General features: G+C 38.5%; 10 protein-coding genes and 2 long non-coding RNA genes across 16 annotated transcripts; 4 read left to right on the plus strand and 8 right to left on the minus strand.

Moving 5' to 3' along the window:
* Nucleotides 1-4,554: 4,554 nt before the first annotated feature.
* Nucleotides 4,555-24,435, minus strand: ano11 (anoctamin 11). Its single transcript, XM_038298489.1, has 24 exons — nt 24,295-24,435; nt 24,016-24,169; nt 22,057-22,171; nt 21,820-21,974; nt 21,615-21,722; nt 20,122-20,258; nt 19,978-20,035; nt 19,779-19,889; nt 19,533-19,698; nt 16,578-16,668; nt 15,611-15,707; nt 15,392-15,535; nt 15,057-15,194; nt 13,547-13,645; nt 13,373-13,475; nt 12,152-12,263; nt 12,009-12,063; nt 11,810-11,907; nt 11,476-11,612; nt 9,955-10,160; nt 9,725-9,861; nt 8,285-8,375; nt 8,008-8,139; nt 4,555-5,150 (listed from the first exon to the last, which is right to left on the minus strand). The coding sequence occupies exons 2-24, from the start codon at nt 24,145-24,147 to the stop codon at nt 5,124-5,126; spliced, it is 2,649 nt and encodes an 882-aa protein (XP_038154417.1). The 5' UTR covers nt 24,148-24,169; nt 24,295-24,435; the 3' UTR covers nt 4,555-5,123.
* A 5,076-nt stretch (nt 24,436-29,511) lies between these two features.
* plekhm2 (pleckstrin homology domain containing, family M (with RUN domain) member 2) lies at nt 29,512-57,889 on the minus strand. Of its 2 annotated transcripts, XM_038298505.1 has the most exons (20): nt 57,351-57,889; nt 55,164-55,270; nt 52,681-52,790; nt 52,476-52,575; nt 52,011-52,098; nt 51,756-51,930; nt 48,113-48,172; nt 41,520-41,790; nt 40,693-41,442; nt 40,548-40,617; nt 38,444-38,534; nt 37,217-37,281; nt 36,904-36,992; nt 35,682-35,814; nt 35,412-35,602; nt 34,057-34,122; nt 33,817-33,976; nt 33,514-33,693; nt 32,075-32,191; nt 29,512-31,942 (listed from the first exon to the last, which is right to left on the minus strand). In XM_038298505.1, exons 1-20 carry the CDS (start codon nt 57,408-57,410, stop codon nt 31,805-31,807), a joined length of 3,021 nt encoding a protein of 1,006 aa, XP_038154433.1. In that variant the 5' UTR covers nt 57,411-57,889; the 3' UTR covers nt 29,512-31,804. The 2 variants fall into 2 exon arrangements, with proteins under 2 accessions (XP_038154433.1, XP_038154434.1); XM_038298506.1 differs by lacking the exon at nt 48,113-48,172 and having other exon boundaries at nt 31,805-31,942.
* Nucleotides 57,890-59,868: 1,979 nt separating this feature from the next.
* ddost (dolichyl-diphosphooligosaccharide--protein glycosyltransferase subunit (non-catalytic)) lies at nt 59,869-70,189 on the minus strand. Its single transcript, XM_038298525.1, has 11 exons — nt 69,928-70,189; nt 66,570-66,680; nt 66,401-66,487; nt 66,214-66,317; nt 66,028-66,122; nt 65,668-65,761; nt 61,931-62,079; nt 61,708-61,855; nt 61,508-61,628; nt 61,297-61,403; nt 59,869-60,476 (listed from the first exon to the last, which is right to left on the minus strand). Exons 1-11 carry the CDS (start codon nt 70,157-70,159, stop codon nt 60,327-60,329), a joined length of 1,398 nt encoding a protein of 465 aa, XP_038154453.1. The 5' UTR covers nt 70,160-70,189; the 3' UTR covers nt 59,869-60,326.
* Nucleotides 70,190-76,152: 5,963 nt separating this feature from the next.
* On the plus strand, nt 76,153-79,292 carry LOC119792072 (acidic leucine-rich nuclear phosphoprotein 32-related protein-like). The gene is made up of 2 exons (XM_038298535.1): nt 76,153-76,192; nt 78,460-79,292. The coding sequence occupies exon 2, from the start codon at nt 78,543-78,545 to the stop codon at nt 79,290-79,292; it is 750 nt and encodes a 249-aa protein (XP_038154463.1). The 5' UTR covers nt 76,153-76,192; nt 78,460-78,542.
* Nucleotides 79,293-79,818: 526 nt separating this feature from the next.
* LOC119792066 lies at nt 79,819-81,510 on the plus strand. 2 transcript variants are annotated; one of them, XR_005281929.1, is made up of 5 exons: nt 79,819-80,281; nt 80,363-80,483; nt 80,655-80,733; nt 80,817-80,959; nt 81,476-81,510. It is a non-coding gene; the product is annotated as an uncharacterized LOC119792066 (long non-coding RNA). The 2 variants fall into 2 exon arrangements; XR_005281930.1 differs by having other exon boundaries at nt 79,819-80,266.
* Nucleotides 81,511-83,777: 2,267 nt separating this feature from the next.
* LOC119792048 lies at nt 83,778-85,761 on the plus strand. Of its 2 annotated transcripts, none has more exons than XR_005281926.1 (5): nt 83,778-84,482; nt 84,564-84,684; nt 84,858-84,936; nt 85,020-85,162; nt 85,679-85,761. It is a non-coding gene; the product is annotated as an uncharacterized LOC119792048 (long non-coding RNA). The 2 variants fall into 2 exon arrangements; XR_005281927.1 differs by having other exon boundaries at nt 83,778-84,467.
* Nucleotides 85,762-86,591: 830 nt separating this feature from the next.
* Nucleotides 86,592-104,942, minus strand: zbtb17 (zinc finger and BTB domain containing 17). Of its 2 annotated transcripts, none has more exons than XM_038298494.1 (15): nt 104,802-104,942; nt 100,261-100,504; nt 99,942-100,130; nt 97,310-97,642; nt 97,151-97,225; nt 96,801-97,051; nt 95,332-95,474; nt 94,944-95,244; nt 94,762-94,849; nt 93,338-93,454; nt 93,093-93,213; nt 91,539-91,669; nt 91,150-91,410; nt 90,943-91,032; nt 86,592-87,670 (listed from the first exon to the last, which is right to left on the minus strand). In XM_038298494.1, exons 2-15 carry the CDS (start codon nt 100,463-100,465, stop codon nt 87,270-87,272), a joined length of 2,706 nt encoding a protein of 901 aa, XP_038154422.1. In that variant the 5' UTR covers nt 100,466-100,504; nt 104,802-104,942; the 3' UTR covers nt 86,592-87,269. The 2 variants fall into 2 exon arrangements, with proteins under 2 accessions (XP_038154422.1, XP_038154421.1); XM_038298493.1 differs by having other exon boundaries at nt 97,310-97,645.
* Nucleotides 104,943-108,459: 3,517 nt separating this feature from the next.
* On the minus strand, nt 108,460-116,097 carry hspb7 (heat shock protein family, member 7 (cardiovascular)). The gene is made up of 3 exons (XM_038298496.1): nt 115,588-116,097; nt 109,577-109,701; nt 108,460-109,493 (listed from the first exon to the last, which is right to left on the minus strand). The coding sequence occupies exons 1-3, from the start codon at nt 115,751-115,753 to the stop codon at nt 109,314-109,316; spliced, it is 471 nt and encodes a 156-aa protein (XP_038154424.1). The 5' UTR covers nt 115,754-116,097; the 3' UTR covers nt 108,460-109,313.
* Nucleotides 116,098-122,191: 6,094 nt separating this feature from the next.
* clcnk (chloride channel K) lies at nt 122,192-167,598 on the plus strand. The gene is made up of 20 exons (XM_038298536.1): nt 122,192-122,197; nt 131,446-131,638; nt 132,113-132,244; nt 136,520-136,648; nt 137,251-137,390; nt 137,497-137,574; nt 137,722-137,794; nt 138,677-138,802; nt 142,292-142,376; nt 142,673-142,774; nt 142,955-143,039; nt 145,327-145,476; nt 146,027-146,096; nt 147,131-147,232; nt 149,515-149,731; nt 152,622-152,755; nt 153,129-153,199; nt 153,522-153,602; nt 166,886-166,972; nt 167,098-167,598. Exons 1-20 carry the CDS (start codon nt 122,192-122,194, stop codon nt 167,134-167,136), a joined length of 2,100 nt encoding a protein of 699 aa, XP_038154464.1. The 3' UTR covers nt 167,137-167,598.
* Nucleotides 167,599-174,676: 7,078 nt separating this feature from the next.
* On the minus strand, nt 174,677-197,421 carry fam131c (family with sequence similarity 131 member C). The gene is made up of 6 exons (XM_038298526.1): nt 197,156-197,421; nt 195,708-195,769; nt 189,870-189,954; nt 179,028-179,273; nt 178,726-178,815; nt 174,677-175,290 (listed from the first exon to the last, which is right to left on the minus strand). The coding sequence occupies exons 1-6, from the start codon at nt 197,184-197,186 to the stop codon at nt 175,019-175,021; spliced, it is 786 nt and encodes a 261-aa protein (XP_038154454.1). The 5' UTR covers nt 197,187-197,421; the 3' UTR covers nt 174,677-175,018.
* Nucleotides 197,422-213,134: 15,713 nt separating this feature from the next.
* Nucleotides 213,135-214,062, minus strand: LOC119792074 (insertion element IS630 uncharacterized 39 kDa protein-like). Its single transcript, XM_038298537.1, has 2 exons — nt 213,950-214,062; nt 213,135-213,794 (listed from the first exon to the last, which is right to left on the minus strand). The coding sequence occupies exons 1-2, from the start codon at nt 214,022-214,024 to the stop codon at nt 213,135-213,137; spliced, it is 735 nt and encodes a 244-aa protein (XP_038154465.1). The 5' UTR covers nt 214,025-214,062.
* Nucleotides 214,063-238,086: 24,024 nt separating this feature from the next.
* epha2b (eph receptor A2 b) lies at nt 238,087-265,011 on the minus strand. The gene is made up of 17 exons (XM_038298487.1): nt 264,854-265,011; nt 264,231-264,310; nt 262,104-262,752; nt 250,014-250,169; nt 249,354-249,722; nt 249,048-249,178; nt 248,656-248,827; nt 248,481-248,574; nt 246,605-246,660; nt 246,372-246,497; nt 245,463-245,648; nt 245,312-245,373; nt 245,012-245,221; nt 244,680-244,829; nt 244,365-244,558; nt 243,449-243,604; nt 238,087-240,982 (listed from the first exon to the last, which is right to left on the minus strand). Exons 1-17 carry the CDS (start codon nt 264,936-264,938, stop codon nt 240,874-240,876), a joined length of 2,985 nt encoding a protein of 994 aa, XP_038154415.1. The 5' UTR covers nt 264,939-265,011; the 3' UTR covers nt 238,087-240,873.
* Between the last annotated feature and the right edge of the window lie 23,347 nt (nt 265,012-288,358).

Genomic DNA, 288,358 nt, shown 5'->3' on the forward strand with positions numbered 1-288,358 from the left:
TAAAGATTTATATGCTGTGTTTGCTATTCTTCATTTTTACCTTCAGGCTGATTTTCAGCTCTCCCTCAGCAGCTCCTGCATGCAAGCGCTTCCTCAGCGATCCAGCCAGTGTCCACAGTGCATACCTGTGCTCACTAACATGTACTAACTCACTCTTCTTGCAGGCCATGGCAGAGGAACGCGCAGCAGTCACAACAATTCAAAGATTGAACGTGGCAAAGAGGGAGGACGGGCTGAGAAGAGGAGGCTATTAAAACAGAAAGGATGGTAGAAATTACAGAAGAGGGCAGGGAAATGGGTGAAAGAAAGGTGAGGTGGAGAAGATGAGATCAAAGAAAAGTCAGAAGTTGCCAAAGGGCTGCAGCCTCTTGTAGATAGTGTGAGAGGAAGAGAGAAATCATTAACAAACGCCTGTCAGTTTCTGGCTCCAAATAAATCAGAATCTTCTGCCTGTGTCCTTGAAGAGCAGAGAAAGTTACATCATGGAGAGAAGAAAAAAATGGAGATGGTCGATGGTTTAAAGATGATCAATGTGAACATTCATCCCTGCAGCATCATATTTTAACATGACCTTCACACTGAGCAGCATAATGCATTCAACAAAGATTTATTTCAGTCTAAAATACAAAAACAGAACTCACAAATGAAATACTTCCTCATTCAAAGTGCTTTTTGTTCTTGTTCTGTTTACAGTACTGTACATTAATATTCAAAAATACTCCATACAAACATTGTGCAGAGCATAAAGGTTGAAAAATCCGACATGCTAAAAGATGATGAGAGAAAACAAAACAAAACATACAATCAGTCTGTTAAAAATTGACAAGGAATCTAATGAAAACCTTGTGTTTTCTCTGCAGTCTTACAGTATTAGCCAGCAATAAACAGAGGGCAAACTTTGACCCCAAGGCAGCGATGATAGCAAACAGCTCTGATATAAAGATTAAAGTTGGTTTTCAAGCAATGGGAAACCCGACTGAGACCATGAAGTCAGTAGTTTACTGCCTTTCATGTCAGTGGGGGCGCTTTCAAGTGTGAGAAAAATTGGGGTTATCTCTGCTTGAGGTTAAAGACTACAAATGATTAACCGAGAGCTGATGGTTCACAGTGAGGTGGAGTCAGGTTTACACCTGAAGGATTCTTCAGACAAAACTCCTCCAACTATGTTTCGTCATGAAAAAATGTTTTTGTTTGACTCAAACTGCAGCTCATAATAATTGAAATATAGCAGACCTTGTATTCATAATGATGGAACATTTCATAATTTGTCATGATAGACCACAAATATATCTTGTGGCCATTTTATGTTATACACCTCCAAACTGGAAAGGAAGTTTTCCAAACAAAGTTATTCGGCCCCTTTACTCAGATACCTATAAATAAAATCTAGTTGTAGAGGGTATGGCTATACCAGCTTTCCCCATCTAAATACCTTCTTTTGCTTCTTCTTCTTTACAAATATGTGTTAGGTGCAGAACATATACATACGTTTGTTTTAGCACTGAATCCTGAATTAGATTTAAAGTTTCTGGGGTTTTTTTTTTTTTTGACTGGAACTTTTTAAGATGGGCATATAATGCATCCAAACTATGGAGGAACATGGTCACATTAGGATGAGAGCTTTTTTAGACGCTGCATTTCTTAACATGTGTTAAAAAGGTATTTTGATGCTAGATATGGAAATATGACTTTGCCCCCTGGATTGTCTATTTGGAATAAAGACTCAAGACTCTACATCAAAGAATGTGGACTATATCATATCACTGGGCTTTTTAGCAGCAAAACGTATAATCTTGCAGAACTAGAGGGAGAGGAACTATAAATGCTTTGATGTACAGCATTGGAACAAAGACTTTTTGGAATTGGTTGCTATGGAACAGGTCGCCATGATCCTATATAATCAACCAGATTCCAGATTGTCTGGACCTTGAAACTATATTATATTTAGAATTAAACCAAAAATAATAAAAATTATTTTGAGTCTGATAATTGGAATCTAATGAGACTATATTACTTCCATAATAGTGGTAAAATAAGTGCAATTTCAGTGGATAAAAGCCACTGCACTTGATCTAGACCAACTGCATTGGCTTGAGTCATTAGAAGGTTAACACAATTTTGTATCTGAATTTCTGCAAGAGATATTTAGCATTTCAAATTTCAATCCATCCATTTTCTCCTACTTAGTCCTTGTCAGGGTCGCGGTGGGGCCGGTGCCTTTCTCTGACAGTCTATGGGCGAGAGGCGGGGTACACCTTGGATAGGTCCTCGGTCTATCGCAGGGCCACACTGAGACACACAACCATGCAACCAAACACTCACACCTAAAGAGAATTTAAAGAAACCAATTTATCTAACAATCATGTTTTTGGACTGTGGGGGGAAGCTGGAGTACCCGGAGAGGACCCACACAAGCTCAGGGAGAACATGCAAACCTCATGTAGGAAGACCCCAGGCTGGGAATCGGAGCCAGAACCTTCTCGCTGCAGGGCAATAGCACAACCCACTGCGCCAATCTGCAGCCCCATTTCAATTTTATGAGGAATTTCTATGGCTGAATTTTTACAGCTGATTTGCAAATTTCTCCAGGGGAAATATAGGCAGATTTTTTGTTGGTGAATTTCAAGTAAAAAATAAAACTGAAACATAAATAGGTTAAAACTTCAGTGTTACAAATTATATGTCTTAAAAAGGTGTGGCTCTAATGAGACTGTATTTGTTCCATCCTTAACCAGTTCTTTTTGCAGCCAAGGATGATAGTATAAGGTTTTACAGGTTTTCCTCATATTAACTTTTATGTTCCTGTTGAGGAAAACAGCAGGAACACGGTGCTACCACTAATAAATAAACATTTATTTAGTAAAAAATGTTTCTGTCAAAACATTGTTTTTGTTCAAGCTAAATCTGAACCAGGCTAGCTAACCTTAAAGCTGAAGTCTGTAAGCTTTTAAAAATCACTTTTTTGTCATATTGGCTAAAACTGTCCCTATGCCCAGACAGCAGTACATGTGATATGTAACCTGTGAAAAAAACTGCTTCAATTGGTACCGCCTACTGCCTGTATTTCAATCTGGAAAGAATAATTCGGGACGAGTCAAAACAACCAATTACAGCCAGAAGTGCGTCTGATGGAGTGTCAATCACAGCTCATACACGCTGAATCTCCCCCCCCCCTTCTGGTCGCATGCGGTAGCCGCGCAGATGCTATGAGAGGGGTGGAGCTTGGAGGTGAAGCAGAGAGGGTGGGGGAGTGGCGTGAAACCTGTTTTTCTTCAAATTTTCAGTCGAAGTCTGCTCTCTCCTCAATGTTACAGACTGCAGCTTTAATAGCCATAAATTTGATGTTAAAGGATGTGCAGCATGGGGTTGGAGAGATCATAGTGGATCTTTTGTGTTTATAATGTGCAGTAGAAATGCAGTGATGAGTTACATGGATTCTCTGATACTGACTATTAAGCTGCATCAGATAAAAGATGCTGATCCAGCATTTCGATTTAGCCATTTGTAATTTCATTTATATCGTACACAGCAATACAGGTAAAGCAATCCTGGGACTTAAATTTTATAATATCCCTTTTTTTTTGCACTGAGCACAAGCATGTTGATGTTTTACTCCTGGGTTTCAGTTTTTTTATGACATTAAAAGCTTGCTTTTCCAGAGTGCTTTATTGCAGGACTTTATTGTAACTTTGGTGTTAAAAATTACTTCTACTATCATGCATGGATTTGCATGATAGCCACAACTCACTCTTCCCCTTTGTTTGGCAGCTATCCCACTCTAAGCTTATTACTGCCACCTAAAGAGCTGGAGTGAGAAATTTATATTTAATTTTACCAATATTGAGTCCTCACGCGATTTGAAAATGTTTTTTTTTTTATTGCAGTTATATTGCAAATAATATTTATTGTGCAGCCTTAGAGCACACATCAGCTAGTGATGAGTTATATCAGTGTTCATTTGTTACATTTTCTTTAACAACAGTAATATCAGTTTAGTATGGGATATTGGGCAGTACGCTCAGCCCATGTATTGGATTGGATTGCATTGGGAAAAAATCGGTTTGTGCATCTCTAATGCTCTGTATTAGCTTAACGTTGTACATACTATTATGCACGCAGGCCAATTAGATAACCTTATTTTCTGAACTATAAGCTGCTACTTTTTTCCTTCCCTTTGAATCATGCAACTTATGCAAAGATGTGGCTTTTCTGTGGATTTTCCTAACCACCATGGGGCGGAACTGAAAACAGGAAATCAAAAAAGAAGGGGTTAATGTTCATTTAGAAGAGAACAACTGTCCCAAATTCCCACACTTTTACATTTATTTGCTGCATTAAACTGAAGGAGACTATGCATAACTCCTACAGAGCTGAAATTTTCCATTAGAAGTTAGCAATGCCAACAAGATAACAGGAACAATCATCCTTCTCTCCCTTTTCTAGGGGTGATATAGCCCTAGGTTTGTTTGGGTACAGTTCAGTAGATATTAGCTGCTTGGTGTGTAGGTTTCCAGCTTAAATACAAAAAACTTTGTGGATAAGTCTTATAGTCAGGTGTGCTCTATAGTTCGGGAAATACCGTAAATGTTGGAGTAAAGGGAGCTGAATAAAAATGCAGGCCACACTTTTCAGTTTGTTTTTTTTTTACTTTTAAAACCATTCAATTTCCCTTTCACAGCTACACACTACTGTGTGTTCTCTAATAAAATCTCACTTAAAAACATGGAGGTGTTTGGGTGCAACTACTTTTCCAGGCACTACACACCTCTCATTGATATACATGCTGCAGCTGCTGGTTGTCATTAACAAGCTAATCCTCAAACAGAGATTCAGATTGTTGTTTTTTTCCTCATGCTTGAATAAATGCCTTGAAGGTACTTATTATTTATATAGATCAAACATCTGCTAACTAAAGATAAAAATCCTGGTGAAAAAGCTGGGAAGCTAAAATGACTTTAGTTTTCTTTTTCTCAGTATGTGTGGAGCAATATCTATAAAATAGAGGATCATCTCATTTGCTTGGCATTTGACTTTTAAACAATAATAATAAAAAAAAGACAGTTTCAGATGTAAAGAAGTTTCTTCTCGAAAATTCCTTCGTAGCATTCCTTTTCAGTCCTGACTCAGGAATCCAAGGAACGAGTCGCTTGCTTCAAAAGAGGAACAGTGTATTTAGGTATAGATGGGAAGAATGGAGAGACAAGAGACAGTTAGCTCAGTTTACATCGGCATCCTGTAGCAAGTAAATATTCAGGCAAAGATTAATTATCTCTACTGCCATGTATTTACAGCTGTTGATACTTCTAATAAACACTATAATTCAACAATACCAAAGTCAGTGAGTGAAAAACATTAGAAAACATTTTTTTTAAATGGAAATGTATCAGAACCAAAGCTGCAGTGTTGAGAGGTTGATATGAAGGCTGGAAGTAAGGAGGCAGCTAAGAAAGTTAATGTCACCCGAAGACAATGTGATAGACAGCTATGTGTGCTACTCAAAGCTATCATATCTTAGGTTGTTTGATAAAATCTAAGCTAGAGGAGCAAATCAATATTAAATGGGTCAAAATGGACCCTTAGAGGACACTATCTGATTTTTGTGGTTTCTGATGAAAAGTTACCTACTGAGACAAGAAAGGCCCCCACCTTCAAGTAGGACTTAAATCAGTCCAGCAATGACCAGACCCAGTTTTCCAAACACTCTGATAAAATGAAGTTATTAAAGGTATAGTGAAGGATGTTCTTTTTTCGATCATCAAAATAAGTGGTCCTCCTAACTGTCAATCATTCTGGTGATATGTTTACATAAAGGCGTCCTATGTGCTCTTGCTCGTTTCCACTTACAGGTGGTGAGTCTGATATTATGGAAAATTTGCAAATCTTCTTTTGGAAAGTAAGCCTGTATGAGCGATGCAAATAGCAACTTTTAAACAGAGGGTGCACGAGGAGAAATGGGCTCCTACACCTTGGCTTATGCATCACTTAACTACACTGACTACCCTAGGTAAAGGTATGGAGGCACTGCTTTCACACTGAAACATACATATAATGCTTTCACAAACGTTTAATAGGCGTTCTCTCTCAGGAGCAGGTTCATGGTTGTGCATGTGCATTTTTCTTTTTAAACATTTGCAAAAATCCTCCACTATACCTTTATCAGAGTTGAATGTTGCACTTAGGTCCAATAACTCCAACGTCTGCCTCTATATGAATGTCTCAGTCTCCGTACTGTGGTGAGCATGGAAACCTGACTGGAAGACGTTGAAGCAGCTGGTCATTGTTAGAAGGTGCTTAAACAGCTTTTTTTAATAACCTAATGGGAGGTTTGAGATGGGCCCATAGTTCTGCAGTAGCAGCCTGTACAAGTTTGTTTTTAACTACAATTTGTTAATTATTCTTATGGCCCAGAGGAAAACATCTGACAAATGGGACATGTTTATTATGTGAGTCAAACTTAGACGTTACGACAGACAAAACTTCCCTTAATAAAGCAATGATTACAACATCTAGACAAGCAAGAGAGAGTTTAAATTATGTACAAATTGTTCTTCTTTTTTTAGAGTATTTAGTAGAACTGGACATTTTGTTAAAAAAAAAATATAATATTGAATGAGATGTTACTAAGATTCTCAAAGGATCCCAGTTATAGATGCTGGTTAACGCATGTAGATACAAACACACATACAAAGATATTCCAATAAGTGGTGCTAAAAAGTTTAGGACTGGCACTTATATTGCTGATTGGTGATAATGATGGATTGCAGTTAGTGGTTTCTCTTCACTAGCTAAGAAAGGATTTGTTTAGATAACTCATCAGATCAATCAAAACATCACCAGTCCAAGTCTAACTTAATCAATTTCAAATTTAAATCGATAATAGGTAAAATAATGTCTTTTTGATGTGTCACCACATTGCCAATATCTGAAAATCTACCACAACTGGAAAGGAAATACATAAGAGGAAAGAAAATATGATTTTCATGAACTGGTGCCTCTGTCCAAATTGGAAGCGCCGATCAAGGGAACAAACCTCTCTTCCTAAACCAACATCATCAAGGTTAACAGCTTCAAACATAGATGAGACAAATACATTTGATTGAGTTTCCTTGTCTGTATTGGAGCAGTCATGGTGATGCTCTCAAACCCAAGCAAACTTTACAGACTGTCAAAGCATGGTGATGGTATCAATATGCTGTGGCACTGCTGACTGTCAAAGCATGGTGATGGTTTCATTATGCTGTGGCACTGCTGACTGTCAAAGCTAGAAAAACAGATTCTGATTTAATTTCCAATTTAAATAGAGGCACAGCCTAATATATGCAGACAAAATCGAGTGGTTTTTCCTACCAGTTGCCACATGTTCGCTTGGAAAGAGGGATTACTGCATAGCTAATGAGTCAGATGGGCTTTCTTTGACAGGAAACATCATACTGAGCACATACTCAACTCAGTAAAACTGTTGAATTCGAAAGAATTAGAATAAAAACGGAGGATATATAACAGGATAAAAAATTTAGAGGAAGCATTAAGAACCTTAAATTAGTTTCTATCAGCTGATCAGACAATTGATGCATTGTTTTTGTACCGAGAAGTCAGTATCCAGTTTGGTTTCTTTGCAAATACCGGTAGTTTAAAAGTTAGTGAAGTTTATGGTTATTAGCAATGGCACAATATCTGTTTTACATTTTTTTTTGTGTTTTAATCCATAGAATGGAGTGAAATACTTGTTTTTTGACTTGTAATGCTTATATTAACTAGAAAAACAAGAACTGGTGCTTTTACAGCAAGAAACTCCAAACCAGGTTGTAAAAAGATCTCCCTCTAACAAAGAAAAACATTCATTTGTATGTTTTAACAAAACTGACATTTAAAGTTTGCCCTTAAAACTCTTATAATTTTGGTTTCAGTTTTTATAAAGTATTTTGTGAGTATTCTATAGGATTGTGTCTCACTGAGAAGACACTCCTCAATGTTTAGCATTTTCAGATCAGATCAACTTTAACCTACCAACAGTGCTTCTTGGTTCTCAGCCAGGGCTTGCTTGGCGAGGTAACGCTCCCTCTTAATCTTCAGCTCCAAAGATTCAGGGACATCAGGAACAATCCAGTCAATGGCTCGCAGGACAAAAAACACAACATGCTGTGGTAACAAAATGACAAAAAGAGGTTCTGTTAACAAAGAAAAATAAGTGAACACTGTTTGTTTCACAGAATATGTTTAAAAGAACTATTATGATGCAAAAGTAGTTCAGTTTTGAACTAAACTTTAGTGGAACCCTTCATACCTCGAATGCAATGATGAAGCCAAGTCGGACGGCAAGAAGCTCCCAGTAGAAGAGTGTATAAGCTCCATTGTCATCTCTAAATGCTTTGTATCTAAAATAATAAAGCACAGGTAATGCAGTGCAGAACTTACAGTGTACATGTATTTTATATCAGGTGTTCAATACGAGACACACCACCCTCTACTGGTCAAATTTAGAATTTCAAGAAATGCAAATAATCTTTTAAATGAACAGAAATCTCCAATCCAATTTGAATTGTTAAGCCCTAATAAAACGAGCAGAGCCACCCAAAGTGCTGTACAGAAAAAAGTAAATAAGCAAAGCATAAAACAGCTAAAATATGGGTAAAAATAACATTTAAACCTATCAATAAAATAGGGTAAAACATAAAAGGCCACTGTCTTGCTAGGTGTCAAAAGCAAAAGGTGGGTTTTGACTAGAGATTTAAACACAGTCAAATAAGAGTCCTGCCTGATGTGCTTTGGAGCTGCAACAGTGAAAGTGTTGTTTCCTCTGAGCTTTTGCTTAGTTTTGGGCTCTCAGGAGCAGCTGACCTGAGAGAGTGAGTAGGTCTATGAGGTATGGTGGGGAAAGCCCATTCAGGCATTTAAAAGAAAATAAAATAATTTTAAAATTTCTAAAATACAGGGGCAGCCAGTTGAGTGAAGGGTTATACTTGCATGTGCCAGTTAAAAGGCCTCCTGCAGCATTTTGAACCATCTGGAGACCGGGGATGGAGGAGGCACTAACTCCCACATAGAGGGCATCGCAATAATCTAACCGAGTGGTAACAAAGGCGAGGATTACCGTTTCAAGCTGTTGCCTTGAAAGAATTTGCTTTAAATCTGATTAAACAATTAATCTAATGCATAATGAACTCAATAACTGTTGGTCAAAGAAAATATTTTTGATGAGGTACTTGCTAATCTATTTAAATTGAATCATCTTCTGTAAAACTGCAGCAACTAAGCTTTCTGCATGATTCATTCTAACCCCTGATTTTAGATCAAAGAATGAATGATTCTTGAATGATCATGAATTACCAAGGTTGTTTTTTGTTTTGTTTTTTAATAATCTCCAAGATCCAAATCAAGTTTAACGGTAACTGCTGAAAGCAAATATCTGACATACAAGCTATTAGAAATCCAAACTGTCCTAAAATAAAAGCATAGCATTCTTTAGTCTCACGTTTCTTTGCACATGAGTAAGAAAAACATGATGATAAATCAGAAAAAAATAAACATGAAAAATATCTTATATGAGCCTGTTTTGGTAAAGAATACCTGCTACTTACACTGATACTAAAAGACACCTAGTAAAATGAATAAATTATATAGTTTTCATTGATGATTTCTAAAATATAGTATAAAAAAATATGAATTAATTCCTTTGCTTATCTTTTAGTTTTAATATGAAAACAGAAAAGCAGTTCCTCCATACCTGCACCTCGGGTAGTCAGTGTAGTTGAGTGGTGCATAAGCCAAGGTGAAGTTAACATATCCATTCAGATCGTCACTGAACTTATACTGGTAGAGCAAGCGAGGCAGAAAGTCTGAAGTGAAGGCGATAAGAAAAGCCTGAGAAAATACAAAAATTGCTTCATTAAAGATGTGATCCGTTTGCTGATAACCATGTGATGTCTATTGAAAGGTAATCACAGATCTATTTACGTTGGCAATGACAGAAAGATGGGACAAGGCTTCCAAAATGTTGAACCAAACTCCAATGTTCTGGGCTCTCTCTGCCACCGGTCGGCGGTATTCACACACAAACTTATGGGCATCCAGGCGGATCTCCACCCAGTTGTTGAGGAGGGCGAAGAGCGGTGCAAGGGGGAAGGCTGCCACAAAGATTGTGATGAACCCAAACTGGAGGACTGGAAGACAGGGAGACAGTTTTACTGGATACAAACACCACCTCGTTCAAGACTCAGCTCAAATACTGTTTATCCATGGAAAAAATGTCTTTAAAAGCCTTGAAATAAGGTGTTATAGAGGAAGAAGCTCTGGGTTTTTCCTTTCCTTCCCTGCCATCCCTCTCAGTGTTTGGAGGCATGATAATCATGGGTCCTTTTGAAATTTATTTGTTATTTTAAACTTGGTTAACAGCCTGACTTTAGATGAATTCAAAAGATTTGTTATCTTCTTAGTTATTTGGGAACTTATGAGAATTAAAGGATTACTGCTATACATTAATAGCATGTTCTCTGTCTTTCCAATTTCAAAAGGTGAGTATTGGACTTTTATGTCAAATCAAAGTTATTTCCTGGGGAAACAGGAAGTCTTGCATTTTTTATTTTTTTTTATTATGGTTTTGTTTACTCTCCTGAATTAGTGATGATTTTCATCCTGTAATACTTTTAAACTATACTATTTTATTTTTGCATTAAGCTCTAATATGTAATTTTAGTTTTTTTTTTTATGTTAATGGTCATCATACATCCCAGTACTTATAAAGTCACATGAACTTCAGAAACCATGAGATTAACTGCTCAGTGTCTTAAAGTCACTAAAGTTAAAGGCTTTTGTATTTGTAGCTCTTATGTTCTGTAATGAATTACCTCCATCTGCATTTTGTGGACTCAAAGGATCTAAAAAAAAAAATTAAACAACAAAAATAAACCAAAAAAAAGTAAAAACCAATAACCGTAGACTGTAGTTTAATTTAATTACTCCACATGACTGGTTCTTGCATATTTTTTTTTATTTTTTTTACATGATTTTGTTTATTTTTGTTAAACCGTTTCTTTGTTTTCAATATGACAGAGATAAGATTTTCACTATATATATATATATATTTAAAAAAAAGGCTGTTGTCATGGGACATATTTTTTATGTTAATTTACAGCATTACAGACACTTTTTACATTTTCAATTTTCTAACAGAGTTTTCTATGATGTGGGTGTTTATTTTACTATTATTTTTTATGAAGACCTAGAGGAAGACCCATGACCCAGGGTTGGTATGTTTCTAGGCTGGCCTGGGAAAGCCTTGGGATTTGCCCGGAGGAGCTGGCTGGATAGGCTGGGGAAAGGGAAGCCTTAGCTCTACTAAGGCTGCTACCCCCACAACCCGGCCCGCGATAAGCAGGAGAAGATGGATGGATGAATGCTTTTTATGTACTATCTACCAGGTGTTTCAATAAATGAAGAAGGTACTGCATTAATATCATCATTGTTGATCTTAGTTACCCATTTCCAGGTATTCCTCAAACAGGCCTCCACAAGGTACCAGCTTGTAGTCTTCCTCCCAGCGCCTCGCCTCGCCTGTCTCATTATCTCCCAACACGCTGGCCAAGGTTCTCTTCTGCCGCCAGGCTTTTACTTTTCTGCAGTAAAGTAGTAATTGATAGGGTAGTATGTCATGAAAACCACTTTAAAATCCATTTATGAGTAGGACTGGATATAAGGAAATATGTAAGGAAAAGCAAAGGGTGCAATTAAAAACCATTATGGTGATTGTAAATAATCAGGGTAATGTCTAAAGGCTCAAGCTTCTGTATTACTTGCATGTGTGGAGACATACGGTATAATGAACTCCTGAATGTTGTTGATGAGCTGCTTTCCCACCATTATGATAAAGAGCTGTTCAGCCAGCTCAATGAGGCACCCACCAGGACCACACTGAAATCAGAAAACATGCAGAAATATCAGGAGATACAGGAATCCATTCCTTTATGAAGAATTTATAAGGATAGGGAAACCTGGAAGTAATAAGCACTCACGTCTTCGTTTCTCATCCCAAATAAGGTTCCATAGTTTGTGGGGTAGCCTACAAACCTAAAGAAGAAAAGAAAGGAGAACAGCTGTGTTTCCTGACAGAATCAGTGGTTTATTCATGGATCTCCATGATTGGATCATGTCTGACCTTCCCTTAAAGAAAGCAACGTAGAAGGGAGACGAGTAGAAGTTGACGAACTGGAAGATGAAGACTTTGAGCGTGAAAGCGTTGTCATGCTGGGTTTGTGTTCTGTGCATTTCTGTAAATAAATACAGAAATATCTTTAACATCAACGTTCACACCACTTTTAGGAGAAATTAACCTCAGAGCCCTGTTACAATAATTTTTTTGTGAATTTTTTTTGTAATGGAATTTAACAAGAATAAAAGGGAATCTGATTTTCAGCAGTGACAAGAGTAAAGCTTCTGGTGAAATAGAATGAAAATGATCACTTAAGGTTAGTGATACAGAATAGAATGGAACTTTTATTGTCTTTGTCACAAGTACAGAGCAGCGAAATAAACTCTGCATTTAACCAATCCCTTGGGGATGCATTGGGCTGTCGTTGTGGTGCGCCGGGGGAGAAATGTGGGGGTGTAAGGGTCTTGCTTACATTCTATGAACTCAGAACCTCTGGGACCCAAACGCAATGCCCCAACCACTAAGCCGACACCCCTGCATACAGTTTTTCTATCCTGAATACACGGTGGTGGCCCTATCATGTTATGATATGCTTTTCTTTCTGCAGGAAAACGGAAGCTGCTTAGATTTTATGTGGATGGAGTTTAATAAAGAACAACTTAAAAGCAGAAAAAGATTTATAACTGGGTTGAAAGTTTCCGTTTCAGAATAACATCCCTGAATATGAAACCAGAGGTCGATTTGCATCATAACATTATAAAAGTCCAAACCTAAACTGCATGGAGCAGCTGTGGTTCAGTACACTGTTATTTATAAAAGCTCCCCATTCAATCTAAACCATTTCACCAAAGACAAATAGGTGAAATTCAAGTCAAAAGCAGAAGTTTCAGGATTTTTGTTTTATCTTCTTCCTCCACACCAAATATACGCTACTTTGTGTTTGTGTGTCACAGAGAATTCCAGTAAATTATAGAAAAGATTGCAGCTGTAAGGTGAAATTATAAAAAAAAAAAAAAAAAAGAGGTTTCATGGTTATTGGAAATTACTGTTTCTAATAAAACCAGACATTTAAAGAAAGACAATATAGTGTTTTCATTATCTAGTTCAAAGAAATTAGATTTTCCTTTTCTTTTTTAAACCCTGATGTTTTAATAATTTACCATCAATTTACCATTAAATGCAATATACAATATACAGCTTAGCTGTTTTATTTTCCTGGGAACTTACCCCATTTAGTGAGCTGCTCGGCTAAGGCTGTATAAATCTGCCCCATGAACAGAATGAAGCCCAGGTTGACAATGCTGCTGCAGATGTTCGCTATAGTCCCAGCCTGAGGAGGACGTGACATCAGCATTATAACAACATGTTATCTTTAACATTGTCTCTTTAACTCCAACATACCTCAGTACGCAGCACAGGGCTCCCGCTTTGGTACATCATCACGCTGATGACCCCTCGACACATGACCACCGTCACCAGGAAGATTATAACAACACATAGCTGAGGAGACATTATGTTAAAGGGGAAATAGAGAATGTATCTGACTAAGTGAAAAAAGAAAAAAAAAAGGCAATTTAATTAATTTCAGAAGGAAAATGTAATCTACTGTGACAGCCAGAAAGCTGACTGATCATTTACCACATGTCACACTCTAGGGAAGAAAATCTACTTTTTTTCCTATCACCATATTTTCTCCTCCTGGTTAAAGGTGACAGTTCTGCCACATTCTCTTCTATTTTTACATTACAGACTGATCAGATTTCTAGAAGATGTTGAAAATATTGTTTTTAGGCTAATCCTATTTTAAGCATCTGCACAGTTTTTTCCCTGACCCAGCTTCTGCGTTTCTCATGATGCTGTGTGGGCATCAATGTTCCCTGACAAACGTATGATGCGCTCACTAAAAAGCTGGATTTATGCAGACGTTAAATTACACAGGAATCACAGTTCACTTGATAACTGGCTGACATACAAGACAGCCGACGGTTGGTGTGGGTTTGGTTTGAGGATAGTAGAATAAGGGTGCTGATTCCAAACATGTACTTATCTTTATTTTAATGTCTAAACTAAATGTAAAGAAAAACCTTCATTTACTGTTAATTGGTCACATAAAATCCCAGTAAAAAAAAAAAAAAAAACAACCAGTGGAGCTTTGTTTTTGACAAATAAAAAGTTCATATTGTATCAATGCTTTTGGAAGGAAATGCTTTGTTTTGTTTTTTGTTTTTTATTTCTGCAGCTCTTGAAAAGGGCAACTGATTCTATGAGAAGAAATGCATATATGATTATTAATATTTTCTAAATTTGTTTTCCTTATACATATATACTTCGAGTTTTCAGAACTGCACAATTAAGATAGAGAAGATTGATATTAAACATATAATAGAGTTAAAAGAATAAGTATAAAAGGTTCTCATTCTACAGAAGCTTCTCTCCTTTAACCTCTTTTATCATCATCATTACCAAAGGGGATTTAGGTTTTTCCTGCTTACATTGAATGCAACATTAACATTGTCACAGCTCTTTTCAGAAAAGTGTCAGAAATTTGATTCTCAGATTATAACTAAGATCATCAGATCGACCATAGCTCTATAAACTTTGTAGAACATTAATGCTGCTTGATTAAACTTCAGTGTCTCCACATATGAAGTTTTTTTATTGCTACTGAACTGTTTCATCTACAGAATATATCCCAGATGTTATCAGGTTTACTAAAGTAAACATTTGTAAAACATTGCTGAACCCAAATATAATAGGATGAAGAGTTCACTCAGGTTTAGATAATGTCAACAGATTTAAAGTTCTAGGAAAAAAAATACTTCCTCATATTCAGGGAAAATATGACTTTGTTTCCCAGAACATCGTCTTCACTCTAATATCAGTTGTTAAGGAAGCATCAGTTGTGACTCACCATCAGTATGATGATCATGGAGCCGGTGAACATGCGAGACAGCCTCGTCTTCTCTGGAAAGTATGGCTCTTTGACTCCAGTCACTGGATTTTCTTCCACCGTCGGCGCCGTGGCAGCAAACTCAGGTCGAGGACGCTCCTGGCAGAAGACAGCAGGTCTGATTACTTTTAGGTGTTTCTTTTCTAAATGGAAATTTGCTATGTTTGCTGTTTCATGATCATTTTTCATATATATTTCTATATGTATATCTATATAGATATATTTTCATTTATAACGTCCCATAGTCATTACATTGAAAGGAACCATAGGAATGAAATAGTATAGGGCTGAAAAACCTCTTCCTCATGGAAGTCCATGCAGTCCCAGTGATGAGCCAGAGTGGCCATCTTTCTCTTCCAGAACTCCAGGAAGGTCACAGCCCAGAAGGACATGAATACACTGAAGAAGACGGTACCAGGGTGGTCAAACAGGTACCCCAACTGTAACACAGAGGAGGGAAGGAGCATCTATCACCTCTGGGAAAATTAATGAAAGCAGTAACAAACTTATTTTACCTTGGCCATGGTGCAGATATCAGACATGTTCCAGGCCTCACATGTTTTGCAGAGCGGACACATTGGATACTTTGCACCACTGGTACAGATGTCCTCCCTTTAGAAATAGGGACAGAAATAAAGAGAACCAAGTTGCAACTCAGAAGAAACATAATCTGGATAATTAATATTAATATGGATATGGCAGGTGGTAAAATAAATCAGCTCTCTCTCTCTGGCAGAAAATAAGGCTGTTTTTTCTGGTAAACACTTCAAAGATATTCCAGACAGGTTTTTATTCTGAAACAAGTCTATTTACTGACTTTTGGAGTTTGATTTTATCCAGGGCTATATGAGTAAAAGGGGTGAAAACATTTAAGTTCATAGCATGATTTTCTATATAACTGACAAAAACAAAGAAAAAAAATACTAATTGTTTTCCTTCTTCTACACTACAAATGTTTACCATCACTCTGTGCTGGTTTATAAAATAAAATCCAATAAAATATGCTGTAGTTTAATAAAATGTCAAAGGCCATGACTGTTTGTGGTGCTCTACGCTTCAATAAATGCCAAGTTAAAAAAAAAGCAGTTTGGTAAAATTGCCTTTTCCATGTCTTGTTTATTTTCCAGATAAGTGCTGAAGATTTGATTTATTTTATTTTCCCAGAAATCACATTATTCCTTAGAGGAAAGTTATAACATGGTCATATTTTTTCCCCTCAAAAGATCAATACTAATCTCATATCTGCACATTAGGTGCTGAACTGGAGCTCGTGCTAAATATCTGGATTCTCGGTGGTTAATCTACCGACAAAGATTTCCTAAAAGAAACTGCGGCCGATTTCTTACTGTAGCTAAATTAACCATAATTATTAGTCATCTTTAATGGCTGCTTTATACAAAGACGTTGTTCTTTGTTGCAGTCTGGCATCAATTGTATTTTCTATAGATCAGCTTGTGTGTTGTTTTAATTATTCAGACTCACGCTGGGGTGTTGGTGTCCATGTGCATGATTCCTGACACAAAAACCAGTGTTCCCACTATGGCTGCTGGCAGCAGCCAGGCTGTGTAGAAACCTGCAGGGACACAAAGCTCCATTAGACTGCAGCTCTATGAGGGGAGGAGAGGAAGCGCACTGTCATAGCTGCACCCAGGTTCTAATAGTTTCACCATCCAAAACCCCTCTGTGTGTTATCTGCTTATGCCTTCCTGGCTCTGCTGCTGTTGGGTATCTATTCCTGCAAAACGTTTGCTCTAAACATAATTGTCTGTAAACAATATCTATCTGCAGGGGAAAGCTGGAGGCTTGTTTTTATTGCAGACCGGCATTTGTTTAGGTTCATTTCTTTCATAGATTTTGCTTATTATTCACCAGCTCATACATTTAGTTAAGTTTTTGTTTATCAGTAGTGAGAGAGATGCGGATAATTGACAGATTTCATTCAGCTCTCCACCATGTTTACATTTTTAAAAGCATTGTTCATTTTCATGAGAAGAAGTGGAGATGCAGAGATGAAGATACACTATATTGCCAAAAGTATTTGCTCACCCATCCAAATTATTGGAATCAGGTGTTCCAATCACTTCCATGGCCACAGGTGTATAAATTCAAGCACCTAGGCATGCAGACTGTTTTTACAAACATTTGTGAAAGAATGGGTCGCTCTCAGGAGCTCAGTGAATTCCAGCGTGGAACTGTGATAGGATGCCACCTGTGCAACAAATCCAGTCGTGAAATTTCCTCGCTCCTAAATATTCCACAGTCAACTGTCAGCTGCATTATAAGAAAATGGAAGTGTTTGGGAACGACAGCAACTCAGCCACGAAGTGGTAGGCCACGTAAACTGACGGAGCGGGGTCAGCGGATGCTGACGCGCATAGTGCGAAGAGGTCGCCAACTTTCTGCAGAGTCAATCACTACAGACCTCCAAACTTCATGTGGCCTTCAGATTAGCTCAAGAACAGTGCGCAGAGAGCTTCATGGAATGGGTTTCCATGGTCGAGCAGCTGCATCCAAGCCATACATCACCAAGTGCAATGCAAAGCGTCGGATGCGGTGGTGTAAAGCACGCCGCCACTGGACTCTAGAGCAGTGGAGACGCGTTCTCTGGAGTGACGAATCGCGCTTCTCCATCTGGCAATCTGATGGACGGGTCTGGGTTTGGCGGTTGCCAGGAGAACGGTACTTGTCTGACTGCATTGTGCCAAGTGTAAAGTTTGGTGGAGGGGGGATTATGGTGTGGGGTTGTTTTTCAGGAGCTGGGCTTGGCCCCTTAGTTCCAGTGAAAGGAACTCTGAATGCTTCAGCATACCAAGACATTTTGGACAATTCCATGCTCCCAACTTTGTGGGAACAGTTTGGAGCTGGCCCCTTCCTCTTCCAACATGACTGTGCACCAGTGCACAAAGCAAGGTCCATAAAGACATGGATGACAGAGTCTGGTGTGGATGAACTTGACTGGCCTGCACAGAGTCCTGACCTCAACCCGATAGAACACCTTTGGGATGAATTAGAGCGGAGACTGAGAGCCAGGCCTTCTCGTCCAACATCAGTGTGCGACCTCACAAATGCGCTTCTGGAAGAATGGTCAAAAATTCCCATAAACACACTCCTAAACCTTGTGGACAGCCTTCCCAGAAGAGTTGAAGCTGTTCTAGCTGCAAAGGGTGGACCGACGTCATATTGAACCCTATGGATTAGGAACGGGATGTCACTTAAGCTCATATGTGAGTCAAGGCAGGTGAGCAAATACTTTTGGCAATATAGTGTAGCTCCATGGAAAAGTATTCAGATTAGTAAATATACCATAGCTAATTGTGCTATTTAGGTCACCTGCTAAGACAGTTAAAATGGTCAAAGTTCTCCTCTGAGCTCCGGGTGCTTCAGTGAATTCGATAAATTTAAGAAATACCACAATTAAACGCCAAAAGTAGGAAGTCGTTACAATCTAGTTTTTATGTGCTGATCTTACAGCACAAAGATAAAACAAATAATAAAAACCAAGCACTGAAAATGTGCTAAAACCTTATTGTTCAATTTTCCCCCTTAAAATCAGTGTTTACGTTTTTAGAAAAATTCAATCAGCAGTTATTTCTCCAGAATTAAATAATTTGAGGTTATGTTCTTTTTTTAAAAAGCAGTGCTATAAGTGACATGAGACAAACTAACTAGCAGGGGATCTACAGGGCAAGTATTTCATTTACAGAAAATACATAAAATATATGTTTGAATTTTATGAATTGCATAATATTGCTTATGTGACCTTTGTGAATGTGATAAACATTCTGGTTTCAAACTGTAATAGACTCTGGCTTATTCCTCTTAATCTGGATTATTGCACATTGCAAATCCCAATGGAAAGGACATTTAAAAGTGGAGCCATTTCTAGTTTCTTTAGCAAAAAAGTAAGAGAGTCAGAAATAAGTGGAGATGAGGAAAATGATGTTACTATAAGTTAAGATGAGAAGATTTCCAGGTAAACCACCTGGTATGTATCTATTCTCTGCATAGGTTGCAGAAATATTAGATTTTAATCTCTTTTGAGACGTTTTGTTTGTACAAGAGCCGTCTCCTTAAGCTCTCTTTAAACAGACAGCTTTAATCAGTCCTGTATGGTAATTAAATTTTTTTTTATGTGAATTTTTCTTCTGTATTTATCTGTTTGTGGACCTTTTTTTTGTTTAGTCCAAAAAAGAAAAAGTTTCCTTTGATCATTAAAGGAAAAAAATGACACAATAAAATTCTTTTTTAGTGTTTTTTATGTTTTGTTTCTTTTAAATCCATTTACATATGAGAGATTTAGGTTAAGTATTGCTACTCTATCAGTTTTGAGCCCCTCCCATGTAAAATTTATTAGGTGCACCACTGGAGCAGACAAATATCATCAAGGAACAAATTTGTTGAAAAGAAAAATCCGGATAAACAGGAAGAATTTCATACCAAGCCAAGCGAAGTAGAGGGCAATCTTCTCTCCAAAGTACTCCCTAATGTGATCCAGTGGTTGATACTTGTACCATTTGCACCAGCGAGCCCAGTAGTAGTGCAGGACCTGCCTCTGATTCAGCTCTTCAGGATGTGTCTCATAGCCCGGAAGCTTGAAAGGACCCTGTTGGAAGCCGATAAATAAAGCTGTTAGAGAAGGAAAAAGGCTCATTATTAATCAAACAGCAGGTGATGATCATTTACCTCATGCAGAGGATAAGCTGCTGAGTAGGCCCCTTCGTTTACTAGTCTGTCCACCCCCACCTCTGTCCTCTTCCTTTTGCCGTACACAGTCCGAGCTAGGATCTCATAAACCTGGATTAGGACACAGATACTAGATCTGTAGGAGATGGGAAACAACTGTCCCAGAAGACCACTGTGTAGCTGCAGGAGTGTTACTTACGATCTGGTGTCTCTGAGTATTAGTAAAGTAGCTCTCTTGGTCTTCAGAGCCGAGGAACCTGAGTAAAAGAAATCCTTTCTAAGCACAGAAACACTGGAAGTGAATTAGTTGTGTTTGAGTTGACTGACGCCCTGCAGAGCTCACCTGTTCATCTTTGACTTGCGGAAGGCGCAGGTGTAATAGTCCAGAGGCCTGTTTGGCACTGATTCCATCATTATGTTGGGTGTAGACAGTTTTTTTAGAACCACAGAAGATGTGTTGAGGTCCAGATGTTGCTGGGCCTGGAAGTTACCAGAGACTTAAAATGTCTTGCAAAATAATTCACAGCTTCAGAATAGAGAACGACCAATATAAATATATTAGCCGGCCAATATTTTAGGCTCATATTTACATTTTTTATGTTTCAGTATCATCCTATGTATACATGCATTTGCTGATTCGTTAGTGCATTCAGCAGCCATGCCTTGAGATAATATAAGGATCATACATTGCAGCTCATTCTGCTATCTATTGTTAGCGTTTTTTGATAATAAATGTCTCATTTTGTATAAATTTAGACCTTTTTAGCCGTTGTTATCATTGTACTACTTTTATCATATTAATGGAAAAGGAAAAAACAATACTGGCCTAAAGAATCTGCATCACATACCTGGAATCGATTAGACTGATGTCAAAATAATTGGTATCAGCATTGGCCTTAAAAAATCTGTATCGGTCCATCTACCCCTAAGCCTTCCAACACTTTGTTGCAATGCAACCAGAACTTTAATAATATTAGGTTTTTATCCAACACTTTAACACAAGTTAGAGTATCATTATGATGAAATGGAAAGAAAATTCTTGCTGTTTTCTAAGATTTTTACAAATATCTGAAAAGTCTGATATATAAATGCATTCAAACTGAAAATGTATTAAGTTGTAGAATATTTTTTTAGGGTATGTCCTGTCCATAAAGGAAAAACGTCAAATTCATAAAAGAAAAATGCTGATAAGGAGACCTAAAACTGAACTTCTAGGTCTTTATGAACACCCCTATATGAGATACTGCTTGTTTTTGCCTTTGTCTTACTGATCTGGTTTGTAAATTAGCTATTAACTAGAAGATCAACAAACATGGGATTGGTTGTGCTTCGAATAGAAGGATATTTTTTGTCGTTTGTTTGTTTTTTCCTAATCAAATAAACTTTATGAAATGAAAACCTTCAACTCATGATCCGAAAAGTTGAACACAGCGGTGGCCTCATTGTGCTGAGGGGATGCTCTTCTTCAGGATGGTAGGAGGATGGATGGGGCTACATAAAGGCTGGGGGATAACCAAGCTTTTTCCACACAAAAAAAGCAAAAGTGGTTCTATGAAATACTTGCTTGGGGGGTGATTACAAATGCACTTCAAACTTCTCAGAATTTCAGTTTTCCACAAAAATGTAAAAAAAAAAAAAAAAAGGTTAGGTTTATTTAGTGGTTGTAATGTACATATGTTTAAACTAGACGTTTAATCTTTCTAATTTTATCGCTGGTTTTACTCAAAAACTTCTCTAGAGATGAAGATGGGCTCATAATTAGGATCTAATAAGGTAAATGTTTAATTGTTTAGACCTAAATGACTATGTTTGCTGAGAAAGAACAGCTTTGCTGACCTGCAGTGGAGCTCGGAGGCAGAGTTCCTCTGCATAATACACCAACACATCCCAGGGGGCGCTGACCTTAAGAAAATGGATGGTTTTCTTTTCATTGGCTGTTTCCTCCTGATTAAAGAAAAAGTGGAAATAGAAAATTATAACACAGTATTCAATCACATTAACTGCTACAGTTACACTGCATTCATGAAATAAATAACAGCACCTTTTCCAACAGCAGCCCGACACTCTGCAGATTATGGACAAACCTGTCCCTCCACTCTGCCAGTTGTGCAGACTCCCTCTCCTCACCAGTCCTGTTGCTTTTCCCCTTCCCTCGCTGCTTGCGGCGTGATCGGATCTCCCACACCAGCACAAAATCTGAAACCCAAAATCAAATGGTAGAAATAAACTAAAAGCTTGTCATTTAAATCTACAGGAGATTGGTGCTGTTGCTGCATACCAATTTTGGTTCTTCCATCTTTGAAGTAGTTTCCCTTCTTTAAAGCTGTTTGGTTATCTGTTGCCATACAGCACATGTGAATTGGATCTTCGCAGCGGAGATCATCCTCTGAAAACTGAAAGGAGCAAAATCCTTCAGCTAATATGAACAATAAATAGATGGTTATGTGAAATTACCTTTTCATGTTTTGTCAACTTAAAACCTCAAGCTTAAATACATTTTAGAGCAATTTTACATGACAGATCAAATCAAAGTGTAGCATTTCCATTTATCAAAACACCTCAAACTTCATTAGATTGGACAGAGTGTACATCAAGCTTTGCCATAGAGTTTCTCTACTGGATTTAGGTCTATTCTAATCCTTATAGTTATATTTATATTTAAATATTGCCTGTGCAAATTCTCATTCATCAGGCTCATAATGAACACAAAACACTAAATAGAAAACAACCAGATGTTTCTCAGTTTTTCGGAATGTTTTGACACCTACCCAGTAATCTTTGTCGGCTCACACAAGATCAACCTGTAGTTAGAGCGCTGGTGTTCCAAGCGCCATGGATGGTTCTGTTTGATTTGTTATGTATTAAATGACCAAAGACAAATATCATACAAATGGTAACTGGCCTGTACTTATATAACGCCTTTTTTAAAGTCAGGAGACTTCAACCAAACAATTTACACTACATTCAGTCATTTACTCACACACTGATGGTGACAACCTACGTTATAGCCGCAGCTGCCCAGGGGTTCACTAACAGAATCGGGGCTGCGATACACTAGCACCACCAGGTCCTCTGACCACCATCAGTAGAGGATGCGGTGATGTGTCTCACCCAAGGACACAACGACACTGAAAGCCGCAGCCAGGGCTGGAACCTTCAACCTTTCGATTTCAGGGCAACCTCCTACATCCTACACCACTGGGCCAAAAGAATCTCCTGCAAAGGTGTTGAATTTTTTTCGGAAAAGCTGAACAAAGGCCAGTTTTGTGGAGTGATATAAATTATCCCACCAGGCAACCATGTGTGTTTTTCCTCCACTTTCATCCAATGTCCTTTAGCTCCATCCATCCCACAGCATGGCTCTGGCACCACCCTGTCTCACCCATAACAATTAATGCTATATTTATTTTAATAATCTTCACTTTTTGATGAGGTCACTTTCATCCTCATGTTTTCCCTACATGCCTACACACAGGATTTCTTCTTACCACTTCCCCATAGCAACCAAATGTGTGGAGAGGATGATCAGCTGGAGAAACTCTGCAGTATTTTTATTGTTGCTATCTCAGCTGCCTCTCCATTTCCAGTTGTCCATAGTGATTTTATTATTTGTATGATGGTTCAAACAGTGCATCATAAGATCTACAAAGCTTTAGATATTTTATTTTTTTGCTTGCTCTGGATCATATTCAGAGGTATCAGCATAAAATAATTGTTTAAAAACTATGCATCATTGTCCTTCATCTTCATAATTATGTACCATATTTAACCCAGACTTAATTATGCAATCATGATGGAAAAATAAGGTGTCTGAATACTTTTGTGGAGCTATGCAAAAGAGTCTGTGGCTCTACTTGTGAACTGTTTGTTGCCTCTTTATGAGCTTCAACTAGAAACTCTTGTGCAAGACACTGCACCATAAAAGCCTGCACTCTGCAGTAATGAGCCTGGAAACGTGGAGACGGAAAGCAGTCTCACTGAGCTTTTTACTAGATAAAAAAAAACTATATGTTGTACAATCATGTGGCAAAGAGTAAACTCCTGAATTGTTCATTATGATCTCCGGCAGCAGTTAATGCAGGCAGATAAAAGAAAACAATGTCAGCTAAAACGTCTGAAGTTATTCAAGTGTGAAAAGATAAGGTAGGGAAATAGAGTAACTTATTGGCTGCATGTCGGATGGGCTGAAGGGAATACACTGGCCAATTATCTGAGAAAAGTGAAAAAAAGTGCTTACACATGCAGGTGGGAAAAAGCCCCCATTCTGCAGACTGCCGTAGACGTCTATGGTGTGTGTTTCTCCTCCAGTGTCCGTATCCAGGAGGTGTTCCCTGTCTCCCATCCGCAGCTCCCAGCTCTTTTTTATCATGATTCAAAAGATGCTTGTTTTGCTCCAAAAACAATATAATAATTACTCATATGAAACTGAGCAGCAGATAGAATGTTAAAGTAAGTAAAATTCTCTAATACCACCTTAAGGAAGTAACAGAAAAACCCAGAATAAATGAAAGGATACCTTGTCTCCAGTGAAAATTAGGCTGGGGGATTTTCAACAGTCTGTGCTTCCATTGTCCTCTTCCTCCTCTTCATCTCAGTATCCATCAAGCCCCCCCAACCCCAGCTCCACTGCATTAGCTGTGGAGTACCGTAATGGATCTAACAGGGAGGCAACACCATCTGCTCTGATTTGCTGCATCTCTACTGGGGGAAATGTACACTGCACATTTTATAGGCATAAATAATTTAATGTAGAGTCAGGAGGAGATGAGACCAGGCGATCTCTACCACGATTAAATGAAAAACAGGATTCATCTGTTGGCTGTGTACTACTGTATATTCATCTCTCCAAACAAACTGTTAAACAATGGTCTTATAGCCAGTTCTAAAACTTACACACATTTACATAAATTATTAAGCAAAAGCATCAGTGGAGAAGCTCCACCCTAATGGTTCTATGTAAAACAGTAAAGTAGAGGTTAATACACAAAACCTGAACAATTTCTAAACATAGTGACCGTTCAGTGAAACACCACAATCAATAATCCTAAATCAGGGACCATCTTCCATTGTCGCTGCCTTAGAGGACTATGGATGAAAAGTAGCTATGGGGCTAACTCCATCATATTTATGTACATGCATTTGCCAAAAACGCATTGATTAATATGCACAGCCCTTGTTCAATTTATAAAAAGCTGAAAAAGAAGCTAAATGCTCATGTCCCCCAAATGCAAAATGTAGAGAGGTCATTGAGTCAGTAAACAGAATACATCTGCAATTTAATCTTTCTATAAATAGTGCGGCTTTGTGAACACCTTTGGAAGTTACATAGAAAACGTTGGTAACCATAATTTTATCCACAGAAAATAGAGTTACCTGCATGTTTGCAGCATCATGCTGAGGTAATTCATTTCTTCAGTAGGGCACAGAAGTGCATCAAACTTAGTTAAATATAAAAATATCCAGATAAAGGTAATGAGGCTGCCTTGGACTCCAGACTGCTGAGGAGCTTTAACTTTCAGGAGGTCAATAACCATAACTTACAGCTGGGTATATTAATCTGGTGCAGGCATGCCCAAAGTCGGTCCTCAAGAACCGCTGTCCTGCAGGTTTTAGAGGTTTCCCTGATTTAGCAAAGCTGATTCTGATGATTGCAGTTTAGCAAAAGCTTGTTAAACCTCTGCCACACCTTAACGATTTAGACCAGCAATGGCCTGACGTATGAAAAATCTGGCAAACATGCTGGCATACACTGGATAAGTCATGGGTACAATTTGTATAAGTTATGAGTACGCTGAAGTAACGCTGAAACACGTTGAAATAAGCTGGCACAAGTCGATATTTGGCAAGTACGTCGGGAAATTTTGAGCATGCTAAACAAAATTCCCAGAGGTATGTCAGCATCTGCTCATATGTGGCCATAAGTTATATCAGCTATCAATGAAAATCAGCTGTGCTGGAGCAGGGAAACCTCTTAAACCTACAAGAGAGTGGCCCTTGGCCTGACTTTGGGCAAGCCTTTGTTAGATTTCATTTTTGTTTATATAAAAATATGTTCAAACTTGACAGACTGTGCCAAGCCGATCTACTAACCGGTTGTACTCAGAACAAATGCTGATCATCAGAACATGCAAAACACTGGGAGGATGATCTCTATTTATAATATAATGTATTTATTTAACCTCTGAAATGCAATTATCAAACTTAAAATCAATTATGAATGCAGTTTCTGGGTCTTCATTCAGCACATTTGAAAGTCATGCAAACTATCATGCAAAATGTCTGCAGTTACTGTAGCGAAAAAGAAGTGTAAACATACAATGACAGACAGGAGGAAGAGATTCCATCCAAATGCCAGTATATGTGGACTATAATCTAATAAAAGTAGCATATTTTTAGTTTGCATGAAAGAAAAAACAACAACCAAACCCTTGCATCATATTAGCTCACAATCTCAGTTAGTGGTGTTTTCCAAAGCTGTTTCTGTTTTTCAATGCCAGTAGCCCCGGATGCACTTCAAATGTGGGGCTGTGCAAAGACTCTACTATAAGTGCCTCTCACTTTTTTTCTTTTTTTTTTTCTTGTTCTCAAAAAATGCTCTTTTAATAAGGGCATAGTCTTGTAATGTTTTCCAAAAATCAGCAAATTCTTTCAAAAAATATGTAACCCTTTCGAAAGAATCAACCCCCCCTTGAACTTTTTGAGCTTTTGCAACATTTGAGGCTTCAAACATAAAAATATAGATTTTTTTTTTAAGTCAACAAGTTGAACACCATTATGGAATTGAAAGACGTTTAATGGGTATTTTAATCTTCAACAAGTAAAATTACGAAAAAAATTGGGTGTGCTAAACGATTTAGCCACCTTGAGTTAATACTTTGTAGCGCCACCTTTTGCTGCAATTACAGCTACAAGTTGTTTAGGTTATGTCTCTATCAGTTTTGCACATTGATAGACTGAAAATTTTGCCCATTCTTCCTGGAAAGCAGCTGGAGCTCAGTGAGGTTGGATGGTGAGCGTCTGGGAACAGCAGATTTCAGTTCTTTCTACCATTGGATTCAGCTCTGGACTTCGACTTGGTCATTCTAACACCTGGATATGTTTATTTGTGAACCATTCCACTGTAGATTTTGCTTCATGTTTTGGATCATTGTCTTGTTAGAAGATAAATCTCCGTCCTAGTCTCTGGTCTTTTGCAGACTCTATCAGGTTTTCTTCCAGAATTGTCCTGTATTTGGCTCCATCCCTATCCTGTCCCTGAGTCTCCCACTTCAGCTCTGCAGTTCATCCAGAGTAATCATGGGCCTCTTGGCTGCATCTCTGATCAGTCTTCTATTTTCTATATCTATCTATATAGATGCATCTCTTTATGGCACTTGTATACATTAGTAAGAAAGGAAGGTGGACAGACAGAAGAGGAAGGAATGCCTTTAAAGAGCTAAAGCCTTTAATATAGACCGGCAGCTCCACCACTGAAGTACGTGGCGACCCTGATGCATCTTAAATGAAATTTGAGCTACAGCTTAAGAGACTGTCCATATTTTCAATTAATAAGGTAAGATGAAATGCAGCAGCCTCTTGTGGTAGCTGCAGGACAAAGCTGGAGAGAACTGTTCATTGGTCAACTATAATGTCAACTATGGAGGAAAGGAACAAAGACAAAGTAATAAAGGGAAACAAAATCTTCACTTGTTTCTGTTTTTTCTGAAGTTCTGAGTTTTTTTGAAAAGAGAGTTGGTGCTTTAGTAAAGGCTGCTTACCCAGTACGTTAGAAAGTACCAGTGTGGAATTGATCTCCTTACAGAATTGCAAAGTTGTTAAAAATTTGTGTTTCCAGATTTTATACCATTTGGGTAAAATTTTAAGGTGTGTTTTACATTTTTTAAGAACTAGTTTTGATAAGGAGTTTTATTACAGGCAATGAGAACAGTTAAACTCTCCATAATACAGCACCAAATACTAACACTAGTAAAGTTATCAAAACAAAAATAGCTTTTATTTGCTCTTTAAGCATCTCTGATTTCATGGTGCATCAAGAAATTGGCCTTTAATGGAGATTTGCACTAAATATATATTTTTTTTCTGACAAAGCAGGCTGCTAATTATTTTTTACTAAGAGCAATATTTTTGCTACCACTTATTTGTGACAAAACAAAACAAGTTAAATATAACCAGAGGTGGAAAGAGTACTAAAAAATTACAATTGAGTATAAATTATCTTTAATTTGCCTAAATTCTACTCAGAGTAAAAGTAAAATTACCCATCTCAAAAGTTACTCAAGTAAAAGTAGAAAATTACTTCTTTTAAAATGTAATTTGAGTAAAAGTTACTTAGTTACTTTGAGTTATTTAATGCAAAAAAGGATGAGTCATGAATAGAATTGACCACAAGGTGTTTTAATCGATTTCAAGGCATATTTCAATGGACATCCACACTTGCACAAGATCAGCTGTGCTAAAGAACATACTTCCTCACAGCACAAGGACAGTCAGAACCTGTACCATAAAGTGCAAACAATTTTCAGTCCTACTGTCCAACAGACAACACCATGATAGGAATAAAGAAATTTAAACTACATTTTAAAGTTTTCAAAATGCACACAAAATTAAATGCCCAAAAGATACCAGAAATCAAACTAAAACGCAACAGGATGCCACTGTTATTAACAAGCTCCTCATTTAATGATTTTAACTGACACTTGTTTTACTTTATTAGTGATTTTTAACTGACACTTGTTTTTACATCAATTGTTTATATGTTTGAATTGTGTAAATAAAGTGCCTTTAAAAGTCAAAAGTCTTCTTCTATTTTTTAATGGTGATTGAGTGTCGGTTCTGTAACACAGAACTGACACTCAGTAACGTGAGGGGGTTTTAAATGTAGCAAAGTAAAACTACTTAGGTTAAAATTTACTCGAGTAAAAGTAAAAATTACATTTTCAAAAACTACTCAGAAAATTACAAATTACTCATAAAAAGGACTCAATTACAGTAATGTGAGTAAATGTAATTCGTTACTTTCCACCCCTGAATATAACACACCCAAGAAACAATCAAATAAATGAATAATGGTTGAAGCATGCAATAAGGACATCCAGTATAGGCCCACAGTTAAACAGACATCAATACTGGTGGGTTTTATAATTTTTATCTAAGAACTTTATCCAACCTTCATCAGCCATGTTCTGAATTCATAAGTAAACTGCAGTCTTACTGATGTAATCAAAACAAAACAAGCTAAATATTCCTCTTTTGTTCTTTTAACCTGCATGTTCACAATCCAATTAATAAATTGTTTTCTTTCAATGTTTATATGCATGAGAACTATATTGGATTTGGAAGTTCAGAGTTGGTGGGAAACCTTAAAATTTTACAGACTTTACTTTTCATTTTCTTGACTGCACAGAGGCTTCAGCTTTGGAGTAGAAACTAGAAAACCTGACCATGTATTGTTACATAAAGTCAATAAATAATTTATGTTCCTCTTTTAGCGACAAAAAGCTATTAGTAGCTGAACTGTTGGCTTGTTTGAAGGTCTCTGCATAATCTGCCACAGCTTCATGCAGACTACAGTGTTATATTTGATCAGAGTAAAACCTTCATGGAGCTGCTATAACCTGTGAAGCTGCTGGTCCTGCTCCAACATGAACACCGCAGCTTTGATCTTTCAATATAATTGCAGTTGTTAAGACAGAAAGCTGGAATACTTAAATCCCACAGAGTCACCACAAGAGTCAACAGCTTCTTTATAGTTTTATTTAGACACATTTTCCAAAGCTTCGTTTGTACATTCTTTGCAGTTTAGAGTATAAAACCTTAAGAACATGCATATGTTTAAGCAGGACTTTACACTCTTATTAGTTCTTTATTTACATTTTAATAAACCTAATGAAAGACACACATTCCATGCAATGTGCATGTAAAAAAAAACAACAAAAAAACTTTGTTACAGTTTAACACTACAAGATATTGTCCATCATTGACCAGCAATTTCCCACAATTGAAACAATCAGACACTGACTTGACTTTTTCTTTATATACATTCCACAGGCACATTTCTGAGCACAGAACAACAATCATTTCAAGTAACCAACTTTTCTGACATTACTCTCACAAATCAATGGGTTTAGGAATTTGCAGACAGGATTTTTAATAAAGAATTGACATTTGCAAAGAGCAAATTTCATAAAAATCCAATTTCCAAACTTTCTTCCCAGTGTGTGTGCAAAAATAACTTCATAACCCTGCACTGAGCATCGAAGCATTTATCCCAAAGCTTAAAAAAAAAGGGATATTTATAAAATATTGTGCAGAACAGAACGGCTGCTGTAGCCAAACAAAATCCCACGAGGTGATTCTGAAGGTTCTGGGACCTTTTTTTTTTTTTTCCCCACCTGAGATTTCTCTGTAAAACATTAAGAAAAAAAAGCAAGAGCAAGTTGCACTTAATAAGGTTTACCTCCCTGATTAATGCTAACACAGGAGTAACACAGTGTGATTGTACAAGATGTACGTATATGGCTAGGAGGCATTTTAATGCAGTGCATATTTATCAACAGAGTTAATCATTTAAAAACAGCACATCTGATAAAACCTATTTAGCCTAAAATGCTAAATTTAGAGAAAGTTCTTCCACATCCGTTTAGAGTAAAGGTTTTACACCAAAGCTCATTTTTCATTAAACATCTAACTAAAGAAAATGAAAATAAAAACAAACCCAAATTAAATAAAATATCAAAAGTTTATTAATCAAAACCTAACTTTATTCAATGCGGCTTTACATTAAAATCTAAAAAAGGCAAATCTGTCAATGCAAACAAAACATTCCATTTGTGTGAAAAGTTGCTGCTTGTAAAGCAGGAAACGGTACATCGATCAAGTTTTAGGAGAAACCGTTGAGATTCAATGCCAAAGCCTACAACTCATAGAATGTAGCTTTTATTCCCTCCTAAGTGTTAATGTGGGATTATCCTTCATAGAAATTTTTTTTTGCCATTAAAGACCCCCTGCAGGACAATAAGGATCGTTAACTTTATAAATAAAAGTTGAATGTTATTAAAAGCAAGCAGCTGTTAGAATAAAACAGCCTTCTGTGAAGCGCTATTCAAACAGGCTGAAACATGCACCCGTTTATATAGTGGAAAGCCTAAGTAAATCGCAACAGAACAAGGAAATTAAAAAACTGAAGCATTAAGTTAAAAAAAAACTCATATGCAAAAAAAAAACAAACAAAAACAATGCGCAGACCTCCATCTGATTCCAATGTGTAAAACAAAAAGGCAAAATGATTGAGGTGATCACATTTTTCATCTCATAAAAGAAGACATTTCTGGCTTGTGAGTTTTTCCCAGAGTGGAAATGTGTGTAAAATGTGATCATCTACATCAGGTGTTCACCCCTACAGGGTCCAGTATATTGTTTATGAGAGAATAACTGAGTACAGAGGTACACGCTCTCGCTTGTAGCAACTAATCTGAATATCAGACCACCGTCAGCGACCTTGTGTTGCCACTGTAACCTGTTCCACCTTTGAACGACATTTTCCCTGTAAACGTACCTTCAAATTAAAAAAAGGCTGTGTGCAACATGCAAGCAGTGAGTGTTATAAACATTTATCGGAGCACAGGATAAGATTGTGAACTTATCCAGATGTATATGATATGATGTTGCTAACGTAGAATAAAGCTCCTGGTTGTGAATTCTAGTCATGCTTCAGTTGTACATAGATCTTAGGAGGCAAAGGTCAGAGCTTTACGATACAAACCTTCATTAATTCTTCTAAACAGCTTTTTAGAGGAATGGATTAGTGTCCTCGGCTGCAGCACCACATCCCTTCAGTGTGCATGCACTGCATTGTTAGCATTATATGTTCTTAAATGAAAACACTTAAAAACTTTGCTTTGCTTTAAACTATCTTCTCATGTCTGAGTCTGCTGACTGATTAGTGCTGGCCCAGAACATTACTTCTGAAGGACTGTGTCCCATCAATGAAATGCTCCTGTTTGATTGTTTAGGTGGAAGTCTGTTCGTCAGCACCAGGGTTCCCGCTGGGCTCTGCCTCGAGCTAGGCTGTCTGCCCTCTGCCAAGCACTCTTCATCAGCTCCAGAGCCTCACCGCAGCGTTTCTGCACCAGTGGGTCCAACAGCTCTCTTTGGGGGAGGTCAACCTGTGTGCAACAATGACAGGCAGGACAGTTAAACTATACAACAAACATTAAATAAACCATCTTTAATTATCTTAGTCTTGTCTAATTAATACTAATATTGTAATACCGCCGCATGCAAAGAACATGGCTGACCTGGAAAATGGCTTTCCATGTCTTTTCTAAAGCCCTCAGAAGCCGATCTCTCTCTTCACATCCGCTGAAGTATAACACCCAGGGAGGAAGGAACTGATTCCGATCTGCTGCAAATTCCTGTGAAGAAAAACAGAGACTGAAGTGCTGGAAAAAAACAAAAGGTAAAGACACAGGAGATATAATTTGAGTGTTACAGTACCGTCCACAGTTTTTTTTCACAACCTGTAAAGATGTTCACATAGACACAGCCATAGATTTTACTTCACAGGCAAAATCTATGGCTGGTAGTTGGTCAGCACCAATGCTGCGGCTTAATTGTACTTCGGTGCAAAAACGATCTAAAAAATAAGTAAATATGACTTAAATTAAGTGTATATAGCCTTAATTTGTAAAGAAGAGTAATTACCTCCTCAATTCAAGAATAAATGCACCGCTAAAAGGAAAATTACTGAGATTTCAGTCTTTTGCAGTGTGTGGGTCAGAATTCTGATATCTGAATAGGAAAAATGCCCTCTAAAGCCGAAGCAACACACCTGACTTCTTTATTCAAGAAGGCTGCTACTCTTGTTAACAGTAGTTCAACTCTCCTACTTTGACTGTTTTTAAAAGTCCTTTATTCTGTAAGTATCATTAAGTCAGGCGTATAAATATTGCTTTCTATAGAGTTTATAAAATTAGATGTTTTAAGACTCTTTATACTCATAAAGCAGAACATTAAAAATTGTTATTTGTTATTGTAAAAGAGGTCTTAGTAGAAACTTGAAGAATATCACCTCAGAGATTACCGCAGTTCCAACTTAACCTGTATGCTCGGCCTGAGGGATAAATTGTCCCAAGAAAGATTGTGATAAATTCCTATATTGTCACTGGGTGTGCTCCCCCCCATTCTGCAGTTGTGGTTTTCAGCTTTGAAAAATCTTTTTTGATTTCTGAACCTCAACCAATATTCTCTGACTTTCTTCTCCTCAGTAAGAAGACGCTCTTACTGGACTTGGAGGGATGACTGGAGAAGGATGCACAAGAAATTGAGACACATTTATTGCAACTTGAATACGGAGTGCAGCATTAACCGGCGTTGGTTATGGACCAATTGCAGTGATTGTGACTGCAAAGCAATGATTTGTTCAGAAAATAACCTCAGCAGTAGCTCAGCATTTGATGAGACAGAGATAATTTCTGATTTAAAAATCAGGTGAATATGAATACAGTAGAGCTTTAACTCTAAAAAAAAAGGTTAATGTAAGGCAGAGAGAAGCCTGGCAGACACTGTGGGTTGTTAGTTTTCTTTTCTTGCTGCCATTTCAGAATATGGCCCATGATAAATAATCTGACTCATCTTAACCAACAAGATTAATTTTACTGCCATTAGATAAATTTTAGATGCACAGAAATTGAAAAAGCTGTTAACTAAAGAAGAAGGTGATCAGAAGATTGCTCACAACAACACAGTACTCCTTGTCGGGCTCCAAGCTCACGCTGGTCACATCGCAGATATCGGCGCTGCCCAGCGAACGAAAAAAGCTGGTCTGACAGTCCTGATGGCAAGTTAGCATCTTCGTGTCTGTTACCACCAGGCAGCAAGGGATACATGGGGTCGGAGCCACACCCTGAGGGATGACCTGGGGTAAAAGGAGTAGTTTACATCAGCCCATATTGATGTGAAAGGCAATTATTGAATGGAGATGATCAAGAGTAGAATCTGAGCAACCCAGCAGAGCATTCTGACAATGTTCTCTACTTACACCTTTGGAAACAGCCTGACAGAGCAGCTGCATCCATTCAGCCATGTCCTGCTCATCGTTGGCGCTGAGCACCAGCGGCTGGCGCTCCGTCAGGATGACCTGGAAGGCGTGGGGACGCTCTGTGTTGTTGGAGCGACGGCAGCCTCCACAGTGTTCCCCACTGTGGAGAAACAAGGAGGACATCATAAACTTTCTGATCGTCTGAGAAGACGAACCAGCTGATAGCTTTCTGACACTTACCCCATGGTGACAGACAGCAGAGGGGTGACATCTATCCTCTCTGCATACAGGTACAGAATCCCATTGCTGCACAGCATGAGGACAAACATTTATTGGAGATATAATACATTTCCTGATGTGTTAACATGAAGTGACACAGAGAAGCATTTCTTCATGTCCCTCTTAGAAACAGGAAACATGTGAAAACATTTTAGCCACAGATGCTAGGTCAGGAACTCGCAACAAAATAACTTCCCTCTTTAACCTCCTTACATCTACAAAGTAAAAAAAACTGTGACAGACGAGGCTGGAAGGTCATTTCAGGTTAAAAAAATCTGCGGTTAGACATTTGGTTCAAAGATGGCATCAGGGTTATGCCAAGAAAACTGCTTTTCAGTTGTAAATTAAAAAAGGTGACATTTGCTGCTTCATAAGGACAGAAGATCTGCTCAGAGGAAAGCCTGAGTCTTTCAGCTTAAAAAAACTACAGATTTTGCATGATGCTATAGACCTCAGCCATCAACATGTTGGAGAGTTAATGGCTGCAGCAGTGTTTCGCAGTGAGCTTGTTGTAGATATTTTTGATTTATGCCCAATATTGAAGCGTGGTCTGCTCTGTTATTCCACGCCACAACGCAAGAGGGTCAACACGAACTAGCTGTGGGTCTAGATACGTCTGAGGCGGTGAAGAAGTGGGGGCAAGTTTGTGCAACAACGGAGGGACATACACAGGAAAAATGATCTAGAAATAAGTAAAAAATTGTTTCAATTAAGTGTATTTACCCTTAATTTGAGTAGGTAAATGAGATAGTTTGCCAATGGAATGAGTATGTTTAGTACTAAAATAGATAATTAGATAATATGAACTTGAAATAAGTTAAATAAATAACAATGCAATTGTTTTTTCTTATTTTAAGTGTAAATTGTCGTGCATCTTTTACCTCCTCAATCCAAGAATAAATGCACTTATTTTAAGGCAAACTGACCTATCTGTGTTTTGATTTTTTCCAGTGTGAGGGCGAAAAAGAGCGGGGATCCAGGTGTAAAAAAGGGTCCCAGCGTTCTCGCGTACCTCTTCTAACTGGTCCATCTTCACGAGTCGTTTTCCATAATGGCGGTCATACAAAAAAAACAAGCCGGTAAGGAACCAACAGGAAATATTCATAGTGTAGAGCGGATGTAGATTTGACCAATAAGATGCCTCCTGTCTGCGGCACTGTCAGCTGTCACCTAATATTTTAGAGAGGTGCTCCAGAGTGTCTGCTGAAAGGGCAGGGGCAGATTTGCGTTCACTGTGACACACACGCAGACGACCTGGTTTCTGAGTATAAACCATTCTTTAGGATGGTAGGATGAGGTAAGTGAGAGGTCCGTACCTGAGAACGACATAGCAGCTCTTCCACTGTTCTTTACCCAGGTAGGTGGTTCCACACCTGTACTGCAGGGTACCTTCTTTGGTGCTGGGCAGGACCCCAGAGGTGGGGGTGCCTCCTTGGGGAGACATGCTCATATCCATCGGGTCCTCCCAGTGAACCAAAGAATACAGCTCAATACACACTTCAGACACCTGAGGACGGCATGCAACATTCGTCATGAAGCGGTTTGGTTTTCAAAAGCTACTACAGCATAAAATGACATCATCCTACCTCACAATGACACTCCTGGGAGACAAACTTATTCAAAGCCAGTTTTTCCATGGTGGCATCTGTTAGAACAGCAGGATAGGGAGGCTCTCGGCATCCCTGGACCATGGCTGACTTCAGAACAGACAGGAACCAGCTAATAATCAGGAGAAAAGGGAAAGGATGCCAAAGGATGAACATTCATCCACACTCACATTTTATTCAACAATTTATTCAATGGAGCTGCTGCTTTCCCAGTGTGGAATAGTGATTTAATTTAATACTGATTTAATAAAGATTTAATTTAACTTATGCAAACTGGCTCTAAACAACACAGAATCTATATTATGGACTAACATTCACAAATATTTGATTATATGTTAAGCAAACCCTTTTTTAATCCACACTCTCAATAATGGCAACCTAGAAACTGAGAAGCATTTTCAGGATGTTCTAACCAGTTGATCCACATCCTGATTGGATAAGTGGATTAGCAATCCCAGTGATAACAAACCTTAAACAAAACTGGCTAGAAAATGACATGGAGGAATATTAAGCATCATGATGAGCCTAAACTTAGAACCATGAAAAAACTGAACTACAACTAAAGACAGAAGAAACAGAGGAGTAGAACTGAGGGACGTCTCATCAGATACTTGAGACTGAACTCTTGCTTCAAAACCTATTTCTAGTATTTACATTTACACTTTTTACAAAAAAAAAAAGAAGTGATTCACAACAAATATATTGAAAGTAAAAACAGAATGATTACTTGTTTAATGATGAGTAGATTTAAACTACTGCCAAGAGGTATAATTTTGCAAAACAGCTAAAGAAACGTGTTCTCTAGGGATGTTCCGAAACCTTATTGATAAGGGAAATCGGTCTGATAGCCCAAAAAAACATACATCCGAATACATCTGTGGGCATTTAACAATCACAGATAAAATCAGGCTGATAGAAACACTCGGTTTATATAGCAAATCAGTTATAATCTTTGGTTTGGTTGCTCTCACATCGACTATTACTTTCAGTTTAAGTAATACTCTACTAACACTCCACATCACGAAATAACTAATAAAAGAGTGTATTGTTCTTCCTAATATTGTATCAGGTCATACTGGAAATGAAAATGTAGGATCAGGACATATCTAATTTTTTTTTTTTTTTTATCTCTCTAAATAATCAGAGGTTTAAAGATGAAGAAGAGTAAAGAAATAACAAGATGAGGACAATAAGAACTTACACAGTCAGGGAACCGTCAGCTGTGTCCAACAGGAACTTTCTTCTTCTGTTGGTGCAAACCAGCGTTACCGTCTGCTGGTCAAGGCCAACCTTCAGGGGGAAAAAAACACTATGACGTATATAACTGAAACATAATTAGACGCGTCCAACATCCCTTTTGACACTGGCCTAAAAAACACACTGTTAACCATACTAACTGAAAAATTCAGCCTTTAAACCCTAATTATCGTCAAACTCTGGAAGATTCGCCTCATTTATAAAAGTTAAATCAGTCAAGAACAAATCAATAAACAATAACCTAATAAGTAACTTACAGAGAAATAGTCAAGTTCGTTGTAGGAAACAGCATCTTCTACTGTGTAGGGCTTTTCCGCAGCTCCTGAGAATAATAGGGAAGTTAAAGGTCCCATATTATGCAAAATTCACTTTATAAACATAACATAAAATTTCTAAGAGTCACGTGTCCTGAAGTCTGTGTGTTAGGTTCAAAAATGAAAAAACCCTTTCCCCTCTCTCACTGCTTTTATCCACCTATTAGTTGATGTGTGCATAAAATGCGAGGTTTCAGCGGCATGCCCTTGATGATGTCATTCGGGGAAATAACCCCCCTCCCATTAAAGCGGCCTTCTAACAGGTGTATCTCTCTGCTTACCAACACAGAGCAAACAGACATGGCTAACGGAGCAGGTGTTGAGCTAAGGACACCTGCTCTGTTGATGGCTGCATCAAAACAAATTCTTTTTTTATTGCCTTCATCTGAGCCCCTGAAGACTCAGTGGATGGATTTGATTTTAGACAGAAATCTACCTCTTAAACCTCCAGACGCTTTGCATGTCATGAAGGAGTGCCTCACAACTTCACAAGCAGGCTTCTCCACACACCTTAAATTAACTGTCCGTTTCAAAGCTGTGAAGGGGAGAGCTGAGCGTGACTTTACTATGCTGGACTGCTTAACCTGTGAACATGTTAGCACTGCAGCTAGCGTTTGTGTCCTGGGCTGTTATGCTAACCAGGTTATTTTATAAGATGGATAATCTTCTATTCACAACATGATATTTTCAGTTATTCTGATTGTGTGCTAGTGTTAAATAACTTGTTAATAGGAGGTACTTCAGTTAGTTCATTACAGCGTTCATTACTAGCTCAGGCAAGTTTATTGGTTTTTATTATTGAAAGGTTCCAGGGTATCCAGCCGTCCAGGGATCGTTAAGTATTTAGAATAAACTCTGATTGGTTGTCATGGTTGTGGGGTGTGTGTGGGAAGAGGGCGTGGAAAGCCAAAACAGCTCTTTTACAAGAGGGTTGAATGAGGTAATTGAGACATGCTGTCTGTGAAATCTGAGTTTTGCTGTTTAAACAGAAAAAACATGCCCTGCAGGCCTCATTGTTAGTATTTTTAATTTTCAAATGTAGTATAATAACAGACATTTAATGTAAACTAAATGATATCATGATCCATACACATAATTCAGTCAAACACAAACTCTCAGGCTGACAATAACATTGAGATGATGTTAGCTGATGGTGTTTTAGCCACTCACCCTTTCTCAGTAAATAGATGTAACAGTCAGTCAGCAGCAGATAGAGAGGCTGCAGGTCCCCTTCCATATGACCTGTACTCATCCTCACCATCTGAAAAACACATTTAATTCAAGGTAAATCTTTTGTTTTCGTCCTCTTTTCACCATCTGTACTTTAATGTGTTGGTTTGAAAATGTAGCAGAATATATCAAGCTGATTGTATCTTAAAAGCACCTTGTGGTCGATGTTCCCTCTAATTTCTCATGTGTCTGAGCATAAACACAACCCCCCCTGAGTACACTGAGGACCAAGGTGAGTAACATCAGATGTGCCTGCTCAGGCCACACACCAATATTAAACTTGGATCATAGCGAGTTACCTCGTTTAATAAATGAATAAAAGATTATAGCAGCAATTTGCATCAGTTTTCTATTAATTTAAGTGATTTGGCCCACTTCAAATGGAAAAAAAATAGAAAACAAAATCATAGGATGAGTAGTATGCTATCTTTAAGAGTCCTGGATGAGGGTCCTGCTCTGGAAGAAATGAGATGTTACACCTTTCATACCTAACTTCTTCTTCACATTAAAACATTCACATTTTGTACAATAAATTGTGTGCTTATGATACAGTATAAACAATTTTTTTTGCCTCTAATTTTTTTAATTACACAGGTTATTAGTGCTTTATTAGCACTTCTACTACTAAACATTTAATGATTAATTATGAATAAAAAACTTAATAAATGTCACTAGAACATGAATAGATTTGAGTAGAATTCTTTGTGGATACAGGTTCATTAAACTAAATCTTCTAAGCTCCTTATATCTAAGTGCTGCAGCCACCATATCTGATTCACCCATGTTTACATTCTTCCTTCATTATGTACTTGAATTAAAATGGAAATGGAAAAAAGGCCATAGTGAGCATCATACTAAAAAGTTTACAGGTGTGTCTTAACCTTAGCCTAGACTGATAAATCATTCGGACTGCCACATGTTCTCCTTCATGCTGGATTATTTATTTATGCATCTTTGATGAGTAAGGACATTTGCTGAACTTTTTTTTACAGGACACCAACATTTAATTAAACATATTTATCCCAATACAACCCTTAAATGTATTCATATTGGTTATAAAACTGATTTGATAGTGATATTTTAAAGTGGGAACGAAGGCTACTTGCACATCTATCATCCATCAGGCGGAGGTAATTTCTCACAACGCTTAAAAACGAGATGGCATATGAGCTGAAAACTAAAATAAAAATAAGATGAATGAATTTCCAATTCAGTTTCTTATATAAATATTTAATTTCGAATGCAAGCAGAAAGAGGCTTTGCAACATCCGCTGCAGGTCCAGTAGGTTCTAGAACAGCTTTTTCCCTGCTGCCATCAGACTGTTGAATTGTTAAACTCCAAACTGACCTTTAAGGCTGCTTTTTTTGCACCATCATTTTTTGCACTACCAACGTTCATTGTTCTGCACATTTTTGTTTAATTCCTTTTTTTCCTCCTTGCACAGATGCATCTTAACACTACTGCACTTTATATTGTAACCTTATTTATTTCAGCTACAATCCCATTCTTGTCATAAGCTGTATACAACAAAATCTTCTTTTGTATGCAGAGTGTGTACAGAATGACAATAAAGTTAGTCTACGTCTAAATTGTTAACAAAATTCCAGGAAAAAAATGATTCTAAAATGTTCATTTTTGGTTTGGAATTGAAAAAGAAATGATACTCAGATTTAAAAAGATAGAGAAAAGTTGATTTAGAGCTTATGTTGGATTTTATTTTATGTGCTACTTAGTTTCTTGTGTGCTGTGTATGTGTTTGTGCAGGCGCTCTGTTTAGATGGAGCATTGCTTGTGCTGAAAGGAGGTCATCAACTTTTTTAGAATCATGTTGCTGCTCATGATCACTTCTCATGAGTTCCAACTCTAGGTAAAAGCACATCATGGAGGTTTTTGTTTTTTAGATTTTACTTTCTTGTAGAACTCTGCAAGAAAGTGAAATCTATAGTCTGCTCATTCATATATTGTGAAATGTGTAAAATGTAAAAAGGCACATAAAGACTTATTTTAAAAAAAAAAAGAAAAAAAAATATTTTACTTTCTTACCCTGAAAAGTTGCTCCTCATTCTCTCTGAATACGTGGATCATGAGAAGTAGCAGGTGATTGTTGTCCACCCTGAGACGGATGAAGAGGATTAGCTTTACGCTGAACAGCAGCACTAGAACAGACGATCCTGTGTTGATTTCTTACTTGAACTCTGCTGGGTGAGAGATTTCAGAGGGACTCAGTTTCTCCTCCTGTGGCTCAGTTTCCTCAGCTACAGGTATTCTGGCTCGTGGATCTTCCTGTGAGTTTTCCTCCTCCTTCATGAGGGGCTCTTGTCCTGCTGGCGCTTCTCCTTCTTCTTCATCTTCAAGGCAACCTGAAAGAGTCTGTGACTGGCTCTGCTCTGCAGAGTCATTGTGGCCACCACTTGTGTCAGCAGAGTCTGGACTGTGAGGGGCAAAGAAGCATAGGTCTGGGGACACAGGAGAGGTCTGCAGGAAGTCAGGTCTTTCGGCCAAAGAGGACTCAAACGTCTCTCCTTTAGCTGGGTCGGGAGGCTCTCCTTCTGAATCGTTGCGAAAGGGCTGCTGAGCAGGAGGCTCTGAGGTCTGGTCACAGCCATGCTCCTCTGAATTTGCCCAGGACCCGCTGAGCCGCTTCATGACGTCACGGAGGGGCTGCCCCACATTGTTCATAGAGTTGTCGGCCATCTCTGGAAGCCGTAGTAGGCCTTCCTCCCCTCCTTCCTCTGCAATTGCTGACCCAACCCTGCTTCTGCTCTGCTCTCCTTCGCTGTCTTCGAAAACTACAGTTGAGGTTACCGACTCCACCTCCTCTGAGGTGCTGTGGTTCATCTCCACATGTTCAGAGGAGAATGACGCATGGATGCTGCTGCTAGAATCCGTAGATCCCCTCGCCCGCCGCTTCTTGGCTGGTTTCTTTCGTCTAGCCATCCTGGGATGGATAATAAAGACGGTAATTATGGCTTTAAGCTAACATCGTTCAGGATCCACGTGTAAAATACTCTGAACCTGATGACTTCCAGCTCGCTGCCATTGATCTCTGCCTCATCTCCGGTGGTGTTGTGACGGCTGGCCACGTGAACCGGTGTGACATCTGCTGAGGTGTTGGTGTCAGAGTCCTCGTTGAAGGGGTTGTGTCGAGACGTGGGGCTGTGTGGAGAAAGGCGAGCGGCAACTTTCCCCATGGCTGTGCTGGCGACCACCACTGTGTCACTGATGACGGTCTGAGGATCAGAACCGGCAGACCGAGGGCAGCTGGCCTGATCGGTCAAATCACCCTCTATTGTGAAAAGCGGCAAAACATACCAGTTAAATCAAAAGCTGCTGTTGTCCACATTCACAGCTAAAAAGCAAAGGAAACACACAGACTGCTTTAACCCATTGGTGGCAGCACAATTCATATTAATTGGTTTGAACACTGAGGTTAAAGTGCCAGTGGTACGTTTAAGAAGCTGATAAAAATATTTAAGCTGCATTTGGTTTAGTATTGGAATTTGTGGATATGTTTTACTCCAAGTGGTAAGATTATACAACAAAGGTTATTATGATTATGTGTTGCTGACTGCAGCGATTTTCATTGGCAGAATTGAGAGTTGATTAAATCAGCCTAATTTTAAAGACCATGTAAAGAGAAATTCCCAATTTTCTTCTAACACATTATAAATGACAATGAAAGTATTGTTCTTTATGTGTAAAAAGTCTTCCAACCATTTATGATTGCACTGTGGCCAAAAAACAAAGTGGGTTCAATATTCCTGTGTTTTAGGATTTTTTTTTGGTGTGTTTACAAATGCACCTCTGCATTGTTGGTAACTCAGGGCCTATTTAGCACCTTTTTAGATCCTTCTAGCTACTTTTCTTGTTGAAAACTTTGGAGACAACACATGATAGCGTCACTCTGAGTTTACCAATCTTTAGTGAATAGTTTATTTCAGTGGGAGAGAGGCTTTAGTGAGCCCCTCCCTCCACCGAAACGCAGGGACTCAGACTCAGCAGCTGCAGCCTGTTTCTGCAGTCAGAGAGCAGAGTGACTATTGTTTTCTCATTCAACAAAAGTCACACATGTGTGTAGCTTTCAATGATCCTCCTGGACTTAAAAAAATAGAATGTAAATACAACATTTAGCGTGTTCTTTCTTTAAAACTGTTGCAGTGAAACAGAATAGCGTGTAGACCTGGTTTTCAGAAGACCTAGCGGACACAAGTGTCTCAGAGCAGAGAAACCTGATGCTTTTTTCATTACCCTTAAAACCTAATTTTATATGCTTAGTTGCTTTTTTAATCTTTCAAATTCAAATGGATGATTAATAAAACAAACTTTGCTGGTATGACAAACTGAAAACTAATTTATTTCCACTTTACAGGCTCTTTAGGCATCTTCCATGACATCAGGACTTTGGGGAAGTCACAGTTTATGATCTGGTTTATGATCTGGTTGGGATCATTTTCCAGTTATAAAATGATAATTTTATGTAAAAGTTTAAAAAAAAAATCAAACCAAAACTATCTGTCAAAATAAAAAAAAATGAGCAACAACTTCCCAGAAACCACCAGCGCTGGATCCTATCCTATCATTAAATTGAAAGTCATTGGAACACTAATGCTGCTGTATAAAAGCTCAGACAAGAGAAAGATGTTTAGTTACAGTTTTGTCTGGAGGAGTTATGCTTTTAAGCTTTTAAGCTTAAATAATAAACCACAGATTAACCATGGCAGAGGGAAAATCATGTTAAGGGGTCCTTCTGTTAGCTCATAGATGAGGATGTCCATCAACCTGACCTCAAATCAACAATTAGATCGGGGGAAAACAATTGACAACATTTGGCAAATGGTCCCAAACACATTTCAAAACTGATTTTAGAAATAAGAAACTGATTTAAGAAATAATAAAACCAGTTCAGCAATAATGTTCTGAACTAGTGCATCCCCTAACCCCAAAGCAAATTTGTGGAATATATTTAAAAGGTTGATCCCTGCTAAGAAACCAGTGGAATTTCTTTTAAAAAAGGTAAGAAAGAGAAGTTGTGAAATATCCTGTCAAAATTGTACCAGAGGCCAGTTGATGTTTTAAAAAACACTTGGTTTCTCTACACTGACATTAGTGAGGATGCATGTATATTTTTTTTATATTGATTATGTTTAGATTTGAAATAAATCTACAAAATATTCACAGTACCTCATGTTAACATTGTTTTTGCATTTTATATAACCATTCCAAACAAAGGAAACAATGGTTACAGTTAAAAAGCCAAAAATTACTTCAAGCTCAGTGTATATAACATATAACCAGCACTGTATTCAGCAGGAACTAATTGGATCCTTTTATCTTTTTGTAAATTTTCTGTGTTAAAATGCTGACCAACAAATGTAGCCTCTAGAAATACTGTGTGTTTCCTCATTAGCAAAGCATTGCCAGTTATAGGACCTGAAGCAACCCCCTTTTCTTTGGGGAGGTTAAAAAAGCAACCAAACAATATTAAAGACAGCAAGTAGGGTACTTCTACACAGACACAGGCCCAGGTAAATAAACTACAGGTGGTTTACTCACAACCACTGATCAGTTTAGTTTAACCTAAAATATTCCAGAATCATGGAGGCAATTTGCAAAATAGAAAGCAGATCACAAAAAAACTAAGGTCAAACTAAGGTTAACCTAACAGATAAAGCTTAGCTGAACCTGGGCCAGTGCAACACACCAACAGGAAGAACAGATATGCAACACAGACAGATGCACAGCCTAGAACGGACAAGGTGAGTACCAGCTGCTTCAGGCTTTCAGACTGCTGTGTAAACAGTGAGGCAGGAGGAGCTTGGATAAGATAAGTTCCCTGAATGAGTAACACATGCACAACAGGACAGACAGATAACCCACCCAACAATAAACCCCCAGATTAGTGCTCCACTCAGGTGTGCATAAACACATTTTTTTATTACACTTATAAAGCTAGAAAGTAGATAACTTGATTGCAGATGGATGGGGAATCTAAATAATGAATTCAATGGGTTTACTTTTAAGGTTATAATGAACATCAATTATGTTTGAGGGAAGCAGACCTCCTGCCTGCTTCACTGATTAGGAAATTATTTTTATTGATTGTTTTCCTTCTAACATCCCACAAGTCATTTATTTGCAGTATGCATTAACGGAGTTTTGAGAGAAACGAAAAATCCAAGTCAATTAATTAGCTGTATATATATATATATCGAGAGAGGGTTTTATAATAATGTATATGTAATATGATCAAAATTATAACAATAAATTAGTGGAATCATGACTTTCACTTGTCTAATTTCCCTCAAATTTAGAAGTTTACTATATTCTTGTTTACTATTTTGATGGAATTGTCTTGGCTTATATATTTAGGGTATCTCTCAATAAGTTTCTCAAAAAAATTTGTTGGATTTCAGCCCAATGCTGCTGAATAAACTACAACAGTCAGGTTTTTAGGCTACATTGGAAGCAAACACCTTCTCAGCTCTGCTAAGGGACTGAGTTCAGGGCCTTTTGCTGTCCAGGTATGCCATCAATTTAGTGGCTCGTACAGCATAAGGATTTGAATTGCAGACCCATTTGAGTCGAAGCTTTTGGGTTTATATTTTCAGTTGTTCCTCCTATAATTCAACATTGTTTTCTTCCTCTTCATACTGTGTATCTTTTGAAGCATCCCAGTCGTTTCACCTACAGAACATGGCTACGCTAGACTGTGGTTTACAGTTTGGATAGCGTAGTGAAGTTTCCATCTTCTCCCTCCAAATGTAACAATGGTCATTAATTAACATTTTAGAAGAAGTTTCCAAAATAAAACTCCTTGTGGCAGAATGCATTAAACTGTTTTAAAGATGACCTTGAAAGATAGATAGGTTTTCACTCTCTTGTCAACTTCTTCAACAGGAATTTATTTTTTGAGAGGTTGATTTCGCACAAAGCTAGACTTATTTCTCACAAATGGTGACTTTGTCCGGTAATTAATATTTCCATAAATCAGCTTACCTATTGATGTTACGCTAGGAGGCAGCATTTTTAAGGTCTGCCTAAAATCAAATGTTGTAAATTAATCAGTATCATCCTTAATGACACCATCACCTTTGTTTTTCACCTTTTTTAATGCACATTCATCTTGGTGTATGAAAGACTTCAGAATTTGAAGAACGTGAAAAGACATTCTCTGTATTTTTTCTATTTAGGTCTTTGTGATCAACCTAAATGGAGAATCAAAAATCAATAAAAGTTTATGTAACTGCATCTTTATTCCAATAATTAAAAAGAAAAAGAGAAAAAGATGCTATCCTAATTTTTGCCAATATTGCTCCTCTTAGAAGCAAATAAAACAGATGCTGTGTTTTCATTTGAACGATGGGTACAGCTTAATGTACTGCTAAAAAAGATAGGGAGAATTTACCGGCAGGAAATAGATACATATTCATAAAAACAGGGTGAGTTATTTATTATAGGTCTATGCTTACGATGAATAAAAAATTCATTTAAGGGGGTTACCAGAAATGGAACATTTCCCAGGATGTTCATGTTTCCCAATATGTTTCTCCATGCAGTAACATATTAAGCTACTTGGGCTCAGGCATCTTTGGACTGAATAAAGAAGATTTAAGAACTTCAGAAACTGATGGAGCGCCCCCTATCTCTCCTTTCAAGGTAATGCTGGTTTGGAGCACTGGTTGGGAAGCTGCTAGCAGTATGACCAAGCAACAAAGACTAGAACCGACCACCTGTGCATTTCACCTTCCTAATTTACAATCTAATGGTTAGTAGCTTATCTTCTTCACTAAATAGCAGAATGACTTAAAAGGAAAACATCATTTAATAAAAAGTGATTGAAACATAACTACTAACTTAATCCATTGTTTATTCAGTAGCATTGCCTTGGTTCCTCTTTCATGATCAATATAATATACACTCACCGGCCACTTTATTAGGTACACCTGTCCAACTGCTCGTTAACACTTAATTTCTAAGCAGCCAATCACATGGCGGCAACTCAGTGCATTTAGGCATGTAGACATGGTCAAGACAATCTCCTGCAGTTCAAACCGAGCATCAGTATGGGGAAGAAAGGTGATTTGAGTGACTTTGAACGTGGCATGATTGTTGGTGCCAGAAGGGCTGGTCTGAGTATTTCAGAAACTGCTGATCTACTGGGATTTTCACGCACAACCATCTCTAGGGTTTACAGAGAATGGTCCGAAAAAGAAAAAACCTCCAGTGAGCGGCAGTTCTGTGGGCGGAAATGCCTTGTTGATGCCAGAGGTCAGAGGAGAATGGATAGACTGGTTCGAGCTGATAGAAGGGCAACCGTGACTCAAATACCGTGACTCAAATAACCACCCGTTACAACCAAGGTGGGCAGAAGAGCATCTCTGAACGCACAGTATGTCGAACTTTGAGGCAGATGGGCTACAGCAGCAGAAGACCACACCGGGTGCCACTCCTTTCAGCTAAGAACAGAAAACTGAGGCTACAATTTGCACAAGCTCATCGAAATTGGACAATAGAAGATTGGAAAAATATTGCCTGGTCTGATGAGTCTCGATTTCTGCTGCAACATTCGGATGGTAGGGTCAGAATTTGGCGTCTACAACATGAAAGCATGGATCCATCCTGCCTTGTATCAACGGTTCAGGCTGGTGGTGGTGGTGTCATGGTGTGGGGAATATTTTCTTGGCACTCTTTGGGCCCCTTGGTACCAATTGAGCATCGTTGCAACGACACAGCCTACCTGAGTATTGTTGCTGACCATGTCCATCCCTTCATGACCACAATGTACCCAACTTCTGATGGCTACTTTCAGCAGGATAATGCGCCATGTCATAAAGCTGGAATCATCTCAGACTGGTTTCTTGAACATGACAATGAGTTCACTGTACTCAAATGGCCTCCACAGTCACCACATCTCAATCCAATAGAGCATCTTTGTGATGTGGTGGAACGGGAGATTCGCATCATGGATGTGCAGCCGACAAATCTGCGGCAACTGTGTGATGCCATCATGTCAATATGGACCAAACTCCCTGAGGAATGCTTCCAGCACCTTGTTGAATCTATGCCACGGAGAATTGAGGCAGTTCTGAAGGCAAAAGGGGGTCCAACCCGTTACTAGCATGGGGTACCTAATAAAGTGGCCGGTGAGTGTAGAAAAGCCATAAATATAAGGGGAAAAAAATAGCATTTTGTTTTTCTGTTTTATAGAAAAGTCTTAAGAGCATCATTGTTTTAAATGTTCAGGATTTTAAATGTTCAATCTGTATGCAATGAAATCATGATTTTCATTTACAAAATAAATGTACCATTTGCTAGTGGTCACTTTATAACTGATTGTAATAAAAAAAAAAAAAAAAAACAGCACACCAGATATATTACTGTTAATATCAAGCTACAAACTGCTATTTCTCCAAACCAACCTTTATTCTTTACATTTACTTAATTTTTTTTTTTTCATATTCAGACATCGTTTGCATTAGTAAGCTGTTTTACAGTCGAAGCACCCAGCATGCATTTCACCCCTGAATTGTGCACAAATTCATGCTATAAAGGAGGGAGAGAAAACATGGACTGAATAGGTAGATAGGAAGGGTTGACCATTGTCCCACCTTCCCAGTCTACACTTGGCAGTGACTGCAACACGGGGAACATGTCACCAAAATCATAATCTAAAAAAGAAAAAGAAAAGGATGGATAACATAGAAAATTAGAAGGTTTCAGGAAGGAAAAAAAAAAGAGACAGAATCAATGGCAGAAAAACAACATGATACATGGAATGTGAAACAACAGAATCAATGAAGGTAAAAACAGAGAAATGGGAACTAAAACAGAGAACTGGTTTGGTGTGGTGACTGATGGGGAAAACTGTGACTGATTGCTGCAATTACCCAAAGGAAGGTATTCTTCGAGACCAGAGGTCTCCAACCCTTGTCCTCAAGATCTACTGTACTGCAGATTTTAGCTGTATCTCTGCTCCCACAGCCTATTCAAATGACTGAATAACCCCTTCAACATGCAATCATGTTTGAAAGGGTCCGAGAATTAATCATTCATTTGATCCAGATGGGTTGGAGCAGGGAAGCATCTAAAACCTGCAGAACAGTAGATCTTGAGGACCGCAGTCGGAGACCCCTGTTCTAGGCTTTGTAGCGTGTAAATAAAATAAAAATACAGCAAAAAACATATTAGGACAACCCATGACAACCTGTATTTTGTTCCAACATGTCTTTATGAATGGATATTTAACACCAATTTTAATCGAGAATTTTTTAATATATAAGTTCCCAGGAAAACAAACGTTTCTTTTAAAATGCCTATAAAATCTATTTAAAATGCATTTCTGATGAGGAATATATAGAAACCACATTAATTTTAACTAGAAGTGACTAAAAAAAAAATCACACTGGAGTCACATTTGCTGCACATGATTAGAAGGTTCTTACTCAGCTGTTTGATGTTTGCCCTGTTTAAGCCTCAGATAGGTTAGTTTTATGTGATGCTGGCTTATGAGGCACTCTGCAGCTGTTTAAAGAGACTTCTAAAAACATTGGATAGGTTTGTTAACATATAATAGTTAACAAGCGGAGGATCCCTAATATCCAAGGTAGCAAAAACAAGAAAACAAAGCGGTATAAATCCTGAAATATCATTAATGCTTTATAGGGCACCCCCATCCCTCAGTGAGGTCTGGAAGCACAACATTTATATCGAGACATTCAGCAGATACTGCTATGTGGCATTTGACCAATTAGATGAGCCCTTGAATGATAAATTAAGTTAAATAAAAAATAAGTTAAGAAAATAGGGTAAAAGCCAAATTAAAAAGTTAAAAAACAAAGTTTAAAAAAAGTAAAAAATGTAAGTGCCTATATCAGCATTTATGCATCTAGGGCAGGTGTGGGGAATTCCAGTTCCTGGGGGCCGATATCTTGCAACTTTTAGATGTACCATTGGTTCAACACACCTGAATCCTGTAATTAGATGATTGAGAGGACTCTGGAGGAACTGACTGCATATTGAGGAGGTAATTCAGCCATTTGATTCAGGACTGCTGGACCAAGGATGAATCTAAATGATACCGGCCCTCAGGAACTGGAATTGCCCACCCCTGCTCTAACGCTATGATGTAACAAAATAAATGTGTTTCTTTCACTCAGTGTTTTTCATGAATCTCTTACAGAAGCACCTGTTATTTTCCTTAATATATTAGTGCAAGTGGTTGTTTCTTGTTATTATATTGACATAAATTTTTGCCAACATAATATACATATTCTATAAATATTCCAAAGGTAATAAGGTCTTTTCCTGGATTCCAATAACACTCTTGGCCTGAAATTTTGACTTTCAAAGTATGTCACTGAGAGCGCTAAAAAGTGTTAAGAGACCCCTTGCAAACTGCTGCTACTGTTGATATGGAAGTACATGTATAAACCTTGAGATGGAAAAGTCTCCCTTTCTTTCAAGATATGAAACATTTGCTCTCCATGAAAAACATGAAGGCTAGAGGAAAGTTTGTCACAGAGAACACGGACTAACAGCAGCCTGTACCAACTGCTAAGCACAGAGGTGGAAGAGTCATGGCTTGGGAATATGGCAAAGTACTGGTTTAAAAATGGAAACTATTGCGCACCCAGTAGTACCTAGTTCATTTATGCAGGACGATATATCCATTACAATGCCAGCTAATGATCTGATTAATGATAAACTTGTTTTGGTAACTGAGCAACCGGCATTGAAAAATGAGAGGCCAGAGCTAATGACAGAGGGACTCACTCACCTGCATTAGCATTGAAGAGGCTGGTGACCAGCATACCTAAGCTGCTCACTCACTGAATTACCTACTTCCTCTGCTGTCCATTAGCACAGATGGGCTGGCATTAGTATTGGTTGCATGTTTTTGCTGGTCATCCAATAGAAAAGACCCACAAAACGTAACTAGTCAGCTAAGGATTTCTGCTTTCAAATTGGGAAATGCCTAAAGGGCTATGCCACGACTTTGCTGCTCTGCTCTAGTTCAAATATCACAGCACTTATAACCCGGGTTATATTACTAGACAAATAGGAGAATATCTTAAACCCAGTTTGGTATTTGTTAAACCTTTTTCCATTTGTGAAACCTTTAAGAAAACAAAGCTGCAACCATAAGCCAATTTAGCTTCCTGTTTTATTATAGTAAATGACTGGTCGATACATGCTATCCAATGCTATTGCATTGTACTTCTCTCCTTCTAAATAATTAGCTCCACCATCTTATTTGCCAGCACAGGCGGCTCAGTTAACAGTGCCACTCTATCAGTAATCAGAGCTAGCGTTGGTATGAATATAGCCTCCTGTGCCAAGGAGGTAAGAAGAACAAGGTGACCAATAATCTCCACTTTTGGCACCAATAACTCACCATGCGTTGCTGCAGCAGGAGCTTTCCAGTTGGCCACACTTAGATGATAAAAAGTTGTGCATGTGGGGGGAATGTGTTCTTGTTTTTAATACATCGTTGGGCCCATTTTTTGGAAACATAGCACGCTGTGGGGACAGATGCACGGACTCCACAAGGGGAATTGTAGTTTTTGGTCCAGACTAAGGTGTGAATTAAGTTTAGGTTGGGATTAGGTACATACTGTAACAGTTAGGGTCACTGTTACATTGTAGAAATGAGTGGAAATCAATGAAACGGCCCCAATCCCCCGAGGTGGGCTAACTTGTTTGTCTTTGAGGAAAAAAAAATATTATTTGAAAGCTTTCAGTTAAAGAATAATGCAAAACATGTTTGTTTTGTTTTTTAGGTGTAATCGCACCACCTTTCTACTTAGATATGAACAGCAAAGTGAGACGCAAACTTTTCCATTTAAGAGCTCAACAGTTCATGGGGTGTCCTAATTTTTTCTTGACTGCTTATGTGCAAATATATTTTATAATACAAGTGCTACAAAGACTTGAAATATAAGCATTTCCTTAATCTGTGACATAAGATGTTTGCATAAATTGGAGATGAAGCCTAGAAATTTGCATTAAACTAAAAAAAGGTAATGAATAAACCAGAAACCCAAAAGGCAAGGCAGAATATAATGACAATTAAGAATATTACAAGACAAATTCCCAGCAGATACTTAAAGGTGAACATTTAACAGGAAAAGGGAAGAAAGAAACTGAAAACCAGTTTGTATTTATCAGTAAATGTTAATCGACTCAATTATGGGTGATGTGTATGGACCAAATCAGGGATAGGATGGTCAGAGAAAAACCAGCATGCTCTACCTTCACTGGAGGGAGCTATGGCACTGTCATCCCACTCAAGGTTAGTGGAGGTCAGGGAGGTGAAGGAGTGCAGAGACAAGCTGTCCGAGCTGGGGAGCCTTTCCTCAAAGTCCAGCAGGTTGTGTGGTTTGTAGTATTCAGGCATATATGGAGCCACATCCAGATAGGGAACATCCTAAACCAGCGACAGACATTAGTCATGTTAGGGACACTCAAGGTCACAGATGTCTGAGATAATACTGTGATGCTACTGACCAGCTCCAGGTCGAAGCGAATGAACTCCAGGCCGGACACCAGCGTGAGAAAGAGTGTGAGGTGGTCATGACTGCACACTAGTGCATTCCTACAAGTCAAAGACAATAACCGTGGTTAATAAGGGCATTTCATTTCATTCTTCTTATACATAAACTAATGTTTTAAAATCCAAATAGGGTTGGACTTAGAAAAAATACATTTTTTTTTAAATCGCTGAGGCACTCAATTTCATTACATTACATTAAACTAGAATAAGACACTAAAGTTCTCTCTCCAGCCCTTTAGGTGACAGTAATACACTTAAAGTGGGCTTGTAGCCACACAGAACGGAAGAGAGACTTGCAGCTAGCACAATAATAACACATAATATGATTTTTGGCAAAATCGTTCAGCCCCAATTCCAAGTAGTATATGCTAACAGAAGAACACAGATTCTTAAATGAATACAAAAAAATCTGATCTTACTTGAAATAATACTTCTGTAGCAGTCCTTGATTCTCCTGGAAGAGACGCAGATAGCTTTCCAAAGAGCTCTCACTCAATGCCAGGTACAACCAGGCCCGACCTACACAGGACAGATAAAGGCTCTTTGTTTGCTGTATCACACAGTTTAATAAATGAAACTTCCTTTTAGTTCAACACAATTTCCTCTGCAGTAAGTGCGGCTTACTTCGGCCCAGGTTGGTGGCGATGTGCTGAAGCTCATCGATCTGTCGGACGGCCTCTCTCCTGGTGAAGTGAACCACTAAGACCCAGTAGCCTGATGAGATGTCCTGCAGCCTAAAAATAACAACACAATCCGGTTCAAAAGGGTTATACATGTCAAGAAGGTGCTATACATGACTGGAAGTTTAAAATGGAAATCAAACTATGCCATAAACATTCAGCAAATTATACCTGTACTGAAATTAACCTGAGAAGATCAGAACTTTGTTTAGCTATCATCTCTCTGTGCTACTGCTAAATTTCAGACAAATTAGTTATTTTTGTCACATCTACAAAAAACATAGTACATTGCTTTAGCTGGAATGAAATAGTTTAAAAGTTTGTCATATCCTGGGTGCCAATGAGTGCTGTTTGTCTTTAAGTTGGTTGATCTAATTGGACAAAGATCAGGAACAAACATTTTTTTGAACTAAACAGTGTCTGAATAAAAAGCTAAAATACAGGATCAGGATGATGCAGCGTTCTTATCTCTTGTGTGTTTGGCTAACAGCCCATCTTCTAGACAAACTGTCCAACAGGCAGAAACCTAACATATCAAAGTAACAAGGAACCTTCATTATGTTTGAACGGTTCATCTGTAAGCCTTATGCTATGTTCAGACCCAATTCTGCATAAGCAGATGCAAAGTCAATGGTTGACGTGCATCAAGGCGCAGCAAAAGGTCCTGCAGCACGTCTGAGCAGCTGAAGCAACAGCTGGAGTTGGGAAAAATAGAATTTTTCAAAGCACTGATGATGCAGATCACTATGATCACTCATCTGAAGCAGTTTATTAACACCTACATTAACTTCAATATTAATATCGAAAACTACTTTTTACCCACTGATCACAGTAAATATAACAAAGCTGCTCTATGCCACTGAACACAGGAGCAGCAGAAGCATCAGACACATCTGGACACACTTTACTGGATGTATTACCTTAATGTGAACAAGCATTAAAAATGAAGCAGCATGCGTGTTTTTGCTGCTTCTGCTGCGTGCAGTCTGAACGTAGCATTACTCAGTTTGGATTTTTTTTTTTTTTTTTTTTTTAACAGAGATCAAGTTACTATTATTAAGAAAGGATCTTAACTAAAATAACATCTCTGTTGGATAATGTCTCCCAACCCATGCATGAAGCTGTTGCTTTACTAAAGAGCTCCTTCAATGACAGACTGCTGCACCCTATATACCCCATGGAGAGTTATCACAGATCCTTCCTCCCAGCAGCTGTAACACTTTATAACCACCACTGCTTGTTACATTCATGCTGATTTTTGCAGTTTCTGTCTTAGTCAGTTAAAGAACATACTGCTGTCCTTTTTTGCATATCTCTGGTGTTACTGCCATTTTTTCCTATATCCACTACTGTAAATTGTTTATAAATTCTCCAAATATTAAGTACTTATATTGTAAATTTACTGTACAGTACAGTATTTTGTTTATTTTTCTTTAATCTGTCATTTATTCTGCTATTTTTATACACATTTCTAAGGTCCACAAATGTGTGACCACTTTTGCTGCTGCTGTAACGCCACAATTTCCCCATTGTGGAACAACAAAGGGATTTTTCTATTCCGTTCTATTCTATTGTAAAATGTATCACAGTAAGTTTCTTGAACAGCAAATTATTCCTCAGAGTGATGGAAGCTAACAAGCTACTCTAAATCTAAACTGTCTGTTTTAGTTGATAACTATTTGAAAGTTTGGCAACACTATAACATAACACTAGTAGTGCTCTCCCTTAACATGGAGCAGGCAACTTGCATTGTGAATACGGGCTGGGATCAAATGCACCAAAGGCACGAAGAGAGAGAGAACACATTTTATTAGAAGAAGAGGACAAATGAATTGGAAACTCAAACTGAAGAACAAATAGCCTGAAATGTCTTTTGGGGCTTTGTGGAGTACTGTAGAAATAAAGACAGACTTTCTTCTTTGCACTTGGTTTTCCCTCTGGATCAGCTCAATACTGTATCAATGCTGCTCCTAAAACAATCCTATTTAACTGTGTTGAAAACCCTCTGTTTGAAAACAAACCTGATCAACTGAAGTTGTCAGTTCTCTTAGTTTTATCGTTTGGACTGTTATCCTACAAACCGTTGATGAGGTGGATTGACAAAGAGTATGACTAACTAGCTTGTCAGCTTTCTAACATTCAGAGGATGTGTTGACTTGCAAGTCAACAAGCTCATGGTGCTACAGCTATTTCTAGCATAGTTGAAAAGCAGAGTTTGGAAAATGTGTTTTCTATCAACAACATGATCTTTCTAATTGCTCGGAGACCAAAATTAAATTGAAAGAGAAGAGAGACTGTGCTAAAGGAATGTGACCCTCCTACAGATGTAAAACCATCTATCCCAAACAAACAAATTGGAAGAACTTTAAGTTATAATACTTTAATTTTCAACAATCTGCAGTGGTCAATCTGCAGTAAAGCTCTTACCCATACAGCAGAGCATGGTCGAGATGTTCACAAAGACGCTGAAGGACCCGGTCGTGATTTCTGATAGCTGGAGTTTCATCCTCACAGGCTGCAAAGTAACTCTGTAACTGCAGTTAGAAATATGCTGTTCAGATAGCTCTTACAGAGACATGTTGAAAGCATTTAAGAAAACATTTGGAGCCGTAATGTAATGCAAATCTCAATCTTAATCTGTAGCAAATGTCATTGCAGTAGTTCAACAGCAGACTGTCTCTGTAGATGTCCTTTGTGAAATTACTGTTTAAAGATGTTTAAATCTGTATGGAGCATCTCTTTTGTGCAGCCAGACAGTTAACCAACAGTGACTAAACCAACACTAAGCCTAAGCAGAGGAATAGTCTCTGAACTGCTGATATCCAAAGACATTTCAAAACCACCAACAAAGCAGTAACTGAAGAAAAACAAACCTGATTAAGCTCTGCGAGGAAAATGGCAAAAAAAAGAGCGAAGATTAACCCACTTCAAATGTTAGATACAAACACAGGCATTGAAATGTCTGAGCAGATACAATTTTCAAGTTAACGATTGGTTCAGTGATGCTTATTGTGCTAAGGTCAGGTTTAAAACCTAACATTAAACTCCTTCAAAAACTCTTCATATACCGTAACAGGACAGCTATCAACTGTGCAACCAACAAATTTACTGTGGAGGAAATGGAGAAAGGAAGAATGCTTCTATTGAATAAAAAGCTAAAGGAGAAAACTTTTCTAGTGAAATGAGTCCAAAATTTAATTGATCAAAATAACAAATTCGACAGAAAGGTAGCATAGAATAACAGCATGAAACATGGTGGTGGCTGCATCATGCTGTAATTGTGTTTTTCTTGAACAAGCAGGGAGCAGTTGACTGGACTTTGTTGGACGATGGATGCAGCTAAACCAAAGAAAACCCTGAAACACACTTGAGAGGGGCGTTTATCTACCAGCAGGAGAATGACCTTAAACATACAGCCACTGGTGCACAGAAACACTTCAGATCAAAGCATATTACTGCATTTGATCGCCTCAGTCAAAGTCCAGAGCTAAATTTAACCAAGAATCTGTGAGAAGGCTTGCCTGTTGTTGAATAATCTCTTTTCAATCTGAGTGAATGTTAGCTATTTCTCAAAGAAGATTGGTCTTAAGATGTGCAAAGCTGGTAGGAACATGCCACTACACAAGAACGCACTGCTTGATAGTAAAATGCACAGACACCAACACAGACATCTGTGATTTCAATCTGTAAATCCTCTGGGAGTTGAAATACTTTAACAAGGGAAAGTACCATGGGATGTCTGCAAAACAAATGAACCTTTAAAGTTCTGAATGCAGAGGAGGTCACAGTCATATGACCAAGTAATATGCACAGAGAAAAAAAAGCTATACACTTACTTGAAAGCCTGAGCTGCAGCAGTTTGTACAAACCAATTTGACGAGAGGCATGGTGGGTAATTAAAGAGCAAATAAACTAAGATTTGACTGCATTATCTGCTCCTCCAGTGGGTTTAGGTGGTCGTCACATAAAGCTTATCTGGTTGCATTAACATACAAAGAGCTTCCACACCACCCTGAGATCATTAATCAACTACACTGCAGAAATACAATCAGATTATCCTTAGAAAATAAAAGCAGTATTGTGTGCAGTTTTTAAACAACTCCAAAACTCTGCAAAAAGAGGATGAGGAAAAGAATAAATGTCGGTACTGAAATGATGCTTTCATGGATCTATTCATAAATAGGTATTTATAGTAAATTTAGGTGCATAAACAGGAATGTGGAGGAGCAGCTCATCCCTGTGTTGCTGAGTCCTCTGTAGTGTGACTGCAGCTTTGTTTACACTGTTCACTGCCGCAGTGTGCAATGCACACGGAGGGTTAGTGCCACAGCTGTACACAGTGATCAAAACATAACTAACCACGTTTTACCGAGAGTTTTAGCTGTATGCACCATGCACACAGAGGGTTCAAAAGGGCTGAGACTCATTTTGTAAAGTGATTCCCTTTAGGGCAAGGCCCCTGTGAGCTGCTAATGTCCTTCCAGCTTCAAAGTTAACCTCTTTAGCAAACAGAAGATGACCTAATATTAGCTACAATGACTCAAGCATGAGGGGGAAAACATGTCGCTACAATAAAGATGTTAAAACACTGTATTCCGGTTGGTTTGAGCTTACCTTCTTGACAGACAGCGAGATGTTTTCCAATATGCGGTCCTTCACTTTGAGTTGATCCATCACTGGGCTGTTGGCAGCAGAAGGCTGTCAGCTGACTCCCCCAAAGCAACGCTCTCTCTCTGCTAAAGCTAACGCCGCCCACATTAGCTGGTCAACAGAGCCTTCGGGGCATTTTTACTAGAAAGTAAACACTTAGAACGGGGCGTAGAAACCGAAATCTATTATATTGACTCAAAACGTTCGCCTTAATCCCTAGAAAACAGTTTGCCACTCCAACTTGTCGTTTGCAAAGTAATGTTTTCGAGTTAGCTTAAATTGACTTTCTCCTTGTTTGAGGCTAATAAGCAACTTCTCTGTGCCCAACAACAGATAACTTGTAGAAAACTCTTTAAATAAAACTGCTGTCACTCAGATGGTAAATTGTTAATTGTTACCTTTGCTAGCATTTGCCTGTTTGCTCGATGAATGGAACGTATGCTAATTGTCAAGGTGCTGCATCTGGACGGTGGAGTCTAACCGGAAACCCAACCGGCTGACGGTTACGTCACAGAAACGTGACATCAGTGAGAGAAGAAGAGGCAAAAAAAAGTCTAATCTAATGGTTTTCTTTTTAATTTACATAAATGTGATTATTTAGAATGGTTTATTTGTATTATAACCCCTTAAATTCTGGTTCTTGATACTGCAATGTTGACTTTATTTTTTTCCCCTCTCCAGAATATCTGTGAATCAGAGCCCTGTGATGTGATCCCCTTCATGTTGTTAAAATTATTACCAGCTTTAAGGTGAAAAAAGCTGTTATAAACTAAATTAAGCAGTGGTCCAGTTTTTTCATTTGTACGGAAGGCCACTGAAAAATAAAAAAGTTAACTGATTTATAAATATTATTTAAGTTTAATATGGGAAAAAAGTCAGAATTCTCACTTTAATCTCAGAATTCTGGATTTTTTTTCTCAAAATTCTGACCTTTTTCTCAGAATTCTCACTTTTTTCTCAAAACTCTCACTTTAATCTCAGAATTCTGGATTTTTTCTCAAAATTCTGACTTTTTTCTCAGCATTCTCACTTTTTTTTTTTACAAACATTTTAGCATCAAGTCGTAGCTAACTTTAAGTTCTAACTTTAATCTCAGAATTCTGATTTTTTTTCCTCAAAATTCTGACTTTTTTCTCAGAATTCTCACTTTTTTCTCAAAATTCTCACTTTAATCTCAGAATTCTGATTTTTTTTCTTAGCATTCTCACTTTTTTTTTTTTTTTTACAAACATGTTAGCATCAAGTCGTAGCCATGTCTGTTTTAGAGACTAAACTAGTTCTCTTGTTTTAATAATCTTCTGCTCTTCTGTTAAAGAAACAGCATCACCAGGGACCCCTCAGGCACATAAAGGTGTCACCTAATTCCATCATTTTCCACCAATGTGTTACTGGCCGTCCCAAACAACTCACATATTTGTCAGTGAAGCTGAGTGCTCCCACATCTCTTCCTTCATGGTGCTCATCTACATTAAAGTCAGAATTTTGAGAAAAATGTCAGAATGTTGACTTTTTTCCCGTATTAACGGAAATAAAATTTAAAACTCATGTTAACTTTAAATTTTTTCAGTAGCCCTAATCCTCTTCCATAAATTTCAGAAGCAAACAAAAGAATGAGAGTAAAAAACTGGGCAAAAGTTCATTTTTTTTGTTTGATATATTAAGTGAACCAAAGAACCTTTGCAATATTTATTGTATCTCAATACGACTAAAAATAAAGTGCAATAACTTAAATTTCAAATCATTTATAAAATGTTTCATTATTTAACCTTTAACAAGGAAAAAAAATTTTGTTGAGATTAAAAGCCATTTTTAAAAATGAAAGTTAAAATAAAAAGTCAGTTGATTCAAGTGATCTATTAATTGTGGTTTCTGTTCGAGTACATATAATTTATCCTTCATTTAGTGTTTTCTTTAGAACAGGGGCCAGCACCATTTCTATGGGGGCCCTGACCCCTGTCCAGGGTGTATGCAGTGCAGTGTTATTTTCCCATTAAATATTGTTTTAAATGTCATAATTTCTCTCATAACGAGCTGACTTTCTGGTTGCTTTCTGCACGCCTTGCTGAAAACATTATTTTTAATGTCTTTCTTATTTGCAGTGTTCATTCTGAATAGATTCTTCAATCCTAGTTCTGGATCTTTGTAGCACTTTCAGTTTCTACTGGCCTTTGCCTGCTTTTCTGAATAACGTTCCTGTTTTTCAGTTTATTTAAGGTTTTCGCAGTAGTGCCACTTTTTCCAACTTTTAGATGGACTAAAAAAGCTCAAAGATATTTATAAAAGTTTTGATTATAGCAAAGCTTGGCTTTAAACTTAATAATTTAATCACAAACTGCATGGTGCGTTTATTGTACAACTTACAACTATTACATCAACTGTTGTACTTTTTAAGGCAGCTCGTTTCCTCCAATTTCATTTTTTGGTCTCCAAAGGTTCCCTCTTAAGACACAGTATACCTTGTAATAAAAATGCAAACTCATGCTAAGAGGAATGTGATTGATTTATTTCCAAGAGGCCTGCAGCTTTTTCAAAGGTTTCTTTTAAAAACAAAGGAACTGTTGGCAGATTCAGTGCATGTTTCAACAAAAAGCCTTTTAAGAAGAATGTTGTAAAATTGTATAGCATTTTGTAACGGCTTTATCTTTGTTTTTAACCAAATGTGTAATAACTTTTTACAAGAACCGACTGACTTAACAACAAACAGGGCTTGAGAGATCTTAACATCTTAAAAAAGAAAAAAAAAAGAAAACAAAAAGAAAAAAAAAAAACCCAGACATACTGCATTAAATTGCAGCCAGCTCCCCTCGTGACCCAGTCACAGGCCCTCAGTGACAGAATATTAACAGTTCAGATCCCAAAAGGACATTCAGTTTCAATTCTTCACACCACATTTGAAAATTTCACACTTTTTCTTGTCTCATTCTTGTTGTTGTCTTTGCTTTAGTCAGACTTCTCCTTCTCTTTCATGTGCAGGAAAACTACACTGAAGACAAAGAGTCCTGTCATCATGGAGAAGGCGCTGGCGTAGTAGGGAAAGGCTGAGGGAATGAAACGCTCGTACTGAGTGTGCTGCAGAGGACGGACTGATACCTGCAGGAGAAAAAACAAACAAAAAAAAGCTGTAGAAGTTAAGAAAAACTAAGATACCTAAAAAATATATACAGTGAGCCTTCGCTTTTTGTGGGAGTCACATTCCATAAAGAACCCGTGATACGCAAAATCTTTTAAGTAGTAACCTTTGTTTCCTTTACAATTATAATTTAAAACTATATCAGGCTTATATTCCCCTACCTCAATTATAGCTTTAAATGTGTTGCTCAAAAACACTTCTGCTCCAGGGTTATTCTCAGAGTCTAATGCAGAGTCCATCCTTACCATGGTCTTGTTGCAGACAGCTACAACCCTTTTTGCATCCTTACTAAAACTAATTGCTGCAGTCGTCCTTATGTTATTTTCCTCCTTCCTTATGGAATGAACAGAAGTTTCAATAATTCTCTAATGGCGACCTAGCATGTCCAGAAGTTTAACTTTTTCTGCCATAGCATCTTTCTCTGCCTTTTGGGCTCGTCTGCAAATGCTTTAGTCAGTGCAGAACGTTTTGGAGAAAATTAGCAAATTTTAATGGCATGCTGTTCTACGTGCACGTACATTAAAATATGAAACTGAAATGTTATTGACACATTTTTGGTAGAGAAGAAGCGTGGAGACTGTTTAGCCAATCAGAATGCAGAAGACAATGTAAATCCATGAAGCAGCGAGGCTGTGAAAGGTGAACGGCGTTACAGCGAGGGTTCACTGTACTTTAATGACTAGGATTTATAAATGTGAACACACTGCAAACAAAATTTAACTATAAACAAATGCAAACATTTAAATTTTGGTAAGCCCAAGAAACGCAGGTTGAACTTGCCTGAGTGGAGGAGTAGAGATGTGTGTATCCCAGTCGGTTGTAGTCCACCTTAAACTGGAAGACTCCATAGACGTCAGGCAACTTAAACTGGACGCTGTATTTCCCTCCTAATAATAAACAATGAAGCATTTTTGATTTTTAGAGAAAGATAAACAGAGAGTAAAATAAATTAATGGTAAAAATAAAAAAAGCAGAACAAGATCAAACTTACCATTTTTCTTGAGGTAAGTTCTGACAAAGGGGTCGATCCTGACGAACTCTAGCTGAATATCATCTCCGTCAAAAGGGACCCAGCGGCCCTCAGACAACATCTCGATGACGATGCTGTACTCCTGAAACAGAACCTTTTATTCACATACGCTGCTCCTCATTAGACAAACAAGCCCTGGATCACAGAGTTACTGAACTCACCACAAGGTCAGTAACTGTGTATGCTGCCGGCGGAGCCGACTCTCCCACAGGATGATGGGTAACAGCTCCCACTCTGAGCACCCCTGCCTCCTTAAACACCCAGCGGGACAGAGCCACAGCCAGCTCCATGTTCCCCGTCTGTTCATGCCTGGTAAACCCCGACACGTTAGCTAAATCAAGGTAACTTCAAATACGTAACCAAAAACAAAGTTCTGATCCACACCTTTGAGAACCTGGTCTTGCTTTCTGCACAGCAGAGTTGAAGAAGGCGTCGCTGAAGAATTCCAGGGAGCCGCTGAAAACCACCCTGGCATTGTTTCTGGCCTGCAGCCCGGCGATAAGCAGGGTGTTTTTCCCCACAGCATGAGGGTACTGTAGGAGTAAAAAGCTCTTTTTAATGACCCAAGTTTACTTTAAACAGAAAAAAATGACATAACAATGAGCTACACTACATCATTATAAGATACACCCATAAAAGAGGGAAAATAACCAAAACAGTTACAATTCAAAGAGACATTTTTGACTTCAGTCAATAATAAAAATGGTTTAGAGCTGAAAACATTAATTAATAATTAATATCTAACAAAGGAGATTTATTCTTTCTTAAATAATCCCAGTCATTTTAAATTTTAGTCTTTAAAACAAGGGGAAAAAAGAGAGAAAGGAGAGAATATTCTAACAGGCATTTGTTAGTATATATTTTTTAAAAGATTAGCTGACTTTTCTTTTTTAGCCAAATGATGAAGCACTATTGTCGAGTGTCTAAAAAACCACAAGATAAAATAGCAAACAGTCTTAATCAGAGATCTTAACATCAAGAAGAAGGTTGGTTGATTATTTTTATTTAACGATACTACTTGGCAATAAATCTTACACCATCTAAAGGGCTGTAGTTCCCTTTAAGCTGCAGTATGATCCCTGGAGATGCTCACTGCCAATTAAAAGCTTGTCTCAGCCTCTCTGCTGATAAAGGGCCGGTTATTCTCCCGCAGCAGTGTGTCGCACTGAGCTTGTCACAGATATTTTTGATTTATTCCAAATGTTGAAGAGTTGTCTATGTTATTCCACTCTACAACCCAAGAGGGTCAATCCCGAACTAGCTGTGGGTCTAGATACAGCTGAGGCAGTGAGGAGGTGGGGGCAAGTTTGTGCGACAACGGAGGGACATGAGGGCGAAAAAGAGCAGGGACCCAGGTGGAAAAACGGTCCCAGCGTTCTCGCGCACTTCGCTTTTCTAGCTGGTCCATAATGGCGGTCATACAAACAGAACAAGCCGGTAAGGAACCAAACAGGTAATACGCATAGTGTAGAGCGAGGTCGATTTCACCCATCAGAGGCCTCCTGTCTGCGGTTACCCTTGGGTTATAGGTCGAACAAAAACGAAACATACTGGCAAACATTAAAACAACGCTTAATGTTATGTCTGTTTATATATTTGGTCTAATATCTATGATAACTTGTTGAATTAACTTGTAGAAAATGCTTTCTAGTTTTTATTTCAAGAGGAAATTGCCAAAAAAAAAAAATCATAAATTCTAAAAAAAATATTGATGCGCAATCACTGTATCCAGATAGAATTTTAAATTTGCATGGGATCGATAATAAGGACAAGTGCTGTTTTGCACGTTTTTGCTATTGTTGATTTTAGCTTTCTGGATCAGTCGCTTCAAATACATAAAAGCCTTAAAGTTTCGTCAGATTTGGTTGTTTTTAGGTTATTAGTTTTCTGTTTCTGGGCACGCTAATATAAGTAGTATGTGCGATTCTGTTGAGAAAGCATGATCCCTTATTAGATGGAAAAAGGTCAGTTTTAATGCTGACAAAAATATTTCCTAAGCCTCCATTTGTCATTTTTTATCCCCAAGGTATTGAAAATGGCATCTGATATTTTCCTTGTTATCGATATCAAGTATCAAATTTTGCTTTTGGGTTGATACTAATTTCTATTAACACATTAATGGTTTAATTTTTGGAAAAAAATATAAGATTGCGTAAGAATTACGCATGAAGGGGAGGACTGTTTTGAGAAGATCCATCTGGACCGTGAACGATATATTAACCCAACAGCGAATGACCCTGATGAACTCAAGCTGTTTGTTTCAATGTTCAAGTGTGAGAACATTCTTTAGGTAGGGCGTTCACCTGGGGGGTAGAGTGTGTGTTGGGAAATTGTAAGGTATAAATGTATGTGCTGAGGATGCTTCAGTCAGAGCTCCATCTCATTGTCTGAGGACATTAAATAAATTTGAACCTTATTATTTTTTATTTATTTCATGAAATGACTTTACCTCAGCTTCCTAACTTCACAGTTTATACTTTGAATAATGTATTTGTGTGATCAGATGAAGGAACCAAGCTCCTGGGCTGAATTTAAAGCCAGCCCAACCCTGCACCTCAGTGTGTGACCAATCTGTTAAAGGGACTGAGAGGGAGGCGCCAGGCTGCTGAGGTTGAGTATGGTTCTCTCACACACTCCATTTGTTTAAATAAATAATATCCTAACTGCCATCATAGCACATTTCCTGAAGATTTTATCATCCAACCCAGTCCAATAAATGACAGCAAAGAGGAGTTAAAATCAGAATAAAGAGCAGAGGCTTGAAGATCACTCTGACTGTCGCTCTGGGTCCTGCACTTGACCCTTAACCTCACAATGTTCCCAGTTCGCTGCTCAGTGTGGCAGCAGAATGCTCCTTTATGTATGGCTCTAAACCAGGGGACGAATTTTCTTACACCCCCTCCTGGCTGATGCAGATATTGTTTTGCTTCTTTTGGTTCTAACCTCACATTACCGGCTTATTTTTTCCAAGGACTAATAAATTAAAGAGTGAAACTGTTATGTAGAATGAGGTAGTTTGCCGTTCAAATGAAGGAAATACAACAGCATTCCTGTTTATTTACCACAGCATCCAGCCCACTCTTATCTAAATGTTGATGATTGAAAAGAAATCCTTTGCATAGTAAGCTTTTGTTTGAAGTTGTATTAGTTTTTATCTCAGGACCAGTCAAATCTAAATTCTTAAAATGCAAATAGTTCTCAAAGAAAACTAAAAGGATAAAAACCCGGAAGAGGAAATCTGCTTTCCATGTAGATACGCAATAAATAGGCCTGTGTATCGCTCCACAATTTAAAACATCCACTGGACAGCCTAGTTTTCTTTTTAAGGCATCAAAACTCTGAAGTGTGGAGAGCCCATACTGAACTAAAACTGAAGATGGACATTAATATTTTAAATGAGCACTTACAGCAGTTGACTTGTTTCCATAGAAACATGACATTGATGTCTTAATACAGAGCTAATTTCCTTTTACCTTTTTTTTTTTTTTTTTATAAAACTGACAGCTCTCTCATTGGTTTGACTGCCACACTTGGTTGAGAAAATAACCAATTACAGAGCTGGTTATGTATGAGGATCAACTGTGATTAACTTAACTGGTTTCCAGTTTGCTCAGAGACCAGAAGGGTGACAGAAGAGAAAAATGGAGAAGAGAAAGTAAAAAGAAAATATCATTTCAGAAAGCATTTTAAAATAGGTTGAAAAAGAAAATGGAATAAGGATTTATCTTTTTAAATGTGTGATGAGGAAATGTATGAATTTTCAGATTTATGAAGTTTGGTTTTTAAATCTTCAGTTAGAAAAATGATTTAAATTCCAGTGTTTAATAATGGAATAATGTATACAAAATTACAATTCCTCTTTAACATCCAATCAAAAATGTGCAATTAGAAAAAGATTTTAAATTGCCTGCTTTAAATTTTAAATTAGGCCCGTTTTGTTTTTCCAGTGATTCGCCAGGTCCTTCATAATTAAAACCTCACATTCCTAATATACATCAACTGCTTTTGATAGAAAAACTTAAGATTTAAGGAAATATGTCAGCTTTTCAGTACTCTAATACTTTGGGAAAATTAATGAATAAAAATAGAACATTTGACCAGACAATAGGAGCAGATGTTACCTGAGAAATTGGCCTGTCAGGGAAATAGGAGTAGGAGGTTGAAGAACCAGTAAGGATGTCCAGGACAAGTGGGTTGTCTGGATCAGCAACCATGCTGCAACAATATGTTTAATCATTTCCAAACAGATATTCACTTTAAAAATTCAAACAACAGGGTCTAGTTTGTATTTAAAAAGGCTGTTGTAACCCTGGAAAGTTAATCACTATTAGAGGAGAGTTTAACAAACTTTTCTTGTCATAAAAGACCAACATTATTTTAAAACAATATTTAAAAAAATACTCTTAAAGAAAAATATATCCAACCAAATTCAGGATACTGCTAAATTCAAACCTCATGTAAGGAGATTTTTTCTTACTTACCCAACACCCTTGAATAAAACAGGTTTGTTGGTGGGTTTGCCAACGATAGTGGGAGCTTTAAGCAGGTTCTCTGGATCTGCAACAATCAATGTGTGCTGCAAACATACCAGATAACCAGGAAATTGAACGTCAAAGTTCAAGATTCGATAAATATACTAATGTCATAATGAAGACCAAACTGTTTACCTCTCCAGGGTCAGAAACATCATAGTTGTGGTGGTCAATTACAGCTGTCTTTTCCTCATCAAACTCAATGCCACACTCACTACCCAACTCCCTCAGTGGGTCACCTGCATTACAGAAATGAGTATGAATATCAATTTGCTCCCATTAACTCTAACAGAAGATAAAAACCTTTAAAGAAACTCGTTACCGATATCTGAACTTGCAGCAACCAGGACATTTCCTCCACCATCAATGAACGATGTTATGGTCTCCAGGTTTATATTTCCACCAAAGTCTGCAAATAAACCAGGAAAAAAATATTTAGTATGTCTTCAAACAGAAAAAAAAAGGTTAACGAAACACCAACAGATATTTACCTTCAACCGATGGGGCAAAGATGATTAGATGGTCGTAGAGGAACTGTCCATATTTGATCAAGGATAGAGAGGGATCATCAGCGGTCTTGAATGACAGGTCAAATCCACGATCTGGAAAGCACATATCAGTTAAAGAAATAAAAAATAAAAAACATGTTTCTAGTATACCTTGAGACGAATATCCCTAGATCTCACTAAGCCTTTACTTTGCCCGTTAACATTCTCACAACAATGAATAAAAACCCCCTATTGTAAATATGATATACCGTATTTTCACGACTATAAGGCGCACTTAAACGTCTTTTTTTTCCCTCAAAATGTGCGGTGCGCCCTTTGGTGCGGTGCGCCTTATGTGTGTTGTAACTGCGACTTTTGAGACCACCTCATTGAGGAGATGATGAAAGAGTGGCTGAATGTAAGGAGACCAGGTGTTTTTTTTCCACTCATCACCATTGCTGTTAATATGTAACTCCATGCGTGCCCATCTCACAGCTGATGTGAAAAACATGGGGAAACAAATTAACGCTGTGCTCGCTGTTCAACCGCTCGATATCGGTGTGAACCGGACCAAGCAGGTGCAGCAGAAGCAGCGAGTTTACATGCAAAGTCAATGGTTGACGCGCGTATAGGTGCAGCAAAAGGTCCTGCAGCGCGTTTTGAGCAGCAGGAGCGTTTAAGCATCTGCCAACGCGCTGCTGCTGCTCGAGATGGAAAAATTGAAGTTTTGCTGCTGGACGCGCCGCATCAACCAATCAGAGAAGCTGATCTGGGAGATGACAGCGAGACAGACACAGCGCTCTGATGACATATATTAACGCAAATGAAACGGGCTGGATGGATGAGGAGATGATGCAGGCAGGTGTATGTGAGGAGACCAGGTGCTTTTTTCCACGCATCACCATCGCTGCGTGCCCATCTCACAGCCGATGTGAAAAAAAGGTGAATCAAATGGACGCTGTGCTCGCCGTTATCCCGGGGGGTCTGACAAAGGAACTTCAACCGCTCGACATCGGTGTGAAGCGGCCGTTCAAAGTAAGGCTGCGAGCGGCGTGGGAGCGGTGGATGACAGACGGAGACCACAGTTTCAGGAAAAGTGGAAGGCAGCGCCGGGCAATTAACGCCACAGTTTGCGGATGGATTGTAGATGGACTAACGTGTCTGCTGGCTCTGTTGTTCGAGCTTTCGCAAAAGCCGGCATTATTTCTGAGGAGCCGCGCTGCACGGAAAATGACTCTCACAGCGAAGAAGGGGAAATTGGCATGTCTGATTTAGCGCAGCTGTTTAATTCAGAAACAGAGGAGGATGACTTTGATGGGTTTGATTAATACTTTGTAATAAATACATGAATAAAGCACAATCATACTCAGTTTTGCTCCCGCTCTATTTTTCTACCTGAAAACTTAATTCAACAGCAGCCTCTGGGCGGGTCTCCTCCTCTTCAGCGCGGTGGCTGGCAGGTGTTTTTCCTCTAAATAATCTAAATCTTGCAGCTATATTTGCTGTGATCAGTGGGAATAAAGTAGTTTTAATATGTTTTTTAAGTGAGAAAGACCACCTGAAAACTTAATAATTGCAGTCAGTTCCTCCAGATTATTATCGTGCCTATACTATTTCTGTCGGAGGCGCTCAGACCCCCACATACCAGCGGTGCACCGACAGTAAATCCCTTCAACAGCAGCCTCACCGCGGCGGCTGGCAGGTGTTTTTCATCTAAACAATTTAAACTGCAGGCACCAGGATACCGGCAATAAAAGCGAACATATTCCGTCGACAGGTTTCAGGATTTTAAGTTAATTTAGGAGTGATCACAGCGCTTTGTCATCTGCGATGTTGGTCTGTCTCACGGCCAGCTGCCAGGTTTGATTAATACTTTGTAATAAATACATGAATAAAGCACAGTCATACTCAGTTTTGCCCCCGCTGTATTTTTAAATACGCAGTAGAGGTATTTAAAGGTAGTAGAGGACATGTACCTGTATATAAAAAACGCGCCCTATAGTCCGGTGCGCCTTATGTGTGTGTTAAATACAGAAATGGGACACATAACTGAGAGTGCGCCTTTTAGTACGGTGCGCCTTATGGTCGTGAAAATACGGTAACAGATGTATAACAAGTTCTCCTTTTTGTAAATTATACAGATGTTTTTCTAAACAGAGGTTGAAAATTTTGGAAAAACTGGATAATTAATTGAATATTTCAAATAGGACTATTAAGAGTTTTTTTTTATTTTATTTTTTTTATATATATATAAACCTCCATTAGTAATTATGCCAGATGAATTACTTAATTACTTAATATTTTGAAGGAGTTTGAGGTCCTTTGGAGAGACAACGGCAATAACTTGTGCAATATATAATGTGCAATATACTATTTGATACCCTGTGCAATAACCTGCTTTTTCTATATTTGACACCCAGTGCAATAACTATTAATGTAGATATCCATCTATATAAATACTCATGTAAACACACCGTGCAATCACCCTGTATAATAATCCTGCAATAAAAAACAAACAAACCCTGTCATATGTGGACGCACTGTATATATCCCATGCACCTCTTTCTTCCTTTGGCACAATCTGTTTCTTTGAATATTTGAGCTGATGTAACGAGTACATTTCTCCACTGTGAGATCAATAAAGTCAATCAATCAATATAGACCCTTAAATATTTGAATTACCAATCTTTGTAGACCCCTAAACCATGATGGATTCTGCTTTGGGTATAAAACTTGAAACAGGACCATAAACTGTTAAAAAAAAAAAAAAACCCTGTTTATTCCTGTTAGAATTATATATACAATTGTTTTTTCAAGGCATATTTGCCACTCATATGAGACATCGTATAATAAGTTATTAAAAAAATAAAATAAAAGAAGTTTAATTGAAATTGAAAGCTGACATTCACAAAACATTATCAGTTTCTTTATGTGACGTCACCAGAGGCCTTGATGCATGGCGGTGTGTATGGGTGGAAATTCAATGAAAAACTAATAGCAAAAAAACAGACCATTGTGTTTTTCTCTTTTGTTCGTTTACAAGTTGTTGAACAGGAAGTGCTTGTTTATAGTATTATAATAGCATGATGTAGGAATACAGTAGGAGTTTGAAAATATTGCGCTCTGAAACCTTGCACTGTACTATTTAGGACATTACATATTTAATCACACACTGTAGTGAAATTTAATGACAGACATTAACGGTTTAGCTAACGTTGGCAGCCATAATGTGCTAAGTGAGGGCAGCAGATCCGTTCAAGTACCCTCACAAAACCTACAAAACGCATAACAACCACGCGAACCTACTTCTTTATATAAATCTTGAGCTAAAACTGCAATGAAACATCGTCGTTAAACAGACCTGCAAGACTGCGGAAGAAGATTGAATGGGTATCTCTGATGTTGAGGTTGTCCAGCAGCACCAGCGTTTTACCGTCAGCCCCAGCGCAGTGCAACATGGAAGCTAACGATAGCAGGAGGACACTGCAGTCTACAAGCGTCCAGCAACGTCTCGTCTTCATTGCGGTTCGTTTTTGAGATAATAAAGAAGAACCGGCCCCGTCCGCCTGCTTCAGTGCTGTCAACGCCGCCATTTTGCTGAACAAGTCGACGTCAGCGTTAGCGGAGCTAACTTCAACTTTGACCCCTAAAATCCAGCCAATCACAGCAAGGAACGCGTCAGCCTGACATCCGCTCTACCAATGAGATTGAGTCAGTGTTACACACGGAATAAAACAATGAACTAATCGATTGCTTACTGGGTCTGGTTCTGTTGAAGTATGCTTCCTGTCGTTCTATCTTTACCTGTTATTTCTCACTATAATAAAGGTTTGATTGCAGTAATGTGAACAGGATCTGTTTGTATTTTCTGGTAAAGTGTCTTGAAATAAGTGCTTGTAAATTGATTCTTTATAAATAAACCAAACTGAAGTCAAATGGAGCAAGAGTCCTAATATTACTATAGTACAGCGCTTTGGCAGATTGGTGGTTATTATTGTTTCTCTGTTGGGGGGTCTGACCTGACAGCTCATGTTAACAGAACAATTGTTCTTGTCACCTTGCAGTGTCAAAACAAATTAGCTCAAAAAAGGACAGTGAGACGTTCCTCCTGCAGTTCTTCTCATTTTATTGACCTTATAGATAATCTGGGAGTTTAGCAGCAGAGCAGACAGGACACATCAACACTGAGCCATACAAAGAACAACAAACAAATATGGGAGGATAATTAAAGATTAATGTTAAAATAAAACAGTAAAAGATTTAATCAACTAGGACGATAGCAGGAACTAAATGTTTAATGAACCCAAAAGCAAACAGCTTTGGTTAATTAGAATAAAACTTAGTTTTAAGGTGATTTTCTCTTCTTTAAACTCTACATTTATATCTCTACCATACTTGGTCCCTCAGGGTTGCATTGCTCACTCCTTTTAGCAGACACCAACTAGTTAATGATTCAGGCTCCTATTCTATCAGAGGAAAATGGATTTAAATGGATTAATGATCCTAAACTCACATTTGAACTGGTTTTGGAATAGATAAAGCAGCTTTAAATTAACATCTGGAACCTCGGCCATTGTCATGTCTGGATGATCACGTTTAAGGCTACGTTCACACTGCAGGCATTAATGCACAGTATTGATTTTTTTTAGGAAATCTGATTCTTTTGCGTGGTTGATCTAATTTCCAAATATGCAATCTCCTGTGTGAACTGAATTCATTCAACTTAAGTGTCTTAAGGGAGCGTGTTCTGTGTTTAAGAAAGTAAACTTGGAAGGTAGAGCTGGAGCGCATTTAAAATCTTTCATTTCTTTCCCAGCCCCAGTCAGTGCATTAACAACACTATCTTTTCAAGATGGTTGAAAATAAAGAATGCTCTCCGCATTATCTTCCGCCATGGTTGTTTTTCCTGCTGCTGCTACATAGCAAGATGCAGAATAGTGACTTTAGTCCAGTATTAATGGCATACAGATCAGATGAATGGGTAAGATTTGACTGAGTATCAATACTTTTACTCAAGTACTACAGTTGAATACTTCATCCAACACAGTATGTATGTAATGACAACTATGCTTACCAACTTCAAACTCTTGAAGTTGTTTTGCTAGTAGGAAGAAGAGTACAGCCTCAAAAGGCGGGATTTCCTGAAAAGTAGTCATTCACAGCTGAGTTGCTTTGTCCGTTGGGTAACGCCTTCAAAGAGACAATAGTTCACACGAGCACAAAAAACAGATCCACACGTGAGAAAGGGAGGCTGTGCACGAGGATATCAGACCACCAAGTTTGATGTGGAGATGATTCTGCCACTAGAGGGTGCTAATGCTGCTGTTGGTGAGACGCATCACATTCACTTCCTGTTTTGACTACTGAGCAGTGTTTTTGCTCTTCAGGCTATCTCCGTTTTTCCTCTCCACTGTCGCTACAAGCATGCTTGGTCTGAGGGATTGCATTCGAGTCAGTGAGTCGATGCAATCAGCTGGTTTTCCTTAGACAGAAAACTTTCCAAACCGGTCAAATTATGTAAATATCAAATGACTGTTCTGAATCTCTGTCCTGATGATTGGTGTGACTCATTTAACTTCAGGTTAGGATTTCTCTGTGATTATGTTACCTAGTGTGTGTGTCCCAGTGTTACTTGTTACACATAGAGGTTTCTGGTAGCAATTAAATTTCATAACATGGTGATATCGTTTTGGTACATTTCAATTCAGAATTGATGTCTGGTTGATATAAAAACGCATGAAAATGTGGAAACGCTCCTCAGTCCTGCTGTTAGGTATGATGGAGGATCTGTAATGCTGTGGGTCTGTTTGTCAGAGATACAAACATGTGCAATCCCAGTTTGTGGAGAAGATATTTTAATATTTCTTTTTTGTAGCTAGTTTATGTAGCAACTCAAGTTAAAGGATGAAAAGAGATTAGCATCTCCACTCATGGGAAATCTCTGATTGCTTGGTAGCAAGTAGACAATTTAATCATGGAATAAGATGAATTACATTTAAAATAGAAATAGGAAAAAGAAACTCCATTTTATTATTTCAAGTGCATAATACCTAATTATCTAATTTTAAGGACAGAAATATTCGTTCCATTGACGGATAATGCTATTTACCAACTCCAAAAAAAGGGAAATACACTTAATTAAAAAAAAGATTTCTTTCTTGAAATGCAATTTTAACATGGCAGATAGCAGCCCTTAGGAATGAATTTGGACACCACTGTTTTAAAGATTAGCATGACATTATAACAATGTGAGAAACTCTGGGCAGATGATATTTGTAGTTTATTCATTTTATTAAGGCGTTAGTTGTTGCCAATGTGGCCAAGTTGTTCAGATGAGTTCTCATATGAGAGCTGTAGTTTGTTTCTGGTAATAGATTCAACATTTAACCTTTTTTCAATAGTGAAAGTTTGAGGAGAATCAAGAAAATCCTGTTTTCTTTTTGGTTTGTTTTTAAATAAGAAACCAAAAGAGCTTACTTTATTTTTTGTGTCATTTTTATGCTGAAGTTCTTTCCAGGTGGGGTTGAATCTGTAGCAGGTGGTTCTACGCATCAATACATCATTTGGATTCTGAAAGTTATAAGGTTCTTTAAAATTACACTGAAAATTATACAGAAAAGTACTGATATTAAGACATTTTATTTGAATTTTTGAAAACTAATACTTTTTGAATACCTACTTGAACATTCATTTCTTCCATATAAAACTAGGTTTTTATTAAAAAATCAAAAAGAAAAAATAAGATTAATACAAAGTGGAAGGTAAAATCACGGAATTAGACTAGACTAAGACTTAGAAAAACTTTATCAGCATTAGGTATACAGAGAATGTATACAAAACTATGTTTATACATTAATAATATATTTTCTTTCATAGTGCAACCCTCTACAGTAGTTGCACTGCTTATAAAACACTAAGAGTCAAGAGATAGGGTTATTTAAATCTAGATTCGCAAAGAGGTTGGTCAAAACCAAATCCCATGGCAAATATAGCTTCCACCCCAATAAAACACCAAACAAGTTAAGTTTAAATTTGTATTAGAATATTGATTATGAACAATATAAATCACAAAAAGGACAGGGGAATAAAAAAAAAATACAATGTACCTATGAGATCTCGGGGGAAAATTAAATAAACTTGGTCCAATGTCCAAAATGAAAACTACCCTTGAGTGCACTCAAAATTAAAGTTGTCCTACCACCCCTTAATACTCAGAGTCCAAACTAAGGATTCTCAAAGGAGCCTCTGTGGTGCTGCTGAGTAGAGGAGGTGGACCAAGGAGCCAGGCACCCGGGCGACCAATTGCGCTGATGAGATGAAGAAACGACCTCCAGGGATCCGAATTAAAAAGGAACCTTAATAAAAAAAACAGTCTACACAAGATGCACAGAAATTAAAGATTAATATTATTCACTAATGTCCATGTTTAATTTTTACTAATGCTTTTTAGTCCATTCTTTTTAACTTAAATATATAGTATACAGAAAATGCAGCAGAACACATTAACTTAGATTGGGAATATAGATTTGAAACAAACTTTCTCCAAAATCCAGTTTAAATGAAAAAAATAGTGCAACTGGCTTCTGGTACCATCACATTTGGAATAAACAGCATAAAACAAAGCCAACAACCCAGTTATACATAGAAAAGCAAACAGCCAGTAATTTGTGCCTAATGGACGTCTTTTAGAGCAGCGGTCCCCAACCACCGGGCCGTGGACCGGTACCGGTCCGTCGGTCATTTGGTACCGGGCCGCACAGAATAATTTATCAACGATCAGAGTCTGAGTGATGTTTTATTTTGAAAAATCTAAAAAATTGCGGTATTCTTTCCCAATAACATCAGTCGGTGCATCTATGCCTCTTGACACAGGTTAAGACTCATCCTATCTATAACATCCTATCTTTGTGAAGCGGGATTATCTGCGGTTACAGCGACCAAAACAAAGCTATGGAGCAGACTGGACATCAGGAGCACACTTCTTGTGTCATTGTCTCAGATTACGCCTCGATGGGACCTGCTTGTTTTATTTTTATGCTGTTTGTATTTGATGTTACAGTATGCCAGTCGTATCATTTTACTTGATCGTTTTTACAAAGAGTATAAATCCCGGGTCTGCGAAAATATTGTCTGACATATAGCAGTCCGTGGTGCAAAAAAGGTTGGGGACCGCTGTTTTAGAGAACACAATTCAGTGAGTAAAACATTTTACACACCGTGAACAGCTATCACAGCTAATTTTAAAAGTCATCCTGACTGGTTTGTAAAAAATTAAGGCTTAGATATCATTTAACACCCTTTTATATCGTGTTTCAATAACTACATCATGTGCTAAATACACAAAATGGTACACCTACCGAGACAACTCGATTCAGATTCATATCAATTTCCAACGGAGTTCAACAACATTCACCAGCCTGGTGTATCTGCAAATAAGCTATGAAATATATTCTGAATCCTTTTTATGCTTAAATTGCTTTTTATGGAAAATTTACCTCGTTTCTATATGCTGCCACCCAGTGGTGAAAATCGGAGTTGCACTTGATTCCTAATGTCAGCAGGAAATGCATTACATTGAGGTAATTAAGGGGTTAAATTAACAGGGTTACAATAAATACATTCGGAAAACAGGAAAACAGCATTTTCATATTTAATTGGATTTAATTTGGGGATACATTCTTTTATACCTTTCAAAAAATGATAATGGACCATCCTCCTGGTGCCATATAGGCTATAACAGTCAAGTGGAGAACCCTGCGTGTCAAATATTGAAAGGGATACCCGGTGTGTCATTATGTGACGCAGAGGGAGCCTGACCAAGCGTCCAAATGTGACGAGTTGGGATGGAGAATGTGTTTAATATTTTCTAAATTGAATACTTCAATACTTCAACTTGAGTAGATGTTTAAACGAGTAACTTTTAATTGTAGTTGATTAAGTTTTTAATAGTATCAAGTACTACTATTGAGTACTTCGTCCACTACAGTGGAGATGAAGAAAAAAGAAGCTTTGGATTGAAATTTCTTTCCAAATTCAGATTCAGATTTATTGCAGAATGTGTTTAATATTTTCTAAATTGAATACTTCAATACTTCAACTTGAGTAGATGTTTAAACGAGTAACTTTTAATTGTAGTTGATTAAGTTTTTAATAGTATCAAATACTACTATTGAGTACTTCGTCCACCACAGTGGAGATGAAGAAAAAAGCAGCTTTGGATTGAAATTTCTTTCCAAATTCAGATTCAGATTTATTGCACAATATTTCAAACTATGGTAGAAAACCTTAGAAAGCGGCCAGTGAGCTTTAGAACTCGCTCCTTTGCCTCATTAAATGCAAACTTTGACTGAACTCACCTTTGGGTGAGGATAAAAATATATTACTGCAGAAAAACGTGCTTTGTTTGATGCTAATTAGCTGGTGCAGTAACATGCTTTTCTAATTGATCTCACGCAGGCGTGCGTGCGCACGCTCACCCGCTGCCATGGAAACGGAGCACCAGCCATCTTTAACGCTCATTTCTAACCTGAACCTTGGAGATTGTAGTTGCTGCTTTCTGTGGCTTGCTAATCTGCTAAAGGTGGGCTTCGCATCGCTGGACAACTGGTTCCTGGATCATCTGAAAGGTTTGTGTCACTCTTTTACTATGTTAATTAAAAACAAAAATGTTATGTGAAAAATTATTAGTTTTAAGTTTTTTCATGGAAGTTGTGACAGCTAGCTTAGCTTAGCTTCTAGCATCTTTGACATCTCAGAGATTAAAAGTGTTTTGTGTTTTTGTCAGGAATGTTAACAGTGATTTAGTGATTTAAAAAATATATTTGTGTTTAAGAAAAACACCTTTGTTGAATTTGAGGTGAAATGTTTGTAAACTAGATGTGCTAGGTCTATGATTTTTAAAAAATGCCCTTAAAATAAGTTTGCTCTATATGAAAATGTTGGTGAAATTACAATAAATAAATATAAAAGACAGTTGAAGGAAATTTAGCATAATATATTATCAAACTAAACTGTTTATTTTTTTGCATTTGATAAAAATATATATCATTTTGAGTGTTTTGGAAGTTGACTGAATTTCTCTCAAGTTGTTTAATTTAGTTAATGTGTTTAGGAAATTTTTTTTTATTTATTTAAATAGATTTTTATTGGTTGGAAATGGGAGGAATGATAACAGAAATGTAATGATATAAAACAAAAACACCTTTTGGTTTGTGAAAATAATCTTTGATGAATTTATTGTGGAAATGGTTGAAAATATATAAAACAGTTTTAGAATAAAACGTTTTTTTTAAAATATATTTGAACTTGAAAAGGAAGTTCTTTTTTAAAACATGCAGTGGTAAACATATTGGTCTCCATGGATACCTTAGTAGAATGCATTAAATCGGTCTCCACCAGTCACGTGACTTTTGTTGCTAAGACGCCATTTTAGGTGGAAAAGGCGTGGTGTAAACAACCGCAGCATAGCTAAACGAAGGCATAAAGGCCTGTTTACATAGCAGCCTGTCCAAGATAAGTCATTACAGTTAACATAAGCCTGAAAACAGGGTCGGATTTAGGAAAATCTGTCTCCGCCAGTCACGTGACATTTGTTGCTAAGACGCCATTTTAGGTGGAAAAGGCGTAGTGTACCGCGCCCGAGGTAAACAATTGACGTCACTTGGCGGAAAAATATATGCCAAGGTGGCATATATTTTTGACTTTAATGGAAGGTCAAAGGTGTTAAAAATTTGTGATTTTAAAAGTTTCTGGATTCAGAGGATCGTTTTTGGTGAGTTTGGTATCAAATTCTTGCAAAACAAGTTGGCGCCTGGCCCCTTCTGTCAGAGAAGGACTCGAAGAACAAGTATGGTCTCCTTAATACAACAATAAACAACTTTAGCTTTTAAAATTATTTTGAAAGGTCACGTATTTCTTGTTATATTAATAAAACCCTAAACATTATCATTTTTTTTTTTTTTTTTAGTTTTGTTTCCTAAAACACTTTAATGTTTGCACTTGACTAAAAATCAGATCCTTTACATTTTTGGGCAGTAAAATGTTTAGAACCTGGCTGAGTTTATTATAAGTGCTGTCTTTGTGAGGAAAGCGTAAAGAATAAATGTTTGATTCAATATATTATTTAAAAGTGTTTCTGCAGCCCTTGTTTTGATCTTCAGGTTAATGTAAATAATTGAATCTTATCTGTCACCAGAAATAATACAGCTTGTTTACAGATGACTTCATCATTTTCTAGATCTTCAAAACATTTAACGCTGGATGGTTTCTTCTAAACAATTAAAAGTTCTGTATAGGATCCCCTTTCTTAGATTTGTAGAAAAAAAATTGAATCTGAATTGTCCCTCTAATTGTCTGCACCTGCGCATTGGGTGCAGAAGCCTGTTAAAGGGCAGTATTTTCAGAGACCCAAGATTCTGAGACGCTGATTGGCCATTAAATTATTCAATTCACCTAGCAATAGTACATGATGGCAGATTCTATGCACTTGTGGGGCAGTCTAATCAGAGCCCCAAGACAGAGACGGTAGGAGTCTGTCTGTGGAAATCCACAAATGAATAACAGTAGATAGGGAAATGTACTGAGACAGGAGCACACAATCGTATACGCCCATATATACATATTTTTAAATATTTCTGTGTGTATTAACTTTTGTATTATTGTGTCTTTTACAACCATGTCCATTTTTATTTTAAAACTAACCAAACCACCAACATTCTTAATATGTTTTTTATTGGGTTATTTTAGCTCACAGATCAATGTTCTTATTGATTAAATCTACTTTAACCTGACAAACTCACACAGGCACATCCAGCAACCTAAAATAAAGCATTTCATTTTTTATTTAATGTTCCTTTATTAATGTTCCTGGTCTAATGATGTCTTTCCCTCACAGTTCCAGTCGCCGCCCTTCCTGACCCGGAGCTCCTGTTCTGGATTCAGGAACTGGGTAATTTTAATTTCAATTTTAATAACGTCATGGGAGAACTGAGGAGAAGGATGAGGATGAGGAGGTTGAGAGAACAGTTACACATTGAGGAGGTGGAGGAAGGTTTTTTTGATGATGAGGAGGAGGAGGTAGAGGCTGAAGCAGTAGTGGTGGAGGAGAATGAGGAGGTGGAGATACAGGGTTTTGTGGAGGTAGAGGTTGAGGACGAGGTTGAGGATGAGGCTGAGGACGAGGATGAGTATTATAGGTATTTTTCTAGCGAGTCTCTTGGTGGGGCTGAGGACGAGGATGAGTATGATGGGTATTTTTCTAGCGATTCTCTTTATGGGGCTGAGGACGAGGATGAGGATGAGGATGATATGTCTTTTTGTAGTGAGTCTCTTGATGAGGCTGAGGACGAGGATGACGAGGAGGCTGAGGATGAGTTTGAGGCTGAGGATGAGTTTGAGGCTGAGGATGAGGCTGAGGATGAGGATTATAGGTCTTTTTCTAGCGAGTTTCTTGAGGTATCTAGTGCGTTCTCCGGATATGACACCACAAGCTCTGAGGAAGAAGACGATGAAGATTCCCCGGACTGCCAAGAAGACCGTGCCTCTAGGAAAAGGAGAAGAGACGAAGATGAGGAAGATGATGAAGACAATGACCACCTTCCACCTCTTCTTCGGTTCCCCCTGAGGATCCCCCCCCTTCAGACTCCCTTGGAACCAGGAGGAGCCGGAGGATACCCCGGACTGCCAAGAAGACCGTGCCTCCAGGAGAAGGAGAAGAGAGGAAGATGATGAAGAGGAGCCCCCTGGGAAGAGACCTTGTGGCGAGAGGCATGTTTGAGAAGAGGGATTTCAAGAACCTTCCTTTAACGCCTTCAACTATCTATTTTATTGCTGATTTGGTGACTTTTGGAGGTGGGAAGGCTGAAGGACTGGAAACAGTCACACCTAGATATCATTTATAGATCGTTTTTATATCTGGCAGGTCTAGGGATGCCTTAGGTAGCGTCTTGCACCGTGGCTTTTCTTTACCCCGCTGCTAGATTTTGATGTCAGTTTTAGATGTTAAGAATTTCCGTTAGCACAGACATCTGAGGAGATGATAACAACTAATAAAAGGTGTGGAACATGACAGCTGGTTAAGGCAGAAATAGTCTAACATGCTCTACATCTAATGTGGACATTCTGCTAGATAACAGAAAGCAACCCAAACAGTTTTGACAAGAAGAATCACAGAATAGAGGCAAATGAACAAAAACACATAGATAAAAACACAAAAAGACAGAAATTAAATTAAAGTTCAACCACAAGGAGGCAAACAAATCCAAGGAAACTGCTGGACATCGCTGCTGAGGACGACTGAGGAGGTCAAACCTAAACCCTAAAGGAGAAAAAGAAGGTAGAGAGATGACGCTTGGTGGGGCTAATTGATTTAGACCAGTTAGAGGCAGAGGACAGGACTAATGTAGGGATTTGAGTTGTGAAGCACCGACTGTTAGAAACAGCTTTCCGATGTGACTTGGTCTAGTTCTAGATGTTCCTCTGGTTAGTTAGTTTTCAGGCCTAGTTTGAGGGAAAAGAACCCTCTGCAGAAATATTCTCCATATCATCTAGGCCTGTCCTGACCGCAGTGGATCTCTTCTGTGTTTTTTGAATCCCATGTTGGACCGAGCCGCTACAAGCTTTGGGCCAATCAGAAGATGCTGATGAGATCTGCAGCGACCAAACCAGAGGAGGATCATCTGAGCTGCTGACCTTCACAAAGAGTGAGAGCATGTTCAGTAAGGAGCAACAATAATCCTTCATTTAAATATAACGTTAACATTTCAGGTGGCCTCACTTAATTTTTCATGTATGTTCAGACACTGTGGACGTCCAAAAGCAGAACTCCTGTGAGGAACCGGGACATCCAGGATGATGAGGAGCTTCCCAGTCTCTACCTGAGGACGGCACAGAGAAAGACTGGAACAGAAAACACACGGAGTAAGACTATTAACACGACAAACCGACAACTCAAGCTTCCCAGGCCTGATTAAAAGCTAACAGTCATTGAAACACAGAAAGACCAAGATTATGATGAAAACAACATCCTGACCCAGATTTCAACTTGATGTCGAGGAAATTCTGTAGATTAATTTGTCTTATTTTTTTCAGGGAAAGCAGGTTGAACATGGAAGCAGTGTTCTAGCAGTCGGATCACATTGGAAAAGAATCCATCCACATGTGTTTGGAGGTATGTTGGTTGTTGTTTGACTAGAGAAGCATCGCATGCAGACAGGTTAAGACTGTGAGGATGCTTTGCTTTCATTTATGAAGGAGCTGAAGAAGAGGATGGAGCACACAGACCGCTAAGGAGAAGAAACATGGCTCCTCTATTTGTCTCTCCAACGTTCTGGAGTCTGAAAAACGTTGACGACCCCGCAGCTAAACCATCAGTCTGCTCCACCCAGTAGAAGAAGGTAATGAACCTTTATTGCTTCCAGATGTTCATCAGTATTGGTGAAGATAGTAAAAATAGATCCAGAACAAACAGATACAAAAGCTTCAACCATCCCATCAAGGTGGTCTAACCTTTAATCTTTATCTTTCCATCATGAGTGGATGTTCACCTCTATTTGCATCTCTGTAACCAAACCTTTACCAGAACCAGAAGTTCTGACTTTTCCATTAAACCACAGATAAACAGTTAAGAAGCAGCTTCTGATCCAATATGGGAGAATTTCCCCCTGGTTGATCTCTGAAGGTTTTTTTTAGAACTTATTCAAGCAGAGAAACGACCGACTGAAGACTCCAACAAATGCAGCATTTTCAGGCATTTTCTCCAAGCATCCATTGTTTACAGTTATCACTTCTGTTAACTTTAGGTTCACCCTGTGTGTTTCCCTCTTCTCTTGGTTAAAGTTACATTTCTCTCAGTGTGTTTAAATGTCACAGACTAGCGTGTTTGTTCACTAACTCCTGTTCTTCTTTTCCAGATGAGGTCATCTGCTCCTTGGACCGGCGCCTCTGTTACTGTCGGACGTCTGCTGTCCTGTTAAAGACCCGCTCAGACATGGAACCGGGGTCTGCTGGAGGTTCCTTCCTGCTTAAAGCTGGTTTTCCTCTCCACTGTCTCCTCATTGCTCAGGAGGAGGCACTGCAGCAAAATTAACGACTGTCTGTGATTGGCTGAGCTTCCTTGGGTTGAAGACATTTCTCTGAATGCCACGATAAACTGACTTTATCTTCACCATGTTGTAAATAGGATCTAATTGGATATTTGTGTTTAGATTTGGTTCTGTGTTTGTGTTGACTTCTGTTATATGTTTCTGTATTAAAATTGTCATTTTAATTGCCTTTAGATGACATTTTCTGTGACTTGTTTCTATTTTAAGACTGATTTATATTAAATCCCCTTACTGCACAGGCGTCAAAGTCGTTCCAGAAAGGGCCGTGTGGCTGCTGGTTTTCTTTCCACCCAAGCAGTAGCACACCAGACTCCATTCATCTCATCAAGGTGAGTCTAGTCTTAACCTGATGACTTGATGGGATGAATGGAGTCTGGTGTGCTACTGCTTGGGTGGAAAGAAAACCAGCAGCCACACGGCCCTTTCTGGAATGACTTTGACACCCCTGCCTTACTGGGTCTGGTTCTGTTGAAGTATGCTTCCTGTCGTTCTATCTTTACCTGTTATTTCTCACTATAATAAAGGTTTGATTGTAGTAATGTGAACAGGATCTGTTTGTATTTTCTGGTAAAGTGTCTTGAAATAAGTGGTTGTAAATTGATTCTTTATAAATAAACCAAACTGAAGTCAAATGGAGCAAGAGTCCTAATATTACTATAGTACAGCGCTTTGGCAGATTGGTGGTTATTATTGTTTCTCTGTTGGGGGGTCTGACCTGACAGCTCATGTTAACAGAACAATTGTTCTTGTCACTTTGCAGTGTCAAAATAATTAGCTCTAAAAAAGGACAGTGAGACGTTCCTCCTGCAGTTCTTCTCATTTTATTGACCTTATAGATAATCTGGGAGTTTAGCAGCAGAGCAGACAGGACACATCAACACTGAGCCATACAAAGAACAACAAACAAATATGGGAGGATAATTAAAGATTAATGTTAAAATAAAGCAGTAAAAGATTCAATCAACTAGGACGATAGCAGGAACTAAATGTTTAATGAACCCAAAAGCAAACAGCTTTGGTTAATTAGAATAAAACTTGGTTTTAAGGTGATTTTCTCTTCTTTAAACTCTACATTTATATCTCTACCATACTTGGTCCCTCAGGGTTGCATTGCTCACTCCTTTTAGCAGACACCAACTAGTTAATGATTCAGGCTCCTATTCTATCAGAGGAAAATGGATTTAAATGGATTAATGATCCTAAACTCACATTTAAACTGGTTTTGGAATAGATAAAGCAGCTTTAAATGAACATCTGGAACCTCTGCCATTGTCATGTCTGGATGATCACGTTTAAGGCTACATTCACACTGTGTCAAGGAAAACCAGCTGATTGCATCGACTCACTGACTCGAATGCAATCCCTCAGACCAAGCATGCGGATATGACACCACAAGCTCTAAAGAAGAAGACGATGAAGATTCCCCGGACTGCCAAGAAGACCGTGCCTCTAGGAAAAGGAGAAGAGACGAAGATGATGAAGACAATGACCACCTTCCACCTCTTCTTCGGTTCCCCCTGAGGATCACCCCCCCCCCCCCCCCCCCCCCCCCTTCAGACTCCCTTGGAACCAGGAGGAGCCGGAGGATTCCCCGGACTGCCAAGAAGACCGCGCCTCCAGGAGAAAGAGAAGAGAGGAAGATGATGAAGAGGAGCCCCCTGGGAAGAGACCTTGTGGCGAGAGGCATGTTTGAGAAGAGGGATTTCAAGAACCTTCCTTTAACGCCTTCAACTATCTATTTTATTGCTGATTTGGTGACTTTTGGAGGTGGGAAGGCTGAAGGACTGGAAACAGTCACACCTAGATATCATTTATAGATCGTTTTTATATCTGGCAGGTCTAGGGATGCCTTAGGTAGCGTCTTGCACCCTGGCTTTTCTTTACCCCGCTGCTAGATATATTTTTTTAGATGCTAAGGAGTCTGGCAGGTCTAGGGATGCCTTAGGTAGCGTCTTGCACCCTGGCTTTTCTTTACCCCGCTGCTAGATATATTTTTTTTAGATGCTAAGGAGTCTGGCAGGTCTAGGGATGCCTTAGGTAGCGTCTTGCACCCTGGCTTTTCTTACCCGCTGCTAGATTTTGATGTCAGTTTTAGATGTTAAGAATTTCCGTTAGCACAGACATCTGAGGAGATGATAACAACTAATAAAAGGTGTGGAACATGACAGCTGGTTAAGGCAGAAATAGTCTAACATGCTCTACATCTAATGTGGACATTCTGCTAGATAACAGAAAGCAACACAAACAGTTTTGACAAGAAGAATCACAGAATAGAGGCAAATGAACAAAAACACATAGATAAAAAACACAAAAAGACAGAAATTAAATTAAAGATCAACCACAAGGAGGCAAACAAATCCAAGGAAACTGCTGGACATCGCTGCTGAGGACGACTGAGGAGGTCAAACCTAAACCCTAAAGGAGAAAAAGAAGGTAGAGAGATGACGCTTGGTGGGGCTAATTGATTTAGACCAGTTAGAGGCAGAGGACAGGACTAATGTAGGGATTTGAGTTGTGAAGCACCGACTGTTAGAAACAGCTTTCCGATGTGACTTGGTCTAGTTCTAGATGTTCCTCTGGTTAGTTAGTTTTCAGGCCTAGTTTGAGGGAAAAGAACCCTCTGCAGAAATATTCTCCATATCATCTAGGCCTGTCCTGACCGCAGTGGATCTCTTCTGTGTTTTTTGAATCCCATGTTGGACCGAGCCGCTACAAGCTTTGGGCCAATCAGAAGATGCTGATGAGATCTGCAGCGACCAAACCAGAGGAGGATCATCTGAGCTGCTGACCTTCACAAAGAGTGAGAGCATGTTCAGTAAGGAGCAACAATAATCCTTCATTTAAATATAACGTTAACATTTCAGGTGGCCTCACTTAATTTTTCATGTATGTTCAGACACTGTGGACGTCCAAAAGCAGAAGTCCTGTGAGGAACCGGGACATCCAGGATGATGAGGAGCTTCCCAGTCTCTACCTGAGGACGGCACAGAGAAAGACTGGAACAGAAAACACACGGAGTAAGCCTTTATTAACACGACAAACCCACAACTCAAGCTTCCCAGGCCTGATTAAAAGCTAACAGTCATTGAAACACAGAAAGACCAAGATTATGATGAAAACAACATCCTGACCCAGATTTCAACTTGATGTCGAGGAAATTCTGTAGATTAATTTGTCTTATTTTTTTCAGGGAAAGCAGGTTGAACATGGAAGCAGTGTTCTAGCAGTCGGATCACATTGGAAAAGAATCCATCCACATGTGTTTGGAGGTATGTTGGTTGTTGTTTGACTATAGAAGCATCGCATGCAGACAGGTTAAGACTGTGAGGATGCTTTGCTTTCATTTATGAAGGAGCTGAAGAAGAGGATGGAGCACACAGACCGCTAAAGAGAAGAAACATGGCTCCTCTATTTGTCTCTCCAACGTTCTGGAGTCTGAAAAACGTTGACGACCCCGCAGCTAAACCATCAGTCTGCTCCACCCAGTAGAAGAAGGTAATGAACCTTTATTGCTTCCAGATGTTCATCAGTATTGGTGAAGATAGTAAAAATAGATCCAGAACAAACAGATACAAAAGCTTCAACCATCCCATCAAGGTGGTCTAACCTTTAATCTTTATCTTTCCATCATGAGTGGATGTTCACCTCTATTTGCATCTCTGTAACCAAACCTTTACCAGAACCAGAAGTTCTGACTTTTCCATTAAACCACAGATAAACAGTTAAGAAGCAGCTTCTGATCCAATATGGGAGAATTTCCCCCTGGTTGATCTCTGAAGGTTTTTTTTAGAACTTATTCAAGCAGAGAAACGACCGACTGAAGACTCCAACAAATGCAGCATTTTCAGGCATTTTCTCCAAGCATCCATTGTTTACAGTTATCACTTCTGTTAACTTTAGGTTCACCCTGTGTGTTTCCCTCTTCTCTTGGTTAAAGTTACATTTCTCTCAGTGTGTTTAAATGTCACAGACTAGCGTGTTTGTTCACTAACTCCTGTTCTTCTTTTCCAGATGAGGTCATCTGCTCCTTGGACCGGCGCCTCTGTGTCTGTCGGACGTCTGCTGTCCTGTTAAAGACCCGCTCAGACATGGAACCGGGGTCTGCTGGAGGTTCCTTCCTGCTTAAAGCTGGTTTTCCTCTCCACTGTCTCCTCATTGCTCAGGAGGAGGCACTGCAGCAAAATTAACGAGTGTAACTGTGATTGGCTGAGCTTCCTTGGGTTGAAGACATTTCTCTGAATGCCACGATAAACTGACTTTATCTTCAGCATGTTGTAAATAGGATCTAATTGGATGTTTGTGTTTAGATTTGGTTCTGTGTTTGTGTTGACTTCTGTTACATGTTTCTGTAATAAAATTGTCATTTTAATTGCCTTTAGATGACATTTTTCTGTGACTTGTTTCTATTTTAAGACTGATTTATATTAAATCCCCTTACTGCACAGGCGTCAAAGTCGTTCCAGAAAGGGCCGTGTGGCTGCTGGTTTTCTTTCCACCCAAGCAGTAGCACACCAGACTCCATTCATCTCATCAAGGTGAGTCTAGTCTTAACCTGATGACTTGATGAGATGAATGGAGTCTGGTGTGCTACTGCTTGGGTGGAAAGAAAACCAGCAGCCACACGGCCCTTTCTGGAATGACTTTGACACCCCTGGACTACATTATTCAATAATCATATATGTAAGGAAATCATAACTTTAAATCAGTCAATCAGGGAATCATAAACTGGCCAGTCATATAGAAATCGATTTAAACTCTTCAGATACATTTGATCAAGGCATAAAAAGCTCAAATATATATATATATATATATATATATATATATATATATATATATATATATATATATATAAATATAAATATATAAATAAAAAGAGGACGTTTTTTTTTTATAAATACATACATATATTTATAACCATAGCAGATCAGACAAGGGTAATTTTTAATGATCCAGTGAGTCTGAGCGAGTCAACAAATATTTACTGCAGATTCTTTTTACAGATAGCAATATAAACAGATAAAAATAAACAACAAAGATGTACACTTTGAAATTATTATGCAACTAAAAACTGTGTTAAAGCTAAAACTATAGGCTTATTTGATGGGCTATTATACAAGCACAAGATTGGTACAACCTGGCAAAAAAAAAAAAAAGAAAATACACCAATAAAAAGCTTCTTAGACTCACTGAAGTCTTCAGTAAACTCACATTCATGTAGCAAGTCTACATGTAATCACAGTAAAATACAGCAAATGCTTAAAGAAAGAGCAGATGTTTCATCGAGAATGGAAAAATAGTCTTTAAGTATTAGATTAATGATCAAGGACAAAGCACAGTCCTAGATTTCAGTCTAAAAATAAACCAATTAATCAAACTTTTATAATTTTTTCGCAATTCTTTACCAAAATAACATTATTGCTGTACAGAGTAAATCAAATAACCTTGGATGACCCTAAAATCAGTATTATTTTAAAAGATCCAAGAATCCATGTTTAAGTTTTAAAGTATCTTTTAGGATCTCGTTCAGAAACCTATATCATTATTTACCTTTTATATAAATTAGTTTAAATTACACATTCAAGGTCAACCAGCTGTTCTGACCCTAAGATTTCATATCCTCTTCCTGTTCTTCTTCTCCATCTTTTGTCTGATACTCAGAAGTAGTTTCTTCCAGTTCAACTGCCTCCTCTATATGAATCACTGCCTCTGACCCTTGTTCTTCTTGTGTTTCTCCATCCACCCCCTCTGGTTTTCGCTCTTCAGTACGGAAGATCAGTTCTCCTTCCTGAATGACGTGTTCCGGCGCCGGCTGCCAGGTTGCTGCAGGAGCATCATCCCCCTCTCCAGAGGTGGTTGCTGTCGTGTACTGGTAAAAGTCAGAATCCGACTGAAACATGACCAAAGCTTGAGCTGTGTGGATCCGGACATGCTGAGCCAAAGACGTGGCGTCCAGAAATTTATCGCCACACGAGTCACAAGCGTACAAGATCTGAGTGTTGGGGTCTGTGAACAGAAGATCAAATAATCCTTATTTAACTTTAAAAGATTGATTTAAATGAGAAAACAGCAGATGTTTCAACCAGTTTCCAGCAGTAACATACTTCCAGCAGGAAAAATAAATGAATGAAGCATCCCTTATATAACTTACATATTCTTAAATAGCAATAACTGGCGGACAGTACCTATGGTGTTGCTCTCTGTTTTAAGTGCAACAATCCAACTATGAGTGGGAGAGACTGTTAGCAGTGATCTCCATAGGGTTGTTCTGGTTGCATTTTGAGGAATGTTAAAACTTAGATCTATGAAGTGTATTAAAACAAAACTTCCCCAACTACTGTATTATTGCAAGTAAAAGTGCGTAATGCCTTCCACGTTTCTTTCACCACAACCTTGCCTTCTGCGCACCGCAGAAAGGTTACGTAGCCCCATCATGCAGCATGCCCATATGGAAGCTATGTAGTAGATAACTTGAGGAGTTTATGTTTACTGAACAGAACGACTAGAAGTGGAAATGATCAACCAAACTAACTTAATTGGGTTTTGCTATTATGAAAGATTATATTACAATTGTGAGAAATATAAATGTATAAAAGACATAAAGTACAATTGTTTAGGTTTTTTTTTAAAGCGCCGCCATGTTGCAGTAGTCTAAAGGGCAGATTAGACATTTGCAATCACACACGTCAAATATCGCTTGGGTCTGGTCGAGAACCAATTTTGCTGGTATGCTTCTGCACCATCTGTCTGGAATTTCTAGCAAAGCACAGCAGTTTCCCGCCAAAGCAAAAGGGTGAGCCTATTGGAGAACTCGCAGGAATTTTGACGGATCGTACTTCTGAACTTCCTCGATTAACCTTCCGTCATAGTTCTCCATTGTAGTTGTTCCTCGGTTTTTAAAAATGGCGCGCGCTGGCACCGAATCGAGAAGGACGACCACACAGACAGCTGGAAAGGCATACCAAGGACCATCCACAGCTGCTTTTAGTCTGTGCACTTCCGCTTGAGGTCTGCGAAGGTTTGCGACCGGCCGACGTGTAGTCAGGATTTTTTTCAGGAGATAGACAGATTTGACGGATGCAGAGGTTATTGATTCCCAACCGGGGCATACGCATACCCCTAGTGGTCTACAAGTGAATTGCAGCGGCTAAACAAAAATATTTTATTTCTTAAGTAGTCAAATAAAATAGGGCCGGGATCTGTTTTTCTTAGTGAGGAACCAATCAAAAAATGACACAAACTTTTATCAACCAAAAAGTTGGTTTTTATTATTGTTTGAGTTCACCATGAGCTTTGACACACATCAAAACAAAGCAGAGGAACAGAGTGAAAGTAGAGATGAGCTGTTTTACACACTGAGCGATCGGAGCTCATCAAAGCAGCTCAGGTGTTTTGGTGAAAACAAAGTAAAACTTATTAAGTCAGTCAGGCTATAATTTTTTTTGCTCTGTAATTATTTCACAATTCATAAAGTTTAGATGTGATTATAGGGAGCTCCAGTTTCATAAAAACAGGGTTAAAACATGATTTTATTTTGTATTTATTTTGATTCATTACCAACTTCCAGGAAACATATTTATGTTTTTTTTATTTTAGAGTGAAAACATAAAATGCCTAATAATTAAGTGCTCAAATTAAAAGACATAGTAAAATATTCTTTATTTTATAATTAGTTATTGTACATTCCACTTTTGGACAGTCATCAATAGTTTTGACTGAGAGAGCGACTCATGGAAAGACAAAATGCCCAAAGGGGGACACAAATCATAAAAGGTTGGGAAACACTGGTCTAAGCTGTAACTTCATGGGGTTGGTTGGTTCTGTAGCAAGCAGTTGATTAATTGATTGGAAATACCAGCATTACTGCTCAACCATAAAACACTTAAGACATTTGGTATAATGGAAGACAAAGCTGAAAGGACACTAAAGCATCGTAATCTTATTGCTTATGCTTTTGAGCCCATTCAGTGTGTAACTTGAGCAGAGGGAAGGAATCACTGACTAAACTCTACTTCATTATTATTCGGTTACATCCACAGTAACAGGGAATGCAACTTTCAAAAAGAATCCATTTGGTTACTTTTACAGCAAGTTTCGCACATATTTCTTCTTCAGTTGGTCTAATAATACCCTCTTGTATGCTTTGAACTAAACCTCTCTGTTATAACCCAGGTCGTTCATTTAGGGTTGTTGTGCTGTAAAGATGTGATCCTCTTTCCCATCAGAACCTGTCTCAGAGTATTTACCTCCATCCAACTCGGACCTGCTTCCCTATCCCTACTAATGAATCGGAAACCCTCAGAATGATAAGGCCTCCACCATGTTTGACCAAGAAAACATGGAGACATGTTGTGAATCTAGTTCAAAAACCTGAGATGTCTCACTTGAATTCACCACTTCCCCCAAATCCTCACCGTGTCCCCTTACATTGCATCTACTAACGTTTAATCTGGTATTTTCATGCATTTCTTTTTTTTTTTTTTTTTTTTACAGGGATTTCAGAGTATTTGTGACCAAAAATTATTTGGTGCTACAATTTTACCATTTACATTTGTAAAAAAGAAAAAGTAAAAGAAAAGAAACATTTCAATCTCCTCTTCTTTCCCCTTTCCACTTATTTACTAGTTTGTGTGTTTTGTTTGTATCAATATAAATTATAGTAAAGTTCAAAGGGGATCAATTATTTGGCAAATCACCATAATAGTGGAAGAAATTTTCAGTTTTCCAACAAAACAATAATTCTCATCTAACCCAGAATTTAAAATGTCCACTCCGCAGCAGTAAGAAACCCAGAGGAGGTCAAGGGATCATGCACGGCTCGCACAATAAAAGCCAATAACTAACCAGGAAGTCAAACTGAACCAACTCCTCCTGTGGATTTTACTGTCTAAACTTTGGTTTATGGGCATCCAAATATTTTCCGGAAAAAGTACACCAGGTGCAAAGAAACTATATTTTTTTTCTTACTTTGTTGTACGTAATGATTAATCACATCTTTCGATTATCTAATTAAATTCAGCCCAGAAATCGAGTCGAATTTTCCCGCTTTGCTGCGGGCCTGTAAATGATCTGAGTTATTATATAGCTGCGGATTTGCTGCAGAGTTCGCAGCTGAGCTGAAGAGAACGGGAGATGTAAATTGGGAATAAGGCAGAATTACAGCTCAAATTTTGGCCAAAGACATTCCTGTCACCCTTTTGTATAAACAAGCAGGTCATCTGACACTACAGATTTAACTGTTTTATTTTGTAATGATAAAAGCAGAGTACAGATTTTACCTTCTTCTTGCACTTTCTCTACTGCTTTGGTGATTTCAGCTTTCAAAGCTTCGGTTTCATCTGCAGAGACCGAGGTAGTCATCGGAACGACTGTTAACAAAACAGGAGCAGCTTTTATTTTCACTTCTTTCATCATTTAATGTTATTTATTATTTTATAAAAAGGTGCAGCCTTTTGTCTGAAACACTGAGCCTGAAAGATACTGACCGGTGAGCTGAGCTACAGCGCTGCCTGCCAGGGCCTCGGTTGCAAGGGTGACGATGTCCTCCGTGGTGACGGTGACTATTTTGATCTCATCTGAACTTCCCCCCTCGATGCCGTCCTCGCCGCCTTCTTCTCCCGTTTCCTCAGTTACCACCAGCCGCTTCATGCCGGCCTTGCCGTGGTGAACCGTCTTAACATGAGAGCGCAGGTTGTCCACGCGGTTAAAGCCGCGGCCACATTTATCACACAGAAAAGGCTTTTCACCTGATGAGAGACAGGGGAAACTTTACATTTGATATAAATTTCACTTTAAAGTGAAAACATTTTGAGAAGCTGCGGTCTACAGATTTCAGCAGCACCTCAAACTGAGTCTTGTAACCTTGTAACTTTACCCGTATGAATGATGATATGCTTGGACAGATCTCCTACATTCACAAACGCCTTGTTGCACATATGGCACTTGTGCGGCCGCACATTGTCATGGTGACGGATGTGATTGGCAAGCTGACTGGACTGCACAAACCTGTTCAGAAAAAAATTTGGAAGAAGTCAGTATTTCAGCCAGTTTGGAGAAGCGAAGATAAATTCTAACTTTCATTTAGGTTATTAACAGGGCTTAAAGTAAGCTTGAACAGCCTGTAACTGCACACCAGTTAAAGATTTAGACAGAGAAGCGCTGAGTGTTTAGACTAGACTTAGAAAAAAAAAACGGTATTGTTATTTTGTATGAATAGAGTGCATACAAAACAAAATTCATCGCATACAGCTTATAACAGCCAAATGATACTTCAACTGGAGTAGATAAACATTATCAATATAAATTGCAGCAGTGATTGTAAAAATGTAGGAGAAAAAACAAAACCAGCTTAAAAATGGTGCAAAAGGACATTAATTGAAAAATTCAGTGTATTGCAAAATAAATATGCTCCAAAAATCAGTAGAAACATTGATTTGTGTCATATTTAAAAGGATTATGAAAATAACTTATTTGTTTTCAAGAAAAAAATCAAGAATTACTTAAAGCTAAAAGCTTTCTAAATAGTTGTTTATGAATACATAGTTAGTGGTGCACCTAATGGAAGCCATGTCACCGTTTATAGTTACGGTAGTCTAAAGGGGACAACCTTGTTAGCCCTATTCTTTCTACCTGTATATGAATACATTTTATCGAAGGAAGTTTATAAAACAAGTAAAGAAGACTGTAGATCAACAGAGAGAAAATTTAACAGTGAAGTTTATTCTGGCATTATGTTGGAAACGGGGCAGAGTAATCGAGCTACTAGTCTGTCCTCCCAGCAGAAACAGACAGTTTGTTAGTCTGTGCTCGACGAGCTTCAATGCAACCGTTATCAGCTGCTGTTGTTCTTTAGTTATACCAGTGGGCAACCGTGCGCTTCTTTCAGCCATATTTTCAGATCGATTTTCCATAATCCTTTACTTATTTTAGTTGATTTCTCATGTTAAAGTTTGGTTGATGTTTCTCCTTTTCGTTTTTATCAGTATAGCTGCAAAGATTAGATCATAAAAAATATAAAAAGACAAAATTATGCATCACTCTGTTCTTCATCCCCAGATTGGAGACCTGAATCTGTGTGGGATTTTGACACCAGCTTTTTTGTGACACTTGTTGAATGCTTCACAAGATGGATCAAAGCGTTCTTCTTGAATGTTTGTAATTCATTTAGCGCACAGCTGGATGGGGATAAATCTGATACACCAAAATACATAAATTTTTTCTATTTACTGCTCCTAAACATGCTTTAATATCAACAAAAGGTAAAAAAATATAAAAACCTCTTTCTATTCATATAATATTGATCTAGATGGTACCTGAATGTCTCATGCTCCTAACCTTCTATCTTTGAATGATATCTCAGTTGGATGCAAAATAAAACACGCTTTTATTATTTCCGCCCTGATGTGATAATAAGTGTGGCCCGGCTCACCTTTTCCCACAGCGATCGCAGACGTAAGGCTTCTCTCCAGTGTGCTGACGGACGTGAGCGATGAGAGAGCTGGCCTGGGTGAAGGCCTTACCGCAGACCAGGCAGACGCAGGGTTTTTCTCCTGTAACCCGTACAACTTAGTCACACATCGGTGGCAAATAATCAGCAGTAATTTAGAGGAAGGAATAATAGAAAATATTGTGAAAAAAAAAAACAAGACTAACAGAGCAAAGTGGGAAGATTACCTGTGTGAATGCGTTCATGACGCTGCAGGGCTCCGGGGTCACTAAAAGCTCTCTGACAGTGCGAACATGCATAGGGTTTCTCCCCGCTGTGAACACGCAGGTGTCTTTTAAGATTCCCTAAAAAGGTAAAACCAAATTATTCAACTAATGACATGAAGTGCTTTTGAAAAATACATTAAAAAAACATTTATGAGGTATTTAATAACTAGAAAGTGCTGGTATTACATAAAAACACAAGTCATTTATTTAACCGGCTCCTAATTGGATTTATGCATCGATAGCCGTTACCAATAATAGTAGAGCTGCTGTTCTCTATGTTTCTAAAAGGCTGCTTGGGTTGAATCATGATGTGGACATAAATGGTGCAGGGTTGTTTGAGAGCTAAAACAATTAATCGGTTCATCGTTATCTGGAGAATAGAGACTCTAAAAAATGCCTTTAGCTGACAGAGCAAACTACTTAGAGCACTAATTATAAATATATGTATATTTTGCATTGAAGATAAAAAAAAAAATAATAATTTCTTCCTGTCAATATCTCTATACAGACATCCTCAAGTGGAAAAGTTTTAGTTTCATCTGGTTTAGATTCTGTAAAAGTTCTTCTTTTGAGAGAACTTTTGCATTCCTATTATTAAAAAAACACACAAATAAAAGGAATAAATTGTTAGTTGAAGCCCTAGAGCGTTTAAAACATGGTGATTTATAAAAAAAAAAAAAAAAAACAGGAAAAAAAGAAAAGAAAAAGAAGCAATAAAATATTGAAATAAAATTTTTTAATTTAGTTATGGTGAAAAAAAAATCCAAAAACATTATGATGTCATAAGCTGTTCTTGTGATATTTCAATCTTTGCTTATTGTACTCTGTGCAACAATAGTAATTTAGGTACTGAGCAGCACTGTAAATTGTAAACACTGTTGATTGTATTCCTGTACTTATTTTATTCTTATCACAGTTTACAGGGGATGGGTGTAGTTTTATTCTGTGCGCTGTAGTTTTACTTATTTTATTCTGTCTTATTATATCATATTTTTATCTTGCTCTATATTACTTACAATCTTATTTTTCTCTCTTCTGTGAACGGTACTGCAAGAAAATAATTTCCTGCAGTAATTCGGATTCTGATTTCTCCAGCACCGTGTGATTTTTACCTGTGGTGCTATTAAAACGTACTTATTTACATATATATATATATGTGTTTTGAAACAAATTCAGTCTCTAGACGAACCAAGTTTGTCAAGATGAATCTAAAAAACCTGCAGTTACAGAGAAGTACAATGACTTTCACTATTAAAAACCATCAATCTTATTTTCTTCTACTTCATTTGTAAAATGTCACTCTTTGGTTTAAACAAACTATAATAACATTTTCAGTTTTCCAGTTTAATATAATTTCTTCTAAAGAAGGATTTCTGTTTTTTTACCTGAAGTTGTAAACTGCTTGCCACACTCCTTACACTTGAGAGGCCCGTCTGCTATGTGGACTTTTAAGTGTGCTTTCAGATTCCCCATCTGAGCAAGAAAAGAAGAAAAAATATATAAATAAAACAGAGAAGCCGCAGATGCAAATGGGTCCTTTAGAAACGTTCAAACTTTTCACAGTCACCTGGTTAAAACGTTTGTCACAGTGTGGGCACTTGTTCCCCTTCTCCGTATCGTGCGTCTCCAGGTGTCGCATCTTGGCGGTGGGGTCGGAGAAAGCTTTGTCGCAGAAGTCGCAGTGGTACGGTTTCTCCCCGCTGTGCACCAGCTGGTGGCGCTTCAGATTCCCCGAGGTGGTGAAAAGCTTGCCGCAGACGTCGCAGCTGTAGCGCGCTTCACCCGTGTGCCGTTTCCGATGGAGGTTGAGCAGGCTGATCTGGCGATAGCTCTTCCCACAGGTGGAGCAGCAATACGGCTTCAGGGGACTAAGAGGGAAACGGCGGGGTGTGTGTGATAAGAAGCCGACTGAGCAAACAGAAATAGAAGTGTGTATAAAAATATGTGAAGCTCACCTGTGTGTTTTCTCATGAGCTTTACAAGCTGCAGGGTCAGAGAAAGCCTTGTTGCAGTCCCGACAGCTGAAGGGCTTTTCTCCAGTGTGGATACGCATGTGTCTCTTAAAATTACCCGTGTGGGTAAATTTCTTCCCACAATCCTACAAGGAAAAAACTATCAAATGAGCCAAAACAACACAGAGAACAAAAAAGTTACAGTAAACTGATAAAAAGTTTATTCCAGGAATCTAACCGACAACTCGACACAAAGCTCAACATGAAGAAGTGGAAGAAAAAGGTTTTCAGATGTAGATAAGAGCCTCTCTGCATGTGGGTTAAGCTCAGGATAAAACCTGCTGTTCTTTGAAGCTCCAAGAGCTTTACTATAGAACAAACAGCATCATGAAGACACTGCAAAAATGATCTATAAATAAGTAAAAAATTCTTAAATTAGGCAAATAAGATGATCTGCCAATGGAATTAGTATTTTTTCTCTTAAAATAAGATTGTTAGATAATATGCAATTAAAATAAGACACATACATTATTTTTGATCTTATTTTAAGAGTAAATTGTCTTGTTCCATTGGCAAAGTGTCTCACTTACCTCCTCAATTCAAGAACAAATGCACTTACTTTAAGAAAAAAAAATAAGTTATTGATATTTGTTGCAGTGCAGGGATCTCAGAAGGCAGGTCTGGGAGTCATGTGGAGAAATTTAAAGTTGTTCACTTTATAAAACAATATCACAATGTTTAGCCATTACCCAGAGTCCTCTGGCGCTACTACTATCCATCATTTGGAGAATGGGCAGTGTTAAAATGCTAAATCGTTCGCAACACACACACAATGAAAGGCCAGAGAAGGAGAGAATCATTCAGAGATGCAGACAGAAAGCCCAGAGTGACTCTGGAGAGCTAAAGCTATGGCTTCAGAAGCTGTTCGCATGACAACCATTACTCTGCACCAAAAAAGAAATCCACACTCTCTATGGTCTCTATGGAAGACTGCAAGATGTCATGCTTCCTGTAACCTATGGAAGAAGATCAGCTCAGGTGTTTGGCCTCTATAGAAAAGGCAGAAATCTGTCATTATGCTGTGGAAATGTTTTTCTTCAGCAGGCAAAGCTAGATAAAGTTTAATACTGAAATAATCTGTTAGAGGTTGAAAAAGACTTGAAACTGGATGAAAGCTTCCTGTTCAGCAGGGTGAATTGCACAGAGAAAGGCACCACTTTGGTTTAAAGACTATTCATTTGTTATAACGGCCTAGTCAAAGTCCAAATTAAAATGCAGATGGAATTCTGTGGCAATACTCGGAAACAGTTGCATTTGGAAAGGATCATCTGTGACAGACCATCAAACTGAGCAGGGCATGCATAGCAGCAGACTAAAGACAGAAGACTTGCAGCTGGATTTGGAACCGACGTGTGTTTATGCAGAGCAGTGACATGTGCAGGTTTTATTCTTTAAAAAAATGGAAAACTCACCCCACATTTGTGCGTCACAGAGCTGTAAGGTTTAGACTCAGATCGGTTGCTCATAGATACGCCCAGAATTTGTCTTCCCTCTCCCTCACTGTCTCCGTCTGCTTCCTGTTCCGTGTCATCTTCTGCCTCTTCGGTCCCTTCTTCACCAGTCTCCCCGGGTTCTGGTTCCTGTCCGTCAGCCACTTCTTCCGACTCTGTTGTCTTTTTATCCTTTTTCACCTTTGATGGACCTTCATCCTCAGAGTCATTTTCTGGAAGGAAAAAAAAACAAAACAAAAAACAAGGCGTATGAATGTTATTGTTGATTGGATTTCTGTCAGAGCACATCCCACCCACTGAGGGAAACTTACGCCGGGCCGGTTTTCTGATCCTTCTTCCACGTGAGCTCATGTAAGCCGAGCTGCCTGAAGATCTCAAGTGCTCTTCTGCAGAAACATTTGAATATCAGATTTAATATTTACTTTCTGCCTTTTATTTATGGGTCTTTACACGTCATATTTATAATTTACTGGGTGTGTAGTCAGCATCTGAGGGGTCGTCCTGAAATCCTGCAGGGATGGATGTAGAGCCTCCATCCTCCTCCTTCACAGAGATCATCTTCTGTACAGAAACCTGCGTGTTTTTGGGGGGTCTTCCACGGCCCGTGTGCTTCCTGCTGGGATTAGGCTGAGCAATACTTTGTTGTGCATCAACAGAAACGTCTCTGTTCCCATCCTCCTCACTGGGAGGATTCCTCTGATCTTCTGTAGGTGTGTTAGAAGGACACTTCTCTGTTTGCGCTGAAACTTCTGACAGCTGATTTTCAGCATCATCCTTCAGCTCTCTCGCAGCATCCTTTATGTCTGCTAAATAAAGGATAAGAAAAATGACAGGACGTGTTAGGATTCAACTACGTACCAACCGTGACCCTGATTACGATATTGACTGATACGACGTACGCTTCTCAAATTAAGCTTCTTTTATTAAAAGATAAAAGCTGTTTATCCTATCCCGCCCCCATGGGAAACAGTTACTCTCCCCCGACCAAGTGTTGTTGATGATTGGCAAGGACTCTTTAACGTCTATGTGAAGGAATCTGGTTGCCTCTTCTTTTACGGTATTTAACTAAGATGGTTTTCTTATGTTTAGGGGAATGGAGCAGTATCTTAAATAGAATATAGGCCTTCACTAGTTTTTGGAGTAATTATGGAAGTACAGCAGCTCCAGGGATTTTTTATTACTTTTCCATATTCTCTCCGTTTGGGGGTTAATAGTTCCACAGCAGTTCAGCTGAGTCCCAAAGCTACAGACAGCTGCAGACGACTTTGATTGCTGCCTGCATGAATTTATATCAGGGTGTTGGTTATTGCTGTTTGAGATCTTGAGTACTTCATTATTTGGTTTGTTGGAATTTTGTTTTAGAAAATATTTAACAAAAACTAACAAAAACAACAACAACAGAGAGCCATTCCTTTTTTCATTCCTTATTATTATCACAATATTTTACCACACTAAGATAAATGGAAATATATATCTAAAAAGAAATCCATAAATGGATGAAGAGTGTACTATACATACGCTGTTTGAAAACAGCGTATGTATAGTACCTCGGCCTGCTAGATGCACATGCACAACAGTTATATTTGATAAACAAAATCAGCTTTTCTGTTGCATGTAACTACACTTCCACCTCAGATCCTCTCAAAACAAAATCAAAAGCAAATCAGTTCAATAATAAAATCACTACTTTAATCAGAGTTTACCAAAGACCCAACTGTAGTCCGTCAGTCTGCTGCGTGTGCATAGAAATAATTGAACAGGAAGAACTTTATTATGAGGCCCATATTATTTAGAAATCTTGGTATTTCATTTATTTTATCAGCTTTACTGAATATGTATTTATAATATCTGAAGTACATTTGTTCATATTCAAAATAATACAAATTCTGTTCAGCAACAATAGGAATATGGAGATCGGAAAATAATTTCCAAGTCAATTTTCAGACTCCTTGTCAAAATTCTCCCCTTCTAGTTTTTTACAGATATCAGAAAAACACATTTATTAGAACTAATACATATCAAAACGGCCTGCCATAGTCAGTGGTAACCACGCTAACATTACGGTGAAAACTGGTTTATTTCTTGAATGGTAGTCTATCAATGTATATATTTAGGTGAAATTACCAATAAGCAGGTGAATGATGAAGTCTAAAAACGTTGCTCTAATTGATAGAACCTGTTCATCATCTCATTCGTCTTCCATTACGAAGTAAATAAGAGGCTGTTTGCAGCAGCTTCGGATGTTGTCATCCTAATAAATGACCGTTAATAGTGGTTATCAGTCCCATAGAATGTCTTTAGATTCTGCCTCCTACCTACCAGCAGGCTCAGTGGGCTGTTATCACCAAATGAATAGTAAACCTAAAACCTACAGGAATTCCTTTTTCCCCACAGAATCGATGTATCCATTTATATGTAATTTGAAAATAATTTCAGTAGCTTTTAATGTATCAATGTATCTTAAAAAAAAAACAAAAAAACATCCACAAGTTGTTCTGTCAAATACCTGTTAAAGGAAGTTAATGCTGCAGATGTGAGGATGGATAAGGTCTGGATGTACGTATTGGATTTTGAGGTGAAATGGTAGCACTCATGAAGATAACTTACTTAATATGAAATATATGAGGTTAAAAATATTTAATTATCTCTGCAAATGAATGCCACTTAGAGAAACAGAGGTTTAAGGAACTCTCTTTGTGAAACAGAAAACTCAGAGTTTCCCTGATTTCAGGTTTAGAAAACTTAGTTTTAATATGTCTGATTTGTTAAACAGGCCTCAGGTGTGTAATTTGTATGCTTCCAAGAGACATTTAACTAAATATTAGTTGGATTTTATTAAAATATTAGAGTCTTTTTAATCACCTTTAACTTTGGGTAGATTAGATAAAATTAAAAATTGTTTTTTTATTATTTTTTTTTCTCTATGAGTGTGTGGGTTATTTTATTAATTCCGACAATAACAAAAGGCTGAGATTCCAAAGCTTTTAGAGAAAGGTGATGGAAAAAAGGAAAAAAGTCCCTTTCCCTGATAATGTTCAGCCCTAATCTGACTGTTCTCAGCTCCTAAACACACAAACAGAAACAGAGAAAACATTTAAAGACCTGTTTCATCATCAGGGATATCCAGCGTTATGATGGTTGGAGCTTGGTTTGACATCGACTGATACGCAGAACAAGCATTTATGATTTCCTGCATCTGCAGGAAGTGGGCGACAGACAATACATCCTCAATATTCTGCGGACTTAAGCTCAGTTTGGAGGTGTACATAAAATCCAGGACTTGACCCAAACCTGGAGAAATAAAAAACAAACAAAACAAAGAAGAAACAAACTAAAAAGCTGATAAAACATCAACAGCAGATAAGCCGTTTCAGCATTTCTAAAATAGTGAGACAGGTTTTATGTCACAAATGGAGCCTACCAGCAGCATTGCTGATGTCCAAATGCACCACATCCTTCTGATCCAAGAAAAGGGCTCGGAAGTACACACTGCAGGCTGCCAGCACGGCTTTGTGGGCCTTAAAGTCAACACCGTCCACCACGAAGGTGCAGTCGCACAGCAGGCCCTGCTTACGCTGCCGGTTGAGCTGCTCCAGAACCTCCCCGCTGTGCCAGGGGAACTCCATCTCTTCCAGAGGTCAAGTTTCCGTTTATCAGGGTTACTCCTGTGTGTTTAAAATGGACATATTACTATACTACTTATTTGAACTGAAATAATATGAACAGAAATAATAATCACACATTAATCTAATTAAAAACACTGAAAGTATAGATTTGTACTAAAATAGACAAAAACAAAGAAAGACAAATATGTTGTATTTATACAGCAAAAATAAGTAAAAATAAACAAGACTATTTAAACAAATCATCAAAAACAAATGCATAAGTTAAAAAGCATAAACAAAAAGTGCAAATAGAATGAAATCAACTATTTCGTAACTTAAAGTAAAAAGTCAGACTTATTAGATAAATGCCAAAGACTTTGATATGTTAGTATAAAAAGTACATGAATTCAGACCAGCGTATGTCCTCCAAGGACAGAAACTAGGGCTAGCTAAATGGCTTTAAAATTAAATCTTCCACTTCTTACCAAATCTGATTAATCATTTTTTTCTAGATGAAGATTCATCATAAAAATTATGAATAACATACACTGCATTCAAAAACTTTGAATTTCTTCACCATTTTAAAGGAAAGCGATAATTCAAGCTATTAAACATGCATGTAAAATAATCATTCTTCACAACAAACAATAAATATCGATTCCTTCCATAAATTTTCCGTCAGATTTATCCCAAGTGGGGTCGCAAGGGTTGCTGGTGCATTAACTGTCTAGGGGTGAGAGGCGGGCTACACCCTGGACAGCTCGCCAGTCCATTGCAGGGCACCACAGACACAAACAGGACAAACAACCATGCATTCACACACTCACACCTAAGGAGAATTTAGAGAAGCCAATTAACCTTACAGTCATGTTTTTGGACTGTGGGAGGAAGCTACCTGGAGAGAACCCACGTATGAAGAGGGAGAACATCAAAATCCATAGAGAAAGACCCCGGACTTCTGTAGTTTTAAATTGGAAAATACTTAAGAAAGTGCAGTAAGACATATCAAGAAAAAAAAAAAAGACTGAAAGAAGATACCATATCTCAATGTCTGATCAGGAGAAACTTGACTTATTAAAAGTTTGGATGAAATGTACAAGGTTAGAGCAGAGGGGCTTTCATTAGATGTAGAAAAAGATGGATGCACACTTCTTTAGATTAGAAAATAGTGGCTCCAACCTTAACACCATACACAAATGAAAATTTGGAACAAAACATTTGGTTTTGGTCCCATCTTTATAAAGACCATTTAAACTCTTTATGCTAATGGAAACAGTGCTATTTAGTTAAAACCGGAAGCTTTTGTAAGATTTAAGTTCCAGTGAAGCATCAGACATGGGTTCCCTATTTCTCGATATAAAAATAAAGCAAACCAGTGCTTTATAATATCCAGACATTTTCTAAAGCCTCTGGTATATATTTAAATATCAATAAGTGGTATGGTTTTGCTATAAAGGACTGTATTCTTTCATCAATAACTAGCACACCAATTAAGCTAAATGTAAATAACTTAGCTATCACAATTACTCAGTTATAAAAGAAGATGAACCAAGATGATGAAAGGCTGAACCAATGACTGCAGAGATATTTAACTCTGAGGGGTGGGAGATTTTCTCTAAAGCAGAAGGCCTGTCTAGTCTGTCTATAAGGTGACTTATAAACTTATCCACAGATGCTATCCTACCAATCAGTATAAGAAATATGCTAGGCCAGACACAGAAAAAAATACATTTTAATTAACTTCAATTTCTCTGTTTAACCTCTTGGGGGTAAAGGTGTGACCTGTTTAGAGAAAAAAAAAAACAACAAAAAAACCTAAACTAAACAAACAAGATCAAAGTGAGGTGTTTATTTGTTGTATTTAATTTAATCCAAAATAAATTTCCTTATAAAACATATAAACGAGTTAAATATCAAAGATGTGTGATCGTAAAGTCTCCATCATGCATTTGGTATAAGAGATGTGTGGATGTTTGCTTATCTAAAAATAAAATGTCAAACAGATTCTTCTGTAAAAGTACTGAGCCTATGAGAGAAAAGATTTCCGTGGACTTGCTAAAATCAAAGTATTTCTAGAATCCTTCTTATCAGCTGAATGTATTTCACAAACAGCAGATATGAACTGATCCTGTTCTAAATAACTCAGCACCTTGATTGTTAAAACCAAGAATCAAAATTAACTGTTGTTTTAAAAAGCTTTGAGGAGATTGGTAAACAGGCCATACCTATTACTGGGAATTACTTTATTTATTATTTATTTATTTTTATTTTTTCAAATAAATGTGTTCCTTGACATTTGTGATTTTTTTCGGGATTTTATTGCAAACTATGGATTTTTAATGATTTTTTTTTGTTTTGAGTAGAGTCGGCCATTTTGAATTACATTTTACCCTGTTGTGAAATCGAAGTGTTGGTCCACACCCAACAAGAAACAGGCCATTTTGGATCAAAGATACCATTTTCTTTTTTTAGGTCATGACATATCTGAGTGAAGGGCTCTTGGTTTTTTTTTAGTTTGAGACTTCAAATTAACTTTACATGGACTATAGTCATAGCAAATTGAAAGTTATCAAAATTATTATTCTACATGGGAGCATGTGGGCGTGGCTAAGCATCAAACTGTTAACTCCAGTCATACAAAGCCATGCTTTTAGGAGGAGAAGGATGATGAGGATGAGAAACAAACAGCAGTAGGAGATGCAGTGAGAGCAGCAGCAGGAAGAAGAATATGAAGAGAAGGAGCACAGGGGAAGGAGGATGATTAGGATGAGATACAGCAGAAGGAGAATGGAGGAGGATTAAATGAAGCAGGATAAGGAGGATGAAGAGGATCAGGAGAAGCAGCAGCAGGCAGGGGATTAAGAGAAAAAGCAGCAGCAGGATGAGGAGAAGGAGATGCAGCAACAGCGACAGCAGGATGAGAAGGAGATGCAGCAAGAGCGACAGCAGAAGGAGGAGAAGGAGACACAGCAAGATAAGCAGAAGCAGGAGGATGATGAGGAGAAGCTGCATTAGCAGGAGGATGAGGAAGATGAGGAGAAGCTGCAGGAGGAGGAGGATGAGAAACAGTGGCAGCAGCAGAACGAGAAGGAGGGGGAGGATGAAGAGAAGCAGCAGCAGGCATAGGCTGAAGAGCAGGAGCATAGGCTGGGAAGGAGCGTGGAGGTGGAGGTCGCTTGGTTCCCGCGGTCGCAACATACCAGGCGGTGCGAGCTGCGAGGGCCGCCCAATGCCACTTGTGGCTTTAATTTATTTTTATTTTTTCAAATAAATGTATAACTTAATTACCATTTCCAGAGTACATGTATTTGTTTGTTCTGTATATTCTGGGTTCCATATTACAACTTTTTTTTTTTAGCAAAAATAAATGTAAAAAGCAGAAAGTTTGATGTTATGGAGAAGATTTTTGTGGTAATAGAGTGCACAAACTACTTTAATCCCGTAAAAAACCACAATACTGGAGTCATAATACTGTAAGAAGTACTTCAGGTTGCACTCAGGAAGTTTGCTATTTGGCTCAATATTGTTGTTTCCTATTATATAATTTATGTGACCATAGGAAAATAAATTTTTATATATATTTAACAGTTTTTTGTTTTTCTGGGTGGCAACTTTTCCCAGGTTTCAACATTAACTATATTGTATACCTCATTGGTATACCTTAACCAAAGATTATCAGCTTTTTGAAAACTGCAGCAGTCATGATCATGGATTCATTTTTAAATGTATTTTAGACAAAAAGCCTTGCTTTAAAAACATCATTTTACAGATCTGATATTTACTCTTCAATATTAGATTTTCCAGCTAATATTATGGAGATCTTTCTGTCAACAGTCCCTATAAACGTCTTATTTTGGGAATTTTACATAAAGGATCATTTAGACAGCAGGTGAAGTAGGAAAACTGGATCATTGTGAATCTGAACACCCTTTAGAAATCCATTTAGAATATACTTTGGGCTTTCGCGATGATAACAGTTTTAACTAATATAAAAATGTACATTATAGCCAGCAAAAACAAACTGTAACATAGGCGTTCAAAGATGAAAGCATGTAGAAAAACTAACTTTATTTACAACCATGTAGCCAATATTGAAATTTAGAAATTAGAATAAAATTTGGGAGAAAACGGCTCAGGTTTGACGGTGCAACGCATCGATTACAATTCCTCCATCCTTGCAGCTTTGCTATCAGGGATTAATTTAGCCTGCCTTCATGCGAGCCGCGCTGAGTAAGAACAAGATGTCGTCCCACAGAGTGGGAGCTAGCCCTGCTCTGCTGTTGTTTTTCACGGCTAACGTCGCTTCTACTCCCTCATTCAGCGCCATTTTTACAAGAATTATAATCTTTGTAATTACCTGTTTCTTGCCAATTCCTAGTTTCGATTCCAGTGAGTGAAATTGCGCCGTACGGTGTATTTTCTAACCGAAGAGAGAAAAACAAACCCAATCGAGTGTTTCGGGGATCGATCCTCCACCGCTAACTGCATCCGCCGCCATCTTCCTCTCTCTTCTTGTCATCCGTATGAGATCATTATGGCGCGTTAGGCAACAACTCTGGTAAAAATGTGTTTACGTCGACAATGATGTGGGAGTTGAACATAAATCTGTGATACATTTTCAAGCGTGACCCACAAAGTCAAAAATGAAATAAAAAGAAGAAAATAAAATAATAAAAAATGTTAAATCTAACGTTAACCTTTAAATCCACAAATACTAAATTAACAAATTACAATTTTGCCAGTATAATTGTTAGCATTACTCTGGTCATCGTTCCTCAGCAGTATTGATACTACCAATTGAAAGCAATTTATCAAATCTATTCTTCAAACCATGTAGTTATAATTGAACTACCCTAGATTTTTTTGCAGGGCCTTCATTTAATACTTTTTATTTTTTCATATGTTTTTTTTGTCAGTGCCTGACAGACAAATTAATGATAATGACACACACTAAAGAATAAGGAGCTACAAAAAATTGTCTTTTTAAACAACTATTTAGTGATTCTTCAAAATCATATTTTTATCTATTTATCATTTATTAAAATTCCTCTGTGTTGAAACTGAGTTATGGTTTATCAGAGAGATGGCACCTTTCATGCAGACAAACTAACAAAAAATAAGTTATTCCAAGAAGCTACAAAATTATTCTTTTTTTATTTACTTAGATACCTCTTTCTTCTTCACAGCCGCAGCTTGCCCAAGCGTTGTTTCAACTACAATAAACATGCTTTATTTTGAGTTCTTACAATTTAGACCAATATTGTTCTCTGCACACTTCAATACTTACTTGTTTCCTCTTTTATGCCTTCTGCAGACTGTGTGAAATTTTTGATAATTTTAAACCTCATGGGAGTGGAAGCATTTTTTAATGGTTGACTGAACCGATGAATACTTTCTTGTATATTGCTCTTCTCGAAATTTAATTAGTACAATAAACTGCAGATTTTCTCCGTTTCTTGTTGTTTTAACGTTTACTTCTTTTACTTTTGCACCGCTTATGTTTTCCAGAATCTCTTTTCAGAAATTTTCTAGAGGAACTCCTCAATGACTCCCTGCTGATCTTTTTGTTCTCCATTAGGCTGCACTGAACTCTTATCCCGTCAATTTTGTTAATACGTATTGCTTTGCCTTGCTGGGCGCTGTCTCTGCAGTTAATTAGCAGGTCTCCACTGTACAGAATTCTGGCACCTCTGACTTCTCCAACAAGTTTATTGATGGTTTTTGTTAAGTGAACCGGATTCCAGTTTGTAAAAGAGTCTGCCTGATTAACGACTTTGAATATGACTTTGAATTCATTTTGTTGTGCTGTGGAATGTATGGATTGATCATCACTGGATTGTTCTGAACTAGATTCCCCTTTAACTGATCTCTGTTTTTTCCGCTTTTTCTCATTTTTTGATGCTGCTATCTTCCAACCTTCATTGTCACTATTTCCCTCTTCCATCCCACAAGAATCGCTTCCTGTTTCCTCACTACTCACGGCCCAGGACATTTCTCCACAAGCAGAGCAGCTTCAAAACACGCGCCATGCACCAAACGACCAACGTTCCTCCCCAGGTCCACACGTTTAGTTGAGGAGCCCTTCTTCCCATCTTCCTCTCTCTGATCGATTGATAGGGACCAGCCGGATGCGCCCGGCGAGCATGCGCAGTAGGAGCGCCTGTTAGGCGAACAATCACCACCAGATGGCTCAAAATACCCGGTTTTAAACGTTCGAAATGATTGTTGGCGAAGTCCTTGTACATAAATCCTGTGTTTTATTACATTATAAAGCTGTGAACCCACAAATGTGCACACAAATGAAATGGCCCTGCTTTTAAAAAGCCATACGAATCAATCAAATGAATCAAAAAGCCTGTTAAATCTAAGAGTTGATGCACCTTTTAATCCACAAATAACAAACTAATCAAATTACAATTTTTTGCAGGAAATTTGTTAGCAGCGGGCTGTCACAAATGCATACGTTCTCCAGCTAAGAATATTGAAAATACTACAAACAATAGAAAGCAATTTAATAAAGATACTTATTTTTCAAAACCCATGTAGTAATGAATGATGACTCACACCTCATTGTTTGTGTCAGGCCTTTTCTTTTGCACAGAGCTGACTTTAAAAACCATTTTTTCATATGTTTTGTCATTAGGAATCAGGCAGCAAAATTACAACAAATATAAATGATAATGACATCACACAAAGGCTAATATTAGGGCTGAGCTACAAAAAAATTAGAATCTTGAGGGAACAAATCTAGGCAAATTTAGTTGATTGACACTTTTGCAACACCGTATACATATATTTATATCTATTTAATCATTTATTAAAAGCTAATCTTCTCAAATTAATGTCAAGGTGCCAAAACAAGAGATAAATGGTTAACCCAACGCAGAGAAATGCACCGATACATGCAGGATAAAACAAACAAACAAAAAAAATGAATTAATTATCTGGTAAAGAAGAGTAAAAAAAGCCATAGAATTATTTCTTCTTTTCTTTCAGTGTTAACTTAGAAGAAATACCTTTCCCCCTTTCCATTCACCTGCCTGTTCAATGGTCTTTGCTCAAGCTTGTTTATCATACTTAAATAAACATTGCTTGTATTTTGATGTCGACAAAATTAGACAGAAGTATTTGTTCTTGCAGCACTTCAGAGTAACTTACTTGTTATCTTCTCTTTTATTGCCCTTTCTGAAGACTGTGAATGAAATTGGCCTTTGTGTTGCATAATTTTTATACCTCATGGGAAAAGTGAGCCAAGCATTCTTCGTTAAGGTTGACTGACACTGATCAATTTAACATGTATAGCTGTGCTCCTAACCAAACTTTATAAACACATATAAACTAGTGGCCATATTTTTCCCAATTAGTCTGTGTTAGATTATGCTACTTTACAAAAACATATGTTTATTTGAAGGGTTCTTTACACAAATCAATTGTAGGTGGAAACGTGTGGAGTGTGCTATACAACAAGTTTCTTTTTGAAACTTTAACCTTGAATAGTTTTTTCACGTTTGTCACAAAGCTGAGAACAGCACTAAATATAAAATGTTCACAAAAGCTGAAAAGAAGCCCCTTATATGTAATGAGAATTTATTGATTTCTCAGCTTGGCATTGAATTAGAAAATATCTGGCCTTTTAAGTACCATTTCCACATCATTCAGATGCTTTGGTTTTGCTCCGACAGTCCAAAGAACTGAACTGACGTAGTGATGCTCAATGTTCATACACAGTTTTTGTTTTAAGGTTTTGTGACCAACAGTGGATCATGTGCTGTTGATAATAAGCATCCACTGTCTGCATCCTGATTTAAATTCATGAGTTTAAATTACTATATATTGATAAATATATCCTCAAATGTCCAAAAAGGATCATTATTTATGTTAAATGCTGCTTGTTATTCCTTGCTGCTCATAAAGAGAACATGAAGTAAAAACTGGGTAAGATTATTTTCTTTGGAGTCTGAAGAAAAAAAAAACCCTATTAGAGGTGTTTTGTAAGAAAGCGTCAAAGAAAAAAATTTATTGCAGTCATGTTTAATGCAAGTTTAATCATAGAATTAAATACAATAAATTAGTACTGATGATAAAAACAGATTAGGAAATAGAGGGATTGATTTAAAAGCTGAGCTGCTGTCGCAATCTTTACCTTGCCTTTTATGCTGGTGTACTGAGGATGTTTGTTGCATGGGTCAGAACAAAATAAATTAATTCTGCTTTATCAAACATCAAGTTCGGTCACATCCTTGAAGAATTTTAAAGTGCATCGATAGATAGAGCATTTTTATTGGGATTAAAGCTGTGGAATTCACAATATTCTTCTGAGTGAGGATGATTTTCTTCTTTATTTTATTTTTTTTGTTATAGCATCACTTTCTTTATTTTTTGGTTGTTTAAATTTAAAGGTCAACTTATCCAGGAATGAATCCTTTCCTAATGCTCAATAAGGACCCCCAAGAGGTCAGAGAACTAGTTGCTGAAATAACCATGAGTTTCCCTCTGCAGCTGGACTGTAGATGTGTTGTTAATGTAGTGAGTAAAAGCTGCAGCTTCCTTATAGCACAGTGTTTGGACGTGCCCTAACACATCCATGGCAGCCTGGTTTATCCGAGGATTAAATTGTGTCTGCGACAGGGTTTATTTTCATGGAATCATGTCTTCCTCTGCAATCGGAACAAAAGGCAAATATTATGCAATGAAAAGAGTAATACAAGGACCATTGTATCTAAACATGTTATTTAACTGGTATGACTATGTAGGACAGATCATATCCTCATCCATCGTGGGACTTAGATAAAGCTTCATTAGGGAAGCTTAAAAAAAAGCTTAAAAACACAAAAAGTGATGGGTTTATGCTGAGGAAGTGGGTCCATCTCTAGATTTTGATTTCGGTGCGAAAGGTCTGTACGAGCTCGTGTTTGGCCGGCTGTCTGCGCGCCCGGACTGTCAAGGTGCCCTCAGGGCCCAGGGATGATGTCACCGAGGTGGGGTCTACATCCTCAGGAAGTTGGCACTTGTGGGTGAAAGTGTTCATCACTGAACCATCCTGGGCCAACTGCAGAAAGAGAGAGGAGAGAATGAAGGATTCTGTTTGAGGATCTTCCGTCTCTCGTGCTGTAGTCCCAAACCACCGTTCACCTTTTCTGCACGGACTTCTATCTGGTTGTTGGACGTTGTTACGATGACATCCTCTGGGGAGAAGTCTTGCACGTCGACTGTGAACTGGTACGAATCATCAAGAGTTTTGATATTTCCACCTCCACCTAAAACCAATCATAAAATGTGTTTGATTACAAAAGAAACACGTTATAACATTGTTAATTAAATCCATGTTATTAAATGTTTCCTTTTTTAACATAAACAGCAATGGCATAATTAGTTGAACCACTAATAATTCCTTTATTACAAACATGTAACTAAATCTAACCGCTTTTCTAAATGTGAAGTTTTTTCAGTAATGGCTTTTTGACTTGGAAACCTCTTGGCTTCAGGCCACGCTGCTAGTCTAACAATATTTATCACGTCACCGCTAAGGTGAGATGACTGTGTGGTAAGAAGTGCAGCACAGTCTTTCCATAGCAGTAAACAGTTTAGTTTAATTCCAATTCAATTTTATTTAATTCAGGTTATTTATATACAACATATATTATCTCACCTTCATTTATAGAGTCATTTCAAATGAGTGATAGCATCAGACTGGTTTTGAGGTCCCTATCTAAGGAAGCCCCACTGATAGCATAGAGTCATGGATTCGCCCCTCCTGGATGAACATGTTGTGCCAGTAGACATTTGCTTGCATTCTGTCCTGGACTTTTGCACCTAGCATGAATGTAAACAATCTGTGACCATCTACATGCCAGTATGGGGCATGAATTGAATCATTATATGAGGAAAGAGACCTTCTCCCCACTTTTAAGTATGGTGGTGGAAATGTGATGCTATGGGCTTTTTTCTCACCCAAAGGCCCAAATCCTATCAAGGCGCATGACTCGTTTATGCTAGTAGATTTCAAACACAGAATTTATTCGCTGGATTCGAAATCAGACGTTTTTCTATATTACAATCCTCAGATCCTAAAACTATAGAAATTGTTTGTGGTGATCTGAACAGAGGGCATGGAAAAGACAGGGATGTTTGTCTATAAAAACACAGCTGTGCCTCAATGAAGTTTTACAATTATTTATTAATGTTTTTGCGCTTTTATTAAATACATCTACTTCAAAACATTTTATGTATCCCTTATTTTAGGTATTATTTTTATACTGTTGTAAAAAAAGAAATAATTCCGATTTTTTTTTACACATTGTACTAGATGAACCGATAATTACAAAAAGCATTGATCAGTGCATCTCTCTTTGTTTAATAAACTGATAAAATAGCTCAAATATCTGTATATTTGTGTGCCTCAGCATAAGCTCCCAGACAGCACCGTTAACTTTTTCCTTTAACTTTTTTAGATAAATAAACAAAACATCAAACTTAAGAAAAGTGGACAACTTGAGGAAAAAAGAGGGTGGCCAAGGCTGCAGAAAGTGATCTACAGGATATAAGAACCTACGAGTCACATCATTGAGATAATGTCTTTTACTGCAGTTCTTTCATGATTCTGCTCTTTATAGACTTCTGTTTAAGTTTCTTTTGGAGTTTTCAGTTACACTTTGACTTATGTCCTTCTGTCTTTTCTTGGTCATTGGTTTCTTGTCCATTTTGTGTCATTCTAATTTTTTTCTAGTTATATTTAGGCGGTGTTGTATTTTCTGAGTTACTCTCTGTTGCCCCCTTGTGGCAGTCTTCTTTCCCATAACTTCCCTTCTAGTCGCTTCTACCCACACCTGCTCCCTTTCAGCTGATTAGCCCATCCTTTGTTCTTTCTTCCATATGTATATACGCCACCTGTGCTGTTCCTCATTGCTGGATTCATTATCTTCGTGAATTTATTCCTTTTTTTTAGTTTCCCTGAGTGTCTCTTTGTTTTTATTTCCTGAGTTCCTGTTGTTTGTGGATTATTTGCTTCTGTACGATCAGCATCTTCATTAACCTTTCAAGAAATCATCTCTCTGTCTCTTCATCTGGGTCCTCTAGTTCTAGTTCTAGGTCTAGGTCTTTTTGTTCAGGCCTATTGTCTACATCCCAGAACTAGAACCAAAGATGGAGAAGCAGAATTTAGTTCCTATGCTCCACTTATCTGGAACAAACTCCCAAAGGAGTGTAAAAGTGCTGAAAGCTTCAACGTTAAATGCCAATTTGTTTAGAGCTAGCTTTGACTGTTAAAGTTCAATTGTCAACTGAGGTATCATTAGTCCAGCTTGGTTTATGCTTGGCGTGGCCGTGAGGTCTGCACGGTAAAGTTACATAATTTGGGGCTTCCGTGACCCTCCACACAGCGTCTGTGTACCCATTAGAAAGCAACCTGAGAAGAATACCATTAAACAAGAAGGGCTTCATGATCTAATCTCATTTTATGACAGTGTGGCAAAAAGTCTGCTCTGCAGAGGTTGGGTTTTAACGAAATTAACAATTTTTTAGCAATGCATAGCTCCAGCTCCAGATACACAGCTCCCCAATGGAGCTTTTTCACCCACTCCACCACCACGGTGCTTCGCTGACCAGAATCTTTCATGCAGTAAACCAATCTCTGTTTGAAATTATGTAATTTAATATAGAACTAATGACCCTTATAGTTTAAGTAGCCAAATATTCCAGTCTAAGTTCTGTTATTTCAGACTTTCCGCGAACGCTTCGTGCAGCTGCTGCTCTTCCTGACAGATTAGAGAGAGGGAGAGAGATAGGTGAAGCCTAGTTAAGGTCTAGTTATTCTCAACCTAGGGACCCTAAGGTTGAGAATAGCTGATCTAATCAAAAAAATGCAGGAAATCAGTAATCCTAGCAGTCATTATTAAATGCACCTTCCTATCAACTACATATGCAAAAAAAAAAAAAAAAAGTAAAAAAAACAAAAAAAAAAACAACATTTTCAGATTGCAACTCAGAGATAACTGCCCAATATGGTTCATATGGGAAAGTTACTACTAGGTGTGATGTGTAAAATAAAGTAGAGTCAATCAAATGAATAATAAAAGATCTGCTGGGAAGTTTAGCTGCGCATAGAAGACGCTATCAGCTGCTGATTCAAGGTCTCAATATTACGTCTATACATACAACCACCACAGCAAGGTGCAACAATGGCTCATCTTTGGGATATTGACCAGTCAGGGTGGAAAAAGGCTTTTACCTGCATACTGACTTTCTTTTTCTGTTAAAAAGAATCTCTTTACCAAATCTATAAAAATACAATGTGTCTAAGAGCGAAAAACAAATCTGTAGAGCTGAAGGGATCTTCATACCCTAGTTTAAGGATTTATCATTATAGACGTTGCAGCATGAAGCTTTAGAAAACCTTATGAAAACAATAAAACAAAAAATGGGTTGAAGGAACCACCAAATGTGTCCCCAGCTTTCACTGAAGTCATATGACTGTGTTTCATGCGTCCATGTCAGTGTGCGTACTCTGACTTAACATGTGGAAGTTAATTTCAGTAAGTGACATCATTATAACTCTGCCTGTAGGTGTATGTGTGTAGTCACTGATCACCCAGCAACCATTTGCTCATTTCTTATACAGGCGTCATCCCAGATACTCAGTGTGTGAAGTCACACAGCCGGGAGCACGTCCAGAATCCCTGCTTTCAGACACGTACAGCGCTTTGTAAATTTAGCTAATGAAATCGTTTAGGTATTTTATTCAGATTTCATGTTAGAGTTCAGCACAAAAAAAGGACATCATTCTGAAATTTATTGACAATTACGTGTTTTTTTTCACATATATTGTGTAAATTGAAATCTGAAAAGCATGATGTGCTTTGGTGTTCAACCCCTGAGTCAATACATAAAACAATCCACTTCTTTAGGTACAATTCTTATTTTAGTGATGGTGGTTGGGGGGGTTGGGGGGGGAGGGGTGTCGTCTCTCCCTGCTTTGCTCCTTCATTATTTCCCATTCCTTGCATAATAGCTCAAAGTCAGTCAGAATAAATGGAAAGCCAGTGTTATGATCAATTTTGAAGATTATTTCTAGACTTGGCTCAGTCTGGACCTATAAATGTCCTTTAATGATTTATTTATAACTCTGGCTGTATGATTAGGTTCTTCCGCCTTATAAAGGGTAAACCTCCACCCCAGGCTGAATTCCTTTACATCCTTTGACAGGTTTTTGGTTAGCTCAGACCTGCATTTGGCTGCATTAAGTCTCACATTAAGTGTGAGAAGCGGTCCTATCTCTACCTAGAGCATAAAGCATAATGCTGCCATCACCAAATGTACTCAAGATGATTACTATTGTTGTTGTTTTTCTTGAGCTTTCTACACTTAGAGAAAATCCTCCAAATGGATTGTTTGGAACATTACTTCTTAAAGCTTTCTCCTTTCCACTTTTCAGTATTTCTCTAGTTCTCCCCTAGATTTACAGACTGTTTAGTTTGTTGAACAATTCCTCTATATGATTAGTGGATCTCTACAGCTCCAGATTCATTTTGGATCTTTTGGCTGCTGCTTTAAATGATGCTCTCCTTGCCAAACTTGTTGGTTTAGGTGGATTTTGGTAGGGTTGAGGTTCTGCCATGGTCTGTCCATTTTTAAAATTGTCGTCTGAATATATTTTAAAAATGTCCTGCTTTGAACTTGACTATAAATTGATCACTGACCTGTCTGCTGTGTTTGTCTTTACTCTTCCAAAAAAAGAAAATTGAAAACAATCCACTGGACTTTATCAAGTTTAGAGACGTTTCGCTTTGCATCCAAGAAGCGTTTTCAATTGAAAAAGTCAGGAATAATGTTGAGTTCGAGGCTTTATACAGTAGCCCAACATAGCCTTGTGTTTGTATTGAAAACATGCAAATTGAAAAGGACGAAGGGTTCCACCCCTTTGGATTGGGGGTCGTTTGGCTTCTTTTGTTAGCTTGCAATGCCCCATAGCCGTCTAAATTTCGGAAAGGGGGGTCGTTAAAGGGAATTGTTGGCCTTGCTGAATAGGAGAGGTCCTCTGCTCTCCTGTACAGAGGCTGGGGCTGCGATGATAGCAGGAAGGGATTAACTCAATTGCTGCATTGTAGGTTTTTGACAGCTGAAACCTGACTCCACCCCCTCTGTTTAAGGTTGGTTTTTCTTTCTTATCATAGATGGCTTCCTTCACGCCGCTCTCAAACCACCTATTTTCTTTTTACAAAATGCGAATATTCTGGTCCTCAAAAGAATGTCCTTTGTCCATAAGGTGTAGATGTATCGCAGAGTCCCGACGATTGTCGCTCTTCTGTAGGAGTCTAGTAGATTGTTTTGAATTTTCTTTTTTTGGAATGACTATGACCTGGATGACTGAGAATCTTCACCAGCATATTTTCTTTACTATGTTTTGTTTTTACTTTGGTTAGTATGGCTTTTGAAGTCAAAAAAGCGAATCACTCTAGTTTAATCAGGGTTAACTCCACATACATGTTCAGATTTTATATCTAAAACATAAAAAAACATTCACCCTTTTTTATCCATGTCACATTGATGCACTACCTTGTGTTAATCTGTCACACAAAACCAAATCTTTTTTCTAGTGCAAGGGGTGTAAACACTTTTTCAAGAGACCGTATATCATTATGTGGGTGAATTCATCGGTGCAGAGTTTCAGACAACCTTACTGTGTGACCTTGGACCTATAGAGGACACTAGCTGTGGGCTTATTTAAAGTACCCCATGTTAAATACTGACACTTGTAATCATCAACCAACTAGTTTGCACCAGCTGGAGCATGACTAAACATTGCACACTTCATAGTTAAACGTCTCATTTAATTACTTTCTGTTTTAGTCATAGAAATGCAGAAAAAAGAACTTGGAATGAAAAAGTTTTCTGATAAAAACATCTTGTCTTCATTTGCACCTGTTTTGTGTGCATCAGGTGCGGCATGGCTACAGCTTTTGTTCCTTCACATCAAGCCATAGAGACTCTGCCACCTGTAACATTTAATTACCTGCTTGGAAAAACACCACACTGAATCGAAATGGTTTCAAGGAGAAAACATAGATCAAATTTGACTCTATCCATAACATGATACGTTCTTGTTTACAAAACGAGCTCCAAAAGCATAAAGTCCCTCTCCAACTTACTGGAAAATCCCAAGGAGTCGCTTCCAGGCCTCATGAAGGAGTCAAAGTCCTCAGTGAACAGCCCCCGGCTCTTCTCCATGTATGGGTTGCAAGAGGACGAGGTTGAGGACGAGGTCTGGTGGAAACTGCACTCCGATCGATAGGCGGAGGAGTTGGTCACACTCATGGATGGTTGCAAGTGCTGGATAAGGCAGAGGAGGAGAGTAGAAGGGGGGAAGAGGGAGGCGGAGAGAAGCGGATTCCTCCTGAAGCAGCTCTAGGAGGCCTTGATTAAATAAATAAATCACACTGCTATACTTTTTTAGCTTGATTATCTTCTTCAATGTGTATTTCTCCCTTTTTTTCTTTAAGACTTATTGTCAAGCTCTTCTGAGAAGCCAAATCCTCCTGGACTTTATATACTGGTCAGCCTCCTGTTTGGGGGGGTGGTGGCAAATGTGTTGCAGCTCATTTGGAAAAGGCTAATAGTCTTCTATTTTTATCATGAGACGCACAGAGGGATGAAAAGGAGAGTCTGTGGTTGGAAAAGTTCTGCTTGATGAAGGGTCCGGGTTTAAGAGAGGAAGAGAGAGAGAGACTGGGATTTGGTCGAGAGAGGTAGGGAATGAGCAAGGGGGGGGGGTGAGAGGCACAACAGTTGTCATTCCAGGCACATCATCCCTAAAATAGCTTCGCCGTCCACTCTCTAACTCCTCTCACTGCACACCATCACTTCTTTCTGCCTGTATCTTTGGCTTTCTTAGCATTCAGCCCCACGACTTTGACCTGAAATTGGATCTAAGGCAGCTCTGTCATTAAATGACTTACAGGCCGATGTTTTTACAGAGTAACGCGATCCCATCAGAGAGGGTTTATTTTATCGCTTGGCCCACTTGGTAATAACCTGTTTATTATTTTCATCTCGTAGATGATCGTCACACAAATCTAATGGTGAATACTTTTCATCAAACAAGTTAAAAATGCAAACAGCAGGAAACAAAAGTCTGTTTTCTTTCTGTAAGTGTTTTTTTTCTAAACAAACATCAAAGTGTCATCAAAAAGAGTCATTTGATTGGATGGTGTCAGCCAAGGGCGTAGGTTTGATTTGAACTTTGGTAGGGACACTATCAGTCGGTTGTCATTGGTGCTATGCAATATGCATTAGTGTTGTCATGATACTAAACTTTTCAACTCGATACCGATACTAAGTAAAATATTCAATACTCGATATCCTTTTCGATACCACAAGAATAAAAACAAAGACTCTAAAATTCAACAGAAATATTTTCATTACTAAAAAAAATACAAGAAAAAAAAAAAAAAAAACAATAAGTATAATATTTTGAGGTTGTATGCTGTGCACAATATTAAGCAAGCTTGATAAAAAAAACTTACAAAATTAAAATTAAGTGTTCCTTCCTTGGCTATGTTTTGCAGACATAACAATGACACTGGCCAAACCAGTTAAACAAAAATAATTCTCAGCAGCTGCACCTGTTACAAAAAAAGTCTGAAACTGAAAAATGCACAGAATTATTCAATCACACAGTGTTCAGAAAGTGCATTTTCCACTATTCTGCACTTTAGATGGCTGTATCGATACTTTTGAAAATGAGTATTGTATCCGGATACAACGTTTCAGTATCGCTACTTTTTTGAGTATCAATACTTTTGACAACCCTAATATGCATGTCCTTTTTTATGCACGGTGTGAGGATCCGTACTGATAAGAGGTATTCATTGTTAAAACCGAAAAGCATAATTTTGCTACATTAATAAAAATTGTATAAGCACTACACTCATTAGATGCTGTTTATTAATGTTTGAAGTATCACCGGCTCTGATCAATGTGGAATTAGGACTGTTGTCCACTTTGAAAATGGTTTCATTTGAACGACTAAGAGAGAAGGTAAATACAGTATTTTCTTCTGAAGATATAGAATTGTGCAGAGTTAAACCCCACTCTTATATTTTTACCTACTATGCTCTCTCTGTATCAAGCAAAATAATACATTCATTAAAATATTAACTTCACTATAAAAGTGGAACATCTGGGCTGTAGTTACTCTGTGTAGCCCATTTCATGTATTTTATCTGGGACTGAAAAAAGTAATCGTATTAATTGATTATTTCAATAATCGTCAACTAATTTAGTGAGTGATTCATCATTAACTGGAGAATAGAGACTCTAAAACATAATAAAAATGTAAAATATGCCTTTCTCCGACAGAGCAACCCACTTAGATCAGTAATTATACCAAAATTTTAAAAATACAACATATATATATAATATATACTGGTAAGATAAAAAAAATGTTTTTGTCTGTCAATATTCTTCATCCAGAACTCATCAAGAGGAAATACTTTAGTATCACCTGGTTTATTTAGACATCACCTGAAGCGCTGAAGGGCCAGCTGCTTCACCTACAAGCTGCCCTGCATCATTATTACTGGATATCTGTGTTTCCTATAATCATATAATGTATAAGTGCAAGGATTAAATGTAACACAACCTTTTATCATTTTCCTATATTGCATACACAACACTGAGCAGAACTCCTGGCTGACTCAGAATATTTCGTTTTAAAAAAGAAAAAAAAAAGGTTTTTGTTTTTTAGTGCACATGATATTCCTTTTTTTTATTGGGACTAGTTTTGCAGCCCAATATTAATTGCAGTAACCGCGGCATTCTAGTGTGAATACATTTTCAATTTTGTGCTCCAAGCACAGACGGACTAGAAAACAGCCTATCAAGGAGAGAGAAGGCGGGACCTAAGGCAGAACAACCAATGAGAGTGGAGTTAAACAGCGCAGCACAGTTCCATGCGCTGCTACGTGAAAGGGACAGGAGAGACCAGGCAGAGGAACTGCGAGAGGAAAAGAAGCCACTGCTGCTATAACTACTGCTGTAAATTATAAACATGTTGCTCAAATCCAATTATTGGTAGGGACAATTAGGTTGGTTAAAAATTTTGGTAGGGACATGTCCCTATGGTCCCTATGCAAACCTACGCCCATGGTGTCAGCCATTGTTGTTGGAGGTTTTAGGATCAGGAGCAGCACAGCAGGTTAAGACTGGACTGCTGCTGCAAAGGTTGTTATGTACAATGGTAACTAGTGGAGTGGCGGCCTAGTGTTTAGGGCCTTGTGTTTGGAATCCTTAGGTTCTGAGTTCAAGCCCCACTCCCACAGACTGCCATTCTGGGTTCCTCTTAGCAAATACCCTCAATGCCACACTGCTCCCTGGGCCCCGCACAATGGCAGCCCACTGCTGCCCAAGGGTTACGTTAAATAAAGGGAGTTAATTTCATCGCTCTGTACTTGTGACAGTGTAATGACAATAAAAGCTGGGGAAAAAAAACAATCTAGGACTGGTTTATCCATTTTAGTTTATTGATATTACCAATATCTAAAAGCCCTGTGAGACAGAATCCAACAGTTTCAGACAGCATTTATTCTGGTTGTATGTATTCAGAAAGCAATAAGATGTTATGTATCAATGAAAGAAAAAAAAAAACACATATCTGTTCCCCAAAAATGGTTTTAATTTCTCTAAAATGAGAACTAAAATAGCGACTTTCACCAGTCGGCGCTCTTTAGAGCCTCTAGAGTAAAAAAAAAAAAAGCATACAAAATGTGTGTCTTTTTCTGCTTTTATTTTTGGAGATGAAAGAAAAATAAAGAATAAACAGAAGCTCTGATTACGATTGGTTAAACAGATTTTCCAATATCTTCTGAAGCAATCAAGTTTTCTTCCAGACTTTAAAAAACATTTCTTTTTGAAGAATTATTGATTGGTTGATTGACTTTATTGATCTCACAGTGGAGAAATTTACTTACATCAACTTTCTTCAAAATTAAGACATTTTTATAAAACTTGCTTTGGGTAAATGGTCTTCATTTTGTTTCACATTGATTATATTTTTTGGGTATCATTGTTCATCTCAGTTTCAAAGGTTTTTTTGTTCCTGACCTAACGACAGATCTGGAGTCATTTTCAAGCTGTGGTACTAAGAGTTGCTCCAAAAAAATGAAGACAAAACAAAACAAAAAGATTCAGCTGTAATAAAATGTTTTGCAAATATTTTAAAAGATGTTGAGGATTCTGATTACATTTTTGGGACTATTTCTTGTCTGCTTCTTTCGTTTGCTTCCCTGTTTACAGGCTGCGGCTCTTTATGCCAAAATAAAATAACAAAAGCTGCGTGTTAGGGTTCTGTTTGTGGGGAATGTTTTGTGTTTTCCTTTTTAGCTTCTCCTTCCACCACTAGATGGTGCCCCTTCCCCGTTTTGGCCTGGAGGGCTGCTTCCGGTTTTCCTCCCACATCTGCGGCTCGTTGGGTCATCACCAGAGGAGTATTTGAGCTGCAGACTGTCACCACCTCGACGCCAGAGTGTTTGCCGGTATTGGGTACTCTAGCCCCTCTGAGTTTAGCAGAGTCTAATCTTTGAGTTTTTGTCTCCCCGAGTCCACAGTTCCGACCCTTTGTCTCCTTTGTGTTCTCCGGTAGGATTACCCTCCTGATCCGTTGGATAAGCCTGGTCCTTCTACCCCTTTGGAAGAAAATATTCGACTCTCTCTGAGCAAGGGGAAACCTCCACCAGATCCGTTCAAGCCCTCCTCAGGAAATTCTGTGACAGTCTGCTCCGCTGCTCCTCTGGACCCACCATTAGTGTGCCTGTCCGCCCTCCAATGAGTACAATCTTCTCTGGACAATTTCCCCACAAACTGGACCCAGGAATCAACCTAGAACCCCTTTATGTGAGTCTAAACTGAACCATTCATCTGCTTCGATCTATTCCCTACGGTCCTTGAACTTACCACTCTTATCTTCCCCTAGAGAGTTTCCGTTTTCGATTCACCAGACCGCTGGATTTCCCCCATGCTGAGAAAACCCAGTTTAGTCACACTGAGAACCTCCTTTGTTTGTCTTTCCCCCCAAGCTGAGAAAACCCAGTTAGGTCGCTCTGAGAACCTCCTTAGTTTAGATTTTCCCCCCAATCTACAGACTGCATGGAAGTAGTTCTGCTCCGTACCTCTTGGTTCGAAAGGAGAAAAACTTGTCCAAGACATTGCTGTTGGGGAGGATTTTGGTTAATTTTACAGAGAATTTCTTTGTTATTCCTGCTTTATAAAGGTACAGGGAGGTAATCTAACCAAGCATACTAGTGAAAATAACTCTTACATATAAACTAGAAGGATAAAATTCAAGAAATGCTCTAACACGAAAACAAGAGGACTGAGAAGTTAACAATTCAGGCAAAGCCTCATTTTCAACAATAAGAAAAACAATGAAAAACGTGAATCCAGAGGAAACTGAGGTTTAAGGTGTGAATCTCATCTTGCTCACACACCTTTTCAGTGCTATTCTACAAACTGGCAATCTCCCCCCATAACAATGGTTATTGAGGACAATCATTGTAACCTTGGTTTTATCTCACCTTATCCAAAAATGAAGATATTTGTCCCTTTGCTGGCTGTCAGGCTGTTATCTGGCTGTTACTGCCTCTTTTGGAGGAACTGCTTCCTCCCATCTGTGTGTCCATTTAGCCCATTTCACTACTATTTCTTTCACTGAGTAATCATTTCTTTAAACAGCATCTTAACAAGGCCTTTTTGAATATTTTTTTGGTTTTGAATTATGCATTTTAAACCAAAACACACTAATTTATCGTACATTGTTGTTTAAATTGTCTTCATATGATCTTAATACATTACTAAACCAAACAAAGGTAAAACTTCCAGCTTTCTGGACCAAGGATGAATCTAACCATCGGAGGTTTACTGTCCTCTTCCTTACATCTTGGCTGATTTCATTGGATGTTTCCATGATGTCACACAAGGAGCCAAAACATCTGAGGCGTTGCCTTAAAATAGATCCACAGGTGTTCTTCTGTTCAACCCATAGACTTTTGGGTTAATTAGAAACGTACATCATCTGAACATTTAATTTAAAAAAAAACAACCTTACTCTAATATTAGTGTCATAACCTAAATAATTAGAATAAAATAAATATCTAAGCTTATGAAAATCTAAAAGCTCATATAACAAACTACATCTAAAAGGTTGGTTTTACTTCAGCTCAATTTAAATTAAAATCTAGGTTATCAACTCCAAAGGTAAATCAGATGTATCAAAGTTTCTGAAGGCTACTACTATCTGACCTGCTGTAAAAATAAAGTTTCTGTTTTTGTTCCTTTAAATCAGAAAGTGGAAAAGAGTCCTGTCTCATATCTCTGCAGATAAGTTAAGAGGAAAACAAAGATGGAAAGAATGTGCTTGAAAACAAAGCCTATAGGCAGGCACAGGGGACTTAGTGGTGACATGACTTAGGGGCTATTAATATCTCCATGAGGTGTGCAGCCAGTCATGATTAGGAAAAACTCGCCGCCCTTTTTTTTCTAGTAAATGACTCTGACAGCTAATCCATTTATGGGCTTTCTGATGGTGCGTATTTGAATCAAGCTTTGAAGTCTCGTTAAGCAGTGAGGAGTGTCGAATTTAAGGCGCAGAAGCTCATCCACTGGTTCGCTACTGATTTATATCAGTCATTAAACATCTGCCATCATAATCTTTGAAAAGCCCCAGGTGTTTGCTGCCAAATGCAGACCTCTTTATTAAAGATGCCGGTAAGGTTACCAGGCATTACGGATCACTCAACTAAGTATTATTTGATTTCAGCCTTATCACCACAGAGCATAGAGCCCCCTGCTCAGGGTCTAAATCTAGCCTAGCAACTCACCTCCTCCCAAACAGGGAACATGCAGAGCCCCTTGTTTCTAACAACAGGAATATTGATGTTTCTCTGTGGGATTAGTCCTGTTTACGTCTAATTTAAGCTGAAATTAAGATTCAACACTTCAGGTAAAAAGAAATTTGATGTTCAAAAGTGGAATTGCTTTTTCATTATTATTAGTCTAATCTGTTATGTCACATATAGTTATAGGACATCGGCTGTTATTTTTTTTGGAATTCAATTACAAATGCAAAAACTGTCATGTTTGCTTAAAAAAAACCTTTTGGCATATGAATCATAAACATTAGCAGCCTGGAGACAGAACCATAAACCCCCTGGGCATTGACAGTACATTATCTAAGCTTGTGACCAGGTTGCTTTCCCAGTGAAGCATGGATGAGTGCTGATGGGGAGCCATCAAAAGCAGGGCAGCAATGACAGGGTGACAAATGTGACATGGATGGGAGATTATCAAGCACAGTGGGAAGAGTGAAGGATGTGAAATGAAGGTTGGAAATGCTCTCTAAAGACGAACTCTCACTCTAAAACTTTCTGGGTTGCTTCTTTTACCCAAATGATGGGTCTCTGTTGCCAGGAAAGAAGTCTGATATTTTTTAACTAAATAGTCTGTAGAAAATTGTGACAGATTTTGTGTGCAGATCAAACAGCAGAACCTAACAGTTTCTTTTTTTTTTTTTTTTAACTGTCATTTTGAGCTGCCATGTGGCACATTCAAATATTCATGACATGCACTCAGGCATTGCACAGCTGCTCCTCCTCCTTCTGGGGGACTGCAGACCATAGAGTTTGAATGGAAATCAGTGCAAGCATGAGGTGTTTGGTATAGTACAAACATAAAAAATTAAACACAGAAACATTTATGTGAAGTTTCACTGCATGTATGTCATGTTTTCTAAAAAAAAAAAGAAAAATAGTATATCTTGTGTTTGCTGATTTTCTGTAAGACAAAAACACTGAAGTAATGGGAAAAAGTCTGCTAATTCAACAGGTTGACACAGCGGACCCTCACTTTTACAGCTTTATCTCTTTATTTAAAAGCTAAGCTATATCATGCTATTACTTCCTTTTTGTGGCATGACATATGATGCACCTATAACATTCAAAACAGCTGGTCATTTTGAGCTTTTATTGCATGTAAAACTCTAGGACTTGTTTCTGGTAACACACCTGCTAAGTAGTTAGTGCAAGCTCGTCTTAACAGTCATAATTTGACCAAAGAACTGGGTATACTGACCCCATTGGCTATTGTAGTGGGAAAAAATTATTAAACTATTCATCCTAGTTAAATAATAGGAGGTCGATGGATTTCACTCAGTCGGCACATTTATTCATATCTTTGCAAAGATCATACAGTCCTTATGGCACAGCATTCTGCCCTGTTCTGATCTAGGCAGCGTTCATTCCCCCTTACTTACAAAAATGGAAAAGTAGTCAGAGTCAAAACAAATTACACACACTTTGGTTAACAGTAACATGTTATGAATAAACCTTGAGAAAGAACCTGATTTGTTATGGGAAGAAGCTATGTCTGGTCTACAAACACCATCCCGCAGACAATGGTGTGGCCTTGAAAGTGAAACAGACTGAGTGAAAACTTTTATAGTGAGGAAATAGGATAAATTAATATATAATAGAAGAGAAATCTAAACTTGCCGACCACAGCTATCTTTATAAAGCTTTTTATACTTTGCATTTTGGAAACCAGTCTTACTAAACAGCTCATCACAGACAATGAAGATATCATATCTACTTATTTACCTGTTTATTAGGTTCCCCCTACCATCATCTGAAACCCTTTTGTTATTGGAGCTGCTTGCAATCATGTGCTGTGTAGCCAACATTGGGAATGTTAATCAGATCATACAGCTGACACAGATTTGTCAGCTGCAGATCCATGATTCCTTCCCTGTTCCTCCACAACTCAAAGGTGATTTACTGTACTGAGATCTAGTGATGTAGAGGCACACACAACAGGATGTACATGCAGTGAGCAAGAATACTACTGATGTTTTGCAGAGGTGTAGTAATGAAGTACAAAAACTTGGTTTTTGTACTCAAGTACACTTTTTAGGTATCTTTACTTTACTCTATTGCTTATTTTTCTTCCTACTTCTGACTTCTACTCATTACATTTTCACACAAGTATCTGTGCTTTCTATTTCTTACATTTGTAAAACAAAAGTTACTATTGGCTTCGGTTTAATGTTTCTAAATATTTATAATATTTATTTTGCCTAGCCCCCCCAAAAGGTTTGGATCCTGGTCAGCGTTTCCCTGACCTCTGGAGGGTGGCACCATCTGTAACCCTAAAAGAGTTTGGCAAGTATAGAAACTTAATTTACTGTACCTTTAAATGTAATTTCTATTTGTTTACTAATCCTGAGCCTATCCATGGGTCTAACCTAACCTTATTTGTTAATTCAATTTAGGCCTGGTTTTAGTTAGGCTGGGCTTGCATGAGATGCTTTTCACATATTAATCTTTAGAGTTTAATGTTGTACACTAAGATATTATGTTTTTTCTCTATTATCCTCATTAATCAGTAGCTTTAACTACATTCAAATAGCTAATGTTACACAAACTAATCAAAATCAGCCATTTTAACCTTCTGGGAAACAAGTTCCTTACTCTTTTTGAAGTGCTCCTGGCCTGTTATACTCTATAAGGAAAAGAGCAATTGGAGGGAAGCCAAAAAAGATTGTATCATAGCAACTGGCCTGCTTCGAGGAAGCACTACATTATAAAGTGCAAGAGGCTTATGTTGCCAAGCTCAGGAAATCATTATACCTTTCACAACTTTAATAAAAAGATCGTCTTATCTAAGCAGCCGGTGTGATTGCCACCTTAGGGCATTCAGAGTATGTAGGTCAGAGTGGAAATAAACCCACTGCATGGATAAAATCAGGTTATTTAATATTTTATCAAATTTAACTAAAAAATGATGGTGATAAGATGTGATGCTCTTAAGGAGAAATAATTCAAATCAACGCTTAGGGCAAAATGTTTCTACCAATTGTTTCCAGTAAAATGAATCATATTTATGGGAAAAACAACCAAATAAAATTAGGAAATATACTTCAAATACGTTATCAGGAATCGGTGTTGTCCTGCTTCTAATCTATAGGCTAATGTATGTGTGTGCCTGTATATGCATTCCCCTTTTGCTTTTACATGATCAACTTAGTCACACAATTATATGCCCATTTTATTAAAGAAGGCTTACCAAGAAACGTACACTGGAAAAAAAACAATGCAACCGCTTTTGGCATTTACTTAATCATATTTAGTTATTTTAACACAATAGTTTTATTTCCTACCCTGCTAACATGAACCAAATGTGTTAAAGTAACTAAATACGATTAAGTAAATGCCAAAAACAAATTAAAATTATTTTTTTCAGTGAACTTTTATTCTGTTTAAAAAACAAAGCAAACCCTTGTGGTGTTTATTGTTAAGGCACACTAGATTATATTGCCATTGTGTCCAGAGATTTGACCTTCTTCGACAGGTTCAGGTGAATTAATGAAACATTACGGCCATTACATTAGATTTTGGCTGAGCTGTCATTGGACGAAAAGGCCAAAACCTTTCCTCAATGTAACACGGAGCTGATACTGATCCCAAGCCACAAATTATAGTATAATTACTGTGCAAAATTATATAAAACCGACCCATCTGCTGTTATTTATAAACATAGTTTAATATTTTAAAATTCTGAATACAAGCCTTGGATATAGACTGAACTTTTAAAGGGAGACAGTTTATAAGGTCTGAATGTTAACATTATTTGAAATGGTTGGAAGAATAATTCCTTTAGTTCCTCCCTTAAATCAACAGTGATGAATTTCTTTATCTGTAGTTTGCAAATCTAAAGAATATTATGAAATACATGAAAAAACATTCATATTTAGATTTTAAAGTTAGTGACTAAAAGTACATTTATCTCTGTGTGCTTTGGACGGTACAAAAGCAGCAGCTACATACTTGTGCATTCCTTCTGCTGTGGTAGTTCATTGGGAGGATCTCCACAAGTACCAGATTCAAAAGACTTTAAAAATGATTTAATTCAAAAACACTTTATTAATCCCAAAGGGAAATAAAATTTTGCAGTAACTCATAGTTTTTTTTTTTTTTTATCGAGTTGTTGTAGGTGTTGATTGCTGTAGTCAGAAAGGATCTTCTGTAGCCCGTCTGTCTTGCATTGGACCTGGAGAGGCCTCTTACCGAAGACATGCTGTTTAAAAATCTTCTGAAGAGGATGCTCACTGTTATCTATAATTTTCTTCACTTTAGAATAATTTTTCTTTGTGAAATCTTCTCCAGAGGTTCCAGAGGAGTTCCTAGAACAAATCCAGGCTTCTTTATTAGCTTGTTGAGCTATTTGAAGTCATTAGCTGTAATACTGTGACCCCAGCAGAGGATGGAAGAAATAGATCAAGCACTCTCCACAACAGACGTACACTAGTAGCCATTCAAAATGTCCCCACTTTCCTTGATGGATCCCTGGCTGGTCCCCTACAATTCCTTTTTTAAACATAAATCTTTGTACTAAAATATTCTTTCTGTCATAATTTGTGGACATTAAGATCTAAAGAGAAGCACCTTCTCCTGGTCAGACCCTGTAATGAAAACCAGACATCACTGATGCTTAAGTACCATTCGGCGCGGACGCAGCATTAACCCAGTTGGTTTTAGAACTAATTCCCACCTGAAAATATGAAGAATATATCAAGCATAACTCCACAGTTATCAGGTATTAATGCAAACTTTAGCACCTGTGTAGAGATAAAAAATGTAAAGGCATGTTTTTCTTCACTTGGTGACCAACTAGAGGTTTGCAACCCCCAAGTACATACATCCTCTTGAGCAGGGGCGGAGCTAGATGGGGGCTGGGGAGTGGCCATGGCCACCCTTAGCCAATAATTGGCCACCCTTGTGGCCAACCCTACCTTTTTTCCCTCTATACATATGGTGGTAGCAGTAATACTCTCAAGTGGAATGTTCTTACTTATTTAACATTAAAATTTTTCATATATTCACAGTTACTTGACAACAAAAACAACGTGGTTAATTATGCAAATCAATATACTAATAAAAAGAAACAGAATTCATGCTTTTTTCGGAACCAGATGTTGTCTTATGGGGTAAAGAGAAAATTACATCCTTGCAAGTCATCTAGGAGTCTGCAGTTAAAAAAACATAGATAAATAACTACTTCAATAATAAATAATCAATTTAATGTAGATATTAGTAGATTTAAATATTATTTTTATTCAGATTGATTATTGGTAAAAGTATGTAAGTAATGACAATGATTAAGATGTTCGCCCCAGAACTCAAACTTGAAAGAATCTTTTCAACTACACCTTTAAATTAGAAAGCATGGATGTTTAAATATATGTATATTTGTTAGCAAAGGATGTAGGAAAGTATTGTTAGTCTTTTTTTTTTGTTGAAAATATGGATGTAGTGGTTGTTTATTGTCATTTTGGAACAGTGTAGATTAACCCTGAGGTACTGGGGTCAATCCGCTTTCAGCATTTACCTTGGTTATTGCCTGGTCACCCTAATTAACATTTTCTGGCAACACCTCTGCTATTGAGTAGATAATAAAAAATATTTGTTACTACAGAGCATGGTAACCTAAGTTTATATCCTAATTGATCAACATTTTAGCCTCATCTTGACCGAAAAACAAGTAGTTAAACAGGTAACTGAACAATCGTTTATAAAATTGCAAGATATTTGGGCAGCTGAGAAATACCACAGACAAATATTCTAGTGGGAGAATTGATTGTGGACCACAGAAGTGATTCAGCAAAGGGCTGTTGGTCTTTTTCACCAGTTTGTGCAAACACAGGTTAAAGAAAAACATCTCATTAAGCCAAATAAAGGACACATTCTCAAACCTTGGATGTACGGGTCAAAACATGTTTTAACATATAAGTAGAGAAACAAAGCTATACTGCAGATACAGATTATTGAAACAATATCATGAACAGGAAAAAAAGCTAAAAGAAAAACAAAAAAAACTGACAAAGGTGATTGTAAAAGAAAAGATCTGGTAGATTATTCCACTATGCATGGTTTTGGGTTCTATGTTCTTTTTCCATGTAGGGTTCATCATGGTTTCACGTATTCCTGCTTTTGCAGTAGGATACTTCTCAAGCTACATAATCTATGCTGTGTCCAACAAAAAAGCATTAATGTGTAAATGCATCACCGTGTCCTTTTAAGCCACCCTGTGCTTTGATTTCATCCTCACTCTCCAGCTCTGGATTTCTGGGCTCACAGTTGGGGAAAGAAGCCAAGGTTAAGTTTACAAACACTGTCACATGTGATTTATCTTCAGTTTGGATTGCAATGATTTTCACTGAGGTGAATTGCTTTTTTAAGAGTAGATAAGTGTAAAGAAACAAACAAACAGCTGAGGCACCAAAGGGCTGCAATCTAACTTAATCTTATCACCTTCAATAAATCAGAAATGTTTCAAGAAGTGGTGGTTTTCATTACACTGTCAACACGTTGTTTGATCTACTGCCTGTTCCCTGTTTTTTGATGATGATGATGATTATGGAGCCATATGTAGGCAGAGATTTTGCAGGGCTGCCTTTAAAGCCAATGCCTATTTTTATATTTCACCATGTAAACAACTTTTTTGCAGATGTTCCATTTCCATTTAACTGCAATGTACGATAGTGACAAGAGCACAGCCAAAAAAAAGTGATATATGCTTTTACTCCTTTTCAACTCATACGATTTATATTCTTCTAAGTAAGCAATGAAAATGTTGTAGTGGTATTTAGAGCAATGAAAAAGAAACATTTGGGTAAAATTTAAAGGTTAAAAGGTTAACATTTCTATATCCTTTAGTCACCACAAGGGGTGCTGAGAGTCTAACGATGGGACTAAAACTAAACTTTATTGAATGTTTTAAATGACACTTATCTGTGTTAAAAGACAATAGAAGAGTTTGCTTTGATTCTCCTCCATTGGAATTCCTCTGTTCCCAGAAAAATTACAGGTTCAGTGTGTATTTAACTTAAACATAAATAAAGCACATTTTGATTAGTGCTTTTTGTTTAAAAAAGAAATCTTAATTTTTACTTGTTAAAAAATAAAAGTGCTTCGTAATTTACTTTGATTTACATTAAATTCGTCTGGTGAAAAACTACCTAACACCAAAGATTTCCGTCGAGCTCTTTGTCTCTATGTGCCGCTTCCATGGAAACCGTTTTACCCTCATAAGAGCTCTCTTTATTTGTATATACAAATGTGGGAGAGATGGTGTGGCTTATGCTCACATCAAGCTGATTTCAAAGCTCTATAAATAACATAAGTGTTAATTAAAAACATACACGGAAGAAATAACAGGATAATTAATGAGTAACAGCTCATTAGAAGAAGACAAAGGGTGTGAAAATGATTACCCTGACCTTCCACATGTTGCAGAGGCTAAACCTTGATTTCCTAAAGTTTAAAATAATTACAGGACTGCTGATAAATGTGTGATTTTATTAATGGGATCTTTAGGGGAAAAAGGGGGGTGAATTTGAAAAACAAAACAAAAACAATGTTTGATATTAAAGACAAAACATAATTAAAACCCAACGCTTTGATTATTTACAGATTAATACAAAAACAAATAATGAACTGTAAAAGGTAATGAGTAGTATTGAAAGTAAATGGCTGAAAATAAAGGAGAAAATACAGAAAAGTAAAAATAAATCGCAGTGGGTAGCTGCCTTGCAGCAAGAAGGTCTTTCTGCATGGAGTTTGCATGTTCTCCCTGTTCATGCGTGGGTTCTCTCCGGGTACTCCGACTTCCTCCCACAGTCCAAAAACATGACAGTTAAATTATTTGACTTCTCTTAATTCTCCTTAGGTGTGATTGTGTGCGTGAATGGTTGTGTGTCTCTGTGTTGCCCTGCGATAGACTGGTGACCTGTCCGGGGCGTATCCCACCTCTCGCTCATAGACTGCTGTAGATAGGCAGGGATAAGCGTGTCAATGTCCATCCATTTTACGTCACGCTTTATATATATTTATATTATACATAGATATATATATATATATATATATATATATATATATATATATATATATATATATATATATATATATATATATATATATATATATATATATATATATATATATATATATATATATATACTACTGTTCAAAAGTTTGGGGTCACATTGAAATGTCCTTATTTTTGAAGGAAAAGCACTGTACTTATCAATGAAGATAACTTTAAACTAGTCTTAACTTTAAAGAAATACACTCTATACATTGCTAATGTGGTAAATGACTATTGTAGCTGAAAATGTCTGGTTTTTGGTACAATATCTACATAGGTGTATAGAGGCCATTTCCAGCAACTATCACTCCAGTGTTCTAATGGTACAATGTGTTTGCTCATTGGCTCAGAAGGTTAATTGATGAGTAGAAAACCCTTGCAATCATGTTCACACATCTGAAAACAGTTTAGCTTGTTAGAGAAGCTACAAAACTGACCTTCCTTTGAGCAGATTGAGTTTCTGGAGCATCACATTTGTGGGGTCAATTAAATGCTCAAAATGGCCAGAAAAAGAAAACTTTCATCTGAAACTCGACAGTCTATTCTTAGTCTTAGAAATGAAGGCTATTCCATGCGAGAAATTGCTAAGGAATTGAAGATTTTCCTACAACAGTATGTACTACTCCCCCCCTCAGAGGACAGGACAAACAGGCTCTAACCAGAGTAGAAAAAGAAGTGGGAGTGCTTTCCCTTCAAAAATAAGGACATTTCAATGTGACCCCAAATTTATTAATGTAGTCAATAGGAGTTGATGAAAGGTTAAGCAAGTTGACTGTGTTTCTGTGTTTAATATACTTTGCAGACGCTTGAAGGTCACCTTCAAGTGTTCCCTTTAAAGAGTTAATATTAGCTATGCTGTCAGCCGTGACTGCTCCATCACATTTATGCAAATACCTTAAAAGAGGTCAGTTACAACCCAGTATAAACTTATCTACACCAACACAAACTCCTCTTTATAACCTTATAGATGTAACTGAAGACCAGCAAGCAGAAGCTCAGTCTGAATGCTTTTTTTTTTTTATATATATCTAGTTTAGAATATTTCTTGTTTTGATTATTCCAGTTTCTTTCAAGGCCAAATGAGGAGTTTTAATAAATCACCTGGGACAGAAGCCTATGAGGAAGATAACATACAGGAGCGGGAAAATAATTCAGAACCGTCCCATAATGTGACTCCACTTCTGCCGGACTCATGGAAACCATACCGAGGGCTCCGGGCAAATGTCAAAGGTAAGTCATGTGAAAAATGAGCACATGAAATAACATTTTATCTAAGTTATTGACAAGTTAAAGGAAAACTCCATTAATATGGCTCAACATATTTAAGATAATAGATCCTGTCTTCTGATACATCAATCTGTAATTTTTGCAAATAGATTTGGTGTAAATTAGATTTTCTGAATTGCATAATTCTTCTTGTTAACAAGCTGCATTTCTTGCATCAATCTCAAATCCTCTACTTTTGTAAGTACAGTGATAATTTCTTTCACACCTTTTAAATTCTTTCTTTAAGAAGTGGAAAAGTCTTATTAGCAACTGTAGCCTGTTTGTACTTGAGTTGTCCTCTAACAAATGTCTCGCAGCAAAAGCTTTGTAATGCAAATGAAGAAGCAGTGGAATATGTATCTCAATCAAATATTGTGTGGCATGAACATTAAAGGCATATTAGTTTGATGAACCCCACACTATTCTTTATCTTTAAAGAGCTGCTGGTAATGCTGAGCAGAGGCTTGGGAAGCGTCTGTGGCATGCGGTGGTATGGCTTTGCCGCGTTGGGCATGTTGACAGCCATCCTAAGTTTTCTCATGGACCTCAGTGTAGCAAAGCTGCTTCGAGGTAAACACACATAAACATGCATTTTTCCCCTCTATTAGTTATAATCTAGGAAATAAAATAAACCCCTTTCCCAAATTTTCATGTCACAAAAACAAAAATTCAAGATATTCTATTGGAATTTTGGACACCAAACGAAAAAAGTTGTGCTTAATTGTAAGGAACAAATAAGAAGATTTACAGTTTTCAGTATTTATTAGAACTAAAGAAAACAGTTTCAACAACATTTTTCCTAAAGCTGCCCTATCAATAAATTCCTCCGAGGTGTGCATCTCTGTTGCTCTTCCATACTCTAAGCCTCTTTAGCTGCTTCTCTGATTAAATTGACAGCAAAATCAAATGTGTTATATTCCCAGAGTTGGTGTTATATGTTTAAAGTATGATGTAAGTTCACCTGTTTAGTCTAATTCAAAAATTGTGAGAGTTAGTTCCTCCAGGTGGTGTTAATTCATAAATATAAGCAACTCTGTTGATTTAAAAATAAACAATAAGCAAAGTTTCTCCCTGAATACCAACCTATTTGGGAACTCTTATCTAAGATATACGGGGAAAAAATCGATAAAATTTTTCCTTTTGGCGTAGGATCCAGAAATTTAGATTGTCGACGGTTCAAATCCTACCTCAGTTGTCGTGTCTTTTGTAAGACACCTGACTTGCATTGGTGATGTGTTGATGGTGTTCAGATGGTCTGGTAGCTGCCTTGCCTCTGTCAATGTGCCCCAGGCCGGCTTTGGCAGCATTGGATTAATTAATTATTATAATAATTAATTTATTGATACAATCACTTAGTCTTTGGTGCGCAGACCTCAGCAGGAAACATAGCCCTGAATTTTGATAGATATGCAAGAACAGGAGTAAAGAATATGGCTGTTTCCCCCCAGGCCTGAATTTGGTGGTGTAGTCGAGATAGATGAAGTTGGTTAGTCTGTAGACTACTGGTTAGTGAGACGGTCTGCTGAGCTTTATGGGGAGATCCAGTGGACTGTGTGAGCTGATACAAGAGCTTCACTCAGGGACCTGGAAGATGGAAGTCCAGTTTGGATAACACAGGTTGAGAGAACCTGTCCATGATGAGCAAGCATGAAGTGACAGCGGAGAGGAAAATCTCCCCATTGTGAAGAAACCTCTGGCAGAACCAGGCTCAAAATAGCGGTCTTCTGCCGTAGAGGTTGAAATGAGACGCAGAATGCAGTAAGAGTCTGTGAGGAATGAAACTCATAATGAAGTTTTAGCTACGATGTTGGAGGAGGGGCTGCAGGTAGGTTGAAACGGGATCATCTGAATGAAGTCACACAGCGCATCCACCGCCTGAGCACAGGAGCAGACGAGTTGCGGATCGGAGGCCTTTTAAGATAAACTTTGGATGCTGATTGGCTTTCATGGAGGTGTTGTTCAAAGCTGATTGGCTGTGTCGTAGGCGGATGAAGGTGAGTTATCAGTTTATTCCGTTGAACTTACGCCCAGGCTCCATTGGTATTACCACCAGTGTGGTGAATATGTTGAATTTAAACTATTTAGAAAAACACTCTCAGTGTAAACTGTTAAACACTTTCAAAGCGGTTATTTTAACTCGATCGATAGGCACTTTAAAGGTGACACATTTAACTCCCTAGTAATTGAATTAAAATGTTCAAATTTGCTCCCTCTCCTGGCTTTAGTTAAGGTGGAAAGCTATGTCTTTGTAGATTTCTTGTGTACTATTCTTGCAATTATTAGTCTTCAATGAGCATGTTTATATGTGAAGTAGAAATCAGATAACTGGGGACATCTAATTTAAGAAATCCTTGTTTATATGTTGCTAATTTCATTCCCTCAACTTCCATACCAATGTGTTGTTTTTTTTTTTTTTTGCACCATGTTTTTTCTCACACACTGTTTACCTTTGATCACTGCTGCACTTCATGGAATGGAAAAGTTCATTTACTGTCTGAATTAAATGAATTTTCATTTTGTATACACTCTGTCTACATTAAATGCGGTCCAGTTTATTAAACACTGTTGATTAGAATGTTGCCTAAAGTTTTTTTATTAGATGTAGACCGGAGGGACAACTTCAGGATGTCTTCAGGAGTAATTATGAATATTTACCAGCTTTCAAAGAATGTGAATATTCCCAATAAGACAGCAGTTTGTCCTTGTATATGTGGATTTCTGTGAGAGAGAAGGAGGGCCTTTTAACTAAGCCTGGATGGAGGAGGCCCCTTCCAGGAAGAGAGGCATGTGTCACCAATAGGTCACTCTTCCCATCCAAGAGTTAGGAGATGTAACAGATGACAACTGTTGAAAAAGCATCTCTTTATTTAGCCCCTCATATGCCTGCTGTTTGTTTTTCCTTTGGACATGCACCCATGTTAATGAAAGAATTGGAGAACTGTGTTTAAAGGCACAAGCTATGGGCAGTAGAAATGTGATGAGTGATTATTGACACAATCACTTTAAAAAAATCATATAAAAACACAACATTTTTTGTGATGTATGAAGTCTGGGATGTTGTTGTTACATTTTGTTTCTTTTTGTACATTTTTGTACATTTTGGAGAGGACTTAGAGTGACTGGCTGAGGACGGTAAGCTCACAAGAAAGAATGATTAATGAATTTCCAGAGCATTGGCAGAATTATGTAATGTCCAAAAAACAAGGGGCTGCAAACCCCTGGAAGGGCAGATTGAATCACAGACAGTGACAGAGAAAGGGAAGAGTTTGATTAAATTAAGTTACAACTCCTGAGAGATGAATGATACATGCCAACCAGGAAAGTACTACTAACTGTTTTGGTTTTGGTGAAGGAGGGCCTGTGGGCAGAGCACGACTGTAGAAAAAATGTAGATTTAATACATAAAAAAAAAAAAAAATACTATAAAAGTGTCACAGAAGGAACAGGCTAAGAAACAACTGGTAAGATAATCCAGAGCAGAAAACGGAAGAACAAACCAGCAGAGAAAAAAATAGAACCGATGGGCCTAAATACAGAGCAGACACAGAGTGATATCCACCATACCTGAAGAGTTATACAGATAAAATGCAGAGTAAAGGCAGGGTAATTGACGGAGGAGGAAATATTTAATCTGGAAACACAGAAAGAAACCCAGGGAAATATCAAACAAAACCATATAAAGACAAACTTTGACTATTTAATACCAATGCAATGTAACTTTCTTTTTATATACAGCACATTGAATTTATGGAGAAACTAAAGAATCACTGAAAAAGAAAATTTGTTAACTTAAATTTCAAATTTAAATCTTAATCTTTAAAGCATTTCCTAATTACACATTTTAAATTGAATTTTAAATAGAAATTGCAAATTGTATTTATTAATCCATTGTTAAATACTGATACTGATAGATCCTTCATATGCTATTGGAATGAGCTACATAAATAAACTTGCCTTCCTTTTTCTTTGAATATATAAACTAGGAAGCTTAACACGGAAGAATAAACTGATGTGGAAATCGTCTATCAAACAATAATCAGAACAAGAAAGAAAAAGACATGTTGAATGACAAAGTAAACAACAGAATATGGCAAGATCTGGTGGAACTTAAAGAAAATAAAAATATGCACACGAAAAAAAAAAACCCCAAACCCTTCAAGACAGTGAGATTAACAGGAGGTAGTACTGGTGAGTGGTGATCAGCTGAGGAAGGGCCTGAACTGTTAAACAAAACAACTAATTAACATGAATAAATATGAAAAGGAATGTTAAAATAAAAGCTAAGGCATAACACTAGAATGTTAGCAAAACCACAATACATAACACAGAATATAAGTAAAAGGAAGATATTTCCTGAACAAAATTGAGAAAAGAGTAAACCTTGAACAGAACGCTGTAATAGCACCAAAACATCCTAGTTTCCTAGCTACACCTGAATGCAGCATGCACCACTCTTGGGAAACCATGAACAAAATTATCTAACATACAAAAACTGATTTGGCAAAAAAAAGTTATTATGGATTATTTATTATTAATATCGTAAGAAAGCTGTTAGTCATTCATAGATCACTGCATTTATATTTATGTTAAATGATGCTGATGGGCTTTTCAAAGCCAGTCACTTACACCAATGTTGTCCAGGTGCAACAGAGAAAATGGGCTTAAATGCAAATTAATTCATAGTGTCTTAAATGCATCTTCCATATAAAAATTATGCGCTATATTGCTTTTGTCTTTTGTATTAAAACAAAATAAAACTCAGATATATAAAATTATTCAGCCGCTATGGAGACCTTTGGAGACCAGTTTAGAGAATAATAAAATTCTCTTTCATTGCATCTGCAGCTCATCAGTGGCTTTATATGAGACTGGAAGGCCACATTCTGCTGCAGTTTTTCTGCTGGACGCTGTACCCAGCATGCCTCTGTGCTTTTGCATCTTCCTTCTCCCATAACATCAGTCCCTTCTCCACAGGTTTGTAAAGATGTAACTATAGTAGGCTGGTCATGAACAATAATCTGCTCATATTTATTATGAATTCCCTTTAAGTGTTTTTATCCCATATAAACTACCACTAATAAATACTTGACTTGAGTATAATTTTGCTTCACTCTCTAGTAAAAATCTGAAATAAATGTCAGAGGAAAAAGTCCAGATGATATCAGGAAGGAGTGAAAGGAAATGCACCATGATTTTATCACCTTTTTTCAAAGCTTCAAGTGACCCCAGTAACGATGGCTTTAATGCTGAAATGTCAGTGTTATGTTCTTACTGCTTGGCAGGATGGAGGACAGTTTCTTTTTTATTATCGTTGCACAAATCTGAAAGAAAAACATACTATGTACCTCTTCTCTCCTAGGAAAAGACAACAAAATTAACAATAGAGACTTGCATTTTATATCACAGCATTTGCAAGCAACAAATTATTTTTCTGCCACTCAGATTGTCCTTTATATCTCACATAGATTTTCTCAGAATCCCTGTTTAATTATTCCAGGATTTCCATTTACTTAGTAGAGCTTTTCTGTTTATTTTACCCTCTGGGTCATGAGCTATTATTTCATTGTTTTGCTCAGGTTCTGGGATACCAGAGGTCAGAGCTATGCTGGCTGGCATGGAAATGCCTCATTACCTTTCTCTGACTAATATGTTCGCTAAGTTTCTGGGTCTTATCTGCACTCTGGCTGCCGGAAGCACAGTTTTCCTCGGCAAAGTTGTAAGTAATCACTTTGTACAACTGTTTTCCGTATAGATGAATTTATGCAACCAATAAATAATTTTTGTTTTGTTTCTGATTTTACATTTTTGTCTTCTAAATCCAGGGGCCATTTGTGCATCTTTCCACCATGATAGGGGCCTATTTGGACAAGCTTTGCTGTCTAATACAGGGCAATCAGAAGGTAAAACAAATTAGATTTATATCATTTTAATTCATATTGTTTACCTCTAATACGCAGTCTGATATACTACAAATCAGCTACAGTTATTTTTGGTGAATATAAAGGTAAGAAATGTTCTCCACAACTAATGCTTTATATTCTTAGGAGGAGGCAGGGACAGAAATGTTGGTGGTTGCTGCTGCGGTTGGAGTAGCAAGCTGCTTCGGAGCTCCAGTCAGTGGTGAGACATTAGGGAAAGAAAATATATGACTTGCATTACATTTCTATTTTTTGTTTGCTTCTTTTGACTTAAATGCATTCATTATGAAATTTTTACATTTGATTTTTCTCCTTTAGTATAACCATGATAAAGGTTTTAACAAGATATGGTTGTTGTTTTTTTTATTAGGAGGATAAAAGTCTATTTTTTTTCTGTCAAACTTAATCTTTGGAAATTACATTTAATCTCTTTTATTCACCCTCAAACAAAATTTAGCTGATTTCTCTTACTGCACATGCACCATAACAGCAAAGGGGTGTTTAATCACAGTTGAGACATAAAAGTAGACAATAAAAAACATCTTTATTTATGGGTTTGTTTTTTCGTATCACACCCATATTGACTTCTTGCACATTCCAATGGCACAACAATGGATAAACACTGGACTGACAAAGAAAGCAGAAAAGAAAACAAAGAAAAAAAACATAGCATAAAGACCAGTACACATTTTAATTGAATATTGATTACAGCTTTTTTTTACACAATAAGAAAACCTGGCTTTTGGTACACAATTATTTTAATGGGTGAGAGAAAATACATTAGGTTTTTATAATATTTTTCAAGTTTAAAGAATTTTTTTTTTCTCAAGCTGCTTTTTCAGCTTTTACCCCCTTATTTGTCATTTCGTTTTACCATTGTGTACTGCAGACCCATTGAATTTTTAAATTCAGAGGGTGAGACCAACCCTGAAATGTCACAATTAACATATTGAAAAAGATTGTCTATTAATACCTGACACACAGCAAGCCATTATTCCTAACTCTGGAAATAGCTTCCATCAACAATCAGAAGGCACTAGAAGCTCACTCGTTGTTATTTTTGCTTCTTACTTTTGTGGTGTAGGTGTGTTGTTCAGCGTAGAGGTGATGAGCTCTCACTTCGCCCTGAGGCATTACTTCCCATGTTTCTTCTCTGCTGCCTGTGGGGCTCTGACTTTCCATTTGTTCTTTGTGTGGAGCGGAGATGGAGGTAAAGGGGAATCATTCAAACTCTGTCGATCCAATTATTGGTTAGAATGTTTAGCATCTTGGCCAAGTTTTTACAATATTTTTCCCTTTTCCTAGCAGTATTGAGCAGCCCATGAATTAAAATTAAACCTGACTCTAGCACTAGCTTAAAGGGAAAGTCCTGAATATTTGTGTAAAGGTTCCATTACTTAATAATTGACCTATAGTAAATGGGTGTATGCGTTTCTGTTTTAAAAAAATCCTATTTAATGTTTTCTTTCAATGGAAACTGAAGGTAATAGCGAATCCATGGCGGCTAAGCCCAAAGTGAATCCTACTGTCATAAAAACATAACCCTCACTTTGTTTTGTTGTTGAGTTGTTACGTTATTAGTGGCTTGTTTTTACAACAGTAGGCTGACAGGACAGGGGGAATGAGGGTGGGGTACCGACGTGCAGCAAAGGACCACAGGTAGGATTCTAACCCGGGTCAGCCGCGCCGAGGACTAAGCCTCCACACATGGGTTTTGTACGCCAACCACTGCACCACCTGTACGCCCCCAATAACCCTCACTTAGAAAATCATCACAGCACCTTATATACATTTTTTATTTTACCTTTAAATGTACTTACAGAAACTTTTCCACGATTTTTTATGTGCATATGAAGTATAGGTTAAGAAGAGCTTGATGGACAATAATTTAAATCATACTCGTACTCCTACTCGCTGTCTTCATTTGGAGGAGTCAGCCCGGAACCTCTAAGAGAGTGCCCAGAGAGCTCATTTCAGCCACTTGTTTCCGGGATATAACACTTTAGTCATCGTACAGATTTTACGACTAATTCACCAATACACTCACTGAATGTGGCGAGCTACATTGTAGCCACAGCTTCCCTGAGGCTCCCTGACACAAGCGAGGCTGTTGTAACCAGGCGCCACTGGGCGAACAGAGACCCGTACTGCAAGAAAAGGATGGATGGTTGATGTCAGGTTAGGTTAGTATATTTTTTTCATTTTTGCTAACTTGTATACATCTTGCAAGAAATTTTAATCAATTTTAGCGTGAGGGATGACTGGATGGTTTCATATAGCTTTCACTCCAATCACACTTCACATCTCATAATGCTTTGCAAGGCAAGGCAAGGCAAGGCAAATTTATTTGTGTAGCATAATTCAGTACAAAGACAATGCAAAGTGCTTTACATGATTAAAATATAGGAAAATAAAACAAAATCAGAGCAAGTAGAAGAAAAAATAAATAAAATAAATAATAATAAAAAATGCAGAAACAAGAAAGAACATTAAAAGCAGTTGAACTTTTTAACTAGAACAGTGGAAGGCAATCCTAAACAAATGTGTTTTTAGTCTTGATTTAAAGGAACTCCGGCTTTCCGCACTTTTAACGTTTTTTTACAGCAACTAACCTCACCTATTACACAGTCAGGTACAGCAAACCTATTCAACACTTTTCTTCTTGCCTTTAAATGGAGAAATCAACTCATCCCTACTGTGTTACCAAGTACATAAATAGAGAACTAAGAGTTTATCAATGAGTTTACATTGTTCTGCTACTGAAACACAAAAATATAACCTGCATTTTATGGCAAAGTCATCCTATAATCTTTTGAACTGATGGTAGGCATGACATATACGGTAGAAAAGGTGAAAATTAAATATCTCTGCTGAAATTTTGCAATTGTTGTCTTTCTGCATTTTCTCTGTTCTAACAATACTGTAACATGCTTATCAGGTTTTATACTTCCTACATATATTTTTGTAGAAGTTCCACACATAAACATCAGGTTGACGTATTGGTAATTGGTAATGCAAAAATCTGCCACACCCTGGATGGTTCAGTATGCAAAAGTAATGAACAAAAAACTCATCCAGAACAATCATATGCAGATTTAAGTTCAGTTTTCTGTAGCACAACTAGCCTAAACATAGCAGCCTTAGTTATCACTGAACTCTACTTGGTAACATTCAGGCTAATACTATAGGGCATGTAGTTCACTCTGCACTCAACATTATTGACACATCAGAACTTTCAAATGAAGATTAACATAACTATATTGGTACGTAGCATTCAGGTTGGTAGCTGAAAAATATACAGCATAGAACCTGAATCACATGAGCTGATGCAAATCCTAAAGTCGGAGAAATCTCCTTTAATAAAAGATTTCCCAAGGGTGGTGTATGCTGCATTCAGGTACAACTAGAATGTTAATACATCAAAACAATTCCAAAGGGATCCATCCATCCATCTACGCTTAATCCCAAACGGCGTTGAGAGGGGTGCTGGTGCCTACGTATCTCCAGTTGTACACCCTGGACAAGTCACAACTCCATCACAGGGCAACATAGAGACAAACAGGACAAACAACCATTCACGCACACACAAGGAGAATCTAGAGAAGCTAATTAACCTAACAGTCATGATTTTGGATTGTGGGAGGAAGCCAGAGTACCCGGAGAGAACCCACGCATGCTCAGGGAGAACATGCAAACTCCATGCAGAAAGGTAATCAAACCCAGAACCTTCTTGCTGCAAGGCAGCAGTGCTATGCACTGTGCCACTGAGCAGCCCTCCAAAGGGATTTATAATTGTTTTAGTCTTAATATGCAGAGTGATTATATAGGGTATCTATTAAGGTAATAGTTATGCCTGGTTATTCTCACATGTACCCTTTAAAATAAATCTCATGTCAGTTTTCTCTTTTTGACATATTAGAACAAAGTAAAATCAAAATTAATTCTGAAATTGGCCCAGAAATTGTCTTTGTCTTCGTCACCTACTGCAGTGGTTCTGTGTTTGTTACCCCTGAATGATTACATTTGAATGAATGAATTAAATTTTCCTGTGATGGACTGGCGACCTGTTTAGGGCGTACCCCGCCTCTCGCCCATCGACAGCTGGAGATAGGCACCAGCACCCCTCACGACCCCACTTGGGATAAGCGTTAAGGAAAATGGATTGATGGATGGATGAATTTTATTTTCTTCACACTTAGATATATAAAACTGAGGCTGAGTACTTTCAAATAAGATGAAGATTAGAAACTGATACAAACCTGGTTTCCAGGTCATCATTTATCTAAAGCACAGATTGCATCCCAATTTGCAGTCAGTTCTTTTAGTGTTTGTATATTAATGTTTATTCTCACATTGCCTGTCTGTTTATAATTACCTGCAGTTGTATCATCCATTATATCACCTGCTTATGACCGTTCAACAGAATGTCACTTCAGAAATCCCTAATCATTTCTTTAAAGGAGCTCAGAGACATCTTCTATTTCAGAGAACAAGGGCTAATTATTGTTAAATCTAATGATTTAACGTGTGAAGTTATTGGTGTTAAAAGTAAATGAATCATCTGCAGTACCATTGATTTGGGAAGATGCCTTGGGAAACGTTAGATTTCATTAAAGTATTATCCCAATAATCAGAGTGAATATTAGACGCTTTACTCGCTGTTGGAAACAGATGATTCCAGTTTGCTTTGTCTCCGCAGAGACTCTTCAGGCGCTGTTTAAAACCAATTTCCCCACCTCTTTACCTTTCTTCCCGCTGGAGATCCTCCTGTTTGCTCTGCTGGGGTTAGTTTACTTTTACAGCTTCTGCTCAGTTAAACAGGTCCTCTATTTGTCTTTGGCTACTTAATAAAAACTGACATTTGGTTCTCTATATTCATAAAAGTCACACTAAGATAAGGCCTTCTGTTTTCCTTCTGTTCTAATTAGTCATCCTCTTTTTTTATTTCTCCCATCATATAATTTCCTGGACTCCTCCCCATCCATTCCCCAAGTCTAATGCCTTCCGATCGTTTGTTGCTGCCTGAGTGAAAATAAGTCCCTGGTTTCTCATCCTGGATTGTGTCACTGTCTGAAAACAGGCTGCTGTGTGGAGCTCTGAGCTGCTGCTACCTCATTAGCCACAGGTGGATCCTTAAGTTCACCAAAACCAACCGGTTCTTCTGTCAGATGCTGACAACAGAGTGAGACTTCTTTACGTTCTGACAGGCAGACGGTGGGGCCTTCGGTTCCATTATGCTACAGATCAATTTTTTTATTTACTCAGTTTTTTTCTGGAACACACAAAGCAAAACTATTGATTCATATTTGCTGTTTTTAAAGAAGAACTGAAATGCTTGTGTTGTGTAAAAATCTCTCTGCAGGAAGGGTCTGTACTCAGGTCTTATTGTTTTCTTTCTGGCATCGCTGACGTTTCCTCTGTCGGCCGGTCAATACATGGCTTCTAAGGTGGGATTTAAAGCGTTTAAAAGCTACGCAATCAATAACCCTAATCCATTGTTTACTATGTTATTCCTTGTTATCAAAACCTAATTCACTTTTAGTTGATTTGGTTTCTGATTTTGGTTCTTATTTTTATTGGGAAAAAAAGCTAAAGTCTTATCAAGTAAATGAGATGGGTGCTCTTCATTCAAGCGATGTTTGTTAATCCTTGAGAACATAAAGTCTTTCCATTTTTTCTGCCTCTTCTGGTCACAGAGGATTTCACTAACTACTTTAGAAGCACAGGATGGATTCAACCAGACTAAGTAGACAGTTTTTTTTTTTCCAAACAGGATAATTTTTTAAATAATATTGAGTCTAAAGGGGTCCGGCCTTTTACAAAACAAAAAAAACAGCTTTTGAGGCGTGGAAGATAAAACTCTAGCAGGCATTTTGCTGAGCATAAATAAGAGTGTTAAAATAAATTTTCCCATTACAATATCAAGTGATAGAACCTGTTAAAGATGGGACGTTCTTTTATTATACTATATTTAAAGAAGAATACATTCTTTAAAAATTTCTTTCAAAGCAAACAAATTATAAAAATAAGGAGTATATATTTATTCAGCTCCCTAAAACAGTATTTTATTAACCCACCATTTATTCCTGTTAAATTCTTTTGGGGTATTTTCTTACCAACTTTTTTCTCCAAGAGACAGATTTTTTAAAACCATAGACTTCCATGAGCAATGATCTTCAAATCTTCTTCTCAATGGCTGTCCCAACATCCGCCCTAACCATTAACCCTTTAGTCACTAGAGCCCTTTAACTCTGTTAACTGACAGTTCGAACAGATGATCACTACTTATTATTTTCACATGATTCCGGCTCCCTGCACATCGCCTGCTCTCTGTTCTCTCTTACTCCTAAAACAAATCCCATGATGCTTTGCGAGGATAGCTCTTGCAAAGCATTCTGGTATATATCTGCTCATGTACTGACCAATGCTTGCACACTACTTCTCAAGGTGTATCGTGGGAAATCTTGAGTTGCTGACTTTTTCATGCACTAGAAATTCAGACACTCATATAAAATGACTAGTATATAGGGGGGAGAGCGGACGTTCAGACATAGCTAATGAATTTATTAGAAATGAATATGCTTTAACCAAACTCCTTCATCAGCTGGTCATCCATGAAATAAAGGCTCCATCGAATCTTCCTCCATTGTGGCCTACTTTCAACTCCTTTTATTTCCCGATCAACTCTAACCAGCTGCTTTAAACACATTCTTCTTCATCCACAACAGGATGCCTTGATGTTTTGCTACTGCTCTTCTGTTAGGCCATAATTATGGATGTCCATTTAATATTTGTCAAGTCAGCAGATTCTCTAAACTGTGTGCATGTCTGCAGCACCCCGGGATTCATTGTTCCTCCTGTCACTTTAAGGACACACCTGTATCTGAGCACAGCTGCAATATTATTTCATAACTTAACCCTGCTTCAAACCTCTGCTCAACTTTCTCCCTGACCTCTCTGCTCTGTTATTTGATCTTCATGATGTTGTTCGGCTGGATTTACCCAGAGGTTAAAATGCAGACACACAGACCCTATTTACCAAATAGGTAAATTCTGATGATAATTCTGTGATTTTATGTAGGGGTATCAGAGTAAAGGTTGCATGCCACATTTCTCAATTTCTCATTTGTAAAACATTTGAAAACTGCACCCTGAAAACTGATTGGTCAATACAGCCAAATAATTGGTTGAATTTCACCAATCTGATTGGTAGACATGTGTCCAACTAATCTTTTGGATAAAACAACAAATCATCAATGGTAAAATGGAAAACCTATACAAATTGGTCACTTTACCAAAATATTGCTTATTTTGTGTAATGACAATGAAAGCCGTTTCCGACGCCACTGTCGCCACTACATCCATAAATATTCCATGCTACATTTGACTACAGCCAAACAGTCAGAGCAGCAAACCATCAGTTACTATTTTTATTGGCTGTTTGGTTAATCCATTAAATTGGTTGATCCACAACTAAAGGCTTGGTGAGGTTCTGACCAATATATTGGTATTCTAATAAAAATTGTTTTAACCAATTTGATTAGTTGTTTTTCCAAACAATTCATTCTTACAGGGCATGTTTCAGTTATAAATAGATATTTTATGTATCAATGTGTGAATTATTTGAGATGTGGTAACTCAGGGTAGTTAAGGTACCATCTTAAGTGTTTTTGTTTCACAGCAGTCTTCCTTGTGACCAAACAGTAACATAAATGTCACATATCTGTGTATTAGTATACCACAAAGCAGCTCCTTACTTCCCTTCTGGAAAGCAGACAATGGAGCTCTCAGTCCCATAATGCATCTGTGCTGCTGGCGTCGCTGGAGTGGAGCTCATCAGGCACCCCCATTTTCCTGTCTTTGGCTTTCTTTCTGCTCATGAAGGTACACATAATCTAAAGGTCATTTACTGAATCTGTTCTGTCAGCTTTCTAACTTCTCAAAGGTTTAAAAGCATTAACATTTTCACAATGAGAGCAGTGAACAAAAGCCAGTTTAACCTTTCAGACTGAAATGTTTTGTGACACATAATGTTAAAACAGAGTCTTTCGATGTAAGGGATAATTTTATTGAATCTTTTGATGTTGAAATTTTAGCGCTTTGCAAGCTGATGGCATAACAACCCAGTTCAAAGAGGTAAATCACATGGGGAAAAAAAGTTTTGAATGTAGATTTGATTTTTATTCATTTTAAACAGGCTGGTGGTCATCATGGATTCAGCACATACTTGAGTGCAATTTGTTCAGGAATGGTTTACTCTAGTTTTCTTTTTAACTCTGTTTCCAAATGCAAAATGGAAATAGTATTGATTCAGTATTTATGAGTGTAAAACTGAGTGGTGCAAGCACACAAGCTGGTAGTGACTCATGGTCGGTGCAGGTGTCAGCAGAGCTGGGAGGATTTAACCGTCTGTTCCTCTGTTGTTGATTCTGAGATGTGGATGTTGGTCCTGGCCTGCACGCTGCCTCTGCCAGCCGGATACTTCATGCCTGTGTTTGTCATCGGTGAGTAACGAGACATAACTTAAACAAGAGAAAGAGACAGGATTATGGAGAGATATTTGTTCCAACATTATTAAAAGCAAATTACGTGGTTCAAAAAAGGAAATTGAAAGAAAATGCATTTTAAAAAAGGAACTTTAAAAAATTCTAAATCAAAAAGTCCAGCCAACATTTTTAGTTTGCTGTTTATTCAGATTTTTTTAATAATTTTTTTCAAATAATACGTCGGTTTTTTTTTTTTTTTTTTTTTTACTTTTTTGAGATTTTACCCTGAATGAAAGAGCAGATCAGACTTATTTTTCTCCAAAAATATGGAAAAATTTATTCTGAAAGAAGTTATAAAATATAGTGTGGTAAAATAAAATGTAAATGAATATTCAAAGAACAAAAAAAAAAATGGAAAAAATACAATCCAAAAGAAATTGCAAACTATACAAATATTGGTTGAACCTTTGCATATGCACTGAAAATTAATCTTAAATCATTTTATTTAATTGAAGAAGCATTTTCTTCCATTTTCCTTTTTTCACACCTGTTTTTTGCTTTTAATAATAGGGAATATCTTGTTCTCCATACAGGATCCTCATGAATATTTAAAAATGTTTGGCGCACTGCCATCACTTTGAGCCCATTTTGAGATTTTCTCAGATGAAATATAATTTTACTAGTATCTTTACATTTACATAAAATATATGATTTTGACATGTAAAATAAGTTTAAACTGCTGATTATGATTTATCTGCTTATTGCCCAAAATAATTAAGCATATTTCTCTGTTTTTGGAACCAGAAATATTTCCACACAGCTAAAACTGTTTTTGTTCTACATGAGGATAAGTATGGGCTTATTCCGCAACTTCTAGAAGGCATAAAAAAACAATGTAAATATAGTTAGTTTTAAAACTTATTGTAGTGTTTGTTTCAGAGTTCCTTTGAAATATGCTTTTGAAATCCTTGGCATATTTGAAAACCAATACCCTTTGAATGCTATATTTAAATCCAATGTAAAAATTCATAGAGCATTCTGTACTTCCACAGGGGCAGCCGTTGGCCGTTTGCTTGGTGAAGGAGTTGCCTACATGTCCTCTGGTGGGGAGACTCTGTGGATATCAGTGAATCCTGGAGGTTATGCTCTAGCAGGTAGAACAATACAAACTATCTATTTGATCCAAATGATCATATGAATGTATGAATATGAAAATATATATATTATACATAAAACTGTTGCTAACAAGAACAGCTGGGTTACAATTTTGCACAAAGCTTAAGGATTTAGCTTTTTTTACGAAGTGAGATCATAATTCTTCCCCCTGTGGAAGAAAGATGTCATTTCACCACAATCTTATTGCAAAGTTCTTATAATGAGCCTTAAGCTGAAGATGGTCAGGCTATTTTTTTTTCTTCCAAGAATTGTGGCACTTTAGTGGAAAGAAGGGGAATCCATGCAGCTCAGATCTCTGGGTTGTAATTAAAGCCAGGGATGGTTTCATTGAGGTCTCAGGCCTCCACACATCGGATGTTCACTATATGCCTGCATCACCACCTCACCCCCGGTCAGGATATCATTATGTATGGAAATGAACTCTTTCCAGATGAAGATAAAAACTCTGAAGCCTCATACCTTTGATTCCAGTTCCAGCTGCCTTGCATTTTTTCCTTTACTCCCTCAGTATTTAAGCAGTTGCTTTTTCATCTATTTTCAAAGGAAATGTTTGTTTGCTTTCTGTCTTCATGCTTGGTATTCATCATAATCACGTTCTTTCTATCTTTGTTATGAATAACTTAACAAAAACCAAACAGACAAAAAATACTTTCTGGGTTATTTTACTTCATTGTCCTTTTTACTAAAACAAAAATAAAATTAGGTATCACTGCTATTACTCGAGTCACATTTCTAGCTACCTGTTGTAACTTCCTCCAGGGAAAAACAAGCACAGAGACACACACAGTTTATGTTTAAGTGAGGCCTATTTTTTGTGCTCAAGCTTCAATTCAGAAATTCTTTATTGATCCAAAGATAAATTAAATTTCCAATCCACTGATTCTGAAAATAAAGCAAACTGTTTATTGTTACTGCATAATAATTTATACAGTATTCATAAAATATACTGTGACCATTGCCTTTGTGTGTATGAGGACTTTTGAGGAGTATTTATTTAACCTAAATTATTCACTGCTCAAAAAAATTAAAGGAACACTTTGAAAACACATCAGATCTCAATGGGGAAAAAATCATGCTGTTTATTTATACTGTTATGGACTGGGTGATGTGTTAGGAACAAAAGGATGCCACATCATTTGATGGAAATGAAAATTATTAACCGCAGCATAACATCCTCCACGGCTTCTCCAGACCTGTCTGTCATATGTGCTCAGGGTGAACCTGCTCTCATCTGTGAAAAGTGGCAGACTGTGGCAAATGCCAATCGAGCTCAACGGTGCCGGGCAGTGAGCACAGGGCCCACTAGAGGACGTCGGGCCTCAGGCCACCCTCGTGAAGTCTGTTTCTGAATCTTTGGTCAGAGACATTCACACCAGTGGCCTGCTGGAGGTCATTTTGTAGGGCTCTGGCAGTGCTCCTCCTGCTCCTCCTTGCACAAAGGAGCAGATACCGGTCCTGCTGATGGGTTGTAGATCTTCTACGGCCCTGTCCAGCTCTCCTGGAGTAACTGCCTGTCTCCTTAAATCTCCTCCATGCTCTTGAGATAGTGCTGGGAGATGCAACAAACCTTCTGGCAATGGCATGTATTGATGTGCCGTCCTGGAGGAGTTGGACTGCCTGTGCAACCTCTGTAGGGTCCAGGTAGCGCCTCATGCTAACAGTAGTGACAGTGACCCTAGCCAAATGCAAAACTGGTGAAAAAGAGTCAGAAAAGATGAGGAGGGGAAAAAATGTCAGTGGCCTCCACCTGTAAAACCATTCCTGCTTTGATGGTCGTCCCGTCTAGTGAACACCAAAGCAGCTGAAACTGATTAACAACCCCCTCTGCTACTTACCTCACCAAATCATTATCCCAGAAGTTTAATCAACTTGATGCTATACTATTACAAAGTGTTCCTTTAATTTTTTGAGTAGTGCATATGTTTATTTGAAAAACTAGAACTTGCATATAACTTTGCATTGAATACATTGAATTTGCATAATGATCATGCTATGATCATTAGTAGTATGTATGTGATTTACTCGGTGCATATTTACTTGACTAGAAATATCATAGAGTAGTGAAACTCTAACTTGAGTACAAATTCTGGGTACTCTTCTCATCTCTGTGGATTTCAAATAGGTTTTCAGAAAGTCACATCTAATATGTTATAAGGTGTTGAACAAAAAAACAACAACCTTGCAATTCATGTAAATAAGCTGGTTGCAGAGGTATAATTGTACATTTATCAAAAAGGTCACTTATTGTCCAATCTTGCAGGTGCAGCTGCCTTCTCTGGTGCTGTAACCCATACACTGTCTCCAGCCCTCCTGGCTGTAGAGCTGACAGGTCAGTTCAGCCATGCTGTACCCATCCTCCTGTCCACTGTGCTGGCCAATGCCCTGGCACGCTCTGGGAACCGACCGTCCTTCTATGATGCCATCTCTATCAGTAAGAAGCTTCCATACCTGCCCTCACTGAAGAAGGCGTGTCACCAGTAAGAACAAACACAAAAAATTATTAATATGATTATTTATAGTATATTGGAAGAGCCCGTTATAATCTGTAATATTGGCTTAGTGTCACTTCTTGGGAGATTTTCTTGTTTCACTCTTTTACATCAGCGTATATAACAGCAAATGGTTATATTAAAGCTCCAGAGGGATGCCAGTAGGGTTTTCCACAGCATTCATCTCTGCCTCTGAAATTATAAGTGCTTGGACTTTCAAATAATGAATGAGAGTTTTTCCTTTTTTAATGAATATGGCTTAAAAATAGTTATTAATCATTATTTATTATTATTAAGTAATTGATGTGCATTATTCAACCGGCCATCAGAAGGTAGAATAAAAAAAACTGGAAAAAAACTCAACTTGTTGATCAGTTTAGGTAACATTAGTATCCATCACTTCAAGACTATCGATTCAAATTTCGCCAAATATCAGTTCAGAAAGCACCAAAAATGTCCCACTGGGATTAATCAACAAATAGCAAATTTATCGACAAAATCACTTATTTTTACTTACAGAAAATATTACATTTTTATAAGCAAGTGTTTGTCAGCAGTTAACATTGAAATCCAAACTCTAAATGAGTAGCTGTGTCCAATAACCAACTTCAAGATTAAACTGGACCTAAATAACCAAATAAAAGCCAAAGTAAAGAGACTTTTATGCAAATTTCATTAAATTTATACCAAAAAGGAAACCAAGACTGAACAAGAAATGTAATAATATGAAATGGTTTTGGTACCAAAAATTAGAGATCTGAAAGATGGGATAGCCAAACCAAAGCTGTGCAGAGTTGTGTCTGCGATCAGGACTGTTCAGACAAGATTGGAGAAATAAGATATCTGCATGGAGCAGCAGCACCTGAGGAACAAAGGACACACCTTAGATGGCCATGATGTTCAGATCCTGGACACAGATGGTTTGAAGGGTGAAGGAAAAGAGAAAAGCTTCTGCTAAACAGAAGGGAAGGATCACAGCTTTCATGCATCTCTAACCCTAGTTTCATTATCACATTAATGGAATGAAGTTATTTGACATAACTGACTTCTGGGTAGTTGTAAAAACAAGCAAGATATAAAAAATAATAATATAATTTTAGATTTTTGGCTTGTTAGTTAATCCATTAAGAGAAATGCTGTGGCTGAAATGGACTTATTAAATGTGAATGTATCTGAGCTGGATCCTGTTTGTTTTGATCTAAAATCCCTAGAGATAATATTGTTTTTACATCAGTGCACTTAGAGGTTTTATTTTGTTCTCAACTGTAAGCAATTTCTGCACTAGCTAGTGTGTTCAGCTAAAAAATAAACTGCCAATACCTGCAGCCCTTTAAGAGGCTTGTAAGATCGAGCCCGATGTTTAAATAAACTGAGCTTTTGCTAAGAACCCAAAAACAAATGATCATCAGAGCTGACACACATTACTAACTGATGGTTATTATATAATTCTGTCACGATTTGAATCGAGGGTGGTTGAGGACCCAAATGTAGAGACTGAAAGGCAGAAGGGAATCTTGCAAATTTAATAAAGTAGCTGAGGAAAAATCCAAAAATCCACAAATACAAAGAACCCAAAAAAACAAAACATTGGGGAAAACTCACATGGGAAGCCAGAGACGAGGGAAACAACAAAACAACAACAACAAGGAACCAGCACTGAGGTGGAGTATATAAGGCAAGGCAAGGCAAATTTATTTGTATTGCACAATTCAGTAGAAAGACAATGCAAAGTGCTTTACATGATTAAAATATAGGAAAATAAAACAGAATCAAAGCAAGTAGGAAAAATAAATAAATGCAGAAACAAAAAAAAAGAACATTAAAAACATTTGGACTAAAGAAAATAAAAAAGTTGAACTAATGATGTTTCAGTTGAACTGTTTAACTAGAACAGTCGAAGGCAATCCTAAACAAATATGTTTTTAAGGGAAGCAGAACAAAGGATGGATTATGAACTGAATAAGGAGCAGGTGTGAGTGGAGCTAACTAGAAGAAAGCCAAGGAGAAAGGAAACAAGCACAAGAGGGCAAAACAGAGTAACTAAAGACTGCTGAATATAACGGAAAATAAACCAAAGACCAACAAAACAAAATAACTAATAATGAAAACTAAAAACTCAGAGTCCCAAAAGGGAAGAACCATGAGAAATTCCCTGTATTCCATGTTCCCTCAGCTTTGATGGATATATAATGCTAAACAGCTAAATGTAAAAAAATATATTCTGTCTGCACTTATTTACAAAAAAAGAGTTTTTCTCAAATTAGGAGCGTCATTTGCATTTAGTGTTTTTGTTTTCATTGTCCCACTATCGTGGTTGGAGCTGGCATAAAGCTGGGCTTCTGCACCGAAATGCAGACAGCTACACCAGTTGAGCATGTTTGTGAAAGGGCTTATACTGATTAGGAAAAAAACAACAACACATTTACAAAAACAGATGATGTGCAAAAACTAAGGCGAACACAAGAAACCAGTAGCAAACAAAGCAAAAGGCTTAAAAAGAAGAGAACAGCTGCAGACATGGGGTGAAAGAGAGAAAGTATTACCTGGGCAGACGGGGAGAAAGTGAGAAGAAATGAACATAACACAACAAAATACATCCCTATACAACACTAAAAGGAATCAGAAGCTCAAAAACAAGGGAAAAAAGGATGCCTCAAAACGGCTTATTAGTAATAACACCTATTCCAGGTAATTTATGTCAAAATTTGAATTCAGAGAAAAAAAAAAAAGAAGAAATATCTTTTTCCTCCCTGAACATCAGTTTCTCCTTTTGGCTCCCTGCATGATTTTTTTGTAGTATTATTTAACCCTGGCCGGTATGGTTGGAAGTTTTACTTTTCTTAATTGTTCTTTTTTTTTTTCTTTCTTTTTCTTGCAGACTTTCCTCCAAACCACTCAGGCAGGTTTTAGGAGTGAAATCAGTGCAGCTTCAGATAACAGCTGGGCCAGCAGAGGTCCAGGCAGCTGTCAACAGCAGCAGTGAAGCACAAATCCCTGTGGTGGACTCCCATGGTACGCCTAGAACTGTGAATATACACACCTGGGTCTCAGTATAGAGACTCAGACCACTCCCCAAAAGCAAAGCCAGGAGAGGATGTGGATCACAGACACATAATACATAAAAAGCCTTCAGAAATTATTGTTAAACTCACTGTTACTTTGAGAGATTGTTTGAAGAGAGCAAAAAGTTGGAGAGGTATTGAGAATCATTCACAGGCTGAGACAGTTCATCGGTGTGAAAGTGCTCACTGAGGCGACAATTTCGTGAAAATAGACTTCTGAGCATTTCAGCAGCAATCATATGGGCAATTTTTGTGTCTGGGACCTTTAACCCTTTCTCACAGAGACTATACAAATGGCTTTCTTTCTTCTTTGTTATTGTCAGATTCAAAGCTTTTTCTGGGTTATGTTCTGCGATCGGAGCTGCTGCTGTTTCTGCACCACTGTCGAACTCAGGTAAAGGGCTGCATACACAGGCAGGGATCTCTGCAAAGTTTTAAAGAATATCAATTAAAAATAATTCTTATCTTTAGCATGTGTTTGAGTAAAAAAGTAAAAAAAAAATATGATGGACCTCTGATAGCCTGGTGTCAAAACTGATTTAATGACTCACATAAATCTGAAAATAACATTTAATAACAGATAAATGCTGCTTATTAAAAAATTACACAACAGTTTAGGCCAAAATTTTATTTCAGGAAATATGAAGAGATTTTTAACAACAGCTAAAGCCGACGAACCCCACCACATGAAACGAATTCTAAATACTTTTGTGCAGAGTATGGGGGAACGGCTGGATGAGGTCTGCAGCATACATCAAAACTCCATCCTGGTATCAGCTGACACTACAGTAGAGGAGGTAAGGAGAAACAGAACATATTATATCAACCCTAGCCTGGAAACAAGACATAGATCAGAACAAGAATTGGCCTTTTTGGCCACACCGTGTTTATGAACAAGGATTTCAGCTTCCACTTTGCTCCAAATGTACAAATACAAATACAAAAACATGTACAGCTGTTTGAAAATTAGTGTCTCTTAGTTTGTACATAAGTAGGTCTGATTTGATTAGGACAGACAGGCTTTGCATGGATCTGGGTGCAATGGTTATTGATGCAGTTTGACCCTGTCATGTTTTGTGAGCTTTTAAAACGAAGGTGCATGGATGTAGTTTGACATCCAGAGGTTATCAGTGACATATGACAACGCATGTTCCACTGTATGGGTCATCCACATCCATGATGAGTTGGGTGTGGGTTTGGGTGGATCCGTATCAGAGCCGAGGCAAACCTCTTATAGTTCAGTGAGGGTGTTTCTGCCTCAAGCGTCCAGAGAAATTGTTTCTAGAGGAGAAACTGCAGAACTGAAATGTTTTATGGAGCGTCACTAGAAATGAGCAAAGCCTGAAAAAAATATGGAGCCATTTTCTGAGGTGTTTGGCATTGGCTAGTCCTGATTGCATTTATTTTCCATGCTCACATTCTCTGTAGGCATTTACATTCCTCTGTCTGGAGAACTGGTCTTTAGTGGGACTGATGTTCCTCAAGGTTCCTCTTGAAAACTGGTTTGTCGTACAAGTATACAAAAGCAAAGTTGTTCAAAAATCTCCTTTGAAGGTCTTTCACTCAAATTTTAACAGCAAGAGCCGAGGAGTGGCGATCCTTATACATAGGAGCATACAATTTGTAGAAACCGGCACTATAAAAGATAAACATGGACGATATATTATTGTGGTTGGCAAACTATACAATATGCCAGTAGTTCTGGCAAACATATATGCTCCCAACTGGGATAATGTTCAATTTTTTATGGACTTATTCTCATTATTACCAAATTTAGACACTCATAATCTGATTCTGGGGGGAGATCTGAATTGTGTCCTAGATCCAACTTTGGACCGTTCTAGTCCAACACCCAGTGCATTGAGTAAATCAGCGCGCTGCATTAACTCCTTTTGTAAGGTATATGGTGTATTCGATCCATGGAGATACAATAATCCAACCTCAAAGCAGTACTCATTTTATTCTCCACCTCATCGAACGTATACCAGGATTGATTACTTTTTACTGGACAAGAAACTGACCCCTGTAGTAACAGGGATTGAATATTCTGGTATAGTAATATCGGATCACAGCCCAGTCATATTAAAACTCCGTTTTCCAGAGAACACGCCGCCTCAAAGAAGATGGCGCTTTAATAACAGGCTCTTGGCTGATGACAACTTTACGGAATTTATAAATTCACAAATAGCTTTTTTCATGGAGTTTAATGATACCCCCGGAATAAGTAGTGTTGTTCTGTGGGAATCCTCGAAGGCCTATATTCGAGGACAAATAATATCTTATAGTGCTGGAGAAAGGAAAAGGAAGATAAAACGCACCACAGAATTAATAAAGGCAATAAAAGAAGTTGACCTGGTGAATTCCAGGGCCCCTTCTGAAGAATTATACAGGAAGCGTATTTTACTCCAAACCGAATATGATATCTTAACAAACCAGCATGAGGAGGATCAATATCTTAGAGCGAGACAGAACTATTATGAATATGGGGATCGTGCAGGGAAGCTCCTCAGCCACCAGCTAAAACAGTCAGCAGGTGCTGGTATGATAGTGGAGATAGAGGATAACCTGGGGAATAAGATTATCGATCAGAAAGATATCAACAACCAATTTAAGTCTTTTTATAAGGATCTCTATACCTCTGAAATAAATGATAAGGAGAAAGTAAAAATGTTTTTAGAAAATATGGAAATGCCAACCTTACAAACGATGGATAAAGAGAGATTAGAGGGACCCCTGACTGCAACAGAGATAGAGAAAGTGATTAATAACATGAAGACAGGCAAGGCACCAGGCCCGGATGGGTTCCCGAGTGAATTTTATAAAACATTTGCCTCTAAATTGATACCCCTGCTCGTACGAGTATATCAGGAAGTCCTCGGAAAAAAAACCTTACCCCAAACAATGTCACAGGCTATGATCTCAGTCATTCTTAAGAAAAATAAAAATCCATCTAAATGTGAATCATATCGCCCAGGGAGTCTACTAGGATGTGATTATAAGATATTGACTAAAGTACTAGCAGCGAGGATTGAGCCTGTTATAGGTAAGATAATACATCCCGACCAGACAGGATTTGTTGCTGGTAGACAACTTTCTAGTAATCTCCGTCGACTCTTCAACGTGATATACACTGGGGAAGGTAACATCGATCCCGAAATTGTAATATCCTTGGATGCCCATAAAGCTTTTGACAGAATAGAGTATCCTTATTTATTTATGGTCCTGGAGAGATTTGGATTTGGTCCAAAATTTCGCACATGGATTGAATTACTATATGCAAATCCTCAAGCTATGGTAAGAACGAATAGTATAATATCTGACCCATTCCCTCTGTTTCGCGGTACAAGACAAGGGTGTCCTTTGTCGCCCCTGCTCTTTGATCTGGCAATCGAGCCCCTGGCAATAAAGCTGAGAAATGCTGCTGAGCTCGGCGGAATACACAGAGGGATACAAAACCATAAACTCTCGCTGTACGCTGACGATCTGCTTCTTTTTCTGTCAAATCCTGCCACAAGCATTCCGGTGGCTCTAGGTATTGTTGAAGACTTTGGGGGGGTTTCAGGTTATAAAATTAATCTAGACAAAAGCATTTTGTTTCCAATTAATGAACAGGCGAGGAAATTATCATTCCAGGCCTATCCTTTTACAACAAAGAAAGACAAATTCCAAAATCTAGGTGTTACGGTAACAAGCAAATATAAAGATCTATTTAAGCAAAATTTTGTAGTAACAGCAGATAAGGCTAAATCAGATATGGAAAGATGGTCCACCCTCCCAATTTCATTAGCAGGTAAGATAAATTCTGTAAAGATGATCATAATGCCAAGGTTCCTGTTTTTATTTCAGACAATACCAATTTTTATTCCAAAATCTTTTTTTAAAGAATTAAATAAATGTACATCCAGCTTTATATGGAACAAAACAGTCCCCCGGATTAGAAGACAGTTTTTGGAGAGACAGAGAGAGGAGGGGGGCCTAGCTCTACCAAATTATATGCATTACTACTGGGCAGCTAATTTACATAAATTGTTGTTTTGGGTCTCACAGCTAGATGAAGAGGAAACTCCAATATGGGTGCATATGGAAAGGTATGCATCTAGCCCAATATCTCTGAATTCCCTGATGTGTGCACCTCTGCCCTTAAGTAAGCACTTTTATACAAATAACCCTGTGGTAAGAAATTCTATAAAAATCTGGGTCCAATTCAGATCCCATTTTAGAAACAGAAATGCGCTCCTATCTGCTCCTGTTTACAATAATCACCTATTCTCTCCAGCTTTAGGAGGAACAGCATTTAAAGAATGGCATAGAGCTAGGGTGAAAGCTGTCAAAAATCTGTTTAAGGATGGAATACTTATGTCTGCGGCTCAGTTAGAAAAAGAATATGGAATCCCCTTAAAAACCAACTACTTCAGATATTTTCAGATTCGAGACTTTGTAAAAAAGACATTCCTTTCATCTTTAGAATCATCGCAGAGTGAGTGGATAGATGAATTATTAGATATGAATCCGACTATTAAGGGGACAATTTCTATGCTCTACACTAATATTCAAAGGATGACTTCCCCATCCCTCGACCATATAAAAAGAAAATGGGAAGAAGAACTAGGGCTAAACATCACAAATAATGAATGGAGGTGGGCGGTAGAATACATTCATTCTTCATCAGTGTGTGTTAGACATGGATTAACACAATTTAAATTGGTACATAGGCTTCATTTCACCAGAGATAAACTGGTAAGAATGTTTCAGGGAGCCGATCCAACTTGCCCGAGATGCAAACAGGTGCCAGCCAACACATCCCATATGTTTTGGTCCTGCCCCAAACTCAAAGAATTCTGGATTGAAATCTTTAAAACTTTCTCATCTGTCTTCAGGAAAGATATTGAACCGGTCCCTCTGGTGGCCATTTTTGGTGTGGCACCGGGGGGGATAGAATTAACGACAGCTCAACAGAAGGCAATGGCATTTTCTTCGCTGTTGGCCAGGAGATTGATTTTATTTAATTGGGTAAAGGCAGCACCACCGACATATAAACGATGGATAGAGGAGGTAATGGCACACCTAAAGCTGGAACATCTTCGATTTACGTCACAGGGTACCATTAAGAGATATTTCCAGATTTGGCAACCTTTTATTTCCTATTTTGAATCCGAGGTTCAATCTGCTTCAGCATAATCAGCATTTTCCCTTTTTTTTTTTTTTTTTTTTTTTTTTTTTTTTTTGCGGAATTATTATTATTATGATTGTTATTCATACCAATGTTTTTGGTTTCCAACCCATGGATGTCTGGAACATGGGTTATATGTGCGGGTGTAGTAATTGTCTTGTTGATATTTTTTTTTTTTTTTTTTTTCTTTTTTTGTTTGTGATGTCGTTGTGATGTAATTATGGAGTCTTTTTGTTTTGTTTCGTTCTGTAAGCCCTGGATGGGGTGTTTGTTGCTTTAATATGAAAAACTAATAAAAAACAATTTGATTAACAAAAATCTCCTTTGAGTATAATTAACAAGTGGTTGAGAGACAGCTGGGGCATTTGTAAGGCTTAATTGCATTATGCTGGTGAAGATTTTCAGTCATCCATGTCATAGTTATTCCAAAAAAAAAAAAAAAATCCACTGGAATTAATTTCCAGGTTTGATGACATTACACTTTCCACCCAGGAAGCTTTTTTCATTCAAAATGTCAGAATTAGTGTTGAGTTCGAGACTTTATAGAGTGGCATTGTTTTGGCTTAGAAAACACGCAAATTTGTCCTGAAGAATGGCCCATTTTGACTTCCTTGTTAGCCTTCAATACCCGATACTGGTATATGCCTCTGAAAAAACCCACCCACATACAGGGGACCAGAACATCTCACCTGTTCAGCCAGGCCAACAATTCTCTCTAACGACCCCAATGTTCAGAGGCATCAGAGTCCAAGGAGTTTTTATTTTTTTTTATTTTTTTTTACTTTTTTGGAACTTAATTGCATTACTAGTGACTTATAATGACCTAAAAGAGTCTTTAAAACAGTTTTTTCCCCTCTTTTGACATATACAAATCCAGACCAAATGAAGCCTCATGGAGGTCTGACTTGGTAAAGAGTTAAGTTATTACATTTATGTGATTAAGACCTCTTTAATCCATACAGGGTATTAAGATCTTAGCTTTGTTTCAACCAATAAAAATCTTCCTCCAATGGGGGAAGGAGCATGGAGAGATTGTCCCAGAGTGAATGTGTGAGGTATTCAAGTGTGGTTTATCCCGACATGCCAGTTCATCTTTGAGTATGTGCATTGAGTAACGTCCATTAAAAAGCTTGAGCATTTCCTTTGAAGGAGTCATTAAAGTGTGTTGGTATTGGGCTTCAGTTAAAACCTGCCGGAAAATCCGGAATGTGAAGGTGGTTTGTTTTTTGTGTTGGTTCTTTGTTCAATCCAGACAAGCTCTTAAGAGTGCACATTCCAAAAAGCACCATTTAGGTTCGTCATTTGCTGGAGAGTGCTGAAATCAATATGCCTCGCTTTCATTAATCCCACCTCTGTTCTACCAAAAGGGAGCGATTCCAAAATTCAGGGATTCACTTGCTGGTAGTTGGAAAGTGTTGCCTCCCTACAGTATGTCACTTTTTTAATTCAATTCAAAAATATTTAATTAATTAAAAAATATTGGAGAAGCCTCTGACTGGTGACACTGTTGTTTAAAAATCTGAAGAGGATGCTCATACTGTCATACATAATCTCTTTATGAATTATTCCGTTTTTATGAAATCATCTCCAGAGTTTCCATAGGAGTTCCTAAAACAATGCAAACCTTCTTTATTAGCTAGTTGAGTTTTTTAAGTAATTTGCTCTGATATTGTTACCACAGCAGATGGAGGACGAGATCACACTCTTCACAAAAGACTTATAGCATCTTGTTGCTGAACGCTGATGGACCTAAGCTTCCTTAAAGCTGAAGTCTGTAAGTTTTAAAAATCACTTTTTTGTCATATTGGCTAAAACTGTCCCTATGCCCAGACAGCAGTACATGTGATATGTAACCTGTGAAAAAAACTGCTTCAATTGGTCCCGCCTACTGCCTGTATTGCAATCTGGAAAGAAAAATTCGGGACGAGTCAAAACAACCAATCACAGCCAGAGGAGCGTCTGATGGAGTGTCAATCACAGCTCACACACGCTGAATCCCGCCCCCCCTTCTGGTCGCATGCGGTAGCCGCGCAGATGCTGTGAGAGGGGTGGAGCTTGGAGGTGGGGCATGAGTGAAGCAGAGAGGGTGGGGGAGTGGCATGAAACCTGTTTTTCTTCAAATTTTCAGTCGAAGTCTGCTCTCTCCTCAATGTTACAGACTGCAGCTTTAAGAAGAACAGTCTGGTCTGTCCCTTCCCTTATGTTTATAGGATTCAAATCCTTTCCTGTTTCTTCTGAAATCTACAATCATCTTCCTTGTTTTCCTGACATTCACGATCAAATGATTATTTTCACACCATGCCACAAAGTTGTTCACCAGCTCCTTGTTCTCAACTTCTTTTTGATCTTTGATGCACCTTATAGACTGCAGAGTCATCAGAGTATTTCTGTAGATAGCAGAACTCAGTATGTTACCGGAAGTCAGAGATATAGAGAGTAAAAATGAATGTAGAGAGTACCTTTTGCTTGGTGCTCCTGTGCTGCTGACTACTTGATTACACATGGATCCTTCAGTCTAACAAACTGTGGCAATTGTGATGTAGATGGCCTCCACCTGAGTCTTCTGGAATTTCTTATAAATCAAGTCAGGCTGAATTGTAAATGTAAATGTAAAATGCACTGGAGGAATCAAAGAACTTGGACCTCAGAAATCAAAGAACTTGGACCTCAGATGTCTAAATGACATTTGATTTGTTGAAGCAGGTGTATGATGGCATCTTAAACTCAAACTCAATGGTGATAAGCAAACTGCAGGGGGTCCAAATGGTTCCTTGTCTGTTGGCTGAGTAAACCAATAGAAGTCTCTCTAGTACCTTCATGAGCTTGGATATCAGGGCAACAGGCCTAAAGTCACTGAGGATTGTTGGCTGAGTTTTCTTTGGTACTATAACAAGGCAGGAGATCTTCCACATCACTGGAACTGTCTCCTGGTTAAGACTAAGGTTGGAGAGGTGCTGTCGAATCCCACAGAGCTGGTCTGCACAGACCTTTGGGACTCTGGGGCTGACACCATCAGGACCTGGTGACTTATTGTGATCCACTCTCTCCAGTTGCCTCTTCACTTGACTTTTAGAGACAGACAGGTGAAAGGTGGATAGAGCAGCACCATCTTCCAGAGCCACTTGAAGTAATTTTGATTGATTGATTTTTTGGGAGAAAATACCTATGAGCCTATAGGCCTATTTAAAATACAATAAATAAAAATAAATAAATAAATATATTGAGATTTAATTGATGAGATTTATTGTCATATAAACTTCATTTCACACAAACAGGGTCTGTATCACATAGACATCATTAATCACATTAATCATTAATCAGTTGAATAAATGCATTGTTAATTAAACTTCACAATAAAAAAAATTCAGTGGCTTTATGCCAATTTGAAAAGCCGACATTTATGAAGGGGTTGTCTTTCTTAAATCTGTCTCTAGGTATGACTTTTTTCTAACTGCTTTCAGACAAATGAAACTCAAAATATTTTCAGTGTCTTCCACATAATGGAGCCCCTTTCATCTAGCAAAGCAAGCTGGTGCCACAGAACGTGAGAACGTTTCATTACCACCGTGCAGAAAATTTGAAACTGGATGTTGGCTGGATGGGCTTGTCTAATCCTCAGTTCCGCTGTTCTCAGTTGTTATGGTTGCAATACTATTGTTCTTCACTGGGGTGTTTTTCCAAAATAAAATCCAAAATGCATTTCTGTGCCATATTTTTGTCATTAGACTATGTACATTTACTAGACTGCTGCCGCGAGCAGGATACCTTTTTACGCTGCAACCACTAGCTTGCTTGACATTGCCTTGTCCATGAACTTCTGTAAATTTCTGTTGATTAGGCCTCAAAATAATTACATTAAAATTCCAATACATGTAATAGTAAGATAAAAAAGTCAAAATCATTTACCAACATATTAAAAAAAATGATAAAATATGCAAAAATATTTTTAATATAAAAAAAAAAATGTCCCTCTGGTCACTAGGGGGTGCTGCAGCATCCCCACTTCCCGCCGTCATGCCATCTTCTGATTTGGCTGACAACAAACTCATAGAAGCAGGAGAGTCTATGGCAGAGGAGGGAAGGATGGATGTCCATGTAACTGTAGGCAAGTGAGAAGGATGCTGAGGTTGTTCCTGAAATGAATCTGTTAAAGAATGTATTCAGTTTATTGGCTCTGTCCAAACTTTGATCTGTATGATCTACCTACTGCTTGAAGCCTGTGACTTTCTTCATCCCTTACCACGTATCTCTAATATTGTTTTGCTGGAACTTGTGTCTCAGGCTTCCTGTGTGCCTCCTTGATTTATCTTATCTTGCTTCTGTATACTCCTCATTAATTACCTGCCTCCCTTCTTAAAGGCTTGTTTCTGTTTTTGTTAAGCAGTTGCTTTAGTCCACTTGTGAATCATGGTTTATTATTTGGAAAGCATTTCTCTGTTCTAGTAGGGATGGTTTTATCAACACAGAAGACTATGTAGTCAGTCAACATTCATTGTATCAATGTCCTCTCCATGTGGCTGACAAAGTGCATCCCAGTTTGTAGTCTCAAAATAACTTTGCAGGGCTTCTTCAACTTCCTTTGACCATCTTCTTAGAGTTCTTTAAATGCAGGTTTTCTCTTATAAAGTACTTTATATTCTGAACAGAAAAAAAACAAGATTGTGATCTGATTTCACAATAGGAGTTCTTACTTCGGAGATGGATGAGTCCTTGACATTTATACATACAACAGCTAACAAACTGATAGAAAATTGTGTAGCAGAGAGTGAGGCGTGAATAAAATCACCTGTAATTGGCATAAATGCATTTGGTTGTTTGGTAATGCAGGCACTTTACCTCACATGCAGTGTGAGCAATAGTAGAAGGTGGAATATAAACGTTTGCTAACAGATCACTTGTAAACTCTTTGGGCAAACAATATTTTCAAAAATCAAAAATTAAAGTTCTGGGCTGCAGTCATGGATCTTTACAGTAACATGTCCTAGATGACACCATCTGTTGTTCACAAGCAGTGCCTACCCACCTCCTTTGAATATTCCTATCTTTTTTTTTTTAAATCTCTGTCTTTCATGATTTTGGCACTGATGGCTAGCTTGGCTCATTTCTTCCACTGGCTTAGCCCCACCCAGTTCTCATTGTCACTCATCAGATCCACCTGTTTCTGTTTCCTTTTTAAGCTGCCTGTTCCCAGCCATTGGTGATAGATTATTCGAGCTATGTGTGAGAGCTCTGGGCTTCCAAGTATTTTTTGCCCCTGTTCTGCTCTGTTTGCCTGATCTGTCTTCAGACCTTGGATCTCATTCCTGACCCCAGCTTGGAACTCCTTTGGTACCTCTTTGGATCTCTGATCTTCGGGCCCAGAAACCTGCTCCAGCATCAACTCTGACTTTGGATTATCCCTTCGGATTCTTCTGTTCTTCGGCGTTTGTTGACTTCTGTTCAGTCTGCACTGTTTCTCTCCTGGAACTCTGGTGGCAGATCCCGCCGCATGCTGTGGAAAAACAATCCTTCAGGATTGGACCAGGTTATTGACTCACATGCTCATTATCCTTTCCCGTCTCAGTTTCGTAGTCCCTAACCTGAGTGTTCACCTCTTCAGAGTATCCAGTGATCCTGCCCCAGCTGAAGAACCGCTCTACACTGAGCAGTTAATAAACGCTTGCTTTGTAAATACTCTCCTCTGCATCTGTGTGCTTGAATTCTGGGTCCAACATTCTGAACTTCTGAAACTTCCTGCTCCTATGGTCAGAAAGTCTGGCAGAGAGAAATGCTTGAGTCCAAGGAATCATCCTGGATCTATGTTTCAATAAACACATAATGCTGCATTGTCGATTTTCTGGCTGGGTCATTGCAAAGGCTTGGAGTTCTTCTAACTTATTTCCTAAAGATCTCACACTGTTCATGATAATTGATGGAAGACATGGCTTTAATTTCTTTTCCCTCTCTTGTCTCCTTGCTGCTGCTCTGCATCCCCGAAGTCGCCTTTTCCACTTAGCTGGTACTTATGGAGGTAGCGGATGTAATATTTCAGCCTTGGAGAGGTTAACTATCTAAAAGAAAAAAAACTTGCTATGGTTTCTGTGGTTATAGCCTACATCATAACAAGTATCTAAAAGTGCCTCTGTCGAAGTCATGTGGGACATTTATTGAATGTCAAGATAATGTCAACTTTAGGTCAAGATAGATTACTGTATATTCTTAAAATTGTGAAATTAATTATTGAAGTATATTTTGTTGAATATAAAATTAATACTTTTATTCTGCACCTTTCCAGATTGCATGTGGATGTATTATTTTAGAAAAAAAATCATTGTTGTAGATATGACCTTTAAGAACTTACAGGTGCTGGTCATAAAATTAGAATATCATGAAAAAGTAGATTGATTTCAGTAATTCCATTTAAAAAGTGAAACTTGTATATTATATTCATACATTACATACAAACTCATATATTTCAGATGTTTATTTTGTTTAATTTTGATGATTACAAATGACAACAAATGAAAATCTCAAATTCATCATATCAGAAAATTAGAATATTACTGAAGACCAATAAAAACAAAGGATTTATAGAAATGTTGGCCAACTGAAAAGTATGGACATGAAAAGTATGAGCATGTACAGCACTCAGTATTTAGTTGGGCCTCCTCTGGCCTGTATTACTGCAGCAATGCGGCGTGGCATGGAGTCGATCAGTCTGTGGCACTGCTCAGGTGTTATGATAGCCCAGGTTGCTCTAATAGTGGCTTTTAGCTCTTCTGAATTGTTGGGTCTGGTGTATTGCATCTTCTTCTTCACAATACCCCATAGATTTTCTATGGGGTTAAGGTCAGGAGAGTTTGCTGGCCAATTAAGAACAGGGATACCATGGTCCTTCAACCAGGTACTGGTAGCTTTGGCACTGTGTGCAGGTGCCAAGTCCTGTTGGAAAATGAAATCTGCATCTCCAAAAAGTTGGTCAGCTGCAGGAAGCATGAAGTGCTCTAAAACTTCCTTGTATGTGGCTGCGTTGACCCTGGACCTCAGAAAACACAATGGACCAACACCAGCAGATGACATGGCACCCCAAACCATCACTGACTGTGGAAACTTTACACTGGACTTCAAGCAACGTGGATGAAGTGCCTCTCTTCTTTTCCTCCAGACTCTGGGACCTTGATTTCCAAAGGAAATGCAAAATTTACTTTCATCAGAGAACATGACTTTGGACCACTCACCAGCAGTCCAGTCCTGTTTCTCTTTAGCCCAGGCAAGACGCTTCTGACGCTGTCTGTGGTTCAAGAGTGGCTTGACACAAGGAATGCGACAGCAGAAACCCATGTCTTTCATACGTCTGTGTGTGGTGGTTCTTGAAGCACTCACTCCAGCTGCAGTCCACTCTTTGTGAATCTCCCCCACATTTTTGAATGGGTTTTGTTTCACAATCCTCTCCAGGGTGCGGTTATCTCTCTTGCTTGTACACTTTTTTCGACCACATCTTTTCCTTCCCTTCGCCTCTCTATTAATGTGCTTGGACACTGAGCTCTGTGAACAGCCAGCCTCTTTAGCGATGACCTTTTGTGTCTTGCCCTCCTTGTGCAAGGTGTCGATGGTCGTCTTTTGGACAACTGTCAAGTCAGCAGTCTTCCCCATGATTGTGTAGCCTATAGAACTAGACTGAAAGACCATTTAAAGGCTTTTGCAGGTGGTTTGAGTTAATTAGCTGATTAGAGTGTGGCACCAGGGGCCATCAATTTTGAACCTTTTCACAATATTCTAATTTTCTGATATGATGAATTTGAGATTTTCATTTGTTGTCATTTGTAATCATCAAAATTAAACAAAATAAACATCTGAAATATATGAGTTTGTATGTAATGTATGAATATAATATACAAGTTTCACTTTTTAAATGGAATTACTGAAATCAATCTACTTTTTCATGATATTCTAATTTTATGACCAGCACCTGTATTGTATTTACAGAATCATGACCACCAGTGCAGTCAGTGTTTCGAGGAGCCAATCAGACAGCACTGATTCACTCAGAGATGTTGTCTTTAAGGTTTTGGGGCCAGGGGCCACAGATGAGGGGCGGAGCTTTCTGATGTAATCTGGCCACATGTTTTGATTGCTAACTTGGTAAAGAATGATTACCTATTCTTATGCTTTTGGGTAAGAATCCAGTTGGGTTAAAAAGAATTCCCTTGTATTTCAGTCCACAGTGCCATTCACTCTATCAGGTTTCCATTTTCTCTGGGGGTCCACAGCTTCATCAATCTACTATCATTCGCTTATTTGCTTCATGCATGACTCACCTGGAGTGTTTGTTCCTGTCTTATCTTAACAAAGCACATATTTCCACTTTGAGTCTAAGCAAACTGAGCTCATGTTTATGATGGTAGAGGAGAAAAAGCCTTTAATTGAAGGCAGTCTAAACAACCTGCTGGTATGTTATTTTGGAAATGTGTTCATCTCCAGCTCCCTACAGCAGTTATCTTTCTCTCAGTGAGATTTGAAGATTTTATTTCTTACCTCACTTATACTGTGCTCTGTTGATGCAGCGAGAAAAAAACATTAAACCTTATCCACTTTAATGACCCGCGGGAAAAAAACAAAAAAATGGTTGCAGAGTCTCGTCATATTTATAGCCAAGCTTAACAGACAGTCATAGATTGATTGCTTTGAAACTACAAAGTGAATTTTAAGTCAATAAAAGCTTTTATTGCATTTTCTTAAGGGGATTTCTGGGATGATATTCATTAAACTACATATTATATATACATATATATAAAAACATTTTTTAAAAGGAGTACAAACAGATTTATCTGCATTATTGCAATTAATTTATTTCATATCTAGAAATCAATGTGGCCAAAATCATTTGGTTATAATCTGTATTTTCACATTGTTTGCTTTCTTCCCTCTTAGGCCTACAGTGTACTGAGCATAGCTGGAACTCACCCTTTATTTGTGGCGGATGGCGGAAAGCTGGTTGGACAAATCACATGGTCTGAGGTAAATGTTGAGAATATTATGTGTAGATTTCTACTGTTCTAAACCAGTGATCTTAAGTCTCTATGTTTTACCCCTGACATGATGAACATGTTTGTAGTTGGTTTAAATATTTTTTTTCACTCCAGATGCAGCAAATCTTGGAAGGCTTGGCTAGGGAGATCTGAGCAGCATCAGCTTGGGATCAGCACTTAAACTGACATAAATTCATCTATTTCGGATTTGCATTCAATAAAGCTGGTGCCAGATAATGATGCAACTTTTTCATTCCCCGAGTTTAACATTGTTTGCTCCTGAACAAAACGTATTAACTGGTGACTAAGATGATAAATATTTATCAAAGCTTTTCTACTTTTGTCTTTAATTGTAATTAATGGTGTTGAATCCAGAGAGGAGGGAAACTCTCATTCAGTTATTCATACACTTTGACATGATATTAAAAGTAGTGGGAATGAACACACAGGTCTTCTTGGTAGGGTATCTAAAAGCTGCCACAAAAAACAAGAAATGATAATATATGTGCAAATTTATGCAGTGAATTTTGTTCCATTATTGGTGCAAGCAAAGGACATATTTTGTGAATGGACATTTGAAAATAAAATGCAATTAAGAAATTAGCATTCTGAATATATAAAACGTTTTTAATAAAAGTCAAATTTGTTTAGATTTTATTTTCCAGATATATATAAATCTATAACTCGATAAATAAAATAAAAAGTATATTAAATAAATATATAAATAAAAAATATATATTTTTGACATTTTTTGCTAATTAACAGGTTTTTTAAATTCAGTTTTACAAATTGCTCTCTGAGTAATAGCATTTTATTGATCAATGTGCGCGAGAGTAAATTAATATACTGGGCTCAAAGTGAAGAGAATGTGATTTGTTAAACACAAATTGAAAACAATGCAATCCATTAAACTCTTTTTTTAAAAAGACAGTTGAAAATATAAAATATGTAAAAAAAATGTTACAAAATAGAGTTTGGAGACAAAAAAATGGAAAAAACCACATATAAATAAAATTGGAGAAAATGGTAAAGTTACTCTTCAGACCTCTTTTGGGTTTAAACAATTTTCAAAGTTTGTAGATTGTGTTTTTTTTTTTTCAAATCTCCATCTATAAAACCATTTCTTTGCTTGCAACAATAATGGAACAAAACTCGCTCTATATAAGTTTTCTTTTTCCTGAATACTCATGTTTCAGTAACTACTTGTAACTACAAGTTCATTATGAACCGATGTATTGTAAAACTATGTATGCCGCCTTTTATTAACTTTAGAGGAATAACCACACATGTTTCTATGGGTGGAACAACGCATACTTAAATATTAAGAAGTGTACAGAAGAAGATGAATGGCTTTCAAATGTTTGGGTTGAAAAGATTTACTTTCTATTAAAGGCACACTATGCAACATTTTTCAGTTAATTAATGTGTTCCATAACGTTTTGGATGATTAAATGAGTCATTTCAGGTTGAACAAAGGTATTCTCGGCCGCCCTGGTGGTCTGTGGGGGAAATACCGCACTTGCAATTGCAGGAGCACCGACCCGCACCCACAGGCTCAGAAGTCTCGCGAGAGTCGGTCTTGCTTTACGGCGAGAACTGCTACACCCCCCAGTTAAAAGCATGCTCGTTGCTAGCACAGTGGCGATCAATAAATCCAGAAAGACAGTACTTAAAATCATTTAATCTTATCTTCAACAAACTGGACTAAACCTAAGGATTTAAAGAAACATAAATAAGATCAAGTAGGTGGCGATAATGCTCCATTTGGTTGCACGTCGCCAGTAAAACAACAAGAAGAGGACAGTGGCGATGTTTGTGCAGTGCTGCTTTCACACCGGACGCAGCAAAATCGCGTCTGCTGCTTCATTTTTGCTGTTTGTACCAGTTAGTCCTGACGCGCGGCTGAAGCAGCTTTGCTGCTCTGGCTGCGTGGTGCAAAAGTGTGTCTGACGCGCGTTGGGCGGAGCTTCACTATCCTTTCTCTGCCTTGCAGCTATATTTGCTGTGATCAGTGGGAATAAAGTAGTTTTAATATGTTTTTAAGTGAGAAAATACACCTGAAAACGTAATCAGTGCCGTCAGTTCATTCAGATTATCATCCTCCCTTACAATATTTTTTCTGTCGGAGCCGCTCAGACCCCCACATACCAGCGGTGCGCCGACAGTAGGAATCCCTTCATCAGCAGCCTCTGGCCGGGTCGCCTCCTCGCGGTTCACTGCGGCAGCTGGTAGGTGTTTTTCATCTAAATAATCCAAACTGCATATTCTGCCGGCAGATTTCTGCATTTTAAGTTAATTTAGGCGTCAATAAACTGTTTAAGAGGAGTGATCATCAGCGCTGTGTCTCTCTCCCTGCCAGCTCCCAGATCAGCTTCTCTGATTGGTTGAGGCGGCGCGTCGAGCAGCAAAAATTCAATTTTTCCATCTCGAGCAGCAGCGCGTTTGCGGCGCTTCAGATGCTTAGTCATTCGTTGCGTTCGCCTGTCTGCTAAGTTCAAAACAACTGCGCCTGGCTTGACGGAGAAACCAGGAGAACAGCTATGCATATTTACGACAGTGCACTTTTACTTTTGCCCTCTGGGGGGAGCCTCGCTGTAAAATCAACACCGGTTGCATAGTGTACCTTTAAGAAGTGGTGAGCCCATCAACAAGATCTAGTTTTGGCAGGTAACAGTGGGCGGAGCTTTTAGGGTAATGTTGGTCCACTTAAAATTCGGCAGGAAGAGTTTTAACTTCAGCAGTAAAATTTTGAGGGCAGGAGAAGCTTCTGGAAGACGAACAGAGTGGTGATTTAGGTTTTTTTCTACAAATTAAAGAAGCAAGGAGGCAGAGCACTGGAAGGCAAGGACCTGAGTTGGACTGATTTTCTGAAAAAGGGGGAAAATTGAGAATTTGTTTAATCATGTGCATTTAATAGCAAGAGTCATGCAGAGAAAATAGGCCTGATTGGGATAGACAATATTTCAGCTCATCATCTGATGATGGAGACAGTAAACAGAGAAGCAGCCAAGAGGCTCATGAAGTGATTGACTGTTTCTGTTGACAGAATGACTGGGACATCTGGATAAATCTAATATTCATGGATAAAAAAAAAAAAAAATTTATGAGAAGTTTTATTTAAAATATCCATGGGGGAGGGTCTTCCAAAAAGCCTGCTGTAACGCTCATAATTTTCTTTTTCAGATGAAGCAGAACTTTTCAAAATAAACATTTATGCGTTCAGGTGTGCAATCTGGTAATGATGTGCGCTTTCTACAAAGCATCGACTCTGGGAGGCTGAATACAAAAATAAGATTATTTCTCCTAAAGAAAAATGAAAACAATGGATTTTTTTCCCTCGTTACATTGGTGCTCTACTTAGAATTGGTCGCACACATAAAATCCCAAGAAAATGCACCAAGTTTTAATATAGCAGAAGAGTAAATAATTTTGCAAGGCACTGTAAGGCTTGGTGATATTTTCGAATTAGACTAAAATCACTTTCAAAATATCCATGAGGTGGCTGCTCAGAGATAGCAGGAAGATGGGACCTCTCCAGGAGGCAGAATGTGAAATGCTTTCCTCTCTCATTATGCCTCAGAAATGAAGCAGGATGAGAGAGGAAGGGAAAATCTGTTAGCAGCAGCTGTAAAATATTAGATCCCTAACAGAGAGGAACTACAGGTGTCAGAGCTCAGATTCTACCTGAATTATTCCCTCTGAATGCATTTGCAGAGATATAAGTAGATAAAAACAAGGAAACAGGCAAAACTTATTGTGCAGCATTGTCTGCTCTGTTGTAGCTTTTAAGCGGTCTGGAGATCATGGAACACCTGAAAGCAGAGGGCTGCAGATCAAAATTTACACATGGATGAATCTGGTGCAGAGATTTATTTATTTTTATTTTACTGAAAATCATATTCTTCTCATGCTTTTTTTTTAAATCATGCTAAAATTAAAATAATAAAAACCTGGCCTTTCCATGTATCTTTTAGTGCAATCCCAGTCATGCATGAAACACAAAAGGAGAAACGAAGCAGCCAAATCTTGGAGAATATTTAAAAAACATTTTTAAACGGGGCATAGTTATGTCATTTGTTTGTTTTCATTATATACACCAGTAACTCACTGTGGTTGCATTCAACAAACTGCAGTGTCGTGCTAGCATAATATTGGTAATTTTTGTCTTTTAATTAAATTCAATTAAATTTCAGTTCAGTTCAGTTTATTTCTATAGCGCCAATTCACAACCTATGGCATCTTAAGGCACTTTCCAGTCCGCCAGATCATAGAGTCAAATTGATTTAAAGTTTTCTATCTAAGGAAAACCAGTTGATTGAATCGACTCATTGACTCAGATGCAATCCCTCACATTAAGCATGCTTGCAGCGACAATGGAGAGAAAAAACTCCCTTTTAACAGGAAGAAACCTCCAGCAGAACCAGGTTCAGTGTGAGCTGCCATCTGCTGAGGGGGACTGGGTTCAAGGAGACAGAAGATAGAGATACAAAAAGCCACTGTAAAAGGCGGCCCCGTCCAGGAAACACACAGGCAGACGAGCTTCGAGCCAACTATATATGGAGGACCAACTCTGCCATATTTAAAAATAAATGCAGAAATAAATAAATGCACAATAAATAAATATAAGCATATTCATTATTTGTATACAATTAATTGCCCCCAAACATACAATAAACAAATAAATGTAGGTAGAAATGAAATTTTACAGTGAGACATAAATGTATATATCTTATCTTAATAAGCTTCTTTATTTATTCACCTTTGTAATAATTACCTCATTTATTTATATGCATGTTATAATATTTTTGTCTGGTTTATTCTTCCGTTGTATTTTTTTTACCCTATTTATTTCTGCCTGTCGTATTCACATTTTTGTATGCATTTCTGCCTCATTATGCAAACGAGGAGGGGTGTGTCTTAAGGGTAGATGGGCTTCATAGTGACACCTAGAAGTATAATATTGATCTTAAAACTTATTTTTATTGGATAACAGCAACAGAAAACAGAACTTTTAACTTAATAGTCTGAGCTCTGTGAGTTAAGAAGATGGGCCGGCAACCAATGGGGAAAAGTTGACCCTCTAAGACATAGCCCCCTCCTCGTTTGCATAATGAGGAAGAAATGCATCAGAAATCTAAAAAAGACAGACAGAAATAAATAGTGTTGAAGAAATAGATTGTGTAAAAAAAATACAAAGGAGGAATAAAACAGACAAAAATATTATATCATGCACATAAATAAATACTTAGAAAAATAAGTAATAAATAAAGTTGAAGAATATAATGGAAAATAAATAAATAAGGTAATTATTACAAAGGTGAATAAATAAAGAAGCTAATTAAAAGAGATTCATAGATTTATGTCTCACTGTATAATTTAATTTCTACCTACATTTATTTATTTATTGTTTTTATATTTATATATTTGAGCATTTAAATATTTCTTTATTTATTTTTAAATATGGCAGAGTTTGTCCTCCATACTCCCATGTCAGAGAATGAAGAAAGCCCATCCAGCCAGTCACAGTCAGAGAAACAGGACTACACTGAAAAACAGGCTGATCTCCACCATCTATAAACAAAGGCGTCGATGGCAGCAACACAGCTGATATTTCTCTCCAGGATGGAGTCACAGTCAAACAGGACACCTTAAGTTTTGTTTTGCTTAACTTGTTGGTGCCTGCCTTTGCAATGCAAAGAGCACCACTCCCACAGAGACGTGCAGTAAAAATGCCTACATGTGTAGCATTTGGCTGCAAAAAGAAGCAATTTGCAATTTCACTGTCAAAGGGTGTGCTTACCAAAAAATCTTTATATACACCAATGTATCCTATAGTATAGTATGTAGCGTAACATTAGTCTGGCTATTTCAGACTGACTGGAATATATTGACTGAGTTAGCCATCAACATTGTTTCTAATGTTAGAAAATAGAAATTAGAGTCAATACAAAGTAATTCACTGTGTGTTTCTTTTTTGAAATGCATATATATATGTTTATTTGAATGTGAATTTACACTACATGTGTAAGTTATTTTAATAAAGTTATTCAGTCACAGGATAGTGTATACGTGAGTTTGTGTGTGCATAAATACTTGTATGTATAGTTTATTCAAATTATCAAATTCTTGTTGTAACTATAAGCAAAAAGCAAAATATGAACTTGATGTTGCTTGTTATTTATTAATAACTCCACAGAGTTATTAAATTGGTTCATTTAGCTCTATTGTAAATTTCTCAGATTTGAAGGCTAATGCAAAGACACAGCATAAAAGTATATGGCATCATGTACGCACAGTTTGCAAATAGGAAAATTCTATTGCATTACAAGACATGTACTTGTTATTCAGTCTTCATGTAAAATCTTGAAATTATATGTAATATGTAATTACCATAACAATGTAATAAATACATGTCTATTAAATGTACATCATCAATTTAGCAATTTTGGCACATCTGTAGTATTATGTTCTATTAACACATTAATTTTATTGTGATGGATTTGTGTAATATGTTATATTCCATGATTTAGAGACTTCATTAACTTTATAATGACTATGAATGTGAAGTTCCTATTTGTTTAATTATAAATTAAAGTAACCTACTTACGCTCTAAAACAGCAAGTGTGTCAAAGTGATGAATTTATATTTATTTCATAGGTCTTACGTCCCTATGAAAATTAGATCATCGTTGTTTGATAGAGCACGTATTGTTTACATTGCTACCAGTGTAACTAGAGAGTACCAATATGGCAGCCAGTGACTTCACTTCAACCACATACTACCAACGAGCAATCGGCAATCCAGTGAATAAACAGAGATCAGTGGGTTCTACGTCTGTTTACATCAGGTCATTGAGCCCGGCTCTGGGGTTCTAGTTAGGCTAAAAACACTATTGGGACAAAGGGTGGAAGTATATTGCCTTAATTTATCAGAAACAACTGTATTTTTGGACTTTTTGGTATTAGCCTTTAAAGTGATTATGTACCTTTGAAATACAACAAAAAGTATTTTTTCAAAACATTTATCAAAAGTAGAAGAAATTTTTTCATCTGAAGAAATGAGGACAGTTGAAAAAAATCTGCAATATTCCTTTGAATGTTATTCAGGTATCGCCCCTCTCTGCAGATTCAGCCGTCCATTGCCTTTTTTTGTTATGTCTTGTCTAGTTCCCACCCCACATAATATCTTTGCAGTGGGAAAATAGACCATCTTTGCTTCCATTCTCTGCCGAAGGGCTCTGATGAGTCACTGAAAACCATTTGTTCAAACTTATCTACTGTCTGATCTCCTCAAACAAAAGGGAGAAACACAGGCGCAATGCAGAGCACTGCAAACGTCCATAGAAAGAATACGCTGACAGGTCGCAACAACAGCCACGTTTAGCATTCATCTCTCCCCCTGCCCTGTAACAGGCAGGGCTGCTGACGTATGTAGAGAAAACACACAGCGACCACAGCTGAGCTGCTCCCTTCCTCCCTCTCCTTCTTCCTAAACAGCTTCCCTGCACCTGGGGCTTTCAGAGAGAAAAGTGTGAATTATAGCTAATCATTCTCCAGACAGACAGGTAATTGGATAGAAGACTCTTTTTGTCTTCAGATTCAGTTGAGAAATCTTAGGAGATTTTTTTTCTTACTTTGTTAATGCCAGTTTGAGAGTATTTTTGTGTGAGAAAAAAAAATTTCCATAACAAAATTAGACAACCATATAGAGTAGATATATATTAAAATCAATGCTTTATGGCAAAGTATTTACATCAAAATCATTAAACTCTTTACAGCTCAGTTGCATATGTTTTCTACACAGAATAAAAAAGTAAAATGTCCCACTGTACATTCACATGAAGAATAGGCCTACCTAGAAGTAAAAATAGTATTTGTCATCTCCCAAGGCCCTCCCATCCTTCCATTTTGATGTGTTTCAAACAGTTTGACTTAAAATCTCTTACAGAACAATCATTGCTGGTGGATGAGACTTAATTGCACTGAGTCTTATGGATATTTCCATTTTAATGGTAAACGTCTTGTAGTCCCAAACCTAGTTGTAAAAAACATCGTCCTCAGAGAGGGAGCTGCTGTCGACATGTCGGACAGCAGCTTCTGCCATCACCGTGCTTCTTTCCTCAAAGGGAACATCAATATCCTGCTGAGTGGTACATGTGGGGGACATCAAGCCGACTGGCGGTGGGTGGATCAGGCCGGTTGCAGCTCTGTCGCCATAAGCCTGGGTGTGGATGCTGTACAGATACTGTGGGACACCGACGCTTCCTCCATCAAGCAAATACTTGGATAAGAAGTGGCCCGCTGCAGCTGAAGAAGGGATATAGGGTCAGTGGGTTTCTCAAACAATTAAAAAATCGACTGGTTCTAGATGGATTTTCTAAGCCTGTTAAAATGACTGTAAAATAAATGTTTGTTTGGTATCTTGAACAGCACTTGATTGTTAAATCCTTTAACTAATAAGACTACATTCATTCACCCCACAGCCAACAGGCAAGTTATCTATGAATTTCTATACGTTTGCCTCATATCATTGATTTAAGGAGTAACTTTTTTTGTAATTGTGTGACTTTTGTGTAACTTGTTTTTGTAATTGTGACAGATAAAAAAAAATCTACAGTTACAAAACACCACAGTTACAATGCACAAATAGTTTTGCTACAATAGTTCTAAACCATTTGAAACAAAAACCAAGAATGTAAGAGGTTTTTTTGATGTGCAACTTGTAGAACATGATTTGTGTACTTGTGCTTAAAATTTGAACAGGTGTAAAAAAAAAAATTACTTTTTTTTATTCTACACATACAAAACTTAGAATGAACCTCTCTACAACTTCAAATTCACGCTTACAATGCACAAATAGTTTTGAAACAAAATAACCTTCATAGTTATCTTTTATACACTATTTGCTCAAATTTTGCATCATCATTACAGTGCTGGGAAAAATATTTGCTTTTTTTTCCTGTTTCATCCTTTTTTGACACTTTAAGGCTTCATATCAAACACATTTTAAAAGCAGAGAAAGATAACATTGTTTAATTCTAAATGCAATTTTCAAAAAAGACAGTAATTTATTTGAGAAGATTATTTCTAAGCTTCACAGACTTCTGCAAACCACAGTGGGAACCATTATCCACATATGAAAACCAGATGGAGTAGTTAGTCTTCCCAGGAGTGGCCGGATAAGTAAAATAACTACAAGACACAACTGAGATCAATCCAAGAGGTTACAGAAGAACCCAGAGGAACATTTAAGGCTCAGTTAAATCAATGATTTGAGTTTGTTTTTCAGGACACATTCTGCTCCAGGAATTTGTTATGTTCCTGTGTCTAGTCCCCTCATAGCCTGTCTGGTTCATCATTAATCAGGTGTCTGCCTCTCTCCTGCTTGCATAAGGGACTTCATCTTTAACAAAACATGACAGAGACGAGCTGTTTACACTGCAAAAAATTGAAGTGCATTTTTTCGGTGATTAAGCAGGTAAGTGAGGATAAGGTAATTTACATTCAAAATAAGAAAAACAATTGCATTGTCATATTTCATTGCATATTTAATTATCTTACTTTAAGGGTAAAAATTAGGGCTGAAACAATTAATCAGATTAATGGTGAGCAATTGATTATTGACATAATCGTCAATTAATTATGCCATTTAAACTATTATTTTCATTCAGGAAAACGTCAATATTCTCTATCCAGAACTCCTCAAGTGGAAAAGTTTTAGTTTCACGTGATGTAATTTGGTCAAAAATCTTCTTTAAAGAACCTTTGGCTATCCGATTATTATGAGTTATTGAATTTTAAAGAAAAACTATTTTACTAACATGTCTAATAACCAAGATGTTTAAGATGTAGTACTTTACTTATAGTTTAAACACTAACAGAGGGCAAAGAATTAGATTATAACCATGTGTTCTGGATGGATGTAATTATGTATGTAATTATCTATGTGTACATTTGATTTGGGATGGAAAAATAAGCTGGGAGTAGTCTGCCTTTAATTCAATTTAAACTGCAAACTGGACAAATACACGGAAACAAGTAATCATCTAGCACTGGGCATATTTTACTGTTTGGAGCATACAAGATGTTATGAATTTCACTTGCTTTAAAAAAAAAAGGTATATCTGTATTTTGAATCTGTACTTTGAATAATTGTTTTACAAAAGTCTAACTTGGAAGTGGGGCAAAAATGGCATAGAGATTCCTCTTCAAGTTACAAGCAGAGAGAGCAAATTCTGCAACTTGCAAACATATCAAGCATAAATTAAACAAGCAAGCACAGAGAAATTGAGACCAGCAAACTCAAAATATAGACAAGCAAACACAAACATTAGACTACCAAACAAACATGTCAGCAGTAAACTTAGATAACAAACACAAAAAGGAGAGCAGAGAACTCAGAAAATTTATTTTCAAACATAGACATCAGACTAAAACTGTCATGAGGGCGCTGATGGCTGGCTTAATTACTCCTTTCATTCATCTACCTAGATCCACCCATTTTCTCATCAACAATCATCTGTTCACCTGCTCCAGTCTCTATTTAACCTCCCTTCTTCCAGTCACCAGTGGGCACGGACTTAACTTTACAACCAGGTTAGGGATTCACACGTTCATAATCTGCCTCCGCCAGATTGATGTGTTCACTAACCTGTGATTCTTCATGCAGAGGTTTTTGCCTTAGACGCTCTGGCTGTTCACTTCAGATATCTCGTTTTTAATAAACATTATTTAAAATTTCGTTATGTCAGTCTATCAGATTACTGGGTTCTCTGTTCTGAGTTCTGACAAACACATAAACAAAAAATAAACTTGTAAAAAAATGCAATAGAGAAATACTGCAATGACAGATAATAGCAAAGTATAAACTCTCTGTAAAAAAAAAAAAAAAAAAAAAACTGCTACAAATATGTAATTCAAGCTAACACACAAGCATACAAAACCCATGCAAATGAAAAATGCTAAAGGTAACCTAAGGGTGCATTCCCACCGAACGCAAACCCTTTAAAAAAAAAGAATTCAGTTTTATCTGCTTTTGCTGGCCTTGAAATTCGCCTGGCCAGCGAATGCGTTTCGCACAGCAGGCGACTTCACCCAGCAGGACAAAGGCCCCTACATCATGGAGTTTGATTATCGTTGGTTTCAAAAACAAAGTTGTCGGTGTTCCTAGGTTCACCAGATTCCCAGAGGCGGAACCAGTACGGGGAATACCACCACCTACTTTATGCAAGAAATTTGCATTCGGTTTGACAGAACCTTAAGACTAAGCAACTGCAAATTTAAACAAGCTGTAAACTAGTCCCACTTCTAATGTATGAATAAAATAAGGATTCCTATTCATTTCATATACATCATACATATATTTGTTTAAATGTTCAATTTGGAGTACATTCTAAAGACATGATATTATCATATGTAAAACAACACTTTTATAATTGTCCCTTGGATGGAGTCAAACTGGCAGGCCAATATTACAGTAGGGTTTTATATCAAAATTCAAAACCGCTTTTGCTTTAAAACACAAGTTCACTCTCTGATCTATTCAAAGTTTTTTCTCTCAAAAATCCATTAGAGAAAATAAAAGGCGTTGGATAATAAGTTTGGGATTATAATCAGCCAAAGCCATTACAGAAGAAATGGTCTGTGATGTTGTTTTAATCTCTGGGTTCATTTGCATTCAGTGAATCTTACAGGGCTTCCCTGAAAAGGTATCAAGACTAAAAGCATCTGTGACTCACCAACCTTGAGAGCTGGTAGATGGTTGCTCATAGCTATCGCTCATGGACCACACGTTCATTGCCGCTTCAGCCAGAGCAAACTGTTCTGCTACACCTGAGAAAGAAACAACATATTAATTTCCTATTGAGACAACCCCATGTTGTTTCCCCGGTGGTCTATTGGACATCACAAATAAAAGAAAATCCAATAGGAGCAGCCCTTTGAAGCCCTTAGTATTATTGAATTCTGCAGTCCAGCCTAATCAAACCGAAACAAGTTCAGAGATCAGAGCATTTCTTATCTTTCACTCCATCCATTAGTCTCACCTGCAGCAAAACGGGCCTCTTTGATTTCATCCGTCATTTGGGAGTAGAACTGCTCGTCCTCCTGCAGCTCCGTCCCCATGCCCCCACATCCTCCTCCTCCTCTACTCCAGCCTCCACTCCACCCAGCCCCGCTTCGCCCCACCTCACCACATCCACCCCATCCTTTCCACTCAATCAGGTGAGCAACTCGCCCCTGGGCCATCGCTGTGGGCTTGGTGATGTGCTCCTTTATCGTGGCCACTAAGCCTGAACAAAGAGAGAAGGAGAAGAGGAAATGCATCTTAATATAGTTTACTGGATAAAAGGTAAGCTGGCTGAAAGAAGGAACTAAATGGGCCATTTAATGAGCAGGAACAGTATCTGTTGCTGCAGTCAGATTAGGAAGCAGAAAAGAAATAGAACAGGAAAAAACTGCTTCCAATACATTTTTATTTAGCTTTACTATATAAGTCTTGAAAACTTTATGGAAAAAAATTATACCACTATGAACATGATCAATCCAATGCACCTTTTCATAATAGGGCATTCTTAATAGGTGTGTAAACAATGCAGTGAAAATAAAATTTCTATGTATCACTTTTTCTTAAAGGTTACAATTCATCCTCAGTAAGATGTTGGTTTGAATGTCTAAATCAAATAATTTTCCAACCTAATGGGGCTAAATACAACATGAAGTTGTAAAATTAGCATCATGCAATTTTGCAATAGAGTAATGTTGCAGCTACATTTGGATATTTTTGGCTGCAGCTTTTCTGATCCCATCTATCATTGGTTTGTATAACTGCGCCACTTTTATCCCTTTCTTTAAGGGATGTAAACAAATAAAAAAACTATGATTGATTGCTGTTTAATGATTTATTAGATTGAAATGTGTTCCATTGAATAAGCATTATTGTTTACTGAAAGAGTTTCACTCACTATTGTTGTGTTAAAACAGTCCACTAGAGAGTGCTGCTATTCAATTTACCGTAAGTGGCAACTTGCGAGTATTTGCCAGAGAAGGAATGCCGAAGTGGAAGAGCATGCTACAGCAGCAAAATTCATCTTTCCGAGTCCAGGATTATTTGCGCTATTTAATGGGGAAAAGGAGGAAGAATACACTTTACGTGGATGTTTGTAACACTCGATAAACTCCTAAGTTATTATCTAAATACATTGTTGAGACCAGCGTGTTATTGAGTAACACCGTACAGGAACTAGTTTCTTTACCAGTAACTAGGAATGTGACTTATTAGTTGCACTAGACGGTAACGCGTTAAGGCTGGTTTATACTCAAAAACCAGGTTGTCTGTGTGTGCGTCGCACTGAACGCAGATATAGCCCCGCCCCTTCCGCAGACCATCTGGTGCACCTCTCCAAATTTGTAGGTGCTGCAGACAGGAGGCCTCTGATTGGTCAAATCTACATCCGCTCTACACTATGCGTATTTCCTGTTTGGTACTTTTACTGACTTGTTTTGTTTGTATGACCGCCACTGTGGAAAACGACTTATGAAGATGGACCAGCTAGAAGAGCATGTTTTTTATATAATATATAATATAAACTAAATTAATAAACAAGCATACCTTTTTATTTAAGACAACCCACTACATACTATTAAGTATATAACAGAAGTATTATTATTGATTACAGGACGAAAGGTGATGGCCCAAAAAGATCCAGGATGATGCTTTTCAACCCTGGTCCTCAAGGCACACTGCCCTGCATGTTTTAGATGTTTCCCAGCTTTCACACACCTGTTCTCAATTGATAGCAGATTATCAGGCTTTGCTGAACTGCAATCATCTGAATCAGGTGTGCTGAAGCTCAGAAACATCCAAAACGTGCAGAGCAGTGGGCCTTGAGGACCAGGGTTGAAAAATACTGCTTTAATTTATATTTGCAAACTGTAAATAGTTATATTATCCTTACTTATTTTTTTGTGGTTTGTTACACTTTAATTTTTGCCTCTTGTTTTGATATCTGTTGAAAAACAGTCATTATGCTGTGCTGCTATAACAAGCACTTAGTAACACAGATTTCATACTATAAAAGGGATATTGCGTAAGGATTACTGCCATCTAATGGAGAAATGGGGGTATTCCCTTCAAACAAACTATACACTAGTGCGTCACTTCCTAAAACACACAATGCGGCAACAGTAGCCACCGTCTGTCAAAAACCTAAGATGATGCAGACGTAACAATCTCATCGGAAGTGAAGCTTCTACAAGCTGGCATTTACTGTGATGAAGCCAGCTTTCACTGTGGCTTTGAAAGCTGCTAAACCTGCATAAAGCTATGATTCTGTACCAACACGTTTCTATATGTTTGTTAGGATTACTGGTATTCTTTCTGTGGCAACAAATAAAACGGCCTCATTAAACTTTTAAGTGTTGAAAGACTTAATTGGAAAGTGTTGGCTTCATGCTAATTTAGGCAGTACAGTTCACCTACTGGTCGAGGAGAAACATGCCTCAACATCCCTTTTATAATCTTTCTCCTTCTTTACTTCCTTCCAGCTGGAGAAGCCTTGCCTATTGCTTATCCTCTATTATCTATTTTTTATAATCTCCGCTTTCATTCTCTTTTAGGCTTTGTTAGGGGATGGTGAAACCATGTTTTGTGCTGTTACTGCATATGCATGGTCCTTCATTGTACTACAGTAGAGCAGACTCCCAGTTGCTGGGTTAGCGTGTCCAAATAATCTTCACCACGGCCTCTCAATCACACTGAACTGCCAGCAAAGAGAAAAACTTTGCTATTCCTTGCATTGATACTATTTTATCCCTCACTGGCATCTGTACTCTCAAGATGGCTTACTGTCATGGATCTTCTTAAATGGGTGACCATCCTTATGTTTAATCATTCACTTAAGAAAATGTACCATTTTTGGCATTTTATTAATCATATACAATTACTTTAACACAATGTTTTAATGTTAGAAGGGTAGGACATAAAACAATTGCTTTAAAGTAGCTACACATGAAATGGTTGCATATTTTTTTCCAGTGTATTCATAATGGTGATAATGCGCCAATAAGTGCATAAATGTAAATGCAGTCATCAGGTTAAGGCAATAAAAAAAGAGAAATTGTTACACAATGTCCCTTTAAGCCATTATAGCCTTGCAAGAGTTTATACTACTGCAACAAATTTACTGGACGCCATTATAAAAACATATGACCACTGTTTGCCCTCAAACACGTAATTCTCTGGTGCTGCTACTTGGAAAGATCACCAAACAACAATAAGGGAAGGGAGCATGCAGAAAAACTAAATGGTGACACATGAAGAAGTAGGATTGGACAGAGACTGAATAGAAGCTAAGAGTATTAGTGTAGAGGAGGGTGATCACTGGGGCACGGATCAGATGAATCAGATTATACTGTACTGATCTGAAACAGCTGTAAGGAGAGCAGGAAGCTCAGGCATTGAAGGATTGGAACTATAACTACACTTGAAAATTAAGTGTTTCGAATAAACAAGGGGAAACAAATTAAGTAAAATAGATGTAAAGAAGTATTGGAAAATATAGACCTTAATTCCAAAACAAAGAGATACATTATATCACAAGAAGTACAAGAACTAGATCTCAGATAAAAAACAGATTTAAAGTCCTACAGGTCATGACATCCTTATTTCTTGCTTTCAGTATCTTATGCTCATATTTGACAGAGCTGTGGTTCTTAAATCAGTCTTAAATCCTCCCACTCTGTGTATAAAGTACATAAGATTATTCAGATATTTCCAGGGAAGCATTGACATTCATGAGATTTCCAAATAAACCTCCTCACTTGACTTTACATCCGGGCTGCGAGCCCTAGTTTTTCATGAGCTGCTGAAATGACTTGAAGTAACAAAAAAGAGGCCATCCTTTCACGTAATCATGGGAGACAAGGGTAGAAAGGTCTCAGGAAATGAAGGGCGGAAGAAAAAGAGTCAGTGTGGTCATATTTCAGAGGAGAAAATTAAACCAATATCACAGAAGAAAAAATTGAAAGGTTTAAAACCCAAAGGTCAAAGAACAACAGATGATATTAAAGAAAGAATCAATGGAGAAACAGCAGAACAATATCAACAGTGTACCGCCAGGAAATAGACATAAAACCAAAGGTTGCTGGTTACCACGGTGCTGAGAAGCTGAGATAAACATAGCAGACACTTTATTTTCATTTGAGCTCAATACCTGGAGATTTCACAGCACGCTTTATTGTTTGTTGTGTCACCCACAGCTGTCTCACCCTGCTTTCACGCGGCTACAGCTCTGTGAGGAGAGCTGAGAGTTAAATCTGAGGGAGCTATCATTTGCTTGCATTGGTTTAAGCAACATAAACAGAACCAGAAGACAGAGAAACAGCTTGAAAGTAGTATTTATCTGCCAAAAGGAGACTTAATAACATAGTGTTCATCGTGTAATTGATGCATGATTATTCCAAACACCTGATGACAACAAACATCTGATCAGGAAAGAGACCAATTAGCTTGGATGTGAAGTTCAAAAAATTTTCAAAAAGCATTCACTCTATCAGGCCAATGTATAAACAGTTTATTTATTTACATTTTCTAGTGAATATGACTTTAAATTCACAAAAAGGCTGTAGCCTATTCAAGTTAATATCTAATGACATCAAAGAGCGGCCATTTTGCCCAAGTTTGGCTTCAAGAAAAAGTAATGATGTCATTCATGTTGAATAAATATCTTAATTAGTATCTGCAAGTCTGGTTTCAGCCCATAATTTGTAAAATATAAAAACGTATTTGATGTCCTATAAGTTGTTTTTGTACCATTTATCATTGCCGTGTTTTTATATGCAGATAATAGCATTGAAGAATGTGTTACTGTAAGTAGAAAACTAGAAAGTAAACTTTTATTGATGGCAAAAAAGACAATTATATTCTTCAAATCAATGAAATTATGCAGACTATGTGCACTCGTCAACTCAAATACTGCAGAGAAGATATTGCTTTATTAAGCTGTGTTTTATGCAGCCTTTTTCCCTGCACATTCTGAGAAAAAAGTAAAGTGAATGTAAATAAAGCTTCTACAGTCCATCTCTGCAACACATGGTGGAGGTATGCCAACTCTGTATAAGGGAGATCTTCAACGTTTTCCAGGCCAAGGACCCCCAAACTAATGGTGAGATGGAGCGGGGACCCCCTTTACATTGTATGAAATTGTGTTATATCAAACTGGTCTATTACAAATGGAGTAATGTAACAAAAGTAATTTTGCCCTGGGATTATTAAAGTGTTTCTGATTCTGATTCCAGGTTGATGGGACAGGTGTTGTGAATGAAACGGTCCCAGCTTGAAAGAGCTCCTGTGTGTCACTGAATGTGTGCATTGATGACTGAAAGACATCTTCTGCCTCCATTTATCTGTTTACTTCAGTGTGTTGAATTCATGTTAATGTGTATTTAAGAAAATTTCAATTAGTGGAAAATTTTGCAGGAGGGAAATATAAAAAAAAAGGTCAAACCAACAAAAACTTTCATGACCCCCATGCAGTACCTCAGTGGACCCCTAGGGGTCGCGGACCCCCTGTTGAAGACCTCTGCTGTATAACATATAAACTAAAACAAAATACTTTGACCATTTTTTACTTCCTATTTGTTTTTTGCTGATTTAGAGAATTTATGTGTTTATATTTTATTTTCATCTGAATAAACTGACTCAATAAATTATTTTAAAATATTTCAGTTCACTGATGCAGAATTACAATTTCAGACAAAGATACCCAGAACATGCTAGAAGCAGCATTCAAATAAAACCTTTATCTATCAAAGGGGACCTATGATGTCATTTTAAGATACGTCTACATCAGGATCCAGACATCAACAAAGCATTAAGCTATAGCTAAAAAACAGCTGGATGGTTTATTGTAGTACTTAGACTTTTTCAAGAAGAATTAAAGGCTCAAATGGAAACACAAAAACGTGCAAATATTTAGAGAAAAAAAAAGGCTTATATGGAAGACAATCCAAAAACCCCAAAAAACTGGATGGATGTCAAAACTGTTTCAGAAAAAATGAGTGACAGTCCAGCTTCCTCAGATTTAAGTTTGTTTTATTGATCTGGATGACAGAATTTGCACAGTAGTGCAAAAATGTTTTGTATGATAGGTCCCCTCAAAGAAAAAACAAAACAGAGTAGAGAGTAAAACAGATTCTGTGTAAAAACATGAGACTTGCACCAGCACTGCACGTCTCTTTAGTATAAAGTGATTGCAGCTGTTGGAACCTGGTGAACGTCTGCATGCTTATAGTTACTGATGAGCAACACAGCATGAATTTAAACAGCTGTTTAAAATGTTTATTCTTCTGTGGTGATTAACAGACAGACTGGGATCGTCACAAAGCATGTTTAATCCCTTCGTTGAAGGGTACTGGTCTGTTAGGTTTTCAAGCTGCTGCGCTCAGACATCCTTTCTTACATTCCCCCTTTAAAATACAAAGCAGCATATAAATCTTCACATAATGAGCCCAGATTCTAGCAGCTACTCTGAAATGAAAGCCTGAGTTTGATGGTTTGCTTCCAAACATAAAGACATCAACCTCCAAAACACCTTAAAATAATTGCAGAGTAATATCATTTTGTATAATGTATGCAATCGAAAGGGAAATGTTCTAAAATGGATATATGATGATAGAAAATCAATGCTGTTTAGAGATATCTCACTGATAAAACTTTAAACTGTTAAAGCATATGCATTTTCTTAAGATTTTTTTTCTAAAGCTCACATTTTTCCAGTCATGCTTTACCTTCATGCATATAGGGGCAATTGACACTACTTAAACAAGTTGTTTGCCTCCATAATTTTAGAGAACACAGACCATAGTAAAAAAAAAATACTTAACAGCTTTCTAGTTTTAAATAAAATACAGATATTTAGCTATAACCAAAACCCATTTTGGAGCCAAACAAGGTTACAGGTCTGCTGAACATTTTCACAAATAACAACTTGTTCATTAATCTAGAAACCTTTGCAAAAGCGTCCTCACTTTTTACATACTGTTCTTGGCTTCAGTTTAGGACAAAGGTGTGAATTGAGTGTAGTTTAGGGTTAGGTATATGGCAGGGTTAGGGAAAAGATCTGGGTTAGGCCAAAGAAATGAGTGAAAAATAAATAGAAATCAATACAAAGACCTCATATACATAGTAAAGCATAGCGATGCAGGTGTGTGCGTGTGTGCTTTTATATGTAATGCCCTAGTATTGCGGTCAGATGCTGCTTGTTTAATGTTTGAAGAGAATTTAATTTAATTTAACTGCCATGAGCCAAGCCCTGTGAAGGTCATGGTTTTTAATAAGCCTTGATCTAATATCAGAGTTAATGTGTTTTGCAAATATTATCGCCGAGGGGAACCTGAACACCACTGACCCAAAGGCCAAGATGTAAACCAGCTCAAACACAACAATTACATCAACTGAGGCCATATCTGACATTAGTGTATTCCATTAGGAAAGCATTACAACTCCTACAGAAGATTATACCTAGTTTTTATAGATTGGCTTTGTTTTTTCCTGGCTCTTATTATATTTTATAATGAGCAATCTAAAAATTGCTGGTGAAAGTTTCAACCAATTATATTGGACTACAAAATATGTTGGACATAAATGGTTGTAATGATGTGAATTCACACAACACAAACTTAAAGTTTGTTAAAAAAACATAAAAAAAGGAAATATTTAAGGTCAGGATTGTCTGTCAGAATGTAAAGAAAGGTTATATGGACCTAATTTCTAAAGCTCTTGCAGTTTTTAAAGGGTAAACGTTGAATAGATAAACAAAAGTAGATACTACCACGGCAGTTTGAAAGAGTAGCTGAATATCACATCATTAAAGCTTCCTGCTATGATGGCAGATGAGTTAACACAGACTCCTGAGCAAACAAGGCAGGTTATAAATGCTGGATCTGTCAGCCAATGGTGCACGAGGAAAAGGGGCAGAAACTGATGAGACATTTCTTTTAATTTTAGTGTATCAAGTAAATGAGGGATAACAAAGCAAAAACAACAATAAAAAATTGGGAACCTCTGAAAAGCTTGTTTGTTTTCCTGGCATACTGGGTCAAGGAGATAATTGTTAGAACTGTCGTTGAGCTGAGTACTTCAAGTGATATAACCACATAAGGACTAAAAAAACATTTGAAACAACGGTTGCATCAGGGGGACATGATACAAGCATGATAACTCAGCGCTTTGAAGGTGGTTTGCTCTGTGAGCTGAGATATTTGATATTAAAGTGACTGTGAAAACCATGGTGGGATCAAAGAGCAGCTGATTATTTGCTAAGACATTCACCGAGGTTTCAATACAGTAAAATCACTTTTATCACCTTCCCCTGTAGGAAAATAGTTCAAGCCAGTTGAAAGCAGACCACAATATGGCAAAAGACATAAAATCATGCAGGGTTTAGACATTTCCCAGCTTCACTATGGTAGATTTTTATTGATGGCGGAAATAGTTGCTGGAAAAAATAGAAAATATATTATTGTTCCCAATGGTAGATTAAATTTTGTATTTGTTTTGTTTTTTAACTTGCAGTAACTCATGGTGATTGTTTTCAGCAAGTTGTGGATATTGTTAGCCATAGAACAGAAGGATCTTCTGTACATGTAGATGTCTGCCTTGCATTGAATCTGAAAATTCAATACAAACTAAATATAGGATGCTAAACTTTTCTCCAATATTTTCTCCATCCTCTTTTTTGTAAAATCCTCTCCTGAGATTCAAGAGAAGTTCTCTGAATAGAATCAACTTTCTTTACCATCTTGTTTATTAAATCAGTTGAGCTGATGCTGTTACAGATAATATGTAGCATCTTTCAGCGAGCACCAAAGGAGCTAAACCTCCTGTTCCTTCTCATAGACAGCTTCAAAGTTGTAATTCCTGTCGAGTTTGCTGTCCAGCTGAATGCCAAGGTATTCATACTCCTCCACCACCTTCACTTCTTCTCCCGGGATAACAGGATTCAACTAAAATATACAATCATCTCCCTTGTTTCGTTCACATTTAGAATCAGATGATTGGTTCCACACTATGCCACAAAGCAGTTCACCACTTCCTTGTTCTCAGCTTTGTGTCCATCTTTGATCTAACTAATAACTGCAGAGTCATCTGAGTGTGCTGGTGAAGATTCTCAGTCATCCAGGTGGTAGTGATTCCAAAAAAAGAAAATCCAAATCGTCCCACTGTACTTTATTTCCAAGGTTGAAGACTTTCGCTTCCCATCCAGGAAGCTTTTTCAATTCAAAACGTCAGGAATAGCACTGAGCTTGAGGTTTTGTACAGTAGCCCAACAAACCCTTGTTTTTGTTTTGAAAACATGCAAATTGAAACAGACATTCCTGACATTTTGAATTGAAAAAGCTTCCTGGATTGGAAGCGAAACGTTCAAACTTGAAAGTTCAGTGGATTGTTTTTAATTTTCTTTTTCTTTTTTTTTTTTTTTTGGAAGTCATCTGAGTACAGTATTTCTACAGAACTGGATGTCAAAAGTGTACAGAGTAAAAAAGAAACAGTGAGAGTACCGTCCCCTGTGGTGCTCCGGTGATGCTGACTACCAAATTAGATAGTTGACCCTTTAGTCTCAGAAACTGTGGTTTGTTAGTCAGGTACACTATGATCCAGGTAACCGTTGAGGCTTCCGCTTAAGTCTTCTTGAACTTCTGACGAAGATAAATCAGCCTGACTTTTGCTAAAAGCACGGGAGAAATGCCTCGTCTAAATGACAGTGGGTTGGTTGAAGCAGGTGAGTTTAAGGAGAGAAATATCTAAACCTGCGGGATACCGGCCATCGAGAACTGACTTTGGTCACCCCTAATCTAAAACATTATCAACGGACCTAAAGCAGACTTAGTTTTGATATGTATTCCATTAAAATGAGACAAAGCTATAAGTCAGAACAAAAAAAGAATAAATAATAGAAAGCAAGAGGTAAATAGTAACCCTTGAGAGGCAGTAGGTAAACCAACTGATGAGAATAGTGTATTTAAATATAAATGTATTCTAAAAAATGCTCATTATCTCTACAGTGATGAGCCCTATAGTGAAACACAGAAGTGGTAGCATTATGCTGTGTAGAGCTTTTTCTTTTATGCAAAGCATTGAATGTAAATATAGCTTACTTATTCGGATTTTATTCATGGAAAAGATAAAAAGAAGTAAACAAGTATTTGAAATGATGTTCTACCCTTTTGGATGATGGATCAATCCAATGACACAAAATAGAACAAAAGCAGGAATATGTGTGTGAAAACATTTGGATCCCTGTTTTGTACAACAACTGTATGAACACAGCATGATGTGTTTTTATAGCAACAAAGCTGTTCGGCAGCATTCATGGTACCTCAATAGAAAGTGGGGCGCCAGTTTGTGATGAATGATTATCTCTGAGTAAAAATTAAAAAGCCTTTTAAACACACTTATGTGACTGAATCTGCCAGCTTCACAGCCGTGTACCCATATCTCCACGTCTAAGTTATTCATGAGGTTTTTACGCTGCTCATAATTACTCTGTCAGTCTAATAAAGGACCTTCCACTCGGAAAAGTTCATCAAGGCATAACACATTAACTAAAATGATGAGCATCCTGCAGCGGGAACGAAGCTGTAAAAACGGGGAGTGACACGAGGTGGGAAGAGGGGAATTGGGAAATAAATGCAATAACATGACTCCAGGAAGTGAGACATAAAGGTAAAAAAAAGAAGATCTAATTGAAGGTGGATATGAGTGTGTGTGTTTGGGCAAGTAAGAGGAAAATTGCACTTCCAACCCCCTGTGGTCAGTAACACAGCTTTCCGGGTATTGATTTACAATGCAAAGCACAGCCTGAATCCAACATGTTTGTGTTTCTCACCTACGAGAGAGGATGTAGCCAGCTCTGCAATGTCATACCGGCTGGATTTATCCGCCACGCTGCCGTTGGAGGGATTCTGACCATCCTGCACAGCATGATGCAGGAAAGAGAAGTGGATGAAAATTATTCCTGAGTAAAAAATAAATGAATTTCACCTTCGTTTTGAATAACATTATATTAAAATCAGAAACATGGTAATTTCCTATTTGGTACAGTGTCCTACAAAATTTTTCATACTTGATGATGATGGAAACATAAATCTCTAGGAATTTCTGTTGGGTTTCATAGAATAGAATATAGAGTTTGTTGTCAGGTCCCACACATTATGTTTATGATTAATTTTTTTTCCTTTTGCCATATTTTGTTCTGTTATTATGGAGTTTGTCCCATTAGTTCAGCTTGTTTATATTTCACCAGGTGTTTTCTACTTTATTTCTTCTATCGATTTCTTAGTGTTTTAGTTGATTTTGTCTTTAATTTGTCTAGTAATTATTTCTGTATATTTTGATAGGTTCTTAAAGGGTTCTTTTGTATGTTTTTCTCTTTTAATCCCTACGTTTTTTTGCTCATTCAGCCCTTTTCATTTGATAATTAGTAGATTCCACACATATGTGTTTTCTCATTTGCCTGTTTGCAGCTGTTTTTATCCATTACACTAATATCTCTTACTAGTATTCACCAGGTTGTCAGTTTGCTTCATGTCTCCTCACCTGTTTTCCAGATCTTTGTGTTTACATTATGTCATTAAATGCTTAAAACATAACATGCTGCTTCTGAGTGCAAATCTACTGTGGGCCCAAAACATCACATAATGACAGTTGGATGCCACCTTTTGCTACAATTACAAGTCTTGAGGATTTTGGGCATCAGCGCTTTATTTAGTGGGAAACCTTTACCTGTTAAAATTCACATATCTTTTGGAATTGTCCAAAACGTTTGCACTATTGGAATATCGAGAAAAATGCCCTATGTCAAGTTTTGTGTCAGTACTGTTGGAACCTGAACTGCTGTATTTGTATAACTTTAGTGATGGCAAAATTCATAAAAATGATGCATATTTGACAAAGATAATGTTGATAGCAGCTAAAAAGTGCATCACAAGGAAATGGGGGGAGTTTGAGTGGCCAACGAAGGACCAATAGCCATCTACTGTAGAAGACATACTTTTAACGGAAAGGGTAACATACAGACTAAGACTGCAGGAAGCACAAATGGACAAAAAAAGTGGAAATATTACTTTCTTACAAGATTGCTGTGTCACCCAGACTGTTATTTTTTATTTTTTTTTGTTCCCTTTTTCATGTTATGTATATGCCTAAAAAGATCAATACGATAGTTAAACCTGATGTTATTAACAGTGCGGAAAAAAACAGCATCCTCAGGGTTCAAAGGCAAAATTTGATATTTTATGCTAAATAGAGTTAATGCAGCTTTTCCTTCCAAGAACGAAGCTTGATGAGTTTGGTGCCTGTGGGTGGATGTGTGGGTTCAGCCGGTATGCACACATAAGCAGGGTTTGTAGCAGCCCGACTGATGATAATGTTTTCATTGAACCTTTAATATACTGCCTCTTTCTTCTCTTTAAACTTAATATGAACCAAAAGCAAATGCCTTAACTATTAAATCTAATAGTTTAAATTGTGTTTTTTGTACCACAACTTTATTACTCGATGGGAATTACACCAGACATGAGCAGAGGAATAAAGCTGCTACTTAATGTGTTCTGTCAGTTTGAACTTGTCGTCCAGACCACAGGAAAGTAGCCACAAAAAGGAACTCATTTTCCCTGTAATTTATGTGAGGGAAAATTGTTTCCCTTTGAACTCTTGAACAGATCCAGGATATTATTTAAGTTTTGTTAAGGAAAAAAACTTTTGCCCATGATTTGTTTATTTTTCGTGCCTGTGATGACATCAATACAGAGACTGAAAAGACTGTGTAGGAGTATGAATCTGTGGGTGAATGGATAAATTAGGATTCTGCCGAAAAACAAACTATTTGGATTAAGACAGAAGAACATTTACATCTCCCCCTTTTACAATTCAACCCACACATTTGCCACTTTATTTTCTTTCAAACAGGAGCTAATGAAGTTAACAGTCAGAAGTTCTTCAGCATTCACACTCAGTGTGAATCAGGTGCTAACAACAGAAGGCACGATCTCAACACCCAGCTAGGTGCAATAAGAGCGAGAAGCTGAGCTACTTTTCCTAAACTTTTCATTTTGATTTATTATTCTTCAGCTGAATGCAAACACGTCTCGGTTCTTTAGAAAAGACTGCATTGCAGGTAGATTTGTTTTGCTTTTTGAGAGAACAGAATGTGGTATCATAGGCAAACTGTTCTTTTTTGCCCTTTAAACAAGAGTTAGGTTCTACCCTCCAATGACTACTTGGCACTCATACTCGTTTTACTAACTGGGAGGGTACACCCCTAACCCCCATCCTCACTAATCAGCTTAATAAAAGTCCCTCCTCCTCTCTTTTCCAACACTGACAGGCCAATCACTGACAATTTTCTTTATACATTGTAATACATTTTCAGCGTTCGACCTTCAAAATGAAAATGTGTTGCCTAAAGGCTTGTATTAAATGGTTTCCACCTTTGATTGAGCTTTTTAAAATGTATTTATTTATTTTATATGGTTGTAACTGAGCCTTAGTATTTCACTACCCAGACAAAATATTGTTGCAGGCAGAGAAAAGCTACTGATTGTGCCTGTGATATTCCGCTCATATCAGAACCAGGATGTGTAAACAGAGATGGCAAAAGTACTAACTTTCCGTACTTGAGTAAAAGTACAGATACTTGTGTTAAAAAATACTCTGGTAAAAGTGGAAGTACTGATTAAACTTCTTTACTCAAGTAAAAGTAACAAAGTACAGGCTTGTAAATTTACTTAAAGTATAAAAGTAAAAGTAGAAACCACCTTTTTCATGCTGTTGCCTACCTTTTAAATGGATGTCAGCCAATAGGACTAGATCTCCGTTGTGTTTCAATCATCTCGTCGTCCATACTACTATGCTAACGCCACCGCCACCAAGCTGCAATGATTTGCCACGAATGAATACCGCCAAATCTGTCGATTCATCTTGTAGTGGTGCGTCAAATGCAACGTAGATTCCCATCCAATTAGATTGAATTTGGTATTGATGACGTGAAAAATAATAACGGTAACTCCATTGAAATGATTCAAAACTAAAGTAACAAGACAATTTTTTTAAATGTAAGGAGTAGAAAGTACAGATATTTGTGTAAAAATGTAAGGAGTAGAAGTAAAAAGTCGCCATAAAAATAAGTAGTAAAGTCAAGTAAAAATATCAGAAAAATCTACTTGAGTACAGTAACGAAGTATTTGTACTTCGTTACTTCCCATCTCTGTGTGTAAATGACATCTTTGCTAACTGTTCCACTCATTGCCAAGGTTAATACAAAGCAACAGCAATGCATTTCTCTGAAACAATGCTTTTTTCTGTTCTATTGCACTAAACTAAACAGCATTATGAGGTTAACGCCAACAGAACCACAAATCAGCTGCAAATCTCTTCAGTAATCTCTGCTTTTCAGGTAATGCAGCCATTTTGAATTGAAAAATTAAACTGACTCTCTAGGATTTTTGTAAAGGTTTATGCAAGGCTGAGCTCCAATTCAGTGGCTGCATCCTCCGAAGGCCAGATTCATCGGACTGTTATGTCATAGCGAGGCATCATGGCCTTTTCAGATTGGAAGACTCCTCGTTGTGCAGCCGACAAATACAGCCTTCTTTTTGCCCATTTGGAAGGACAGGACAGCTGTATCCTCCGTGGGCTTGGGTATACCATGATTTATTGCGAGTCTAAGCAAGCCGGCTGCTCCATGCTCAGAGGAAAAAGGGAAATAGGGACAAACAGTGATGAATGTTGTAGTAGTGATGAAGAAGTGAGAATTACTTTGACAAGGCCATTCTACAGCCTGGCATACACTGTACGATATTTCTAATCATTGCACTCAGCTACAGCTTAAATTATATGACGAAACCGCAGGTTTTAAAAGTTCACAGCTCACAATGTATGTTATCACACTTTGCAGCCTGAAGTTCTGACACAATCTAACAATTCACACTGCACGTCCAAAAACGACACGTTCGGACTCAGCACCGAGAGATGGCGCCAGGTCGAACTCCTCAGTCTGGAAGAAGAAGAAAAACTCCCTTTTTTGCAAATGTGCAGTGCTCGAGGTTCTGGTAAATCGGCTCAAAGCTCTGCTTTCAACAGCAGGGTTTACCCACAAACACCTTACAATGGCCAACTGAATTTCAAACATGTTTGATTTACTCCCAAACTTAGGATTCCGATCAGGAGGTGGTCGCAAGAGGCTGATTGCCCCTCGTTACCCCCTTTATACTAAACGACGTAGGACACATGATGTCTGAAACTCGGCCCGATCCAAAAAATTCTCGCACAACTGGACAATCGGCCCAAAAACGGCACACACAAAAAAAATCGAGCAGTGTATGCCCGCCTTTAGTCAAATATGTTGTGGGTAATATGTGGTTTATGGGAAGCTTTTATTTGTCCCTGTACAAATGGGTTTGGCTGACATTTTAGCACAGATTGCAATAACTCTGCACTGTGGGGACTATAAATCTGATATCTCTGATGACAGTTTGATGCTGAAGCTACTCAAAAATATAATTCTATAAGCACACAGAACTGTATTGAGGAGATCAGCATCCATTCCTGGCCTACTTTTTGAGTCAAATATCACGGTTGCTAGTGAAGTGCAATGACAGATGGAGAAGGCCTGTTTGAATCTATAACTGAACTCTTCTGGCCTCCTTATTTTCATGGCCTTCAAAGAACCCAGTCCAGGTAGACCGGGTGGTTTGGAAGATACAACTGAAATTGAACACAGCCCGTGACTCTCAGTGCCAGAATTACCCATAATACAGCAGCGCTTTTCTGCTAACATAACAACAAGCTGTCATCTGCAACCGAGCAATTTTGCACTGAAAATTAAGAACATACTAGGAGTACAGCTTATGCCCTTTAGATATGTTTTATCAAAACTGGCAGAAACCTTACCTTGCAAGCAAGATGAATTGTCATGAGATTTGTTAATTCCCAACCATACACCTTGCTAGAGACCAACAAATGTTTTAGCCTCGATACAGAAATGTTTCTGACCAATGGAATGCTAATTAAATATGTATGACATCAAGCAGAGGCGGAAGGCTTAAGCTAAAAAAGCATGGCTGCTGATACGTCCCAAATGATTGTTTGTCGTGTTTGTCTCTGTGTTGCCCTGCGATGGACTGGCGCCCTGTCCGGGGTGTGCCCCGCCTTTCGTTCATTGACCGCTGGAGATAGGCACCAGCACCCCTTGCGACCGTACTTGGGATTAAGCGTGTTTGAAAATGGATGGATTTTTAAAATTTCAACAACTGGCTGCTGTAGGAGTTTCTTTTTTTAATAAAAAAAAAAAAAAACTGTCAGTCCCATCCTGGTCTAACCTTTAAAATTAGGCTCTACCTGCTTCTGTTCAGACCGATACTCTGTTTATACGGCCTAAATCAGTAGGCTTAGTTCATCTTATTTAGTTTAGTGTAATAAAAGAATACATAGAGTAGAAACTGGTAAATTAATTCATTAATCTTTCTTATTTTTTCTATCATCGTTTCAAAATGTAAATATTTTTCGGTTTTTCTATCATGATAGTAAGTTAGCTATAATGGAAGGGCCTATTACAAATAAGAATTAAGATATCAGATTTTTATAAAAATTGACACTGCTTCATCATTATCAATTAAAACCATATAAAGTAGATGATAGCAGCTTACCAGACACAGACAAGACCTACCTTGATGGAAGCTGACTGAGTTTCCTCGGTCTGGTGAGGCAATGATGGCTGTAGGTGGAGTTCTATGGGGAATCACAAACAAATATCTGGTTTTAGAACCATATAGCTATGTGCAGCCAGGGGTCAAGCGAGACTCGTATATAATGGATGTGATGAGAGCTTTGAATCCAGTTTAATTGACCCTCTGCATATTTAGCTTTTGCATCAGTTCACGCTCTGCCTATTTGCTTCATAATTGATGGTGATGAGGCTCATGTGAATGACAAGAGGAAATGAAGTGGCGGCCAGTTCTATGGAGAATTCACATCATTAAAAAGGGTCAGCAGGCACAGACACAAATACATGCAGGCACACACTTTCACACACAAGACTATAGACAAATGCTTGGGGTTTCCCAGGGGGAATGTCGTCAAGACAATCGGCGGTCACGGTGGAAACGGCGCAGCAACGGGAGCCAAGTGGTACCCCCAGTCACTAGTGTCACACACACAGATGGAGACACACTCTCTCCACTTGCCGAGGTCTGATCTCCAGCCTTATTCTGCCTGTCAAGAAAACTGCATCATGATTCCTTAAGCAACCCTCTGTCTCTGTAGATTTAAATCCCACCTTGACTCTCTTACACGCATACAAACACACTCTGTCTACTGATGCTCTCTTATCTGTTTGTCTGCTGCCTCGCAGTTGCCTCCTCCCTCCACATCATCAAAGCTCTGTGCTCTATACCTTTAACAGTGTTTAAAAGGGGTTATCTTAAGCAAAACCTTCATTTCCCAGCTGAAACCACAAAACAGCCAAACATTATGGCAGAAATATAATCTCCAAAGCCAAGTGAAAAAAATGTGGCATTGTAGGAAGAGGGGAGACCTTAAATCTATATAGAATTTTAAAATATTTTTACGGCATTGTTGAATTCCTTCTATTCTTTCTGAAACACGTCAAACCATTCCAGTCAGTCATCAAACACTCAATTATTATCCCACAAGAGAAAAATTGCAACTCAAGTCACATCCTCAAGTCCTGACAAATAGATGATGACAGTCAGATGAGGCTGTCACGTTTCAAATCCACCGTTTGTCTCCCTCAATCTTCACCTCATGTCCCCAAAGTCAGCATCTGTGGATTACTTTGAGAATGGCAAAAGGGAATTTGTTTTGCACATATACCAGATAAATCTTTGCAGTTTTCCCCATGATAGAGTCAACTCTGATGCGCCAAACTTGACACTCTCCATCTCACTCATGTTTCAGTACTGCAGGGCTATCCATTTGCTACGTCTGCATCAGCTGCAACACTCAGCTCTCACAAACTTAATGCAAATTATTATTGCAAAAACCCAGAAACAGAAAAGTTCAGCTACAGCTCTGATGTTTATAACCACCAACCATGCCGCAAGTTGAGACAATCCTCGCACATTCAGACGCAAACAGGTGGGCTCTGAGACTGACCTTTGTGACCTTTGCAGAGGCAGGCACCCATGGTCTAAGCGCAGCGAACCAGTTATCTGTTCACCATGGTGGAGGAGGAAGAAGAGAGGGAAAAGAAGGAGGAGAGGAAAGAGGCAGCAGAGGCAGGAGAAGTAACACTCGGCAAAAAAGCTGAGTGGGGGGGAGCGAACGCTGGATGAGCTGGAGACTGATGCACAGGCTGACTTCTCTGTATGGGAGAGGAGAGGTGAGAGAGCAACACTGACAGAGTGAGGGGAGAGGAGGAGGGGGAGCAGAAAAAGGGAGGAAATTGGGGAGAAAGCTTGACTGCCTGTTTGCTGACGAGGGTGAATCCCCTCCCCTTCTGTGTCTCCCATTCTCCTCCCACTGTATTCTCCCTCTCCCTTCTACAGTATTCATTGCAACCTCAGTGTGAACAGAGGGCATGTTCAGAGAGCTAAGGCTAATCAGAGTGGGTGTCATCTCATCAGTGGATAAAATACTAGATCATCTAAAAGTTTTTTTTATTTAGAATATTAAGTCGTTTTAGAATACACAAAGTGGGTCTTAGTTTAATATCTATATATTTTTTTCATTGTTGATCTTTTCATCAGGAAGACTAAAACCTCAAGCAGACTAAGCATCTTTTTATCTCTGCTAAAACTGACGGGGAAAGTTTTTTATACTTCACAAATTTCAAAGCTGCCCCCTTAACCATAAAAAGTAAGGTGAGTGAAAACATTTTAGATTTGTGCTACAGCTTAGCTATGTTTCGCCTCCACCTAAACGCTATTTTGCTGCCAATCAAAGACAAAAAAGGGTGTCATGCAACTGATATAAAAGTATTTATTCCTGTAGAACTGAATTTTTCTTTGTTTAAAGTGATAAACCAAAAATAAAAATAAAAAATCTCTCTATATATATACTTGTGTGTGTGTTAGAGTTTGTTTGAGGTTTTAAGGAGTCATCACAGATAACAGAAGCAGGAATCCAAAAACTGCAACATAAAAATGCAGAACAAACCAAAACCATGGAGACATCAGGGAAAACAAGCACGAGGAGCCAGGGAAAGACGAGGAACCAGCACTGAGGAACTGTACAGGGAGAGTATTTATGGGAGACTGAACAAAGACAGGACTAATGAGCTGATTAGGAGCAGTTGGGAACAGAAGTTTCTAGAATGAGCTACAGAAAAGGAGACCAACACCAGAGGGCGACAGAGGGCAAGCAAAGAAAAACCTAGGAACTCATATATAATAAGAAAACACAAATAAAGCTAGAAAACAAAGAAAACATGGATTATCTTGAAACTGAAAACTCACAGAAAACTTAACATATATATGTATGTTATATATGTCGTTATATATATATATATATATATATATATATATATATATATATATATATATATATATATATATATATATATATATATATATATATATATATATATATATATATATATATATATATATATATATATATATATTTCAGTTCTATGACAGATGCAGATTTTGTCTCTTCTAGCTTTTTGCACATTATGACAGTGTTTTCAAAACAGGTCAACACCAGCTTGACTTGATAGGACACATCTCTGAACAATGGATTCATGGTTGGAGCTAAGCCTCTTAATCTCATCTGTTGTTCTGCTAATTCTTACCAGAGATGTGGCTCTGCTGCTATGTTCACGGCCGACATCCTGCTGGAGGTCAACCTTTATCTTCTTTTACAGTCTCGAACATTTTTTTAAGATGTACTTAGATCCAACCATTAATCAACACACAGGCCTCCATCAGCATGATGTTGCCAACACCGTACTTTTCTCTGGAGATGATATGTTTAGGGTGATATATGAGTTTTCCTTAACACTTTGAGGTTTCACAATTCTGACTATTTAATTGGATTTTTTTTTCCTGAACGAATTAACCTTATTATCAATAAATACTTTAAATTGTATCTAGATCCGTTTAGCTCATTAATACATAACAATGTAATGTCATAATGTTTGATACTAACTGAAGTATATTGTGTGTATTATCTTTTGCTCTGTTTCCTCACTCCAGCAGATGTGCCATGTTGCATTTTTGTATTTCTCTTTTTCACAGGAACAGGAAACTTCATTCTCAGTTCTTAAAGGTGTGCATGAATATTTAAATTTACATAAACCTTTCAGAAGGGTTTTCTCTGCTGCTATTTATTCTTCTGCTTTTTTCTGTGCTGTGTCCTTGCTATATTTATCAGACTAAAAATGCTCCCTACTTTCTGACTGAGCTGTTAGCACATCACTTGCACACCTCTGTTCTGTGCTGCTCATTATCTTCACAGTATTTTATTTTTCTGTGACATCATTTATGTTCTGCTGTCCACGCTGGTCATCCTCTGAGCCAAGCTTTTTTTCATACCATCTGTGCCTCACATAGATTGTATTTTGAGCATTAGCTTGTTGTTAGACTTTCTGTTACTTTACCTGGTTGTTACGTAAATGTATTCATTTCCTCGACTGGTCTCCCTCCTGAGACATTTGCTGAGAAGACCCAATTTGTTCACCACACATGTGTGCCATTACCCTGCTCAGAAAGGCCAATAGCTGTGCTTAAGAGCCAGCCAATTAAAATGGAGAGTGAGAAACTTGCTGTCTCTTCAATTCCTTTGGTGACATTTAACGGGCCCCACAAAGCAAATGATCTGAAAGAGAGGCTAACTTATGTCGCTGGAGCAAATGGAGAATATGAAATAGGTTTTTCAGGGAGTTTCCTTAAGAAATATTCTTTAAAAAATACCATTAATTCATTATAGAAATAAAACAAGTCACATTGTGGAGTGTTTTTCACTGTAGTTAAGCTTTTTTTACATTTACAGTGATATTTGAAAAAGAAATTGTACAATCCACATGTTAGAAAAACATTGCAATATTTGATGTTATTTTCTTATGTGGGTTTGAAATGTCCAAGTTTGAAGAACCTTTGAATTGTCAACGATAAACTGAAAAGTTTATCAGATAAGCAACTTTTGGTACAGAACATTGGGACAATTTTTATGCATTATAAATACATCCTGTAGAAACGTATAAGCTCTTATAACACACATACATAAATCATAGTTTTTTATTACTAAATTTTTAATCAATGGCTTAATATCCTGCTGCTTTTACTTTACTTAACTGTGTCTTAACTGTAGCAGCCTGTTTTGTTGGAATGTTAAGGCTAGCTTGTATAAAAAAAAAAACAACCACACCAAAACTAAAACTATGGAAAGCCATTTTCTTTCTCAGTAAAACTGAAATATAAAAACGTGTTCTGAGAATCTTAGCTCATGAAGACGTTCCATGTTCTAGTCAGAACATTCTTAACTTTCATTCTGTATTTAACGCTATTAAAGTTATGATAAACACCTTCAGGGCCTAAAAGGAGTTATTGCTGCCTTTCCCTGAGCCTGGTTCTGCTGCAAACACTTGCAGCAATAGTCAGGGGCAAATCAACAGGGTAATGGGGTGGGGGTGTGGGTGGAGACCACTGATCTCTATTTACTCACTGGATTGCTGATAGCCTGAAAAAAGTGAAGCCAACGGCCGCCATATTGGTACTCCCGACTCCCACAGAGATGTACAGTAAAAGCTGTAAGTGTGTAGCCTCTGGCTGCAAAAACAAGCAATTGCTGGCTGTGGGAAGACATTTCACATATATACGCCGATGTATCCCATAGTATAGTATGTAGCGTAACATTAGTCTGGCTGTCTAAAATAGAAAGTAGAGTAAAAAGAAAGTAATTCACTGTGAAATGCCAATGTAGTAATTCTATATTAAGTGGATGACGCTGTCGTTTTTGTAGTTTTTGTTTTATTTCTCATTTAAAAAAGGCATGTGCTGAAATATATTGCATGTTATATTGATTGAGAAAAAAGGAACACAAAAATTTTTAAAGGCTAATGCACAGACACAGCATAAAAGTATATGGCATCATGCAAGCATAATTTGCATATAGGAAAAAAATTATAGTATTAACAGACATATAATTCATCAACACTGGTTCTCTAGTTGGCAACCCTCCGGCTGGATCCTTCTACGTTCGATGGAAAAAGACTGAACTGATAAACTGAACTGACTCGCATGAATAATCGTCAGATTATCAGAGTCACTTACCTGTGTTTTTCTCCAACCAGAGTTTCCAGGGATGGGCGGTGCGCAGCCGCTGCAAATCAGCAGATCCACCTTATCTTATGTTTTAAATAAACACCTTTGAAATATCTCACTGTCTGTCTCCCCTTGAGTTCTGGGTACTATGTTCTGATATTATGTTCTCCCATAAGGGATGGGCTAAATGCAGAGAAAGAATTTCCTCATCGTTGGACAAGTGATGAAGTTTTAAGTGATGAAGAGGTTTGTTTACACAGATGATTTTATAAAATAGTATTTCATTAGTTTGTGAAGGGACCTGTCCAGGGTGTACACCGCCTCTCGCCCGTAGAGAGCTGGAGATAGGCACCAGCACCGATCGCGACCCCACTTGGGTTTAAGCGTGTCTGAAAATGGATGGCTGGATGGATAGTTTCTGAAGGATATAGCTTTTACATAGTCCTCTCTGTTCTGACTCTTGAAGTAGACGGTCACTTTTCTGCTGCTCTGCAACTCCCTACTTCCTCCCTTCCTTGCTCTTATTTTGGTGTACACCTACCCAGTCTGTGTGATATAATAATCCTAATTCAAAGTTTTATTTACAGCTCTGAGCACTGCATGTAGTAAAGTTCCTGCTTTCAGTAGTTTCAGGAGTAATCTCAGAGTAACTTCAATCCCCATTACCTGTGAACCGTCAGAGACGTAGCTGAATAAGTAGAAATGCTGAACAGTAACAGCGTTCTTCTCCATGTTGCTCCCATCTATTGTTCACTACCGTCTCAGTTCAAACCTTGATACTATCCACGGTCACATTGGAACGTAATGGTGCTCACTACAGTCACTAGCCATAGCGTAAAGATGTCTGCCTCCATAAATGCAAACCTCCCTCCTATGTTATTATAAATAGCAATTTCCAAGGCAACACAAACATTAAAATTGAGGCTTTCAGTTTGTAGATTATTATAAATAGGATACTTATGCATGCATGGAGGCCCAGTTTGTAGCACTGCTGCCTTGCTGCAAGAAGGTTCTTGGGTTGATTGCCGACTTCAATTTCTTTCTGTATGGAATTTGCATTTTCTAATATATATGTATATATTATGTTTAAACATAAATTTTCTTCAGTGACTTATTTTTAAATATAGACGCTGTGCACGTTCACTTTCCTGCTGGTTTATTGTGATCAGCATAGATTGACTGCAGAATGTTTTTTGTTCCCATCATTTTTCAGCTACCCCTCATTGCACATTGGTCCCTGCCTGGCAACCCCTATAGAAAATTTGGCAATCACCTCTGATAATAGTCAGCCATTTCAATTGTTAAACACTTAATAGTTTCCTAACTGCCTGCATTATCTAGCTGTGCTGCAGTGCAAAACTAGCTTGTATATAAATACAAAGAAATTGAAAACCCTTTTTTTTTTCTCTTTGTTGTTATTTCTTTTTTGTTTGCTACAACACTTAAATAGTCTCTAAAAATATATATGATCTAGCTGCTGGATATGTCAAGTAACATTTTGGCTTGTAAAAAAAGTTGATTCTTTAACTTACTAATCTGATTTTACCTCTTCTATACTGTATATTTCATTAACAAGGACAACTACTTAGCAAACAGCTACTGCACACTAAAACCGAATCCTTTAGATTCAAAATGTCGTCAAACTACTGAAAAAAAGCTAACTCAGGGACATTAGTATTTTTCTGAAAACAGAAGAGAATCTCCATGTTTTAAATTAAAATCTGAACTATTTGCACTTTGATACAAAACACATGATTGAAAAAATGTTTCCTCTCTGGGCTCTGGATCTCCCTATCCTTGCATCGTAGCAGATGCTGACATCACACTCAGCAACAGCACCTTTGCCTCTATGGTGGAGGGAAATTCTGTTGCCATAGCAACCACCTACATGCTTCTGCAGCCTGTTTAAAAAGTAATTGACTGAAGAAAAAGGAAGAAAAAAAATATTTTTATTGTGTTTTGGGGGTCTTGGTTGATAAGGTTACCATATATGAAAAAAATTACTTTATCCACCTAATAGGATTTACTGAAAAGATATGACTGATGTGTTTAATCTCTCTATATATAAGGGAGCCCAGAGATAATTTCTCTGCTAATCAGTCAACTAAAGCAGAAATCATCAGAAGAAACTTGTAGACTCTCACAGAAGGAAATGATGATACAAGTCTTGGAAAAACTAATAGTGATTACAGAGATCAGATCTGATTTAATTATTCCCACGTCTTGCCTCTGTTCATAACTGATCTACAGTAAACAATAAATGTTCCAACTCCCCTGAGTTAATTTGGTTTATGGTAACCTGCTTTATATTTTTTTGCTGATGTACACAGATTCATTTTGAGCTCCAATTCTCCTGAGACTGCAGTAAAACATGAAATGCTTTATTGCTTTTCTTGCAATAACATGTTTCCTGAGAGTCCCATTTGCACCAGTAAACACAACTTTGAATTTGACACTATTTCGATTCCCGGAAACCTCAATGATCCCTTCAGCCTCATAAGGAGATTGTGGAAGTCGCTCAGAAAATGTGCAGTCTTCTGGGACTCTGATATTATGGGAAGCTGTAAACAGATCTGAAAGCTTGATGGTGGACTTCTATTAATCCCCTGAGGGTTTGTGAAACCTCCTGTAGGCTCACCCTGGAAAACTCAAGAGCAGCTTGAAAAAAGGAGGGCCCCTCAGGGAACCATTGTGCTTCTTTTGGATATTTGAAAAGATGGGGAAAAAAGGGAGGATGCAATACAGGATTCTTCAGGATGTCCTAATCCTGGGGGGAAAAAAAGATAGAAAAACATTAATCACGTCTGGAAAATCCTGTCTGCACCTATTGAAAAACCATACATAGCATGCTCAGTTACCTTTATACCACAGCAAACAATGAACTTGCCATTTAAATCCCATCTTTGAGTTTCAGAGGCTGTTTAATCCCACAGCAACTCATGCAGAAACAATCTACTCTTATTGTCAGAGGAAGGGCAGGCTCAGGTTCTGAACCTGTCTGACCTCTGGTGGTAGAAAGGGAAAAGTGCAGAAGCTCCAGTAATTTTCTCCTAAAAACAACACTGTATGGTAAATTACCAGGTTTTAGTCATTAATAAATGTGGCAATTATAGATCGCTTTAAAATGTGTTACACAAATGTAATTCAAATGATTAACAGACAAATCTGTCAGAAGAGAAATGTATAAACTTACTGGTGTGATAATCTTCCAACTAATTCTTGTTGCACTTTTAAATCTTTGATTAATTTTAGAGAAGCTGGTTAACTAGATATTTAGTTCCATTCGTCAATTCGGATTTTCCCGAAAAAAAAAAATGCATCCTTTAGCTAAATCCAAAAAAGAAAAGGAGGTTAAAAGAAAGCTCATTGCACATTCCTTTCCATAAGTGATGTTCATATGTTAGAACGACATCAATTGTTCACTTATAGAGGACAATCTTTTATTTCTGGGTGGATCATTAAAATAGGTGGTCATTCAAATTGTCAATCATTCTGGTGGTGGCCGTCCTACGGGCTTGTCCGCAGTTAGCTATCGTTTTCTGCGAATGCGCACTTTCAGGAGTATGTGTGGTGAGCTGTGGTTTCAGACAGTCATTGAAGCTTACCTTTCTCTCAGTCATAAGAGAAAAATAGCCTATGAAGTGTAGAAGAAAAGAAATAATAAAAGAAAGACCCCAGAAGAAGCAGATATATCCCAGAATGCTTTGCGCAGAGAGCTCTCCTTTCAAAGGATTTTGGAATTTGCTGTCACAGCAGCCCGCTGTCGCCATAGGGTGCCGCCCCCTGACAGCGGCCACTAATAACAAAAATGGTGCAGGAACTGCACGTTGGAAGAGGAGTAAAATGTAACGGAGAGTAATAAGTAGTGATCATCTGTCCAAACAGTAAGTTAACTGAGTTCACTATAAAGTCCAATATATAGTACCTGCTCTATATAGTTATTGCGGGAGTTAGGGGTTAAAGTGGACATTCGGTCCCAGGGGTGTGCATGTGCATTTTTTTTTTCAAAGTGGAGAGGGGGTGGGTCTTTTTAAAAAATGTGCAAAAATTTCCACTATACCTTTAAACTTCCAACGGAAGTCATTAGAACAATGAGGCCTGCACTGCAAAAACTATCAAGAAGTAAGTAAAAAAATCTTAAATTAAATATAATTACCCTTAATTTGAGCAGGTAAATAAGATGATGTGCCAATGGAATGAGTAGTTTTACCCTTAAAATAACATAGTTAGATAATATGCACTTGAAATAAGACAATATCATTGTTTTTTTTCCTATTTTAAAAGTAAATCGTCTTGTTCCATTGGCAAAGTGTCCCACTTACCTCCTCAATTCAAAAACAAATGCACTTATTTTAAGAAAAAAGTAACTTTTTTGCAGTGTGTATACAGCCAGGATTCATGCTTTAAAATAAACCGATTATCTGTATTTCGTTCACGCCTGTTTTTTTTTTCAACAAACAGGTTTTAAACAAACATGTTTCTTCAATATGGCAGAGATAAAGGAAACGGCTCGAGTAGCCATGATTCATATCATTGCTTCAGAAAAAATGAAAAGTAAAGTTCATTAAAACTAGCTGTACAAGTACTTTTTTCAAAATAACTGCATCAAATGGAATTAAGTAAATGTAGATTACTCTCACAACTAACACTGACAGTTTTATTGAAAATGTAGACATTTGTCTAAAAAAAAAAAAAAAAAAAAAAAGACAAAAAAAATCAGAGAAGAAACAAATAAAGAGAATCTGCCAACTGAGGGCTGAGGTAATCTTCACATGCCAGGACTAGAGAGCAGAAGTACTTCAAATAAAACCTCCTGGCAAAGCTAATAATATCTTGGAGAACGTGTTATGGTCTGATGATATTCTGAAAGGTGATGAAAAGAAAACATTATGCATCACTGAGTTACCCCACACTCACTCTGACAGGAGGCAGTCTTTAAGGTGGTGGCAGCATGATGAGCTGCTTTACTTCCTTCAAAGTAAACTGGAGATTTGAACAGTTTCACCAGTTAGCTTTGACCAAAAACCTTTAAGTGTTTGCTAAAGCTGAGAGGCAATCGGGAAGGTTTAAGGAGGGTGAACCAATATAAAACTTTTCTTTTGGAGTAGCAACATTTTAGAGCTAGATATGTGGGCTCAACTAAACAGGTTTTTGACTCTGCTTTAAATGGAAAAATGGAAATCTAAATAAGTCCTTTTTTCTAAAAATAAGTGCATTTTTTTTTCTTGAATTTAGGGGGTAAGTGAGACTCTTTGCCAATGGAACAAGACAATTTACATTTAAAATAATAATAAAAAAACAATTGCATTGTCTTCAAGTGCATTTTATGTAATTACATTGTTTTAGATAAAAAAACTCATTCTATTGTCAGAACATCTTTTTTCTTACTCAAATTGAGGCTAAATACACTTAATTTATGAATTTTTTACTTATTTCTAGATCGTTTTTCCAGTGTATAAAGGTGTAATCTAGAGATGTTTTATCAAAGCAATGGTGTCTTCTTAAGAGGATGTTGTTCCTCCTGTATCATACAATAGAGATTCATTGTGCCTTTGAAAGCTTGTTAAATTAATGTCCTTTACATATTCAGTTTAACCAAACATCTGGTTTAATTCGTTTTTATTATTTTTAACAGCTTTAAGTGAAGTGTCCCCAATCCTCCTCTGGGTCTCCTTTGGCCTGTTGCCTTGCATGAACCAAAGAGATCATTGCCACACTGTTGGATAATCACACACTGTCCGACCACCCTGTGCAATTCTAAAATGCGGTCTGCAAAATATACTGTTCTGTAGTCATTTCGAGGCCCTATCACATATAATAAACCTTGAAATTGATCAGATGACAGTGTTGGGTTCAACATCAGCATAAATTTCATTTTTTCGCGTGTCGAGGACTAAAACGGGAGCAGAAGGAATGTTTGACAGATCCTGGTGAGTCTGTGATGCTCCACAGTGGGAAGCCACAACCACTGGGCAACAATCATTTCTGTGGTCCTCTGAGGCACCACGAGAGCTGGAAGCTTCTCCACGCTGGGTCGCTCCAAAATCCTACAAAGTATTCCTGAGGCAGCAATTTTATTTATTCAATTTTCTTTTGCTTCGATGTCAAGTTTTGATGCAAAACAAATGTGATCACTTTCATTTTCTTATCACAAACAAAATTTACTCTGGCTACTGTGGAACTTCAGTCTTTCCACTCTGTTTGTTTAGGAATCACCAAGTCTAAATAAAATATGGAAACTATTTTTCTGGAAGGAAAGAACTTTATGTTTCTGACAGAGTCCAGCTGATAGACCACCCTGCTATTTGTAGACCCAGCCCATGCAATAAATGTCTTACTTGAAGTTTTCCCTGCATAGCCATTCCACTTTAGGTGAGTGGGAGCTGAAAAGATTTTCTCACTCAAAGGGACCCTTTATTTGCCTTAACAGGCTAAATATACTGGCAGAATGCACAGTCAGCTCTGGGAATCCCTGAAAAATGTTATTTTAAGACCTAAAACCTCATCAAATACTCAAATATTCCGTTTTCCTAGCGTAAAGGTCACTACATATGCCTTTTAATTTCTGTTTTGTCCATCTATTGGACTCCTATGTAAATTTTTTGATGTGTTGCTAATAAAAGATTCTTAAAAATCAGTCATCCTAAACCTCAGTCTGCTTGTTAAGGCTAACTGTTTCAAATCAAAGTCATGCTGTATATTTATTTATGGATTTATTTTCAACATTACCAGGCATTTAGCCCCATCCAAGCTCCTCTTAGCACTGACAACCCTATGTAAAAAAAAAAAAAACTCTTCATGTCAGGGTCTTGACCATGATGTTTGGCATGGAAGCCATGGCGTTCGTCCATGCAAAATATAAACCTTAAACTCATCCAAGACAATTTGAATCAGTTTTCCCAGGACCAGAAACTAGACAAGGGCAAGCATCATTTAGCTTTTGTGCTTCTCAGCTCACCCCTGAAAACATGAGATAAACAGATAACATTGGTTTAAATCAGGACTGGAAACATTACAGTTTACTACACTTTTCCTCTAAAGTAAAATAACTCTTTCAGTTCATTTTTTCATGTAGTAAATATTTATCCATTCATCTGTTTATCCTTGCAGGGTGGCTGGGGACCTAGTGCTGAGAGGCGGGGAATGGCCGACAAGGCAACACAAAGAAAACAACATCCGTGCATATTCATAACTTCACAAGCTTTCCTATCATTGGGAGGAAGCCGGGGTACCCAGAGAGAACCTGCTCAACAAAAGGAGAACAGAACATAATAGGCCATGATTCAAAGTAAGATAGACTTAATTGATCTCACAGTGGAGAAATTCACTTATCACATCGGCTCAATAGTCAAAAGAAAGTGCCTAAAGGAGGAAAAAAGGTCCTATGGGGGGTATATACAGTGCATCCAGCTCTGCTGGAGGAGGTGTCTGCGGAGAGTGAAGTCTGGGAGTCTCTGCTTATTCTGCTGCCCCCGCGACCCGGTTCCGGATAAAGCGGGAGACGACGAGTATGAGTACGAGTACGAGTAAAAAATGGGGTAGAGATTTAAGGTGACTTATGTACACCTAGGGTGACTTATTTACATGTTGATTTGGAGTTGTACATTAAAGTGGTAACAGGTAAGGAACAACAGTGAGGTAGTGAGATAACTTTAACAGCTGAAGTCTCTTATTTAAAAAGTTATTGCACAGGGTATTATATAGTTATTGCACATTAGTTATTGCACAGGTTATTGCAGTTATGGTGCCATATTGTAAAGTCTGATGGCAGCAGAGATGAATGACCTGCACTCCTTTTTACACACAAGGTGTATAACTCTTTCACCAAAGAGCTGCTCAGCTCCTCTATATGATCTGCAGAACAGCAATGCTAACAACTGAGCCTTAGCATAGAATTTTATAGATTTTAAATTTGTATCTTTTTTCTTCCTTTTCTTATTTTGTAATGTTTATCGTGATTATCTTATCCCTGTTTCTCTATTTTCCTGCTAAGCATCACAGGTATGCATTGTGCCATAACAATATACCTGATAAACATGGATGCCTTTCCTTCAACTTTACTAATATCACTAATATAATCTATCAGATCCCTTTTTAGGTTGTAACATGGGAATACATGAGCATAAGAGGTGTGAATACTTATACATAGTAATGCAAAAAAGGTGTTAAGAAATGCAGGCGAATATGCAGACACATGTTTCCCAACCAAACATGGTGCTTTTGTTTCTTTATCTAGGGAGATTTAATCCTGGCTCAGCCTAACTGCTTGGAAAGTATTTTGCGATGAACAGCCAGTTAAGCCTCAGAAATGTAATTTCTATATTTCTTTTGTTTGTGGATTAAATGAACAGGGCTTAACCTGTCAGTAAGCTTTAGAGATGGTTGCCTCCTTATTGAATAGATGAGAAAGTCAAACTTTACCTCCCCATGGCCTGAGTTAAGGTGTAACCCTTTGTGGCTAAGCACATATCCAGTTTCATATCCAGTTTCTAAAATCAACTCATTAGGCTCGTATCTCTCATGATCTAACCCTTGGCTCAAATATTTTACATTGTTTCCTTTCTGTGTATGATCCACTTTGGAGAGAACGCCTGCATGTCTCTCACTGTTTTAGACTACAGATGCTAACGACAGCATCATGCGTTTACAGCGATCACAGAGATCCAACAGCAGACATCATTTTCGTGTAATTTTCTCAGGATGTGAGGAACCCTCTGTGGTTTGAATTCACACGTGGACACAGACCTGTGGCTGTCTGTACATCTAAGGATTCACAATCGCATATAAATGGTGTTAGGGTCCCACTCTGCCAGAACTCCCACTGTGTCAGGCACAATGGAACCACAATATTAGCTTTGAATCACATGATAGAGAAGCTCTGTTGAAAACCACTGTCTGCAGATTGACCGCTCTTCCCTCCCTTTCGGGTCTCTTTTTCAGGAGCCCCAAAATATCCTCCTCAGCTTTGAGGAAAGCATATTTTGATGACACTGACCTCAGTGGCTGCCACACCCCGGAAAAAAAAGAAGAATCTAGATTTTTGCTGCCCTACAGTTCTTGTTTCTTGGCCTGCAGCGAAGTTGGCAAAGTCTTTCAAGGCTACACCAACAGGAAATTGCATTAATCCAAAGCTGGGCTGAAGTAATTCACTCCCTTCTCTTTTTGAGGGCTTTGCCAGAGTTTCAGCGGACCACCTCGGCTGTCCTGTTAGTGAAGAACAGGAGTGAGCAGCCTTAGGGCCTCCTCTCCATGTGCTCCCTAATTGGTTTAATGACTGTAATTATCTGCAGGGGTGCATGTTGTGCAAGGGACGATTAATGACCTCTAAAACATATGCAGACAGCGGAAACTGAGGGGTGGGGGGTGTAGAGACAAAGAATAGCTGTGCAGAAGAAAGGAACCGCAAAGCGTTACAGAAAGAAACACAGTCTTCTGTCTGAAAGATAACAACTATGACATGAAGATTTAGAGAGATTTTTTTTGTTGTTATTGTTGTTTTCTCTTTTTTTGTGGAGTGTAATTATCTTTTATTGTGGTGTTAAAATTCTTCTCTAACTTCTGGATCTTTTTTTCAACTTAACCCTTTAGAGCACTCATTGAAATACTATGAAAATCTAAATTTCATGCCAATAGTGTTACTGGAAACAGGACAAGACCGTATTACCTTTGTAACATTCAAAAAATATGGATATTTTGATGGCAAAAATAAATCTCAATGTAATAACAAGAAACACCAACTTCCCTGAATATATTAAGAAAAATAACAAAAGTGCTTCAATAAGAAATTTATAAAAAACACTCAAACACATTTTTTTGGAACAACGTTAATGCATTACAGTTTTTTACAGTCGCTAGGACCCATTTTTCAATACTTAAGTCACTTTTTCAAAACTCTTCACACAGTTCTCCAAACCAACTTTCAGCTTGGCACAGCAGTTCATTTCACATTCAAAATGCACTAAAACTACCAAATCACTTCATACATATCTCAAATCAACACATTCTTCCATAACACTAGCAAAGGTTGACAGCCAACAAACACACTTTGTCACCCACAAAACAATGACCTAAAAAACACTAACAACATGTAGCATTATACAATCTCGGTTAATAATTCACTGCAATAGAGGTTACTGGAATGAATCAGACATGATGCAGAATGCTTCAATATATTTTATGTCTTTTATTTGTTTTTAGGAGTAATTCCAAAATACAAGAATTTGTATTCACATCATCCACTGATACAGATACAATAGTAATGCTAATCTACTTGGTCTTCTCCATTTGGCCACAGGTTCTCATCCACATCACATCTTATGTCATCTAGGGCAATACACATAGGAAAGAATCTTCTGGCATGCCTGATCCATCCCTGACAATCTTCTGCTGATATGTCCAGACATCCAGCATTCATTGCGTCCAGGAGGGACATTTGATTATGTGGATGGTGGTCATAAACCTTCCACCTCCATGAGGAAAATAATTCCTCTATGGGGTTGAGGAATGGAGAGTAAGGTGGGAGGAAAAGTGACACCATTCTGGGATGGGCTGCAAACCACTCGGTGACTGCACGAGAGTGGTGAAATGCCACATTGTCCCATACAATTATAAATGTTGGTGGATTTCTTCTCTCTGCATCCCTTTCCTCACCTAGCACAACCCTTCCATAGAGATCATGCAGGAATGCAAGGAGACGTTCAGTGTTGTATGGCCCAATTAGTGGTTTGTGTAACAGCAGTCCATCAGTGGATATTGCTGCGCACATTGTGATGTTGGCACCCCTCTGGCCCGGGACATCCACTGTGGCTCTCTTCCCAATCACATTCCTTCCTCGTCGCCGTGTTTTGGCCAGGTTGAAACCTGCCTCATCCACAAAGATGAAAATGTGGGGCGTTTGCCTGCCTTCAATCTCCATGACTCTCTATAATAAATCCACAAGGCAACATAAGCTGTTACAGTAGTAAACATTACCTAAAAAAAATTTCTTTGTGTGTGTTTTGTTCAAAAACAGTTCTGTATTTTATTGTGATCTTACCTGGACATATTGGTTCCTGAGTTGCTTGACATGTTCAGAGTTCCTCTCAAAAGGCACAGTGTACAACTGTTTCATCCTTACCTGATGTTTTTTCAGGACTCTAGAAATAGTTGTGATGCTTACACTGTGAATATTTGCAAAAGTAATGTTGTCTGCCAAAACTGTGTCTCGAATCTCAGTGAGTTTTATGCCATTGTTTCTGATGACCATATCAACAATGGCAGTTTCCTGCACATCAGTGAGCATCCTTCCTCTCCCACCTGTGTGAGGTAACCGTTGAGTCCTAAGCAGAAATGCTGAAGCAATTACACACAAGTCTATTTACAGTTTTTCTGGATTGTTTACACACATTTCTGAAAACATGCCTCGTATTCTCAGAACTCTACACACAAATCCAACAAACACACACACAATGGGCAAAACCCTTCAATTCTCCTGCAAAATGAAACTTTACATTCAAAACAGTTTTATCTCTTCACAAAAGGCCATTTTGTGTTCAGATGACACACACAAACTATCATATGAACAGACAATTAAAAAAAGCATTTAAACACTGATGTGCTCAGTGTAAAACACCATTCTCCATTCATCATAATGACTTTTTGTTCAGTGTTACACTTACTACAGACATTAAATACATAAGTGCGTTGTAAAATATTTTAGAATATTGTTTTTATACTCAGAACACACAAATATACTGTAACAAACATGTTTTATTTTTCCCACAAAACAATGTACACAGTGTACATCCCAACTGACACAAAGTTGCACATACAGTGCAGAAGATTTTACTGTATACAGTTACAGTAATAATAAAAAAACAAAACAAAATAAACTATGCTGCATCCTCTCTTCTGTTTCGGTCTGGCCACAGCACCTCATCTACATCACAAGCAATGTTTTCCCTGGCCAAGCAGCAGGGGAAATATCGCCTAGCATGGCGAATCCAGCCATGAAAAGCATCAACTGCTATATCTCCACATGCGTCTTCCATAGCTTGGAAAAGGGGTATACGCGTTTCTGAATTTAGGTCGTACACTTTCCATCTCCAGGCAGAAAAAAATTCCTCAATAGGATTGAGGAATGGAGAATATGGAGGGAGATAAACAACTGAAAAGCGTGGGTGGTCAGTGAACCAGTTATGAACCAGAGCAGCCCGGTGGAAGCTTACGTTGTCCCAAATGACAACGTACCTGAGCTGCTCTGGGCCGTCTATCTGATCTGGTGGAATGAGTGTGTTGTGTAGGGTGTCCAGGAATGTGATCAGATGGGCAGTGTTGTAGGGGCCAAGGGTAGCATGGTGATGGATTATGCCATGGTCGGTCATCGCTGCACACATTGTGATGTTCCCTCCGCGCTGGCCAGGGACTTCAACAATGGCACGCTGGCCGATTATATTCCTTCCCCTCCTTCGTCTTTTTGTGAGGTTGAATCCAACCTCATCAATGAAGAAGAACTGGTGCTCCACTGCATCCACCTCCAGCTCAAGGACTCTCTGAAACACACATGACAATATCAGAAGTAGACATGGAGCGGTCTCTATTGTGAAGCACAATCATTATGATTACAATATAATAGAAAGAAATATGTATGATTTATACAATGTTGACAGTATGCATCAAAGGTGGGAATGTACTGTATAGGACGTACTTGCACATAGTTATATCGCAATTCTTTGACCCTTTCTGAATTGCGCTCAAATGGCACCCTGTAGACCTGCTTCATCCTCAGTTTATTTCTGTGCAAGACACGGTCCAGCGTTGATAAACTTACCCTATCCATATTTTGAAATATCTCATTGTTTTCTATTATTTTTCTTTGTATTTGCCGTAAGGTAATGGCATTATTTTCAAGAACCATGTTCATGATCTCTGTTTCCTGTTCAGGAGACAGAAGACGGCCCCGTCCACCTCTTGTTGGTAATCTTTCAGTTCTGCAATACAAAGAATGCAATACTGTAAATACTGTGTAGGAATACATTTCCCAAATACTCGAAACACAATGTCCTACAGAACAGTCCACAGGTAATACTGTACTACTGTACTCATTGAGTACTGTATTGATATGCAGTACTGCAGTTTTGTAGTGAGAGTAGATTTCTTACCTATTCTCATTGCGGAAAGTCCAGATGATGGATGCTACAGTGTACCTGCTCAAATTTGGCTGTACTCTTTGCCCAGCCTCCCTCATTGTTAGGCCATGGTTGACCACATGGTCAACCAAAGTTGCTCGGATCTCATCAGAAATGATTGTCCTTGGCCTTCCTCGTCCTCGTCCTCCCCATCGTCCTCCTCTTACTCTCACTCCTCTGGCTCTGGCTCTGCCTCTGTTTACAACATTGGCCTCCATTGCTCCAAAACAGAAGAGCTCACCTGTTGCCCTTCTATGCTAAAGCTCTGATTGCTGAGTGGAAACATGTGTGTTAGGTGTTTGCCCATGTGAGGAGTCAGTGTGCATAGTAGGGAAATTAACTTTAGAGTTTTGAATAACAGTGTGTTCCTTGTGAAAACAAAAGATTTTCTTCATGACAATTGTGTGTAGAGTTTTGGAAAAAGTGTGTTTTAGAACTGCAATTTGAGTGTAAAGCAGGAATTGTGCTTGTAGTTTAGCAGAATTGGTTCAGGGGGTTGGTGCATGAGTTACATTTTGTGGTCATTGTGTTTCAAGTACCAATATTTGTGTGTAAACAATCGAGAAAAACTGTAATTCTGTAATGTGCAACTCAGTCAAATGCCCTTGCAGAATACAAGTTACCTGTTGGTTTGCCGGAAAACTCTAACAATAGATGCCACTGTTGAGCGTTGCAGATTTGGCTGCACTCTCTGACCAGCCTCTCTCATTGAGACCATGATTTACTACATGATCAATTACAGTAGCTCTGATCTCATGTGAAACTACAGCTCTGGGTCTTCCTCTTATTCTTCTTCCACCACGCATACGTATTCCTCGCCCCCTCCCAGCCCCTCTTCTTCCTCTTTCAGCCACTTCTCTGTTTCTGGCTGGGTCCATGTTTACATCACAATACAAAACTATTCAGCAGTTGTCTCCTTTTGTAATGAAATTGAAAGAGTAACACCTGTGTAGATGTTCATCTACAATGAGAATCAGCTGTGGTTGGTCCAATTGTCCACTTATTTTTATAGCATTTAATTTTAAGATGTAAAATATATTTCATTAAAATATTCCCGTAGAAATGTAGCAAATTGCTGTCTTATTCAGTTTTGTATTATGTTATTGTTTTGAACATAAGTTTAACAGTTTTGAAAACAGTATGTAAGCATGTGCAAATTGTCCTGTAGGTACACAGAGTTTTGGCGGTTGTTGTGTCGAAGTGAGAAAAGAATTAATGTAATTTGAAAGATGTAGTCATTGAATGCATTTTGTGCCAAAGCAATGATAAATGATCCACAGTTTAGCCCACATATACTTCTGTTGTGCTCACTGTGTGAAGAGTTTTGAAAAAGTGACCTAAGTATTGAGAAATGTGTCCTAGCGACTGTAAAAAACTGTAATGCTGATACTGGCACTTACATTTTTTAGTTTATAAACCTAAATATAATTGTTAACTAGGCTTATTAACTTTTTACCTTTTTTCTTGACTTGTTTACTTTTTTCACCAACTTAATTTACTGTAGCTAATATACCATTCAAGGGCTCATCTAATTGGTCGAATGCCAAAATAAGATGTACAGCCATGTAGCAGCATCTTTGCTGAATGGCTGGATATAGATTTTGTGTTTCTAGACCTCACTGAGGGATGGGGGACTTAATTTCTAAGGGGTTTGCAAGAGATCAAAAACGGCAGCTTGCCCTATAAAGGGTTATGGGAACATTTTGGTGCATAAATGACCAAAGAGGACATTATTTAAACTTTGTATACTTCTTGTATACTAATAATTGTAATAAAACATATCTGCCCTGATCTACATCATCATTACCATTTTTCCTCTCACTTTGATGCATTTCTTACATCACTGTTAAGGTGCATTCAGATCAATTGCTGCACACATGGGCGGTGGATTTACTAGTATCCCTATGGAAGCAGGCAGGAGTGAATCCCACGCGATGACGATGGTAACTGCTCTGCTCCATCAAACAGTGGCGCTGCATGGAGAGAGCGGGCAGTGACCGCTGAAGCTAAAAAGCTGAACTTTTCTATAAAATTATGTCACAAGAACCATTAAGGGAATGGCTGTAGCTGTGATCTAGGCAAGGCAAAGCTTAGTGAAGAACTCATTTATTGGATTTAGAAATGGTGAGTCTCCACATCAAAGTGGTGAAAACACATATTATCCCCGACGCTTTACTTGTTCAGATAGTCTCCAGTTACTGTAGACCCCTCTCATTCCAACATCTCATAAGAGTCTGGAAACAAGTTCAACTTTTTTGTTTCTTCTCAAGCAATAAAATGAGGACTATTAGTCTGGAATGGCAATTCGACATTCAGAGATGAACAGTCAATTTTGGCTGACACGACACAGTCTAATGATAATGTTGGAAAACAGCAGTGATTTCTATGAAAGTAAGTGATGCACGCCCAAAAGCATTTGCAATTAGTTGGCAGGAATGAAAAACTGCTGCTTTGATGTGCTAAAATGAATAAATGTTGTGGAGGTTGGACTAACTGTTGTGCTAACGTAAACAGTGATGTGGAAAAAATGCACTAAATGGATGCAGAAAAACTGTCCTGATGGTTTATCATTAAGCATGCACCGAACCTTTTATATACTATATAGACAGGCAGGCAGATATTTACAGTCTGATGCTACAATTTTGATGTTGTCTGTGTTTGAGTTTGCTTTGACTAAAAATGTATCTCAGTAGTTTATAGTCAGTTAACCCTGCTTACCTTCAGGCTCATCCAATGATATATAGCCAGCTCTCCCAGATTTAATCAAATCTATGTCCAAAATGATGTTGGTCGTGCCGACATTCTTATAGGGAGGAGAGGTCCAAAATCTAGTTCTCCATAGGGCCTCTTAAAACCTTGAGTCAACTGCTTTGCGCAGCCGCTAGACATGTTTAAAAGTCTGAAGACGTTTTGCTTCCGTTTTTAACTTTTTTGGAATGACTATGGCCTGGATGACTGAGAATCTTCACCAGCTCGTTGTTGTTTTTCTTTTTTTTCTTTATCAAATAATAGCTTATAGTGGAAAATCTATGCTTCATATTTATGAAGTGCCTTATGTTTTTTTTAATGTTAAATAATGTAAATATGATTTTATTTACTTTATTTCCACCCCCTTTTTTTTTTTTTTTTTCATTTCTTACAATCAATTTTTTATTATTATTGTTGCTATTTCTTTAATGCCTTGACATCAATGGGTGGGGAGGGTGGAAATGAGGGTAAGGGCTGGGGAGTGTTAACATGGGCGGGGAGGAAAGGTGTTCTACTTCTGATGACACAAATCTGTATACACTGTACAAAATTTTGACTACCTGTGGTTGGTGCAAATGTTCCTCCTCTAATGTATAAAATGTGAAAAACAATTTAAAAAATGATCACAAAAAAAAATATACAAATAAACTATTGTTTTTTTTCCTAAAAACTGTAACAGATTTCCTACAATAGACATTTAACAAAGATAATAAGCTGTCTTTTGTTAGAAGGCTACACAATATTTGCAGCTCTAAATGATTTTTACTCAGTCGAACCCAGGGAAAATTTTTTGGCTCTTTGGTTCTTAAAGGTTGCAGACCCCTGGTTTAGCACAACTATTTCATTTGGATTATTTATATACCTCCAACTTACAAGACGTGTCGACTCAAAGCACATTATAGATACAATTCAATCAAATCATACAGACAGACTAGTTAAAAGTTTTGTATCCATGGAACCCGAGATGATTGCATCCAGTCTTTCACTGTGCAGGTTTTACTGGGAAGAATTAGGAAATAAACAAAACTACTGTTAATGTTGATGTTAGGTACAGACAAACACAATTAATCTTTTTAAGAGAATACAGCCCTGTTTAATTGTGTTTATTTAATAGATGATTAAAAGGACCAGACAAGGTAAACATGGTCAATGTAAAAGACAATTCTATAAACTTTTTAAAGGACTAGATGTTGGTAAAACAAAATAAAAACGGTTTGATAATCCTATCATTAACTCATCACTGTCTGAAAATGTGTATAGAGTGTAGGTTTTAAATGTTCTAATCAATAAAATGCAAAATTGGTGGAAAGGAGGGGCCCCACAAGACATCACCTCTGCCATTGCACATGAGAATATGTAGAAAATCATAGTGTCCACAATTACATGTTCAAACAAGCATATACAGGAGCATAATCTTAGAATAAAATGTGTTTTTACAGCTGGATTTAGTTGCTGTGGAAATCAGAGTTTTGTTTACTGTACACCGAGACTGGAGGTGGAGGCTTCCAATTCATCTGCGATGATCACTGTTATTCTCTTTGTGCATGTTTACGCTTCCCTGACAAACAAAGTGAGACGTGGAACAAAGGCAGACGGCATAAAGAACATCATTATCGGGAGGAGCAATCCTTCTCCGTCAGCTGACGACAGAAAGGCCTGCTTTACTTAGTCAATGGGCTATTCACACATTTCCTGGACTTAATTCCAGCCCAGCTCACCAGGTACCACCTGCAGAAAGTCACTTTGTGCTGCAGACATTTGTAGTGACACGTGTAGAAAGTGAAATGTCCAAAAAAACAGGATGCAGTGGAAGTGTGTTTTATAATAAAACTGACTGAGCGAGTATTAAATCACACAAATTTTCAACTATTATTTTTTACAAAGATCATCTAACTGGCTGTTTATAAATTAAACAGAAAGCTGTCACTGAGACACCCTGGCAGACAAGCACATTCCAGAATAAAACTGTGAAATGTTTATTTTCTTGTCTTTCTTTTCTTCTGTTTTCATTTCTGTGTATTTTGACACAGATTGGATTAAGTCCCAGGCTTTCAGGCCCTTTAATGTGTGTCATTTACCTTGGCATCATGCATGAAAAAAGGTGTGTCTCATTCAAGGAAGCCAAACTTCCATTTATGGTTTCTTTTTTACTCACCTTTTTTTGTTTTATCAGTTTTCTTTTTATTTTTACTCTTTCGTCATTTTTCTTCTGGTTATTTTTTACGTTTGTAATTATAAAATGTAGAAATCTGTGTAAAGAGAGAAAGGTAACAGTAAAATAAAATAAATCTAGATGGATTACTTTTCATCTCTCCTTTCTGGATACTGTGTATTTACAAAGGATTAAAAACTGAATGACACTACTTTTAAACTATTTCATTACATCTAGATTCAAAATGAAACCAGAATATGTGGGTTGGTATCAGATTCAGGGATGCCAAAAGCCTGAGCGGTAACCATTGACTTCTTATGCTTACTTTTTTATGTCCTTAGTCATTTTTGCTAAAACTTTCTCCCATTTTTTCACCTCACTTTTGCTTTCATTTTGAATGTGTTTTTCTTATCCTTTTTGTTGTGTTCTTTTTTTTTATTTCTCCAATTTATCTTTTTATCTAATTTTGAATCTTAGGTTACCTTGTCGACAAATTAATTAAAGTAAAAACAAAATAAATCAAGGTGGATAATTTTTATCTTATTTTTTTTCTGCCATAAAACTATAAGAAATCTATTTAAAAAGGCTGCCAACAGGAAAAACAACAACCCGAATCCAAAAAAGTAAATATTAGTTCAATAAAGAACATAAAAAACAGACAAATTCTAAACTTTCTGTTATTATTTTATATAGATATTATGATCTAAATAGCATCAGGTTTCCCATCAACAAATGAATAAAATGTGAGCTGCACATACAACATAATATTTGTATTATTTTTAATCGCTTTGTTTGTTTGCTCGCTTGTTCGGATGAATGAAAATAGGTAAACCCTTCTGGTCTTTAACATAAGTTTCTTTATAAAAAAAATGTCAACTTGTAAAACTGTGAGATCTAACTTTCAAACTGTGTCTTTGCATTTCATTGTGGTGGACCCTTGACTCTTTAGTTGCTCTAGTTAATTTTGTTATAGAATGCATTAGATCTCTAACCTGACTCCGCCAGATGGATTTGCTCCGCATATTCATCTGGAAACCTTCTGTTGAAGTAATTTTGGGAAGGGGCGAATATACTGGTTAGCTGATTGGCCTATGTTGGTGATAGACGGGCCAAATGAACCAATCAGATCAACGAAGCATATGACGTAACTGAGCGACGACGAAGAGGAGCCAATTGATAGATCAAACTCTTGCCGAAACCAGTTGGGAGAAGAGCAAAAACATCTTTTCCTCTGAGAAAAGCCTCCAGAGCAGTGTTTTGCTCTTCTTTCAGTGAAGAAATACTCTGTAATTCCGATAAAACTTGCTCGATAGCCACGCTAACGCTAGTTTCATCGGCTGAAGCCGCCATGTTATTTAGACTGAACTGTCGCGCTTCTCGTTGCGTCACACCTCAACCCGCCTCAAAGCCAACGCTGATTGGACATTCGTTTGGTGAACGGCTCCAAATTTTCATCAACAAAGAGTCTCCAGACTGATTAGCAGAGATGGCAAAAGTACTCACGTTCCGTACTTGAGTAAAAGTACAGATACTTGTGTTAAAAAATACTCTGGTAAAAGTGGAAGTACTGATTAAACTTCTTTACCCAAGTAAAAGTAACAAAGAACAGGCTTATAAATTTACTGAAAGGAATAGTACACCCAAAACATGATTAGCCTTCATTTTCTACTCACCCCCATGCTGAATAACACTCTGGAGTACTTTTTTGATATCTCAAATGCATCTGGAGATCTGGGAGGCTTCTTGCTGTCTGCTGACATTCAAATAATGGAGTTCTATGGTGACCGAGACAGAAAGGTCCATAAAAGTCCACAAAAAACGTGTCAATATTCCTCCATACTGCTTGTCCAATGTATTCCAAGTGTCCTGAGTGGGTAGCATCCAGAATTTACTCAAAACAAAGTCATTTAGAATGTTTTTAGAGCATAAACAGTAGTGTATAGGATTTCCTGAAAGCGCGCACACGCGTGCTCACGACGCTACGGAAGCCGGTGGATCAAACCAGATGAAAGTGCGCATTCAGCGTCTGCTCTTCCAATAATGCAAGCGTAGAAGAAGAAATGTGCTGTTTACCTGTGCAAAGAAAGAAACAACGAAAGAAAAATATCTGAGGACTTCAGTGTTGAGGAAGAGCATGAGTTCTTTGCCGAGCTGAATGCGCTGGTTTGGTCTGCCGGCTTCCGTAGCGTCGTGAGCGCGCGTGTGCGCGCTTTCAGGAAATCCTATACACTACTGTTTATGCTCTAAAAACATTCTAAATGACTTCGTTTCGAGTAAATTCTGGATGCTACCTACTCAGGACACTTGGAATACATTGGACGAGCAGTATGGAGGAATATTGACACGTTTTTTGTGGACTTTTATGGACCTTTCTGTCTCGGTCACCATAGACCTCCATTATTTGAATGTCAGCAGACAGCAAGAAGCCTCCCAGATCTCCAGATGCATTTGAGATATCAAAAAAGTACTCCAGAGTGTTGTTCAGCATGGGGGTGAGTAGAAAATGAAGGCTAATCATGTTTTGGGTGTACTATTCCTTTAAAGTATAAAAGTAAAAGTAGAAACCACTTTTTTCATGCCGTTGCCTACATTTTAAATGGATGTCTGCCAATAAGACTTGATCTCCGTTGTGTTCATTTTCAATCATCTCGTCGTCCATGCTACTATGCTAACGCCACCGCCACCAAGCTGCAATGATTTGCAGCGAATGAACACCGCCGAATCTGTCGATTCATCTTGTAGTGGTGCGTCAAATGCAACGTAGATTCCCATCCAATTAGATTGAATTTGGTATTGATGACGTGAAAAATAACGGTAACTCCATTGAAATGATTCAAAACTAAAGTAACGAGCCAATTTTTTTTAAATGTAAGGAGTAGAAAGTACAGATATTTGTGTAAAAATGTAAGGAGTAGAAGTAAAAAGTCGCCATAAAAATAAGTAGTAAAGTAAAGTAAAAATATCAGAAAAATCTACTTGAGTACAGTAACGAAGTATTTGTACTTCGTTACTTCCCATCTCTGGTGATTAGCGAGTGAAATCTTGAAAGCTCGCGAGATCAGGATGGTCTCACGAGGCTATTAGATCTCCTCAAAGGAAAAAAAAAAGTTTTTGATAATGCTATAAAATCAATAAAGTACAAAGACATTCAATCATTAAAATTTGTCATGGTTTTTCTGCAGTGTAAATAAATTAGGAAACTGTAATATAGCAGCACAGATATGGAAATGACTGACATTGCTTAGATAGGTGAACAAAATCAATAAATAAAACATTTTATATCCAAAAACATGGTGCACATAACTGGACATGAGTATTAAGCATTTCCTTTTCATGAAGGTGCTGCAGCACTGCAAATCCAAAATCTTTAGATCTTTACATTTTATACACTGTACATACTTCTACATAGCCTTCCTAATGTTTCATGAAGGGATGCCAATATTTAAAAATGTAATAAATATGATTATAACATAAACCTAATATCCTTCTTCCAAAGCCTTTGGAGAGTCTGAGCTTTGCTGCAAGTGGTCTCTTGTGGGGCAGGTCTGTGGGAGTTTTAAAGCGTTGGGTGACATCAGCAGTAATATGAAGTGAGTTAGGCGGACCTTTTAAAAATATACAAACTGTCTGCAGGCAGACAAAACCTGTGTCAACATAAGCTTGTGTTACTGCTCCCTCACGTCGTCTGTGATGACATAAAATAATTCTCAGCAGGTCACTGAGGGACGTGTCTGACGCTGGAAATGATTATTTTCTCCCTGTTATATCATTAAAATGGTTTATTACTATGCCTGGTCCAGGCTGGAAGTTTGTTGTTTTTTTTATTCTTCAAGATCAGGTCTGGAGACGCGCTTTTAGACCGTCTCTCAATATGTAATCTTAGATCAGGACATTAGAAAGTCTTCATGCTGAGAATATGGCGAAAATTGGAAAATGAAGGGGCTCGGAGGAGAGAGAGCTTGCAGAGAAATCAGAAAAAGCCTCAGGCGGCTTGTGAGTGAAACGGGAACGGAAAGACGCATGCAGGAGGACCGATATAGACAGAAATTGGAGGATGTGTTTTCTGGTCAGGAACCCAATGCTAAAATTAGCCTGAATTTAAATTCCTGAGTGTTGCCGGGTCGCAGACCCGTGCACGACACTGATGGTTGCCAGAAACACATAACACAGAAAAGAATAAAACATGCTAAAAACACAAGGGCAGTGGTGTAGGGAGAGGTCATACACAAGTGGTGCTGCGGCAATGTTTTCCTTCTTCCTTATTTCTTCTTTCAATTGGCCTCCGCCTGAGGAACAAAGACATCTAACAGGCCACAAGCGGGAGGGAAAAGCCGCGGCCCCCACATACAACACTCCAAAGGAGGGGAGACTTGGGCCCAGGACGCCAAGCATTCAACACAATCGCCAAACATGCTATTGTGGCCTGCAGTAAAGCTCTGGTATGGCTCAACATATCTGTCTAACCCCCTCTACTCCCACCATCATCACCAGGCATCCATCTCCTCTCCTGCTCTTTCTCTACCTCCCTGTGCGTCTCTGTCATTTACAGTACTAATGACAAGATGCAAACTTCCACACATTGAGCCTCTGTGGGGCGAGGATAATCCCATTACAGGGCCAAGACACAGACGTAAACCAAACTCCGCTTTGATGCACTCGGATGGGGATTTGCATAAATCCTAACAGAGCAATAATCAGTTCAACTGAGCTGTTCTGCCTCTGTTTTTCCATTGTGGATGGAAGAGGAGGGAAACGAAAAAAACTCACGTGCTGTGAGACATAAGAGGAATGAATGGTTAGGGATGGAAATAAGTGGAAAGCTTTCTCAGTTTACAGTCACCACATAAAGCCTGGACTATTTTGGGGCATCCTATTGGTTTAGCAGAGGCGAGATCACACAGCCAGCTGGAAGTCAAGGACAAAGGTTTAGAAGACACTTGGTGGCGAATCAAAGTTCCCATGCTCAGGCTGTTTAGGTCAATCCTTACATATCGACGTTCCTTCTTGTAGTTTGCAGCTCTTATCTGAGGAGTTTGTTTAAGGCTCTTTAAGTTACACCATTAGTAAAAGCTAATAATTTGTAGAAACAAGGCACCAGAGGTTTTTTTTCCCTGTCAGGAGGTCAGAGGGAGCTAGATAGTGTGACCTGACTGAGTCACGGTAAAGAAGGGAGGCAACACAAGGCATGTACAGACCTGCTGGATTCCTGTCAGGTTGCACCTTATCGGCACCTCCAGCACGGATGACTCTTGAAATATGAAATACAACCGATGCAACATGGCGTCCCTGAAAAAGCTCAAACTGATATCTGTTGGGTGACAAGTTACATTGACATAAAGGGTTTGTTTTAAAACCATCTGAACAATCTGATTTGTTGCATCTTAAACACCGGCCTAGAGTGAAACAGGTTTATTATAAAATTAGTTTCCATTTGTTTGAAAATAGTTTGGTCTTAAAGACAAAAGAGTCATCTAAATGATGGAACCCCTGAAAGCCATTAACTTTATTTACCCAAAACTACCATGTTGGCTAATGCAGTTAGCAATACAGCCATCTGTTGATGATTTTTGCTGTACAATGACAAGAAATCTTCTTCTATATTTGTAACCTTTCGGTTCTGAGCTAAATAAGGTTTGCTACTCTCGCTTTGGCAGCAAAAATGTTACTGAATGAATTACAGGGAAGAAGACACGGCAATTATCTTGCAGTGACTAATAACTGACAAAGTGGCTCGATTGTAGCTTTACAGAAGCAGCATCATTGTATGTTTCAAAATAAATTTGGCAACAGATGGTTTTAAGGTTCAACGGGGTTACAGAGAAGCACAGGAATGAAGAAAATACCAAAACTTTACTTGCTTCTGAGCATGTAAAACCTATCACTCGCACTATAATGCAGGGAATTTATAAAATAAGTTGTTTTGACATACCATTGATCCAGTGGCGGCTGGTGAAAAATATTTTTGGTGGGGCTGATATAGCCTAGTGTATGTCTCCAACTAATCCGGAATAAGAATTCAAATAAACAATTGGACAATACATACAATTTAACAGTAATGATTTAATTTACTATATAATAACAGTAACAGTGATGATTTGGGTCACTGTGACGGGGTTCTTTGGCCTCCAAGAATCCAGTCTCAGTCGGATTACCGGTGTTGGGGATTTATTGAGCTCAAAAACTCAAAACAGGGTGCAAAAGAAACTAAACATGTACAAGATACTCTGGGCCTCAGCCTCCCTCCAGTTACCAGCAATGTAACAAAGAAACAGAAAACAAAAATTGCCGCTTTTCTTCCCACAGCCCTCATTAAATAGTTTAAGCCCCTCACATCAGGCTCTCTTATTTCTGATTTCTTCTCATTAATCAGTTTTGTCCATATATTACCTCCACAAACAATTGATGTACAAAAACAAATAATTTTTACAACTTAATTCTTTTACACAGATTCATTGACTTATGCAATTACACCAAACTGGGTTTGAACCCAGCAAAGACGCAGCCAGACTGAAGATGACAAGTCCCCGTAGCATAAACACGTACACCCCCCCCCCCCCCCCCCCCCCACACACACACACACAGCTAAGTTAAGTTAGTTGTGTGTGGCTAACCCCACTGAAATATTAAGTGTGCACCCTCAATATGCCAGCAGGTAACCAGGAACAGCTTGTGTGTTTTAAGTTCATGGAGCTACTGGTCTCAGCGCGAGTGTATTGGTCCTCACAAACACAGTATAACAGGAATGTGTGTGTGGCGCGCAAAGTTAGAGAGGTTGTTTTAAGCGACGAGGTGGATTCGTCACAGTCACAATACCCATGACATGAAATGTTCATATCCTACAACAGGGATGTTCTTCTGGCAAACGGGTAGATAAATAAGGATCTCACCGAATTTGGTGGAAGCTGCATCTCGGTCGTTACATTCGCCATCTTCCCTCTAACTGTCTGCACCTGCGCTTGGGTTCAGAAGCCTGTTAAAGCGCAGTATTTTCAGCGCCCCAATACCATAAAGTTCCGAGACGCTGATTGGCCATTAAATTCACCTAGCAATAGTACATGATTGACAGATTCTCTGCAAATGTGGGTCAGTCTGATCAGCGCCCCCAGAACAGAGACGGTAGGAGTCTGTCTGTGGAAATCCACAAATTAATGACAGTAGATAGGGAAATGTAGTTTATATAATTTGTTTTGCTTATAGGTACACAGTCTAGAGAGTAAAACTGACATTTATGAGTTAATTTCTAAAAATATATTTTACGTTTCTCTCTTCTTATCAGGGAGGGCGGTGCCCCAGCGCCCCCTATGGGCGCTATTTATTTTTAATTTTAAACATGGCTGTTTTTTTGTTATTTATCATGTGAATAATAAAGCTTAATTTTAAATAACACAGTTTGATCTGAGGCTTAAAGGCTTAAAAACACATTTTTAAGGTTTTTAGCCCTTTTATTTCACCCCTTTATGACTAAAACATTGTTTGATGGGCAGCAGTGGCAGCCCGGCCCATAGGGGGCGCTGGGGCACCGCCCTCCGTGATAAGAAGAGAGAAACGTAAAATATATTTTTAGAAATTAACTCATAAATGTCAGTTTTACTCTCTAGACTGTGTACCTACAAGCAAAACAAATTATATAAACTACATTTCCCTATCTACTGTCATTAATTTGTGGATTTCCACAGACAGACTCCTACCGTCTCTGTTCTGGGGGCGCTGATCAGACAGACCCACATTTGCAGAGAATCTGTCAATCATGTACTATTGCTAGGTGAATTTAATGGCCAATCAGCGTCTCGGAATTTTATGGTCTTGGGGGGCTGAAAATACTGCGCTTTAACAGGCTTCTGCACCCATGTGCAGGTGCAGACAATTAGAGGGAAGATGGCGAATGTAACGAACGAGATGCAGCTTCCACCAAATTCGATGAGATCCTTATTTATCTACCCGTTTGCCAGAAGAACATCCCTGTTGTAGGATATGAACATTTCATGTCATGGTTATTGTGACTGTGACGAATCCACCTCGTCGCTTAAAACAACCTCTAACTTTGCGCGCCACACACACATTCCTGTTATACTGTGTGTACGTGTTTATGCTACGGGGACTTGTCATTTTCAGTTTGGCTGCGTCTTTGCTGGGTTCAAACCCAGTTTGGTGTAATTGAATAAGTCAATGAATCTGTGTAAAAGAATTAAGTTGTAAAAATTATTTGTTTTTGTACATCAATTGTTTGTGGAGGTAATATATGGACAAAACTGATTAATGAGAAGAAATCAGAAATAAGAGAGCCTGAGGTGAGGGGCTTAAACTATTTAATGAGGGCTGTGGGAAGAAAATCGGCAATTTTTGTTTTCTGTTTCTTTGTTACATTGCTGGTAACTGGAGGGAGGCTGAGGCCCGGAGGATCTTGTATATGTTTAGTTTCTTTTGCACCGTTTTGAGTTTTTGAGCACAATAAATGACCAACACCGGTAACCCGACTGAGCCTGGATTCTTGGAGGCCATAGAACCCCGTCACAGTGACCCAAATCATCACTGTTACTGTTATTATATAGTAAATTAAATCATTACTGTTAAATTGTATGTATTGTCCAATTGTTTATTTGAATTCTTATTCCGGATTAGTTGGAGACATACACTAGGCTATATCAGCCCCACCAAAAATATTTTTCACCAGCCGCCACTGATGGGCAGACTCAGTAGGTCAGGGCTGATTCCTCTAAAAGTCTGTAGTCTATTTTCCTGGATGTGACGTCAAGCACGTCCTTGTTCACTGGGCCAGAACTAGCATCCATCCATCCGTCTATTATCCATCACGCTTTATCCCAGCTTGTTTTGTGAGGGGTGCTGGTGCCTTTCTCCAGCTGTCAATGGGTGAGAGGCAGGGTACACCCTTGACAGTTCGCAAGTCTATCGCAGAGCAACACAGAGACAAACAGGACAGACAACCATTCACACACACACCTAGAGAAGTCAATTAACTCATGTTTTTGGACTCTGGGGGGAACCGGAGTACCCGTAGAGTACTCATGCCTAATCAGGGAGAACATGCAAACTCCATGCAGAAGGACCCCAGGACAGGAATTGAAGCCGGAACCTTCTTGCTGCACTGAGCAGCCCAAATAGCAAATAATAAAAGCCTTATTTTCTTGGATATTTAGAGGCAACTGGTATCGAACTTAAATCAGACCAATGGCAACTCCACGTAAGGTGTAAAAAAGTTAAAAAAAAAAAAAAGAAAAGAAAGAAAACTTCTAAAAGTATTAATGGGAGCAACAAGAACCAGCTGAAAAGGGCTGTGGTTCTGTGTTTTGGCCACAGGTGGCAGTAAAATTAGAAAAATCCGTAATGCCTCAGTAAGGAAAAAGTTATATCAAGCGACTGAAATGTTCCCAGGAGACACAGATGTTGTTTGATATGTTTTTATCCATTTTTATTTAAAACTGTAGAATTATAGAGAGTCAGTATTGGGAAAGTACCTACATGAGGCCCTATGGCTTCAATAATTAATGAATGACTGAAAATTAAGACCTATCTCTTTGGCGTTAGAATCAAACAGTTAAAACATAAGTTCTTTTTCATAATATTGACTCGGTGTCTCGCTATGGGATGCAGCTTCCTGCAGCCCTGATAGAAGCATTTATCTCAATCTGCCAATCCTGATTGGCCGGTGAAAGTGCCCGTCTTACGCCACGCCCCGTAGCTCCAACTACTAAAGTGTGTGCGGATCACGGCACTCCAATTCAAAACCTCTTCTCACCCGAGAGCTTATCTCACGTCGGAGCCTTCTTGCTAGCTTAACTGCCCAAAGACGGACCTTGCTATTTTCCGTCGCCGGACGCTAGCACTGTGCTCTGGCTTCTGCCTTGTCCGCTCACTCCAGACCGGACCGGTATTCTTTTCCGTTCTCTTCACGGCGGAATCCCTCTCGGCTCCCCTCTCGGCTCCCCTCCGCGGACGCTCGAGTAGGACGAGCATTTAGCACACCAGCTACTTTCTCGACCCCGCCACGCTAACACGCCAGCTAGCTACGGTTCCTTTCCCTACCAGCACTCCAGCTCGTCGGAAAATGGCAACCGTCAAAAACCCCCACGCCAGGGGAGACTACCATCTTTGTGGCTGCGGGAATAAAATTTCCGGGAAAGACACCCACCCGGTGTGCAGTACCTGTCTGGGAGTCGACCACGCCAGGTTGGCCCTCGAGATTCCCGGCTCCTGTGGGCACTGCAAAGTGTTCACGGTTAAGAGCCTCAGACGCAGGCTAGCCCGCCAGGTTAGCATCTCGGACCGTGATCCATTCCTCCCCACCGCCGCCCAAGGTGCAGCCGCGGAGGAGGACGTGGACACAGCTGGGGAAGCCCCGGAGACTGACTACGACTGGGGTGCCCAGTGCGAGCAGCTCCATGCCCCCCCGTTTCCCGAGGAAGACGTGCTGGAAGTCAGCCCCATGGAGGAGGATGACGACACCTCGTTCCTCATATCAGAGGACGAGGAAGAGGATGACACCTTCATGGCCCTAGCGCAGCCTGAGAAGCCGAAACCGCCGACCCCTTCCACCAAGGAAGACTGTGCTTGGGAGTGAGCTCACCAGCTCCCTCCCTCCATGTGGACCTGGTCGACGTGTGCAAACGCGCGGCAGAGAAGCTGGAGATCCCCCGGAGCCCACCCGGTCCCGCTACGAAGGCAAACGGCTTCCCCTGGCGCGAAATGCAGTGAAGCAGCTTCCTCCTGTCTTCTCCGAGTTGCTGACTGAGCTCTCCAAAACATGGACTAACCGCCCATACAGCAACAGGAGCCCTATTTCGGGCGCAGCATCCCTCGATTGCGAGGCGATGGACGCCCACGGCCTCCTCTCCATGCCTCCGGTGGAAGTCCCGGTGGCTGCGCACCTCTGCCCAGGCAGCGCGAGCCAGCTGTCTGCGGCTTCCCCCAGGCGCCCGACGCTGCCAGCTAAGCCCGATCGGTTTCAGTCTGCGCTGACCGAAAGGGCATACAAAGCAGCAGCCCTCTCGGCCAGAGCCCTCAGCGCCCTATCCATCCTCACTGCCTACCAAGCGGAGTTGTTTGGCGCGTCCGCTGAGGAGCAAGATCCGGACGCGTGGGAGGAGATGGCGGTCATTGCAGATTTATCTCTCCGTATCCAACGTGTCTCGGTCCAGGCCACGGGGAAGGTGATGGCAACCCTCGTCGTCCAGGAGCGAGTGCGATGGCTCAGTCTCGCTAACCTGACCGACAGGGAGCGGGATGACATCCTGGATATGCCGATCGTCCCTGAAGGCATCTTCGGCTCTGCATTGGCCACAATGCAGCAAAGATGCGAGGCAAAGAAAAAGGACAACGAGGCCCTCAAACTTTGTCTCCCTCGCAAAGCCCCAGCGCCTTCACCTTCAGTGCAGCGCAAAACCTTTGCGCAAGCAGCCTCCCAGCCGCCGCGTTTTAAAATACCGAGACGGGCACCACCGCCAGGTCCGCCCCCTCCGATGAGGAAGGAGCGTGGAGCCGGCTGGCAGGGAAAACCTGCCTCCCAGACCGCTGCGCCGCCGCCGCCCACAGCCGCCGCGACCTCGGTCCCACAGGCGAGGAAGAAAAAGAGAGCGGCCTGACAGCCGCCAGTTCCTCAGTTGGTGCAGCCTGCTGTTCCCCGTTGCGCAGACCCACCGTTTTGGCTTGTTTGTGCGCGCCCCGCGCCACCGTTGCCCATCCCAGAGCCGGTCCGCGAGGAGAGGGACATCGCCCCGGAGGTTTGCGCGGTTGCGCCCCGAGCGGAATGTCCACAAGCACAGTCACATACACTTGTTCAGAGAATAAATGGTGTCAAAATAAAAATAATAAATCTGTCACAGCCAGGCCACGAGCCGAGGGTGCAGATAATAAAAAAAGCCAAAACAGACAATGCTCTCTCCATTAGCAAGGTGGCCGCTCAGCCCCCTGCAGCTCTACTCCCGGGACGGGCACCGCCGTCCCCGCGGAGCAGAGCGGAGCGCCCCACCGTACCTCCTGTGGTGCCCGGGAATCATTTCTCGGTTCTACCACAGGGGGGCGCGGGACAGGAGCCGCAATATGTTTCCCCGCTTTCTCTCAGATGGGAAAGCTGGAGAGCAGCAGCGGAAATACAAGTTCAGGATGCTGACACATGCAGCACTGCTGCGTCTAGTAAGACCAAACGACTGGTTTTCGTCCGTGGATCTGAAAGACGCGTATTTCCACATTCCCATTTATCCCCCTCACAGACAATATCTCCGATTTGCCTTTCAAGGGGTGTGTTACGAATACCGTGTTCTACCATTCGGTCTGTCTCTCAGCCCGAGGGTTTTCATACGGTGCACAGAGGCCGCGGTAGCTCCGCTCAGACGCCGGGGGATATACGTCTGGCCACGTATTTGGACGACTGGCTCCTGTTAGCGCAGTCAGAACAGGAAGCCAGGGTTCACACACATATTGTCACAGCATACCTGATGGATTTGGGTTTTGTGATAAATATGGAGAAAAGCCACCTATCTCCAACGCAGGAGATATGCTTTCTGGGTTTATTCCTGCGCTCTGTTCCATTCACAGCTCGCCTGTCGGAGGAAAGGGTGACGACTTTCAGAGCGTGCCTTGCACATTTCCGTCTGCACAGGTCTGTCCAGTTCAGACTGTGCCTTCGGTTGCTGGGTCTGATGGCCTCAGCCATCCTCGTGATTCGCCTCGGCCGCCTTCACATGCGGGACTTTCAGCGCTGGGTCGCTTTGCTCCGAATGGACCCCGTGCGTCATGGCGCATGGCGGATAACGGTCACAGCGGACTGTATAACAGCTCTGCGTTGTTGGCGAGCCCCGTCCTTCCTGACCCGAGGGGTGCCTATGGGCACCGTCTCGTCCAGGAAAGTGGTAACCACGGATGCCAGCCTATCAGGCTGGGGCGGCATTCACGAGGGCAGGTCTGTGAGGGGTCGCTGGAGCCAGGCTCTCCAGCGCCTTCACATAAACTATCTCGAACTTTCGGCGGTGTTTCTTTCACTGAGACACTTCCTCCCATTCCTCTCGGGTCACCATGTCCTGGTGAGGACAGACAACACGACAACAGATGCGTATATCAACCGCCAAGGGGGCCTGCGCTCCCGTATGTTGCACGATGTGGCGCGCGACCTGATTCTCTGGAGCATTGCCCACTTTCTCTCCCTGAGGGCGACGCACGTCCCGGGAGACTTAAACACGGGTGCGTACCTGCTGTCCAGAGGTGCGCCGGTTTACGGGGAATGGACGCTGCACCCGCAGGTCATGGAGCAGATATGGGCACGCTACGGGCGCGCTCAGATAGATCTGTTCGCGTCCAGGGAAAACGCTCGATGCGAGCTGTTCTTTTCTCTGAGCACTCTGAATGCCCCTCTTGGCGTAGACGCACTAGCGCGCGCTTGGCCGCACGAGCTGCTATACGCGTTTCCACCGCTGGCCCTGATACCCCCCACTCTCGCCAGAGTGAGAGCATTCAATCACAAGCTGATCCTGATAGCTCCGCACTGGCCAGCACAACACTGGCTGGCGGAGATATTCCAGATGCTGTGCGCCCAGCCTTGGGAGCTGCCGCTGCGCAGGGACCTGCTCTCGCAGGGCGCGGGGACAGTGTTCCACCCACACCCGGAGCGACTGCAGCTGTGGGCCTGGCCCTTGAGTGGCTTAATTTAACCACTGCTGGGCTCCCTCAGAGTGTAATTAATACTATCCAAAATGCCAGGGCTCCCTCCACTAGGAACCTGTATGTCTCCAAGTGGGGACTGTTTGAGCGGTGGTGTCTTGAACGGGACTACGTTCCCTTTTAGTGTTCTGTACCAGCGATTCTGTCGTTTTTACAGGAACTGATTGACAAAGGAAAAGCCTTTTCCACGGTTAAGGTTTATCTGGCAGCTATAGCAGTATGCCATATAGGATTTGGAGACAAAAAGGCGAGCCAACACCCTTTGGTTTGTCGGTTTATGAAGGGCGCCCACAGGCTTCTCCCCGTCTCCAGACCTTTGCTGCCTCCGTGGGATTTGTCGGTGGTTCTGGAGGGGCTCAAGGGACCCCCATTTGAGCCATTGTTGGGGTCCAGTCTTAAACATCTGTCTCTCAAGACAGTGCCGTTACTGGCTCTGGCCTCTGCGAAACGGGTCAGCGACATTCATGCGCTTTCTGTGAACCCCGCATGTACCCGGTTCGACCCGGAGTACACGCGTATGGTTCTGAAGCCCAACCCGGCCTTTGTTCCTAAAGTGGTTGGTTCTTGTTCACCGATCGAGCTAGCAGCGTTCTCCGCCTCCCCCGGTGAACAGCGAGCGCACACGTTGTGCCCTGTTCGAGCCGTGCGCTCTTATATGGACAGGACGTGGAGCTTCAGGAGGAGTGATCAGCTCTTTGTCTCCTGGGCGGAGCCCCGTAAGGGACAGCCGATCACAAAGCAACGCCTCGCCCACTGGGTGGTGGAGGCTATAGCTTTGGCGTATGGAAGCAGGGGTCTGCAGCCCCCGGCGGGTCTGCGTGCACACTCTACCCGCGGGATGGCTGCGTCCTGGGCTTTTTTTCGGGGAGTGTCCGTTCAGGACATTTGTTCAGCGGCGAGTTGGTCCTCGCCTCTGACTTTTGTCCGGTTCTACATGCTTGACGTGTCTGGACCGTGCGTGGCCAGTGCGGTCCTAGAGTCATAACTGACCTTGTGGACCTTCCCCATCGGCCGGTTTCTTGTTCGATAAGCTGTCTGGCAATACGGGAGCTACCATATCCCATAGCGAGACACCGAGTGAATATTATGAAAAAGAACGTTTGGTTATCTATCATAACCCCAGTTCTTAGAATAATATGAGCGAGGTGTCTCGCCAGACGACCCTTCTTGCAGGGCGGCGAGAAGAGGTTTGCTTGTTGAATTGGAGTGCCGTGATCCGCACACGCTCTAGTAGTCGGAGCTACGGGGCGTGGCGCAAGACGGGCACTTTCACCGGCCAATCAGGATTGGCAGATTGAGATAAATGCTTCTATCAGGGCTGCAGGAGGCTGCATCCCATATCGAGACACCTCGCTCATATTATTCTAAGAACTGGGGTTATGATAGATAACCAAACGTTTTTAAGATTTCTTATTACTGTCTTCATTATTTATCAGTTTAATATTTCAATAAGGGGACATTAAAAATAGCAATAGCAAATAGCAAAAATAGCAAAAATAGTTTTGATCCATAAAAAGCATATTTTAGGGAAATGTTTGCTACTAAAGAGATGTTTAAGATCTTTAAGATCTAGAATTATCATCCGAGAATGAAAATGAATGAAATGAAATGAATAAAATAAATGACAGGGAATGTAAATGCATTTTAAAAATTCCATGTTTCTTGTAGTAAATGGGTTAAAACACTAAAAATAACATGGCAAACCAACATTTTTTTTTTTTACAGAAAACACATATTTACAATTATTCAAAGTGTTCTTCCCTAAAACAGAAAGGGTAGCACTACATTTATACATTTGATTATTCTTTAAGCAATCCTACATGCCAAATGCTTTTTTATTGTAGCTGATTTAGTAAATGAAATGTTAGTAATTATTTGCAAGCAGTAAAAATATGTTTATCCAGCATTAAGTTACAGTATTATTAGGTGCTAAAAAAAACGAAACTAACAATCTGATAGCGATAGGGACAACAGAACAGCCTTAAAGCATATCATTTGGGATAGTTTTGAGTTTCAACACTGTCCAGCGTGTATTAGTAGTTCTTCTGTGTATACTGTACCTGAGAGCAAAGAATATTCGACTATAAATAGTTCATAGTGGATGATTTAGGAGGATTAACTTAATCGTTACCGTCAAAATGGGTAATTAGTGAACTTTAGGATCGTTAAAAAAGAAGTTGTGAAGGAAAGAATCTTTTATTTATCTGAAAGGAGCTTATTCCACTCAAAAGGAAAGGCAACACGGAACACAAAAACCCTGACCTCTTTAGAAACTCTTTTATTCACACATACTCAAACAGAACTATTCCCTCTGGGTTATTTACAAAATCTTCGTCTAGTTACAACAAGAGCAAATTTAATCTTACATAAGGATAAATAGCTGCGATGTGTTCTGGCATGAAATGTAAGCTTTCAAATTAATAGGAGTATTACTTACAGTGGATTATCAGGTTTTAGGTTTCATGACTCACCCATACCTGAAGTTATATGAATTATTCCACTTAAATTAGTCACCCGTTCTAAAGATCCACCTGCCTTTTGATGGGGCTTCTCAACAAACATTTTTTAAAGATTCCTGGGAACCTGGTTGCAGTTTAAACTCATACTGACAGGAAGAGAAACCCAAGTAATGGGGAGGAAAATGAGAATGAGTCAGACAGGTTGCAAACAAGCCCATCATTAGGTCATATTCTGTAAATTATTTCATTTAAGAGGCTACAGTTATCTCTCATTTCATGAGAAAACTGCTAAAGAATACCAGACAGGGTGGAGCTGACGGGTGAAAGGTTTTGACCTGACAATAATGACACTTTACAGTAAACCTTCCTTCCTGTAGATCTGGATTTCAGACTCTAAGATGGATTTTTAAAAAATATTATAACATCTAGGCTGACTTAACATTTCCATGTGGTCTAAACCAATAAACTAGAGGAAACTCATTTTGGGTACTTTTCAAAATCAAAGACCTGAACTTTAATAACATGGATAAATATAGGTGCTACACTATTTATAAAATAAAAACCTTTTAAAAAAAGAAATGATTTCTTCCAAAATGAAGCTTGAGTTGGTTTGTTAAGTTGATTGAACAATACTATTAAGAGTGAAGCTGTTAAAGGAAAGGGAATCAAGTTACCCTTTCAAAATAAGGATTTTTTTAAAACACTTTATTTGTAATTACCAAATCTTATACAGAACAATTATGTTTGCTTTTTTTTTTGGACAGCAACTTTACAGAATTAATCCTAACAAAGGCCTACAAAGCATCAGATTGGCATGAATGAAATAAACATAAAAAAAACATCAAAAGAGAAAATAAAAGGGCAGGTAGATTGTTCCGAGAACTTATTAGAGGGCCCCAGATTTTGTGGAATTTGTTGAATGAACCATTGAAACTACATATTTTCCAGTTCAACATGTGTAATCCAGTGAATGTGGTATGGAGGAGCAGGAATTTTATACTTAAATAAGAAATTGTGCATCTAGCTAGTAAATAGGAACAAGCAATCTATAAATGAGCACAGGGAACAGATCCTGTTGGAGCCAAGACCAGGCCAAAAAAAGCAACCAAGACAGGAGGTAAGATTTCATAAAGACAGCAATTAGAGATTACTTTTTTTTTTAAAAAGGACAGCGAAAAAGGAACAAGTTTTGGTAAAGACCAGAACCTATGAGACACGACAGAGGTCTGTTCACATCGATCATACGATGGGTCTACATTCAGCAATCTTCTTGCTAGTTTAGCTTTTGAGAAGTGAAGCCTATGAACTACTTAAAGCTACATCAAAGCATTTCTGGGAAATATTCAATTAAATAAAAAAATATTATATTAATTCCAAAGGGAAATTATTATTGCAGTAAGTAATAAGGGTTTTTTAGCCAGTTTTTATAGGAATAGGCAGGAAAGATCTCCTGTAGCTGTCTGTCTTGCATCGGATCTGGAGAATCATCTCACTAAAGATGCTCTGTTGTTGTTTAGCAATTTAATTAAGGGGATACTCGCTGTTGTTTATGTAAAAGTTTTTTCTTTAATTGAGGATTCATATTTGAGAATATCCTCTTCATTGTTTCCAGAAGAGTTCCTGGAACAGAGCCGGCCTTATATGAAAGGAGTGCTGATTCTTTTGAGAGTCAAATCCAACACTTTATCTGACAACGGGAGCTTGAAGTAATTTCTCAACTTAGATATCGATCATGTGGGAATAAATAAATGACATTTTACTCTTTTTCAGTGCATTGATGCTTAACTGGAGATTTAAAGTGAAATCTCTTAATTGTAATTATCAAAAACGATTATTATTTGTCAGACCAAAATTTCCGGACAAGTATTCAAAGTTTGGAAAAGTATTATCAGCATACAGGTTTTCAATACCATGAATGCCTTTGTCATATCAACTTTTAAAGCCTCTGTACAGCGAATATAGCTGAAAAAGAGGATTATAATAAATAATTTTATATAGAAATGTTTTTAATTTTCAAGATTGTAATTTATTCATTAATCAATAGAAGTAATTAAGAATAAACTATGTCGGCCTTTCAAAATAAAAGCAAAATCCAAACAGTAACATGGCACTCTAATCATTGATCTAAATATTCCTTTATTACTTCAATGGAAAATTTTTGAAACCCTGACTGTGAATCGGGTTGCATTATAAACTAGGCTATATGTTCATGTGGGAAAAAAGCCTGATAGTATTTAAAAATGTTGCCATTGTGATCATCAGACCATCTAAACTGGTTAGAAAAAATGTCAACAGCCGGTGGATATGTCTTCTGTATGGATCCCGTTGTGTGGATGCTGGATTTGTTTAAATCCAGGATATAGCAAAGCACGTGGATGTTTATTTCAGGTTCTAAATTAAAATCACTCAGCCACGTTATGCGTAAATCCAGGTGGAAGTATAAACATCCTGGCACCGTGAAAATAATAAACAACCCCATAGTTTGCCCTGTAGTGAAGCAGTTATACAACAGCCTTTGATAAATTCAAGTTAAGACTTTATTTATTTACCAAAAAAAAAAAAAAAAAATCAATCTCAGGCAAAAGAAACAGTTCAGTAATAAAAAGAAGGAAATTATTCTTTTTTCAGATTTTTTTTTCTCTTTTAATTAAGGCTTAATGAGCAACCTCCAATTACAAACCCAGCTCAGTGTTTATCAGGATAAATAAATAACAGTTAAAAAATAAATAGACTATTAAATACAGTATAAAACAGAAGACAAAAAGAGAAGAATTTGCAAAGGAAGTAGATGTTTGCTCTTATGTGAAGAAAGTTTTGAGAAGATTTGAACTCAGAACAAAAACACAAAAAAAGCACAGGAATATGATTAATACTGGATATCATACAAAATTTACAAAATGCAACTCAAACCAATTAACCCAAATATCAACAAAAAAATAAATCCCTTTTTTAGAAGATTGGTTTCTGAGCTACAACAGAATCATACATTTGACAAAGTAAAAATTCAAGTAAAGGAAGATGTACATCAGTAACACACTGGATTTGCAGTCATGGATTAAGAGCACTGGGGTTTTAACTACAAACTATTCGCTACACAGAAGAGCCGCTTTATTTAAAGAGAGAGAGGCAGACTCGTGTTTATCTTCTATAAAGAGGCACTTTGAAAAGCTTTTAAAATGTCTGGAAAGAGTCAAGCAGGTCATTCCTAAAGCATTTCATTTAAACAAATCAATAAACCACTTTGATTGATTGAACATTTAAAAAGAGGCTGACAAAATGTAAACTAGTAAAACTGCAAACATATCTTAGTTGTGAGGGATTCTTTTGTTCTTTTAGTTAGTTTAGTGAGTATTTTACTTCATTCTTTTTTATTTACTTTTGAAAATATTTGCAGAATTTAAACTTAAATATAATTTCAATTACAAATATTGACTTTTTACATTCAATGGCTGTGTTCTAATGTCCGCCCTTAGCCCTATATAAGGCACTATATAGTGGTTGCGCCATTTTAAATGAGTGTCCAAACGTCTAGAGGATGAAAAAGTAGCGGAATTGAAATTTCCCTCAATGCAACTTGAAAAGTAGTGATCATCCGTGGTCATTAGACCAGCAGATATATCCCAGAGTGCTTTGCGGGTGGAGTTCTCCTTGCAAAGCATTATGGGATTTGTTGTCACAGCTGCCCGCTGTTGCCATAGGCTGTCGCTACCCGACAGCGGAAACTAATAACAACGATGGTGCAGGCACCGCACAGTGGAGGAGTTACATAACCAACGTGGAGCGAAACGTGGTGATCATCTGTCCCAACGGTCAGTTAACTGAGTTCACTAAAAAGTCCACTATATATAGTCTCCGCTCTATATAGTGATTGAGGGATTTAGCGGTTAGGGTGAACATTAAGACACAGCCAATACCTTTCTATTATTCCCTCATACTTGGTCCACATTTTTATCATATCACAAACATGAACTTATATGTATTTTTAGTTTAGTTTTTTTTTTTTTTTTGGAGATAGTTTAACACAAAGTAGTGAAAACCTACAAAGTGGAGGGACAAAGATTGTTATCAACCTTAAACCATTACTTTTACATCTCAAAGAGAATCCAGAAAATGGCATGAAAAGGATAATAAAATTATTAATTGGTCTGACATGAATTTATAGTTAAGTTTAAAGCAGCATTATGTTATAAAACAAAAAGCAGCAGAGACTTACCTCTCATATGGAAGAATTTTTTTACATGACAGCTGTTGAGATGCACATAAAATCCTGCTTTCAGTGTGGCGAGAAAAAATCCACTGTTGCCAATAGACATAAAAGTCTCCTTTGCTGCTAATCCCAAACCACATAGGGTATTGAATAAACATCTGAAAGAAGGCACTCTTTGGTCTAATGAAAGCAAACATAAACTCATCATCCAGCATGCAAAGATTTTTGATTTGAGAAACTAATCCAGCACATCATCCAAGCCACACATTCATTAGTGAAACATGGCTGTGACTGCATCATCCTGTGGAGATGCATCAGATATAGATATTCTCAATTTAACATGCTGTAAAAAATATATATATTTTTCTTCTACCTCAAATGTATGAATGCCTGTGTTGGTCTTTTAAATTATATCACATCAAGAAGTTGAAAAATGTTTAACAGTTCAAAGGATAGAAATACTTTGGTCATTTTTTTTTGTTGTAATTGCCCTTATTGAAGATGAGTCTTGCTCCAAGTGCTACATTAAAAGTTCACAATCATTTTTTTTTGTAACAGTTAATGGTGAAAAATAAAGAGGCTAAAGTCAATTTGTAGAAAAAGTACCTCATCATTCTGTTTTTTTATGAAAATAAAATCTCCATAGGATGATAGCTTAATTTCTGCGGAGGACTAGCAGGAGTCAAGTTATTTACATGGATCCTGCTTTTTGTTATCTAAACCTGGACCAGCTCAAGCTCATTACAGCCTCTTTGTGCTTCCTGATAACAGATGGAGCAAAAAGCCAATCAGTGACAGATACAGAGACGTAGACACCAACCACATCCTGAACCATGACTGGACTCTGCTGCTTGTTTATAAAAGTTCTCCCAGTTTGTTTGCAACAAACTCAGGGTGCAAATATAAAGCTGAAGCAGGAGCAGAAAAAATTGACATTGAATTAGAAAGTAGCTGTCTCTGTAAGAAAGTACAAAAATAGCTATCTAAATATCGAAAGTCTTTTGTTAGGTATGTGCTCCATTTCCCCGTGGAAAAGATGAAGAAATCTAGAACATACAGTAAGTCTCTCGGACTGATTTGGCCCATAGAGTTGGCACATTTTCTCTTGGTTCGGCTGATCCAACGCCATCCCTGCAGAGACGCTCCCGCTCAGCTTGGAGTTCAAAGGGCTTCCTGTGTCCAATTTGACATCCCTTTTAATTTGGAGGATCACACAGCAAACACGCTCAGGGTGCTGGTCTGGTCCTTTAAGCCCAAGATGCTGTAAGCTATTCTTTTCAAATGGCCGGGCAATCTCACCCCGATGTTCTTAATATCCCTGTGAAGGAGAGACAGGACAGCATTAAAGAGGAGCTGCACACAGATTTTAACTTTGGCTGATCTCCAACTCTTTTCCACATGTATCCTTCCTGCCTACGAAACCTTGGAGTAATCACTGACTAATTTAAAGTGATGAAATGCCTGCCTGGAGCCGAACACATTCATTTCTAACTTTAAATCCGCCTGGCTAGGTGGGGTGCATTCCAAGTTTGCTCTCTGCTAAAGTTTAACTCATCTTCCGTAATAAAGGGCATTACCGGGGGTTTCACTTTGCACAAGCCCATGCAAAACCTGCAAAAGCCTTGCATAAACACCAGTCCAGAGCCGGGGCTTTAATTACAGCTTTAATTGCTTGACAAGGATTCTCCCTGTTGACCATGAATCACTTTGTCTGGTAAGCAGAGGGTGGATCGTAAATGATTGGTGGTTTTCAGAGAGTGCTACCAGATGCCCTGCGATGGAAACAAGAATCACACCATGCCATCTTCCCGCCATCTTCCCAAGGATCCGGAGGTTTTAACATATATGTTGCAATTATTATAAAAATTGTATGGCACAATATCGCAAAAAATCTCACCAGAAAGAATATATAAGTTATTGTCATAGTCTCTCTTTCTAGCATTGCACATTAGTCCAGTAAAATAAATGTAAGCATCCAATGAGCTCTGTATATAAAAGTGAGTTTTTAACACTGTATTGTCGACGGCCACCATCCCGCATGTTTCGCTGGTTCGACACACCTGATTCAGATGGTTGCAGTTCAACAAAAGCCTGTCAATCAACCATCAAGGGAAATCAGGTGTGCTGAAGCAGAGAAATATCTAAAACATGAAGGACATGCAGCCCTAAAGGACTGAATTTAAAACTTCTGATCTATTTCATCAAGTTTTGAGACTCATTTTAAAATGAGAAAGAAACTATTTGAGGTGTTTTACTGGAGACATTCTGACCTTTAAGCAACACTTTTGACCCAAGTATTAGCTTGGTTTGAAATATATAACATATATAAAAAATATAATGATTTTTCACAAGATCTCAGGAGCTAACAGCTAAGCTAAGCCAAAAGTTGCTTTTAGGCAACAAAATAGACTAAATAGAGTTTACAAATCGATTTATCTGTTGATTATGTTTCCGATTAATTATCCGCTAACCAAAGGTTCCTTAAAGAAGATTTTTTACAAAATTAAACCAGGTGAAACTAAAACTTTTTCAATTGAGGAATTCTGGATAGAGCATATTGACAGATCGAAACCTTAAATGCAAAATGTTTGTTTATATTTGTTATATCTATATATCAATGTTGATATAATTACTGCTCTAAGTGGGTCACTCTGTCAGCTAAAAGCATGTTATAGATTCTCTATACTCGATTTAAGGATTAATCTATTACTAAATTAGTTGTATATAAGTTTCAATAATCGATTAGCCTGAATAATTGTTTCAGCCCTAAATAAGACCATTACCTAATCAGTCATATACTGATCGCTGATGTCTATCTAGAGGGTGAATGTCATCTTTTCTTTTGTTAATCCCATGATTTCTCAGTCTAGTTTCCAAAAACCCGAGGCAGACTGTTCAATTTTGGAAAGTGCTGTGCTGCCAATTGCCTTCATATGTGCCTGTAGTTCTAAAAATGGCTCTTTTAGTGACATCTGGACCAAACTGGTGCCGGAAAATTCTACTCAGGTGACAAACTCTTTAAAATACGCTTTGTGATCTTTTAACTCTCATCCTGTTTTGTTCTCATGGTTACACCCCTAAACACGTACAATGGCGGAAAACAGTAGCTTCTTTTTAGCCATGTGGTTAGAAAGCTTTCTGGCCTTCATTATTCCTCCAAAGGAACCTTAAATTATGTGTTTCACCGAAGCATTTTTTTTTTCCACCAACGGTTGCGCCTGTTTGGGTAAATTGCCTCCTGGAGGACTCCTACACATCATGGAAGGTGTAATTGCTTTGAACTGCAGTCTGAAAACGCTCAGGGGGGGGCACAGAAGCAAACCTCTTCAGTCTTTCAGGTCTTTAGATCGAGTCAATTTATTTTAGCTGTAAGTTGATCATTCTCTACTTGGCAGTACTTTCTGCCACTCTCCTTTAATGTTTGGGAAGCCACAAAAGTCTTATGACCTGAACAAGCAAAGCTGGTGGTTTTAGGGGCTCCGGCAAAAGTGCTGGTCTATGTGCGTCGACGCCGAGGGCAGGATGAGGATGAAGAGAGCACAGCTGAATCAGAGCAAGAGAAACCACAAGCCCACCACAAATGTTCCCACCCCTCATTCACTACATTTAATTTTCCATTTGAATCTTTTCTCAAGCTACAAACAAGGTGAACAAATAGGCAAAAAGATACTTAGTTGGCTGGGAACCCTTAACTGTCTAAGTTAAACAAATATATCAAGTGCATGTTCTTTTTTTAAGATCATACATCTAGATTAGCTTTAACAAAAAAAAAACTGGCACTCACTCGTTCTTCATCTGCAGGACCTGGTCCATGGTGATTACCCCGGCACGCGTGAAGTTTTCGCTATACTGGCTCATCTTGATGGACTCTAGCCACTCGGACACTGACCTGAAGGGGGAGCCATCTGACCCGCTGGTGCTGGGCAGCCGAATGGATACGCTGGGGAAAAGAGAGCAGATCCAAACTAATAAATAATAATTTAAAAGCTTTCCCACAACAAGAGAAGGATGAGTGAAGGCTGTAATTACTGTGCAGGAAACCAGTTGGTAATAAAAAACCGGTTGGAGGAGTGAGGGTAGGAGGTGATTAAGATCTAAGGAAACATCCTTTTGTCCTTTCACACTCTTTCAAAAGGAAAAATTTGCTTTCATGCATAGTATTACAAACTAAAGAGATCTCTGTACTTTATTCAAACATTTCTTTCCTGCAGTCTCACTCAACCTCAGCTGCTTGAATATCATTTTTATTGTTGTTGTTCCTTAGATTCCCTTTTTATTGTTTATCAAAAAATTTTATCAAAAACTAAAACTTTTTTTTGGTCACATTACATAACATGAGAGAATGACTACTTTTTCACTCCAACCTTTTAGGTGGTTCCAATTCACTGAAAATGAGTTAACCACTTAAATTCACTTTAAGTGGGTTTTACTCAACAATAAAGTCCTGCATCAATGAACTCTGGACAAGAGAACATTTAAGCCCATGAAAAACAATAAAACCCTGACACCTGACTTTTATGCTCGTTGTTAGTGAGAAAGAAAATCAGCATAAAATCACAAATGAGGTTTTGGTCAAAATAATGGAAATTTTCATTTTTGGTGAAAATCACTCAGCCCTAATGGAGAGCTACTCCTTGAAACTTCATTAGACAAAAATGTTTCTCACAGGCCTTTTTGGCTCTTGCAAAAACAAATCTTACCGAGGATCAAAGTCTGCTATGGTCTTCAGTGAGTCTGGGCTGCGGAGGAGCTTGTCCAGCAGACTGACGATGTCTCCGAAGCGCGGCCTCTTGGAGCGATCCTGAAGCCAGCACTGAAGCATCAGCTGGTAGACGGCCGATGGACAGTCCATTGGTGCTGGAAGCCTGAAAGCCTCATTTATGGCCTTCATCACCTGCAGACAAATCATCAGGGTTTTTTTTATTTTATTTTTATGTAAAATTATTTCCCATTTGGTGGAAAACAGTGTAAAAAAGATCCCTTTGGAGCTATGATTAGGAAAAATTAGGACTTACCTCATGGTTACTCATATCCCAATAAGGTCTTTCCCCAAATGCCATGACCTCCCACATGACAATGCCGAAACTCCACACATCACTTGCAGAGGTGAACTTCCTGTAGGCTATTGCCTCGGGTGCTGTCCAGCGGATGGGGATTTTACCTCCCTGTTTAAGAAAAACATTAAGTCAGTGAAGCTAATAAAAAAGCTAAAACACTAAAAATGCATGTAAAAACTGTCAATAATCTAACTTCATGTCAGCTGTCCTATGAGACGCCAGTAAAGTAGTGAACTGCATCATGGGTAAAAACGTACTGTATAAACTACAAAAGTCATGCATCTACTCACACTGGTGGTGTAGGTCCCCTCAGGATCGTCCTCAAGAACTCGGGACAGGCCAAAGTCTGAAACTTTACACTCCAGGGATGTGTTGACCAGGATGTTGCGCGCAGCAAGGTCACGGTGAACATAGCTCATTTCAGAAAGGTACTTCATGCCTGCTGCGATGCCACGCAACATCCCCACCAGCTGGTGAGATGAGAACTCACCATCATGGTCCTAAAGCAAAAAAATAAATACAGATTTATTTTAGTTTGCAGCCGTACATAACTATCTTATATACTGAAAAAATAAAATAATTGGTCTTACTCTCAGGTATCTATCCAGAGCTCCATTCTCCATAAATTCGGTCACAATCATTGCATGTTTAACTGGACAAAAACAGAAAAAAGTATAAGCTTTAACTGACCTACAATCAATGAGCAGAAAACATGGAGAAAAAGCTTTAAGTTGCGCTCACATTTGGTGACCACCCCCTCTAGACGAATGATGTTCTGGTGGGAGAACTGTCCCATGATGGAGGCCTCGCTTAGAAAATCCTGTCTCTGCTTCTCTGTGTAGCCAGGCTTTAGGGTCTTTACAGCCACCGCCACTTCTTTCTTCCCAGGCGCTTTCAGGATGCCTTTGTAAACTTCCCCAAACTCGCCTGTAGGTAAACATCATCAATTGGATTGAGAAAACAGATCTCAAAAGAATATGTGTGTGCATATTTGTGTAAAATGTTTTCTAGCTTTAGGGCCTGGCAGGATACAAAAAAAGAAAATGAGGAAATCTCTGCGGCTGTTTGGCCCGAGGCGCTCCTATTGAGGTGTGCTTTGGCTCGGTGTTGAAAGAGATACAGAGAAAGAAGAAAGAAGCAAGATTGTGTAAATAGTTGACGACCTGTTGTGAGGGAGCATGGGAATCAGCTGTCACACGAGAAGGAAATGGGGCATTTGGTCGTGGGAGCTGGAAGGGTTCAAATGGACTTTTGGTTCAAAGGCTAAAGGTGGTCACACTTCAATAAACGCATCCTCAGTGAGAACCTTGTGCAAGCCCCAGTAAGGTGTTGTGAAGTTCTTCCAAAAAAAAAGGTGTGTTGGCAGCAATTTTTGATGTGTAACGTTCGTGTCAAATCAGGCAAGACATAAAGATGTCACCACCAGGAGTTACCAAACAAAAAAAACAAAGAAAAGAGGTTCAGCTTGTCGAGTAAGAAAAAAGCCGGATAGATGCTAATCTTCGTAAAGTAAAAGGCGCCCATAGTCTTTTAAGCTGGAAAATGTGCTGTATAAACATTGAATATTTTGGGGAGGGGGTCTTTGGTAAGACCTTTCAACATTTAGAGCTAAGAACCACAGCAGATTAACTTAGAAAAGCTGTCACTCACCAGCTCCGATGACTTTCTGTTTGGTTATGTGGCTGGGATGGATTTCAGTGGCAAACTTGAGTACAGCGACGTTGGGGTCCTCATAGGTATGTGGATCCACATACGTCTTCAGGGGTTTTAATTGTTCTGCAACCCAAAGATAGATGATTGTAATTTGACCAAGTAAGAAAATAAAAAATAAAAACAGTCCTTGATTTTTTATTTTTTATTGTTTTTTTGCTTGTATTTTTTACCAGGGCTTGAAAAGTAGGTGTCCTCTGGTCCTTGTCTAGTGTGTGTATCTCTTTTCCTGGGGAGAAAAAAAACAAAAACAAATGTTACTCGTTAAATAATTCGCCTGGTTTTCTATCATTTTAACATTGACAACCTTGAATAAGTGTTTGATCCTTTTGATCTTTTATTTTACAAGCACAAACGTCATATCATTTTAGTTCAACTTTATGATCTAACAAGCATGATAGGTTTGTTAGATAACAATATTACATAAACAGCATCATGAAGACCATGGTACACACCAACCAAGTTATTCTCTTAACAGAGCAATGTATACCAAAAAAATGACAAAAAAATGGCAAATAAGCGAGAATGCACCATACCATTTATGAAACAAGGCAGAGGCAGCATCATGCTGTGGGAATGTGTTATTAGCTACTGGGACATGTAAGATGAGGATGTTGCAAACGTTGACCTTCGAGAAGGATAAGAAATAAAACAGCAACTAAAACTACAAGTTTAGTTCAAAGGATATTTTTGATTTGTGCCCAATCTTGAAGCATGGTCTGCGCTATGTTATTCCAACGCCACAAAGCAAGAGGGACAATCACAAACTAGCTGTGTGTCTAGATACAGCCAAGTTGGCGAGGAAGTGGAAAAATGCAAGGGGCAAGTTTGTGCGACAACGGAGGGACATGAGGGTGAAAAAGAGCGAGGATCCAGTTGGAAAAATTGTTATTTTCCACAATGGCGGTCATAAAAACAAAACAAGCCGGTAAGGTACCAAACAGGAAATATGCATAGCGTAGAGAGGATGTAGTTTTTAACCAATCAGAGGACTCCTGTCTGCGGTCACCTACAATTTTGGAGAGGTGCAGCAGAGTGTCTGAGGGAGGGGCGGGGGCATATATGCGTTTATTGCACACACGCAGACAACCTGGTTTCTGAGCATAAAGCAGGCTTTAGAATGCCTAGAGTCTACATCTCGCTAAGCAAAAATCAAGAGCTCAAAAGTAATTTTAACAGATGTTATTCATCGAAACTGAATGAGTTTGAGTCATTTTGCAAACATATAGTCCAAAATAATCTATTTTCTGAACAGTTAAAGTTTAACATGTCAAGTCAGAGATGAAAAGGATAGGTTTTCCATGGCAACCAAACCAGGAGACATGATTGAAGAAACAAAGAGTAGAAAAGTTCAATGGCTATGACTATTAAATAGATCAGTATAATTGTTTTTAAGGTTCTGTGCAGTACATGAAAGCTCTAAACCCAGGAACGCTTTGTAGAGTGTTGGAGCCTTGAAAATGGTGCTCCTCCCAAACAACTGCAACAAACTTTAAAAAAAAATGTCTAGCTTTTGTGCATTTTCAGTAGCTCTGATCCAATGTATCCTTTCAGAGCGATCCCCTCGATAAAGCCTGTCAATAGGCTGTATTTGCTGAACCAATTCAAAGGCTGAAAGCTGACAAGCGGAAAGGAGGTGGTTACAATCTGCTACAGTACAGGCCAGGGTCACCCTCACAAAGCGCCCACGGCCTCGTACAAAACCAAGCAAGCGCCTCTTATCAAAAACAATGTGGCACTCATGTCTAATTTCCTTTCAAAGGCTCCAGCTCCGACTAGTTTGCCACCATCGAGCAATGACAAGACACATTCAGCAGAAATTCCTCCCCGGTGAGTGCTGGCACACAGTTCCAGATAAAGAGAAAAAGAAAGTGTGCTAAAGGAAGAGGGAAAGAAAGAGGTGAGGAGAGAGTGAATGCAGGGGCCATTTGGAGGCCCCACAAAGGAAAGCAGAAGAATAGAAGAGGAAGGCAATGAAGGATATCGTGTTGTGACAGATTATCGGGACAGAATAAGGAGTAGGTGCTGCAGAGTGGGCTGCTTACTCACCGTCTGTGCAGGCAATAGATGACTGTCAGTATGAAAACCATGACTCCTCCTGCAACCACTCCAGCAATGATAACAGCGGTCTTGTTAAGTTGTCCTGAAAAAAATAAAATTCACAGTTAGAGGATTCCCATACAAGAGCCAGTAAGTTTTTCCTTTAGCAGGTTTTTCCCTGTACCTTCAGACAACGTCTCAAACTGTTCCTCCAAGCTGGAAACTCCTTGGCTACCATCAGAGCCCAGAGCCTGGACCTTGACCCGGTAAGCCGTGCCTGGGGACAGATTGTCAATCTGCACAGAGTTTTTCTCCAGGTTCAGCACAACAAACGTAGGCACATCGGGTTTATTGTCCTAGAGAAATGAAAAAGTCAAACAACAAGCCCAGCGTTACTGCAGTATAAAATGGCTGTTTTCATGCAATCGTCTGCTCAGGGGCTGAGAGATGTTCAAATTACATGTTTATTACACCTAACCTCAAAATGCATTCCCTAGAAGCTTTAATCATGCAAATAGGGACTAAATCTAGAATCATTGAAAGCTTTGGTCAAGGACTAATAAAAGGTTTGCTTACCTTTTTGTGGTAAGAAAGCTGGTAGCGGATACGCTGGGACTGGACACGTGGACGGGGGAAAACATCCCAGGACAGAGACAAACTGGTGGTATCTCGTTCAACCAGACGCATCGAAGTAATTTTGGGTGGATCTGAGGATAAGAAAATGACTTTTGAGTATATATGCTGATGAATTTAAAAAGAAAGTTCATAAAGGAAAATATAGATTCCTTCTTGTAAAAAGTCACTCCTCTTACAGTTGCCTCAGAGAGAGCTTCAGATATTACTGCAGGATAGATAGCATCACAGTTCATCACCAGAACTCACCTGTGTAGTGAAGAGATGTATGCAGTTTGGCTGAGGACGGTGGCCTAAATGTGCTCGCCTTTGCCTGCTTGGCAAACATGGACACCCCACTGTGCACCTCCACAGTGAAGGTGTAGTTGCAGAAGGGGTCCAGCTCGCTCACTGACACCTTGGTATCAGTCAGGAGCATGTTGGGTGGGTCATAACGAATTTTCTTTCCACAAGGTTGGCAGGAAGAGCCCTCGTTGCACCCGCAATGCTGGCAATCGACGCTGTAGTTGATGTCAGTTCGACCGCCGGTATCCTCAGGGGGCTGCCAGGAGAGAAGGAGCTTTCCTGGGGAAAGGCTGCTGGTGGTGGCTTTTAGATCTCGTGGGGCAGAAGGGAGGCCTGACAATGAGAAATCAGAAAAAAATTAAAATAAAGCAAGTATAAGACAAAGGACAGCAAACATGGTTTACATGTTTGATGTTTGGATTGGTTGTTAGTATCAGCAAAGCATTGGTTGTCAGTGGAGCAAATAAACATGCTAGACTGTTGTTTATGCATCCTGGTAGTGTAAGGCTATGGTGTTTTATGGGAGTCTCTGTCTGTCTGTCCTTAAATTATAGGCAACAAAGGCTTTCTCTGTGCATCTCTACTTTTTTAGTGTTTGATGACATTTTTTTCTGTTATTCTCACCTGAACAAGGTCCAGTGATGGGATCCGTAACAGCCCGAAAGAAGCCATCCTTGCATGGACAATATGTAGCACCAGAGTTGTGGCTCTGGGTGTTGGCAGGACATGGCTCACACTTGCCACTGGTTCCCTCAGCTTTGAAGAAGCCTGGCTGACACTCTGCAAAGACAAAGAGACATTCACAGCAGATGATCAGCCAAAGAGGACAATGGGGACTTCTGGCAGCACACTAAATGACACCGAGCAAAGCCAGTCTCTCCAGATCATTCAAGCCTCTTTGAAATGTTTTGAACTCTTCACCTCTGAGAGCAACACGCCGAGGTCGAGGGGACAAGTTATTATGTCACAGCTAAAGACCATATGTAGGCAGGTGATAGAGAGAAGGAAGGAAACCACCCGAGGCAGAAGTCTGCATAGTGTTCAGTTCACTCTTTAAAACTTTGTCAATTGCAATTAAAATGCTGCTCATTTAAGCCAAGCCCTGAAACAAAATCGTGTAGTTCCTTCCATGCTGCCACTCAAGCAGTTTTTCACACACTCTTCTTAATGCTGTTGCGGCTTTCTTACTGCCTCCGTCTCAGGAAACGTAACCAGTACATCGACATTCCACTACCCTTTGTCAGATTTCATTGCTAAATAAGTAAAGGTGCACAAGCAACTTAGCAAAGCACCCAAGAAGCCCTTTGGGTGCCAAGTAGCCAATTGTATTTATTTTTTCTCTCAGAGACCCACATGGATTCTTTGACAACGTATCACCCATATAAGATGACATATAATTTCCCACTATGAATTCTATATAAAGACAGACAGTACAGGTAGCACACTCAGCTGTGCATGTAATTCTGAAATATGAACATAATACAGTGTGAAATTTGCTTTGTGATCGAACCATCAAGGAGAAGGAAATTGAGCCGGCTGGCCTTTAACTCTGCGAGAGCATTCCAGCGGCTGCTGCTCACACCATTGGATGTTCACACAAACGCACACGCCAGTGTATGCATCGCACACACGCACCCACAGCCGTCTGTATGCACAAAATACACAGACATGCTTGCAAAGCACGCTAGGCAACACATTCTGGCATCAGGAGAGGGATTATGTCTACTGCCTGTCACCTGTTCATGTCCCTCTGCTTTTTCATTTCACCTCCACACATCTATGCACATACCCACACGCATTTCCTTCTCTTATTTTTAGTTTCCTCTGAGATGGATATTCAAAGATATTGAGAATTTAAATGAGTGAGAGTATGTACACCACAAGGCAGAAAATGATAAACCAACATGCATCATATGAAACAGATCTTAAAGATAACTCTGGTAAAAGAGAGATCCGGTACTATAAAACAGTTTGTGTTTAGCAAGATGAAAAAAGGTTTTCACTGTAAGTGATTCCTGGTGCAGCAAAACCTAGACAGGGTAAAGCCTTAAAACAGTCAATGAAAAGCCAACAGTTTGCGAGGTCAGATTCCAGAAGAGGCTAATTGGAAAAAGTAGAGCCAAGGACAAATACAATATCAGACTCGCACTGAGATACAGTCTTGCTCGCCCTTCAGAATGGCTTGCTTTGGAGAAGCTCATTTCGAAGCCACAAGTGACCACATGGAAGACGGAAAGCACATGGCTGCTGCTCATTTGAGTCATATCAAGGAGCTTTAGTTGATTGACCGTGAGCCTTGCTTTAACTTTGTTGGCTTTTTATAAACTTGCGGTTCACCGAGCTGACGCAGAGCATACGTGAGGAGGTGTGTGTTATCTAAAGAGCCTGACAACAATAGTGGCAAGAAAGATCGCTTGGCATGAGAAAGGTATGGATTTTTGGTCCAGAAGGAATCCATTGAGTTCAGGCTCCTTGCTTGACATCATCTCCTTTTGTCTAGGGCAGCTGTTGCACTTATAAATACGTTTACTCATTAACACAGACTTGACAGAAGACAGGCAAGGCAGGACAGAGGCAAGACAGGGGAACAGAAGGGTTAAGAAAGGCAAAGAGTGATACTGTATCCCTCTGTAGATTGAAGTAAGAGGGGAGACATGCTGGGGCGAACTCTTGGTCTGAGTAGGAGGAACAGCTGCTGCCCCAAACCCTGATTCATTTGCCCACCTCTCCTTCTAGTAATCCCCAAATTCCTTGCTCCCCTGCTTTCTCTCCTCCCAGCTAACCCATTAACATTGCTATTCACCACTGAGCAGCAGGCAAGAAGAATGCCTTGCCATTCAAAAGCTGAAAGGAAAAAACATACAGACACAGGCGTTGCAGATGGGAATAACTGAAATGCCACTCGGCATCTGAATAGAGAAGGACTTGCCTCTTTTTGGTGTTACATTGCAAGCTGCAATGCATCGTGGTCAGGCCTTTGGTGAAGATGGCCTTACACTGTGTGTTGCCTCTATAATCAAGATGCATTCCAGAGCACACCACCCAACAGGAGGCCTGGAGCTCATATAGCTTCAGCTGCAGCCAAACTTTTTGGTTGCAAAGGTGAGGGAGTTTGTGCATCTCAAATATTCCAAATATGAGTCACAGCAAAGTAAGAGGATTCCTCAACAAAAAGGAGAGGTCCGGCGAAAGCGAGCTTCCTTGTTCCATGGAGACGCTGGACAGGGGGCTTTGGATTGTTGCTGGACACAACAGGAAACAGGAAGCATGCGGCTGACGCTGCCTTCCTTCCTAAAACAGCCAATCAAAGCTTGAAGCCATGAGGTACGAAAAGCAACAGAGTAACCTAAACGGAGGGTAAGAGTCTGAGACAGAATAATAACCAAAAAGGAAGCCAAAATGTGTTGACCCAACACGAACACATGCACGAACCCCATATACCGGTTTCCTGAGATGATGGATCTCATAAACACAAGTTTCTGGGCGACTTTGGAGGTAAAAGACATTTAAAAAAGTAAGAATAACCATTTTTGTATCTCCCACTTGTTACAAACAAAGAACTGTTTGTCATGTTAGGGGCCTGCGCACCTTGAGTGGGACCCTGTTTGTTTATAGAGAATGAGTGCAGGGGCCCATTACATTCAGGGAGCCAGTGTGACTCTAGAGCCTCTGAGGGCTTACCGGTGTGTCGGCAGAACTTAAGATGGATGAGAGGGCGACAGTGATGAATGCCCGGTCATATAGATGTATGAATGGGTAACATGGTGGATTGACAAGAGAAATCTCCCCCAGGACATGACGAATAAGTAGAACAAGGGGGGGGCCCTGACAGTCAGGTCCGGCACTGAGCTTTTTAAAAGGCAGAAAGGTCGTGTCTGCCTCGGGGTGAGTTAAACTGTGCATGACTTTACGCAGAGTCAGTGGCCAAGTAAAACAAACACATGCTCGCACTGACGAGGAGGAGAGGCAGAAAGGTTAAAGTCAGAGGAACGGCCAGCGAGCTAAAGAGATGTTGGAAAAATAAAGCCAAGTAAGAAATAAACAGTGTCAGATCTGTATCAGAGCGGCTCTCCGGTCAATTCTGAGGGCAAAAGAGCCTGGCTTTGTCTTTGCACTCATTTATTTCACTTCCCCTCTTTTCATCTCTGAACTGCACAAACCCTGCCTGAAATGGCAATATGTCATGTCAGTCTGTTTATATGCAGGGTGACAACAAGTAATTAGCAGTCCGAGGGTACCTGGGTTGCAGGAACAGAGGGGGTCTCTGATGGGGGAGGAGGACCGAGTAACATGAGCCAGAGGCCATGGAGGTAGAAGGGGGAAGAGGGGGAGCAAGGAGCCATAAAGGTGTAGGGGCTGATGGAAGTGTGAGCGTGTGGGTCAAAAGGGGGGAGGGGTGTTGGGGACATTAGTGAAAAAGATTAGCTGACCAATGGAGCAGCTGTGAAGGCATTACATTTGTTTTACAATTGCACCCAGGCTTTCATCAGGGGTTGTTAACAAACACAATAAATTCCCTGATCCCCTTTCACCTCTTACTCCCTACGTTCCCTGGTATTTAGCGACAGGAGGAGGGATACAGGGAGTGAAATCTTCAGATTAAATCTGGGTTGGAAGGATCTGAGGAAGCCCCCCTGGTTGACAAAAAGCTTCCAGGGACCAGAGTTGAGCTTGTTTTAATAATTTCCAGAAAAACAGGCGGAAAAATGCAACAACATCTCACCTCACCTTCCCCAAGCTCAAATGCTGATGGCTGTCGGCTTCCTGTCCAGGGGAAGTGACCAGAACAGGACCAAATGCACCAATAAACAAAACGACTTATCAGGCAGGACAACAAAATGGAAAGCAGCTGAGTGAGGCCTCGCAGCGTTGACCGACAATGAAAAACCCTGAGCCAACGGGTCGGGGGAGTCACTGAGGGATTAGGTGACCTCCGGTTTCCGCTGAGGGCTCGTCCTGTTAGTAGCGAACGGTGGGTGCAGGGCTGCTCTGCGCTGGGGGGCATGACTGACTGATTGCGGGGAAGGAAAGTGCTGACCTCACACATCAGTGTATAATACAAAGCGCTTCACATTGCTCTGCACTCCCCACAACACTCACACATACATAAACACAGCCTTCAGGCTTAGGAATGTCACCAAGAGGAAATATGTCCCAACTTCCATGATAGAACCGACAGACACAGGCACGCTTGAAGGCTAAAAATGGTTAACAGTCAACTTTAGATTAGGGCAATATAAAGAGAGTGCAACCAGAACAAAACAGTAAGTTAAATACATTTTAATCCAATAATCAATGAAAATATCAAACTATGGCTCAAACTAAACTATATTTTTTTGATAATTCTAGAAATAAAACATTATTCTTTTCTTCCTTTTGCAAAAAAGAAAACTTTAATCATATGAAAACAGTGTCAATCCTAGAGGGAATTATCATCATCATTATCAAGTTAATGCTGGTTATACTCCACATTTATATGGCTAAAGGTCAGCAATATCACCAACTGCAGTCCGGTTACCAGAGCAGACAGCCTGACTTGTAATCTGCTTGTTAGTCTTGTAATAGGCTTGTTCTCCAAAGAGCAGAACAGCAAAAGGATATATTTCATGCAATAAACAGTAGTTAACTACTAATAAGCTTAATGCATGGTCCCTTTGGTGAAAAAAACTGTTATCTGAACATTTTCCACAAGGTCTCCAATAACTGGTAAAGTTGCGCAGATGCCATATTTTGGCCCCGATACCAATACCCGAAACCTGGCTGTAAAGTACTGGGCGATACCGATACCATCTGTTTGAAAACGATGTGTGTGTGTTTAAATGAAGAACTGCATAATACTTGGATGTAAAATAAGCAACAAAAAGACTAATGCAAAGTGAATCCACTAGAACTTTTTGTACTGTATACCTGGTATGGGTGACAATAGTTGATAAACTTTTGGCTCTCAAAATGGTATCGGTGCCCTATTTGTTGGTACTCGTACCGATACCACCATTTTAGTGCTGGATCGGGACCCTGTCCAAACTCGGATCGGTGCAACACTAATAACTGGCACCAGATTTTGGCAAATTTAATCTAAAAGAAAATAAAGAATATCTTTTTGGATGATGCACTTTCTCGAACCACAAACAGACCAACTTTTCAGACAATCAAAGACCCTCTTTTGGGCGACATATCCAGTATCACTGTTTTTTTTTAAATAATTTTCAAGGTGCTCTCCAGTAAAAATGCCTAACAAGACGGTGCGTGACACCAGTTGAAAGCCCCCCCTTCCGTCAGTCTAATAAATCTAACCAGCTCCCACAAGATTAGCCTGCAAGGCAGACGTTGCATTGGCACAACATCTGAGAAATGAAATAAACCAAATGAATCATAGTGGCTTTTAAGTGGCAAGGTAGGAAAACAAGGCTTGTCAATCAGAAATGTGTTGCCTGATAAGGAAGTGACTCAGCTGTTTTATGACCAGCTACAGAGGTTGAGAACCAAGAGAAATTTGGTGGAGCAGAAAATGTTTAGCCTGGGCGGGATTATGCTTCTTAAGTGAGATGATTCTATTATGTGAAATCCACCTTAAGCCTGCTAAATCGAATCTCTGCCATCTCCACGGGTGCTGCCCTGTCTCTCTTTCTACCCACAACATCAGATAAGCTGAAATTGCACAAGACCTCACTTTAAGTATCATGAACTCAAAGGCTTCAGGTACAAGCTGAATTTAAACCTCTATTCTCTCCTTCAAAGATTTAAGGTTTATTTTCCAAGTGCAGAATTAGCAGTCCAAATCCCAGCATCAACTGTCAAGGTAATCAACAAAAACACAAACAGATGGTTAAGGTTTCATCTGTATCTCTGTCTAAATGTTTACGCTTTGACCGCCATGTGAATGGGACTGGCTGTTGTTCCCTGATTGGTTGCATTGTTCTGATTTTGCCCCTATTTATTTTTACGAGTCACTCTGAGGGACATGTATTTATCAAGGAGAAATACTGAGAGCTTAGACAGTCTAAATAGTCCCATCAGGGCTATGTGAAACGGGATGTTTAAAGTCTTTTGGTGTCATATTCATGACCTGCGCGTTAGCCAAAAGCAACAGCCTCCGTGTGATTTCATGGGCCACGTGAACACAAAATAAGAAGTGAAAAAACTTTCTGTTAGTGTGTTAGTCTGTTGCATTTGGGGCTGCTTACACAGCAATGTGTACCTCGAAGAGTAAACTGCACATGGCTCTGCAAAATAATCATGGGAATAATGTGTTGCGATAAGAAACTGCCAAATAAATACAAGATTAGGGGCAGAAAATGAGGCTAAAATAGTCTGAGATGGGGAGGATATATGGGGGCAGAGGATGGAAGGAGAGATTACACAAAGGCAAAAAAAGCCAGCGGAACCAGTACTTACTCCGCTGAAAAAGACCAAACACACCCAAGTCAATTACTACCCATACAAATCACTCACCACACTGTACAGCTACGCTACAGCTTAGTCACCAACTGTTCCTTACATCAGCCGGGGACAAGTTTGGAGACATGGAGGGAAGGAGTGGGAGAGGAGGAAATTGTTTACTGGAAGCTCCTTGGCGAGTGAGAAAATTACTGGAATTCAGGGGACGGTTGTTCCACCAACACGCCATTCTCTCCCTAGCACTAAAACAGGCGCTCCCACATCGTGTCTCCGTTTATATACAGAGCCCTGTGCAACCATCATGTTGGATTAGGGCCTGTTTGCTGATGCCTTAGGGTAGCTGACAAGGTGTGGCTCGAGACAGTTTAACAAAAAGTACGCAGAGGATCAGCTGCTGCAGATCCAGCCAGAGGAGACAATCATTATTCCCAAGCTGGATGGAGGCTAAAAAAGATCATGGATTGAGTAACTGGATGAAATTATTTAAAGTTGCTCTATGAAAAAAACATGTTTAATTGTACAAGAGGTTTTAAAGTAGATGCCAGATTCACATTAGGGAATCTCTTTCTAAACATGTTATAACTCATTTAAAAGTGTTTATTGTGCATTAATCAAGGGTGAGCAGGACATGAAACCAGTTCCTTGCCAAACAATAAGCATAATCTACACTCAGACTAAGCTACAACATTTCAATCACATTAAGCATTTGCAAAACATAATTTCTGAGCATGCACACCATGTTAAATGCATAACAAACCTAAGAAAGGAACGAGTAAGTAATGAGTTTTAAAGAGTTTATAGATTCTCTTATAACATATCTAAAAAAATATTTATTTTATATTGGAATGCTTATTGTAAAGTGGTTTCAGAATATGTTACAGCAATACAGATGAGGAAAGAATGAGTAAAACATGTAAAACAGTGGTAATTAACTGACCCAAAAGGTTAGAACTTCCCAGTCAATACTCATACACTTTATTGCATTTCATGTGACCAACATTAAATAACCCATAAATGTGAGGTCAAATTAAACCTTTGGTTTTTTTTTTTAAAAAGCTAAAATAAATGTCTTGTGTCAGCTGATCTACACCATTCTATAGCATCGGTGGTGCTAGATTTGAGGTCTTTCTGTACTCTTCCGAGGGGAATTTTGCTCTATTCTTCTTCCCATCTAACAGCTCCCCCGTCCCAGCTAAAAGCATCCACGATGCATGATGCTGCCATCACCCTGTTTCACCATAGGAACTGTGTGCTTTGATAGGGCCCGAACAACACAGTCTTTCTACATTTACCGCTCCTAGACCCGTTCCTGACTCATCATCAGTTTATTTATTATATTTACTCAGAAAATCCCTCAAGATTTTATTTGGTATCAGAGGAAATTGTGGCTGGATGCATACATAAAAAAACAAATTTTTTGGTGGGTAAATAGCTTGAAAACCTTCGCAGTCCAAATTATGCACTACATTGCTTTTGGTATAGCACATACAATGGAAATAAAATGTAATTATATTTATTTTTAAGCATCTTCATCAATTATACAAGCACTGTGCTTAAAAATAAACCATTTGTAACCCTGTTTTAGAGAACAAAAGACCCTTTTTGTGCCTCTTTGCTGCCACTTGTTATGATTTACAACCTGCAAGATTCTTACACGTCTTCGCAGAGCAGTAAATGTTTTATCTTCCCTGACTTCTGGCCCAATGGTAACAGATAGTGTGAACACAGAGAAGCAGAGACGGAAGAAAATTCCCTTAAACAAAGCATTTAAGGAAAAAGAAAGAAAATAGTACCCCAGAAAGAGGCACAAGTATTCCTTCTGCCATAACTACCACCACACAGAGAGAGCCTATGAGGAGACGGAGACAGAAACCAGATGAAGTCACAGATCTTTACTTTAACAGGTCCCACTGGGAAGACGAGTTATAAAATTGAGTTAAAACATGGCAGAACATGGAAAATTTCAACTTAAATATGGAGAAAAAACACCACAGTTGAAGTTTTTGTGGTTGTTCTACCCACAGCAGCAATCCACTCAGGAAAGAAGTGGGGAGAATGATTAACAACGTGTCTGTAGGATATTCCTCTTTAAGCCCTCGGAACCATTCATCCTGGCTCCGCGCTGCAGCCCTGTGATTCATTTCCATCTAAATCTGCACACGTCCTCATGCATCTCGGACCTGTCATCGGCCTTCTTCCTGGTTGACTTTTTTTTAGGAAGGTGGGCTATGTGTGTGTGTGTGCGTTTTTAGGGGGGTTCTCTTTGTTTAGTGGTTTTAATATGAGGGCTTGACCTGGACCTGGCCTTCTTTACCCTGTCCCATCACCTCCACCACCGTTCCTGAGAATTCCACGATTTTGGAGTAATGCTGGGAGGCTCCTACTCAGCAAACTGATCAGGAATGTACCAGTAAAGTGGGGGAGAGTAGGTGTTGGAGGTGGGCTCTATCGGCCGCACATGGAAACACAGCACTTCATTGTTCTCTTACCTTTGCATTCCACTCCTCACCTCTCTCTGCTCAGAAAAAAAAAGCTCACATGCCTCCTCTAAACACAAGCCCTGGCCTTTTCTCCCTCATTCCTTCCTGTCTCCTTCCTGATCATCTCACCTGGATCTTTTCCCTTAGCTAAATATAACGCACTGACAAAAAATCTCAGCTTTTTTACCATGCTATGACAAATAGGAGGTAAAACTTAGTGGGAGAGCAAATATATCAGGAACTGGCTGAGTAGGAAAATGCAGCATTTTCTCTGACTATGAGTAAAAGCATTTTTTTTTTTTTCGGGTTGTGCAAGTGTGTAGCAAAAACAAAAAAAGCTGAAGGAGGAACGTCACGTCGGGCTGATGGCAGGCTTTGTGTGTTTTGTCACGGAGAGGATCTCCACAGGCCCTCACACGCCGCTCTCATGCAGACACACACCCCAAAGCTGCAGCTCTGATATGTTTGAGAAACAAAGGGGGGAGCGATGGTGTGTGTGTGTGTGTGTGTGTGTGTGTGTGTGTGTAGGGTGCTCCTGTTTTCTGTGATGCATGTTATGAACAAAGTCAGTGAGGCTCAGCAGCTTTCCCCCTGCCTCCTCCCCTTTCCTTCCATCCGCCTTGAAGATGCTAATCCATCACTGTACAGTAGCCCCCTTCACTGCTTTGATTCCCCCTCACTACAATAGAGGACTTCTTTACAGCGAGTTAAAGCACAAATATGACAAGAGAACAAAGTCAAAGGCCTGAGTTATGGCCGGTGTGCTGTGCCAGCTCATATCCAGATAAGAGGACAGGAAATCACCTGATGCAATAAGCTCTAAATTATGAACTAGGAGAGGTGCAGCCCAAATGTTACAGTAAGACACTCATTAACCAGGATATATAGGAGATAAGCTGATCAAGGCTATGAGGGGCATAAAACCCCACAGACTATACATGCTAAATCTGAGTTTACATAAACTATAGAGATTAGTTGTTGAAATGGGGGAAATAAAGCTACCTATTATCTTTTGAAAGCTTTTCTCACTGCCCAACTATTCTAATAACTCATCCAAACTAGATACATATTTCAGAGAATAATTTATAAAGATTTACCCTGGAAAAAATAGATATATTTCATAAAATACAGTTACGCCCAAAATTATTCATCCCCTTGAAAGGTAAAGGAGGGAAAAGAAGATTAATGTGATGGTGAGGTGACCTTTAAACCCAAATAATCATTTTAGAAAACTAATGGAAGCAGTGATTATGTAATAAAAGTGGTTTCGATTGCCACACATGATTTCTTGTAATTATTAAGGACAATATTTATATTGAAATTTAATTTTTTTTCAAATGAAAATCTTAAAACCCTTTTTTTTAACTGATCATTTTTGTATATTGGTTAAATATATATATTTTAGATCCAAACGAGCAAGATTTGTGAATAATTTGGGTCTTAACTGAACGTCAAAAAAAAAAAAAAAAAATGAAAAACCATTTAAATTAAATGCTCTGTGTCTTTTTTTGTGTCTTCTCTAACATATTGTGTAATTTTCCATGTGTGTTTCGTATACGTGTGGTGACACCAAAGGCCAGGCTGTAAAATTTGCCTCCAAAGGCTGCTACAGTGAACTGCTAATTGGAGCCAAAGCCGAAAGCTAAATGCACTTTTCCTCCTTGTTTCAGTTTCGGGTCAGGGATTATGCCAGGACATGTAGAAGAAGGCCTCGGCATTCTTCCCACAGCGGGGGGAATTTGTGTTAGCCGAGGGCAGAATTCCACCAAGCTATGATAATAGCACCTAGGATAAATATTTGTCATACAGGTCTGTTTTATAACCTGGGGTAATTAAAACCAAGATAATCTAAGCTTTTAAAAAAACCACTGTAAAGTGGAAGCACTTAGCATTTGCCTGGGCAGGATAAGGTACAGTACAGAGCAAAGCCTTAGTTGCTCTTCCTGTCGTTAAATATCTCCTCCAGAGGCTTTCTTGAAAACTTTCCAGCTGATCTTGAGGAAAAGTTCTTGATCTTTTTCCTATAATGGATTTCAAAGCTTTGCTTTGGACGTTGACTGCTTCCTCTAAATTCCTTTTTGAAGTTTTTTTTTTATTATCTCTAATAGATAAACTATTTTGACTTAAAAGCTATTAACTCAAACCAAAAATATGGTTTAGCATATAAATTTGCTATTACAATGGCCAAATTCATCACCAACCTTCCAAAAATTGGATGTAAATGAATTTTTCAAACATTTTTAAGTTGGTGAATCAATGTTTTTATTGAATTTAGAAAAAAATACATTGAAAATTATGAAATTCTGACCCCTTTACACTGAAAAGCAAGTTTTTGTAGCCTATTCAGTTAACCCCAACCACCTTTAAACCAACTGATTCACTTTTCAAACATGTTTTCGTGCCATTAGGACAAAAGACAATGTCATCTGTTTTATGTCTGTTTAACAAACTTTTCCTAACCCCCGCCCAGTTTAAATATTTTAATTGAACTCAACAAAAAAACACCAATAAGATAGTTTGACACCAATAAGCTTTAGTTCATCTGAAAATCTGCCATATAGCCGACTGAAGCTTGGTTACTTTCTTAGGCTTTAATTGGATTTAATTTTTAAACATGTAACTTTCAGACTATTTATCAAGCAATGGCACTTTCATTATTTTTTGTTCACTGTGCAGGGATGCTAAAGAGAGGAAGAAAAAGTCTAAGGAGAACTTTAAAGGACTTTCAAAGAGGCTAAAAATCTTTTGCTCAAGAAGACAATAAAAGGTTAATTTGAAGTCTGGGTCCTTGAAAGAAAGAGGTGCTGATTTAAATCTTTAAGACCAAAGAGCTTACCTTCACAAGAATCTTCCACTTCTTCATAACCGGGATTACACTGGCACTGTCCAACTGGGACCACCCACTCCCCGTCCATAGTGCAGTATATTCGAGGTAAATCCACACTTTCAGCATTATCGATGCACCTCCCAGTCACCTCCTTGAGCCCCTGGCCTTCACCTCCAGCCACAGTCTCAGGGAACAAAGCAAGGCTCTTTGTTGTGGCCGGGCAAGTTTTGTAGTACACCCTGACAGAGAGGAGAGCGACGCAGGCTCCGATGTCTTGGAAGGCCAAGTAGAAACCCTTCTGAGATAAATTTTCCACAACTTTCGTTTCCGTGTTGATGTGCATTTCGTTTTTGTTAGTTCTTTCATCTGGAGCTATCGTGGTCACCTTCTTGAACTGCACCTTGTGGAAGGTCGTGCCCACGTCTGCATCCGCCTCTGATGAGTAGAGGTTAAAGGTCTCCTTGCAGATTAATGAGGCACCATCAAATGAGTTGCAGTCGCGCACGATGAATTGGAGTTCTACAAAAACCCGAGAGACCGAAGGGTGCCTCTGGATGAAGGTGGTGCGCAGCCAGTTGTCCTGCTCACGCTCGCCGACATTGCATATGGAGTAGGCATAAAACTGTGTGCCATTCAGGGTTTTCTGGGTGACCTCCCACTGCAACAGAACCACAGAAACCAAAAAAGGTTAGAGGTAGGAAAGCTGGAGAGCTTCTAACCATGTGGGACCAAACCTAAACTAAGGGGATAGCTAAATAAAGGAGCGACCATATAACCATGAAGGTTCGGCCGCTGTAATCTGAACCAGGAAACAAAAACAGAGAGAGTGCAGAGAAGTCCGTCGCTCCTCACAAGAGTAAATACAGACCTTTACATCAATGCAGCATTTCTTTTAGACATGGACACCCATTTTCTAAATCCCTTAAGCCTAAATGCATCACAGACTTGAAGGACTTTGGTTGATGATGCATTTTTGACATTGCATAGAGACAAGATTATTTCCCATTCACTTTCTCACATGTTGGCATCCTCCCCAGACAGCATTGCTGCATGCAAACTGAATTCTCCCACAAATATGTTTGAGAAAAAGTGACAGCAGATTCTAACCTTGGCTCAAGAGGAACAACTGGCCCCCATGGAGGCAGAAGCTGCGGTTGTCTCTCTGTATGCAGCCACTGTGTTATTAATTAAAGGAATGTGCTTTGCTGGCAGGGTGTGTGGGTCTGCATATAAACTTGATGAACAACAGCAGAATGTACACCTCTTATAACGACCCGGTGGAACATTTTTTTCTCACTTTTTTTTTTTTTACAACCTGCCATATAGCTATGAGATTTTTTTAAGGCAGCAAACATCTGAAACGTATTAGTAAAAAAAAAAAAAAAAAAAGTGAAACTAAAGTGTCCGAGAGATCATTCAAGCTGTTACACATCTCTGAGAAAGTTGAGTGAACCACTGAGCAGCGTGCCTGCACATGCCTTTGAGTCATCAGCACTTGAAATGAGGCTATTTACAGTGAATCTGCATGTGCCATACTGGTCAATTACTTCAAAACCACATGATGGAGGAAGGCACACATGTCTCTGGTCTGCTCATGGTAGAGAGACAACCGCAGCATTTAAGATTCATCCCTAAATCTAGACATTTTCCCCTGCTCTAAGGAAAAAGGTAGCTCTCGCTGACTGGCTCCATCTGAGGCTCCTCCTCTCTGCAAAGAGGTACCACATGCTGCAAACTTTAAAACTTAATTGCTCTCTAACATACAATTCTGAAGCTGGAGCCTCGAAACCACAAGAAGCCACAAGTATTCCCAGTTCAGAGGGAGCAGCTATTCTATCCGCCTATATATGTGCTTTGGAGCAGCCTAGACACGCTCTGGAGGCAGTTCTTGATAGGGTACCTTACCTTAAACTGTCTCTTCTATCTGTACTTAAGCAGGCTTTAACCAACAGGTTTTATAAAAACACTCACATATGCTTTAAACACACACATTGAGCAATCGTGAGACAGTGATGCAAAATGTTCTTGGTACAGTTGTGACTCCCTTCCTGCACATTTTCTCCATGCTGATCTTTCCTGAGGCAAATTCCTACTGAAAATGTGGGAGTTAGAGGAGAAGCAAAGAGCTCTACTCACCCCAGATGTCTCTCCCTGCTTTGGGGGCCAGGTCAGCCAGCCCAGCTCTCCTCCTCTTGCCTTCATATCCAAAAGCACCTCTGTGAAGAAACAGCAATAAGTTCAATAAACAAAAAATATTGATATTTTTTGTTTGTTTTTACAATATAACACATTATTTTGCTTGGAAAGGCAAAATATCTGTCTTGGAAAGGCAAACTTTCTGTCTTATTGACAAACTTATTAACTTACTTACTAAAATAAGAAAAAAAATCATAGGATAAAAAGGAGCAACTTGTCAAAAACAAAAAATATAAAAAGTTTTGCGAACTCTACAGCAGAAACTTCACCTGCTGCTCTTATAAAATTATAGTAGCGCACAAACCGCGTCGCAGTATTTATAAAAAGTTACGCACCGAAATATGACATATTTATATACACGTTATAGACTGAAACAAACAACTTTTATAAGAATCTTTAAGTCAAATGTTTGATCCGTGTTGTTAAAGTTAAACACAAATATTTCCTGTTTTTTAAAGTTCTCTGAAGGAGGCTCCCCGCATGGCACGCGTGCTTCCTTTCAGTAGCTACAAGAAATATTCCTTAGAAAGCTGAGCTTTTTTTTTTTTTTTAAACAAACTCACCTTCATTTGCCTGTAAGGTTATTAATATCCCGTTGATGAGAACGTATGAGAATAACAAATGTCTGCTTGCACCAAAGAAATCCATTTGGGAAACTTTGCTCTCCGCTCTGCGCTCTGCTCCTGTCGCTTGGCTGACTGCTCCTCAGAGGCGCTGCGCTCTGCAGCTCATTCACAAACGGCCCCAATGCGCGTCACCGACTCCGCCCGCTGGAATGTGCGCGCGCCTTCACGTGCGTGTTTTTTTTAAATGAGTGATTGTCTATTGGTGTTGTTTACTGTGCGCGCGCGCCGATGTGAGTCTGTTGGGAGGTGTGCTGGTGATGGGGAGCTTTTTTTGTGTGCTTTCGGTAGTTGGAAGGCGGATCGAGCCGCCTGAGAAACTTTTGAAGGATTGTGGAACATTTCGCGCATTGAAGCATGGGCGGTTCTAGACGGTGGCCAACAGGGGCCGGTGCCCCAGTAAATCATGTCCTGGCCCCTGTTATGGCCCCTGTACCAAAGCATAATACTAAAGAAATTCTAATGATGATATGCGCTTGAACAGACATGGTTTCTGATAGGTCCTTTGGATCTATTTAATTTTTTTTCTTTAAAAATTCTGCTTTACTAATTATTGAAAAACAATAAGGTGATAGCTTCAGTGGAATTGAGATAGGATCCCAGTTTTCATCTGCTAAATGTTTTTTTTTTTTTAACAAATTGCTCTAATTTTTAGAAGTGACTTATCAGTTTTTTCTTGAGTTCTAATTCAGATTTAATAGAAAATATTTTAACTTAAATTAAGTCCAGATTATGTAAAATTATGAATTATAATTATGAACATATATTGACCTCATAAGAAATAGAATTTTAATTAAACCTAATTGTATAGAAATGTAACTTCATGCAGTCCTCTTAATATATTTGAATCCCTTGCCCTGTTTTTTATTTCATGCTTTTCTGTGCCCAAATGAAAACACTCTGGCCCCCTGGTACATTTGGTCTAGAACCACCACTGATTCAGAGGTCTTCAACACGGGGTCCGTGACCCCTAGGGGGTCCACGGAGGTACTGCAAGGGGGTCGCAAAAGTTTTGGTTGATTAGACCTTTATTTATATTCCCCCCTGCAATTTTTTCCACTAATTGAAAAGTCTTTAAATCCACATTAAGAAGAATTCAACACACTGTAGTAAACAGATAAATGGAGGCAGAAGATGTCTTTCAGTCATCAATGCACACATTCAGCGACACACAGGAGCTCTTTCAAGCTGGGCACCGTTTCATTCTCAACACCTGTCCCATCAACCAGGAATCCGAATCAGAAATACTTTAATAATCCCAGGGAGAAATTACTTTAGTTACATGTCTCCATCTGTTATAGAGTGACTATAGGACCAGTTTGATATAACACTATTTCATCCAATATACCTAATTAGGGGGTCCCCGCTCCATCTCACCATCAGTTTGGAGGTCCTTGGCCTGGAAAACTTTGAAGACCCCGGATCTATTTCCTTTTTTTTCTTTTAAATATTCTGTTTGACTAATTATTTAAAACAATAAGGTGATAGCTTCAGTGGTATTGAGACTGTCTCAATACAGTGGTATTTCATCTGCTAAGTCTTTTTTCAAAACAAATTTTTAAAAATACTCAAATTTTTACAGCTGAATTTATCAAATTCCTAAACTATGAATGTATATTGACATATTATTCCAAATAATAGCTTTATTTTACCTTTTAGATATTTATATAGCTACAATTTTTTGAGTTTCTCTTTTGCTATCCAAAGGGAACTTTATTTTGATTTAATAAATATTTTCAGTTGGAAGACATATAATTTTAATTAAACCTAATTGAATAGAAATTGCACTTCATGCAGCTCTCTTCATGTATTTGAATCCCCTGCCTGTTTTTTTGCTTCATGTAAAAAATACCTTGGCCCCCTGAAACATTTGGTCTAGAACCGCCACTGCATTGCAGCATCAAGAACACAGAAGCTTGGAACGTCAAACATGATGGCGAGAATTTAGATATATAAACTGAAGTTAAATGAAACCAGTGAAGATTTTAAACAAATGCTGATGAGATAAAAGTAGAGAAACACTACCTTGAACATTTTTGCAGGCAACAGTTTAAATGCCTTATATGGACCATATACCGCACCAATTCATAAAACAGCATCCACACAGCATAATGCTTCAACTTTTAATGCATCGTATCCAGATCAGGTTATTCAACCCAGTGGTCTAATCTGATCAGAGCGCCTTTTTCCACACATCTGTATCAAAACCCATTTCCTTTCTTTCTTTCAGCTGAAAACATGTTTAAGTTGTATAAACCTGAAAAACTGGTGTTAAATATAGGGTCAGTAATTGAAGTCAGTTTAGAAAACCAAGTTAATGGCCCTCTTTCACTTTATTAAGTGATATGTCAGTACTCTTTAAAGGAATAGTACACTCAAAACATGATTAGCCTTCATTTTCTACTCACCCCCATGCTGAACAACACTCTGGAGTACTTTTTTGATATCTCAAATGCATCTGGAGATCTGGGAGGCTTCTTGCTGTCTGCTGACATTCAAATAATGGAGGTCTATGGTGACCGAGGCAGAAAGGTCCATAAAAGTCCACAAAAAACGTGTCAATATTCCTCCATACTGCTCGTCCAATGTAATCCAAGTGTCCTGAGTGGGTAGCGTCCATAATTTACTCGAAACGAAGTCATTTAGAATGTTTTTAGAGCATAAACAGTAGTGTATAGGATTTCCTAAAAGCGCGTTCACGAGTCTACGGAAGCCGGCAGACCAAACCAGATGAAAGTGCGCATTCAGCCTCTGCTCTGCCAATAATGCAAGCGTAGAAGAAGAAATGTGCTGTTTACCTGTGCAAAGAAAGAAACAACGAAAGAAAAATGTCTGAGGACTTCAGTGTTGAGGAAGAGCATGAGTTCTTTGCCGAGCTGAATGCGCACTTTCATCTGGTATGGTCTGCCGCGGTTTCCGTAGACTCGTGAACTCGCAGGCGTGCGCTTTCAGGAAATCCTATACACTACTGTTTATGCTCTAAAAACATTCTAAATGACTTCGTTTCGAGTAAATTATGGACTCTACCCACTCAGGACACTTGGAATACATTGGACGAGCAGTATGGAGGAATATTGACACGTTTTTTGTGGACTTTTATGGACCTTTCTGCCTCGGGCGCTGGGCACGTCCATTATTTGAATGTCAGCAGACAGCAAGAAGCCTCCCAGATCTCCAGGTGCATTTGAGATATCAAAAAAGTACTCCAGAGTGTTGTTCAGCATGGGGGTGAGTAGAAAATGAAGGCTAATCATGTTTTGGGTGTACTATTCCTTTAAGTTGTTGGTTATTTCAAAAGGTGAAAGTTCAGCTAACTTTCACCTTCCTGTCGTGAAATGCAGGAAAACTTAATTTCAGAGATTTAATGTTTTTTCAATGTTATTTTAACAATATAAATGGATGCTAAATGGATGCAGCCAATCAGAGTAATATTTTTTGTTCTTTACAGTGATTAAAAAGGGCTTATCTAATTCTTGTTTTGGTTAAGGTTTAAACTTACCATTAATAAAAAATTGGAATCACCATGGATGGTTAGACATTAGTGAGCAGAGCCTTTTCTCCTTGAAGCAATTGTTAAGGTCAAAGGTTCAAAACTCACACTATTAATGTCACTAAAATAAAAAAGTTTTTAAAAATGTAGAAGACACTTGTCCCCATTAAGGTACATTAAGCTCTAAATAGAAAGTATGTTTTTTTTTTAGAAAGAACTTTAAGGTTGGATGTTAAATCATTACTTTTTCTATGTCATCACTACTTTCAGATAAGTTGGGGAGAAAAACACAGCATTTCAGGTAAAATAACATGGAATTTAAAGTCTGTCAAACTTAAAAGCAAAACTTAAAGTCCTAAACTTAAAAATCTGCCAATGTGTTTCCTTTACATTTTGAGTTGAGCCAGCTTTTCTTTTATAAAGGTCAGGTCATTTCCCCCACCTGAGATGTTGACCTCTGCAGCTCCTCCAGAGTTATCACATGGTTCTAAACTGGTTCTCGAAATAGTTGGAGAATGAGACGTTTTGTCTCTGTACCGCCTTGTTGACAGGCAGGAAACATCTCCGGATCAGTCCAAACACATGTTTAGCTTTTTGGATAAGTTTACTATAGTTCAAAGTGGTGGTGCATTGGCAGAGCGTAGGATCATCCTAGGTTGGAGTCCCGAGCTTGGTACCTTTGCTCCATGTCTTCCCTATCTCTCCAAAAAGATATAAATTAAGTTAGATATGAATAAATATGGAGCAGACAGACAGTACAATACAGTAGATAGGTCTGACCAACTTAATTTGAAAGTTGTTGTCAGTTTTTGGTAGGTTGTTTTAAAAAAAAAAAAAAATATTGGTTCACCAGTTGATCTTACTCAGGCTGTTGTTTTCCTCCTGCGGCAAGATGACGCTTAAGTCCCAGTTATTTACAAATAATTCAAAGTTGCACACGTAAATATTTAATTTACCTTCATATTGTTAATATAGTTGCAATATCTGCTATACTGCTATTTCTCTGCAAAATGTTAAACTGTTGTTTTTCCTAATCTCTTCACGTTTCTCTACAAGTTGCATTTGTTTATTCCACATCACACATTTCCACATTTATTTATGTCAGCTCTATTTTTGTCTATTTTTAACAGCTCATCAAAGCAAATTCCTCATACAGGTAAAATTCTACTTGTCAAAACAGATTTTTTTGATTCTGACTTTTGGAGTTGTTGTGATCACACCAACCCAAAACCCTATGGATCTAACACCACTTACATGTTCTTCTCCACTATAGCTGTATATAATCTGCAAATCTTTTATCTGCTATTATCTGTCATTATTTATCCTGTAGTATAATGGCACTAACATATATAAATAATCCATATCCTAACTTTCCTGTATAGTTTTCATACTTAGTTATTTTACAACTCTCTGTTTATATATACACCATTTATAGTCTATACATATTTAGTCTCTGTGCACATGTAAATAAATATTTATATCCTGTATAGCATTTCTGGATAGATGTAAACTACATTTCGTTGCTTTTTTACTACATTACTTTGACAGTATAGTGACAATAAAGTTGGATTCTATTCCAATATTACGAATGTTGACAAAGTAGCCTATTGTTGTTATTAGTATATGGCGGCCTAGTGGTTAGGGTATAGAGCTTGGAATTTCTGAGTTTGAGCTCCGATCATTGGCAGCCCACTGCTCCCCAAGATGATGGAGAGAGGTTTTTCGTCGCTCTGTACTTGTGACAGTGTAATGACGATAAAATCTGGAGGGAAAAAAAAGATAATTCCTCTTGAGATGGTCATTACTCAACAGGAGAGGTTGAAAAGTTGTACTAAAGGCACTCTAAAATAAAAAAGAACGATGTGACTCTTCCAGTGTCACTACTACCATCCAGGTGAGAAAGTCAGTGTGGCAGAAGATAATGACCTACTTGAGACTGACAGCAAGCTGAAGAGGGTCAAGAACAGGCTTTGCAGGTGAGTAGGGGACCAAGTCATCTCTTAATTGTCAAAACAAGTTCTTTACCAATCACATGGCCTAAACCAACAAATATACGCAGACAGAGATACGAAGAAGGCAGACAAGATTACAGAAGACATTATTCATTCTCTAAGATCCTGATCTCTGCTGCTTCCCTCAGGGCGAAGGCCCTGCCCTCCTTTATCCTCAACACACAATCGTCTTTTATACAATAAGCAATTAAATCATTAAACATTAAAAGGTAACATTAACTATTGAGCTTAAACTGCTTTACCAGTGATGGTAAATGTTGATGTCCTGGTTGTGTCTGTATGTCCACTATGTAAATGCTGCAAACCAATTTCACATTAGGGACAAATAAAGCTATTTCTCTCAGAAATATGTGCATTTCTTCTGGTTATATGAAGCAGTTTAAAGCAGGCCTGTTCTTAGCCCAACCATCCATGTTAACGCCTTGCCAATACTCAATCAGTGGTCAAAGTGTTTTCATATAGTAACCGAAACCTTGGATGTAAACCTAGCTTTAATGTAGGAGCATGGTCTCCTGGAAAACTTTAAAAGAAACAAAACATCTTATCTTCTGGCTCTGCAGAAAGGGTTTGATTGCTGATAATCAACTCTCACGGAGGCCTCTTCCTGATGGGAAACAGAATAGACTTTGAAATGGAGCTGAAAAGAACTCAAAGTGAGTGGCTCGCCTCTCTTCACAAATACATGGATAAAAATACATGCTGGTGTGAGCATGTCTAATACGACATTTGGTTCTTATAATTTTTCTCTTTCAACTTTTATGCATGTATCAGACATTCAGTATTTAAACTCTGACTGTATGGTGGAAACACACATCTTCATGCAGCGTTCAGTTTTGATTTAGGCCAGAAGGAACAGCTTTATTTAATCCAGATAGGCTATTTTCCAGAACTCATTAGCATTTTCCTACAACATGCGCTAGCTGAAGTGGAAATCGATGCTTGGAGGTATTTGATGCATGGAGAGGGGCTGATGGGGTGGGTGTAGGATGATCTGATGACAGAAACTGGTGGAATGTGGGGAAGGCCCAGCAGGAAGTCTTGGTAAAGGACCTGTTGAAGGACAACTCAGATTATTGAAATGCCCCATTTCCCACAAACCAACACTTTGTTGCATCAAACACCAACATCATGCCAAAGTTTACTATTATAGTCAACCTTAAAGGGGTTTAAATCAAAATGTATAGCAATTGCTTGGAATGTGTCCGATTAGATTATCTTTGTATGCCTTATCTGTTTGGTCTGTTGAGTGGCTGGAGACAAACTATCGTGAATCAATGGCATATAAATAGATAAATACATTTTACTAAACACCTTTAATTATCCCACAGTGGGCATATTGTCCTTTGTCTTTAGCCCATCTCATTAGGGAGTGGTGGGCTTTCCCATTAGAGGTGTCCAGTGAGCATACCAGTGTTAAGGGTCTGAAACAGGAAGCCAGGGTGACACTCTGACCTCTGCAGCCTCTCTGGGTTTAAAAAGCCCTGCTCTATAACTACAAGAGTTCAACACCAAACTTTATTCACCAATTTGAATACTGAAAATGGTTTCATCTTTTTCTCTGTAGATGTAAAACCAAAAGATAAAAATAACCTGACATTTTGGCAACATTTTAAGCTAAAACAAAAAATTATATTTTATTCATAAAATGATTCTGATGAATTTAAAGGAGATGCAGTGAGGTCTTGCAGTGGTGCAGGATGACCAAGGATGTAAATAATATCAGAGAAAAATAATGAGGTAAAAAAACTATGCCGTGTACAAATTTCACATAAGTAGGAGCGTGGTGGAAACTTGACATTATGGCGAGGTTTAAACTCGTCTGCAGCCTCTAACTGGTTTTCTTCCTGGACAGTCCTGTATTTAGCTCTACTTGACCAATGACTTCAGTTCAAGGTTAAAGGTAACTTTATTAGGTGATTATGTTTTGCAGTCTGGAAAGGGAAAGGGGAAACATTTAAATAAATTTTTAAAAATGAAACACAGAACACACACAGCAGAAAAAGGAGTACTGTACAACCCAGATATTAGAAGGCATTCCCAGCGCCGCATTGAACATGGTTATGAGAGAACAACAATAAATAAATAAATAAATAAATAAATAAATAAGGCCTATTTTGTATTCCTTAACTGACTGTATTAATTTAAACTAAGAAACAACTTAAAGAGACATAGAATCAGATAAATAAAAGTAAAAGCATATTAAGATTTGCTAAATAATAAATAAATAATGATAAACAAGGTTTATGTAAAAGAGCAACAGTGAGAGGAGAAAAACTGGTTCTGTAGCGAGTGGTCCTAAAGGAATCTCCATTCTTCTGGACAGATTTCACTTAAGTTTAAGTTTTCTTCAGGTCAATATACCACTCAAAAGCCAATAGCATTCATACTGTACGAACTGCATAAATTATATATGGCTACTTTAATGAGGTTATTGTTATCAACAAGTTAAAGAAGTCATTAAGTGAAATGGAGCATTGATCAATTCATACCTATTTGCTATGTAACTTCCTCCTCCGTTGCCTCAGAGGTCGAATCCATCTTTCCATGCGATCTGTCTCTCTCTTTTACCTGAGAGCAGGTTGCCAGGGTAACAGAACCCAGATTTCCCTCTGTCCCATAGTACTTTCACGGTGTCCCATTCCAAAGATCGAGTACGCCACTTTCAGCGCAAACTATGTCCCCCATGGCCACTCTTTCCCAGGTGTACAGGGTACTCATGTTTTGGAACGAAAAGGAAACTTAAGCCAGATTGTGTCTTTAGCCCCGTTTACACTACCCTCTGAAAACCGATCCATTCCGAGTTCAGACGGAACTTGGATCAGATAATCGTGCCGAACTCGGCTCCTTACAACCGTGACAATCTATGGTACTACTGCTCTCTGGAGGGAAACAAGCAAATCAACCTGGCGGCGCTCGTAACATTCAGGAAGTTTAGTTATAATTGTCATATTTCATTGTTTGCGGAGTCAGGTGAAGAAGGCAGCCTTTGGTGAAATTACCTGACAGAGTCGGTTTTTGGGAAGTGGATATGACAAACCTCAGTCTAATCAGGGCTTACAGACGCAGGAGACAATGACAGGAGTTGAAGTTCATCACACTGCTAAGCAGAATCATCACTGGAAGCCGTGTGGCACGATAGGGAAGCTGGTATGAATGTCTGAAATTTCATGATTACGGAGGCTGTCTGTAAGGAGATGAGGTGGTCTGCTCATGCGCTTTTGGTATCTTAGAACCGAGCCAGAACTGAACCGCACCGAGCCCTGCTGATGAACTAGTACCAGTTTAGAGTGGTTTGGTTGTGTCTGGCATGGCCCGGTTCAGTTTGCGTGCGATTTACACTCAACAGTAATCTCGATTACCGTGCTCGGACCGATTTCAGCACGGTTTCAAAAAGGTAGTGTAAATGGGGATATAGTTCCTCTCAAACATTCTTTTTTGAATTCATATGAAACTTTTATCCACTTTGTTGGATCCAAAACACCAGTGTTTCTATTTGTGCGCACTAAGCCTGACCTATACATAGGGAGTTTTCATATATAAAACAGGTCCATAAACCAAGCTTAAATTTTAAATCAAATCTGCATAATATTGAAACGTGCCCTCCCAAACTATTAGCAGGTACACAAATGATGAGGTGCAGAGGTGATCTATAAAGGGAAATTTCATGGTGGTGAGGGTTTCATATATAAGACCCCTGATAATTTTTGGGAATCCCAATGTTTTCCCAGACCGCAGCACAGATATCATCCTTCCAGACTCTTTCCTCCCATGGGAGGTTCCTGGAAGGTGTCCACAGAGAGGCACCCAGGAGGCTTTCATGCGGAGGAGAAGTATCTTAACTTGGAGTTGCTCTCCTTTGATGATGGAGCTCCCCCACCTCATCTCTATCGGGCTGAACTAAGGAAGGTCTTTTAAGCCTCTGTTGTCCTGGATTTGTTAATTTAGCTCATAATCCGTATGATCACCAATTCTATATTTTATTAAACATATCACTAGTCCATGCATTTGTTACTTCAAGGCTGGACTATTGTAATTCTTTACTATCAGGAAGTCCACAAGCTGTAGTTAAAAGCCTTCAGCTGATCCAAAATGCTGCAGCCAGAGTTCTGATGAAAATTTAAAAGAGAGATCATATCTGTCCTATCCTAGCTTCGCTTCATTGGGTTCCTGTTAAATAAAGAATAGAATTTAAAATCCTTCTCGTCACATATAAAGCCTTAAGTGGCCAAGCTCCATCTTATATCAGAGATCTGATTGTTCCTTATGTTCCTAACAGAGCACTTCACTCTCAATCTGCAGCAGGTGTACTAGTGGTTCCTAGAATTTCTAAAAGTAGAATGGGAGGCAGATCTTTTAGTTATCAGGCTCCTCTCCTGTGGAACCAACTACCAGTTTTAGTCCGTGAGGCAGACACCCTGTCTACTTTTAAGGATAGGCTTAAAACTTTCCTTTTTGGTAAAGCTTATAGTTAGAGTGGCTCAGGTTATCCTGAGCCCGCGGTTCTCAAAGTGTGTGGCGCGAACCACTGGTGGGGAATTGAGACGTGACAGGTGGGGCGCGCCAAGTTCCGATGTGTGTGTGTGTGTGTGTGTGTGTGTGTGTGTGTGTGTGTGTGTGTGTTGTGTGAAATGTAGAACGTGTGAGAGCAAACTGTCCTTATAGCTGTATGTTGGCGCTTTTTAGACCAATCAAACCCACAAAGTAATCATTACTAGCCTACATGCAGTCTAATTAAAAGAACATTAGATATGAGAAACATTTCACCTGGAACTGAAGTGCCAAAATAATGATTGACGTGACGTCAGCATATTATTTGTAATAATGTTGTGTGTTGCCAACTCAGCGACTCTGTCGCTATATTTCAGACCCCTCCAGCGACTCTTTTTCAAAAAAGCGACTAGCGACAAATCTAGCAACTTTTGGAGACTCTTACGTGAAAGCACGTATCGTTCCTTTTCTTGTCCTCCAGCGGCAGGTGCTGCCGTGGGGCGCCTCCCCCATCCCCACCCCGTTCTCCCTCGCTATCACAGGAGTCCCTCTCAGCGCTGCAGTCAGAGACACAGCATGTTTACCCTCAGCGTCCAGACTGCAAATGAAGCGCACATGCGCCGGGATTGACGGCGCAGGTTGATCATAAATAACTGAATTTGAAATATTTTATCTTAAATAAATAACGGCATTTGATTCACACAGCAGCATGTTCATGTTTTACCGTGATTTGTAGGCTCCTTGGTGGACCACAAGGGAAAAAAAGAAAACGTTTAAAAAAGTTAAAAAAAAATTGTAACTCCGCCATATTGTCTCTTTATGGTTCATTTTGCCGGTCACAAACCGGGTAAAGGAGGAGGGTTAGTATTGTAATAAATTAAACATTAATAAAACAAAAATAATAATAATAATAAACATTAATTGACAGAAAAAAGTAGCTCTATATTATTTGGGTGTTTTTACTCACTTTTTGTCTCTCTCTAACAACGTTATTTCTCCCACTCCCATCTCAGCTGAACATTGAACATGACTTGAGAGTGGCAGTATCAAGCCTGCAACCCCGTTTTGAGAAACTGTGCAATGCAAAACAGGCTCATTGCAGCCACTAATGCAGGGATAAATAGACCTGTCTTGCCAGATGGATTTCATTTCTTTTCTTTTATTAACAGATTGCAGAGTGGCACTTAAATTTTTTCTATCTTTGAGCTTGATACAAATTTTGACACAGCTGCATTTTTATTTTCTTTATTTTTGAGCTTGCTGTTATTTGATGTAGATAGTTTGTATTTAGATACTACTTGTTACTTCAATAAAATTGGAACATTTTAAGATTGTTGCATATTTCATTAGTATTGTGTTGGGGCGATGGGGACAGGCGGGGCTTGAAAATTCCCCCTTGTCCAAAGTGGGGAATGACAGAAAAAGTTTGAGAACCACTGTCCTGAGCTAACTCTATAGTTATGCTGCTATAGGTTTAGACTGCTGGAGGACACAGGAACCCCTATTTCATCATTCTGCTTCATTCTATCTGTATTCTCCCACTCTGCAGAATCTGTTAGTTCAATCTCTACCGTTTGCTCTCTCTGCTTTTTCTCATAGTCGCTTCGCCTCGTCTCTTCCTGTTTGGCTTTGACTCCATCCTGGAGAGAAATATCAGCTGTTCTGCTGCCATCAACACCTTTGTTTATAGATGTTGGACATCAGCCTGTTTTTCCAGGGTAGTCCTGTTTCTCTGACTGTGACTGGCTGGATGTGCTCTCTTCATTCTCTGAAAATGGGAGCTGGCTCGGAGCTCGTCTGCCTGGCTGTTTCCTGGACGTGGCCGCCTTTTACAGCTGCTTTTTGTTTCTCTGCTTCTGTCTCCTTGAACCCCAGTCAGACTCGACAGATGGCCGCTCACACTGAGCCTGGTTCTGCTGGAGGTTTCTTTCTGTTAAAAGGGAGTTTTTCCTCTCAACTGTCGCTACAAGCATGCTTAGTGTGAGGGATTGCATTTGAGTCAATGAGTTGATGAAATCAACTGGTTTTCAATTTGAATCAATTTGACTGTATGATCTGGTGAACTGTAAAGTGCCTTGAGATGACATGTGTTGTGAATTGGCGCTATATAAATAAACTGAATTGAAAAATTCAACAGGCCCATCATATTAAGGTCAAGATTTTAAATCATCTTGCTTAACATGCTTAATGGCCTTATGTGAAGAAACATGAACCCATTGATGTTCGACATCAGTTTATGGGCTCTGAAATGGTTCCTATGTTTCATCAAATAAAGCCCTGAGATGCAATCTGAGTTTTGTGAAGGTATTGCATTACTTTTCACCTCTTGCAAAAATACTTTACTTCAAGATTTGTGAAAAATATTAACAGAAAAAAGATATTTATCTCTAAAGTTAAACATTTTCCTTATTTACACCACTATTGTTCGAAGGATCCTATATCTGCATGGGGTTGTTGATTTACAATATTTTCCCTCATTGAATAGGTCTGTGGAGGCAACAGGGGGCAGGAGCTGCTTTACATGATGTCCTTTTGTTCTGAGCATCCACGCATACTGAAGTAAAATCGTTGTGACAACTGGAGAGAGATGTATTCATATAAGAATAAAAGCATCTCTGAATACTAAAATTCCACGGTACAGCTGGCGTACTGATCGCTTGGTCATAATTCATGGGAAATATCCCAAAAATGTAGCACCCTGCAAGGCCTGTTGATTAACGGTGGTCAAGTTATGAACCGAAAAAAAAAAAGAAAAACTGAATTTAATCTACATTTTTTTCAGTCTCAGGAGGATATGTAGGAGTGGAAGTAGGAGAGTTCAAGGAGAACACTGACGAGGAGGAAAATCTTACCTAGCAACAGTGGCAGGGAGGAACTGCTGCCAAGATCTCTCTGACTTTCTTTGTTTGTTTGTTGGACGAAGTTATCCTGGAAAAAATATGGAGCAGAACCCACAGAAAAGATAAGGAGATGCCATGTTTTACATCTGTCCTCCCAGTCCTTTCCTCCCCAATATGAGTAATTCACTCCAAACAAACTGTTGTCTTCAGACACTAACAATTTATTCCTGGTTGTGTTTACCTTTGAGTACCAGCCTCACCCCACAATGGATGATTACAATACAGGGTGTCATTGATTGGACACGGCTCAGTCGCTCTCAAACACACACAGGCATTGTTGCTCGCTAACACCTGTGATCCTGACTCTGCGAGAAAAGAGAAGTGGGCTTCTGCTGGTCAGGCTTGTGTCTGAGACGCCCCCTTCATCTACCCCGACCCCTATGCTCCCCCGATGCCATTTGGGGGCTCCAGTTTCACAAAGGGGGATTTCCACCAAAGCAGATCCAGCGTTACAGATCAGTGCAAAAGTCTTAATTTATTCCTTATTTCTTTGCTATATGATCTAGGTATATGACATTCGTCTAAACTGATTTTATAAGAATCATTCAGTGTCATTTCTGATCCCAATATTGTTTTCTAAATGAAAAGAAAATTAAGCTTCATAAAAAAACAATAGAAAACTGGATCTACCTCTATAATAAACGTCTAATAATAAAAACCACTGTGTTTGATTGTTGTTAAATGGTATTTTAACACCGTATAGGTGCAATTTTGCTTTTCTCACACAGTAACCTGCATATATTAGAAGGTCAACATATGGCTGAAATGTTTTTCTACAGTTTAATGAAACCATTCATTTTAGATATTGGTATTTCACTGTAAATAGTTTAGGTCTTCCATTATCAGCTCTCCTCACTTCACAGTATTAAGTCTGGGTTATTGTTCTTTTCATATTTTGTAAGGTTATGCAATAAGCTTTAAAACTTAGCTGTATTTTTATTCCCTTGCTCTGCGCTACACTAGGGTTTTCCAAACTTTTCAGCCTCTGACTCCAAAATGAACACTGGAAAAACCTGGAGATCTCCTCCAATACATATATATTATGATATATACTCCACTTTATTTATTTAGAAATATAAAGGGAAATAATGATATTGATTTTTAAACAATTTTTAATTTATTGAATTCATAACTTTAATTTTTTTTAATTATCTAGTGTTTTATTTAAACATTTCATAGTGTACTTAATTCATACGGTAGATAAATAAAGATTAAATCTAATAATTTAATTGGACCTTCACATCTATGTTCTAAGTCTAAATGTGATCCCATGAGGATGATTGTGAAAACCACAACATGACCCCCGCTTTGGGAACCCCTTTGCTAGCTTAACATGATATAAGGCAATACTGAAAATAACAGACATTAGGTTTTAAAAACAATTAACAATCTAAAAGTGTGGTATTGCGTTTGTGTTTAGCTCTGTTAAATCTGTGGTATTTCTCTGCCGGTTCATCCAGAGATTGATTCATATTCTTCTCTGCAGAACAGCTGAGCTCAGTCAAACTGGGATAGGGAGTGTCTGTAATCTTCTCAAGTCTTTGCACACATTCTCATCCATATTTACATCTGGATTTTGACTGGGCGATTGTGAAACATGTGTATGTTGTGATCTAAACCACTCAATCACAGCTCAGGCTGTATGTTTAGAGTTGTTCTCTGGCCAAAACGTGAAACACCCTGTCTTAAGTCCTTTGAAGACTAAAGGGCTTTTTTTCAGGATTTCCCTATGGGCTGCTTTAGTGCTTCATCCATCTTCTCAATCAACTTACAAGTTTCCCTCTCTTGAAAATAAAAAAAAACACATAATCCCAACATGTGGTGTTTTCAAGATAGCATGCATTTTCTGTCACATCTGAAAACAGGAAGTGTAAAAAGTTAAATATTGGTCTCCTCCTTCTACGTGTTAACTGCAGTTGTAAAACAAAGTTGATATAAATATACGGCAATTTTTTTAGATTTTATCAGCCAAACGTTTGGCAAACAAACAATGCTCCTTTTTATACTGAGCTAACAATTAGCTTTAAAAAGTCACATTACATAAAATAAAAAAGTCAAGTAAGCAGCTGCAAAGAAAAAAATCAGAAGGAAGAAAAAGAAAATGGGACGTTGCCTCATTTCCATGTTGATATGAGTGATAAGATGGGCCCCAGGGGCCACATGTGTGCATTATCCAACCTGATACGGCTGTTGAATGTGTATTGTTGTTCGTAATGCAGAACTAAAAGCTAATGCAGGATGTAAACTGAGAACTAAAGTGGACTGGGTTTTGTGGTGGAGGGACGGAAGGGGGTGGTTAAAGCAGGGTAATGTGTGTATGTGTGTGTGTGTGTTAGGGGTGGGGGTGCTGGGAGAGTTGCCAAGCACAGGTGTAAAGGAACGACAGCAGCTCTGGTGGACGGTCAAACAGCAGAGCCTTTGTTCCAAACACACACACTAAGAGAGCAGCAAGAGCGGCCCAGGCCAGCACATGCTAGATTACATGAGCTCATCTGTGAGTATGATTAGACAGATACCCTGCTTCCTACATCAATCCCCCTTCCCCACAACCTTCGTCTCCACCCCCTAAACCAGCACCTGAACCTTCTCATCCTGCCCCAATCAGTACGGCATGAGAAAGCAGCTCCATGTGCCTCATCAGACATTTTCTGCTACCTGATAAGCTAACTGGTGAGGCAGGAATTACGAAGCGGGGTCAAAGTGCATCAGGCTGTTTGCACAGATGAATTGCAAATGACCAAAAGGCTGTGTTCAGCATGGGCTGCTCACAGATTTACCAGGAATACGATCCGTTTGAGTTCTCACCTCTGTTCACTCTTTGTAAAAAAAATGGACTTTTAAAAATCAGCAAACAAGTCACACATCTGTTACCTGCATATAGATATTTAGTAATGAACAAACGTTGGTGATAATATGCTCCTGCTGTGTGTGTGCACTGAGGTGAGAAGCTGGGAAGCTGCAGGGCATGTGCGGAGCTACGTGTCGACTTGTAATGTAAACCATGCGTGTGCGGCAGGCTTCAGTGTGGTCATTTGTATTTCACGCAGCTAAAGAGGCCAGCGCCGAGGGGCAAAATCCAGAGACAGCTGACGGTGACCCTAATCTCCTGTTTTGTTATTCTTCTCAGATTTGTATATCTTTAGTCAGTAACGCTAATGCAGAACACGTTGAACGTTTGTTTATGCTGAAACCTACTTGGTAGTCCAGCGGTTATGCATTTGGTAGATCTCCAGCTCAGGATAAGGGCACTTAAGGGTTAGATTTCCATTAAGTAAGTGTTCCTACAAGATGCTGTTTAAAAAAAGCAATAAATGAAATTAAATCTGTAGATGCTTTAACGATGAGGATTATATGGAAACAGTTAACTTAAACAGTCCCACCATTCAGAAGCGGCTTCTTGTTTTGCAAACTTTGAATTAAAGCCTAAACTGATTGACATGGGCGTTCTTACTCATGTCAGCTGAGATGAAAATTTAAATCTGGTAACTTTCAAACTCACAGTGCAACGTAGGTTATTGTAAACAACTTAGTAGCTACAGCTGAGAGCTTAACAACCAGAGGTGGACCAGGGAGCAATCATGGATGGTTGTCTGCTCCAAAAGTTCCATTTATCGTTTCCCAAAGGCGACTTTGGATAAGAATCAGTTTACTGGGGAAAACTTGGAACTGATGACTAAAACAGTCATTTATTTCATTAGTGATTTCTTATCCCTCTTACGTTGTCATACAGTTATTAATCCTTTCTGCATCCTTTAATGTCACAAGTTTAAACTTTCAAGCATTTCTTTGGGTTATTGGTTTTAGATCAACATAAAGTTGTGTTAAAATTGTAGAAGAAAACTATACAGGGTTATTAAAATGCTTAAAAATATAATTAACCAACAAAAGCGTTAAAGAAAAAACAGTCGGAAAGTCAACTGAATTAAGTTTATTTATGTATATATATATATATATATATATATATATATATATATATATATATATATACATATATATATATATAAATTTATATGTATATGTACATAAAATACATACATAAATACATAAAATACTAGGAGTACAAAAATCCACTAGTTGTTCTGTGAGCTGTTTAGAAAGGGATCTCTTTCTCAAGCAGGAGAATTAGGGGCGGGCTATTTTAATAATGCACTTTATGAGGTCTCAGTCCTTAATGACTGCTATGGAGTCTTTAGTCCCATAGCAGATCACCTTTCTCCATCTCTCTATTTCTAAATAAAGATGAAAGTAAATCGACCAATTTACTATTAATTTGTCTGAGTTATAATACTTTAAAAATCAACGGTGGCACAGAAAAATACAAAGCTGGTTACAGTAAGTCTAGATAATGTGAGGGATGTTAAAGTTCTCTGTAATCTGAGTTAGAGGGATCATAAAGTTGTTACATAAAACTGGCCTGAAAATTGATCTTTGTGGAGCCCTATCGATGATTTTTGTTACTAAGACAACTGGCCTTGATCCGGCAAAAGAAGTGCTGATCGAGTTTAGTGCAGTAGCACGCGATTTCTCCCACTTTTCAAGCCTACTGAGCAGGATTTTATGATCAAGGTCCAAACATGACGGAATAACAAGGACTTTTTTTGGGGGTGTTTTAGTTTGGAGAGCTCCTCAAAGAAAAACATAAAAAAAAAACAGAATATGGTCAAAATATAAAGCTGGAAACGTCTCCAGCTTAATTCATGGAATATAACATTTTAACCCACCTGTAAACTGTACAACCATGAACTCTAGAACTACTGGTTGAAATGTTGTTGTAGTTTTAGCAGTCACACCAACAGAAGATTTCTTAAAAGTCTGTAGTTAATTTCTCAGGAGGTGCTCTGCTAAGTTTCTCTGTTATTATTATTGTTGTTGCGATTTGCCTTCACTATTTCAGCTGGATTATCTGGATCTCCTCTTTCTTTCCTCCGCTTGCTCCCTGATTGTCTCAGTTTGTCTTTCAGCTTCGCTCACATCTGATGCTTATTTGTGAGGCATTACGTTAGTCTTGAGTGCAGAATTCATCCCTCCTTAAATTATCCCTTGGTTTGGTTTTCAATTAGATAAAGGCCCACTGTGTTCATTTGCCAGTTTTTGAGTACCGTATGTTATCTTTGGGTGTAGTTCACACTGACTTTTTATTTGTATCTGTAAAAGTCTTGCCACATCTGTAACAGAGCCAGTGTTTGGATCCTTCATCCGATGAATTAGATAAAATATAGAGTAAAAGGTAAAAGGTCACCATGGTATGTTTGGACCTGTTTTAGGGAAAAAAGGGGGTGACTTCTTACCTAGTCGAGTTAGGTCATTTGTGGCTTTAATCAAACCAAACTCATAAGTTATTCTTTATCATATGGGGAATAAGTTAAGATCCTCTTTTATCAAAGTAACATCTCCTTGATCCGAAGCACACCTAATAATCAAGTGAAGTCATGACCCTGCAAAAAGACTTTTTGTAAAATCTCCTCATCCTCCTCTTCCTTCCTGCCACCCCCATTAGATCGTCCTTGGAAAACCCTGGTTTTAGCCTGCGGGGGGAGGAAGGTCAGAGCAGTTACACGATGCCTTTCATTCAACTCCTTATCACAACATTATCTCAGCATTCCAATGCTTTGAGCTGGAACAAGCTGATATTCTGAGATGACGCCTCCAGTGTTTCTTTTTTTCTTTCACTTTTTTTTTTACGTTGGAGACATGGGTCAAAAGCAGAGTGGCAGATGTTCCCATTTGCTCACTGAGGTAGAATGACCTGCACTTAAGGCACCAAGTTCCTTCTTCCTTCCTTCTTTCCTTCCTTCGTATCGAGTGACTTCAAACCCAAAGGCCCCTGTTCAGGTTTGAGGAAGTTCGGAGGGTAGACACTTCTTAGATCGTGAGTTCCTTGGGAACGGCGAGGGGGGGCATCCCTCAGTCTGTGAAAAGCGGAGCCCCCAGGCGCCTGAGAGCCTCCATTGAAAGCCACCTGTTGGCTCAGTTCCAGACTACCCTACTGAGCTCCTCACCGATATCAGATAGGACAGGGAGTAAGAATAGAAAGAAAGCAATTGATTCACTGTACCACAAAATAATCACATCTCCATGTCACCATATTTGTAGCGGCGGATGAACAATAAATTAATGTGAACATCTTATAATTTTTCGTTGTTTTGGCCACAAATAAATAGTAATAAGAATGACTGGTTTATATTCTGGCTTCCCCAACATCCCCACCTAGGTTCTGTTTTTTTTTCTTTGTCTGCTTTTTAAGTGTAAAAAAATATATAAAGCAAAAGTAATGTGACATAATTATGCAACTGTAATTATAGTGCTTTCTCAAAAAAAGGATTTATATAAGAAATAAATTTAGGTTAAGAGTAAATCAAGATACATTGACTATACTGCATTGAAATTTGGTTAAATGATTTCGGAAATATCATCAACTAAATCATTTTTTTAGCATTTTTTGCATGGATTTTCATATACATCTTTTCAAGATGTTATTTGTAAAACATTATATCACCATCTTAATGTCATCATGTGATTGCAGAGAACCTACCTATTTTTTAGAGTGCAGATTAAGAGGCAGTGCGGCAAAATTGATATTCGTGCCAGAAACACATACCGAAAACTAAACATGAAGTCAGAGTAATGAGATAAAAGTAAGGATGGGTAAAAAAAAAAGATCTGTTCATGTTATCTCCTCTGTTGTTACTTGTTGCTTTATTAAATTCTAATATGAAATGTGACTTCCTAAATTAAATATCGTTAAACCCTCAGGTATCTCTCCACATTCCTGAATGTGAGTCATGTGAGTCATTTGGATGTTGCAGACTTAGCTAAGATCAGCTCTGACTGAAAATGTATTTGTCCTGTCAGTGCACCCAAGTGAGTGGATAGAGATAATGTTACTTTGCATGTGCAGTCCGTATAAATGCACCTGCTCTGTGATAGTCTCAGAGGCCTGTTTAAAGCACAAAGAGCATCATGAAGAACAAGAAACACATCAGGCAGGTACGGCATACTGATGTGGAGAAGTGTACGCTTGACCGGTGGAGGCCCAATATTTAATGGAGAGGCAAGACAAAATAGACGTTTTGGTGGCTTTATTGAACTCCAGCTTGTGCACACCAACACCTTCTTACATTAAAAAGAACCAACAGCATGTTATACCAAACTCAATTCAGGTGACATGAAGGAAGGAACCATGAAAAGGGATTATTAAGGAAAAGATGCAAAATTTATATACATACAAACCTACATCAAAACAATAGACTATACACCTGAAGTAATATTTACATACATAGAAATCAATACAATTAAACAAATTTAAAGTCAATCACAAAAACCAATCACACTTAACAAAACTCATCCCAACCTATCCTCCTGATAATTTTGGTTTGTTCCAAGTGCATTGCGGCACCTGGAGTACTTCTACCTATTCAGCCACGCCCTGCTGAGGAGCTGAACCAGGAAAAGGAAGGTACTTTCACTTAACATAAACAGAAAACTAGGAAAAATAATTGGCATTAATGTTGACACTTTCTTTCCACAGGCAGGATGGCCAGTCCTTCTGCTTTACAAGAAAGCATGCCAAAAATGTCCAAACAAAACCACAAAAAAGAACTCAAACAACCCAACTATTTGTTTCAACTTAATATTACATAACACAAATAATCATATTTCATGAGGTAATGGGACTCCTGGTCTACATTACAAGAAGTTTAAAGCCGGATTTGGGTACAAAAATATTCTCCAAACTTTAAAAATTCCAAGGAGCACTGTGCAAGTGCTAATATTGAAATTAAAGGAGTACCAGACCACCAAATCTATGAAGACCCGGCCGTCCCTCTAAACTTTCAGCTCAAAGAAGGAGAAGACTAATCAGAGATGCGCCCAAAAGGCCCATGATCACTCAGGATGTACTGCAGAGATCGACAGCTGAAGCGGGAGACTCAGTTGAATACAAGTATACGGCTAAAGTCTGGCCTTTATAGAGGAAAGTCATTTCTTATATATCTATAAAAGTCTAGTTTAAAGTTTGTGTCATCAGACATTTGGAAGAAGGTGCTCAGTTCAGATGAAACCAAAATCAAACTTTTTGGCAACAATGCAAATTGTTGTGTTTGGTGTGACCCTGAACACGCAATCCCTACTGTCACAAATGGTGGTGGCAGCATCATGGTGTGGGCCTGCTTTTCTTCAGCAGGGACAGGGATGGGATGGAGCCAAATACTGGAAAATTGTGGAAGAAAACCTGATGGGATGGAGTCTGTAAAAGACCTGAGACTGGGACGGAGATTTATCTTCTATCAAGAAAATTTTCAAACATGAAGCAACATCTACAGTGGAATGGTTCACAAATGAATACATCAAGGTGTTAGAATGACCAAGTCCAAGTCCAGACCTGAATCTAATTCAAAACCTGTAGAAAGAACTGAAAACTGCTGTTAACAAACACTCTCCATCCAACCACACTGAGCTCCAGCTGTTTTTCAGGGAAGAATGAGCAAAAATTTCAGCATCTCAATGTGCAAAATGATAGAAACAAACCCCGACCGACTTGCAACAGTAATTGCATCAAAAGGCAGCGCTACAAAGTATTAACTCAAAGTGGCTGAATCATCTTGCATGCCCAATTTTTTTCTATTTTTTATTTCAAAAAATTGTTTAAATATTACATAAATTTCGTTCCACTTCATCATTGTGTCCCACTTGTTGATTCTTAACAAAGAATTACTATTCTATATCTTTATATTTGACAATTTTTGTAAGGCACTACATGGCTTTCAAGTAGAAAGCATTGCATATTAAAAAAGGCCTTAAACATTCATACTTTACATTTCACAAATGGAAATTGTGATGATGCACTCTCAACTACGCTGGATAAGATAATTTCCTTTAAAACTATTAAGTGAAAACGTGATAGTAATTTCAAAGTTTATTTTTTTTTAACTGAAGCTATTTTAACTCCTGCTTTGGTCTCTGCTTAAGTTAGAACACCCATTTGCTTCTGCCTCTGAAAAAAAAAATCTAGATTTATATTAAGTGACCATGAAAGCCATGTAAAGTGCATCAGATATGAACTTTGTCTCTTAAAAATGCGGAGCCATCTCTTCAGGACCCCCAAAACATGTGAATGATCAGTCCTTACAGTTAGCATATTGGGAAGCTGCCAGTACGTTCTCTTGTCAGATGGTGCTGGGCTCAGCATGTTCTCCAAACTCCCCTTTCATGGAACCGTTTTCCTGTAATCATTCTGAAAGCAAAGCTAAAATGTGTCACTCTACCTCAATTAAAGTTGAAGTTTTAACTTGTTACACTGAGAGCTTTGTTCTCCGATTCACTAAAAACATCTAGTCTGACCCACCGGTCTGCCTAGTCCTGTCATCCTGGCTGCGGACTATAAATAAACTTCCAATGTCAGCCCAATACGCAGTCATAGGGTGAGTCCTTTTCCTCTAAGCTGGGTATATCAAAGCCTAAAATGACTTGCCTCAGCGCGGCTGAGGTGCCTCCGATTTTAAAGCTGCGGTAGGTAGGTTTAAAGATCAACAGCAAGATAAACATTTTCAGTTTTCCGCTCCTCTCCTTGCTGCCACTGGCAATTAGTAACAGGTGAGTGGCAACACAGTGTGCAGCTTTCATGCTTCGCTGTTGATCACATACGAGCAAATTGCACAACTTGATCCGAAAGCAAACAGAGAGCTGCCAAGTCTCCCACGATTATGACAAATTAAACTATAAGTCATATCGGTTCATGTAAGCTGGGAGTTCGTTTTCATGAGGTAACATGAAGGAAAGCTTGTAAAACAACAACCCTGAAAACCACACAGTCTGAATTAAACTAAAATTTAGTCCAACTAATCCAAGCTTCAGATGATCTCACTTTCTTTTCCATGAAGAATATCGGAGTTACTCAGATCTTTAAATAGTGTGTCTCTGGCTTCTCTAACGCAGGGTAGCCAAAGTATTGTTCCTCATACGTCCTATTATTAAATCTCCATTACCTCTAAGTCTTTTTTGTCATCACTTCATGACTTCGGAAATGTGAGAGTCTTTTTGAGCAGCAGCGATGTCGTAGCACCAGCACCTGTCTTTGTGGTTTGATCCCACCTCACCACTGTGGGATTTATTCTGCAGAGGTAAGTATGTCTGGCATGTCTCGGTCAGACGAATTGCTGTGCCAATGATAGTGTTGGAACAGCTGTGTGCGTTTCCTGATAGGCAGTCAGGGACAACACAGCTTAAATGTGTATTTGATTTCTCCCAAAATGAAAAATATAGTAAAACAAAAGCGACTTCTTTATTTGTAAGCAAAGGGGCGAACACGTTCGGCCGGTTCAATTTGCATGTTTTCTAACACAAAACTAGGCTTGGTTTTGGGTCTGTTCTATAAACCCTCAAACTCATTGGCGTAACTTTCTGAAAGACTGGTGTGGACATGTCTCCATCAACTTTGGCATGGAGAGGACAGTCCTCACCAATAATTTCCACTTTTTTTCCCCTTTCCGCTGATTCACTTTAGCCAACAGTAACTGGGGCTGGGTGCAGCTGCCTTTGTTCAGAGCGTTTTGAGTCC

This window comes from Cyprinodon tularosa, unplaced genomic scaffold, assembly GCF_016077235.1.
Source record: "Cyprinodon tularosa strain WSP-4 unplaced genomic scaffold, ASM1607723v1 ctg409, whole genome shotgun sequence".
NCBI lineage: Eukaryota > Metazoa > Chordata > Actinopteri > Cyprinodontiformes > Cyprinodontidae > Cyprinodon > Cyprinodon tularosa.

Excerpts from the sequence above, each read along its gene's own strand:
- epha2b (XM_038298487.1), bottom strand. The coding sequence starts at position 264,938 with ATGGATTTCTTTGGTGCAAGCAGACATTTGTTATTCTCATACGTTCTC. Across the intron at positions 243,605-244,364 it reads ATAGCAGACTTTGATCCTCG|CGTATCCATTCGGCTGCCCA; the intron begins GTAAGATTTGTT and ends TCTTTTCCCCAG. Across the intron at positions 240,983-243,448 it reads GTCCTGCAGATGAAGAACGA|GGATATTAAGAACATCGGGG; the intron begins GTGAGTGCCAGT and ends TCTCCTTCACAG.
- zbtb17 (XM_038298493.1), bottom strand. The coding sequence starts at position 100,465 with ATGGAGTTCCCCTGGCACAGCGGGGAGGTTCTGGAGCAGCTCAACCGG. Across the intron at positions 94,850-94,943 it reads GTGACAAACGTTTTAACCAG|ATGGGGAATCTGAAAGCACA; the intron begins GTGACTGTGAAA and ends TTTCTTGCTCAG. Across the intron at positions 91,033-91,149 it reads CGCTGTAGCTCAGCTCACCG|TCGTTCCGATGACTACCTCG; the intron begins GTCAGTATCTTT and ends TTTTGTTAACAG.
- ano11 (XM_038298489.1), bottom strand. The coding sequence starts at position 24,147 with ATGATAAAAAAGAGCTGGGAGCTGCGGATGGGAGACAGGGAACACCTC. Across the intron at positions 13,646-15,056 it reads CCATGATCATCATACTGATG|CTATGTGTTGTTATAATCTT; the intron begins GTGAGTCACAAC and ends ATGTCTCCTCAG. Across the intron at positions 9,862-9,954 it reads ATCTTTCTGTCATTGCCAAC|GCTTTTCTTATCGCCTTCAC; the intron begins GTAAATAGATCT and ends GTATTTTCTCAG.
- LOC119792074 (XM_038298537.1), bottom strand. The coding sequence starts at position 214,024 with ATGAAGCAGGTCTACAGGGTGCCATTTGAGCGCAATTCAGAAAGGGTC. Across the intron at positions 213,795-213,949 it reads TGCGATATAACTATGTGCAA|AGAGTCCTTGAGCTGGAGGT; the intron begins GTACGTCCTATA and ends TGTGTGTTTCAG.
- ddost (XM_038298525.1), bottom strand. The coding sequence starts at position 70,159 with ATGGCGGCGTTGACAGCACTGAAGCAGGCGGACGGGGCCGGTTCTTCT. Across the intron at positions 66,681-69,927 it reads CTTCTTCCGCAGTCTTGCAG|ATCGTGGATTTGACCTGTCA; the intron begins GTCTGTTTAACG and ends TGTGCTTTCCAG. Across the intron at positions 66,488-66,569 it reads CTTTGCCCCATCGGTTGAAG|ACTTTGGTGGAAATATAAAC; the intron begins GTAAATATCTGT and ends GTTTATTTGCAG.
- hspb7 (XM_038298496.1), bottom strand. The coding sequence starts at position 115,753 with ATGAGTGTGACCAACTCCTCCGCCTATCGATCGGAGTGCAGTTTCCAC. Across the intron at positions 109,702-115,587 it reads CGACTCCTTGGGATTTTCCA|GTGGAGGTGGAAATATCAAA; the intron begins GTAAGTTGGAGA and ends GATTGGTTTTAG. Across the intron at positions 109,494-109,576 it reads TAGAAGTCCGTGCAGAAAAG|TTGGCCCAGGATGGTTCAGT; the intron begins GTGAACGGTGGT and ends CTCTTTCTGCAG.
- LOC119792072 (XM_038298535.1), top strand. The coding sequence starts at position 78,543 with ATGGGAGAACTGAGGAGAAGGATGAGGATGAGGAGGTTGAGAGAACAG.
- clcnk (XM_038298536.1), top strand. Across the intron at positions 138,803-142,291 it reads TGTGTGGAGCGGAGATGGAG|AGACTCTTCAGGCGCTGTTT; the intron begins GTAAAGGGGAAT and ends TTGTCTCCGCAG. Across the intron at positions 166,973-167,097 it reads GACAAATCACATGGTCTGAG|ATGCAGCAAATCTTGGAAGG; the intron begins GTAAATGTTGAG and ends TTTTCACTCCAG.
- fam131c (XM_038298526.1), bottom strand. The coding sequence starts at position 197,186 with ATGGGTGCCTGCCTCTGCAAAGGTCACAAAG. Across the intron at positions 179,274-189,869 it reads GGCTACATCCTCTCTCGTAG|GCTTAGTGGCCACGATAAAG; the intron begins GTGAGAAACACA and ends CTCTTTGTTCAG. Across the intron at positions 178,816-179,027 it reads AGAGGCCCGTTTTGCTGCAG|GTGTAGCAGAACAGTTTGCT; the intron begins GTGAGACTAATG and ends TTTCTTTCTCAG.
- plekhm2 (XM_038298505.1), bottom strand. The coding sequence starts at position 57,410 with ATGGATCAACTCAAAGTGAAGGACCGCATATTGGAAAACATCTCGCTG. Across the intron at positions 41,443-41,519 it reads AGCGAGCTGGAAGTCATCAG|GATGGCTAGACGAAAGAAAC; the intron begins GTTCAGAGTATT and ends TATCCATCCCAG. Across the intron at positions 31,943-32,074 it reads CATGGAAAGCCATTTTCCAG|GTTGACCTCCCCCAAAGAGA; the intron begins GTCAGCCATGTT and ends TGTTGCACACAG.